General features: G+C 41.0%; 5 protein-coding genes and 2 long non-coding RNA genes across 20 annotated transcripts; 4 read left to right on the top strand and 3 right to left on the bottom strand.

The window, feature by feature from the left end:
• Positions 1-2238: 2238 nt before the first annotated feature.
• Positions 2239-120595, bottom strand: zranb3 (zinc finger, RAN-binding domain containing 3). Of its 7 annotated transcripts, none has more exons than XM_003440915.5 (22): positions 120289-120595; positions 117921-118119; positions 100393-100411; positions 99945-100123; positions 96122-96353; positions 91639-91724; positions 89117-89288; positions 82649-82783; positions 76691-76810; positions 71459-71578; positions 70844-71023; positions 70027-70200; positions 67790-68237; positions 59160-59462; positions 46882-47036; positions 32795-32899; positions 25812-25954; positions 15114-15254; positions 9319-9480; positions 8331-8523; positions 3527-3658; positions 2239-2852 (listed from the first exon to the last, which is right to left on the bottom strand). In XM_003440915.5, exons 2-22 carry the CDS (start codon positions 118064-118066, stop codon positions 2745-2747), a joined length of 3453 nt encoding a protein of 1150 aa, XP_003440963.2. In that variant the 5' UTR covers positions 118067-118119; positions 120289-120595; the 3' UTR covers positions 2239-2744. The 7 variants fall into 7 exon arrangements, with proteins under 7 accessions (XP_003440963.2, XP_019207180.1, XP_005450035.1 ...); XM_019351635.2 differs by having other exon boundaries at positions 120279-120365; XM_005449978.4 differs by lacking the exon at positions 120289-120595 and adding an exon at positions 119718-119900.
• LOC106097930 (uncharacterized) lies at positions 48710-49653 on the bottom strand. The gene is made up of 3 exons (XR_001223982.3): positions 49499-49653; positions 49045-49145; positions 48710-48831 (listed from the first exon to the last, which is right to left on the bottom strand). It is a non-coding gene; the product is annotated as an uncharacterized LOC106097930 (long non-coding RNA).
• Positions 120051-173185, top strand: LOC100708599 (R3H domain-containing protein 1). Of its 8 annotated transcripts, none has more exons than XM_019351636.2 (27): positions 120051-120175; positions 129003-129162; positions 134545-134737; positions 140233-140250; positions 140824-140913; positions 145561-145684; positions 146764-146842; positions 151244-151303; positions 151534-151674; positions 151915-152023; positions 152191-152286; positions 152671-152696; positions 153015-153068; positions 153777-154009; positions 156825-157094; positions 157647-157801; positions 158300-158431; positions 159340-159690; positions 159904-160039; positions 164994-165151; positions 165399-165532; positions 167691-167794; positions 170301-170480; positions 171094-171230; positions 171920-172017; positions 172107-172178; positions 173071-173185. In XM_019351636.2, exons 3-25 carry the CDS (start codon positions 134585-134587, stop codon positions 171983-171985), a joined length of 3006 nt encoding a protein of 1001 aa, XP_019207181.1. In that variant the 5' UTR covers positions 120051-120175; positions 129003-129162; positions 134545-134584; the 3' UTR covers positions 171986-172017; positions 172107-172178; positions 173071-173185. The 8 variants fall into 8 exon arrangements, with proteins under 8 accessions (XP_019207181.1, XP_025759176.1, XP_019207182.1 ...); XM_025903391.1 differs by lacking the exon at positions 120051-120175 and adding an exon at positions 124470-124648 and having other exon boundaries at positions 165402-165532; XM_019351637.2 differs by lacking the exon at positions 120051-120175 and adding an exon at positions 124471-124648.
• A 283-nt stretch (positions 173186-173468) lies between these two features.
• On the top strand, positions 173469-177991 carry LOC106097929 (uncharacterized). The gene is made up of 3 exons (XM_013268916.3): positions 173469-174917; positions 176293-176387; positions 176499-177991. Exons 1-3 carry the CDS (start codon positions 174719-174721, stop codon positions 177816-177818), a joined length of 1614 nt encoding a protein of 537 aa, XP_013124370.1. The 5' UTR covers positions 173469-174718; the 3' UTR covers positions 177819-177991.
• A 3668-nt stretch (positions 177992-181659) lies between these two features.
• LOC112843948 (uncharacterized) lies at positions 181660-184935 on the top strand. The gene is made up of 3 exons (XR_003216505.1): positions 181660-181751; positions 181832-183453; positions 183883-184935. It is a non-coding gene; the product is annotated as an uncharacterized LOC112843948 (long non-coding RNA).
• A 21179-nt stretch (positions 184936-206114) lies between these two features.
• rnd3a (Rho family GTPase 3a) lies at positions 206115-220909 on the top strand. The gene is made up of 5 exons (XM_003440852.5): positions 206115-206498; positions 206807-206894; positions 216182-216291; positions 217453-217587; positions 217763-220909. Exons 1-5 carry the CDS (start codon positions 206349-206351, stop codon positions 218009-218011), a joined length of 732 nt encoding a protein of 243 aa, XP_003440900.1. The 5' UTR covers positions 206115-206348; the 3' UTR covers positions 218012-220909.
• Positions 220910-231169: 10260 nt separating this feature from the next.
• On the bottom strand, positions 231170-232066 carry LOC112843876 (uncharacterized; the record flags this gene model as incomplete). Its single annotated transcript, XM_025903088.1, has 1 exon — positions 231170-232066. A coding segment is annotated over one exon (897 nt), but the record flags the coding sequence as incomplete, so codon positions are not given.
• Positions 232067-244094: the final 12028 nt, after the last annotated feature.

The following is a 244094-nucleotide window of genomic DNA, read 5'->3' as shown; positions in this document are numbered from 1 at the left end:
AAAACAGCGGATCAGAGTCATTGGCTGCTGACAGGGACTGACACTGAAACCTGCTGTTGTTGGAAGGCTGCCTGGGAGATGTTCATTACTCACAAAGCTTGTCGGTTTGGACAGGAGAGGAACAACGGTCTTATTAAGTGGAGACCTGGAGCAGCCGTAGGGGAAATACACATACACCCACGCGTGCACCCACATGGGCTCAGAGAAAGTTTAAAGCGCGTCTTCAGCTGATAGGCTGAGAGAAGTTGGGGGGGGGTTGTCAGAAAAATTTAAAACTTTCCTGCGACGGCAGAATGTGCTGAGTTAGGCGTTTGACACGGCTGACAGACAGGCAAATCGTGACATGACGACACCCTAAAACGTCGACGGCGAAGCCTCAGAGCGGAGAGGGGAGGTAAAACCGCGCTGCGGAGGAATGCAAGGGCCTCGTTCTCGCAGGAGGCTGCTGGTATTGATTGGAGTTTCTGATGTCTGTCTAGCTCATTGTATAACTCTCACAAGAACAGATTCAATATTCCCAACATGGCTGAACCTAAAGCCTTGTTTCCATAGTAACTCTGCTCTCTGTCTCTAAACATAGCCCTCCTGACTGACTTTAGCTCTGCTCAGATCATCAAGCACAGCTGAAGAGGAGGTAGATGCGTGGACATGGACGATAATGTTCCTGACTTGAGGCGATGAAACGATTTGCGAGCTTGTCGGAACGACCGACGGCTCGCTGTATTTACATTCCAAACCGGTTACAGCGCCAGAGCGGGAGAAGAAGAAACGAAACAAGGTGAAAAGAGGTTTTTCATTCCATCGGAGAATGCTCATCCATCTTTCATAAAGACAAAAAAAACGATTTACAAGGCGACACTTGTTGATTGCACCAATGAGGACACCTGGGTGTGTTTGCTGCTGTAGAGTTTTAATCACAAAGCTCGCAATTCATCTCTGAGCTGCTACTTTTTACCAACTTTGCAAAATCTTAAAATAGCAGCATCTCTCTAAACAACCTGCTCCATTTCAGCCTCGAGCAAAAAAAAAAAAGAGGGGGGGGCGTCATAAATCAAAACTACCGCACTTGTGACGGTTCGGGGACGAGAGGGGAGTTGGCTGAATTTGCATTTGATGCAGACGTCACTGCACTTTTCTTTAAGGTAAATCTCCACTACTAGATCTTCCAACGTAATGGGGTCCAGTGGGACACAGATGAGAGCATCTGAAAGCTAGGCAGAATCTTTAAAGGCCCTGTATCCTCATCTGTCACGGCAAATGGGACTTCTGATACTTCACACAGTGCGTCTTTATGTAAACTGAATAAACACCTTTACATGTGCAAACTGCACCAAACCTTTAAAGGGGACCTAGTTTGCTCTTCCTCAGCTCTGTTTCTCTCTTTCGTTTTTTTGTCTTGCAGTTAGGGTCTAGTGGCTTTGCACAATTCAAAATAATCTATATTTATACTTCCCACTGGTTTTGCCCATCGGCTCATCTGCTGCCTGAAACAAACCGTTTTAGATAACTTCTCTCCATATACAGTATAAAAGATGGAATTACCATGACATTACTCATTTGCTCGTGATGTCCCGAGCTAAGCCTGCCTATGATTAGCTATTTAGCTCCTCCTTTCTGACTCATATATCCATTAAAATTTACAAACTGGACCTAAGTTCAATACGACCTAAAAAGAGTTACTAAGCAAATAACAAAGGCTCGAGTGACTGAGCAAAAGTGTCTGGCGAGGTTATGGCTGCTGGCTGTTGTCTGATAAAGTTCTATAGGACCAGAAGTCTTCATGCAAACACAGGGGTCAAGGATTGTACGTCCATCATTTATACTGTCTTCTCTTTCCCTTTAAGCTGACTATCTTCTGATTGGCTGCCCCTCTTGAACAGGTGGGTTGAGCTTCTGTGACCATAGTCGTGTAGCTGAGATAAAACTACGCATATCAACTCTCAAAGAAAAGAGCAGAAAAAAAAACATGTAAAAAGTGACTGATTATCTGAAGCCTGAACTTTTGGAACTTTGTACATTTTCTAACTACTTTGGCAAGTTTAATATGAGCATCCAGGACTGTAACTGGGGATACACCAGTCAAATTTTTCCACTTCTAATACCACACTGATACCTTGGCTTCAGGTATCTGCTGCTACCAGGTCCAGTGTTAAATCAATAATGTGTATTTTTCACTCTGAGGAGTGAGACAGAAGATTATCGACCAATTCATTAGTAAAGTATTAAAAGACAAACGTATTTATGCTTTAAAAAAACACATTTATTTGCATTAGCGTTATTTCAACTTTGTGTAGGATTAATTACAGCACAGTGCTGTAATTTATAGTCACAGTTTCTCCTTTAATTTCCTTTAAGTTACCATGAGTGACGCAAAAGCTTCCAAACAAGTGTTAAACCAAACATAATGACAGAGAAAGAGAAACGGACCAAAATGTTGTCGCTGAAGCTCTTCAGTCGTGCCAACTCACTTGTACGCATATTAAGACAAACTGGTGTTGCAGGAGCGAAACACTTTGAATTACTGTTGCTTTGCTGTTAGCTGACTTTAAGCTACATTAGCTCTCCTGCTGGAAGTTAGCAGATTGCTGCCGATGCGTGGGGTAGTAAACACAAAACATGATAGACCTGAAGAGCATAGATAAGCCCACTGTCACGGATGCCTGATCTAGCTTTTGGTGTCAGGCTATCTGATCCAAGTATTGGATCGCTCTATCCCTAACTGACAATAAGTGAAAGCGTAACAGCTAATTGTTTTCTTTCCGAGTGAAGAACCTGCTGATGTCTGACGAAACCTTGGAAGCTGCAGCACTCTTCCTCCTCTGGCTTCGTTCTTTGGCTTGCTGAGCCGTCCTCTGTGGAGAAAAATGGAACATGATGTAAGAGGTTACATCTGCAGTCAGCACAGAAAAGTCAGATCGATATATCGAGCATCTCTAGATTAAAGTGTCTGAGAGGGGGCATAAACAGTGCGAGGATCCCCTTATCAGTCGCAGTGCTTTGCTTCAGTTTACATACGTCAACATGTGAAGCGTTTCCTTCCAAGCTGACAAAAAAAAGCACTCTGGTGTGAAAGCAAAGCACATTTCAGCTCACGGTGAAAGCTGTGTCTTATTTTGAAAAGTTTCTTCTCAAATCAGATCTGCTTTTAAGAAGTAGCTGACTGAAAATATGAAATATTGAAGGAGTGCAAGAAGGGAAGAGGCAGATATATAGCATTTTCCAACGCATGCTATACATCAAAATGTCACACAGCCACATCATGTGATGTTATTATAGGCAGTATATAGCTTTGTGAGGGATAATATGACTTTTGATCAATGTGTTTGACCATGTATCACATTACTGCCAGCACATGTGATCCTCAACATGAGTGATGGCGCTTTCTCTTTATACAGGGATAAAGGAGAGCTCCATCTGCTGTGCACCTTAAAATGTTAGACAAATTGCTTTTGCCCCCTAAGCCCTTTGGCTTTAAAAGCTGGTGCTGCGGTTGTTATGGGTGCTGTGATGCGGAGTGTGCACATACGGCTTTGTGGCAGACCGTGCAGAGTGTCTGCAGGTTGTCCAGAGAGCACTGGCCTCCTCCGCTGTAGACCGGACGGATGTGGTCGACCTGCCAGAAATCCCCTTCGACTGGAGCTCGGATCATCTCGTTCAGCTGGAAGCACACCGGAATGCAATAGTGAGCGTCTCAGTACACCGGCTACCCTCGGATGTTCCCTCACACTGCTCTAAATTGCCTAAAACAACGTTTGATTGCGCTCCCCTCCCAAACCATCCATCTATGCTAAAGTTCATTCTTTGCACTGATGTGATGTCTTTAGTAAAGCTCAGTCTTTCGCTGGGTTCTACAGTGACCCAAATTGTTACTTTACAGCACACACAGGCACAGACAAATCATTCATATTAAACAAATCTCTGCACCGCGGGGACATTTCTGCAATGCGCCTCACAATAAAAGAAGATAAAAAACAGTCTCAAGCCAAAAAAACCCCCCACATCCCAGCAAAGCACATAACTGGCAAAATCCAGGAAATAATGAAGGCAAACTGCAGGAAAGGGCTTCTGATGGAAGTTTATTATGCTGAGATTAATGTAAGCCTGTGTGATTGTAAGGATAAGACCAGCTGATGAAAACATTATTTGTGCCGAATTGATGACAGCGAACTTTGACCTCCTGCTATCCATCACCATTTGCTGCCTCAGGTACAGCTGTATAAATCACCAAAATGTTTGTGGCCTACATTACGGGCAGCTGGAGGGAAACTTAATCAGGGAGAGCTCACAAGCCTGCCTGACAGAAATTAGGTTAAAAATACCGCTGGGAATATCGTGCTACAGTTAAGGTGCACACTCCTAAATGCCTCAACTTTTTGTGACTTTTAAAAAAAAAAATCTGCTAATTACATTTTAAAGCACATTTTTTTCACTACATTAAGATGAGGAGGAGAGTTTTCATCAACAAGGAAAACTTACATAATGGGTAAGTTTGTAAGTAAGATAAAAAAAACAACCCAAAATGCATTTGCACACAGCAACAATATTGTTGACAATATCCTGAGCAGTATTTCAGGTGAGCTACTGTTTTAATTGCTCTTTTTTTTATATATGTTTAAATTGTTAAGGGGATAGTCGACACAGTAACAGCTATTTTATCAGTTAAACTGATCTCTTTGGAGGCAAAGGAGGAGGAGTAGAAACACAGACACAATAAAAAATACACATAGTTCAATTCCTTTGACTACTACAGAAAATACAGCAAGACACCAGTGTTTTGCTAATCAGAATACTGTTTCCATGAAAGGGTGTACATGATCTGCAACAATGCTTAGGTAGGTGGTACATGTAAAAGCAATCCACATGGATGGCAGGACCCAAGGTTTCCCAGCAGAACATTGCCCAAAGGATCACACTGCCTCCACTGGCTCAGCTTCTTCCCAAAGTCCATCCTGATGCCAGGTGTTCCCAGGTAAGTAACGTACGTGCACCTGACCATCCACGTGATGTAAAAGGTTATTCTTTTTTAAAATAATCTACCAGTCAACAGTAGCAGAAGTTGTTGTTGAACGTCTGAGATGCAACAGAAATAAGTCAAAGCTAATGAGTAACTAGCTGAACAATTCGAAGACCTCTAGTGCTTCTTTGTAAAAATGTACTGAGGTCCACTGGACACAGTGTGGATTTACTAGATAATGCTGTTGTGAATCTGAAATTTATTTTATTAAGAAAATATAAAAAGGAAAAAAGAATTGGAGAAAACAGAAAGCAAGAATGGGAAGATGACAGAGAACAGAGACAAAAAGAAAAAAGAGAGCAAGCAAGTGGAAGAACTGAAGACAATAGAGAGAGAGAATCCTGGTGGGAAGAGTTCAGGGCCAGAAATCTATTTTCCTACTTTGAGAACTACTCTGCCGACATTAAGGCAGGGAGCTGGAATTGATCCCAACAGATTTAAAGAACAGGCCTGCTCACAGGGCCAGAGTTCAGATCTCTCTCTTACACACTCACACACAGGCACTCTCACACAAGCTCTCACACATTCAAGTCAATTGAGCCTGCTTTTGTGCCAAAAGCATGCACTTTGGTGCACCTTACCTCACTACTGCACACTTACACACATACTGAAGCTCCTCTCACGAGCACCTAAAGGCCTTAACACATCCTGAAAATCCACACGCGCATCAAAATACCATTACAGCCACACCTAAATTCTGTTATACACATGCACGCCAAAAAGAGAGCCCAAGGTACAAACATAGACACATATAACCATTCTCACTCTCTCTCTCTCTCAATCACATAGACACACACACACACGTACCAAACCCCCCCAGTATGAGCCGAAGAATGAGCCTATAATCTCAAGGCTTCTCCACCACTGGTGTCTTATCATGTGGCTGAGTTTGTTTCCTCTAAAGCTCGGTGCATCGATCGGCGCTGATGCTTCTGCCGGCGGCACTGGAAAGAGGGGAGGAGGGTGAGTGTGTGTTTGTGGTGGGGGGTGGGGGCTGGCTTTGCAGGATAACAGCCAACCAAATCAAATAGGCTTACTGGTCGAGGCCTGGCACTGGGAAAAAAAATCAATGGGCCCAGCAATCCATTTACTGGGAGCTGGCCCCTTGGAGTGCAGATCAACCTGCGTGTGTGTGTGTGTGTGTGAGTAGATGCATATGTGCGTAGGTGGGTGGGATGGGGAGTACAGGGTGCTTTTATTTTTGCACTTACATAAACACACAAAAAATGGTCTTCCTTGTCAGTTCTTTGACTCACATAGAGAGACTGATGCATTTTGATGACTGTTTGTTTAACAAAGTTGGTACAAATTTTCAATATTGAGAAGAAAGCATCCTTATATGAAAAAAAAAATCTTAACACCTGAAACATCCAACCACATCAAAATAAAATTCCCTCAGGTAATGTGGGTGCTAATCACCAAATAGTTCACCCACCCAGTTCACCCACCCATTGCTTCCTGTTTAAAGGGAAACAGATAATTTTCCAAACAGACACTCTGTTTTTTTTTGATAATGAGAAGTATAATGAGATTCCATGTAGTTGTATTAAATATTAAATATTTGCATATATAAAAATGATCATGATCATCATGATGTAAAATCTAAAAACATCAATTAAAACATAGCAAAAAGAATCCCCTTCTGCTTTCTTCTCAGATAATAGTATATCGTAAGGCTTCCTGTATATTACTGGCTTTTTTGGTCTCATTTGGCTATTGTCTCTGGAAGCAGGATTAACTCTGCTTGACTCAGAGACATCTTTATGGGATAAGCATTTTTGAAGGCACGTCTGTGCTCAAGCTCAAGTTTTTGTCCTGTTAACAATAACTTGAGCATGTCAAGCTGAGAAACCAGCAGCATTAACCCATAATCTCTGACAGGATACTGATAGCAGAGACCGTGTTAACCAATCTGCCGCTGGGTCTGCTTTTACCGCTCTGAGATCACTTACCATCTATGCTTTGTGGAAATGGACCCAGCATTTGCAAGCAAACCATCAATCTGCGAATTACTGTTGTCGCAAATACGTTTTATTGTGCAGTGTTTTTAATAAAAGTTTTTAATAATTCCTTTAGCACATTAGCAAAGAAAGCCTTAAGGCAGAGGAGTGCCAGCTGCTACCATATCCGGTTTAATAAAACAGGCAAGTTTGCTTATTAAGTTTACATACTAAGTTTAACCAGCTGTTTTGCTAATATATCACCTTCCTGTTTATACACATATTTAAAAGACTTTTTAAAATCAAGCTGTAGGGCTGTGTTTCTGAACTCTAATAGCTTTTCATTTAGAGATATATCGTCCTCACAGAACAGCCACAGTAAACTTTAATATTTTATGTTCAATTTACAAGTAACACTGTTTCATGTAAAGTAATATTTAGAAGACATATACAGACTATGACCCCAATTCTGAAAATGTTGGAACAATGTATAAAACACAAATAAAAAAACAGAATACAATGATTTGCAAATCTCATAAACCCATATTTTATTCAGAAAGAACACACCAAACATATTCAATGTGTAAACTGAGAAAATGTACCCTATAAAAAAGTCATTTTAAATTTCACAGGAACAGAATGTTTAAAAAAAAGTTGGGAGAGTATGCCTACCACTGTGTAGCATCACTTCATCTAGATGCTCCTTTCAGTACCCTTTCGTCTTACTGACCTGTTGCTCATTAACCTAATTAGTTGACATCAAATTAAAAAACAGCCAATATTTTTGGAAGAGTAAAATGTCAAACTTGAAACATTTGGTTTATTGGTTTATTGGTTTATGTTCTACTGTGAATAAAATCTGGGTTTTTGTGATTTGCAAATCATTGCATTCTGTTTTTATTTACATTTTCTATAGCATCCAAACTTTTTTGGAATTGGGATTGACACAGCTCTTCAGTCAGGAAGGAGTGCAGAAAGGTGAAGCCATCCAGGAAAAGTAAATCAAGCTGCAGCGGGCTGTCAGCTTATGTAAACGAATAAAACACAATCCGATAAAAGACATCTCTGCTCGCCTTTCTGTAAAAGTTGCTGCACGCCACTGTGGCAACTCCTTTGGTTGTATAAAGGTCTACAGGAAAGAAATATGACATAAACTGACAGAAACAGTGATGTGGAATTGGTATTTGACTTGTTGTTTTTTCCCCTTGAATTTCACATTGACACAACTTGCCTCGTTGCACTGACTGACTACCCTAGTTAATGGCTGCTTGGCACTTGAAAAAAAATAATGTTTCTTCAGCTCATTGGTGGAGTTTTCCTGAAACATGGATGAGAGACAAATACGAAACAGTAGCCTCCTCTGCTCTATGTCCCACCTGTTTGACTGGCAGCTGGGTAAGCCAAGTGTTCTCCAGGATCTCCTTTCGCTGGGAGGGTGGAGCATCACGGACCTTAATGAACAGGTCATGGGCGTGGAGGCCACAGTGCTGACAGATGCCGCGCTCTGCCTCCAACACCTGAGACCGCATGTAAGTCTGGCTGGAGCGCAACTGGAACTCGTCCTGACACCTTCGGGTCAAAGCACACAGAAACATCTGCACTACAGAAAGAAACTTGTGATTAACTTCTTTCTATTATAAAAATCATTCTATTGAAAGCGCAGAGAAAGTTTTTCTCATGTTGGTTAAAAAACAGAAGCTGGCTTTTGAAAACCATTTAATCGAATTAAGACTGCCAGGAAAAGGTGCAGCATCTTCTTGAAGGACAGAAAAACTAAACCGAAAGAGGTTTGTTTTAGATTTTCCATAAAAAACTTTGTTTTACATTGGTAATGGTATCAAGTTTGGTAAAGACCAAATTTGACTGATTCCCACCGAAAAAATTTACAGGAAAAGATTTGGAAAAAGACCATTATACATGCAAGAGTTGAAGTCTAATCTATTTTAGTCTTGAGCAAACAGTATTCTTTCTACAAAGAAAGTAAACAACAGGGTGAAGTCAACATTGTACTGCTGTGTTTCTGAGTTTGTTTTGCACACAAACTCTTAAAGCTCTGAATATAATTGAATTTTTTGGTGCCAGATGGGTGGGCTTCTGCGCAGAGGACAATGAGTACAGGGAAGTTTTGGGGGGGAAAAATCTCCCAAACTGTGTGAAAGTTGATTTAATATGTTTTTGTTTGGCTGACATCTAATCAAAGACAGGTCTGTTGCAGTAAACCTCACATCAGGTGCACTGAGATCTATATTTATCTACAAATCTGCTCCAGAACTTTTTGAGCAATTCTTAAATTATTACAAGTTGGAAATGTCCAGTTTAGCCCGTAGCTTTCCCTCTAACTGTATGTAGTTAGTGTTGCGATACCTGTGGCTGCAGAATCGAGTGTCCCACTCTCCACCTGTGGTAGAGCAGGGCTGCTGGCAGGAGAGACACAGAGGGACACCCTGACTGTCCACAGCCTGCAGGTAGCTGGACTCTGTTGATGGCTGTGCATCTGATGTCCTACAGGACTGAGTGTCCTGCCTGCTGTGACAGAGACAGAGAAAGGGGAAACAGTCGGGAGTGAAGAAGTGGGAGATGGTAACGTCAGTCCAAAAAGACATTCTTAAATTCTCAACAGATGGTTGTATGTTTGTATGTCAGATGTGGTATTGAAGGACTTCAGGAAGTCCAAAAACAAGATTTGTTGCTCGAGTGCAAACTGAGTTTTGGTGTAAAGAGAGTGCAATGACACGACTGTGAGCAAAAAGTGAGAACTCAGAGATTTTTGTTTTTCTGTTGCATATCAACTTCTTGGAGTTGTTTTTTCAAGGTGCAAAATATAGGGAGAATATTATTTAAATCATGCGCAGAAACTGATTTGCGACATGATAATTGCGCTGATATTTAACGCAGAAATTGTTTTTCTGCGCTTGATATGGCTGCAGACGATACGTAGACGTAAAGACGTAGAAATGTATAGATTACTGAGCCGGCTGAATTCTAAATTTGAATTCTAAATTTGTTAAATGAACTCAGAGATGACCTGGATCCTCCAAACTAAAGAAGTCACGCAATACCAGCAGCAACAAAACTTCTTCATTTACATTACATTACATTATTACTCATTTACATTAATGAAGTGAAAAACTTCCCCTTAATAAAGGAAAAAGAAACTTTCCTTAATACAGTTTTATTACACTAGAATTTCAGGACCATGGACAGCGCACAAGGTTTTCACCTGATCTCGTGAGCTCTAACACTGTGGTGGACATACACAAATTCAGCTGCACATACTTTGACTCTACATGAGTTACAGATATGTGATCTATATGGAACTTGTCTTAATACAAGAACGCTACAGAACACAAGGCCAAAATATTGCTGTGCAGTTTACAGTCCTAGATCAGAGCCTGTCTGAATGACTCAAGCCTGTTTCCATTCAAACGACTCTCTGCCAGATTATCACCATAGGCCTACATCTAACATACACGTGTATCCCCTGTATTTATACGGTTTTCTGATTATAACTAACAAGCTGTGCCTGTCCTGTTAGTAAATTACCTGCAGCTGGATATCATCTCTTAGTTTGCGAGAGGTTGTGTTAAATTGGCGTGGTTCCTGGCCGATTGGGGATGTTTTATTGAAGTGAACTTTTGTAAATTGCCTGCAAAACTAACCACACCTATCAGCACTAAGCCCTGTATTTTTAAAGAGCAGAGCATTTTATCTATATGGTGTGCTCACAACAGTCATCTCAAGGCGCTTTATATTTCATGGTAAGTCCAGCAGAGAGAGAACCCCTATGATTTCAAACGATGATGATGATGAGAAAGCACTTGGCGACAGCGGGGAAGACGAGTTTTCATCTTAATTTTTCAGGTGACCTCAAGCGAAACTAGAAAACACAGCGAAGAGGAGCACAATAAAACGTCAAAGTCAAACAGGTAAGGCATCCCAAGTCTCAACAAAAACAATACAAATGAATTTGTTATAAAAAATAGTTCACATTGATGAAGGAGGTTTTATTCTTTTCAACAAAATTCTTTTTTTAAATTCATGACAGCTTCTTCCAGTGTACATGCAAACACCGTGTTTAATGTGTAGCCATTGACCTTGAATCTGAACATGCAGTAGTGTGCAAAAGTCTTATGACACCTCTCACTTGTCTATAGTTTGCTTCATATTTTAAAGTGCTCTTGAGCAATAGTTCTCCACATTTTTTTCTTTGGATGCTTCATCACTGATTATCGGTCCTTGTGCGTGACCATTTTCACAGGAATACTTTTTTGCCCACTTTTTGTAAGTATAAAAAAACACCTAATGGCATGAACCAGTGTTAACTTAGCAAAGAAGCGATTTTAAATTGCAGCTTTAGGCACTTTTTCACTAGCAGCCTGTCACAAAAACACACCATTTGTTCTCATTTCTTTAGATGATTCTACTAAAAATACTAAAGATAACACAGTCTGACGTGCACAAAATTGTATTTTTTGCACCACCAAGCAGACTCCCAAAGAGCTATTAGCTGAAAACTTGGCATATCTCGGCTCGGTGTGTCCTTAAAAAAAATTAAGGATCCTAGACAAGTAGGGGACACGAGAAGAAATGTCACACCTTTCTTTAGTAGGCAAGCAGTATCGAAAAGCCACTTCTTTATAAAAAACAGAAAAAAATCTAACTAATCAACTAAGACCTGACCCAGGACCTGAGAGATGCATGTGGCCCTTCTGTTCACTGAAGCCTTATCAGAATTTCAGTGGTACAGTGGCTGTCAAGAAGACATTATTAAGGAAGGGGAACAGGGAGAAAAATCTGTAGCAACAAGTCTGATGGAGTGATTAATCCAAATTTGAATTTTTTGGTTTACCTGCTCTCCAAACAAGACTTCAGGAATGTCCTTCAAGAAGCCAAGAGAACTATTCCTGATGGCTAATTAAAGAAATGACAAGAAAGCTGCCTATGAGGCTGTGTTGAAGTAGAAAGATGGTCATACCATGTATTCGCTTTCAAGCTCATTAGAACTGTACAAACTCTCTTCTTGCCTTATATTCAGGGTTTTCATGTATTTTTGCACATTTTTATAACTCGCTGCACCTGGTTCCCATGTATAAAGAAATGAGGGATCGGTCAAGTCATTACCCTGTAAATCTGATCTAAATTAAACAAAGCTCACTTTCTTCTACAAACTGCAAATACATTTCAGCATAAATATCCATCCAACAGAAATAAATCAGTTTTTTTTCTGTATATTTAGTATAATACAGTGCTCTATCTGCAAAACATTTCTAGTATGTGTATCTGCGTGCATGTCCGTCTGGCAGAAGACAGCAAATCTGGGCATTTGCCATGTAGTCCCAGCAGGGTGCTAGAGCCACGTTGGAGGGGACAGATGGACTAAATTCTCTTTCCCCATGGTTTACAATTCAGAGAGACAGCGAGAGGAACAAAGAGCCAGAGTGACAGAGCACTACAGAGGGAAATTTAATCATTGAAATAGAGAAGAGAACCTTCTAAAAAGGGAACCTTGCTGTTTCAAAGTTGAGAAGATACCAAAAACTGGAAGTATCATGAGACAAATGCTGTGCCAGCAAAGTCTAGTCGATGAAAGAGAGACACAAATAGACTTTTTACTTGTGTGCCCAAACTGAGAATAGTGAAAACATCCAGAAAAGCCAGAAATATGTCTGTTAGAAACTGTAAAACATCAGTGCATTTTTGCACTGATGATACAATCAAAAATGTAGATTTATAGATGCAGATGTATAGACTACCTTACATTTAGTTTCAAAGCAGTTTGAATTATGCACATACAAAACAAATAGTCATGTTGGCATCGTTACAATGCAGCATGAGGTAACTCTCTGAAAACTCATACTTCAAACCCCCAAATCACGCAACATGCCTGCAGCAAACAGCACACAACCTGCTAATGTTTACCACCTTGGCTCATCTCTGATGCTCTATACCGAAAGAAACCAAAGGCACCAACGAGATCTGACACTGGTAAGTCCAGCTGTCAATCGAGATTCTTATTTTCCACATTTTAGCATGTTGCTTTCATGTGGATAGCAATGGAAAGACTGTTAACATTTAAAATGGACACCAGTGACGTATGGTGCATTCTGTTTTAGCCCACGCCCAGAGATAGGTGGCACACTTTAAGATCAACTGATACCTCCAATACCAGAGATGCGCTTGTTTTAAATGGATCTATGTTATCAGAAATTTCTGTTTCACAGATTATCAGTGCAGACCGACTCAGAATGATTGCAACACATTGCCAACGTATCTGTGTTTATAAACTGGACAACATTTACTTGGAAAACATTGCCAATATTTTAGAGAATGATTGATGATGATGGTTCTCAGCCGGAAAAGGGTGGAGTGCCCACTCCGGGTCGGGGATGAGTTCCTGCCCCAAGTGGAGGAGTTTAAGTATCTCGGGGTCTTGTTCGCGAGTGATGGGAGAAGGGAGCCGGAGATCGACAGACGGATTGGTGCTGCCGCTGCAGTGATGCGGACGCTGCACCGGTCCGTCGTGGTGAAGAGGGAGCTGAGTGTAAAAGCGAAGCTCTCAATTTACCGGTCGATCTACGTCCCGACCCTCACCTATGGCCACGAGCTGTGGGTAGTGACCGAAAGAACGAGATCGCGGATACAAGCGGCAGAAATGAGCTTCCTCCGAAGGGTGGCTGGCCTCTCCCTTAGAGATAGGGTGAGAAGTTCGGCCATCCGGGAGGGGCTCAGAGTAGAGCCGCTGCTCCTCCACATCGAAAGGAGCCAGTTGAGGTGGTTCGGGCATCTGACAAGGATGCCCCCTGGGCGCCTCCTGGGTGAGGTGTTCCGGGCATGTCCCACCGGGAGGAGGCCCCGGGGCAGACCCAGGACGCGCTGGAGAGATTATATCTCTCGGCTGGCCTGGGAACGCCTTGGTGTTCCCCCGGATGAGCTGGAGGAGGTGGCTGGGGAGAGGGAGGTCTGGGCTTCTCTGCTTAGGCTGCTGCCCCCGCGACCCGATCTCGGATAAAGCGGATGAGGATGGATGGATGGATGGATGGATGGATGGATGGATGGATGGATGGATGGATGGATGGATTGCAGTCAGTCAGACTGTTTGGAGACAGGTTGCCTCCCATCAGAGGACTTGTGCAGATGCCTTGCAATCTAAGCGCTCGCTGTCCTTTTTTCTACTCTAGTATAACTTATAGCCACAGTTCAAATGTCAGCAAATGAAAGTGATATCAGCCAGCAGGAAGTATTAGCAAGAACTGAACTGAATTTGCTGTTTTGAAGGAACAGTTCAATATTATGTACAAATTTTACTTGAATGCTTAAATAGATAACAGTGATGGATATCAATCTTCCTACTTTATGAAAACATGGATTCTCCTCATCCCTCCAACCACACGCCTTAGTTGGAGGATATGTAAAAAGCCAATGGATGGATGCCATTTCTATTCTAGCTACTAGCATATTAGCATATTTTTTAAGTCAGCTTTTATAAATGGCCATTTAATTTTGTTACCATGCTGCCTTTTACCGTGTTTATTCACACAGCAGTGCTTGCTTCTGTCAAACACTTTATACTTTCAGACACTGCTGTATACCTCATGCAGTAAAACGCTATCTGTTGTCTAAAAGCACAAATCCTGAGCAGAGCCTTTAAGGCACTTTATAGATTATCACAGACATTTTGTATGTAACACCAGTAACTGTGTATATGTGTGAGAGCTCGTCTGTGTGTTTGCTGCAGGTTTCCATAGAGATATTGCCTCCTGGGGTGAGCTGGCCGATGCATCTCACCCAGTAGATCGTATTATGGTCTATATTTACTGTACTAACACACTCAGTGGGCCTTTGTGCCTCTCCCACAAGGCACATACAGATCTCCATGGAGACAGCTGAGGGAAAGAAAATGAAAATACTCTGAATCCTGAAGAGGAAACCATGTGGTGAGACAAACCACCTTTATGTGCAGACCTTGAAGTTTCATCTTTAAATACTACAGACAAGAACGGATCTATGAATGATCAAAATACCGTTTGTGTAGTAGACAGGAGAAACACAGTGATCAGCTAGAAATACATTTGAATTTTAGTTTCATATATTAGCAGCAAACTACTTAAAGACCTGAGGACAACTTGACCTTTATGTGCGCATTTTTCCCCTTAACAAACCTCTGTGTAGCAGGTGGTGTTAGCGAAGAGGCAGACCTCCTCTTTGTGAAGAAGTTTTCCTTTGTGACCAGTCGGACGCTGCCTCCCTCCTCCTGGGCTTTGCTCAGAGACGCCTCGGCCACGTCGTCACGACCGAGGTACCTGTGAAACGGGATAAAATGTTGCTGTGAGGGAATGGTGAATTTGTGGACGTTACATAACCAAAGCACCGGGGAGCAGTTGCAAGCAGATGAATTCATAAACTCTCTCTGGACAGCAATAGAAGCAGGTATGATAGGACGCTTGAGGTTGCTCAAGCATACAAGTAATCTTAGTCATCTTTTTTTGGACTGCGGTAATCCTGGGACTCTACCACATCAATGTAACACACACCATCACCCACATAACAAGCAAAATTCTACAAATGGCCTCAGTGCAGTGCCAGATGCACTTTGATTTTTTTTCTTTCTTGGCACCAAACTGTGCTTAAATGCTCAGATCCTTCCTTCCTTCCACTGCTGATTTCCTATTCTGAATGTGTGCTTATATTCTGTTTGTCTTCTTCTCCTGCTGAATCCTATTACTATTGCAGCAGCAGCAATCTAATTTCCCCACAGGAATCGTCAATCATCTAATCTAATCCATCTGCCCCGCTACTGCTTTTTATGGCCGTTGTAATACAGATGCTATGTGTGCAAGTTGAAAATTGCACTAAACTCTACATTCCAATCTACGCAGGATTAAAATGACCCTGGGATGTCAGAGTTGACACAAATACATGTGGAGAGTTGGGGAAAGAAAATCAGCGATGTGTTCCTCTTGGTAGGAAAAGATTCCACAAGCCTTGAGAGAAAAGTGACCAATCGGCAAATGCCGACTGGTCACTTTACTGGTTTTAACAGAGGGATGGTACAACGCTGTAATGGTCTCCGCAGAGAGCAATTACCCTACCTTTTTACTCCACGGGGAAGTCAGAGGTCAGCCTTAGCCAATAAGCAGATCGCAGCCATGCTGCTGTCAGTACTTGCTGGAACTAGTACTTTACTTTACCAACCATCCACACACACAAGGAACAAACTGCTTTTTTGCTTTACCAATAACATCCTGTACATGCCGGGTAAATGCCTCTAGTGCCCACTCAAATACAGTCAACGTCCAACTAGAAATATTAAGCATATACATTTTTAGAATGAGTTAATTTGGTCTCATTTGCTAAACTGTGTGTACTTGTGGCTATTTTGGAAATTATCCATCATGTAATATGTGTTGGAAACCCATGGAAGAATTTAATGTCATCAGTGTTGCAGGTGATTGACAGTAAGCTCCTACGTCATTCATCCACCCTCTTCTTTTTATCTAAAGTCAATAAACAGAGTATTCCAAGTGTTCCCAGTATTATTTTCAGTTTCTTATGGGGAATACTGAGGCACTGGGTTTGCCCCACAGTTCGTCGTGCTGTGAAAACCTTCAAAGGGAGGCATCTTGAAGGCATTTTAATCAGACGCCCAAACCACCTTAGCCGACTACTTTGAACATAGAGGAGCAATGGCTCTGAGCTCCTCACCCTGTACCTACGGCTGAGATCAGCCACCCTACAGAGGAAGCTCATTTTGCCTGTTTGTATACATGATCGTGTTCTTTTCGTCACTACCCAGAGCTCACGACTACAAGTGAGGGTTAGCTTCAGCACTGTGACTCAACTGTTTGGTTTTTGTTGATTTGGTGATTCCTATTTGCACATTTTCTCACCAGCAGTTATCCCTCTGCTTTTTTCTTCTCTTACCAGATAACCAACAAAGAGCTTGAACTTTATCCTTTCTGCAGAGTCTATAAAGTGCAGGCTGTGCTTTCAACTATTTTGTAAAAATCAATGAAGACAGCCCTTTAACAAAATACAGTAGTTAAGTTAAAAAAAAACAAAACCTAATAAGTCATCTAGTGTTTCCAAGTCCAAAGCATCCTTTACCCCTAACACAGAAAAGCTTTCTGCTATATGAAGCAGACAAAATAGGTTAGACTTAGTAAATGGCTCCAAGTACAGATAATGAGCTTGAGGGTTCAAAGAAGTGCGAAGAGCAAGAATTCAGATTTTTTTAAAAAGGGAAAAAAAGAGATAAGGTTTAAAAAAAAAACAGACAGAAAGACAGCAGGCAGCTAATGGATGGTGTAGCCATTTCACAGACAATCAACTCGAGTGATGAAGCTGTTTCACTAATCGTCGAGCAGATCAATAATTAATGTTTCATCTTCCAAGCGTTTGTTCTGACAGTTGTGTCAATTGTTGAACTCAGTTTGATGTAACTTTACTGCTGTCACAAGACGTAGCCGTGTACACCGATGAAACACGAATCAATAACTGGAACGTCTCCTGGAACTATAAGATATGGAATAAATACATTTATCACTGTTTAACTAATAACAAAACATTTACTACACGGTAATAAAACAACAAAAAAAAATGGGTAAAACACACGTCTCAACTTCTTGAATTGTTAAAAACTTCTGCCGATGCCTGTTTTCATCCAATATATTTGGATATATTTAGCTCTGTGTAGGACTTATTATAGTTCTTTCATAAGAAAAAAATCATTTGAATTGGTTATTGAATTCTACTTGATGGATTTCTATCCTGATTGCACGTTTTTTTTCTGATTACTAATGAGATACCAGCCTCCCAGAAACACCGTGCCGGCGGAAGGTGTTTCCACTGTTAAATTCAACTTTTAGTGTCTCTACTCGGCCCTGCAGGCTATGAAACGACATTTTTATGCAATTCCACCACCTCCATATGGACAGAATACTTTCTTTGGGAGGGAGATGGAAAGAAGGCAGAAGAGGGGAAAAAATATAAAGGAAAGATGGATGACAGGAGGCAGAAAGTGGAGGAGGGAGAGACATCAAAGAGGAGAAGTTTCTCTGGAAGCTGAGAGGAGATGAGGAAGAAGGTAAGTCTCCATCAAACACAAGAGCTTCCTTTGCTTCAAACAGTCCCAGCACAGAGGCTGGATGAAACGAGATACCTTACACTAAACTGGAGTCCAACTGCGCTTCTGGGAGAGAGTGGAGGTGTGTGTGTGTGTGTGTTTGCATGTTTTTATGCAGTTAGGTGCCTGGAGAGTAATTCTGTACACTAAGGTGACTGCTGCTACTTGCTGAATGAATCACATTTTCTGTTATGATCCAAACCTCTTCTACCAGTATCAGGGGGCAGCTGGGTTCACTGATGTTGTTTTCAAAATGTTTGTCAGACCGGCTTACATCTGTGAAAACCTAGGATGATTTGGACTGAATGTACAATAGGGCCTATTAAAAAGTAGTTTAGTCTGCGTATTACTAAATATGTTCAAAGGTGCCGTGCCGAGGTTTTGGTTAGTAGCAGTAGTAATAAATGTGAGTCCCCCTCGCTCTTTATATTGTGCGTAAACAACTGACAGCAGTACAAATCATTTTATGCAAAGCAATGTGCCTGCAAAGGTTAGCAAACATGGATGGAAATCATATAAAAAATAAATTTAAAAAATATGTCTTTGCTAATGTTTTATGAGAACGTAAATACACTCAACACATTTATAAACTCAACAATTTGTTTGAATTTCCAGAGGGTGCCCGGCATGATGAACACAAACATAGACTGAATGCATTGGTTTTTAGACTTCTGGTTGCATAGAAAGGTTTAAGGACCCTCAGCTCATTAGCTCTGCGACCTCCGAAAACACTTTCCAGATTACTTCACAGTTTTAATTGCTAGTTTTGGGACATATTTAAATATTTATTTTGAAATTACAGTCCTTACTAAAAGTCATAAAGCATGATAAATCAAGAAGCACCAACCAGCGCTGCCTCTCGCTCGTCATATCCAGCCTTAAACATCAGTTTGATGACAGATGAAATATTCAGCTTTATGTTTATCAATGGGACGTCACTACCCAACGTGTGGTAGCACATTATTCATCTTTTATACATAGTCCTATAATTGTGAATAAACTCCATTATCCCCATGTGTATTTTACTGTTACCTGGAGGATCTAAAACTTTCCCTACACTACAACACTTTTAACCAGGCAATAACATCTGCATGTGGCTAATTAGCATAACAAACATAAACACATGATACCACGTCATTAAGTGCAAACACATACACTCAGGCTGTTTCTCAAGTCATCTCTTATTTTTACCCACAATTTTATAGCAACAAAAACTGTTCAATTCAATTAAACTGCATATTTTACTGTAAAAATTGGCTAACATACCAGTAGCTAGCAGCTTATAGTAATAAGGAGATTTTTCTGTTTCTCTGCTGATAGGTTTGTAGCTTGAACCTATTCGCTGGAACGTTGAAGGCAATGTAATTACACAGCAAGCAAGACACGAGTAGGCAACATTCTTAATGTTTCACGTGCACGGGAGAGAACTGGACAGGCGCCGTTCCTTCGCTTGACCCCAGTTGCTCTCGTCCGCTCCCCCGTAACACTGCTCTTTTATTGTGGTTACATGAATATGCATAGGTTCATTAACATATGACATAGGTATACATGTGAACAAAGAATACCTTGTGTGTGGGGGTCAAACTGTGACCCCAGGAAGACTCCCCAGAGCCGTCCATCTAAACAAAAGGCACTTAGCCTAAAACAGATATAGATACGTTTATCCTACCATAAAACAATAAGACAAGGTACGACCTCTCCCATGCTCCTAAAATGTGGGTGTGAAAGTCAGAGAGCTCTGGAATGCACACAAAGCTTGCAGACTATTAAGGATCAAACCTCTACCAATCTACACCTAATTATAAAACTCTAAGAATATATAAGTAGATATTTCTAAGCATAAATGACAATCACAATACAAACCTAACATTTGCCATTGTTGTTACATAATCTTCCTCCTGTGTTTGTTGTTATTTTTGTACTGCACATTTGGTGTCAGGTGGTGGTGTTTTGTGGGCTTGGAGAAGGCATTCTCCCTCACAGTCCCTCAAAGTGTTCTCTGGGTGGTGCTTCGGGGGTGTGGGGTGTCTGGCCAGTTGCTTCGAGCCATTCAATCAGGCCATAGCCGGCAATAAGACTGAATTGTTCCCAGTGGGCGTTGGACCAGCGCTGCCCTTTGTCACTGATTCTCTTCATAATTTTTATGGTCTGAATTTCTAGGTGTAGCCACGTGGGGAAGTCTTCTACCTGGGTGGGCTCAGAATTTCATCTCTGCTTTCTGCAGATGATCTGGCGTTTCCCTTAGAGATAGGTGAGGAGTTCTGCCAACCGGGAGGGGCTCGGAATAGAGACGCTGCTCCTCCACATCAAAAGGACCAGGCTGAGGTAGTCTGGGCATCTGACGCCTCCTGGGCGTGGTGTTCCGGGCATGTCCCACAGGGAGGAGGCCCTGATTAAGAGACCCAGGATTATATTATAGAGATTATATCTGGCCTGGGAATGCCTTGGTGGAAACTCATACTTTGCTCAAATCAACAGTTTCTATACTTAGACTCACTAGTTTGAGTACATACTGCTGTAGTTAGCATGACACACTGAAATACTGTAAATGTCATTATTGGTAAATGACTCATTTTGAGAGAACCCTACCCTGTCAAAATGTATGTATTAGACAATCACTTGGTGTACACAGTGTACTAAAGAAAACAAACCAACTGAGACCATTAGCTTAGATTAATAATGGGACTAGGCTGGCTCCGTCTAAGGTAACAAAAAGATGACAACCAGCAGCTCTAACACCCACTAATCACAGTACTTTATCTTGTTTATTCAGTCTGTGCAAAAATCAACTATGTAAACAACAATTCAAAGTTTTAAAAGGATTTTCTTTGTAGCCAGGACTAGTAACTTCCTATCTAACTGCTCAGCAGCTGGTGGCTCATAATTGTTAAACCTCATCCAACTTTCAGGAGGCAAGCAAATCAGTGAATTTCCCTAAACTGACAGACTATTCCTTTAATATTACAGGTACAGGCAGTTAGAAAGCTACAGTAAATTTAAACGTGCAGCACATATTTGGTGGAGGTTGCACCAGGACTGACAAAACGCAGCATGATTTGAACTTGATTATCTGGACACGGTTTTCTGCTGGTAGACATTTGATGCGCAGCTGCAGGGGCGCTGTTACAGGCTCAGGGAGTCAGCGGGTAGCTGACAGCGGACACGCAGAGGTGCAGACAGCCGCCCGGCTCGGCCCAGGCTGGCCTGCAGCTCGGCACAGAGGCCAGACCCTGCTCAGCTGTGTGAAATCAAACTAACGAGCTGCTGCACCGGTATGGCCCAGCTGAAGCCGCTTTGATTGATTGCTGTTCTCTGCCGGCCTCGGTCAGACAGAGCTGACAGTAACGGCCTTTTCAGTGGCAAAGATTCTCAGAGACACGTGAAGCTGCTAATTCCCATGTGTGTTTGAACATGAACGTGACATGAAGTATGTCATCTTTAACTCAACTAAATTTATAGAAAAATCAGTGTGTTGGACAACTCCAAATGTCCATTGCAAAGACTTTACGCGAGTACTGTCAAAACAATGCTGTCAACAGCTAAAAGTACTTTATAGAGAGGTTCCTAAAGAATGCAAATTTGAAAAGTTGAGTTTACTTGGTATAAGCAGCAACACTCAGCCTGTGAAAATGTCTTCTGTGGCTCTGGATGAGATTTGCCAAAATTGAGGAAATAGTCCTACCTTTACTGAGTTTCAGCTTGAGACTTTAAATTTATAACAGCAAGTCTGTATTACATACTGGGGGAGTTTGAAATATGTGGTATTTATCACGGAGGAAGATTTTCAAGGAAAGTGTATCATCCAGTGTTTGCGTCAAATCTTTTTTAAAAAGCACTTTTGCAGTGAGTCATTGTGGGGAAAAGCAAAAAGGAAGAAAACAAATCAGAAGTTCAAATTCTAACAAGTCCATCAACTATATGCAAATGCTGTACTGAATTTGCTGGAGTACAGCTTTAATGTACGCTGCCAAGACAACACAACAAAAGTACTTTCCACAGTGTAATCTTAGCCAAATACAAATGCACTGAGTTTCCATCTTTTAGATGCTGAACATGATTTCAGTGTTGTATATACTACTACAAATATAGCGTCTCATACTAATGCACGAGCAGTTTTACTTTTCAAGTCTTCATCGAGCGATCAAAGCGAAGGCTGGAAAACTGATTTCTTCAATTTAGTAACAATTACACACTTTCTGCTAGTTTTGAGAGACGACGTTCTTCCCACAAAACGGTTTTAGTTCGTCAACATTTCTGGGACGTCTTGATTGAACAGTCCTCTTCAGGTCACGTCTGAGCATCTCATTTGAGTTAAGGTCAATATTTTCATTTGGCCTTTTGAAAAAAATGAATTTTCTTATTCTGTTGTTGATTTATTTGCGTGTGCCCTTCCATCATCAAAAGTATGTTCTCGCTTCATGTCGTGCTGCCCTGACATTCGCCTGTAAATCTTATTGATACAATTTAAAAATTCATTTGTCCTCTGAGTGACTGTGAGGTGTCCTGTAGTGTTGTAGAACATCCAAGTGGTCTTGTGCAAATTTAAAATGTGCAGTTTTTAGTGATCAGTGGTTTCCTTTGTGTTGTCCTAGCATTAAGACCCATCTGGATGAAGATTTATCAAGTTGTAGAGACGGAGCTTGATTCAGGATTGCATGTTGTAGCTACAGTCCTGGTTTTCTTCTTGTAGAGCAGGGGTGTCCAACTCCAGCCCTCAAGAGCTACTGTCCTGCAGCTTTTAGATGCATCTCTACTCCAACACAGCTGAATCAAATGCTTGGATTACATCTTCAGCATGCCATCAAGTTTGGCAAAGGCCTGATAACAAGACATTCATTTGATTCAGGTGTGTCAGAACAGGGATGGATCTAAAAGCTGCAGGACGGCAGCTCTCGAGGACTGGAGTTGGACACCCCTGTTGTAGAGAGATGGTACATTCAGGTTTTTCAACCTTCTTCTGAGCTCCAGCCAATCTTTCTCAGGAAGGGCAGACAATGTCAGCAACCAGACTTTGCATGTCTTTATTTAAAAAGCAGGGCACCTCTGCAGGTCCAGTCTCATCTGGTTAACTGGAACACTGGACTCCAAGTAGCTCTTTTAGTCATTACCATAGAGCTCCACTTAGTTTTTCCAACGTTCACTGTGAGTGATTCTGTTAAACATCTCTCAAGTCCCACTGAAATACTCCTACGCTGTAATTTTGAACTACCAAGTCTTTTGTGTTGTGCTGCTCACCGTTTGACTGGGAGCTGGTATATAATAATACATTTCAGATGACAAAAACTGGCCTGCACAACACCGAATAAAACATTTAACTTTAACAGCCTCTACATTTGATGGCTGGCTTTAACAATTATGTGTTTGTATGCACACAAAAATGAAAAAATAACATTATTATTTCTCTGTATTAAAGTGGTAATTACAGGCGCCAATCAACTTTTTTTTATTTACAAGGTTTTGGTATTCTAACAATGAAACCTCCTCAGTGCGCATAACTGGATTAAAATCTCCTTAAATCTTCTAAAATTGCTGCAAATCACCATGAATGGCTTATAACAAAAATATCCAGCGTTGGAAACCCAGGCAAAGTGCATTAAGTTTGAAGCAGTTGAAAACTGAGCGTCTCAGAGCAGGGAAGGTGAGCTGTGATCGCCCCGCTGAGCCAGAGCTGGAGCTTGATTGGTTCTGATTAGTGAATAAATCAAACAGGTATCAAATCAAGCCGGGCCAATTGCCTCCTACTCACACCTTGATTAGGTTCATGCACCCAAACGCTTTCCCCAGTTGAGAAACACTCTCCCTCACTTACAAAACACACACACACACGTCTACCCTGTAATTGGCAAACTCTCCCTGCCTTAGTCCATGCCAGCTGTAATTAGTGTGCCAGTAACAATGCTTGTTTGTCAAAAAACACACATGTACGCATACACAGAGCTCATCCCATTTTCTCTTATGTCTCAGCAGACACCCTTTGATACACCCACACACACACACACGTGCACGAAAACACACACAGACGCACACACGCATTATTCAGCCTTCCATGACGCCTGGGGCAGTTAGTATTTACAAATCCGCTTGTTTCTCTGTGAAATCTCTCACATTACTTCTTGGATTCTGTCATAATGTTGGGAACTACTAAATCTCACTATTTCCACCGATTCAAAGCAGCGTTAAAGGATATCTTACTGACTGGATCATTGTGGGAGATGCATTTATGCTTATAGTATACAGGTTTGCTGAACTGCTTACATGGGAGGTGTGGCACAACCAATCATTAGTGCACACGTGCGGTTTAAAGTGATGATTAGGAAGAATTCAAATCTGAAAACATCGAGTCATTTAGGAGAAAATGGGTCTTTGATGTCAAACAGTGGTGAAAAATGGCAGGCTTCTTGTTTCCTGCTGGCAGATGTAGCCAGTTTGCTAAATAAGCTGATATGTGAGAAGAAATTAATTAAATACAGCAATAAATGATCATAAGATCATATCCATCCATTTAGTTGATATTACAATCTGTATGTTAAATTCTACACTTAATCTGTTAATATAGGAAACCCATCCACATGTGGGATAGCTTATTGCACAGAATGAGGATGGCAAGTGATGTTTGGCTAATGCATTAGCAAAATATTGATTCTAAATATTGTTTTTAGATGAAAGTTTTCACTAAATGTGATACAAACTTGAAACATTTAGGTAAAAGATGTATTCAGATAGCTGGACCTTCATCATTAATGCGTGTACATGGTCTACCGAAGGTCTGAATTTGTTCTCCAATGAATTTAGATATTGAATTGACCTTCCTGCAGTCCAGATCTTTCACTAGCTGAAAACATTTGACGATCCAGGACTGTAGAGCTGCTAGAACCATATATTAGATAAGAATGGGACAACTTTCCTCTCCCTAAACTCCAGCAGCTGTGCTCCTCAGTTCCAAGATATTATTACAGACTGCTATTCAAAGTAGTGGGGATGCTACACAGTAGTAAACATGACTCAAGACAACTTTATAGAATGTGTTGTTGCCATCAAATTCAAAATGAGCTCATATTTCTCTTGAAATTGTACACCTTCTCACGTTAAACAGTTAACATTTTTTATGTTCTGTTGTGAATAAAATTTGGGCTAATGGGAATTTGTTTTTATTTATAGAGCCTCCCAGTGTTTTTTTAGAACTGTGTTTGCATCTTTTTGGAACGTAGCCTAAAACCACACAAATAATGACCTGCAGACTGTATATTAAAAAAAGAAAAAACCTAAAAAACCCGATGTAGCCAACATGAAGCAGGAGGTGATGAGTGAGGAACTGAGGGACACTCTTTAGGCAAAGACTTCAAGCTTTATCTTCTGCTTTGCCTCACAAAAGGAACATAATTTTGAAGAACACCTTGTAAAAACTCAAAACTAATGACTGAGAGCATGCACTCATTAGGCAAATGTTTACTGACAGACTTGAATACAACACTTTAGATTTTACAATCAGAGGAGTCACATCCTGTGGGCCACTAGAAATAATCCAGGTTTAAGGTATTTCCAAACTGGCTTCACAAACTACATCCATATAACATTAAAGGTTAAAGCAGAAAAACTTGTGTTTTTTGGGGGGTTTGGAAAAGGTTAAAACTCTATAAAAACCACTTAACGTTCATTTCAGTGACTGAAAAATCACTGATAAGAAGAGCGGTTTGGTGAAAGTCAAAGCATGTCTCCTTCAGGGAAAGAATCTGACCTCTTGGTGCTCGAGTGAGGGCGCTGGGCGGCGGACAGCTGCTGCAAGCCCAGGGTAGGGCTGTGGAAGAGAAGACCGCTGCGTCGAAGCAGTTTCTGCTTCATGGCTGGCAGGCCGCTCCACTCCACAGCAAACCTCAGCACCTGCGGGGCGACACGACACCTCACTTCATATTCAATTTCAAGCCGCGACTGCAGCCGCCGGAGTCTTCATTTTCAACACAAATTGATAGTTTGGACAGTGGAACCTCTTTAAAAGCAAAACATTTTTTTAGCTTTTCAATTTTGAAAATGCACTTCAGCCAAAAACAAACAATTCAAAGGAGACAGTTTTCCAGATAGCTGAACAAAACCCATTAAACCAAAAGAGGGCTGTATATTCTTCCAGCGAAGGCAGGATTCGAAGAAAATCTACCAACAATATAACAAATAGCTCACCAGACACCGAGCCCTAATGGACAATTTACCTACGTATATTACACTCGAAAGGGTTTTTTCCCCGTCTTTGCTATGGATGATATTTACCGTCACAAAAAAGACTTGGGTCAAGATAAAAGTCTTTATATGTTATATGCAGACAGGTTTCAAGCTATCACAGCATGAAAGCTGTCTTTGTTGATCTTTGCGCAGGTATATTTTGAAGGAATTAGTACGTACTACTCATTAAATGTTTAATGTTAAATGAAAGTACTCAACAGAAACAAATGTTTGACGTCTGGATGTAAAGATGAACTCATTAAAATAATGCTAATAAGTATATATTTTAAAATATTGATTATATAACATATGTACAACATGTGTCATGACAGCTATCTATATATAATACATGTGATATTTATATAACACACTAATATCCCCCAAAAAAGTAATGTTTATGTACCTCTGATTTAATAAAAATGAATGGCTTGCTAATGCTTTCATAGATATGAGGTTCTATAAACAGCAATGAGGACGTTTGTATTGTAACACAATGATATCAGAGACGAAGCCCAACCATCAGATCAGCACTTGGTGAATGTGGGGCAGAAGACCTCTCTTTTGAAGAGGACTGATTGCAGTTTTCTTGGATTGAGTCCGATATCCGATTTTTTCCAAGTGTGACCTTCCCATATAGATTTTTGCTGATTCCAATTTTCTGTCTAAGAACTAGAATTGACAGCATATACAAACAAAAAAAGAAACAAACTTTTTCTTCAATATTATATTCTATTTTTATAATAAAACGAATTATCACACTTTATATTTCCCCCAAACTACAGTAAGTTATGGGCATTTCTCTCACTTAAGCAACTGAAAAAAAAGTGCTCTGCTACTCGGCAGCAACAGACATTTATCTTACCAAACAGAAGGTGTAGTGGATTTACACTGAAGCTGCTGGCTTGATGCTGGCTCTGAGCTCTGGACAGCTTTAACTTAGCCACTTTGCCTTTGTTAGCGTCTTCAAAATGTCCAACAATATTAGCATTAGCATTGCAACGTTAGCGTTTGCCTCTGAGTGTGTGCACAACTATTTGATATCAGCAATGACATACGTGACATTAACCGGCCAGTCCATGGTCAGCGCCAAGTATGCTGGAAACTGCTGGCTAGTCAATTAGTGCATCTATTTAATTCAATTTTAGTTTTATTGGGCCTAATCTCAAGAACAGTTGCCTCAAAGCGCTTTATATTGTAAGAAGACCCAACAACAATATAAAGAAAACAGAGAAAACCCCAACAATCAACAAACATCCTGTGAGCTAGCACTTTGGGAACAGTGGGAAGAAAAACTCCCTTTTAAAAGGAAGAAACCATGGATTCAAGGTCACCTGATCCAATCCTAAATATAGGCTTTAAAAAAGGAAAGTTTTAAGCCTAATCTTAAAAGTAGAGATAGTGTCTGTCTCTCGAATCCAAACTGGAAGCTGGTTCCACAGAAGAGGGGCCTGAAAGCTCAAGCATCTGTCTCCCATTCTACTTCGAAATACTCGAGGAACCACAGGTAAGCCAGCAGTCTGAGAGCACAGCGCTCTAATGGGGTGATGCAGTGCTATAATGTCATTAAGATAAAATGGGGCCAGATTATTCAAGACCTCGCATGTGAGGAGCATAAAAGCATCTCTGCTTTTATCAGGAACAGACAGTACCAGAGTCAGCGAGGGGCCGCCATCTACTGCGACTCATTTTGCACATATTTTCACAAAACCAGAAAAACAGCATTTAAAACCACAAGCGATACTAAATTATTATCGCCCGTAACATCCTTGAGACTGAAGGCAAGTAGTACGCTGTCATTAGGAACTTGGTGTCAAATCACAGCATCAAGCTGAACGTCATGTGCCGGTAGAGCACAGAAACCCTCCTCTACAGCGAGACAATCTTCCTCCTGACAGGAGGAAAGTAGAGATGAAGACTGTGGGTAAGCTTAGTGAAAATCTGAAATAGTAATTGTGCTGCCAGGCCATCAAAGGTTAGATGAGAGCCAAAAAGTTGAATCAGATGTCAAAAGTTGAAACTAAGGAGGAGAGTGGGATGCTCCTTCCAGCTTGCAGATTGGCCGAAGGTCAGACAGGTTAATAGGTGAGACGTGTGGGTGGAAACAGAGGGTGCTTTGATTTTCACTGTGTATCTGGACAAAGATGTATGATAATGATACTTTTATCCTTTAGGTTTGACTTTTTTCTTGTTGGTAAACGATATTTCAAAGGCTAAAAACAAAACAAAATCATTGGTCCCAGTGGTTTTTGTCTTTTTTAGGAAACCTTCATGATGGTGTTTATACAGATGTGGAATTAATATGTAAAATTCTGTCTAAACTGTATCATGGTTACAGCCAGCTTACTGGGACATTTGTAACATCTGGGTATTACTTTCAACAGAACACATGTCTAAATATCACAGACCAGACTGACATACACAATGTGCTCTGTCCTCCTCGAGTTTCTCACTTCACTAAAATGGAAAATAGAAAAAAAAAAGACTTATAGATTCAAAAAATTGGACAAACATCAAAAGTTTATGTTCCCAAAGTTGCCAAAGATAAACACAAACCTCTCCACAATGACCAAAGACTTTTTCGTCTCTCACTTTGCACTACAACTTCACTTGTGTATCACATTATAATGTTTATAAAATGCAAGTGCAGGGGCTAAAGTGGGCTGGAACTATCGGGAGCAGTGTCCTGACTACCTTCACTATATCCGATAGGCAGACTTCCTTCGAATAAGTTAATCTGTTATGCACTGGAGCCTGGTTTCGCTTCCAGAGATATCAGGGATGTACTTGCTGAGTAACAGCAATAACCTCCCATGGCCTGCTTACACCTTCATTCAACACATGCCCTTATTCTTCCTATCGCTATGATGCCTTCATGGTACATATCGTTAGCTTCATAGCATAAGTGCCTAAGTCATTGTCTGGTCAAAGTGACTTAGGCAATTATGCTATGAAGCTAACGATATGTAAATAAAGGCTTTGCCATATACAGTGTCATGAAAAACTATTTTCCTTCTTCCTGATTTCTTTGTTTTTTCCCATATTTGTCACACTTACATGTTTCAGATCATCCAACAAACTTAAACAAAGATAAATTCAAAAAGCAAGAACGCAATTAATTGCAAGCGTTAATAGCAAGCAATAATTGGCAATAAGTTTCACTGTGGAGTTTGTGGAGCTCAATCTTTGTAAAGGAAAGTGTTTTTTTAATATGAACATCCTGTTTAAGGTCATGCCAAAGCACCTTCACTGGATTAAGTCTGGACTTTGATTGGGCCGCTCCAAAACTTTCATCTCGGGGGTTTGTTTGGCCATTCAGACGTGGACTTGTTGGTGTGTTTTGGATCATTGTCCTGCTGGAAAACCTGAGTGTGCTTGAGCTTCAGGGCACAAACTGATGGATGGACATTTTCCTTCATAGTTTTCTGGTAGAAAGCAGAATTAATGATTGCATCAATTAACGGATCAATGCACTCTCAAGGATACTTGAGACTAGCCGCCATCTACTGCCCACCTAGTCTACATGTGTTTTGTGGATTTGGAGAAGTATTTGACCGTGTCCCTCGGAGTGTCCTGTGGGAGGTCGTCCGGCAGTATGGGGTGTTTGGCTCATTGCTACAGCCCATTCGATCCTTATACAACTGTTGCAAGAGCTTGGTCTGCATAGCCGGCAATAAGTTGGACTCGTTTGTTGTGGGTGATGGGCTCCGCTATGGCTGCCCTTTGTCACAGATTCTGTTTATAATTTTTATGGACATCATTTTTAGGTGTAGCCAAATGGCGGATAAGATTCTGGGTGGTCTCAGAATCTTATCTCTGCCGGAAAAGGGTGGCGTGCTCACTCCGGGTCAGGGATGAGTTCCTGCCCCAAGTGGAAGAGTTTAAGTATCTCGGGTCTTGTTCACAAGTGAGGGGAGAAGGGAACGGGAGATCGACAAACGGATTGGTGCTGCCGCTGCAGTGATTCGGACGCTGTACCGGTCTGACATGGTGAAGAGAGAGCTGAGTGTAAAAGCTAAGCTCTCAATGCACCGATCGATCTACGTCCCTACCCTCACCTATGGTCACGAGCTGTGGGTAGTGACCAAAAGAGCGAGATCGCGGATACAAGCGGCAGAAATGAGCTGACTCCGAAGGGTGGCTGGCCTCTCCCTTAGAGATAGAGTGAGAAGTTCAGCCATCCGGGAGGGGCTCAGAGTAGAGCCGCTGCTCCTCCACATCGAAAGGAGCCAGTTGAGGTGGTTCAGGCATCTGACAAGGATGCCTCCTGGGCGCCTCCTGGGCAAGATGTTCCAGGCATGTCCCACCGGGAGAAGACCGCGGGGCAGACCCAGGACACGCTGGAGAGATTATATCTCTCGGCTGGCCTGGGAACGCCTTGGTGTTCCCCCGGATAAGCTGGAGGAGGTGGCTGGGGAGAGGGAGGTCTGGGCTTCTCTGCTTAGGCTGCTGCCCCCGCGACCCGGCCCCGGATAAGCGGAAGAAGATGGATGGATGGATGAATGGATGAATCAATTAACTGAAGTAGTTCACATCCTGAAGCATCAAAACAGGCCCAGACCATCACACTACCACCACCATGTTTGACTCTTGCATTGATGTTCTTTATATGTATTTTTTGTCTCGTCAGTCCACAGATTATTTTCCCAGAAGTCTCGGGATCATCAAGATGTGTTTTGGTAACAGTGAGGTTGGCCATTTTAATTTAATTTAATTTAATTTTGATCTTTTTGTTTTCACCTTCGAACTCTTCCATGAATGCCATTTTTAACAGTCTCTTTCTTACTTTATTTTGAAGCAAACATTCTCCTTTTCCAGTTTGTTTTGGACTTTTAACAGTTTCACAACCACTTTGCAATTAGTTTAAGTGACTGTGCAACTGTGGTAAACTGCTAGTGACCAAAGAAATAGCTAGAAATTCTGGATGCAGCACCACATACCTCTTTGTGACTAATTACACCAATCAACTGCAAGTAATTTCCTGCGACCGCTTGCCAAACAGTTTGATAATACACGTTTTCCTGGCGACCATTTACCAGTCTCTAGGCCTGACTGACTGAAGTTATAACCACAGAGCTCAAAGTGTGAGCACAGAAGCCCCACCCACCATCTGTTAAAACCTTCTGTTTGGCAGGGCCAGCCAATCACAAGAATGTTAATTTAAAGGGATGGGGTTTGGTAGCTATTTTGGCTTATTTCAGACAGACGATGACCTGAGACTCAGCACCAAAGCCAACTACAGGTGCAACTTCTCACTTAATTTAAAAAAGGACCGAGTAGCTTTGGTAAGAATATAAAAGTAAAGAGGTTAAAACTGTTTTTGTTGAAAACTATTTGGGTTAAACTGTATTTTAACCTCAATTAATGATTATCTTCACAGAAACATCTTCCAGTTTTCATTAAATACAGATTATTCATACAATACATATTCTGTAATTACTGACCATTCATCTCAAAGATGGTTTGATTCATTTGCCAGTGTTGTTGTTTTGGCTGTAGGAGTGTTTACACACCACTGCTTCCCCATCCAAGACGTTTCACATCCCGCATTAAACCGCTTGCTAAGTATTGATTGTGATGGACAATTGGAGTGTAACGGGGCATAAATGATGGGTCGGAGGATGGATGCAACTCACGCCTCGGTTTAACAAAGCAACATAAACAACGTGACAGGCGGGGCTTCTGTCAGTAGCTGGTACCGACACGGCAGATTGCAGGATTTAATATTAGCTGGTTGGCGCATGGGGTCCTTTGAGGCGATGATCTGTCTCCTTTAACAACCCTCATAAAACTGCCCACTTTCTTTTGCCCGTCTCCTCGGCAGCCCAAACCCCCAAGCCACCCCCCCCTCTTTTGTCCTATCTCCATCGTCCGCCACCTCCACTTCCTCGTCCTCCTCCCTCTCCTGCTCTCCTTCTTCAGGCCCTGCAGTAGTGAAACGTGGGCGTCCATACTCCACCTATCTGTCAGGGGCCCAATGGCGCGCTGCTGCTCTTCCTGCTCATGATCAGAGGTGTCATTAGTTTCACATGCCAGTGACACACACACATCCGTTAGGTTTAATAACCTCCGTACTGCCTCGTGTCTCATCTTCACTGGGTCAGTGGAATTGAAGCGATAGCTCCACTGGTGAGATATGAAACTAAATTATCTTAGTCTAAAATTAAGGTCATCCTTAACGCAGCCTATGGGCACACTAAGTGAAAAACTTTTAGCTCCACACTCCAGCATATGCAGACTTTTCCATCATCTTAAATTCTTCTCATGGCTACATTTTTTTGTCTTTGCAATCAATCACGAGAAGCAAACAGTGGCACATCTTATAACCTAGAAGTCAACTTTAGTTTAATTTGCCTTTAAAGTGTTTTAACAGTAACGACAAATTAAGTAGGTACATCTCCCTCGTGTGAATGCCCCAGTCCACGTACACACCCACACACATTCATGAATATCAAAGCGCACGCAAGAGACGCGCACATATCCAGACTCAGCCCGGCGGGAAGGGCAGACCTGTATTCGATTTTCCCTGCGCCGGCTGAAGGCCTCGGGCAGGTCATCCCAGTTGGTTAGTTTGATGTCCAATGGGATGAAACTCAAGTTCAGCGGAGCTCCGTCCTGAAAGATGAGGAGACAGAGACGAAGGAGACAGCCTGAAGCAAAGTTACCACCATCAGTCTTAAAGTAAAGTTGTTACTAATATTATTTCTAAACATCTTTAGCCTGAATTATAGTTTGTTACTCCACATTTGCCCTTCATCATCTAATATGAAGTCTTTGGAGGCAGCCATGCAATCTGTAGTTTTTGAAACATTTTAATTCCAGTTCAGTATAAAGTGCCAATTCAACACGGTCATCTCAAAGAGCTTCATATTTACACGGTAAATATTGAGCAAGAACAACAACCTCTGACAGAACTTGGCTCATGGAGGGGCAGCCTTCTGCATGACTGGCTGACTCCCTATACCTGTGTACCTGGATTTTCTCTAACCCCAGTTGGACAAGCCATTTGTAAAGGGTAAGGATGGATGGAAAGAGACCCCAAACCAACCCAAAACAAACAAAAAAAACAAAAGAAATCTCAATAATTTAAAATGGCCAGCAGAGGGCAACTCTTCTGGTTGCTGTAAGGTGTCCAGTAGTACAGAGGGAAAATGGCCTTAGGGTCCACTGACCTGTGATCAGTGAACACTTTTCTGACAAGCTTATGTGCTCAGATGCTACTTTCAAGTCATACTGAATAGAACAGGAAGCTTATTTTGAGGATGCCAGATATAGAGTGAGATGGAGGCAGATCATTTGCTGTGGCAACCCCTGAAGAAGAAGAGGAGTACTGATCAGGCTGACAGCTCATTGGCTAACAGCTTATCAGTCTCAAGTTGTTAGCTAATGAGCCTGCTTTGTCCCTCGGTCAGATCCACCCCATACTGGTCACATCTAGTTTCAAAACACTAAGATGGCTACGACATAACGGGGACTTCACTAAACAATAAGTGCTCAATTATTGCTAAAGCCATCGTTTATATGCAGTTTATGATGCTGACCAAGTTTTCCTTGATGAAATGAGTTGCAGATCATAATGCACAACTCTGTAGTTTTATTCAAATTCATATAAATATTTTTTATATACTATCTCTAAATTGCGTGTAAACACACAGCCAAAGATACAATATAATTCTGCTGAACTAAAAACTGTGCGCCTTCATGGTTATATGAGTTTTAAATAACTATATGACTATATTTATAAATGTACATTTTTATGTAAATCATATGCATTTATGTGTACTTATGTCAGTTCCTCACAACTGAGTCCACTAAATGAAAGCCATGAGACATAGCTGAATAAACACAGTCAGAAATACAGTAATGAGCTAAAAACATCTTAATTAAACTACTATCAACGTTACCAAGCTTCACATGTCATTAAGTCTTCCATTATAGTTTTAAACCTGCCGGGGAATCATTTGTGTATGACTGCCAACAGTAACAAGGATTACAGCTACGTTACAGATCAGCAACCACTCCCAAACACAGGAACAAGTATTCTTTTACAGCAGCCATATAAAGATTCATTCAACTAATATAAACTGATCTGAGAAACATGAATAACTGTATATATATGTAAAGTAATGGTAAAAACAGCTTAACTATATGACTAAAATTATAACAGCTTTAATAACTTGGTAAGTATTTTATATATTAAAATAGTTCAAATGAATTCACTAAATTCCCCCAAAAGCTGAGAGGATGGTGAATGGTAAAACCCAGAGCTCAATAAAAATGCCTCATCACTGACCCTCTAACCCTAACAAAATTACATGAATATTCATTGTATGGCAAGATTCAATTCAACTTTATTTATACAGCACCAAATGACAACAACAGTCACCTCAAGGCGTGAAGAGTACTTCATCCATGTGAGGTATCTGTGGTGTTATACCAGATAAAAAACTGAGAACCGCTGAAGTAGATCATTACTTAGTCTTTGTGTAAAAGGTAATGGATGCTTCATAAACATGTGTAGCTATAGCCTATATTTTCCTTTGACAAATGCACTTGAAATTTGAATTTAACACTCAAATTTGAATTTTTTTTCTCTGAGATACCCGTTTCCACCTGGATAGATTTCAAAGCAGAAGAATATTTAAACAAGAAGCACATCCTTCCAGAAAGAGTAAGATCAGTTTTCTAGTTCCAACAGGGACAAAAATCTTAGATAGAAAGTGGTTTCAAAGCAACAACTGTTCACAGATGCCTCAAAACTTTTTCTTCCTACACCTGTGAGACGGGAAGTCTAAAGGGATTTATACACTGTAGAGCTGTATTATATATTTATATTTCTTTCGTACAGATTGATATGAATATTAATTCTGGATTAATGATCTGATATTTTCTTCATTTTTTCTGGATGTTAAATTATGAATAAATCACAGCGAGATGCAATAAAACTACCTTGAGGTTGTTTTAAAGGTGTGTTAGACACACACACAATCACAAATCCACAATTTACTTGAAAATATTATAAATAATAGTAAATAATAACTTTATTAAGGTCCCAAATTCTATGCATAGCAACATTTTTTGCAGTTTAGCTCAGGTACAGCACCACAATGGATTCAAATGAAATAATCAAGTTGTGGCAGAAATGTAGACTTTCAGCTTCATGGAAAAATGTTCCATGATTGTTAATGGATTTACAGCCACACAAAAATATTAGCAGTAGCAGAAACTTTAGCAGTGTCCAAATCAATCTGAAGTGTTTGGTGCATTTCTCCCCAGTTTTGGAACAACATTTTTTCCTTTGGAGCTTCTACAAGATCAACTTGTAGAAGATCCAAAGCATGCCACATCATCTGTGAAACATGGCAGAAGCAGTGTGATCCACGGGCATGTACGGCTGCCAATGGAATAGAAGTTTACTGAGGATGTGACCGCTGATAGAAGTAGCAGGAGGAATGCTGAAGAGTAAACGGCTTTACTCTGCTGAGATTTAGCCAAACGCTGAAAAACTGGTGGGACAGTGCTTCATAGCACAGATGGCTGAACAGCAGCAAGACCCACAAACGAGCAGCAACTGATGGCGCTGCAGTGAAAGCCTGGCAGAGCATCTTAAGGTAGAAAAATCAGCATTTGAAGATGTCCGTGGTTACTGACTGTATAAGACTGCATCCGAGTATTCGAAGAATTCTTATGTTTAAAACTGCATTAAAATCGGTGGATCAAGAATCAGTTCTTTGCTTTTTGAGGGGCACTTTCAAGAACATAAAACAACGGCTAGGTTGGAAAATGAGCACTTTCAAGTCTGAAGTTGTTGTCTGCTGGAAAGGGATGGACTCCCTACTCCAGGTTGGAGATGAGTTGCTGTCTCAAGTGGAAAAGCTCAAGCATCTCAGGGTCATTTTCATACACAGGGGAGGAGTGGAGCAGGAGGAAAACAGATGAAGCTGTGCAGCTCCTGCGGTGGTAGAAGTAATTAACTGGCTTGATATGGTAAACAGAACTCTGATTGTGAAGGTAAAGCCGTCAATTTACAAGTCAATCTCTGTTCCTACCCTCACCTCTGAGCTTCCTCGTGAGGTGGGCGTCTGTGCTCATTTGTAGGGCGAGGATGAGGTCCTTAGCCATTAGGGAGTACAAAGCTGCTGCGCCACTGCATCAAAAAGAGCTAGCTTAAGTGGTCTGTGAATCTAACTAGGACGCGTCTCCTGGACACTTCCCAGGTAAGGTTTCGGAAATGTCCAACCAGCAGGAGCTGATGAGGAGGAAAAAGAGAGATCTGGACCTGAATAATTTAAATAAAATGGATGGATGGATGGATGTACTGACATACGCAGGCAAAATACCTCAAATTATGTCACTGTCCAAATAGTTATGGAGCTGACAAAGAAGAAAAAATCTGTAGTTTTGGCTAAGATACCCTCACTCCCACTCACAAGGCACACAGAGAGACCCATAAAAAACTATCAGAGGGTCTGTGAAGCAATAAATAGTGCTCGAGCACGCAGTGACACCACCACACTGCACACAGGCCCTTCATGCTTCTTTGGATGTTTCTGAGTGGCTCCTCGTGTTTTCCTTTCGAAGCAGTTGGTGAGACGTGGGATTCTGCCGCTGACTCACTGGTGTAACCGAAGCAAACAGAGATACAACCGTTCGCCGAGCGTGCTTTGGAGCGAATCACGAGGCAGCGCCGTTATTGTTTCACTCGCCCGATGAGAAGAAATGTCAGGATAATACTGTGGTTATATAACTTCAAGCTAAGGAGGAGGGATACATCGCAAAGAACCTTGCCGACGCTATCAAATAAATGTTAACTATGTGTCAGAGAAGGTGGGCGTCTCTGAGTGAACTTTCTTTTTTCTCATTAGCTACAAGAGAATCATTTCTTGTAATGCCGTGCATTTCTCTTTTAGATAGCAGACGTTAATGAGAGGCATCGTCAAATGCTTGTCCTGCACTGTATCCTCCCAGTTCTTACAATCAGTTCTCTTCTCTCTGGGTGCTGGACACCTGGGCTGAGAATACTGCAATGTCTACGCTTAACGAAGTTTAGAGGAGAGGAAACACAGTGTATCGATTTAGCTTAAAGCACCGCTTTTCATGTGTGGAGACTCTCTTGCAAGGATGACGTAAAAAGGTTGTGGATTACAACGCTCTGTTATCAGGAGACATGGGAAGTAAGTAAAGTTAAATGAGATCAGTGTCCTCTCCTCTCAGAAGAGCCACAGAGCTGTTTGGATCAAGACAAGCGGGCTGTAAAAGTGGCCTGTAATTACATAAAATAACTCCAGACAGCAAGGAGGATGAAAAACTAATACTAGTGAGTTTTTGAAGGGTTCAGGAGAGTAGCTGTCCACTAGCCATGTCCACTTATTATAATGCTACACCAAACGCAGCGGTGACCTCGTTTAAAAGGTTTAAGTTAAATGTTTCCAATGAAAGTGCACAGTGAGGGTCAATAAGTGAGGTACAGGTACCAGGCCCCATCGTATGCCCAACTACAGGTAATTCATATGTTGCTGTATCGTTTGAATTATTTGACATCAGAAAGTTTTGATCCCGAGCTTAATCTCCAGACTGAAAACTTCACTTTTATTCATCTGTTCTGAAGCATTAGGACTCAGCGAGCGTGAGGGCTGTAATTAATGCTGACATTTGAAACTTAGCTTGAAAGTTTGCAGCCCATGAATAGTGCTAATAAAAAGCTTTACAGGGTTCAAACTACAACTGAATAGTTCTTTAGGACTTGGGCTTATTACAAACCAAGGGACGCGGCACTGAAGCCTGTTGAAGAGACAGGCTTGGATGTAGTTTGTTTACTGCGGTTTCTCAAATAATTCTGCCATGACGCACTTCAGAAGCTGAAAAAGGCCAAAACACCCGGATGTGTTGCTCTCACCTATAAAACTCTCAGAGACTCTTAGTGAAATAGCCATGAATTAAACGCTCTTTAATCCTCACAGAGCCATAGAGCAACAGTACAACTATGTACTCCTCCTGTACAACTCCCGTGCGGAAAATAAAAAGTAACTGCAGGACCTAAACTGTCTGTAATTACAAACCGAATATACAGTTTTGCAGCATTCACATGCAATTAGTTTCATTGTGTGCTGTACCTCATTCTGCACTAAAACTTTAGGGATTGTCTGCAGAGCAATCAGATTTTTAATTACCAACTTACAGAACTTGAATTTAGTTTCATTTAAGTTCTGTAATCTGGCCACACTTTCTTTCTTTATTGGTTGCCATGGTAATTCCTGTGGTAACCAAGGAGCTCATTAGTGATCTTGCTTGTTTTATCCACCTTTATTCTAATATATGTTTGAGGATCCTGTTTCTCTTGTGAGAGCATGCATGCATGCATTAGTAACAAAAATAATGAGCATTATGAAGAGGATAAAAAAACAGGAATAAACCCATAAGAATATACCTCACTGTAATTATAGGTAATCATACCGCAGCGGCTTGGAAGCATCTGCATAATCACTGTAAAAAATAACCACAATAAAGAACATTTACCAGGTTATTACTGCTTCATTAGCACTAACTACTGCCAATTTGAAGACCGACAAGCCACTTACCCTCAGAGTTAACTTCAATCACACAACATCGACTGTACCAAACAAGAAAGAGGCTGATGGGCGGATTCAGGTAAAAGCCACAATCTGGTTTCAGCTCTCAGAGCCACGTCAGGCTTGGAGATGATGGTCGGAGAGGACAGGCAGGAGGCAGGAGAAAGGATAAAGCCTAAAGGTTAATACCTGCCGGCAGCCGGCACATGGATTTGGAGATACAAATCAACATTAGGAAGTTTTTTTTTTTTCCTCCTGCGCTGTACCCGCAGTGCAAAGACGCCCATGTGTTTATTTGGATTATGGTAAAATAAATATCATGGAGAGTCAGGGGAATGGTGGAGCGAGTTGTGCTGTAACAGCATGAAGCAGGATTAGAGCCCTGCTAGATGTGATTGAAAAGAGGCACACTATGCTTCCCACTAACAAGCTCATGAGGAAAGCAACTGAAAATATTGGTTTCATTCAAACATACGATATTATTATCATTATTATCATTATTATTATTGTTATTATCATTAATAAAATAAAAGAAGTATGTTTATTTTCAGGTTGAATAAAATGATGATCAGCCAAAACATTAAAACCACTGACAGTTGCTTTTAATTGTCATCTCTTTGCAATGCCATATGCTGCTGAGAAGCCCTTAGTCCTGGTGGTATTTACAATACTTGGATGATACTTTGACATGTACCACCCACCTAAACAATGCTGCAGAAGAAGCACATCCCCCTATGACAATGCATCCCGTCACACCGCAAAGAATGCTCAGGAACGCCCCAGCCATTAACCCGGCTTCTAAACTCAAAATTCCACATGATGTCCTCAAACAAAGACGGTCCACTGCACCCCACTTTATATTCCACACAAACCAAAGGATCCACATCCAGCACTACTTATTTAAGTGTATGTATGTATAATTTGTGCTCCTGATTAGAGGAAATCTGAAATGAATTTAAACCTATGCATCCAATTCTTGTTTTTTAAGTCAATAAAGATGTTTGCTGTACAATCATTCTATCACTAAAAAGAACTGCTCAAAGAAATCATTAAAAGCCCAAAATGACCATGAAATTCATACTAATGAGGAGTCGATGTAAATTTCTGACCACAGCTTTACATACGTATACACACACATACCAATACAGGAGTTACCTTTCATGAGTGACTAAATCTGACAGACAGATGAATGCCCATTACTTGAAATAATTAATGTTTTAGCCTAGCATTGCTACCAGTGATAGCATGGAGAAACCTGCTCAGTAATATAAGAATAATGTGAGGCAATCATGGTGCAGATGTAAAGCTTCTATTGAAGAGGAACAAGCATAAATGGTACACTATTTCATACCAATCAGACGGTGTTATCTGTGGCTTTTTTTCACTGTTTCAAGTAAAGACATGGGAAAAAATTTGATACTTTGTTACTATTTTACATGGTAACAAAGTATCTCAGGATTGGTTCTTTGCAAAGATGTCTGTTATGTGAAGACAAAGAAAAAACATCCCTTGAATTAGGAGAGTTTTTATGCTTTTTTATGCAAGATCACTTGAGCAATAAGCTCCTTTGAAGCAAACTATAAACAAATGTGGGGTGGCTCAAGACATTTATATGGTTTATTGTGGATATTAGCAGTGTTAGCATCAACTCTGTTCACTGTCAGCTTTACAAATGTGCTAAAATAACTGACTTTGTTTTATTTATAAGCTAGGATCATGTATTGTGACCATGCATACTCATTTTTTACTTTTTTGAAATATCGTGTCAAGAAGAATCCAAAAAACTGATTTTTAGGTGTGGCCATTCTGGCTCCATGGGTAAATGGTCTTAGCTCCTGTGACCTGTGCCTTAAGTTCATGACTTCAGTTTCTAGTTTCAAGTCTTATTAATCAAAACATGTGTAGTTTATAAAATAAAACTATTCTTTAGTGTCCAGATGGATGATAAAGATGTTTTGGCTTCATAACAAGCTGCTAGTATACGAGAGTACAGTATCTCTCTGTTTGCAGTCACTCCTGATGTTTGGTTCCAAAAAGCTAAGATGACGACAGTGAAAATGGGAAACAGAAAACCTTTAGGCGACGTCATTGTAGGTACGTTCATCACTTATACACAGTCTATGGTGTTAGCTCATCAGGCTCACGTTGCACTGGTTTCTAAATATATGGTTACATCCAGTTTCAATAAAACCAAGATGATGATAACCAAAATGCCAACGTTGAGGCTTTACAGTCCAATAACCAAGGGTCTATCATTTACACACAGCTTGTGGTTAACTGACTCATTTTTCTCTTCAAAGTCTTTGTTCTGCACTTCTCTGCTGTCACTAATCCTGGACTAAAACTCCACATGCACATCGAAAAGCCTGACAAACGTATAGCTACTGAAGTCTTTCCAGATATTCTAAGAATAAAACAGTCATCCATGTGTGCAGGCCCTGACAAATGTGGATTGCTATACTGCTCCATTATTCAGTGGTCTGTCACATGTAACAACAGCGCAAGAAAAGTCTGAGAAATCACAACATGCCAAACTAATTGTAGTCCAACATATGGTGTTTCTGAATTTTCCTCAGCTTCTTCACCACACTTATTGGTTCTTCCTGGTCTTGACAGGAGTCAAAAAACCCACCCACCAAAGAGAAGGGACAGTGAACCCCTGAATAAAACAACTGTTTGCTGTGCAGTAAATGGACATAAAATTACTAATACTCTCAATATTTCTCATTCAAGCCTCGGTGACAAATCTTCCTCTGATTGTGCCTCGAGTAGCCCCCTGTGTGAATACTTTGCCTTGTCCAGGATTATCCCAATGTGACAGCTTTCCAGCCAGAATTCCTCCACTTTATCATTTAAACGACAGCGGGAGACATTTATCTCCTCAGCTTATCGTCTCAGCCACGCGTACATGACACTTGTCTATTGCTGTCAGGCTAAGATTCCACTGGTGATTCAGTTCAGCGTCTTGCTCTTCTTTATGTAAAACCCTCTTGTCTCTTATCTGTGTTAGTGGGGAAGGAATTTGATCCCTCATGAATGAAGCAAAAGGGCGTGAAGTATCACAACGCGATCAATACAAAGGTCTGTTGGCAAGTGGCACTCGAGGGGAGTGCCAAGAATGCACAGGAGTGTAATCAGAGCCACACTGCAGTTAAACTATAGCTTGTGTTAGTCTGCTGGACGCGCCACAAGCTTCAATGGTGGAAGGTGCTAAAAGAACATTTGGCTTGAATACTGAACAAAACACCTGAACTCTTTAAATAAAAGTGCCTCATGGGTTACTATTAGGCCATTTATATTAGTGCTGATTCTCCTGAACGATAGGCGTCGCCACTCAGACAAAACCTCAGCATCAGCACTGAAGAAGCAGTCAAAACCAGATGCGAAGAAATCAGAAAGTGTCATCTTTTCAAACTGTTGAAACCTCTCCCTCTAAAGTGTGGCTTGCACCAGCAGATATGATGTCGCTTTTGGCGTTCGGTGCTGTTAGCTAGAGCAAGATCAGCGAGTCTAACGGCCCGTTATCGCAGTTCATTTCAAATATAACGTGTTACTGGTGACTGTTATTTTGGCTGCTGCATGTGTATTTGTAAAAGTTTCCCTTTGTCAATCATAGAAACATGATTTACTCAGATTTCTAGCAGGCAGGTTCCAGCAAAATGTGTTTATAATGCTGTGAAAAAGTATATAAAGTACCTTCCTCCCTGATTTCTTAGATTTTTGCATAATTGTTTCACTTAAAAATAAAATTAGAGAAAAATTACCCAAGTAAATGCAAAATCTATGATGAATCATCTAATGATGAAAAAGCTATCCAAACCTATGTGCCACCAAAACCTCATAAATGGCTGTGCCAGGACAAAAGTCCAGATAAAATTAGGATTTTATCAGGATCAAAGCTGTGAGTGCAGTGCCAAAAATCCGGCAGTGTCCTCTAGCGCTTCCCGGACACCTACTATGTGAGGTTTATCAGGCATAAAATCTTCAGTGTCCTACAGAAGAGCTGGAGGGGGTAGCTGGAGAGAAAGAGGTCTGGGCATATCTGATTAGACTGCTGCTCCTGTGACCCAGATAAGTGGCAGAAATTGGATAGATGGAAGCTATCATGACATTGAACTGACTCAGTGATAACAGTAACATTTAAAACCCACATTACTGGTCATACTAAGGCCTCCAGTCACACAGACCCGTCAGAGACTACATAGAAAAATGACTGGTCGGCGAACATGCTAACTGTCATTAGATGAAATTGTTGAAAGAAGGTGTTACATCAAAAACCTTGTTGTGATTGTTTTGGTTGCTATCAGATTGCCGCGATTGCCTGTAGTTTGTATGGAAGAGTCCAACTCGTCTCCACACTTGCCAACTACTCGCTAAGACACGCGCTAACACTGTGAAGAATTTGATGCAAACCAGAAGCTGAGAACATGTTTCAAAATGTTTAACTTTAATCTTGAAGAAGAGTCTCAGCACCCTTATTCAAGTTTCACTACTACTTAACGAGTGTTTCCACACAAATCTGTGTCTTCCATGCAAACTATAGGCGATTGCAGCAACCTGCTAGCAACTAAAGCAAACCCAAAGAGGTTTCTGGTGATGTTTGTTTTCCAAAACTTCCAACCAGCTGGGGAATATAGATTTTTCCCTAGCGACCAGTGGTTGCCGGGGTTATACTGACCAGTCTCTAGGCCTGCATGATTGAGCCATAAGTAATACTAGTGCTAAAATGAATGCAAACTTTTTGCTGGCCCAGCCAAGGAAACCCAGATGCCATATAAAGGGTTATTTTGTTATGTCAAGTTCAACATTTAAAACCGTTTGGCTGCCTCCTTCACTTTTTACTTTAAGAATAACCTTTTGTGCACCAAATATATTAAATAAAATCCTTAGACGACCGCTTTACTGGCTGCTGACAAATACAGGAGAAGTGTAGATAAAAGAGGAAACGTTAGAAGGCGGCTTGGAAACTGGTGGCACCTTATTAAATCATATTGGCAATACGCTGGTAAATCCTAAACCTTTAATTTGTATTGAACGGAAGGATATGAATGGATTTAAAAAGCTTTTCTTTCACCTTTTACTCCACAGCAAAGGAGCCTGGTCCACAGAGGCGGCGAAGGTTGCTGCTTTACTATTTTTGAGAGGCAAAAGGAAGATCAATACAAGAGTAATTGGCTGAAATAAACCCTTAACAAATCTCAGCATTATTAATAAAATATTTTTTTCTGATGTCTTTGGAAGAAATCCATTACTGAAATTGACTTGAATGCCTCAGCAGTAATGCCTGCACAGCACAGAGGAGGGGAAAAGACAGCATGTGATGGAGTTAGTGTGGAGCCAGCACGACGGCCTTTGTTACTCGTTTTGGAAAATTTGGAGAGAATCATGCTGGGATCGTTTCCCCAGTATTCCCCTTGGAGCAGAAAATAGTCAGTTTCAAACGTATTTGCACTACTGCACATACTGTATGTGGTTTATGTCTGCGTAGCACAAGCAAGAGGCAGGACACAGGCCGCCCAGTCACTAGTGGTGATATTACTTTTACCAGTTTTTACTAGCAGTTAGCTTGTTAAAGTGTTGTAATGCTAAGGAAAGAACTGAAAATGCAGCAAAGGTCAATAAAGGTTCATATCAAGCATCATGTAGCTTTTTTCCTGTTTGTTAAAAGCTCGTTAAAACTGCCTTTTATGTTGTTTCTACACTAATTAACTGCACCTGTTTTAATCACTATTACTTCAGGTTTTTTCTTCTTAAACTTTGACCAGAACAGCTGGTTACACTGATAACTCTGCAGATTAAATGATTAAAAATGATTATCTGCAGCTCAAACCTGAGCAGATCTTGAACATGCAATTATGTTTTATTTGGCCCTCAGTTAAATTTCACTAGAACATGAGGATATAAAAGAAAACATTAAGTGGACATCACACCTTTATGCATACTTTTTGGCTTTTTAGCTATTTTTTTGTTGCAAGAATTGAAATAGAGGATATTGCACCACACGTCTGACTTTCACTTAGAGTAGGAGGAGCTCCTCTCTCCTCACACTTAATGTGGCACAAGAAGAAGAAGCATTTTTTTAAAGCTGCAGAAGAAATACTTTGAAATATAAGACTGAGTATTTATCAGCCAGCGAGTACTGCACAGAGGAGGAACGCAGCTTACAGATGAAAATCATGATGTGGGTTATTAAGCTACTAACTAAACTACCCAAACTGTGGTGCACGCAAAAAAACAAAACAAAAACATAATGTGGTGCTTTGCCTGTTATTTGTGGCTTGAAAATATTTTTAATTTCTGCTGCAATTTAGTTAGCCAGTCACAGCCCGTCACCGCTACAGCACCACAATGTGTTGTATTTGAAAATTCAAGTTGGATCTGTTGTGCACATAAGTGAATTCGAGCCCAGGAAAAATCCTCTCCAGCAACGACATGAAAAGGCTCATGAAATAATAGAAGCCGGCTCAAAAATGTTTGCAAAAGAGTTATAATTAAACTCTTAGCGACAACTCTTCCACAGTTCACACAGAGCTGCGCAATATCACAAGTCAACTGTCAAGTAACTTGCTTTTTTAATACTTGAAATTTTTGATTTTACTTCATGACATCGAGAAATGTCTGTCAGAATACAGGTACTAATTAAGTCAGATTCAAGCGTGTTAGAATAATGTCTTATGATGTTGTTCAGAATCACCAAAAGTAATGAACCAGCTGCTCACAGGCGGCTGTGGGTCAGATAGTAACTCTCCTAGAGTTCTTCTTCTTTGGGGTTGTGTGCGTTGGGGTCACCATAGTGGATCATCTGCCTCCACCTTGCTGTCACATCTCCTTCTGTCACACCAACTTTCTGCATGTCCTCCTTCCCTGCATCCATGCATATCAGGCTTCTTTTACCCTTCATCTTCAGTCCCCTCGTTTGGTGTCCCTATTCTCACCTTTACACTCCCTCCATTACTTTTGTCTTGCTACCTCTGAACATGCCTCCTTGTACTCCAGCAGCAGTTTGGACTGGCACTGTGTTGGAACACAGCACAGGTGGGAGTCATTGTTAAACCTGGCAAGATCCTGTTGTTCAGCAACAACAATCATAGTCTTCTTCCTCTGTCTGGATCTTAGCTTCCTCAGGATCTTAGCTTGGTCATTCTTAACCACCCTAGGAGGCGTCTCGCGTATTTCACCTCTGAACTGCACAGATCTTCCTGTATCCTATGCCAGCTACTTGGTTATGATGCTCCATGTACTGTATGCCCTGCCTGCCAGCGTCTTGCACCCTTCTGTAATGTGCTGAATTATCTCAGGAGCATCTCTGCACAAACTGCACCTTGGGTCTTGCCGTAGTGTAGTATATCTTGTGCTTGGGGCTTTTTCCTGCGATGCCATGATCTGTGCATCTGTGCAGTCCAGCTTTGTCCAGCCATTTTCAATATCTGATGAATCCTGCCCTCCACCCGAGCTCTGAGAATTATCCAGATAACTGATGCCCCAACCTCCAATGAAGTCCCTTTCAGTTTCTAACAGAAGAATTTGCCCTCATATCAGAACAAGCCAAATCTCCTTCTCCATCCCATGGACCCGAATTGCCATGGTGTTTCAACCAGTGAAACCACTTGACCCCTTACTGGCACCCCTCTTGGTAGATTCCCTTTGTCATCACTGGTTCATAAGCAAACAGTTAGTACATCAACTACAGAATTTCCACCACAGTTTTTTTTTGTTGCTGTTGTGCTATCACACCAATTTGTTTCTGGCCCTTAGAGAACCCAAAATAAAGACAAGGTGTGCAGCACAGAGTGGCAGAAAACAAAAAACGACTGAATCTCACTGTGAGTTAAACACTGACTTGCATTTAAGCTCAGAGTAATTCTTTGGCACAGATGGACAATACGGGCAGTTGAAACATTTCCTGTAATGGCACAACCTTGAGAGGAACAAGAATTATTGGGAAAACACGCTAGAAAAAAATCTCTGGTCCCTCATGAGCTCAGTCTATGATCAAATATGCACAATCAAACAGACAGGCAGCGGTACCTTGGAGTAAAGATATATTCGGTCTGTGTACTGGCTGGCGCAGAACTGCAGGCCTGGGTAGAAGGGATGGGCGTTGTTGGCGTCCTCGCCACCATTGCCCCCATCATCATCATTAGCATCAGCAGCAGAAGACAAACACGGCACAGCTCCGCAGTCTGCAGGGAGAGAGGAATAGGCTGACTAATATCTCACTGAGCATATATTATTGGCTCATTATTGGTTTTCACTGCTTTATTGGTACTCTGTTTGCTCCTCTGGTGATGCAATGAGTAGAAGAGACATTAAACTCCCGCAGCTTTTAAGATTTATTATACTGAGCACAATATTGGGAAGATGTGGCATTTGTAGCAGATCATTCAAATATGCATGCATATACACTAGATGCACGGAAAAACACCCATATATTGATGCTTATTGCTTTCAAACACTTGATTAAGAATCTGAAATGAAAATGTTGAAGCAATTATCTCTGACATTTTCATATAAATGGGAATCAAAGTCAACATTCTTGCTATCAGCAGTTGATATAAGAGCAAACAAACGTGGCGGTTTAAACACTCTGCTTTACCCTAAAAGTAGACGCAACAGATTATTGAAAGAACGGGAATTTTACGTCACTAGAAATAAGACTGCCTAGGACCAAAAGATTAAGTAATAAAGTGCTTGAAATAAGTCACACCTTTTGTATGTAACTTATTAAAAGAAATTAAAATTAACTCGCTTAACAAAGTACTAGCCCACATTTATTGTTTAGTTTTTTGTGAATTAGGTGGTGGCAGATAACAGTTGATAACAGTTTCAGAATCAGCTGTAAAAGCTATTCAAAGAGAAAATCGCAGAATTTCTTTGTCCCGCTGGTGTAAATTCTGCTTCTAAATGGGAAAACATGAAGGCATTTTAGGGTGGATATACATAATTTGTCACAGTCTACGAGTTTTGTTGTTCTCAGTCCTTAGTTTAGTTTTTTTTTTAAATCTGATTTTAGACTTTTTAGATTCATTTGTTTTGTTTTTTGGTTTCAATTCCATTTCTAGTTTTGATTAAGGTCTGGCTTTGATTAATCTTGTAGTATTTCTTGATGTTTTGGAACACTAGTTTCTATGTAGATTCATGGGTTATATTTAATCATAAGTTTAATGCTAAGATGCTAAGTTCACCATATTTTGTCAATTCTTAGTCTCTGTAGTAGATTTTTTTTAATGTTATTTTACTTCCTGATTTATTTTGATAGTTGTACTTCCTCTTTATCTAGTTTTCTGATTCTATTCAGCTGTGTCTTGTTTTTCCTTTTTTGTGTATACAGTGCTGTCTGCCCCTTAGTCCTTGTCAGAGCGTCTATATACATCTCTCATGCATTTCCTCGTCGTTCCATGTGTCAGTGTTTTTCCAGCTTTATTTCTCCCATCGGACTTTGTTTTCCCTTTTGGACTTTCTAACAGCCAGCCTTTGACATATAAACACATTTCATTTATGCTAGTTTTGTTTTTTACTTTGCAATTAGTTATCAGAGCGAATGAATTATTTAAATGTCTAATAAACCAGGCAAAATGAATAGCATGTCACAGAGTTTGTGTCTTTCCCTGCTGTTATCCTCGTATACAGTCTTCCTGTTAGTGCTGTGCTGCATGGGGACGCTCCACTCACTCAGCGATAACAGTATACATGTGCAGCTATCCCACCGACACAGAGGAGAAAAACGGTTGGCTTAATTTAGAAAGAACAATCTTAGCTACGGATTAAGACAACAACAAATGTGTAAATGAATTATGTACAAGCACTGCATCAGAACGTCTTTTTTCCTTACAAACAAAAACCAGACCACTGGGAAGCATAATGTTTGGTTTATTAAAAAGAAGAAGCGGGTAAAGCTTGAAAAACTCTTGGAGATGAATCTCAGGGTCAGGGCGCCGTCTCATTGCAGAGTCTTCAGGCTGAATCCTCCTGTGGTTCCTGAGCGGAGAGAGATAGCAGAGAGAAAAAGACAGTAAATGTTAGACATGCCTGTTTAAGCTTAGCCAGGTAAATGCATTAGGAGATGATTTTTTTTATTACCCTGTAATACAGTATTAGTGTGCCAACACACATTTAATATGTTGAGCAAAACAAAAAGTATTTAGCACTGTGTAATATTTTCTTAGAGCCGCTGTCATATTTTAAACTTACCTTGTGTCTTCAGTCTCATTTGGTTCCTCGACGTTCCTTCTGCTTCTGCCGTCAGCAGAGCAGAAATATAATACAGGTAACTGTCAACAAGACCACGAAGCCTAAAAACAGTATTTACAAGATGTCTCAAATAAAAATATTTTATTTATAGCTATATATCACAAAAACAGCTACTTGTTTCCATGACTGTTGTGCAGTTACCGTTTTATCAGCTGACCAGACAACCACATGCCATCATATTACACATGCCGTACTGGCTAATATTAAATTTGGTCAACTCAGCAAAAAGCCATGGTTTGAAAAAATAACTTGCATTTAATTAGTTGCTCCAAGTTACTTTTATGTGTTGCTAGCTTAATCTAGTGTCAATTAGCATTGTCTAACATCTACATCTATAATCCACTAATATGCTTATATAAGCTAGTTATATGTAGTCTTTTTTTTAACATCTTACCTTTTAAAAATGCTGATACAGCTCTGTTGTGCAGATAGCATATGTTACTAACTTCCGAGAACTATTGCAAGTCTTTGTGATTTGCCATTCGAATAGATTTGGAATTGGATTGGACCCAGTGTAGATGACAAGATTCCAATGGCATCTACATTGCCATGTAGATTGGGACTGGACCCAGTCATGTAGACAAGACTATTACTAGAGTAATGGGGTCTTGCCTAAGGGCGTGACCTGGCTGATCAACCAATTAAATTTACCACCTGATGTGCATGACTTTTCCATCTTTAGGCTGTAGGGATAATAATGTGTTGATATGCTATAAGTGACTTTTTGCATCATTACTGAATCACAACCATTCAAACAATGGACACAGTTAAAATTCAAAAATAAACAAAGATTAATAAATGAAATCTATTTTTATATGATAATCTAAAAGTTTTAAAATAAAGTTTTTGAAATATTTTTGAAAGTAGATTAGCCTGGTTTTTGCATGGCGTCCTAAATATCTGTAACCTATGGTCAAAGTTTTAAAAAATGAGCATGAAACTAGCTAGCATGCTAGTCATCTACAAGTTACAACCTGTCCTACACGCAGCACATGTTAGCTTGGCTGGTAAAACAGAGTTCATAAAAGAGGTTATATTTGTACCAATGAGTCCAAGTACATATTAAAAAAAAAAAAAGATTAGAACTGGAGAAATGTAAACATTTGGGAGCCAAATCTACCAGATGTAGCTATCAACTGAAATTGCAGCAAAAATGCATTTTTAAAATAAAGTTAGAATTAAGCAATGTTTTTTATTTAAACAAATGTGCAAATATAAAGCAGAGAGTGTTAATGTCACATACCGTGTAAAGGATGGACGCAGCTACTGTGACGTCACACATTGTTTCCAAATTCCTGTTTGAAGCTTTGAGATGAGCATTTCTGATGTCGCCATTGTGGCTGCAAAAAAACGGCTGTGACGAGAAGGAGTGACTTTGACTGTGGATCCACATGCTTGTTGGTTAATGACAACTCAGTTATAAAGCAGCATTGGCTTCAAATTCCTGACCAACTGACCAACTATAGTGATTAAAATTAGTTGGTCAGTTGGTCAATTTCCTGACCAACTAATTTTAATCACTATAGAAAACTATTCCTTCAGTATAACGCTGTTCAGCAAGACAGAAAGCCAACTTCTTTGACAGAAAATGCCCAATTTATTTTTCACAAGTTCACTCTAGAATTTGCTGAACAACAGGATTGAAACGCAGCTAGAGAGCAGAAAAAAAGAGTGATAAAATGATCGTCACACAAGGAGAGAAACAGAGAAAGAAGAGAGGGAGCGGGTCATTAATGTCAGCTATGTAGCTTGCTCATCCTGCCAGCATCTAGCACGAAAAGGTCAGGTGGTGGAAATGAGACCGCCACTGTTCGACCACGCTTCATTTAGACAATGACCTATAACACTCTGATAATACTTGCCTTAAATCACTTCGCGTGGCCAGTTGTCTGCCTTGTCGGTGTGTGTGTTAGTGAGACTGTGCGTGCGTGTGTGTGTGTGTGTGTGTGTGTGTCCATCTGGCTTGCTAATGGGGGAAAAATACTGACACAGGCTGTCTGCGACAAGAGACTTTCCATTGAACAAGCGCTGCCCTGCACCTGCACTGGATCTCTAGTGAGTATGGGAGAAAGATATCTCTCCAGTGTTTTGGCTGGGAAACGTGTGAAGACTGCTGTTGCCAAGCCACTGTCAATCACCGTTTTTGAGAATTAAATGTATTTAACTCTTTATGTTTTCTCTACACAATCTCTCAAAAGACGTGTATATTTAATAAAAAAGAGAATTAATCGTTGTAGGTGAAACTGACTTTTCTAGCATTTTAATGCAGTTGTTTAAAAAAACAAACAAATAAACAAACAGATTTTCCACCGACTGAGTGCTGCTGGTGGCGTAATATGAATCAGATCAGTGTTTAGTTCCCTTTGCTAGCTTGTTTCTTTCTTTCTGGCTATGATGGCAAACTCCTACTCTTCTTAGCACATTTTCACTACCAGCTGCTGATCAGTAGAAAACCATGACATCATTAGTGTGAGTGTACAATGCTGACAATATGCAAACTCACTCATAGCAGAGTGATTATTGGTCACAGAGTACATTATGCCTGAGAGGTCAAACAACATATCATATTTTTCACTCTCCCTAGCACACCTTTATATGGGACTGCACAGGTAAGGTATTTAAGCAGAGACACACTGGGATTGGACATTTTCTAGCTGATCGGTCAAAACCAATGAACAGCTGATCAGGCTAAAATATCTGCATCTGATCATAGATGTTCACCTACTCAGAAATATAATTATACGTCTTTCTGATGCAGAACACAACAACTGATTGGTCCATTTGGCAGCAGTATGCTGTTTGAACATCATATTTATTTATGCAAAGGTTCTGTGAGGCTTTAATTCCCTCTCTGATACTAATGCTAATGGCAGCACAGCAGCCACTAATCTGCTAGTGTAACATTCGCTACACTATGGCTACACTACTGGGTTTATATTAGACAGATGCTTACGTTTCTATTCTATCTCTATATCCTTTTTCATGTCACAAACCGTTCTTTTAACATGCTCTTTGTATTCAAAGTATTTCAATCACTTCTACTTTGCAGTATTTCTTTAACCAGCTTTTATTTTCCACAGAAACTGTTTCTATTTACTGACTGTTTAACGGTCCATCGCTGCTTTGAATAATATTAGCGATGTAATTTGATGCCAAATCCCTTTGTATCAATGTGAGATCATCCAAGTAACACATTTTCTGTCCTTGACCTATCCTGTACAAAGTCCATATCTTTCACTTTTATGTTTGCCGTCCTCATAGGTGCAATTTTCCCAGGTCTGCCACAGATTGTTCTGCTCTCAGACCAGCCTCAGCTGGAATGGGCCACTTTGTATCTGAAAATACCAAGATAACCAGACGAAGGCATTTCACAGAGCTACAAACCTGGAACCAAAACATTTTTAGGACACTAGCTTTTCGCTAAATCCCATCCATCCTTCTGTCCTGCTGCATCTGTAATGAAACCTTGCAGCTCTGCAGTGTGCAGCCTATATTTGTTGTAAGCAGTTTTTTTTCCCCCCCTTCCCCTGTTTGCAGTGGTAGAACGCGCCAGCTGCATTAAGTGGGCCATTTATACGATGGGGGCAATTCATCTTACAAAGCCGTCTTATTAGACTGTCACTTACACAGTATGAACAGTGCCTTCAAAACACCCCAAGGGATTTATCTGTTATTTTACTGAGAGAGAAAGAAAACAACGCCTAATTGGACTGAGTCATCTTATCTTCTGCAGAATCGAAACAAAAGATTAAAAAAAAAGAAAAAAAAAGAAATCCTAACTGTGCTTCTCAAGCATGAAGATGTTTGGTGCCGCTGTTACATTTGCACTAATATCCAAAAGAGACAGGTATCCATGTTTGAATGTTTGGGCCATGCAGATCGACTGAGCGACAGACAGTAAGGAGAGAGTGGGAGACGGAGAGGTGGAGGAGGAGTGATTGCCTGTCTGTGCTGTGAGGAAAGTAATCTCAGAGCAATCAAGAGGTGGGAGCGGCCGACAGCTCTGCGGTTTGCCTTCTAAAACCACAGGCAGGTAGAGGAAAATCATTAGGCATCACTCCTGACCCCATAGGTCACTTTTATTGGACAAACACAGTGCTTTGTAATACCCACGCTGCTGGAGACAGACTGGCAACAGCATGTAACTAAGAATCTGACTAAACAACAACAGGACAGATAAATGCCTCGAATAGTTTTTCTTTTCTAAAACAAATTACGTCATGCATACTAGCCGGTACACTCGTGCAGTTTTTGAAGGCAGTCTGCAGGTGATTTGTAGATTTAAGCTGTCAATATCGTCTGTCTCAGCGCTGGCTCGTGTTGAAATCAGAGCCGTGTGAGGGCGGTACTATCTGCCACAGGACTACTGGAACTACCTATAGCAAATCAAGTGAAAACATTAACGTAGTAACATGCGCCAGGTCACTGTGTCTAAACTCTAGGGTTAGACTTAGGTGGAGGGCTTGGTTACCATCCAGTCCCTCTTGTAGAATTGTTGCCTGTTTAAAACGCCCAAATATAATGTTTTAATAGAAAAGTTTCAAAACGTGAGACTTTATCTTCAAGACCCTGAAAATTTGTCTGTGTAGTATGTGGGTAGGACAAAACCCAATCCTGACCTTAGACAGGTTAGGAGTGAGATGGTGGATGTTAACTCAGAGGTCTAGTTCATCATAGGTGGTAACCCTAACCCTACAGTAACCAAACTTTACTTCTGAAGAAGGCCCAAACACGTGTGAGTCAGATGACTCTTCTTTATTTTATGATTAAAGCGACTTGGGAGCACAATTTAAAAAAACTAAACTGGCACAGATTTACTGTAGTGTTGGGGTTGTCCGTGATGACAGCTTTAAGGTCAGAGGGTGTGGAGCTTCAAAATCAACTAAAGAGGGTGTTTGTAAGTCATTTGGTTTTAATTGGCTAACACCAACTAGTAAGACTTGATGCATGCTCAATCATCCAGGTAAGGAAATCCCGAAAAAGCTGATTTTGTCCGTCTGGACGTAGAGTTTTCAGTGGGAGAAACGTTTCGTCAAGTGACTTCTTCAGTCTCAGCTGACTGCAGTCCAACCTTATAATCAGTACATTTGCATAATGACAACTGATCAACACTGATCAATGAAGAAACTGACCTCACAGCCCGTTGTTCTTTCAGTGGGCTAGTTCCAGTCATTGTGCAAATGTACGGTTTATAAGACTGGGGAAACCTGCAGTCAGCTGAGGCTGAAGAAGTCACTTGACGAAACGTTTCTCCCACTGAAAACGTCCACATGAACAGAATCAACCTTTTCGGGACTAACTAGTACAGTACTGATCAGTCCCATTTTAACACTTCTATGATCAAGATTTAGCTTTTTTTGTCTTTTTTTATCAAAAACAGTCAAGTCTTAAAACTCTAAACTTAACTCTAAACCTAAAACCATGAAAAAACATGGTTAAAATGGCAGACTGCGGTCATGACTACGCCCCTCACTCCCACAAATATTTTTTAGCAGTCCACTGCTTGGCAAGCTAACAGGTTTATAGATGACCCTCAACTCTCAGCCTGGCCTAATGCAGTCTGAAAGGAGCTAGAGTCCAGCCGTGTGAGCTATTACATTATAAAGACTAATTTTTATACCTTTTTCAATAAATTAATCTATGAACTGCTCATACTTTTATATCTATACATACATACCGTGGGTGGGCAATTAACAAGCTGAACTCAGTTCTGTTCAATATTAATTCTATCTCTTTATAAACTGCTACTGTTAAGAGTAGATGTTATAATTAGGCAATGAAAATGTGAAGTAGGTAAAAACAGCAGTTTATCTGTTAAAACACATTCCCAAAAACAGAGTGAACAAAATATCTTTTTGCTAAATTTCAAACTACTATTGCCAGTTTTCTTGTAGTTTAATTACTTTATCTGCAGTTTTTCCTTTTTTTTTTTCTTACTCAGTGGCAGAAATCCAGTTTTTTTGTGATTTAAGAGCTCAGGAATGTCCTCACAAAACTGCTCTCAGGTCCCATACTCTTTTAACGCTTTGCCCAAGCGGAGCCACGTGACAGCTGTGTGCTAGTCCACGTTCAGTCTGAAGCTCCTCCAAAAGTGAAACAAACTATCTGTGATTCAGTCCTCTCGCCCTGATGAAGTTAACAACATGGTTAATTTTTAGCACTGACTTACACAACACCTCCTGACGTGCGATACAATCCAAAAATACCAATTTCAGTCACTTGAAGGTACTTTATGCTGTAAGCTAAATTTCCTAAAGTATTCTGGAAAAATCCCCAACAATCAAACACCCCACAGAGCCCCACAGGAGAGGGGCCTGATGGCTGAAGGCTCTGCCTCCCATTCTACTTTTAGAAAATCTAACAACTATAAGTAACCCCGCAGTCTGTACAGTCAGTACAATCAGATCTTTAAGATAAGGTTGGGCCTGCCCTTTTATGTGAGGAGAAGGATTATAAATTTGATTGTGGATCTAACAGGGAGCCAGTGAAGAGAGGCCAATATGGGACAAATATCATCTCTGTTTCTTGGCGCTGTTAGTTCCCTCTACAGGGAGTGCAGAATTATTAGGCAAATGAGTATTTTGTCCACATCATCCTCTTCATGCATGTTGTCTTACTCCAAGCTGTATAGGCTCGAAAGCCTACTACCAATTAAGCATATTAGGTGATGTGCATCTCTGTAATGAGAAGGGGTGTGGTCTAATGACATCAACACCCTATATCAGGTGTGCATAATTATTAGGCAACTTCCTTTCCTTTGGCAAAATGGGTCAAAAGAAGGACTTGACAGGCTCAGAAAAGTCAAAAATAGTGAGATATCTTGCAGAGGGATGCAGCAGTCTTAAAATTGCAAAGCTTCTGAAGCGTGATCATCGAACAATCAAGCGTTTCATTCAAAATAGTCAACAGGGTCGCAAGAAGCGTGTGGAAAAACCAAGGCGCAAAATAACTGCCCATGAACTGAGAAAAGTCAAGCGTGCAGCTGCCAAGATGCCACTTGCCACCAGTTTGGCCATATTTCAGAGCTGCAACATCACTGGAGTGCCCAAAAGCACAAGGTGTGCAATACTCAGAGACATGGCCAAGGTAAGAAAGGCTGAAAGACGACCACCACTGAACAAGACACACAAGCTGAAACGTCAAGACTGGGCCAAGAAATATCTCAAGACTGATTTTTCTAAGGTTTTATGGACTGATGAAATGAGAGTGAGTCTTGATGGGCCAGATGGATGGGCCCGTGGCTGGATTGGTAAAGGGCAGAGAGCTCCAGTCCGACTCAGACGCCAGCAAGGTGGAGGTGGAGTACTGGTTTGGGCTGGTATCATCAAAGATGAGCTTGTGGGGCCTTTTCGGGTTGAGGATGGAGTCAAGCTCAACTCCCAGTCCTACTGCCAGTTTCTGGAAGACACCTTCTTCAAGCAGTGGTACAGGAAGAAGTCTGCATCCTTCAAGAAAAACATGATTTTCATGCAGGACAATGCTCCATCACACGCGTCCAAGTACTCCACAGCGTGGCTGGCAAGAAAGGGTATAAAAGAAGAAAAACTAATGACATGGCCTCCTTGTTCACCTGATCTGAACCCCATTGAGAACCTGTGGTCCATCATCAAATGTGAGATTTACAAGGAGGGAAAACAGTACACCTCTCTGAACAGTGTCTGGGAGGCTGTGGTTGCTGCTGCACACAGCTTTACCTTTGACATCAGTAAATAAATACGTATTAGTCCAGTTAAAAAAAAACCAAAAAAACAACAACTTTACATTGAAAACAAAAGAAAACAAAGTTGTACTGTGACTTCACAAAATCACAAAAAAACAAAACAGTGATCTGTTCTCTGATGACGAGTTTTGGTGGCTGAAATGGGAAACTGCATAATGTATACTTATTTATGCTCCAATCCTAATTTCCCACTGACATCATGCAGGACAACCAAAGTGCCAGATGTGGCCCAGGGGCCGTACGATTCACAGGTCTGATATAGACCCACAAACAAGCAGCGACTGAAGGTGGCAGCCTTTGAGCATCCCAAGGGAAGAAACACAAACAAACACGGTGATGTCCATGACTTCTAGACTTCTGGCAGCAAATGACTTTTTATCAAAGTCTCAAAACAGACCTTATTTTTTTTAAGTATGTTGGCTGAACCTTTAAAAATGGGAGATAATATATAACAATGGCTGTAATTCGTAAACACCACCACAGATCTAACCAATAATGATGGCTATTAATGCTGTGATGTCAGCTTTGTCACAGATTTCTTGTATGAAGCCATCTGCTACAGGCAAGTCCTCCCCAAGAAGTGTAACCCACAAGCATTGGGGCAGGGATTTAGCCAATCAGAAGAAAGTGGGCTTTCAGAAAGGGGGTGGCTTAAAGAGGCAGGAACTAAAATGGCTTATAAATTGCATGAGCCAGGTGTCCATCCAATTTACAAGCGACAGTTTAAGGTAAAAATGGATCCTTTTGAACTATGAAACATGCAAACCTACTCGAGAGGACTCCCTGGATAAAATATTAAGAGCTGGAGTTGAATAAGAAAGGTTCAGATAAGAAAATTAAAAGTGAGAAACCCCTTTTATTCATTTATCTGTGGAATCCAAACAACCATTATTTCAAAAATTACAATAAAGTGGCAAATTTAATCCTGTAAAACACTGTCTTAGAATCTAAAACGCTCACATGGCTTTCCAATGAGTGTTGGGCACCTTATGAGCTTCTGTTTCTCTTGTTTCCATGTCTGTTATAAGACGAGGTGTTCTCATCACTTAAGACAGCCCTGTATCACTCTGCCTGTATGTTTAGGTTATTGCTTAAAGCTCTAGAACTCTTGCACAGTACTGCAGGTAGACATGAGCTGTCTCCAGGGGAAAAAGTGCATGACTAAAGGGGACGTAGGGGGCCAAGGTGGTATCCAGCGGTGTCTCTTTAGTGCTGCCATTTCTGATCGACTGTGAAGCTTTTATCGCTCCCCTTGAGTCAGTCTAAATAGAGGTGTTTTTATTTTTAAAAAAAGGGGAAAAAAAGCAGGCTTTTTGCTCACCTTTAGAATAAAGTACAGAAGGCACTGCAGGAAAAAGAAAAGCTGCAGTGGAATTCAGTCCTAGACTGATGGGGTGGCACAGGTATCTGCAAAGATGGGAAATTAACCACTCGACAATCTGGGCACTAATAGATGTCAAATTGTAAGTGTGTGCGTGTGTCTGAAGAACAGGAATCAGCCAGTTTGTTGCACGCTGATCTCTGGATGTTAAAGGCTAATGGGGGTTGATGGCTTGCCTGTTAAAACCTAAACGTCTTATGCAACACTCCTTCCCGTGTTGAGTATTCTAGAAAAATGTTTTTTAAAGAGCCCCGAGCTCAGTGTCACCCCTTTAATATGAACATCTACATGTTTTCAGAGGCAACACCCAGGTCACGGGCTTTTCTTAGACTCTGCTAGTCTGGCATTTTTTTAAAGCTCTTCATATTGCACACAGTGTAATTAGTTCTTTGTAATTAGTGCAATTTATTGCTTTGCGTATCCCTCTGAGACACGAGTACTTGAACACAGAGGTCTTAATTTGCAATATTACACACTGTGTAATTGGGAATTTGTTTCCTCACATCCCTCTGAGATTCACAGACATGTGCACATATAACCAGAGTGGACGGGGGAACGGCAGGTTGCGTTTCAGGGATGAGCTGGAGCATCTAGGGAGCTTGTGCCTTTCATGAAATTAGACCTCGGTCAACTTTATTAAAAAAAAAAAAAACAACAACACCCAAAAAACAAAACAGCCAATCAGGAGCTCATCAGTTGCCTACTGTACACTGGCCCTCAAAGCCAGTGGAGATCAGCGAAGTTTTACTTACTGTAAAATCTCCTGTAGCTTCATGGCGCAAAGTGCAGAAATAGTAATAAGAAGTAAGAATAATATTGCCTAGCCCCATATGGAATGAGCTATGGTGCCTTATTGGAGGTGATGATATTAAACAGCATTATATGGGCAGGTGACAAGAAGGCACTAGCCAATTTCCCTAGATATGAAAAGAAGAAGATTGCATGTGGGATTACCCTGTGTGCGGTCAGGGGGGAGGCAGCCACCACCGCCAGCGTCGTTGTCGCCTCTCTCTCCCACTGATTGTTTGCCTTTGAGCCACCGCTTGTCCTCTTCCTCTGCTTCTCCCACTTTCTGTTTGTCTTTGGGAGGCTCAGCCTCCTTCTCCTCCATCTCCCCCTCCTCGCTCTGTTTGCCTTTGCGTGATTTCTGAGGCCGGGCTTTTCCCCAGCTGAGCTCTGGCTCACTGTCGGAGCTGGAGAGAACGACACAAGCCTGGTCCCTCTGGGCTGCAGGGGGTAGCTGAGGCCTGGGTGGCTCTGAGCCAGCAGGGAGAGACAGAAAGAGAGAGAGATGAAGATTACTCTATTGGCTGAGCTGCACAGTGTAATCAGACTTTGAAGAGTTTCATTCCCGAGCAAGATATCCATCATCTGAAGAGTGTGACAGTGTGACAAAATGACTGCTGACATGAAAGTAAAACTCAATATGGCTCATTAGTGATGTTATTTGCCATCATAAGTTCTTCACTGACAAGTTTAGCGGATGTGATGGTGTAAATGAGTCGACATAAGCAGGGGCGCAGAAGAATGTGTATATTTTCAAGCCTTTATTGTGGACCTATTATGCTCATTTCTAGCTCCTTATTTTTATTCTTGGATTTGAGTATCTTTGCATGATTCACATTTCAAAGTGATCCTTATTTATCTTTTACCGGGCCTCAGTGCAGCACCTCATTATATCCACTGTCTGAAACAAGCCATTTAAGTTTCTTCCTCAATACTTTTTTTTTTTTTTTTTTTTTGCACAGAAACTCGATGGTCTGACTGATAACAGCTGACAAAAGCTGAGAAAATATGAACAGTAAGTGCCATGATGTTAAGCAGACAGGTGTATTTTATTCACTTTCTTTTCCTTGGTTTTGCCCTAATAATATACAGACAGTAATAATATAGCAGAATTAAATTCAGTTTTATTTATTTAGCAGCAAATCACAACAATAGTTGCCTAAAGGTGGTTTCTATTGTATGGTAAAGACAATAACACCAAAGAAAACCCCAACAATCAAACAGTCCCCTATGAGGGCATACTCGGAGAAAGTGGGAAGGAAGAACTCCCTTTCAACAGGAAGATTGAGGCTCAGAGAGAGGCAGCCATCTGCAAATCTGAAGCATGAAAATACACAGAAGAAAAACTGAATATCTGGACCTCCCTGACTTTTATTCTTTTGCCCTTAAATTAAAATTAAAGTGAAGTCCACAGTAATCCTTTTTTATCTTAGAGTGGGAAGGGTGCAGCCTCTTAGTTCATCCTCTGTAGGGAGGTTGTTACAACTCAGTAACTTCTAAAAAGAAGTAACTGAATAAAATGGGAAGAACAGCAGGTGGGCGGGGCTTGTGTACTCACAGCCGGACCTGTGAACTCGAAATGACCATAAAAGGCATGTCTGCTATTAGTGACGTAATACTACTAAAATAATAATAATACATGTGTATCATTATCACTGCACTTGTACATACATATACATGTACATGTACATTTTCTTTCCTCTCTTGCGCAGCTGTAACAAGTGAATTTCCCAGCGTGGGATTAAATAAAGTCGATGTCTATAAATCCAAGAGTAGGGAGAGAAAAAAAACACACAATAAGCCCCCTTTAAGTAGCAGATATTTAATGTGATGAATTTTAAGTGCACATAAGCAAATATATTGAAGTGTATGTCTTATTTGTATCTTTCTATTCTGAGTAGTTGGCTGCTTGGTGTACAATGACCATTTACAGGAAATAAGCACTATCGGGGACTAAGTCTTTGTTGCTCTGCAGCCCATCAGCTGTGATGCAGAAACTTACAGATGAACACCTGCCAGCCTCCTTTCCCCAGCTACTGGATCCAAACAGCCAATATCGTTTGCTGAGAGAGCAAATTACGTTCGTGTCACATTGTTTTGTTAATTGCTTGCCTGCGTCATGTGCAATCAAACCTAAACAAAATAATTGTCAGCGATTGCTGCATCTGCGGCGCGCACCAGCCGGAGTGCAGTGAGCAGTGTTCAAACAGCTGATAATGGCTGAATGCCAACGGCAGATCTCGCTTTAAAGAGTCAGCTTGAAGCCCGCCTATCAAACTTGTTTTGCAGCTCCGCTCTTAAACCATTCAAGTGATTTCCATTCATGCAGAATGTTGTAATTCTGCGAAGGTCAAGCAGAAATCTGAGCCACAAAAATGTTAATGAATGCAGGGATTATGTCATCGTCGTTCGCAGGCTTCACGTTATTTTAAATGGTACTTTCTGTGCTGCTGTTTATTAGGAAAGTAGAATTAACAGACGGATTAGCTGCTTAAAGAAAAGACCGTTATTATTTATAGTCAAATGTAAATGTCACGGTCAGAACAGAACTTCTTAAAAAAGTGTCACACAATTTCCTACTTTTCTTAGTTAAACTTTAATCACATCCCTTCACAATATTTGTCAAACTTGAGGTGCGAAATGTAAGAAGACAGTAAGTTGTGAGTCTCGAGGACGCAGAGGGCTAATTAGTGATCTTGCCTCTCTGTGGCTTGTTTCTTCAAAAGGCCATCCCCTAGTCGGTTTCCTCAAATGCCATCTGAGTCTCTGGGCTCCTGGCCCCAGCGCTGCCCCTCTTCACTAACAAGCCGAGTGAGGCCGCAGAGAGACGGCTCAATTTGTGTTAAGCTGTCCCTGCCGAGGAAGATGTTAACGGGAAAATCCTGCCGGGCTGAGCCTCCACTTTACCAGTCAATCCCCCTTATTCTCCCCACCCATCAGGAGCCCATTATGTCTGTAGTGGTTTGATAAGGTTCCAAAATCGAGTCTCAAATCTAGAATGCCACGCAAAAGGATTCCAAAAGCATGTGTTCTGGCATGTGAGCTAACAGATGTAGTTAAATAAAAACAAGGAAATGCTCTGAATTTCTTCAGTTGGCAGGGCTCGGAAAAAACTGCAGCCAGTAACAGAACACCCATCAAACAAAAAGAAAGTAGCTGGTTCACATGCTGTACAATATCAGGCAGTTAAAGACTCAGCTGGACTTTGTTGTTAAATTCTGTAATTTGATTTTTTTTTTAAATAAATAAATAAAAAAATCAGCACATGGTTAGAGTGCTAGCTGAGAGGTACAGAGAGCCAGGAGATAACCAAATTGCCCTCTCCCTGTGTACATCTCTCACAGTAGGTGCTGAGAGACAAATTGCTGGTCTACCAGTGAAAGAGCTGAAGGACTGAACTGTGCCCACGCTCTAGGTCTAAAAAAAAGCTGCAAGCACAGGAACTCTACTAATTCACCTTGAAAATAGTTCAACAGAAGCTGCCTGGTCGTTTCCTGGTGCCAAAACAGCTATAGGAGACGATGCAGACGAACCCACCGGAGACACAAAACCCTGTCACAAGAAGGAGGTAATAATCCCTGACAGTTTGATTAAAACCAGGCCTGGATTACTGACGATACAGCACTACAGCGATTCAATTTGTATGCAATTAATATGACATGTTATTGTTTAGCACCTGGAATTAGGTAAATTCCCGTCTCTGTCAGACAGAACAGAACGTTTAATGGATTGAAAAGCCAAATGCCAACTTCAACATCACCAAAACATACATAAACATAAAAAACACAAACGTTAGCTGCTAATCTAACTGCTTTTAAATTTATTCATATAGTACCAAATAACAACAACAGTCACCTTAAAGCAATTAATATTCTAAGGTAAAGACCCTACGATACTACAGAGAAAAACCCAGCAATCACACAACCCACACAGTAAGCACTTGGCAACGGTGGGAAGGAAAAACTCCCTTTTAACAGGAAGAAACCTCCAGCAGAACCAGGCTCGGGGGGGGGGCTGCTATCTGCGGTGATTGGCTGGAGGAGAGGAAGACAAAACAAAACTGACTAAGCTTTTATCATAAGCTACCTGGCACCACAGGCTTAAATGGTTGGTGTGTGATTGGCAATTTGTAAGACTGGGTTTTGTTTTAGCTGCAATATAAACAGGCATATATATAATTTTCTCACATATTAGCCTGTCAACAATTGAGCTGGGGGTGTTAATTAGCTAACATTGCTAGCTAGGGCTCAAAAGGGGCTAAATGAACAAGCACTCATTTAATAAAAAAAAACACAGACTTTAAACTAGAGCAACTAAAAATGGGCTCCAAGTATTAATATGTAGAATACTGGAAGTAGAAGCTTTCTGCTATTTCTTTGTAGTCTATTGTAGTCAAAGTACTACTAACCAATCAAATTTGAGCAACTGAGTTTCGCACAAGACTCCATGTGGACAGGAAAAGATGGACTCCAAAATTGGATGAAACAATGGGTTAACATTAGATAAAATTTTAGCTTTTAATTACCTTGTCTTTTTAAAATTTAGCTGGATTTGTAAAAAGTTGGAGGGAACTGGAAGTCTGGATATCCACTCCTTACAGGGAGAGCTCCACAGAAGCCACTGAGCCTGGTTCTGCCAGACTTTTCTTCCTGTTAAAAGAGTTTTTCCTTCCCACTGTTGCCAAGTGCTTGCTCAGAGTGTGTTGTTTGATTGTTGGGGTTTCTCTGTATTACTTAAGGGGTCTTTTCCTCACAATATAACAGGCCTGTGGTTGTGATTTGGTGGTATATAAATTAAGATTGAATTGAAGTGATTTGTTTTAAGTTACAGGCACAGCACACCTAAGAAGTACAGCCGGTACAGCTCCTAATCACTGTGTGCTGCCCTTTGGCAAGCTTTTGGAAGTTAGTCATTCATAAAGTAGGCTTCTAGGAAGGGAGGGCTCAAAGAGAGAGCAGCTGAAACGACTTTTAAAACAGAAGAACAAAGAAGTTGCTCTGAGTTGATATAAAGTTGATATAAAAAGGGATTCTTTTGAACTGTCAATTATGCAAAACGAGTCTAGATGAGCCCGGGAATGAAAATCTAGAGCTGGAAGTTAGCATTAAATGTACCCTTTAAAATCTATAGTGACACTGATTATTTTAGTTGTGAAATTTAAAAGTGACAAACTTTCCCATTTTCAGCAGTAAATCTGCCACTGCAGCGTGATGTGCTAGAATATAAGAATTGACAGATGTAACCACAATAGCTAAAGAAACACAGGGCTCTGCAAAGGGTGGTAGCCAGGTTTTAAGCTCCCGTTTCTCCTGCTTCCCACATCTAGCATCAATACTTTCCACTGAACAATAAAAACCCCTTAAAATCTTATTCCTTCTTACTTCATGCATCTCCTTCTGTTACTTTCTGGTACATTTTATTCTGGTCCAAACGCCTCACGGTAAAACAGACCAATATCCCTTCTGTTTGCTCGCTGCTCTTCCTCTACAGCTGCTGGCTTGTTGTATTTTTGCCATTCTGTGAAAATACAGAGCAGAAGCCAAATGCCTCGGATACATCTTTGCCTTTACTTTAAATACAAAGCCCTGATGTCCTTGTATCATGTGTCAGTATTCTGTGATTCATAGCGTCCTGGCTTTCTTTATAGTCATTGTGAAAAATTGTTGCTCTTGAAGGGATAGCATTTCTCATGTCACACTACAGGCTTCGACCTGATTATTTTCTTACATTTCCACGAGCTGTGGATTGCAGTGCCAAGTTGAGAGATATCTCCATAAATACAGTTGTTATTTTTCAGCGCAGTCTGTCATTTACAAATTTAGCAGGTTGTTAAATTCCCTGTCTAGCAAGCTGACACGGCCTGCTGCTGTGAATGCAGAGTGGCGCTTGTGACAAAGAAGAGTGTGATTGCTGAATAGTTATCAAGCATCTGCTGCAGCTGAGCATGAAATGGGGGCTGAATTTTGTTAAAAAAAAAAAAAAAATGTGTGGGTGGGTGTTTTTATGCTGCTCAAAAGCTGAGGTACTGCTTGTTTGTTCTGTGTCTGTTTTAAGTGCACCAGCTTCACTTCCAATGGACCGAGCCGCAAACAGACCTTCAGCCAATATTTACTGTGTGCTTACACTCACTATAGAGCTTATATTATAATACAGAGACTTCAGAGTCATTAATGCAGTGTCAACCTTTTTCTTTAAACACACGCAGGGCTATAGTGTTAGGACTATATCGATGTCAACATTTTACAGAGTCCTAAAGTGCTATTAGGATGCTAAACTAGTTAGGTAACCTTAGATTTATGTAGAATGTAATCTACGGTTAGCGTGTTTCTAAAGTTTATCAAACAGACAGCCAAATGGTATCACCCATAATAGACTGTAGGTAAAAGATGGACAACAATGTTGCCATTTGTTTGAAAACTTTGACTTTGGTATTTTGGCTTTCGTTCTCTTGTAGCAAGGACAGGGTGCAGCAGGAATATGTTTGAAAACAGGGGACTGTGTAGCCACGCCCCAACTCATACCCACCTTTATTATCTATTTTACCCGCAGTGGGTCCATAATTTACAAAATACAGCAAAAACTAAAACAAAACCCGTCACTAGTAACATGTGGAATGATTTGACTGACGTCATAAAGCAGGTGAGAAGTAGCATCATTTTGCCATAGCCTTCCATACAATCAGATTTCATTTCGTAACCAGAGGAGTCGCCCCCTGCTGGCCATTAGAAAGTATGGCCAGCACTGGCCTTTTTCAGAGGCTGTGTCTATCTGTGATAAACAATCTATGGTGTCCTCCTGGGACTTTCTTTGTAGACCACTGTCCGCCATGGTTACAAAATGTAAAACCTAGAAAAGGCATAGATTGAATAAATGCGACACATGGTATTTAACAAATCCTGTTAACCCTGTAACGCCAAGAGTATCTCAATAAACACTACAGTTTCAAAGATGTTAATTTTTTTGCAATTATTTTACGGTTTAGGCATTACAAGGTTAATGGTACTTTTAAACTTAGTGAAACATCTAGCTTAGCTGTTCTCAAAGCTAACCGACTCCAGCTCCATATTTAGCTCACGAATACGAGGCTAACATCAAACATCACCTGTCTCTTGGTAAAAGCCCCAACAAGTGTTTTTTTTTCCTTTTCTTCTTCCACAAATTCTCAAATGTTTTCAGAGTGAAGGTGAAAAAAGCAAACCCCCTCACTGGAACAAAAAGGCTTTTCATGGTAGATGTGCTCTTTATAATTACTGTTCTCCAACTAATAATTTAAATTTCAACATCAACCCTGAAAGGCTTTATTTGACAGTATTGTACTCTGCTACCTCATCGAGCCGGCAGTCTGGAAGGCCAGAGGTTATGCTCACGTGGAATTACTTTTTTATGAGTCATCTGGATACATAACTACTCTGACACTGACATTAAACTGTGTCATTCATCAGCGTGCATTTTGCTCTGTTTCAAACATTTTAATAATTTTATGAAGTACCATAGTTAAAAACATGAATTGATTAAAATATACCTGCTACGCTCATTTTTAATTTCTTTATTTTATTCTTGGACTAGAGTAGCTTTTCATGACTGATAGATCAAAATAATCTTTTTTCATTGTGCTGGTCTTTGTTGGTACTCTGTGCTGGCTCACCTTAAACCTGCTCCTTTTGACTCACTGCTCTCGGCTGTGTGCCTACAACGACCATATTAGGGATGTCCACCCTCTTTGACATCATACAGATCCAAGAGTAGAAAAAAGTGTATACTAGCCATGGCTAACTGGGATTACTTTGCATAGAGTCTAACCTCATTATTTAACAGTATATATGAGGCATCAAATAAGGAGAAGAGTAATACGCCTCCTCTAAGTGCATCAAATACAGTCTGTGATCAGGCAGTGAAGTCTGTCTTTATAAAGCAATCGGTAAATGCTACCTCAACCTGCCATACACTAGGTTTTTTTTGACTAATGACTTATCTTTAGCTCATGCTCATATAAGGCTTTATTCAGCCAGGTTTGAGTGTGCATTAGCAAAAGTATTAAACTCATATTACCTCAGCATTACAGCTGTGAACTACATTCAAGTTTGGGGATTTTTAAAAAAATCATCTCTCAAACTGATTTGATGCATCTCAGACATCTAAAGAGCATGGACCTGCAGTCTGCCAGGTCATAACGACTTCCCTCCCCTCTTCTTTGCAAGATACAATCATAGGCTGTCAGAGATATCAGCTCGAGCCAGCTCAACTTTTCCCAACTTTGTGTGAGACGTTTGCAGCAATAGTAGGCGCCTGTTCGCTCTCTCTCTCAGCTTGACAGGTGAGAATTATACTGTGTCCTTGTCATCTGCAGAGAGAGAGAGAGAGGAGAGGGAGACAGACAATATTCTCTGAGCAGTGCTATTTCAGACTCTGGGAAGTCTGCCTCCATCTTTTGCTATCTCGCATCTCCATCTGGTGAAATCTGTAATGCTGTTCAAAAGTATTATGTCAACAGACTGCCACGATTGATATTGACAGGAAGGAAAATAAAGCAATGAATGGATTTCAGCTTCAGGTGCTTCATTTTAGACAAGAGATGATGGAAGCGCGTGCGTTTCCTTAATGAAATTCAGTTTGATTTGCAATCAGGTTTGTGAATTTAATTAAAAACAAAAATACACAACAGCAAAAATAAAGAAGAAGAAGAAGAAGAAGAAGGAGAAGAGGGACACACAGGCAGAAGCAAACAGGAGGTTGGGGGTGGGATTGGTGGGAGGAGGGGGGTATCGGATAATTGGATATTATTTGTTCCTTACTCTTACCTGAGCTGACAGCAGAGGTAGAGCGCGGGCACTCACACATCTCGCAGTACGGCAACAGGCTGCTGTTGGAGTAGGTGCAGGCCCCGCAGTCCCACACGGATGCAGGATCAGACTCAGACGGCTGAGACATTAGGGAGACCGCGCTGATCCCCCCCGCAGACGACCTGCGCTTTCCCCCCAATCGAGACGTGGAGCTCCGGTTGGGCTGCGGTGTCCGCAGCCTTTTCAGCTGGGGCGAGAAATCCCGATCAGGCGTTTTGGCGGTTTGGGAGCATGACTCCTCGTTCCCCTCCTCGCTGTTTTCTAAGTATACCCGGATGCCAGCTGGCATGGCAGCAGTCTCTGAGGAGACGGAGGGACTTTCTTCATCTTCTGTTCTCTTCCTCTTCGTCTTGCCAGCTTGCGGGGAGAAGAAGGAACGGATGTCGTGCTGCTTTTCTTTCTCAAACTAAAGCAAAAAATATAAAATAAATAATGAATAAAAATACAAGCTCAAGTCGTTTTGTGTCTCCGTAGCACCCAATTTTCAATCCACCTGTAAAGTGACAAAGCATCCCTGATACAAATCCTCCTTTTGTTTCCACCATCAAAGGCAGTCATTTGCATACAAAGCAACACCATGGTAACACACGTAACGATGATCAGAAACCCCATTTAATTCTTTACACATCAGTAATGTAAAAATACAATGCTACAAATACAAGATGTTCTAATGTTGATCACAAATTTTGTGCAGCTCTTTCAGTTTTCATAATTCATAAATCCATCACACTATAAAGTGTCTTCATTTTTCGTCTCGAGTCATCACAGTCATTAAATAATGATCCTAACAGTGCCATGTGTCTCTCCTTAAAAAAACAAGCGTTACACATTTTACCAATTTGGCTGCGACATTAAAACCACTGACAAGTGAAACTGAAACATTCTAAGATGTGACACAACACCCTGTTTCCACCAGCTGGAGCAGATTTTAGTCGCCAACAGTCAGAGAGGAGCACAGAGCTAACAGCTAAGGACATAACTGCTGGTAATGAGCGGACGACCTTACAAATGAACAACAAAGAGCAGCAAATATCTGCTCATAATGTGATTTTTCCAGAGACTGTTCCTCCAAATGTTTCACAATAAAAGAAGGGAAAGAAGGGGAAGGGTTTTGATGTGAAACTGAGACAAAGTGTGAGATAATAAAAGAACTTCCTCTCTGGACTTACTGGTTCATGTTCGCAAGATATTCCAGAATGAAATGGCCTTAGATGAACTTGTTCAGCCTCTAACTGAAAAATTAAATTAATTTGAACTTTTAAAAAATTAAATGTATTTAAATATATTTAAATATTTATGAGAATTAGGAATACAGTCTTTACACTCCACACACTACATGACTAGGCGTGAGCGTAGCTGGAGCTGGATTCATGGCAGTGGGATTCCCCAGTGGCCGTGGCCTATTTCAGAAGGTTTACAGACCTTGTCACACTGCAAACACTTTTCAGGACCTTGACAAAGAGTTCAAGGTGCTGACTTGGCCTCTAGATCTGAATGTGGTGGACCGTCTGTGAGGATGTCCCCATCTCGCAACATGCAGGATTTTAAGGATCTGTTGCTTAATGTCTGGGCTCCAGAGGACAAAGGTCAAAGGTCTCCGGGAGTCTGCACTTTAAAAGCTCAGAGTTCGTGCGGCAGTGAAAGCCTACACAATATTCGAGGTGTGGTTTCAATGTTGTGGCTGATCAGTAGTCTGAAACGTTTCCACATCTGTGCGCACGCTTTCGTTTTCTTTTACATTCTGACAATAATCACAGCAAACATGAAAATCTGCACACAGGACGCATTCATCCGATTCTTATAAACATTCACAGATCTGACTAAACACAAAGTTTCACAGCTTTCAAATGACAATGTTGCAACAAGAACTCCTTATGCAGCGATTTATTTACCGCCACCCAGACCACAGCTCTTGAGCTCCCAAGGTCCTCGTGCAGATTTCTTTATGATGGCAACGAGAAAAAGTAACTTTCTTTTCTCATATATCACATTATGCTTAGATATGGAGATACAGAGCAAGTGGTGGCATAGAGAGATGAGGAACAAACCAAACAGTAAGTGTGATGACTTTATATGAAATTAGACTCATTTATTATGAAAGCTCCTGTGGCTTTATACTCGATGGCTCGGCATGTCAGAGCTAATTTAAAGAGAGGAAGAAATAGATGTCTGGTGAAGATTTCCTGCTGACTCACATGAGTAAAGAAGACGTCAGTTTTGGCATTTCCTGCGCTTCCCTCTAGCGGCAGCAGCATCTCACTTGGCGTCCACGCGTTGGCAAAGTTGAGGAATTCCCATTTGTCCTTGTCGCCCTCGTCGGCCTTCAGATATTCCTTTCTTCCATTTAGAGTGCTGCCGGTCACCTTTTCCTGAAACACAAGGAACGTTCTGTTGTACCTTCACTTCACACTTAGGTCCACAAATTTATGAACAGTGACACATTTTTTGGTTGTTTTTTTTGTTTTTTTACAGTTTTGCTTCTTTACAGCACAAGAATAGATTTTAAACAAAACAAAAAGAAACTCAAGTGAACAGTTTAAGGAAAAGGGGTTTTCTCTTGGTTGGATGTAGTAAAGGAGTTTTCCCTTTAATCATGGAAAAGATCCTGCGATCATTCACCACTGTTGTCTTATGTTGACAAACAACTGGTCACCGAAAATGTGGTTAGTAAATATTTTTCAGAGCAAAAATCACATTTAAATTCATTCACAACTTCGTTTGTGATGATCAGTTTGGAAGCCAATCATTACCTGATGTGTAATCGAAATTTGGAGACAGAAATGTCCTGTACAGGAAGAGAAACTTCTGGATGACTCTTAAAACTTATCAGGCAGGGATCTTTAAGCAATATGCAAATGTTAGTATTGCCTCCATTAAAAACACTGAAGAGCCTAATCAGTACAAGAGCAGTAAGGGTGACTTTTCATTTAAATTTAATATGACATCAGTGAAATCATAAGCAGCTTTGCATAAATTTCTCCAACTTTGCTGCCATAATGTCACCCACAGTACCTTCCTGTTGAGCATGGACCACATGACGGTGTCAAAGGTGCCCTTGGCAATGAGATAATGCACGTTGACGGAGGACGTCTGCCCAATGCGGTGGGCACGATCTTCAGCCTGCTTGATGTGACCGGGGTTCCAGTAGAGCTCGGCAAACACCACGTGGCTGGCAGCGGTGAAGGTCAAACCCTGGAGAGGACACACACAAACACACACGCTACATATCTGTTTCAGAGTACCCAGTACAACCACCTCAAAAATGGAACAATCCAGTCCGATTGAATGAAATTTAATTTGTTGAAATTCTTTTTAATAGCAGAATATTATCAGCTAATTGCCATGTAAGTGCTTCAAGCACCCACTTCTTTTGATTGGAATGCATAACATTTCTGTACATATTTGGTCACTCAGAATAATTGAGGTCAATGAGTTTATTATTAAGACTAGAACACGTTTCCACCATTCATTTCTCTATGATACTATGATTCACAACGACCAGTACAAACCATAATTATCTCTAATATGCAAAATTGAGTCTATTTAGCCGATTTTCCAATTCACTGCAGGGTGTTTTATTTTCTTTATTATGATCAGGCATAGCCTGCTGGATAAGTGTGCAAGTACCTGTCCAGCTGCCTGGATGCTGAGGATGGCCACTCGGGTTTCTGGTTCACTCTGGAATTTGTGGACCAACTGGATTCGCTCTGATGACGGCACGCTGCCGTCGATTCGGATATAACCAGCCTGTCAGGGTGGAGTCGAGACAACGCAGCGTTTGATTTTCAAAGGAAAATTTAGATCACTAAAGGTGGCAGTTGAGCAACGTAAAATAATATAATAATACTCGATAGCTTTAAGGCAATAATCTTTCTAACCAGGAGACACAGCTCCAATCTCCAGCTGATGCACACAATTATTTTCACAAAGCTAAAGAAAAAAAGGAAAAAAGTTATCTGCACAGGACAAAGTGCTGCACAAAGTTTCCAACCAGGAGCAATTTAAGCTGAAAAATAAAGCCAGTTTGAAAGTACTGCAATTCTTCAAAAGTCCAGTTTAAGCAGGCTCAGAAAAAGAGTCAATCCCAAAAAGAGTCACAAGTTAAAATGACCAACTGTACAGGAAATATTAGCCTTTTTAGAGAACGGTACAAAAATAGGGGTTAGACAACAAGGCTTAGTTCGTCCACCAGGGGAGACTCGGCACAGGTTTGAGCATAAATGAGTAAATACTACACATAAGAACAGTTAGGAAGACCTCTTTATGTTTCGTGTGTGTGAAAGAAATGAATATCAAAGATGTATCAAAATATCAGTATTGGCTTTAAAAATCATTTAGCGATCGGGCTTAATCATTTAAGCCTGCTTTTCGGAAGCCACAATTAGCACCCATTTGAATCTTGTTTCAAAGCTAACGGGATGGTGACAGCCAAAACGCAAAACTAAAGGCTTTAAATCAGCAGAACAAACCACCAATGGATGCCAACATGTTGGCAACAATCACCTTTTGTACATAGTCTATGCTTATTATCCAGCACTCATACCTCGCTTCTTTATGCACATATATTAGTAAAAGAATCGGGCCAAAAACAGGACGAGATATGTGTTGTGAGGTTGTTGAAGAGAAATAAAGCTTCAAACTGAGAGGAATCGTATTGTTTGTCTGTAAAAAGGTGGTGCAGATTGGTGCTGGAACATTAAAGGAGTGTAGCATTTCATTAACCTGTATTCTAGGTTCCTGCAGACATTTCAATAAGAGAAATGTGAATGGATACACCATCAAAGACATCAGCAGGGGAGCTGCAATGAATTAAATAAAACGAGAACGCCGCTAATAACACAATATTTGGTAGCATAATGAAACACCAAACAAAGGGAGCGGGCGGCTGCCATGTTTATTAAACCTGAACTCGACCTTCACCGAGCCGCTGATGTGCTGCGGTGACCTCACTCTTTTGATTTGGGGCCATTTGTCCCGCGGAGCTGCGCGGTGGCCGACAGTAGGATAGCGTGTTCGCACTGTGGCGCTTCCGCGTGTGAATGTAACTGTAACTGCATTATTATGAAGGAGAACCGCGCTGAGAAAGAACACACAGATCTGTTTGACTTTTCCTGGAAAAATAAAGGTCAAATAAATGTGCTCACGGAGAACTAGCAGGGAAAAACAATATCTCAAGGCCATAAAACTGAGTTGTTTATTAGCTGGTGGGGGGAAAAAAAACATTGACGATAAAAACTTCCAACCAGTTCGACACCAGGTGAAGAATGAGAGCGTGCGGCGGAGAAAAAACAGTGACAACAGTGTAATTGGAGCACAGTCGCTTGTCCCTGCCAAGCTTCTCATCACAGTGCGTTGCTTGTCGTTCCTTTTTTAGCTCATTTCTGTTAATTAGTGAGTGCGAATGCACCACGGAGTGAGCGTCTCAAGGAGGAATGTGTTATCACACGTTGTACCGCTACATTACATTCAGCCGACACCTCCCCGACCTCAGTGACACGCACGCGCACGTGCGAGCACACATCCGCAAACACACATTTGAACTCCTTAGCAGGTTGCCGGCGCCGAGCTAAGAGATATCGTTTGCTTGTGATGACTTGAGAAGAACTTAGTTGTGGAAGTAAAGTTTACTTTCTACGAAAGCAAAAGAAGAGTTTCCTTCAAGAATTTGGACGGCTCGAAGCGTCTCAGTGTATAAACTAATTTGTTAATCATCCAAACGGTGCGGCTAAACATACCTTATAAGATGCAGAGTCACATAATTCACGACTAACATCTACTGTAAGTAAAAGCCCAACTGGCACAGCTCAGAGCTTAGTACCCTGTCGAAGGTAATCACAGCCATGAGAAGGATTTGACTTATAAACACAGCGGGACTATGGATGAAGGAATAAAACTTAAGCATGGGGCCAATTACCTCTGGTAAGCCAGGAAGTAGAAGTGAAATATGAATACAATCTACACATTTAGTACTTCCACGTTATACTTAATAAGCAACTGAGGTGTCTGCAGCCGGAAAAAAAAGTCAAAATCTTGAATGGAAATGACAGGAATGAGCATTTGTGCCAAAATGAAATATCAAGAATATAAAAACGGTGCTTTCACTTTTGCAAAGTGGCCCATGTGCTAAAATCACAAAAATTCAAGCTTGTTTTAAACTACTCAGAGCAACCAGATTGAAGCTTTTAGGAGAAGAAAGCCTCAGTGAACAGAAACCTTCCTGACCGACTGGTGGTGGCTGACAGAAAAAGTGTTGCGGAAAGGTTGTGACGTTAGGCTGAAAGCTGGATTTTACTGATATATGTTTTCCTGGTTTGTCTCCAATAATGCACAGACAGCAATGCAGAAAGAAGCCTGCTAGTAGAACATATACTGAAACCTATCAGTGACTGTTAAAGACACTTATACACACAACCTGCTGTTTTGGACCCATGATCCTCATTTCCAGACCCTCTCTTACTCTTGGACTCCACTAGAGCAGCTTTGCATGAATAACAGTTCAAAATAATCCTCATTGTTCTTACAGTGGATCTGTTTGCAGCTGCTTTCTTTTGACTGGCTCCTTCTCACAAACCGATTGTTTAAACAGCAGGTGGGTGGGGCTTCTGTCCCTAGAGCCCTTTCTGACATCATACAGTTCAAAGATGGAAAAAAACTGTTTGAAGCAGAGCATTTTAGAAAGCCCGAAGACAAACAGCTCACAGGGATTCCTTTGACATATGCTGACCTCATCACTTCAGCTGAGGTCAACATATTCGAAAAGGTTTTACACAGCGAGCGTATTGTAAAAATACAACAGTAAATTCAGAATTTTTTGGATGCAAATTTGTCGTTTAAGGTGTATACCCGATGCAAGCACTGCAATTTTGCAAAAAAATGTCCTCAAAAACCCCCCCCCCAGAGTTGCTCATGATGTTTTTAAACATACTGGATTTTCTGGATTCTGGGTTCACCCAGTTTTTCGGGAGAAGTCAGAAGCAGGGTGAATTTCATGGTTTGTTCCAGGAGTCGAAGCTGTATCACGACTGCTTTTGTACATATTTTGGGATGTCGGTGAGACAATTTGAACTCTGGTTGGGAACACATCTGAGGAGGCAGAGAAATCATTTTAGAGACCCAGCTGACCCCGAGCAGAGTCTCGCTGTGTGTCTGATTTCCATATCATTGTAAATTTAGTGCCAGTGTGCGTTTTGAGCTATGAGCAGACTTTCTGCCAAATGCAGTGGTCTGATTGACCAGATTTATTTATCCACATCCAAAAAAATCAAACTTTGGTCTGAAAAAATAAACGCCCCAAATTTATCCTGCGAAAGTACGTGGTTGGTGTGAATGGCTGCATTAAGGATTAGTCTGAAAAATATTTTAATGTATGAAGTATTGGTAAAACTTTTACACGTCCGGTGTGTAAAGGCTTTACACAGAACACAGAGAATTTAGTGGCTCCACAAGCTACCCTTTAGTCTTCAGTTTAATCCCATTCCTTTAATTCAGTGATTCAGTTACTTGGAATTTGAGAACATCTTTATTCCTGAAGTATAAAAGAAGAGAAATATGCTGGGGCAGTGTCTCAGGGCACTATGGAATAGTCCCCTACACATTACATGGCATCTGTCTGGTCACTGCATTTAGTTAAAGATGGACAGATAATAAAAACAACCCACTATATGTTTAAGTCATGGTTCTAGCTTGTGAACCAAAGCCTAACTTTATGTAAATACATTTTCCTTTTGAACTTAATTTCAGATGTAAATGATCATTTTAGAGCCAGTTGATTAAATACAGCTTCTTTTTTTTCCTGATATGCGCTGATGGCAGGGGGACATACGAGGAAATATGTCAGCTGTACTTCCTGATCCTTCTTTCTATCATTTATGGAAAATAGGTGCAAACCTGCCAAAGGAGTGTCTTATACAGCAGTAGTCTGGTGCAGCACATAATGAATTATGTTTAGCAAGCCAAAGTAAAAAAAATGGTGCTCAAAAGAGGAAGGGGAGAAAAGAGCAGGATGAGCGTGCTGTCGGGATGTGAGCAATGCTCTCCTCAAAGAGTGAGTAGTTTGTGTTCATGTTTTTGTCAAGGATTGAAACACTGTTACCACTTTATATTGAGAATGTGCACTCATACTGTAATATGTGTGGAATATATGTAGAAGCTGGTCTACTGGAAATGACTGCTGCGTTTTGGCTGACTTGAATACGGTATGAGTTTGTAGCATAACCTAAATAAATGTGCCTGTTCCCCCAACCGCTGGCTTTAGTGTCTGTCCATGGTGCTGATCAAAGCTGGAACAATGCTATTGATATTATTAATTCATTGCTATATGTTACTAATTTTCATATGTGTGTGTATATGTGTGTGGTGAGGGTGGGGATGTTGGGAGTCGGAGTTGCTTGCTTGGGTACAATATGGTGATAATGGGCCATATATATATATATGTTACATTGTAGGATGTTAATATGGGCATGCTGCCCTGTGCACAGGCTGTGTCAGAAACTACATGCTAATATACTCCTTACTGTGCTGAGTATATACCCAATAGCATGTGAGGTGCATACTGCTTCCTGGGGAATATTAGAGTATGGCTGGGGAGTTTGAGTGGAGGCCTGAGTGGGTCAGTGAGTTTGGAGCTAGCGTGTGAGATACGGAACAGTCTGCTCTGTATGGAGATTTCCAGGAGAAGCAGCAGCGTACTACAAAATTAATTATACTTGAACCTGAGCTAGCAGCTTTTAGAATTTCAAATAATTCACACACCTCTCGCAAGTGTTGCCACACATCCTACAGGCACCACCACAGCCGTTGCTTACTGCCGCTTTAACACATTTTAGAAACTCCAGTTGCCCGCAGAGTGCCCGAGGTTACCTTGGCCTCAATGACGGCCTCGGTGCAGGCCTGCAGCATGGTGAGGTGGTGGGCGAACACCAGGAACTTCAGCTGCTCTGCCTCCAGCATCATCTTAATGTAGTCCTTCACAGCTCCCGCCTGGCCACACACACACACACACACACACACACACACACACACACACACACACAGAAATAGACACAGATGAAAGAGAGCTACTGAATCCATCACTTCACCAGTCGACCACATACAGAGGAAGCGGCGAGATCAGTGAAGAAGTCAATTAATCACCGCGGCATCCTTTCCGTGTGATCGATTCTCTATTGAATGCCAGGGATCCAGACTTTAAAAGGAAAGAGCACACAGAGCGACTGGGGCGCATTTGTCAGCTCGGAGATACCAAGAGTCAAATCAATAACTCACAACTTGGCTTATGCTTGGTGTGTTTTTGGATTTCCTGTTTTTTAATTTCGGTCACAATAAGAAACAAGCAAAACTCACCTTTTCATACATGAACAGCCAGGATTTACAAAAAAATAATAAAATAAAGACCTTTTATGTCACATATTGCCAAAACTGATCTCACCAGCTGATACTGGCCTATCACTGGTATATATATCATACACTATGTGCAGATATTAATGGTATCATTTAGACAAAGTCAGATGATGGAGCAGCAATACTAACGGGTCTATAAACTGACAGTTTGAACTTTTATTGCCAGCTTTATTTAGGCTATAGCACTTTATTATTATCGCATTATTATTTCCTAATAATGTTACTATCATCAGGTATTTGACTGGGCTGATATTTTAGGAGATCTTATATGTGAACACATTCAGGACTTGCAAACACTCCTAAAAAGAATTATGACCTGTCAAAAGTGACAGCTGCAGCCTGGAATTAATGCAGGATGTAAAAGTTTTCTTACTGAAACTATTCCATTCTCAAGTTTTTGCTCATTTACTTTTTGCATAACCACATTTTTTTCCTCCTTCATGTCGGGCTTTTGATTTATGAAGTCAAATGGTAACAATGCTTAACCCCCCCCTAAAAACATCCCAGTCCAAGTTTAATGCACTTTTGTTTGTTTTCTGCTAAAGCCTCTGACCTTGATTGACGGTGTGAGTCTAACAACCTAAAAAGGAAGCGGCACAGTGAGGTAACTGTAGCCTGCAGGTATCTGTATCTATCATTTCACCGTGTGCTGGTGCCCAGCGATCACACTGTGATGGCTGTGGCCTGCTCCCCGCTACCTTCTGCAAGAGCTGTACGAGCGTGTCATTGAGCATCCGCACTCGGCTCATTTCAGAGCCCCGGGCCATAAAGCAGCCAAGAATAGCACCAACTAGTGAGAAATCCTGAGGTTTGAGTTGAGTCAAACAGAGCCCTTACTAGACGGTTTTTGGAGACAGGCCCTTTCTCTGTGGTGTGAAGCCCACCCTATAATCTCCACACCTCCTGCAAGCTGACAACCTCTGCAGCCATCACACACCTGATGCTCTGGTGGGAGAACCTCTGCTTTGCCTTGCTGATAATTAGCCGACGCGCCTGATAATGAATCTCTCCACCAGGCCTGCCCGACCCTGTTCTGATCTGGGGGGTCCTCATTACTGACGGCTCGGCTTCGCCGTCTTCCTTCCGCTGAGTTTAATTAGTGCACAAACTTCTCGGCTGTCTGAAGCGGCCCGTTAGCTTGCTTTAAAGTCCAGCATCAGAGCTGTCCTCTCTGGGTAATTGGGAGCAGATGCTTGGCGGGTAAAGCAACAAAAATACCCCAAAGGCGTTTGGCAGCATCGTCGCCAGGCGGACTGGCAGGCAGGCAGGGGCCATGATGCTTGTCAGAGTGACATAGATGTGTGAATCTATCATACCGTTCCACCCCTCTCGATGATCCAAAAAAAGAATGAAGCAAGCTTTCTCTTTTTTTTTCCCTTTCTCGGAAGTAGAGAAAGTGTGTCCGACTCTGTGAACCAGTAGCAGAGGAAATGAGACTAGGCCAGCAGTATCGGCTTTGAGGTGGGAGAGCGGGTCGGTGTGGGTGGGGGCTTTGTAATGAAAGGAGGTCCAGTGTTAGGCTAAACTGAGCAGAAATCCAATCAGCAAACAACACCAAGCGCAAAAGAGATCCAAGCTTGGAGGCAGGCTGAGCGGGTAGCATGTCGATGATTGCGTTCAGTGGTTATCTCCGCTCTTCGTTAACCTCGGGGCCACACTCCTCATGGCTGAGGGCGCTGGGCTAATTGAGAGGAATGCCAGCCCTCGAACATGGCAGATGATTGGAGAGGGATACTATATCTGGTGGAACTGTTTGCTCAGCTACAAATATAAGAGACTAGGGAACTGCCTGTTCTCTTAGTAAGAGGCTAGAAGCGGAACAGAGGTTGAAAGCTATATTAGTGTAAAAATGCTTCCACTGACAAACAGGAAATGTTAGATTCTCAACACTAGTTGCTCTGACCCCCCTCCCCCGCGGGCCTTCCTTAGACTAAATGCCACCTTCCCATATTGCTCTCATTAAAAAGAAAAAAAGAAGTCACTTCAGAGAGCCGACCGAGTTTCCATAGCAACAACATCACAGAGATGCTATTTTAGTGCGGTGTGTAACTTTGATATAAGGGGTAATCATGCCAGGCTGGACGCAACAAAATAATACCTCAGTTATAACTCCCTACTTTGTCTAAGTGCTTTCACTGGCAACCATTAGGTTCTGTTACCATGGCAATGATTTTCCCATGAGATCTCACTGAGTGGTTGGCCAAGCGCTCTGAGAATGATGCTGTGCCATCAATTCACCATTTCCTGAAATAGGAAAATTAATAAAAAAACAACATCATCGAGCTAATTTTTAAGCTATCTGGGTGATATAATGTATGGCTCTGGGTTTGTTGCTTGTGAGACATTTGGAGGTTAATGTGAACAACAATGTATTTTCCTATTTTCAGTTATAGCCACATATTGTTACAATGGTAGATACTCACAATAAGCGAAGTATCAAATTATGAAGCCAGCATGTGTTCAAGAAATACCCTGTTTTGCAGTTTTTTCCTACTCTTACATCTATATGATGTCTCTGAGAACAGATACACCACCATGGCCATTGTCAGGACAGAAGCCCCACCCACGAGCTGCACATAACTTATTTTTATGAGGTGTGGCAGAGGAAAGTCACCTTAAAGATAAGGGGCAGGTAGACAACTCTACACTAGGGAAAACAATCGAAACTGTTATTGATTTCAATTTAATCCCATTCAGTTTAATTAAATTTTATTTATATAGCATCGAGTCACCTCACCTCAAGGCGCTTTATATTATAAGATAAAGACCCAACAATAATACAGAGAAAACCCCAACAATCAGATGAGCAAGCGGTTGGCAAAAGTGGGAAGGAAAAACTCCCTTTTAAACAGGAAGTATCTCTGGTAGAACCAGGCTCAGGGAGGGGCAGCCACCTGCCACAACCTGTTGGGGGGTGAGAGGAGGGACCCAGGACAAGAAACAGCGACGGTCACCCTGTCTACCACCACTGCAAACAAGAAGGGGCTCAGAGCCAATCACAGATGAAATCCCACACCTGGTTATGAAGTAGGTTATAGATATAAATAGGGATTTGCGGTTATGAATACTTTCTTACAGACTATTATCTAATGATGCCTATCTATGTTCCCACCTGCCACAACCTTGCATTTTCCTATCTCTTTAAATTTGCACCTTCTGCATAAGATGTAGTCCACCTGTGTGCACCTTCCTCCACTCTTATACATTACCTTCAACCCTCTCACAAAATCCACAAAATCCGGCTTTCTGCATTTCTCTCCTTAACACCAAATCTACCCAACATCTCACCTCTGTTCCCTTCACCTCCATGTCCACTGAAGCCCACTACGATCACCACTCTCTCCACCTGCGACCACTCTCTACACTTCATCAGACCTACTCCACGATTCCTCTTTCTCTTCTGACATCCAACCTGTGGGGCACATGTAATGCAAGCCCTTCGATCTAGAACTTCAAACTCATAATCCTGTTGTTCACATACTCTTCCTTCAAGATTATTACTGACACAAACCTTCCCATGTACCTGGGCTTGGGACAGCCAATAGGAATAAAGTGTCTTGTTCTACTTACTATAAACTGGTATCGTGATTATCCAAATCACTAGTTTTTCTAGCAGTAGAAATTAGTAACAACGTAAAATATTTAAAATGATAGTAATTTCAAATATTTTACATTATTTTAGTGTTTTCTGTTAGTCTGTGTTCATTACTGTTCAAATGAAAAATGAAACCTCAACGATGATCTCCCAATAGATACTATTTCCAGGTCTGGCATCATACAGAATAGACAGACATGTTAGCAGTATTAATGTTCTCTTTCCTAAATGTCAAAGCAGTCTTTAAACTTTTCCTAAACTGTCAGCTCTTTCAGACAAGAACGATCGATTTAACCACATTTTCTTGATACTGATTTAGACAGATTTTCCTGTTTTTCTCAAATCACATTCAGTGTGCTTCCCTTCTATGTTCTGAAACTCGAACCAGTGTTAAATACATGTATGAATGCTTAGTGGTCATATTGAAACCAAGGCTGTGTTTTCAGGGGTGCTGAAAAGTTTACATTTGTACAGCCTGTAGCCACTAGAGCAATAGAAGGAGAAGACTGAGTGCATTATTTCCCCCCTTCCTGATTTCTTAGGTTTTTCCACATTTTTCACACGTGAATGTTTTAGATTCTGAAACAAATTGTAATATTAGACAAAGATGACCAGAATAAATTCATTTATTAGGTGGAAAAAAGCAATCCTCTCCTTGTTAAATCATGAATTAACTACTACTATTAGCTACAATCAGGCCTGATTATTGCCAGACCTGTTGAATCAACAATTCAGTTTAATTCAATTCATACTGCACCAAACAAGTCAGTAAAGACCCTACAACAATACAGAAAAAACAATCACATGACCCCCTATGACCGTGGTGTCCAAACCCAGGCCTCGAGGGCCGGTGTCCTGCAGACAGTTTTAGATGTGTCCTCGATCCAACACAGCTGATTTCAGTGGCTTAATGACCTCCTCAACATGTCTTGAAGTTCTCCAGAGGCCTGGTAATGAACTAATCATCTGATTCAGGTGTGTAGACCCAGGGTGAGATCTAAAACCTGCAGGACACCGGCCCTCGAGGCCTGCAGTCGCCTACCCCTGCTCTGTTAGGTTTGTGATCCCTAGTCTGTAAATACATGTGTAGAAGGACTTCAAACAAATAACATTAAAAACAGCAAAATTAAAAAAAAATTAATTGGATAATGAAATCTCATTAGCTTTGATTTTAACTACTAGTCTTAAAACACCTAAAAAAATGAAATACTTTTCAAAGACTTTAGTTTTTAAATCAAATTTTACTTTTTAGGAGTTTTTAAAAAAACCTTGAATAATATTACACTGCGGGAAAATTTGTTTTCGGCCCCCTCTGAGCCAATACTTATAATGCTAATATTCAGAAAGCTCTTTTCTTCATAGTAACACCACAGAACAACACAAATACAGAAGAACTGCTGGATATCCGTCATCCAGTTGGAAGATCTCACTCATAATCTATTCTGTGTGTATGCAAGGCCACGATTGGTGCAATAGTTTTATTGATTAAAAATGCTAACTAATTAACAAAACCAGCTGGAGATGTAATATTTAAAATCCATTAGTCAAACAACAGGTAATAGCGTCTCTGATGGGGACTATTTTCGGACTGTGGTGCTTTTGTGAGAATGGATGGTGTGTGTGGGATTGATAAACTACAGTATCTGTGTTCATGGTAATGAAGTAACATGCCACCAGAGCAACAGTGTGGCTTCATTGATCATTTGGACAACAATGCGGCCCTATGGGGCTTAGAATACCCCACACAATAGAAAAATCCCCCTGCTTCATCTTTCAAAGGTATTCCTGTATGTAAGATATAACAGCAGCTGGTCTTCCTTTACCTTGGCGATGGCTGTTTGCTTGTACATCTGCGTGACCAGGCCCATGACTTCAGTGAAGGGGTTGTCCGTCGTAGCAACCCCCGACCCCAGGCTCTTCATCAGCCTCTCCCACTCGCCGAAGCTAGCCAAGGCCTCCTGCAAAGCAAGGAGAGGGCAAAGACAGTGAGGCTGCGTCCTCTACTTCTTCACCCACCCTTTTCTCGCTCTTGTTCTCTCTACTGTTTTGAGATATAAAGGGCAAAACAATTAATAGTGCTGCTGGGTGTCCTACTTTTCCTGGAAGAAAAAGAAAGAAAGAGGGAGAAAAGAAAAAAAATGCCAGAGATAGAGAGCGCGCGAGAGAGAGATGGAGAATTCCCAAGGATGCCACCCCCTCCGACTGGGCTGCTGTGTTAGGTGGGTCACGAGCATCTCCCAATTATAGCCGCCTTGTGACAAGCCGGGGTCGAAGATGGAGAAGCAGCCCGGCCGGTACAATAAATCAAAGGCGCTTCGCGTACTCTCAAGGTGATTGGCGAGAAGTATTTAAGGCGGGAGAGGAGAGTGGGAGAGGATCGCAGTGGGAAAGGCTGCCAGCGAAGAGCAGCATATGCTGCCTCCCCACTCATAAACAAGACACATAGAGAAGCTCTGCATTTGTTGCCGACATGTAGGTTAGCCTTGTTTATCATAAAAACGCCACTCAGGAACAGCATTTTTTTCTTTTTTAAGACTTTCTAGTACAAGACAAGATAATTATATAGAAATCGGGCATGAAAAGTAGCACGGGGAAAGTTTGAGTCAATCCTTCTGCAATAAATTCGGCACGCTTACAAAGTTACGGGGCTGGAAATAGTTATCAAGCTCCTTGGCTTTTTGAACCTCCAAACTGCTAACTTTGAATTACTTTGTGATTAGAGCTTATTTTGGGCCTCTTGTTCATCACCTCGCTGTCTTAATTCAAGCTGCAACGTCTGACAGCAGTGAATGTGTAAAAAAATTCAGCAGCAACAAACACTTTCTTAAAGCGCTGCATATCAAATGATGCAAAACTGTGAACCATATGGCAGAGCGATGGAAGGTGGAGGTGGGCTGCGCCTGATTAAGCACATACATACACATAATGGTGAGGTGGGTCAAAGAGGGGAGGGGGGGGGGGGGGGGGGGGAGGAGGAAGAGGTGTGATAACTGGAGAGAAACCCTATTAATGCACGCACAGGCTTCTTCAAGAAGCAAGTTTCACGACTGCATTTCCCACACTGTGTTTTCTGGACTCCTTCCATGAAAGCTTTGCACCATTTAGTGAAATAATTAGCATTTCAGTGGCTTCGAAACCTCGTCAAAGTCAAGGACGGCTGAATGAATAAATAGTATCGTATTGCTGGAGCACAAAGCTGCGCTTCCTTCATGGTTTTCGCCCTCAGATGTTTCACTCAGAAGCACCTGCATAAACACAGTTGGAGCCGTGCTTTTTTTCCTAATTAAAAACTGTACATTCAGGCATTTCTTTATAATGTGGCAGGGAAAAAAACCCCTGAGTGGCTAAGCACTCCACCCTCGATGATATTCACCAGACTAACACTGACTAAAGGCCAAGGCTGAAAATGTAAAGGGCAGGTGGGGCATAAAAAGTGTCTGGCTGTGGAAGATAAAAGCCATCATTAGGGAGTAAAATGAGATAGGAGGAATGAACTGGTGAGTGCTCCTAGTATACAGATACAGTACAGTATATATTGTCAGTTAGCAAAATGAGGCTTCAAAAAGACAGTTTGTTTAGAGGGAAAATAATGTCCACTCGGTCTTTTATGTTTTATATTGTTCACATTTTCCTGCCTGTGGGAGGCAAAATGGATGTGGATTCGGGTGACTGGCCATTTCACACTTCCTTTTCTCATCTCTGAAACCAGTCCATTTAGCTGTGAGGATGAAACGCATGTCTATTCTTCTCAGCGGAAATCTGTTAAAAAAAACCAAAAAACTTGCAGATTCGTCTCATGAACAAAAATAAAGGCAAAAACTGCAAAGCAGAACAACTTGTGCTCTTTTGTTTTCCCACCAAAGAAAAATGATCTCCGAGGTCGTTTTCTCTGAGGATATTACGCATCTTGTTTCAGCCCAATGCAGATGAGAGAGAGCAACTCAAACACATGACACGAATCTTTCCAACATGTGGCTTAATTGGTGCTCTATGTAAAAAAACAAAACAAAAAAAACCCACCCACCAACCATATTTAGCCCCCAATTAGTGTCCCCTAACATTTAGGGAGAATAGGGGTAAAAATCCTAGATCATCACTTTTTAAGAAACTCATTGTTGTGTCATTCCTGCGATGGCTCAGTGAGTAATTAGCACGGAAAAAGCTCCTGCAGCATTTTCCACTCCTGCTAATACGAGAGTGTTTCCAAAAAAGCTGGGACGCTGTATCTGCAATATGTGCCCATAAAAACAGAATGCAATGACTTCCAAAACATTTGAAGCTTATATTTAAATAAAAATAATGCAGATATTTTATATCAAATGTTTAAAAGAATTAGATTTTTTTATGAAGAAGAAGAAAAGATGTTTTCTTATTATTGTTTAATACACAGTTTCAGCTGTTTTTCATCTCAAGATGTGTCAAATGTTTCCACCTTGAAGGTGGTACAGGTCTGAACAGCCATTATATGTTGCCCAATTGTGTATATACATATATATATATATATATACACGATCAGGCATAATCATTACATTATGAACACCTGCCTAATATTGTGTTGGCCTGACCCCATCGATGCTTGGACTTCAATAGACCCCTGAAGATGAGCTGTGGAATCTGCACCAAAATGTTAGCAAACAAATCCTTTAAGTCCTGTAAGTTGCGAGGTCGGACCTTCAAGGATCGGACTTGTTTGTCCAGCATATCCCACGGATTCTCGATTGGATTGAGATCAGAGAATTTGGAGGTGAAGTACGCCCATCAAACTCGTTGTTGCGTTCCTATAACCATTCATGAACCAGTTTTGCTCTGTGGCAGGGTCCATTATCCTGCTGAAAGAGGCCACAGCCACCAAGGAGTACTGTTTCCATGAAAGGGTGTATGTGGTCTGAAATAATGCTTATGTAGGTGCTATGTGTCAAAGTAACATCCACGTGAATGGCAGGACCCAAGGTTTCTTTGGGTAGCTTATTCCCATCGTGCATCCTGCTTCTGGGTGTTCCCCAGGTAAGCGAAGCACCCGAACACCCAAGTGATGTAAAAGATAATGTGATTCATCAGTCATTAGTCCATGGTGTAGTTCTGATGCTCATATGAACATCGTTGGGGGTTTTGGTTTTAACAAAGGGTTAAGGGGTTATGCAGCCACACATGCAACAAACTGTGATGCTCTGTGTATTCTCACACTTTTCTTTCAGAACCAGCGTTACATTTTTCTGATGGATCCAACCACACAAGCCAGCCTTTGGTCCTCACCTCACATGCATCAATGACTGGCAACACCCAACAAAAGCTGCAGTTTTTGAGAAATAGCCGTCTACCCATCACAGTTTGGGTCCTTGTCAAACTGGCCCAAATCCTTACGGTTGCCCATCTTTCCTGCTTCTAACACTCCCTAATATGTCCCACCCATGAACAGGTGCCATGATGAAGAGATAATCAGTTATTCATTTCACCTGTCAGTGGTCATAATCTTATCCCTGCTCAGTATATATCATTTAGTGTTTAATAGTGATGTTCATATGAAAGTGTATCTGACATCATCAAGGAGGATCACATGGCTTCTCTCTTCTTTAACCAAAGGGGTATACTGTACTATAGAACACGACTGATGGGTTAGCACGCTATGTTAAGCTGCAAATCAAAGTTCTCAGTAATTCCCCAAAACTTATTCTGAACACAGAACTGTCTGTAGCAGGTTATGTTCAGAGCTTTGATTTAAATCATCTGGAAGCAACACACTTTCACAGACTCTTTTATTTACAGTAAGCTCTAAGTGCTATGTAGATTATCCGCTGCAGGAATACATTTTATACATGGAACCTAATGAGCCATATCGTACTGATAAAACCAAATGATTCCCAGCTGTAAAGTTGGAGCAGTGCGAACTGTGTGCCACATTTTCACTGGAATTTGTATGGATCCAGTTGGTCATGCAGAAATGTTTTTATGTTTGATCCTCATCCTGCTAAGTCTCCTCTACCCTGCTCAAACTACAGCTAATAGAAGTCAGATTAGAAAACGGATCGTTATGATCTTGAGGCTATTTATTGCCAATAATTTCCAATCAAACAGTTTATTTCACTTTGATCTGGCAACAAGTCTCCTTCGTTAGGTTATGGGGCAGAGTCACACTTGAAACACTGAGTAATCTTTAATGCTGAAATGTGTCTAGCTTTAGAAAGTTTCAGAGCTCTAATGTGCTGACGTGATGTTAGATATAAACAGCAGCACCGAGAGCACATTGAGCAATAATGTAACATATTTATTGTACTGATGATACACAATGAACATTAATTGACAAAACAAAACAAAAACATTCTGCAGCTCTCCTGCATCTTAATATAAAGTCTCTGACTCTGACGGGAGTAGGTGGTGCTCACTGCATGAATAACCGACCTACACACACAATGAAGCAGAAAGCCTGGCCTAACAGAGAAAGTTGATAAACACCATGATGATGTCGTTTACTTGGGTTTAAGGTTTTGTTGAGTATCTAAAATGGAAGTGTGAAGTTGGTAGTGATGTAATGCAATGTTTACAGACAGTGGAGCTAAGAAAAACACAGGAGGCTGAGCTGGAAGTGGCAGAGTTGAAGATGTTAGGTTTTGGAGTACATCAGAGGGACAGCTCAGTTTGAGCATTTTGGAGACAAACTAGAGAGACAAGGCTGAGATTGTCTGGACATGTTGCAGAGGAGGGACAGTGGATATAAAACTACCAGGCAGGAGGAAGAGAGGAAGACCTCAGAGAGGATGCATGGATGCGGTGAAGGGGTGTATGCAGAGGGTTTGGTTAACAGAGGACAACAGCAGGGATAGGATGATATGGAGGCAGACGATCTGCTTTGTCAAGCCCTAAAGGGAGAAGGCAAGAGAAGAAGACGAAGAAGCTTCGACATCTGATATGTTGTTTTTGTGTTATTTCCAAATAAATACAGATTTTAGATGGATTTCAAATCAGTTGATTATACTTTCATTTTATACAGCCTTCCAGCTTTTCTGAAAACAAACTGAATGATAGAAAATGTAACAAAAGCCTCTTAGTGGATGCTTCTGAGTGTGCGCTGCTGTGGGTGCTCCCAGTTGGAAACTAACTACTGGTAATCCTTGACATCAGTGACCTATGCATAGAGCAGAGGAGACACACTAACTTGCGCACAAGCCAGGCCAAAGCCATATTGGCATTCACGTGTACATTCACATGGATCCAGTGCAGCGTGGGAGGCAGAAACCGCAACTACAACTTTGGGGAAGCTAAAAGAGATGCAAACACCTACACACAAAACATGACATTTACTCTACAAATACCCTGGTATCTTCTATATGATGGAGGAAAAATAGCAAACACACAGAGACCTCACTGCTAAGCTTAGACTAACAGAGAGTTATTTAATCTTAAAGGAGTAACAGGCATTTTTCTCTGGGAAAGAAATAACCAGGTGACTGAACCAAGTGCAGCAGCACAGCTCCTCACAGTGAGGCCAAAGGAGACTGATTAACTGAGGAACTGTGCTTAATTATTAGTTAATCTGTTCATTGTTTGCCTATAAAATGTCAGGAAATTGCACAAAGTGACCTCATCTACATGCTGGTTTTGTAAAACCATAAACCTGCAAATATTCTGTTTGCTATAATAAACACATGCGAAAATATTTGTTTTTATTCATCAGAAATCTCTCACACTTTTTTCAGAGGTTTTCTCACATGACCCTCTTCGAGTTGGATTCGCCAAACTCGCTTCTGTTCTGCCGATTGTGGGCGAGTTTTATACAAAAGGTAACAAGCAGACCTTGACACCGCAGAGCTCTGAAAACAGGACTCATTTAGCTTTGTCAGTAGCTGAAGGAATTAGATAACGTGAATGGAGCTGCCAGCGACGTGTTGCCGCGTGGTTACAGAAACAAAGACGGAATGTTTGACATAAATTTAGATTCTAAAAAAACGTCCTTCAAAAGCATCGAGGTCCACGACTCAGACGGGAGATGTCAAGACTTGCACTGAGCGTTCCAATGACTCAGAGAGGTGTTGAGAATTTTGAGAAGTTGTCCCAATAGATCAATTAAATCAGAAGATTTAAAATAAATAATAACTCAACTTATATTTAAAAAATCTGAAAACTCTCCGACTTAACAGGCACTTTTTTTCCTTTTATCTTACAAAATAGAATGCACAGATTATTATCAGCTGACCAAACAACCAGTTCATGATTCATCTGTAGTCCAAATATGCTACAGAAACTACACAAATACACATTACTTGTCTTCACATGTGACCTGCGTCACCCACGTCTACCTTTGCAGCTTCCTTGGGCAGGTCAAAGGGGATGCGTTGGCGGATTTTAGGGGGCAGCTGACTGAGCACATCAGCTTTGAGACGACGGATCATGATCTGACTCAGCCGCTGGTGCAGCTCCTCCAAGTTAGACGCCCCGCGACAGTCCCACTGCCTGTGAGGCCCAAAATACCTGTGAGAGAATAAATAAGTGATGAAGTTGTGCCTGCTTATTTTTTTTTTTATACACACACCTCTAACTGAGATGCACTTCCCAAGAAACCACACTTATTTACTTGCAGCAGTGCCTTGAAGGAATAGTTAAACACATTTAAACATTCCCACCTGGGAGCTGCCCAGCACTAGAACAGCCTTCCGTCGTTTACTGTTAAGCAGCTCTGTTGGAGCAGTTGGGGAATCTTTTTTTTTTGTCTTTTTGCTTAAGGGCACTTTGCAAAGCAGGAAACTATTTTGCCTAATGGCCACAGCAGCAGGTTTATTCCAAAACTCACGGGCAACTTTCACAATTCATCAGCCAAATGGACTTTTAGAATAGAACTGGCCCCCCACACAAAGGCTGGTTATCTGCCATATTGGCTGGAAGTGTGGACAAACTTAACAAGGCACTGCCAAAATTGGCTGTTTCACACTTCTCTGTTTAAAGCTGTAATTGGTGTAGGATGGGAAACTAACTCATTCTTTCTAAAATAATGTTTCCCCCTTGTGTGCAGATTTGAACCAGCATCTCTCCTGCTGTTTTTCCTTTCACCTCTGCTGCTGTCGTTTCCCACAGCAACCTCAACTTTATAAAAGAAACAAGAAGGGAAGATTGCACTCAGATGGCACCGCCGTGCGCTCCTCTGAGTGTGTGTGAGAGAGTGCGTACGTGTGACTTAGAAAGGCATTCCCCAGCCACACCAAGCGCTCTTAAACACAAAGCATTATCTTTAATGGCGCCAAGCCATTCCCTGACCGAGTTGCTGACTTTGATGGACATCCAAAACAATGCATTTGATGTGTTTGTTCACACATGTAACCAATCATCACTGAAAACTGGCAGCCAGTTGGCATTTAGCACTTGGCTTCAGTTGCGGTCTGGCTTTGACAACAAACCATCAACTCAGCAGCACCACCAATCCAGGCTCAGGTATAGGCCGGCTTATCCCAGCAGACACAATTAAATGGTAGGTGAGAAGGACTGAAACTGTGCTAATTCCACAGAACTGCAGATAAACAGTGAATGAGAACACTTCAATCTGGTGATACTGGACTTAAAGGCAGGCACAGTAAGACAGGTTCAAAAGGTACGGATCCAATAACATCTGATTTGTCTCAATCAATTTTCATCAATGTACAGTTGCCACCTTAAATGAGTTGTATGCCTCCACCATCAATCAGGCTGCACTTCATATCTACGCCTGTCCAAACTAAATAAAGCAAAGACTTTGATTTAAGGAATTTAATTAAAGATTTTTTTAAAGATTAGCGGCACAAATTCAGTTTCTGGTTTCTGACCCAACGTAAAACGTGCTCACAATCTTCCCTTCTGTTCCTGAATAACAGTGTTGAATAATGGCCAAAGAAATGGTAGCCCTGAATATTACAAATTCACTGTGCACATGGTTTAAATAGCACTACTTCACTATGCTATGTGTGTGAAATTTCATGACAGGTCACAAAAAATGGTTAAAAAGGTCACAGAGACTTTTATGACCACCGATCTCCAAAACCTGATCAGCTCATCCTGTCTGAGTAAACGTCAAATTTGAAATATCATTTTAAGGAGCTGCAGAGAGATCAAGCCCCAAAACCCTGTACCTGAATATTTTTTAATTTTTCTGTTGTACATATGTTTTCAGATACACCACACAACCTCAATTCTACAAAAGGTTAGAGATATGCTAACCCAACACCATCTGAGGTGTGGTATGGAAGATGTGGCAGTTCTACTTAAATTGAACAAATATAGCTTTCAGCGTCGCTAGCGCTTCTATCCCTAGCTGTCGAGGCATAAAAATGTGCGTGATACCATGCAGAGGTTAAAATAAGCAAATCAATAAGACAATAATGCTTCCCAATTTCAATATTCCACTTGTTGTGGAGTATATGCTGTGAAGATAAGGCTAAGAGCCAGAACACTTTTAGCATAGCCTAGCATAAAAAAACAAACGAACAAAAAAACCAAAAAAACCCAATAGGTAGCTATTTTCTCACACACACTTTTTTTTCTTCCTGGTAATATAACAACTCAGAATTTTTACATATTTTTTGTGCTTCAGTGGTTGTACTTTTAACTGTTCCACAGTGTCAGGCTATCTGTTTACTCTAGCTTCCTGTCTTTATGCTTGGCTAAGCTAACACGCTCCTAGCTCTATTAATATCATGTTCTTGGGTAATACTCTGGACAATATAAACAAAGTGTATTTGAATAACATAAATGCTGACATAACACACAAATACAGTTATATAAAATGTAAACTAGTATTGTAGTTCATGTTAATAGGAACAACAATAAAATATGCAGAAATTTAGAAAAATGTCACCTGTAATGGGCATTGCAGTATTTTTTGGCATAGTCAGTCCAGGTTCCGAACCTCTTGGGATAAAGGGCGTCAATTTGCATGAATAGCTGTAAAATACACAGACAGGTAAGAGCCTTAACTACAATTTTTAATAAAACCATGGATTAATTAATAGACATATCTGTGAGAGTGTTTATGTCTGTATGGGGGAAAGAGACAGAGAACTGAAACAAACTGAAGAGAGTGTGTGATATCTCACCGTCTGATTTCTGAATGAATCTCTTTATAACGCCAATGATCTTCTCATTGCTTGCATAGTTTATCTTATCATACAGTTTCTTTCCAACAATCTTTATGTCTTTATTTAAAGAAATGAAGCATAAAAATGGGGGTTTTGTTAGTACAGCTACACTGATATGGGTATGGAATCTATAAAAGTAGACTAACTGTTGTGATACTGGTTTTTGAAGTCTCGAGTTGAGCATTTGGCTTCTGATGTGTTGTTTTTTTTAAACCAGATGTCAAAAGCAAAGGAGTGGATGTGACTGAAAATCCAAGGGCACTGCATCCTAATACGTAGCGACTTGCTTTATGCTCCATTTTCTCCTACATGGGACTATATATATTTACAAAAATGAACACTGATGTATTAAAGAAGACTTGAAACTAGTGCTTGAGATTATACACTACTTAGGAAAATGCTAACTGAGATTATAAACAAAGTGAGAAGTAACATAGCTTTCTCATTGACTTCTAAAACCTCAGACTGTTTAGGAGCCAGTAGAACTGCCCCCTGCTGGCCATTTCAAAGAATGCAAATGTAGGACACATCTGCACTGGTTTTACTTTTTTAGACACAGATCCTGCATCCACTTCTTTTATACAGTCTATGAAAATGACCACTAGCTTATGAAGAATAATGTTAGCTAGTGTTAACAAGCTCGACTATTTAACTGACATTAGTAGTTAAGCAAGGTGACCAGCTGCTGGGTCTAACTTTTAACTCTTATAAAGAAAAGTAAAGCAAACACAGTCTCCTGATTTAGCACGTATGTATCCTTGAAACTGCTGGCTGTTTTAGTTCCCACCTTTTCGCTTTTGCACAAAGTAGCATGAGCTTTTTTAGCTTTAAACAGAGACCTTACCAGAGCTCATGATTAGTCTACTGTCATGAAGTACATCTTCTCTGTAGCTTACTCAAGGTCCTGCTGTCCTTCGCCTAGTTTACCAGCCCTGCGTTGTGCAACTGTGTGGTTATTTGTGTCAGCACCAATTAACCAGGTCAAACCGCTGTGCAGTCTAACAAGGTGAAGAAAATGAAACGGATTTGAAATTTTAAGGATGTGGACACAGTCGACTTACGCCAATTAAACAGCTCCTGGCATAAAGATTATCAAAAGATCTTTGCTTTGCTTGATGTTGCAAGACAAAAGACAAGCTGCTGCTGTCTGTCTTCAGTGGACGTATGTGACTGCAGGTAAAGAGTGTGTTTATATCACAGGTTGCAACAAAGCTCACAGAATATTCACGTGATGTGTGTGTGTGTGCAAACATCAAGGCTGCTGTTTGAATGCACACCATCCCTGTCAGTTTTCCAGTATATGCAGCAATTTTCCAAGTAATGACAGTTAATCGTCAGCAGCTACACTGACGAGCCCTATTCTAAATTCAGCACTTGTTCACCGGGAGCTTTGCATCCCCCCCCCCTCACACCACTGATATAATAGGTGGGAGGAATGAGGGCACATCATGAACGGTGCAGCATGCCCTGAGCTGTGTGCTAACTCGATGTCAGAGCCACAGTGAGTAATGATGGCAGCGAGGAGACTGGCACAGAGGCAGGGACAGGGCTTATCAGGTTTATGCTGTGGATGATAAAATGTTATATTCAGTTTCAGATTCTAGTGGCAGGGAGAAGGAAGCAGAGATGATATCTAAAAACTAACCTCACCACTGCAGGCGGGCAACGGCAAAGACAGGATAGCATGTGTCACGCACACACATGCCGAAGTCTATAACACACATGCGCGCGCACACTTTTTCGATGATACACCTTCTCGAGATTACTTGCAAGTACTAACTTTACTTCGTTTCGGAATTAATTATCTGCCTGAATTTCATCAGTTAATTATCATGATCGAGTCTAGGCAATAATTAAGTTTCCCTCAAAGCAACGTGGCAGTTAGATGACAGTGCGATCCAAACCGAGCCCCGCATAAATAGTTTAGCATATATTAGTCAGGAGGTTGATTATTAGCTCACTGATAATGAAGCTGCTATATATGAACTGCTAAATATTTATATATGAAGCCTCTTTGATAGGAATTTATTGGAAACTTGCAATATTTTATATTTTTTCTTCAACACATCAAATGAAAAATAAGCAATGAATTGATTCTATTAACAAGTGTGTGTGTGAGTGTGTGTGAGTGTGTGTGTGTGTGTGTGTGTGTGTGTGAGAGAATGCTGACATGTTACTCTTTGAACCACAGAGATCGAGCTCTTTTGTTGTTCAAAATCTAATAACAGCATCAGTAAGTGAACATGTTCCTTCATTAGTGTAAACACACACACACACACACACTGTAATTGAGTCAATCTTGCAGAGTCGGTCCTGCTGCTGTAAATATAAACTGGAGCACCAAATGTGTATTAATCCACAGCTAAAAGTAGTCCCCCGTGATACTAACATTTCTTTTCCTTTTAAAACATAAAACCAGATATTTATTATGTTTTTAAAGAGATACAATGAGGAGTAAGTAAGTCTTAGCAATAACAAGTCAATGTAACAAATTTGGGGACTTTAACTGATAATTACTAATAAAATATTAACTAAAAAATACTAATATGATGCAACACATTATTTATGTAAAAGATGGAGCAGTTTGGGGTTTTTTTAAAGTTGGGTGGAGGTTTCAATTTCTGACCGTCTCCTGTTTGGTTTGAGGTGGGTGGGTGTGGCTCAGCTGGAACATAGTGATGTCAGAAATTAAAGTGCACCAATGGGGAGAGACCAACAGACACACTCCCAGCAAAGCAGATCATGAGTTTTTTTTTAAATTTGAGCTGTATAAATAGTGTCTCTGAATGTTTTGTATACTCTTCATCATTGATTTTTTCAATTTTACAGACAGATGTTTTTCTGGTTCTTTAATGTGCCTCTTCTTAGTTTCTCCACTGTGGTGTTATTTAACATATCTTTTACATAAATGTGCAGAGCACTTTGGAAACCTGTTTAGAAAAAAGGCCTTAATAAATAAAGTTGTAATGTTTTTAATATGCAGCACAGACATTCGGGTGGAAAAAAAAAACTTAAATAAGATACACCGCAGGTTATGAATAATTATGGGGCCTCTGTGTATGTGCGTGGGTGGGTGCGTGTGGTTGTGTGTGTACTGAAGGAAACAGCTATTCACAATTAGGCTGCTCTGTACAGTGTGCTAAAACAAATTATTCTTAAATGTTGCACTGAAATTGCAAAAAGGAAGGAAAAAAGGGGATAAATTTTTATAGAAGATGATGAGAATTAGCTAATAAACACATGAACTTTCATCAATTATTCATTAAGCCAACATCATGACTATTTAAGCAACACAAACACAGTAAAAGCTGAGAGTTACTCTGCTCCCGAAGCTGCAGAAAATGACTGGAAGAATTGTGGGCAGTTTAAAACCTAAGCACACAGCTGTATCGGAGTACAGCGGGCACACGGTGTTTGTTATTGATACTGTATTGTCTCTTCACATTGAGACGGTGAAAGGATTTTCTATTCACGACGTCTTCTTCATCTTCCTTAGCTGCAGTGATGGAATATGGCTGTAATCTACAGCTTCAATATAACATATATAAAAATGATATAATAAATCATTATGGAGAGGGGATTGGCTCAGCCGCTCTCCAAACACCGTTGTCCTGTGAACAGCCCTTCTTATTGTCTTGAAATTCAATAGCCCCCCCCCCTCCTCCTGTGCGTTTCTTTTTATTACTTGTCTCATTTATTGCGGTGCAGTGTCTCTTCATATCGGGCTTTGTAAATGAAGTTTTTGCAACAAAGGTTATTGAAATAAGACCACGGGATCCTGGAGGATAAGTGACGCCGGAGAGAGTTAATTGGCTTTTTGAATGTCGGATCCGAGCGTAGCCTGCTCTGGAGCAAGTTACCATGGCGATCTACCTGCGCTGCACAGTGGAGCACCTTTGTGAGCAGCCAGAGCTGAGCCCCGAGCTGGCCTGCTAATCTCTCCTCACAAGTGTGGGCTCAGGATTCCTTTATAAAAATCCATCTGTTCCAAATCTACTGAATGCAGCCTTCTCTATTTAGCCACACTGCTCCCTCCTCTTCAGCTCTGTGTTTAATTTTTCATTAAAAATTCAAAGCGGGGTTTGAAGGAACTTTGAATCTGCCGTGTCATTTGGTGAGAAAACAAAACAGCTTACTCCAGTTAAATTTGTATCCTTTCCCCCTGAGGTGTCATTAAATTACCATTTAATCAAGTTTTATTACCTCCTCAGGTCGACCCAGAGCAGGGGTACCGGTGAGCAGGATGGCGCGCTTGGCGCTCTGAATGAGAGGAACGAGAATCTTCGTCCGCGCTGCGTTCCTGGATTTGAGGTAATGCGACTCGTCCACCACCACCACGGCAAACCGTTGCCTGCTCAGTGCCTCCACCAGGGGGCGCGCATCTGTGGTGAGTAGGCCATAGCCCAGGACCGTCACTTTACTGCTACCAATGCCCCTGAAAATATAAGAGCATACACATAAAAGACCAATAAAAAGAGTCACTTCTTTTAATGGCTTTTGCTAAACCAGTAGTGTGAAACTAATACAATATTAGGAGACAGAGATAGCTAACAATAGCCAAAGTAGAACTGGTAAAACCAGTGAATTTTAGATTAAGAATGAATAATGTGTTTATTACAATGTGTATCTGTAAACTACCTATGATTGTGACACAAGAAACAAGAATATTATCAGGTTTCTATGGTTACAGTGAAACTAGTAACTCTGTGCTTGCTATTTGTGCTTTTTCAATGATTGCTGTATAACTGTTTGATTGACAATAAGCCTCATAAAAAGACCAAAACCAACAGTCTGTTATATCATCTCATTGCTCAGAAATAGCCCAGAATTTATCCTTTTTTAAAAACATTTAATTAAAAAAAGTTTATTTAAAAAAATGCTCCAAAATCTTAGTAACTGACTTTTTTCCATAGTTCATAAATAAGCAGAAAGTAACTCACAATGGATGTGTATATGTGGAGGGGTGGGGGGCTAAATGCTAACTAACAATTGACTGTACATTGTAGCCTCTAAAAGCTAATGGAAGCTTTAGACGTTAAGCTTGGGCCACATGATATTTAGTTAAAGATTTCCTCAAGTAGCTAACTGCTTCAAATAAAAAAATTTTTTTTTAAATTGGAGCGTCAAAGATTTGAGGATTAGTATCCTGCGAAGTATTATATATAAGATTGTTTCCAATTATTAGCATGACAGGTTTAAATCAAAGGTGTTACAGCATCTATCAAGGGTATTTCTGTATGGATTACATATGATTTCTGAGCCTTCCTCTCAAACCTACTGCATCCATATGTGAATGTAATTCTACAATGAAAAATAACAGACACATAGTTTTTTTAAGGCTTGTTAAACTTCTAAAACATGTCTGTACTACAGGTTTTAACAAAAGGAAATCATTTATTATTTGGGGACTTGAGCAATATTAGCAAATGTTTAGCCACAATATAATGTGTGTAAAAAAGGCACATGTCAGTTGTTTTTAGCTGTATGGTACAAATAAAATATGATGTATCTGACCTTGGGTACACCAACAGTACTTAGGGTATTTATTTATTTATCTAGTGTCAATTTATGGATGATTTTCATGGAGTTTGTTGGCGATGAGTATATCACTGTAGCTTTTGAAGAAGCCCCCTTTAAAAGTAGTAAACGTGTAGTTTACAGCTTACAGTCAGGATTGTACACACACACTCGACACCTGTTTAAATGTTCGGGTGTTATTGACTCGGCAACTGAGCCCTTAAGGTAAAGCAAATCAAGCTGTTTAAAAGAGCCTATGGACTTAAATATGTGTCAAGGCACACACACACACGCACGCACACACACACACACACACACACACACACACGCCGCCACACACAAACCTTTCATCCATCTCCTTTTTTACGGCTTCATAGCAATTTCTATATTTTACAGCTATGGTATGTGCAGCTCTGACACGGGTACACAGGCACAGATAAACAAACAAACACACAGGCGACATTCAGCTGCATGAAACTCAATAATGATCTCTGAGAAATCAAAAACATTTCCAGCTTCTGTCAAGCTTTAATTCTTTGACTTCGCCACACACGCAGGCGCTCACAGACACACATTTCCAAGCTGAAATAAACCTAAGGTGCCATTCATGTTCTACAAAGGCACAAGTGAGTCAAAATACCGAGAGGAGGTGCTGCATAATTTTTTCTTGCCTCCTCGTTCAGTCATTAACACATCCAGTTCAAGGACACGTTTTCCCCAGAAGGCTTTCACAACCTCTTTGCACCTCATCTGTGATGCTGGGAGTGCCCCCCCCCCCCCCATCTAATCCAAGTCACAAATATAGAAAGTTTATGTCATTCAAAAATTAAAACGAAAAAAAAAAAAACTAGGGGAAAGTTGAGAAGATGGAAAAGTAGATGTTTTCTAAGCTTATATGCGACATTAATCCACAATACAGAAACCTGAATCCGTGCAAACAAAATAAAGCACGTTCCAGCAACAGCATTTTTCCTTCCTGCGTGGGAAAAAAATAAATAAATAAAATAAATTCAGTTCTTGTTCAATATCGCAGACGTCGCCTTGACATGATTTGTCTGTCAGCGCTGTCAAACATCGGCCCGTGCTGGCTCTTGACACCAGGGGACACTTTGAGATTAATTTATCGGCCCCAACTTTGCCGTCTATCACGCTGCCTCCGCTTCACACAGTGTGACCGTGAGCGCTCGCGCCTTTATTACGTCTTTTTAGAGTAAATGATTAGCAGAAGGCCGGAGAGAAGAAGTCGTAACAAGAGATGTTAGATGCTGCTGTGCAGCTTATTGTAAGGGCAACGACGCTTTAAATTCAAGTAATGGCTGCCGCCGTCCACTTGCACAATACTTTGCATGGATATTATGAATACTGAAGAGACCCTGAGTGAGCTTCTACACAGTTTACCATTAAATGTATTAGCACCAGACATTCTTTTTTGGGGGGGTTGAAACCAGAGAATTGATAATAAATTATATTCTATAAAATCACACTACAAGCCTTTCTTTTAAAGTTACTTACATGTGTTAAAAAAATATTTTAAAATCTCTTAAAATGAATCAAAGCTGTCCACAGAGTGGAAGGAAACAGCTGCCCAAAATTCCCGTGTATGTTCTATCAAAGGATTATCAGCTGAAGCTGAACTAAAGTCCGGCCGTACTTTCATGCAGTACCACTTTGTGCCACAGCGCGGTGTAGTGAGTCAGTATATTTAACCAGTAAAGTGTTACGTTTGCAATTTAATTTAAAAAGAAAAAACAAAAAACCTCACACTGATTATGTTGAAGTCAAGAACTCACAAACCCTCATGTGTCAAATATGATACACTTGGAGTTAAAGGTACTGTTTTTGAACCCTGTAAGTGCCTTCACCTGATTTTTAAGCCAGTATCAACCTTCCCTTCTGCAACGCTCTGTAAACGAGACAGCACCGAATAATGTACATGCTAAGTCACACCACAAAACAAACAAAAAATTAATAATTCACCATCTATCCAGAATTTCACAACCACTGTAGCAGTAATGTGCAGTTTGATGTTACAAACTGCTGCTTTAATAAGCTGTTAAGCTACTGTGGTCTTTGTCATTATGACAAAATTAGCCTTTCATTTGGAGGAGAACAAATCTGATTTTGCTGATTGTATATATATTTAGGAGATGATTCAACTTGATCTTAAAAATACATTTTAATAAGGACTGGCTCCACCTGTCGAGCGGTATTTGTGAACAGATGAGAGCATTTAAGAATTAAGGGAGAGAGATTCGCTTTCAGGATGTGGTGGAGACCAAAAACAGACAGAAACTCAATTTGATTTCTAATTTTGCTGTTAAATGTAAACAAGCAGCTATTGTGTTTAGAGCTTTAGTTTAATAAAACAGTCAAACCAGCTTTAAGAACGTCAGAAGAGTCAAAACCTAAATTTAGTCCCAGTAAAACCAGACACTAAGAGGCTGACATGAGTATGGAGGTGATTTTTAGGGATGAAGGTCAAACGGGGTAATGTGGTGAGATGACCTACATGGTGTGGCTCTTGTTCTCCACCAAACTGATGTCTCCAGGCTGCAGCTCGGGGATCCACCTCTCCAGCTCTTCGATCCAGGGGTACTTGAGGGACGAGGGCACCACCACCAGGAGGGGCCACTCCTGCCTGAAGGCGTACGCCACCGCGATGGCCTGCACGGTCTTCCCGAGACCCATCTGGGCCCACCAAACAACAACACATGGCGAATGGGGAGAAAAACAAGTCAATTGCGCACTGACTCTGTGGCAAATTGCATATGACGGCTGAGCTGATGTGAGGCCCAAGAGTAATAAGGTCTCAGAATGATTCTAGTGTCAAAACCGATTAAGCACGTGGGAGTGCAGCAGAGGGCTGACAAATTAATTTGGAAGGCATGCAGCAAACTCTCAGGTTCTTTTTTTGGGGGGGGAAATAGATTTCCTGAGCCAGCGTTGTGTGTGCTTACCTCATCGGCAATCATACATCTGTAAAACAAAAGAAAAAACTTTATCAGACAGGTTTCACCCTTTGTAGAGCTGATGAGAAGGTAATGGCTTCTATATATGACAGACGTTATAGTTTACATATAAAGACACCAGGCCCTCCAACCAGAGAGAATCATTAGAGAAGCCTTAATAACCTGCAGTCACACCCCAACATCTCAGACTTTTGTGGGTCATGTACACAAAGTAAAAGTTAACATAAACCAACACCAAGGGGTTTCTGGACATACAACAAATCTAAAATTACTAATGTACATCTGCAGGACTTCTTGCTATTCAATATTTATGTTGTTGTTTCTGTCGTGTTTGAGATACTGCATCTAATGCAGCAGAGTACCTTTGCAGACCACAATGTTTATGTATTTGGGTTCATTCAGTTCCTAAAAACAACAAAAAAACCAACTCGCTGACTGTTGTAGAAGCCGGTGTTCCACTCTCTGTCTCGCAGGCAGCAGCAAATTTAATTCAGGTCAATTCATTGGGGAGAACTTGAGCATTTTTATTTCTATTGAGTGGTGTTATTTGGGATTTATGGTCCCGCGTTGGTGCCTGTTTGTCTAAGTCTTTGGCTATGTGGGGACGGGGACTGTGGGAATTCAACCAACAGTCCTTCAAAAAGCCAACGGCAATGACGATGCACGTAAGTAGGATTCTGATTGGTTGAAGAGTTGACTTGAACAGGAAAGTGAGTCATGGAGCATACCACAAAGGAGAAGAAGCAAGCTCTATACTGTAAGTATAGAAATAATAGAAGCCATCAAATCAGTATTTTATGGTAAAAACGTTGGTATAGACCCGCCCCCAACAATATATGTCAAAGTCCCTGACGAACACAGGCACATTATTACTGTAGCACAAATACAACATGCGTGATTCATTCCTATATTTTTGCCATCTACTGTACAGTGTAGTACTCACACACTGTGCGTGAAAATAAGTGCAGTGTAAGAGGAAAGCTTTAAAACGTAACCATTAACATTTAAAAAAAATTACACTTCCTTCTTTTCCAAACATGAGCGTTACACCACCATCATGTACAAGCTTTTGGCTCGGTACATTCTCGGTGAGAATGCAGCATTATGACTAACAAGAGCTGAAAAAAAATAATCAATTAATTCTATTAGTCAGTCTACGGAAAATCGGCAGCTGCTATGACAATGAATTAATCATTTAATTATCAATCACAAATAGCTGATTTACTGGTTGCTTATCATTAGGGTCCTAATGTTGTTTACATCTGAAATCTGAGCTTTTTATGAGGAGGAGGTCACCTAAGGTGGCTCTCTCATATGACATTGTTTAGCAACCAAACTATGGTTGCTGGTAAGTATGGTAAGTCGATTTTATTTATTTAGGACATTTGTAAAATCCTAAAATTCAAATTACACACATTCACATTATATACATAAATATCAAAGAAACAACCTACTGCAGAGATCAGCAGTTTCCAAAAACTTGACAAAAAAAAAAGGTACATCTTAAAGAAAGTCGCAGCTGAGGCTTGTCTGAGGTCACTTGGGAGATCATCCCAGAGTCTTGGTGCAACACCAGCAAAGGCACGACTCTCTTTTGAAATAAGCTTTGACCACCTGGTGGTTAAGAGTGATGGGGAAGCAGACTTTAACGATCTTGAGGTAGTGTAACACAAGACCATTTAAGGCTTTTAACACAAAGAGCGTTGCTTTATGCTCCAACCTGTAATGCACGGGAAGCCGATGCAAGGCTGTCAATGCTGGAGTAACGGGAGCTCTCTTTTTTGTCCCAGTCAATTATCTTGCTAAGGCTCTTTGAATTATAAGTAAGCTAGAGATGACTGACTCTAGAACACAGTGCGTTACAATAGTCCAGTCTAGATGTACTAAAAGATTGCATAGCCTTTGACAACTCTGACGACAGCATTTATTCGTTTGTCAAGTTTCAAATTTGTGTCAAAGAAAAAATGCTACTGAAAATGGTATAGAGTACTGAGTATATTCCTGGGTTTTCCTAGTTTAAATTCAGGTATTGTGACAACTTTTTCTGGAAGTACTTCGCATTTAGGACAAGCGAGGTTAACCGAGAAGAAATCGCATGCAATGAGTTCTGCAGACTTACTCAACCGACTGAAAACACACCACAAACTGATGATTCGTGCGTGAAGGCCAAGAAAAACGATGACTGCCAACATTAATTGTCCAACGACTCACACAGCCATAAAAGCGAGCCAGTGCACATCAGCGCACCCATCCAGCTCACAAACACGCGCCGAAATCACCAACGCAATCACCAGAATGCAACTCCACTAAAACACAGCGAGTAACGAAGGCTTTGGGAAAATAGTCAGTAAGGAAGACTTTAGATTTCGCTGTTAGGAGATGCACTCAGGCCATCACAATCACAGTGTAAAGAATAATAGTGACAAATAATTGTGATAATCATGTTGATCATAACTGTGCAGCCCTGCCTACTATCTAGTCTTCCATTCATGCCACACATTGTAAGGTACAATGAGAGTGCGACACAGTCCTTGGCTCAAGTTGTCGCGGTGGAAAAAGTGCAACTAGATCAACCTCTGGTTCTCCCTGCCCAGTGGGTTTGGGCCCATTGTCGTGACCTTGCCTATTCATAAATGCTTCCAACATCATGTCAGAGCAAACAGTGCGACGGAGCGGCTCTGAATGCCTCAGACACCGTCTCTCATTATTCTTTCTCCTCCTCCCTCTCTTCCTCTCCCCATCTCCGCCCCATTTCTCTCTTTCAGCTGAGGAACATGATTAATGTGCACCTTGCCACTGGTGGTTTTTCTAATTGCCAGCACACCGGCCCAGTCAGCGCAATGCACACACACACACACACACACACACACACACACACACACACACACACTCTCTCACACCGAAGTGTCTGTGAAAAATGCACACAATAGACATGCAAAAATACACACCAGACACACACACGAACAAAAGGAAGCACACACATATATGGATACAGTATATGTGCTTGCACATCCAGCCGCCCACACACACACACACACACACACACACACACACACACACACACACACACACACACAGGAGAGGGAGTGCAGCTGGGGCAGGTGCTTGCCATTTCTCAACACATTAATCATCCTCCTTTAAATAACCTGAGTGTCGTCTTGACGGTTTCAGACTGCGAGCATGCTGCAGTGCTGTTGCCTGACGACGGCACGCTCTCCGTCACAGCATCTTTCTAATGTTATCTCTGAAACCCACAAGCCCCAAAGTGTCAGGAAACGGGCTCCGGCGCCTCCCAAGCTGGCAGCGATGATTTGATGACTTTGACCTCTGCGCGGTGAGGCGCGGTGCGGGCTCCGCGTGTAACCCCAATCTTCCAAAGCCCCGTTAAGGCTCTCTTCTGAGAACTGGACCTGTGCTGCTCTCTGGTCAGTGGAGAAAACTGCTCAGGAGGTTAGACGCTGGATAAAAGGCTGAGTTAAAGGGTGCTCCAGAATGGGCTCACTCTGATTGCGCACACAGTTACAGGTTCATAGTGCAGTCTTGCTCTATAGTGTGAATCAAAACAAAGCAGGAAATGTTGAGGCAGGTTCTCACATGTTTTCATAGCATCTATGCCTTGAAAAAGGATATTATAAACCTTAGTTAAACAAAGAAATGTTCAGCTTTTGCTCCCGGCTTTTTTGTGCTCACCCAAAACTGTCAGAAAGCCTTTTTAGTTCTCTTCTTTCCCCACAAGGGAGAAAAATCTAATTAGAAAAAAAAAAAAGCTAGTGTTTCCCAAAGTAATCATAATGTTTTGCTGTTTTTATTGTAGATTTTTAATATCACTACACCTCTGCTGAACTATGTTTTTTGTATTCTGTTTTCAGCCACTTCCAGAAAGAAAGGAAGAAACAGCAGACATAAAATAATCACATTTAAAACAGCAATGACCTCTTAAAGATGCCGTTCTTCAGGAGCTATGATTACAGATAATAGTTTCTGTTCATCATATAAAAACAGCAAGGACTGAAAGAATGCTGTGCAGCATTTGAGAAGAAATAACATGATTTTCTTGTTGAAATTGAAAGGTTGCTCATTTCAGGATGTCCAGAGGTTTTGCTGCTACATTCTTACTATTGAGGATGTAAGAATCCTGCACAGCAGAAAAAGCCTCCTTCTGCTAAACCAGAATCAAAGTGAGGGTCTGACCTTTGGTCGTGCAGACACCCCCACCACCGCAATCAAATGGCCTCGGTCCTCTTTTATTGAGTGATGAAAGAAATCTTGGTTTCATCCATGATTCAGGTTTAAAATGCCATAAACAAATCACCTCAGTTGTCAGCACTGGCATTTTCCATTTCAGATAACTTGCACAATTACCGTCATCAAAAGTAGAGTCTGTCGGCCATTTTTAGCCTGAAGTTGTTCAAAAACGCAGCAGCCAAACTTCCTTGCTGCTACCAAGAAGCGAGTCCATGGCTGTGCTGTACTGGCAGCTTTGTTTTTGCTTTTAAAACACTACACGAGCTGTCGCCAGGACCAAACTGGATGGAGCATTTTCATTCCTCAGCCCTAATTGTTGAACAGTTTGGGATCCACAATTAGACTTTCCCCTCTCTTGATGTTTTTTAAACCTCTGTTCTTCTCCTCTGTCTCCTAATTATCATCATGGAGCCGTTCCTGACTGTGTATATTGTGCTCTTTTCAATAAACACCTTTCTCCTTATTTATAGTGTTGTTTTAAATCACGTGTGTCTAATCTCACTGTAAATCACTTTGGTTAGAGCAGCTGTTGCTTTTAAACACATGCTATAAATAAAAGACTTGATTTCGTAGCTGCTAGCTAACGTTAGCCAACTTTCATCTGCTGACTCTTTAATGTTTGCATATGTGCTACGGCCAATGCTAGCTTTTGCCACACATTTACGTTCTCTTCATTTAGGACAAACTATCACAGCTGCAGTGAATTATTGGCCTGATGTTCACAAACTGATATTGGATCATGTGAAGACAGATGCTGCTTTTGGGTTTGAAAGTTAAACTGTGGACAAATTCAAACTTGGTGAACATGGACACACAGGTGAATCTGTGCAACTTAATTTCATTAACTTTTATTCAGATATACTCGATTTTATAACTTTGCACTTTGCAACTGCCAGTCTCTTGCCACACATTAAATATAATATGTTCCTTTTATGGTCTGTAGGTGTAGGCGTATCTGTGCTCTTACATTATGAACTTCATTGTTTTTTGTTTTTTTGTTTTTTGTTATGTTTAATCATAATCTTTTTGTTCTCCTGAATCTATTACATTACATAAAGTATATGAATGCACTGTAAGTTTGGCCATAACAACGCATTTATTCTTAAAACGTTATCAAATGATTAAGTGAACGTATTGTTTATGTTTCAATGTGTTAAGTGTTTCTCAAAAAAATAAAAATATTTTCTCAAATACACAAATTGAACCCAGCAGGCTGGAACATTTATTTATGATGTGCCACCTCCGCACTTTGTTTCTATAAAAACCTCTTTACATCCTGGATGGATACTGTCCAAACAATAGAAAGTTACCTATTAAGGCGACAGGTTACTAATGGTGGGTGAAATTTTTCATGCTGTTTAATGAAATGCATCCCCTGCTGCTTTCACAAAACAAAATCTATCCTATTATAATGATAAAAAAAAATTATAGCAAATTTCATGCCTTATTAGGAAGAAATGGAATTTAGAGCACCTTAGGAAGCAAATATGAAAACTAGTTTTTTATTTATAAGGGAGATACAGGACCCAGTCACTCCCTTTAGATTACTGCTAAGACGTGTCAAAAAACAGTCTAATTAATAAATTGCTGCGTCGTATTATGGAAAATGCAAAGCTTGATCCATACTAGAAAACAAAAGTAAGTATGATGAACTGTGGAGGTGTTCAGGAGACAAAAGGTTGTGATGTTTAAATGATGTTTAAATGATGTTTGCTTTGCTGCGTCACCATGTCTGTCTGAATGACAAAGAAACTGCTGCAGCGCTACTTTAAACTTTGAAACTTTTTTATTCAGTTGAATTCAGTTTTATTTATGTAACACTAAATCACATCAGCAGCTACCTCAAGGTGCTTTATACTGTAAGATAAAGACCCTACAATAATACAGAGAAAACCTCCTCTATCAGACAACCCACTATGAGCAAGCATTTGGTGACAGTGGGAATGAAAAACTCCCTTTGAACAGGAAGAAATTTGTTGTCACTAGCTGCCCTTGCTAGTAGCAGTAGCGGTCTGGACTTTCCTTCAAATCTATTGTTGAATTGAGATTTGGTAAATGTGGAGGCCATTTGAGTACAATGAACTTATCGTCATGTTCAACAAAGCGGTTCGAAATGATCTGAGCTTTGTGACGTGGCACCTGGAAGCAGCCATTATGGATACACCAACAGTGGTCATTTTCCATTACATCAAGTACCACCTAATGTGTGTGGGGTCTGTATGCAGCACGGACGCTACAACAAAGGAGGACGTCCAAACGACGGTATACCTGCTGCTCAGTGTATGACTTTCTCTCAGATTTGGGGACTACGGTGTTGTTTTTTTCTGTAGCCATTTCCCTTGTTGGCAGGTTTCAAAAATGGCAGTGCCGATTTTCGCAAAGCAGATGCTCTCGTGACTCATTGAGTGACGCCACTGACTAGCCAATTATGGCATGCAGTCTGTTGACGTCACATTTTCAGATCACCTCAGATTCCTTGGAATCCTAGGTACCTTAAAAGTACCTGGTACCAGGTATTTCCACCTAATGAAAACGCCTAAAAACCATGTTGAGCCATGCCATGCCAACCCGAGAAGGTACTGGTGGAAAAGGGTTATATGTGGTTGTAAAGGGATGGACATGGTAACCATCAATTCTCGGGTAGGCGGTGACACTTAAGTATGTCAGTTGTTTTCAATGGGCCCAGTGCGCCAAGAAAATATCCCCCACACCACCACCTGAACCAGTACTACAACATCCCTTTAACGTTAACTAGTAATGACTTCATGAACTTCTTCACAAATAAAATTTTTATCATTAGAGAAAAAATTACCAATAATCATCCCACAGATGTAATATTATCTACAGCTACTTTTAGTACCATCGATGTTAAGTTAGGCTCTTTTTCTCCAATTGATCTTTCTGAGTTAACTTCAATAATTAATTCCTCCAAACCATCAACGTGTCTTTTAGACCCCATTCCCACAAAACTGCTCAAAGAAGTCCTGCCATTAATTAATGCTTCAATCTTAAATATGATCAACCTATCTCTAATAATCGGCTATGTACCACAGGCCTTCAAGCTGGCTGTAGTTAAACCTTTACTTAAAAAGCCATCTCTAGACCCAGCAGTCTTAGCTAATTATAGGCCAATCTCCAACCTTCCTTTCATATCAAACATCCTTGAAAGAGTAGTTGTCAAACAGCTAACAGATCATCTGCAGAGGAATGATTTATTTGAAGAGTTTCAGTCAGGTTTCAGAGCTCATCACAGCACAGAAACAGCTTTAGTGAAGGTTACAAATGATCTTCTTATGGCCTCTGACAGTGGACTCATCTCTGTGCTTGTCCTGCTAGACCTCAGTGCTGCGTTCGATACTGTTGATCATAATATCCTATTAGAGCGATTAGAACATGCTGTAGGTATTACAGGTACTGCACTGCAGTGGTTTGTATCATATCTATCTAATAGACTCCAATTTGTGCATGTAAATGGAGAGTCCTCTTCACACACTAAGGTCAATTATGGAGTTCCACAGGGTTCAGTGCTAGGACCAATTCTATTTACATTATACATGCTTCCCTTAGGCAGCATCATCAGAAGACATAGCATAAATTTTCACTGCTATGCAGATGACACGCAGCTCTATCTATCCATGAAGCCAGGTAACACACACCAATTAGTTAAACTGCAGGAATGTCTTAAAGACATAAAGACCTGGATGGCCGCTAACTTTCTGCTTCTTAATTCAGATCAAACTGAGGTTATTGTACTCGGCCCTGAAAATCTTAGAAATATGGTATCTAAGCAGATTCTTACTCTGGATGGCATTACCTTGGCCTCCAGTAACACTGTGAGGAACCTTGGAGTCATTTTTGACCAGGACATGTCCTTCAACGCACATATTAAACAAATATGTAAGACTGCTTTCTTCCATTTGTGCAACATCTCTAAAGTTAGAAATATCCTGTCTCAGAGTGATGCTGAAAAACTAGTTCATGCATTTATTACTTCCAGGCTGGACTACTGTAATTCTTTATTATCAGGATGTCCTAAGAACTCCCTGAAAAGCCTTCAGCTGATCCAAAATGCTGCAGCAAGAGTCCTGACTAGGGATGGGTACCGGTGTCCGGTGCCATCTGACATAAACGGTAGTAACCAGACCGAAAAGCAGCGCACATTTCGGTGCTTTATTTTTCCTGAGCCAATTCTAGCCAGGTACGTACGTTCTTTTAGAGCAGAGCTACAGATTAAAAATGCCCAAGGCGAAGCGATCAAAAGTCTGGCTGTACTTCACAGCAAAAGATGCAAACTCAGCAGCCTGCAACAAGTGCTTTAAGCTGATACTGTCAAAGGAGGTAACACCTCAAACCTGATGAAACACCTGGCGACGCATAGCGGGTTTTTTTTTAAAGCCGAGAAATGCGCCGTGTTTGATAGCTTGCTGCGAGACCTCACACCGTGCACATCTACTGCGGGTGTGGTGCCTGTTATCGGACCCGGAGTTAGCAACATCCCCCAAGAACCCGAAGAGTAGAGTCCTGGCCCCTAGCCCTGTCAGCGTAGCAGAAATGATGACGGATGATGATGGCAGCAGCAGCCGTTCTTCTCTGCGTGAGTAGCTTCATGTTGTTCGTCTGTAATTAACGTTGAGTACGCTAACCACATTATTACATTAATGCATGTAAGGTGAACTAGCAAACACCGTCGTAGTTACATGCGGCTGTCTTCTTGTTTGATGGCAGATACTCCCTTCACCCTGGCCAAAAAGGCTAAAATGACCAAAGAAAAAGTGGAAAACAGTTAAACATGAGAGGTTTTTGGACAAAGTCTGTGTTTTTTCCATTGATTAAGCACTGCTTCCAGCCAAGAGTGATACCATATATGCCCTATAGCTGCAAAAAAGGCTTACATTGTTATCTTTTTACAAAAAAAACAGCTGAACATGAGAGGTTTTTGGACCAATTTTGTGTTCTCCATTCTTTAAGCACCGGTTTGAGCACCGTTTAAGCACCGGCACCGTTTCAAAAGTACCGGTTTGGTACTAGTATCGGATAAAACCTAAATGATACCCATCCCTAGTCCTGACAGGGACTAGAAAGAGAGAGCAGATTTATCCTGTTTTGGCTTCCCTTCATTGACTTCCTGTTAAATCCAGAATTGAATTCAAAATCCTGCTCCTCACTTACAAGGTCTTAAATAATCAGGCCCCATCTTATCTTAATGACCTTGTAGTACCATATCACCCTATTAGAGCACTTCGCTCTCGCACTGCAGGCTTACTTGTTGTTCCTGGAGTATTTAAAAGTAGAATGGGAGGCAGAGCCTCCAGTTTTCAGGCCCCTCTTCTGTGGAACCAACTTCCAGTTTGGATTCGGGAGACAGACACTATCTCTACTTTCAAGATTAGGCTTAAAACTTTCCTTTTTGCTAAAGCATATAGTTAGGGCTGGACCAGGTGACCCTGAATCCTCCCTTTGTTATGCTGCAATAGACGTAAGCTGCCGGGGATTCCCATGATGCATTGAGTTTTTCCTTTCCAGTCACCTTTCTCACTCACTATGTGTTAATAGACCTCTCTGCATCGATTCATATCTGTTATTAATTTCTGTCTCTCTTCCACAGCATGTCTTTCATCCTGTTTTCCTTCTCTCACCCTAACCGGTCGCAGCAGATGGCCCCGCCCCTCCCTGAGCCTGGTTCTGCTGGAGGTTTCTTCCTGTTAAAAGGGAGTTTTTCCTTCCCACTGTCGCCAAAGTGCTTGCTCATAGGGGGTCATATGATTGTTGGGGTTTTCTCTGTACCTATGAAGCGCCTTGAGGCGACCTTTGTTGTGATTTGGCGCTATATAAATAAAACTGAATTGAATTGAACAAAGGATGGATTCACTGCACATGTCAAAACCATCTCTAACTTTATCCCCAAATCACTCAACCTGAGTTATCCTACTGCTGTCTTGCTACCTCCTAACACACCTTCCCCCTCTTCAGCCAATAGTAGCAGTGGAGGCAGTTATTTTTAACCTGGGCCCAGACTGTTCCAATGTACAGATCTGATTCTTTATCACCTGTATGTTTGATTTGGCAAAGCCCTAACCCCGAATGCCCTTCCTGACACAACTTTCCCCATTTATCTGGGCTTGGGACCAACACTAGGAGTACACTGGCTTGTATCCCCCTGTGGCTGGGTTACACTGACCCCTGACATCAACACGTCTTTTTCACCTGGGCAACTGGTGCTCACTGGGTTTTTCCTCTCCCTCAGACCATTCTGCAGAAACCCTAAAGATGGTTGTATGGGAAAATCCTAGTAAAACATTATGTCATCATCTGAAAAACTGCCATTCTATGTTATTCTGTTCCCTCCCAGACCGTGCAATATTACCCAAGAGTACTTATTGAATATTTGTTTTCATCCCCTCATCATACGCTGCTACTCCCTTTATTCTATTGCACAATACTTTGTCACTTTCTAGAACCGCCTGCACTGATAGTTAAGTTATTTATTCACCAGGATATAGTTATATATATTACTTTGTTAGAGTTATTTGATACTATGTCTTGCACTATCCTACTGTATATTACTGTACACTATTCTTATTGTATATATTGTATATCTTATATCTATTTCATCTGTTCCTCGGTCTCTCCTGCTGCTTTGAGCATGTACATGACAAAAGAATTTCCCTCGGGATAAATAAAGTTGTTCTTATTCTTATTATTCTACGTTCAAAGACACTTAAATTACCTTTCTTCCCTATTCTGATGCTGGGTTTGAATTTCAACTTCAAATTCTCTACCATGTCAACATGTTACCACGTGACTGGCTGATTAGATATTTGAATACTACACTGCCTACATAAGTGGCCGACACCATTACCAGCATTTATTTTTATCCTGGTGTGCTGAGGAAACAATGGCACCAGACGACATCGATGTCAGAGCTAACTGAAGTTGCATTTCTAGGATGATGCAGAAAGGTTTCGCAGTTACAGCGTAGTGTGGCATAGATTTACTGTATAAATCTGCTTTCAATAGTCACTATTTCTATGTGCTAAACAAAATATCCAAATGAAAGTATCAGAGTCTGTGAAAGGGCCTGAATGGGAGGTTGTGTTTAGGTAGGTGTTTGATGAAAAATGGTGTAGTTATTAAGTCAAGTTTCTAAAAAATAAACTCTTAATAAGTAGATTCAAATAAGATAAAATACACTGACTGTTGCTGATTTAGTTGTGGGGTTTAAGGTTTCAGAGAAATGCTCTCTATGAATGATATCCATCGAGCATCGAGCCTCATTAGCCCAAATGATTTTATGAAAGCACTCTGTGTACAGTCTTTATATTAGGATAGTGATTACGGTTCTGTAAATATGGTTTAAACTCATACACCTACATTTATTCAGAGAACAAAACTCTATATGTGGGCCATTACAGGGAGAAAGAATACAGCATTGACCTCCTCTGGCATCAGCACAGCATTTCTTATTCAATAAAAGCAGAGGCAGTTCCTTACAATAATATTTAGGACAAATTAGAGCAGGTTAGACTGCAGCACATGGCTGGTTTCAAGCTACGGTCAACACCTTTCATCACCTTAATGGAAGCGACCAGGAGGTCTTAATGGACGCACTTTAACTCAAATTAATGCTGTTGTTTTTTTCACTACCTGGCTAGGCCCACTCAGAGCAGTATTTTACGTGTACGCTTCTTTAAAATAGCCGAGTCTATACAAATGTCAGCACTTAAATGGCAAACTTCTGCCCAACTTTCTAAACAATACAATCAACCACATCTCATGGGTTTTTATTGTCATACGGTACCGCAACTTTCCCACATTATCCCCCATCTAGCTCCATAAAATTCACTCACCCTCCTACACAGGCCGATACAGCCGACTCCATAAGTATTTGAATTGCAACAACATTTGATGTTTTGCTTCGGTACTCTTGATGCTCTGGATGTGAAAAGAGACAATGACTATGAGATTTAAAGGAAAAATCCGCCCACGTATCCTCCTACGCTGTTAGACATCCAACATCAATCTATGATGTTCAGTGCATTTCAGGAGGTATTTTATAATGAAGGGTTGCCATTTATTCTTCGTCTGTCAGCCTGTCTTGTCTAGTTGCATTTCAGGTAGTGATTTCCTACATTTACCAGAACTGTTATACCCCTTCCTAAAAATCTAGCAAGTCAGCTGCTGCATTATTGCATTCTGGTCTATTCATGCTAGTAGGTAGAAATATTATTTCCGCCTTTTCCACTGTGATATTCAGTTGAATATTAGTATTCATTTCAGTCTCTTTCCAAGGAAACTGAATGAAGAAATGAAGAACAGCAGGGTGGCTCAAATACAGAGAGAATGATCAAGGTTTCTGCCAATAGCAATTGCATTTTAGCTCGTGGTCTCTGTCTATGTTCTCAAGGTAAGATTTTCAACCTCTTAGCCTCTTTTGATGTCTACTGTAACAAATATAGCATGTCCATAAATGAGAACTGTAACAAGACGGACCAAGCCCATTGAAATTTGCATTCCTCCATGTACTCAATATCTAAAAGCAATAATCTGCACTTAAAAAGAAATAAAGAAAACAACAACAAACAAGCATCCAGCTATCTAGCCATCATAAAAAAGCATAATAAGCATTTTCATTAGCTTTTTAAAAAAAAAAAAGAAAAACACTTGGTTAGACCCAGTGTCATGCAGTGATGGAGAATCTGTAAAATAAAGGTCCATTCATGGACGCTAAGCAGCCAAACAAAGACAGTTTTAGATTAGCTTTATAAGCTTTAGCTTAGCTTTATTAGCTAGCCCAAAAAAAACAACTAACAACTAAAAAACACAGTAGGAACCAGCTAACTACAGTAAATAGACAAAGGTACTGGGCCACCTATACATTACACATGTAATGCATGCTTTCAAAACTGTATGTAAAGGCAGACTGTGTGGCTGGATGCATGATTTTATACAAATGTGGTGTGTTCGAACACTTTTGTCCATGTAGCGTAGCTTACTACCTAAAGTAACTGAACATCAAGGCTCAGACAGATTTTCTGGTTGATTATTTCTGCTTTTAACTTTAAATACACGTAACAACAGAAAAAAAATCATGTTAACTTTATGTGAATAAAGCTCAACAGCTGTGTCTGTTAAATCTGTGGCTATTACTTTCATTCCTCTAAAAAATCCAAAACGGTGTGGTGTGCTGACTGGCTTGGAATACATCTGTTAAAAAACCCTGTTAAAAAAACAACAACAACAAAAAAAAAAACTATCGCTGGAAGCTAAGCTTTTAATAATCAATTGATATTATCAGACTTTGGCAAATACCTGCAGCTCTGTCTTAATATGGAGAGTTCATCCTACATCAGCTCCAATCTGTGTTTCAAGTTAGGATTTTCTATATACAACAGTTGATATTTTCTCATCTGAGTTTAGTGTGAAAATATGATACAAATAATTATGCAAGGTTGCCAGCCAATCAAATACAGGGTTTTTTTTTCAGTATTTCTTAATAATTAATTTAAAAAAGTGTTAACGCCTCCTTTCTTTGCATGCATTACAGTCATGTGAAAAAAGTGTAGACACAAACAGAATCTAAATGGAGTTAGCGTTCCAATTTTATTGTTTAAAATGATTACTCAAAGACTCAAAAGTAGATTTGCCAATTTTATATTAATATGTTTTTTTGCTTAATATTTATTACCACCACACCAAACCTGACATGCCTGTTATATGTGTTAAGTAATTAAAATTATCTTAATCACAAAAGAAAATATCAACTTCTGTCTGATTTCAAACCTCCTGCTAGTCTCTTGTGCTAATACCATTTGTGCTAGTCTCCAGAGAGAAACGGTGCCTGCGCTGCTCTTCCTGTCACACTGATGCCAATTGACTGAGGTAGCTGTCCGCACGGTGCAGTGAGAGCCAATTGACTCCTGACCCAACGTGTAACAAAGCACTGCCTCCCAGTGTTCCTGAATCAATATGGCCGCGCTGCATCAAAGCAGAGCCCCTCAGATTGGCTCCTCCTGCGCTGACCTTCCCGAGAACCCACATGTATATCGACTGGTCAGGGAGGAGGAACCGGGCAAGTCCTGGTCGGTTCCTACAGTTAATGCTCCGCACATACAAACAGTTGGGGGCAACTCAGAAGCTTTTTGTGGATACCCGTTTTCATAGCTACAGTCTTACAGTCTTCTGAACATCTGGATTTATTCTTCTTGACATACTTTTCACATTTTGTAGCGTGGTAAGAAATCTCCATTCTCACTGCACTAAAGTGGAGCTGAACCGTCTACTTTAAAACTCCATTAGGGAAATTATCGGTGCAAAGATACCATCCTATTTGACTAAATCACACACTGATGCTATAGTGGAAGATGTGTTATACAGCAGAGCTTCTCTGTATGCTCAAATGAACATCCCCATCATCATCCCCATCATCATCAGGAAGTGAAAAATCAAAGCATCAGTGACAAACAGAACCTTTGAAGTGCTAGGAGCTTATCTTCCAGCACAGCATCACAGACTGAATGTTGTGGGAAAGATAATCAAGTTTATGCACTTGATTAGCATTACCTTGCAGGATTTATGGATATTCAGGGGAAGCGTATTTAAATTTAATGCCAAGACCACTGACTATCCTTAAAGCCAGATCTTGCATATACATAAGCCATACCATCACAGGAGCACCACATTTTCTTCCTGTGTGTGCAAGCACATCGCATATTGACAAAAACGGAGACCCACCGATTTCACACTCTTAAAAAGATTACTCCGCAGCCCTACACATGCCCAGAAACTCTACAAGGTCTCTTTAAAGAGGCCAAATAAAACTTCTGTTTGTGCCTTTTTACAAATGATAAGTTGAACTCATAAGCAGTAAAACACACCATTTCTTAACTGCTGCCTTGGCCTTGGGGAAGTGCACAGGTATAACTGCACACGCTGTACATTGTTGTTATTGTTGTTCTTATAATCCCACTGCTGAGGTCTGAGCAATAAATCAAATTTTATTTTCCGTCACCAGTTTGGATTCGAGTAATGAATAAAACAAAATGAAACTAAGATTAAAAACAATTATTATTCTTTATTTATTTAGCAATGATGTGTTTTCTTGTTTTGTGCGTTGTTGTAAATCCACCCCACTTCTCTCCTTTACTGAGGCGCTCTTTTGCCCCACACTAAAAGCACAGATTCAATCACTGTGTAGTTCAGACTGAGCCACGATAACAGCGGTCAGCGTGGTTTATCTACAGAAAGTAAAAGTCAGCCTTGCACACCCTGCCCATGACTACATGTTTTAAGACTACTGTAAAGAAGGTCTTTGTATGACTTCTGTCTTCTAGGTGGTCAAGGGGACAAGCTTTAGGACCCAACAACAAAACCAATACAAACACAAGTAGCCCGCATCACAGTTTATTCCATGTATTTTTCACATTGCCCCAAGGTGACAGCACATAGCCACAACACGTGGGTCAGTAAAGCTCTGCATAGCATCTACGGGCTACCATGTTGGGACCTTCATGTGCAGGTTTCTTAAGAGACAACTTCACTGTCAAAAAACGCCCCCAAGTCCTGGTTTTAGCGCTCGACCGGACGGCCCTGTGCCTTCAGTTTGCATTACTTGGTTTGCATTCAAAATAAATCCCAAAGTTCATGGAAATCCACTGTTAAGAAGGTAAAAATGTTTAGGTTCAATCATGTGTGATGCTTTGAAAGCCAACACAGAATCATGTAAATTACCAGCAATCTCAAGATTGACCATAGCTGTCTCTTTTTTACCAAAGTAAACCCTCTAAAGTCCCTCTAAAGTACTAAACCCTCTAAAGTACTTAATACCAGGTCATATGTCATTCAATAGTATTCCTCATTGGTAGCTGTTTCACTTGCTTACCAGGAAATTGCTCCCTTCGCATTATCAGCAGTTATTTTGCCCTTAGCTGCCCTTAGCTGATATTTACATCCAGCAGCCTCAGGTCGGCAGCTCACTGTGAATCACTTCAAGTGTGGATGCAGCTTAAAGACCAGAAGTTTGAAGTATGACAAGCAGCGGAAAAAAAACAAACAACAACAAAAAAACCCAGGAATAACATTTTGACATCTCAGTTTGGGTAAAAATGGATCAAATGGGAGTAGATGCTAATTTCCAGGTGGCCAACCCTTTCATCCAAGTTTGATGAAACCAGGCTTGGATTGCAACTATTTGGTACTGGACTGGTTTGGTAGCACCCATTCACTCACATTCACACATTCCTAAGTGCTTTTATTACAACACCGGGGAGCAATTAGGGGTTCAGTGTCTTGCCCAACGATACTGTGGCATGCAGACTGTAGCAGCCAGAGTTCAAACCATGAACCTTCCAATGAGATAGAGACAGAGAGATAGATGACCTGCTCTACCTACACCTCAGTACATGTTGTTCTTTGTTTAGTTTGAAGCATATAAAAATATCACACAAGCAACATTTTTCTTTCGCAACATGCAGTTGAAAATAGCCGTGTGAGTCATAGAACTCATGCATATACGCTTTACACTTCCTCTGCTGGTGCTCAACAGAGTTAATTGATAAAATAGGTCTGGCTGTGGAGGCATCCAAAGACCTGTAGCTGAGGGATAAAACCAGCACATCTACATGTCAAAATATTCTGGATAATTAATGAAATTGATGCTTATCTGTGTTGCAGCATTCCAAGTAGACACAATAAATCGGCTTGGCCTAGCAGGCTGGGCACTAAATAAAAACATTACAGTTTATTTTTGTGCACTGAGGAGGAGTAACTGTGCTGTCCTTTGTAACAGTCAGTCTTGTCTAAAAAGAACATTTTATGAATTTTGAAATTGTTACATAATGAAGAAAGCTGAAAGAATATCACATGAACTGACCAGGCACTAGACATAGTATACAGTTTATGGTTATAACGAAAAAAAAGAAAAAGAAAATCAGCTAATCGGTGTAGATTCAGTGCATTAAAATCCAAGAGAACTAGCATGTTTGACCTCCGAAGCAGACAACTACCGTCGACCACTGTCCCCTTTAAAGTGCAGCTAGTCTCCTCCTATATGCTTACACAACACATTTGACTTGAAAACATCTTCACAGAAATCAAATCAATACTTGCAGAGGCGGAGTGTAATGTCGAAAACAGAGCGGTACTCCTCTGTTCTCTGTAGGTCTATATTCATTGACGACTATCTTTAGTAGCTATTATTGATTTGCAAGATGTAAAGCGACCTGCACATTTCATTTTAAAATGACTGGACTGTTGCCGGGGGTGTCACCACTCACCGTCCGTTCCTAGATAAAGCAAACTCCACTCCCTCCCTTTGGAAAGGCATCAGGCGCTGCAGGAGCTTGTGAGGAAGGCCTGACAGTTGCTCCGACCATCTTGTATCACAGCAAGAGGCCTGTAGGCCATTATCATCCATTTCCATTAGCAAGTCCTCATCAGTTTCTCAGTACTTGCTCAGTCGGCTCCAATTTGAATCTGGAGGACAAAAAAAACAAAACAAAAATAATTGTTAAACCAAAATGTACATGGATTAGCATCTATTACACAACAGATTTAGTTTAGCACTCTGACTGCTGATTTTGTAGTAATGGTGAGTAACTTTCCCCTGCAGTCTTGGTAGCATTGACAGGAATATCATTATTAAATGCTGGATGATGAAGCACGGTGATAGTAAAAGTTGCCTGTCTCAGCCACCTCCAGTCACAACACAACAACACCTCCTCTGTGTTGCCTCATCATTCGGGTCAGTCCAGGAAGTGTCTGCTGCCACATGTAATCACAGCCACCGAGACAGGCACACCAGCGACCCAACAAAACTACGACTGTGGCTAAGAAGAATTACTAAGGACAGAAAGTTGGCACTACCTGTGCTTAAGAGCAGAAGGAAAGTCTATCATTCATGTCTATTGGTATGTAACTGGTTGGTATCACATGAAAGGAATGACCACTGTGCAACTGAGTGTGCAAATGAAAAGTGAACAAACTTTTCATTTCATACCATGAGGGTATTTTGGGCCAAATATTCAGATTTTTTGTGCAAATATTAAAAAAGAAAGAAAGAATACTCTGGAAACAGGCCTGGAAGACCTATCAAACAAAAAGACAAGTTAGGGGCTGAGGCCTGCCAAAGTAACAGCCAAACACTCCATGTAGAGGTATGCCGATCCATCCAAGTACTGATATCTTCAATACCAATGCTGGTTTCAGTATTTGATCAATACTACCACAATTGGATCGATACTTTGTTTCTATCCTCCAATCCAGTATGTAGCCCACTGAATTTGTTTTAAATAAATCATAATAATGATAATAAATTATAAATAAATAAATGAAAAATGTGTTAACCTTTTTGTGTTCTAAGTGTTACATGTATTTTTTTTTACAGCCTATAGCACATTTAAACAACAGAAGCTGACCCAATGTGCTTTAGAGACAGATTAACATTCTAGGTCTCCAAAAAACCCCACTTTCAATACATTACTGTGTTAACTGTTACTATTGTGGAAAGTGAAAATCATAATCCTGGAGTGGTTATTAAAATGTGTTCAGAATTTGGCAAATTGAGGATGATTCAGCTCATAAATCATGACATACTGCTCTCCCCTACATGAGCTGCCTTTATAGGTTAAAGGTATAAGTATAGGTAACAGCAATATTGGCCAAGTATTTACTTGGTATCGTATCGGCACCAAAACGCAGCATTCGCACACAGCACTAACATCGTTAAAAACTTAAGCGTGTCTGTAGCACCCTGAGCTAGAGCTAGTAGCGGACACAGGAAGTTGTGAAACTGCCTATAGAAATAAAAGCACCAGCTACATTAGTTACACTCCTCGCTGTTCTGCTGCTTCCAAGCTATTCTGTAACTAGACATTGTTATTAAGCTTTTATGTTTGCCGTGTTCACATATAACATAACATAACCACATGCTTTTAGCACAAGCACCCGTTTATTGCTATGCTGTAATGAGAAATTTGGTCACATGGCAGAAGTGTTAGCAAAAAAAAGAAGAATTAAATAAATACATGAACAGTATTTTCGGTTGATTTTTATATATGTAAAGTTTCTCCTACCTAGTGATAGTGCGCAATGACGCGAAGCAATAAAACAGCAGACTGAACTAAAAGGCCAGGATAGTTTCGCGGCAAATTCAAGGTACACTCGGTTTATATCACCGGCATCCGCTACACTAACATACCGGTGACTATCCCGTGTAACTTCCTAGCACTTATTTAATTAAATCACAACTCGACTGACGGTGTGAAAAACACATATTTGTTTGGGGATGTGTGAAGAAAAATGACGAAACTGTCTGAGAAACTGCTTGTCTGATTCCTGGCACAAGTTAATTAAAACAACAACAACAACCACCACTAAACGTGACATATTTCCAACACCCTGCGTGTCGAGCGTGAGGAGCTGACGCAGTCAGCCTGCTGCTGGACGCTGCCTCTTCACTCTGCCACAAACACTAGCTACTTCACCCTCGGTGGAGACAACAGCGCCTGTTCACCGATTGTAAACCGAAGCGGTAAGGCAACGTAAGATATTTGCAGTATCCTGTCCTGCATTTACTGGTTTGCGACAAATAATGTTAAGTGGGTAGTTGTAATCATGCAACACGGACTAGTTACCAGTAAGCACCTCTCTTTGGTAGAGTGGGAAAGCTCAGGTCGCCGGTGTTTGGCCGTTCTCAAGCGTTAGCAAGTCACGGTGCCAGGTAAGAGTCGTTAGCTTAGCCCCGAGACGATTCAACGCCAAATGTAGCTCCGTTTGCTCCCGTGCTCCTCGGCTAAAGCACACACCTCGTAACCAGAAACCACATCTGAACTGTAAGCAGACACACTTCAATTCGGCGTTCGTCCACAAAACCAAACAGCCGTTGTTAAATTACGGGGTATTATTCAATAACTTTTAGGCCTGCTTCGACTGTGTCTGTCCTAGTAATCTGCCGCAATGGGTAGTTGACTGACGCTAACTGTTAACCAGTTGAATAAATTAAGCTTTAATTGAACTGTTGAACTGCTTGGCTGGATATTTCGTTGGCCGAATTTTAGTCCCATTAATTTTTTACCAGAGCAAAATGTTTCATTCTGTCTGGGGTTTGTAGGTTTGCCGATACAAAGGTAACATTAAATTACCAGATTTGTAATGGAGCTCGGTGTGACAAAGTCGATGTTGCAAAACTGATTGTTTGGCTGAATCTGATTAAATCAGAGTAATCAATTAGCAGAGTAAATGCGTTTGTTTTGAATTGATTCTTCCAACCTTCCTCTGTGCTTTGACTCGGGCTGTAGTGTCTTGGTTTATAGGCTGGGAGCAGAGAAAAACAACTCTCGTTATTATTAATGAATTATACATATGTTTGAGCGGTTTAGCTAGAGATACCATAGAGTCTAATAAAGAGGATCTAAAAAGGTAGGATTTTTATTCAAATAGAAGTTCATTCATGTAATTTGGTAGTGTAACTCTTGATTTAAATTCATTCAGAAGTCTGAATATGACTAATGATAATGAATGAACGCACTGAAGTAAAGCAGTTTAGTAAAGCTCTATTATTTTTGTAAGAGGACAGTACATCCTGATTTGAACTTGTAAAAGGCCACCCAATCAGACATCCAATAACCCAGTTTGGTAGTTGCTTAATAAGTAAGCTATAACCATAATAATTCAGATGCACACAGTTATCGGTTCATTGACTTAAAGAGACAGAAATGGCCATAAAAGCCTCCAAGTTGCCACCAATGAGGCTGAGCGTCATGATAGTATCATTTTCATTACAGTACCAGTGGAGCCTGGTGGGCGGAGAGTGGATGCTGGTTCAGTCCCTGCGGCTGCTGTTTCACAGAGTGGAGATGTTGTGCTGTGCAGCAACGTGCTCCATATTGTATCATGTTAACATGGCATTATGCTAAATTATTACCACAATTGATTTGGAGATCTTTCGTTTGGTTTTTGCTGTGCTAGAGCGGTAGATTTAAGACGTTTTACCAGCTAGGTGAGTGCACATATTAAGATCACCACTCAGATTCTCTCTTATGACTGCCTGTGTTCCCCTCAGAGGCTTAAAATAAATGCTAATAATTGTTTGCCAAAACAGTTTCACCCGCCGGCTGTTCAGGCCACAGCAGCCCGCTGCTCTGTTGACCATTCATTACACAGGTTTGGGCCATATTCGGAGCTGATGACATTATCCGATATTGAGGTTGCCGTGTAATAGCTTTCACCAAAGATGTGGCCCCGATGACTAAATAATTCATCGCCTTCCAGGGGAAGGTCAAAAAAAATCTCTCATTCCTATAATATTTGGCTTGAGCCATTAAATAATTCATCCTCTCGATCCATAAATTGTTTGTTCAATTGGTGACCTTTTCATGGGATTAAGAAAGCACAATAATAAATTCTTCAGAGACCTGGCATAACGAATGGTACAATTATGAGGCAGGATTGGATCGGATCGTTTGTCGCAGCCTGCTGTTGGTTGCTAAGTGACAGCAGGAACTTTTCCGCCCACTGTGTTTGCTCCTAAAAGTCTGAGTGACTGAAAGGACAAAAACAATCACATTATGGCAGTCTAGACTTCAGCTGCACATAGGACCTGTTTGTGACTTCCCGTGTCTTTGACAGCCTGTCAGTCACTTAGTGATGAAAGTGTCTCATGAAGTAGATTATATTCACCATGCAGCTATCAGCATCCCATCTTCTTTGCATGTACACAGGACAGAAGAACTGTCTTTACTTAATAAAATAAACAAGGCAGATGGAGGAGGCCCTAATTGTTTTTCCTGTTAACCCCTCATAAGTTATGAAAGGCAGGCTCAAAATGGAAGCTCTTAAGGGCGATTTTGTAATCATGCACAGCCGGCATTCTACCTTCACAACTCTTATGTTGTAGATCCAAAGATTTATGGTTTTGTAGATTTTTATCACTATTTCACTGTTATATAACATCCCTAACTGGAGTAGGTGGCACTCGCAGGGATTATTTTGTGCCAAAGAATAGTCATGTGAGGCGTGAATCGTCCCTTTTTATGTCACAGACCCTAAAGCAAAGAGCCCGGTTTATTAAAAGAAATTTGATAACCACTGTTTGATAACAGTTATCTCTCACAGGGGTTTTCGGTTTTGTCAAGCCAGCTAACACAAAGGAAACCTGGCTGGGCGTACTATAAACTTACTTCATAGTATACGCCTCAGGTAAAGCTAGCAAGTCACAAGTGTGCCACAATTATGTGCCGTCCTTTGAAAGCAGTTTGTGATTGGTGGGGGCAGGCTTCTTTGATGAATATGGAGTTACATTTTTGCTTAAAATGTTGCATCTCTAATGTTGCCTGAATATCGGTATCCTTTTGACTGATACCAGCTACTGATGTGTCACCTCTATTTTGGGCAGGTTTAAAAAACACACAAAAAATTGGACAAATTGTTTGTCTAAACATCGTATCAGCTCTCAGTTTCACATTGCTTCATCTCTGCTATCTAACTCTCCTGTTACACTGTACAGTATCAATTTTGCACTGGTAAAGTGATAACAACTTGTGTGATGAGACGAAGAGCTCTTTAAACAGGTCAGTTACTAGACCTAGTTTACACAAAAATCTTTGTTTCCCCACACAGAGCGTGCAATACATTCCAACAACAAGCAATTAAAATAAAAAATATTGGTTATAGGCTGTATTGTCATGTTAATACATCGGTATTGGCACAGAAATACACTTTTTTTTTTTTTTTTTTTTTTTTTTTTTTTTTTTGCTTTGCTGTCGAGTACTTTTCCCTTTTTCTTTTTACACCGTACATCATCTATTCTCTGCTGGTGACATTAAACAAACAAACAAAAAAAAAATAGAAATGACAAAGGTTTTCAAAAACATCATTTGTTTTGTTATTTTTTTTATATGAAGATGAAGATAAATCCAAAACCAAAATATATGAACTGAAAAAAAAATCAGTATGCCCAGAACGGGACAATCAGTGAACCCCTAATGCACCAATTATGCATTTATTATGTTGTTGTTGTTTTTTAAACAAAATGTCTTATTGCGGCAAATTTCCTTTCAGTTGCAGTAACAGGAGGTATTTCAGGTGTTGTCTATCTCTGAGTCAGTGGGATTAGCTGTAGCCTTGATTTTTTTTTTTTTTTTTTTTTTTTTTTTTTTTTTTTTTTCCCCGTACGAAAAGCAGGGTGCCAGCTTGAATGGGAAGGTAGCCCAGTGAACAGCTCGGCCTCTCAGCGGCCAGCGCCTCCCCATCGTCTCTCCACCTGCTCTTTGAGCACCTAGCTGGCTGCAGAACCGTCGCTCCTGTCCCTTATCTTCTCCTCCTCCCCTGTTTGCCGCCGCTCTCCTTTCTCTTTCCTCTGAGCACCTTTCTTTGTGTTTTCTCTATCTCCCGCCCTCCTGTTTTTCTCCTCTTCCTCTCGGTCTCCTTCCATCTATCCCATGTCCCTAGCTGCCCTTTTTCCTCCTCATCATCCTCCTTCCCCCGCCTCTATCCTAAAGCAGCTAATGAAGAGCCCCATTTAGCTGGTGACTTTGGTTCAGTCCGCTCTGTAGCGCCGGCTGGCCTCAGCCGCCGTGACTGGTTGTTGAGGCTCTGACATCACACAGGGGCCAGCTGTTGATTTGGCGCTGTCTCCAAGGCTGGCTGGCTTGATGGGTTGTGGCAGGTAGACTTGTGCTCGCACAGCTCTCTCCCTTCCTCCCTGCCCCCCTCTTTCTTTCTTTCTCTCTCTCTCTCTCTCTCTCTCTCTCTCTCTCTCTCTCTCTCTCTCTCTCTCTCTCTCTCTCTCTCTGACACCCACACCCCTCGTCCTCTCCCTTTACACTCTCCGCTCCCTGTCTTCCACCCTCACTCAGTGGAGCGAGCGTACAGGAGGCAGCAGGCAGCTGCCGAGGAGCGAGCTGGGAGGCGACTCCAGCCTCCTCTCCAGCAAATTGTGCCTCCTGTACAATGGAAACTAAGCGGTCGCATAGCAGAAAGGATGGAGAACAGAGCTGCCAGGCAGGTACGTCCTGCAGCACTTTGACAGTGAGCAGACACCACTTAGGTACAGTTAGTATTACTTGTTCTGGTCCTGTGCTTTTTGAACATTTTCTTCATGTAATTTTTGAGTAAGGTTGATTTTCCTCTATTGTATGTTGCCTTTTGTTCTGCTGTTTTAAAAATGTCTCCTGCATTAGCTTTTTCTGCCTCTCTTCTGTCATTGCAAGGCATCCAGTCAGTAAGCAAGTGTGGGGTCTTTCTTCCTTTGGCTTGTCAAACTAAGCACAACACGAGCTGCGCTGTGCCGTCAGCGGCGTGTTACTCGCTGAAGCTCGAGCATTTCCAAATCTCCTGGCTGGTTTGCTCAGCTCCGCTTCTGCTTTTCATTACGAGGATAATTAGCAGAGATCAGCCAATAAGAGGCTTCGCTCCGCACTGTTTTTTCTTTTAGCCAACCGTTGTCCTCTTGTCTCCCTCGTTTTCCCGTGTTTGTTCTGCAGGTGTTGTCTTGCAAATTGACTTTTAATGACTCTCACAGACTTTTTGAGTGCTTCTTGTCTCATAAGGCTCCATAGATTAAAACTGCCAGGCTTGCATGTTAGTTTTCTGTGTTTACTGTTTCTAGTACTAATTGCTTAGATTGATATTCCCTGGAAGCTCTCCTATGGGATAGGGTAATGGATTACCTCCATGTTCCACTGTGGATTTAATTTATTAATGCTGGCTGGCTGCACCTCTGCTGCGCCGCGCTGCCTTTTGCGACCTGGAGGCAGAGCGAGCAGCGCAATTAGAGTCTCATTTGTGCCTGTTTGTTTATTTATTTATTTCTGTTAATTCACTCTCGGCTATTACGAGCACTTCCTTAAACTGACACAGCCTCAGTCGTCCCAAAATCAAGGCGAGCAGTGTTATGAAAGTGATGTAATTTCATCGGTTTTACCCTGATCGTTCTGCCGTCCAATTATACAGCTCCCCTGTCAGTGCTTCTCTTTGCTTTGCAATTAGCAGAAATGGGTAGAAAATGGGAGATTAGTTACTCAGTTAAGCAAAACAGCAAAATCAATTTTATTGTAGCGCCATGAATGTGAGCCAGCATTAGTAGCCTAATTAACTGTTTATTTGATGCCTGGTTTTATTAGACAGGATGCATGTCATACTTTAAATGTTTTTTATGTGCGCTTGTGTGTGTTTAAGCTGGCACAACAAAGGGAAATTTTGGCATCCCCCTGCAAAGTAGGAAGAAATCTGCTAAACATAGATGGTCATTTTTATTTGGACAGCGAGCAGGTGACGGCGCGGTATCTTTATAACTATGAATAGAGCTCTGGTTACCGTTTTACATCTCCGTTGGGTTTTTTTTCTGTGTGTGCAATATTTGCAAAAGCTCTTCAGCAGTGATTAACTTATTTTTCAATGCGGCAGAATGCCTGAAGACGCTACTTGCTCCTTTTCTTTTTTTAAAAAAAAAATGTTGTTTAAAAAAATTAATAAATTATTGTTTTTGAAATGCTGAGAAATCACTGGTAGATGTTCTTTGAAGCTTCTGAAGGTGATAGCTTGCTGTGTTCCGCCCCTTCTTCCTCCCCCGTTCTCTACTGAGAATAGAGCCGGGGGATAGAGTAGCAGATAGAGGGAGGGAATGAGGGTCCTTCACCTTCAGTTGAGGTGGTTTATAGGCGAGACAAGAGCCCTGATCCACAGAGAGCAGAACACAGCACAGCGGAGGTGTGGGAAGGAAAGGTCAGCCTTTGCAAAAAACAGAGAGGCTGCGAGAGCTGTGTGTGTGTGTGTGTGTGTGTGTGTGTGTGTGTGTGTGTGTGTGTGTGTGTGTGTGTGTGTGTGTGTGTGTGTGTGGATAAAGGCATAAATAAAATAAGTAGACTGGAGTGCGTTTGCTCTCCATCACCAGCAGGCTCTCATGCGCTTCACGGTGATTGAGAAATTTCTCATTAGCTCGCCATCGAGCATAATTGTCGGCGAGAGGAGCCCATCAAGAGCCCGGTGTGTGATTAACTCGGCTCAGTTGATGGCCACCCTCATGACCCTGCTGTGGGTTCCTCAAGAGTTAATTTGCTACAAGAACACAGAAAATGTTTGCATGTGTGGATATGAGGCTCATGATTAATGTAATGCATTCCTCAATTTGTGCTGTGCACAGGTGGGTATATTTGGTGTGTGTGTGCATGTGCATGTGCGTGCATGCACGAGGTCGCCGATATGCCGTCAAACGTCGCGATTAAGGTGGTGCGAAGGGGTGGTGTGACACTGAACGATGCCTCGGGCAGCCTCTTTAAGGTTCCTGTGCTCTGCGGTGACTGTAATGCCAATGAACCACTCCCTGTCAGCTCCAGCACAATACTGGAGGACACACAGGCAGGCGGAGGAGCTCGACAAGTCCACTGCTCTGTGCGTGTGTGTGTTGTGCAGTGCTAGGGCGTATTATAAGCTGTTGAGCACCTATCAAATGGGGATGTTCCCCTGTCTGTGTCTGTCAAAACATCTTTTGGTTGTGCATTGTTTGCGCCAGCATACGGTGTTTACTGCACACACACAGAGGCTGAGTGTGAAGTCCTGAAGCCAGCCGGCTAATCCACGTCTGCACCGTTCACTCAGCAGCTCTGGTCATAAAGCCTGGAGCGCCCACGGCCAGACTCATCTGCACTGCTGTCAGAGCAACTTTTACACTGTGTGTGTGTGTGTGTGTGTGTGTGTGTGTGTGTGTGTGTGTGTGTGTGTGTGAGATAGCTGCAGGAGCAGGCTCCCATTTTTTTTTTTTTTTTTTTTTTTTTTTAAATTCCAGATATTTGGCTGCCACTATCTGCAATGGTTCCAATCAACACCACTTCTGCTTTGAACTCGGGGGCGAAATCTCGAGCCGCGGCACCAAGATGATACTCCCGTCACACACGGACAGGCGTGTAAAAAGTGCAGAGCGCATTTAGAAAGAGATAAAAGCGGGGCGGGGGGGATAAGTGCAGCGCAGAACAAGAAGGAAAGATGATTCAGGTGATTTGGGTGCAGAGGTGATTTTGGCTACATGACTACAAAATTCAGACTCTCCGAATGGAACAATGTGGAATGCAGTGGAAATGACACTAAGCAGTTCCTGTTTAAGTCAGTGTGTGGAAATATTCTAGGCAGCGTAGGTGGCTCCGTGGTGCAGTTTCAAACAAAAGCAACACACCATCATCTCAGTCTGTGCGTCTGGCTCCAGGCAGAGATGTCATGAGAAGGAAGAATAGAAATTGAGCTGAGATTGCACTCGGCCTTTTATTTTCTTTTTTGGCTGGCACAGAGAGAGCCACACCTTGGCACCGTTGGGTACCAGAGTCAGCGTGGCATCTCGCCCACTTACTTAGCAACAGATTAGAGGAGTTGGGAGAGGCCAAGAGCAATGTGACGGATATGTGGGAGAAGCTTCGGAGTGGTTCAGCTGTAGGAGAATGTCCAGCATGTGGTCTGAGGATGCGATTAATCAGTTAGCCGTTTGATGGGAAATAAATGGGCAACTGTTCTTTTCTTGCAAAGTGATTTTATGGTGTTATCAGCCAACTGACCAAAAAAAATTTAAAACGCATAACCTTGAACTTTAAGAAATATGGCTGCTTTTCTGACATTTTAAACACCAAATAATCAAACAAATATAACTAGAATATTGATTTGAAATGTAAATGGTAATTAGCTTCAAGCGTAACCTGATGTTTAGCAACTTCATTTGGCAGTTGCACCTGCAAAGTGAGCTGATAAGGTCATATTTTCACAATAAAAAAAAAAAAAGGAACATAGCGAATAGGGCAGCAGTGTGCATGGAAAAACACCGATTCGGTAATACAGCTGGAATTCTCAATTTTTCTTCTCCGGTATTGTGTCGATATTTCACAGCTGTGTTGTTGTTGTTTTCAGATGTCTGCCCAGCCGGGTTCACCCCGTGGTTCAGCTAGAAAGGAATTTGCTGGAAAATAGAGATTGTACATTAGACGATTTGAAATGTATGTGGCACCAAATGGCAGAGGATTTCTGAGCTGAGAAATGCTATCTTCCCCTGCTGCTCTCTGAATTCCTAATGCTTGGTTTTTACGAGGTTGGCAGGGGTGCCTTCTCCTGTTGCCTCCGCCGCACTCCCAGTCGCTGTGCTCATCCATTATTTATGGGGCACACGCACGCATAGGCCCAGAAATACACACTCGCCACACTTCCACCGTTTTTTGTTTTTTTTTGTTGTTGTTTTTTTCGGCCATGGAACACAATATATTTCAGAGTTGCTGACGTCCTGACTGCTGTCAGTCCACGTGACCTCGGTGACAGCGTTGCTCCTAACCTCCGACCTCGCTCGCTCTAATGCCGCAGCACTAACCCCGTCCCTCTCTCGGTTGCAGGTCTGCAGGGGTCATGAGGGTGTCGGAGGCCCCGCTCACTGTTCAGAGCAGCTGAAGCAGACATGGGCAAAGAAGTCTCGGATGGCATCGGTAGGCTCAGCCTCATCGACTTCACCAGCCACATCCTCCTTTGCCACAACCACCACTGGCTACACAAGAAGTAGGTTTTTTTTTTTTTGGTTTTTTTTACTATGTAACCAGAATAGTAAGTAAATTTCCATAAAATTTGCTCGATACAATGTTTCCACTGATTCGCTGTCATGTGACACTACTGTCCAATCAGAAGGCGATAACAAGATAACAAGATGCTGTAACTAAAACAGTCAGGAACACAAAGTTTGCGTATTTGTTTCATGTATTTGTTTTACGAATGTGTGCAGTTGTCATCACTCCAAATGTATCTATATAATTGTCTTGACTCTTTTCCATATTTCTTTTTATTATTATAAAAACTTAAATCAAATATAATGAGTTTCTTCTAAGGTACTTCATGCACACAAATTTAAAACATCTATAGATGGATGAAATACACTTAACTTGGGGAGCATGGACAACGTTACTATCTTAGTAAATATCTCACTATCATTTCTGATATTATGAATGAAAATGAACATTGACACAGTAGTTTGGTGGAATTTCACGGGGAATAATAAACCACAAGATCAATGAAATGTCACTCGATGAGAATAAAGTCTTGGAGTATTTCATCACATCACACCGACAGAGTAAATATATGGATGTTGTTACATGTTCTATAGCTATGCTGTAGTTATAAAAACAGCCTGTGTGTTCATATATATATCCAGGTTTAATAGAGTGTGTATTTCACTGACCGGTTTAGCATAAAAATGTAAATTTCTAACACTGCACAGAACTATACTGCTACAGTCTGTCATATCAATAATCATTCATCACTTACCTGTGTATTTACCTCGTATTATGACACGATCCATCTGTTATACCCTGACCTTATCCCCATTTCACAAAAATGTATATTAAATCTATTTTAAGTGATTCTATACTTAAGTCTTTTTAAAATCTGTGTTATTGATTTTTAGTCAGAAAAGCTTTTGGTTTTAAACTGAACGAACAGAAGTCAGTCATTGTTTAACCCCCCCCAAAACAAGACATGCTTCAGATAAGACATTTCAAATTTACACTCCTCTGAGGAAGGTAAAAATGTAGAAAACATTTACGATCAAGTACAACAGGTGTTCTAATGATGCTCCAATCGATCAGCTGCAAACCCAAATCATTTCCATTGATGTGTCCAATCTGTGCAGAAGAACTAAGTGTCCTGGTTCTGATTTGTAACTATGCATCACAGTGTAGCAGTATGTTGTGCCAACATGCAAATCAACTTAAACATGACTTATTGATTTGTTTCAAGACATTTTTTCATTGCTCTACCAGTGTCCATCTAAATTCAATGACTTCCAAAGTCTTCTGTTTTTGTGTTGATGCAGTTAGTTAAACTTATGATCTTTAACACTTACTAGATCAAATACTGAGATCTGATCTCAACTCGGTTAGGGTTGTTTAAAATACCCAAAGAAGCTTGAAGCTTGCTGCCAACTGGTATTTTGGAGCTGTAACTACAGAGCAATGCAGACATGAACAACATTAGATGGACATGCTGGGATATGCTGCAGTTCATTTGGGGCTGGATTTTAACCTCCAATCTGCTGCAGATTTGTGGAATATATAAAAAAGAGATTTCTTCTTCTTTTTAAACTTTTCAGCCAAAGTGAAAACTGAACACAACGTCAGGACTGGAAGGTTACAAATGTATACCTCTGAAAATCTTTAAAACCCCTTTCTTTTTTGCTCAGTTTGAATTTGATATTAATAATGCACATAGCATTTACAACTTGTAGTCCTTTGTATGTAAAACTAGGGTTGTTTAAAAAAAAAAAAAACCTTTGGATTCTAAAAACTACTATCAGATTAGATGCTCATTCACGTTAACACACATTAACATTATCCATTTAACAATTAATAATTACCTAAAAGCCTAATAGCCACATTAGCCTTTTGCCAGTTATCATTTCGCAAATAGCTTGTGGCTGATAATAAAAACGAAGCGTAAATATTGGTGCTACGCAGCTAACGTTGTCAGTTCTGCCGGTCTGTAATGTTGTAATAGATGGTGTTAATTTAACAGGGTAAAACACAATTTTTGGCTAAAGTGTTAAGTATCAAATACTTTCCTGGGTAACTGTATAGAGTTTCTAGCATCGTTGAAGAATACATGATACATGAAGACTTTGCCAAATTAATTAAAATTTGTATTAAAAAAATTCATACTGTATTTTTTAATCCTTTATTTTTTTAAATTGTGATGTTTATATTGAACTACACATTAAAAAAAAATAAAAATGTTGATGTCTGTTTTCGCTCCAACTCATAAAGAGACCAATTTGCTACTCCCTGAATTCTTTAATGTAACACTAAGGACCAAATGATGATCTGTATTACTTATGCAGTCTAAGCATGGGGGATTCTAAACAGGCACACTGTGCAATTACCTCAGCCGTGAGAGACGAGACGGTGAAATTCAAATGCATCAAAGTCTGAAGCCAAATTTAGTCTAACACTCCAGTCCCATGATAAAATGTGTTTGGAAGAATGAGTGATTCGGTGAGGGACAAAATGGCTATCCATCACAAGCCCAGCGCTCAAAAATATCTGTCCAATATTGCGAATCTTCAACGGAGCGACTCAAGAGACTTCACTCATCAAAATGTCAGCAACAGACGCTAAATATTCAAAGCCATGTGCAGCACTCTGGAGTATTAAGCTGTTTTCCTTCAGAATGTGAAAATAATGTAAAGCAGCAGCCGGCATTGCTTTTGTCAAACCTCTGACAGGTCATAGAAATTCAAAATCTGATTCTGCAGTGCCCGGCTAGATTTTTAGCAAAACTCTTAGCCATGCAAACCGCTGGGCGAGCGGTACATCCGCCTGGGCTGTGGGCCGCTGTAAAAGTCAATTACTTTGACACGAAGGAATTGGATGCCACGTTTTTAAAGAGAGCAGCTCCCTCTTGCTGCCTCAGCTCTTTTGGGATGGATATAAACAATCAAGTCTCAGGCAGCCGCTTTGCTGCTCAGTGATCAGATAGGAAAATGGCTCTGATCACTGCGGGCAAATAGGTTGAAGGCCGGAACGCACACGCAGCCAGTCACATACACGCTCAAGCACAGAGTAAGTGCTGTCATGTGTGCTTCCAGTTTTTGATGTGCAACGTGAATTCAATGAGCCCATTTCTAATTAACCTATTAATCATAGCTCTCATGTACCAGATGTCTGCCCTCCCTTCTTGTGAGTGTGCGTCTGTGTATGTTACACACTGCGTGGGACCAAGCTGCACAATTAAGGCATATCAGCAAAATGAACTCGCACCATGACTTAAAACACGGGGAGGTCGTGGTATTACACAGATGCGTCCTGCAGTGGGCCATAGGTCCAAGGCAACTTGTGCTCTGGGATCAGCAACCACGAAGAGCCATTTTATTTTGAAAGGCCTGCTTTTTACTCTACTTCACGCCATATTAGACTGTAAACATGTGCTCTGCGTTAACCTACCAACTTTTGCAGCTGTAACCACGATGGGAGTGTTCCTGTTTTGTGCATAACTACAAACAAAGATTTAATTACAACCTTCTTCTTTGGAACATAAAATAATACAAAAATATGTGAATAAAATCCCTTTTATAAAATATAATATAAAATGTAAATGACACCGTATTATGTTTAATCCTAAATAAACATCTTTATGTGGGAACTAGAAAGTGTGTTTGCTGATATTCTAAAGCAGCCCCTTCAAACTAAAACAAACACTATAATATTAATGTGTTTTCTTACAGCGCTAAGCTGTACGCCTGCTGCATCTCGTCCACTCATGCCTATTGTCTCGGGCTGAACAGCTGCAGAGCTGCGAGACAGCGTAAAGAAAAAGTAATGACTGATGACCACAGACTGTGTTGGTGCCACCAACCGCCTGCCCTACTCTTTCTCCTGCCTGCTACTGCGTAGACCTTTGTCACCGTAGACTTTCTTTGGCCCTTTTATCCAGTCTTTTACATTAATCAAAATGTGCCAGCTTTATGTTTGGTCTCTTTTATGGAGAAGTTGCAGGGGAAATCTCAGTAGGTCTGCTCTCATAATAATTGGCATCACTTTCAACACTATACAAGTCTAAACTGCATGCGGGCACATTAATGTGCTGTGTGTCTCAGCTCACCAAAATTATGATTGCTTTCTTAAAAAATACTTTATTTTCATCTATTTGAACTATTTTACAATTTTGCTACGCAGCAAGGAGTCAAAGAAGATGGAAACATTACAAACGGGTCATTAAAACAAAAGAGAGATTAAAAAAACTAAATAATTAATTCAAAGCAAATGCATTTACATTGATCATTTGTACGAAAGACAAAGTATTCTTTGTCTTTCATTCCGATGTTGGATGTTTTACCAAACTGAAGCCAGCAATATGATACATCCATGTCTGAAAAGTGCTTGGGTTGTCAAACTCAAATCCAGTTAAAATGACCTAATGGCTGAATTCCAACCATCCAGTAATACTATTAGTAACACCTATGTTTGTTCTGCAGTAACTCAAGCTACCCATCATGGACAAAGTCAGTTACAGTATGGCTCCATATTGCACCCACATACAATCGGTGCAATTATGTCTCCTGCTGTATTGTTGCTTTGTTATTCAAAATAATATCCAGAAGGCAAACTTTCATTACTCAGCACTTTTTAGACAAGAATACAGTGGACCTGATCTAATAACACAAAGTAAGTCAGTTTTATTTATTACGACATAGATTATAGCTACTGCAACAAAGGAAATAATTTAATGTACCATAATGCCATACTAATACACTTATTACTTTTTATACTCTTATACGCTGTTGTTATTTGCCTTATATTTTTTAAATGTACAAATTTTTCCATGGCATTTAATAATAATAATAATAATAATAATCATAATAATACTACTAATGGTGATGATGATAATGATAATAATAATAATAAAACATGAAATTATTATTATTATTATTATTATTATTATTGTTATTATTATTGTTATTATTATTATTATTATTATTATTGTTATTTATAATTAATAAAATTGTTTGAACTTTTTGTCTTTCCCAGTCTAAAGAGTCAGCGTAAAGATTGAGGAAGGTCTCTACAACTCCTGAGTCTTAGTGTCATTGCATGCCATCACTAATTTAGTATGTAAACAGCTGGCAATAATTCTAACACTTATCTTTTGAATGACAATTTAAATGAACATAGCATAATTGTGTGTATGAATCTGCCACTACTGTTGTCGTTTTTAAAGAGCTGATATAATAAAAAATAGAATAAAATTCTGTATAATCTGTGTTTCAAATTTAATAAAAATACTTTGAAATGATGGCGTGTAGCTTCTTGTTATTTGGAACTTACCCTTCACACAATCATCCGAACTTCTTTCTCTCCCAAAGATGCTAGCTCTCATCGACACATTCCTGTCTTTCAGGTCCTCTGTATTTGCCAGCATCTCCCTGTAAGACTTTGCAATGAGAATGTCTGATAACGTCGACACTGAAACAATGAAGGTTTCCGAGGCCGCCGAACCCGTGTCATCTGCAAAAGACGCCAAGACTGAGGTGTCTGACCAGAGCCAGAACAGCAGAGATGAACATGGTAGCAACAATAAAAAGGACATACAGGTAAAGAATGCTGATTTATGTTCAACCTTAAAACGTGCCAGTAACAATTCTTCCGTATCTGTGTGACTATAACATTTGATTTTAGAATTATGGACTGCACAGCGATAGAAAAACTATTTTGGTACACCGGGTGTGTTTGTAAAAGTGCTGTAATGAAATGTAAAGAAGTGCTTCCTGCCATGTGCCAACACAGTGCAGAGGAGATACCTGAGTAGATTATCTTGTCAGTAGCGTTATATCTTCATCGCGTACGACTCTGGATACTGTGACTACTCTAAAAAAGAAAGCAGCAAACGTTTGTTACTAATAGCAGGGAGTCAAACATTCAGCACTACAGCCAGACTGACAAAGAATCAAAGCCTTCATTAGTTTCTTCACAAATAAAACACGGTTAGTATTAACGCTTATAAATATTTTAAGTAACTTCTTCCTTTAGATCCTCACCATGTCTATTAGACCCCATTCCTACAACAGTGTTCAAAAATATTTACCATTAATAGATGTTACATTTTTAATACGATCAGCTTATCTTTATCAAAAAGGTTGTGTATGACAGGCTTTCCAGGCGAGGTTAGAAATGACCTTCTTATGGCTTCTCATGGTGGACTCTTTTCTGTGCTTCTCCCAATGATTACAATGTTTTACTACAGAGATCTGCATTAAAGGAAATGCACTGCAATAATTGGAATCATATTTATAGATAGATTCCAATGTGTGCGTGCAAACATGAAAGTTAGCCAGAGTTCCACAGGGCTCTGTGCTGGTACCACTACTTTATACATTATACATGCTCTTCTCAGAAAAGAAAAGTTAGAAACAGATACTTAACTCTGGATCATGGCATTAACTTGGCCTCCAAAAGACTTTGAGAAGTCTTGGGAGGCATTTTTGATCGGGTCCTTCAATGCAGATGTTAAACAAATATGAATCGCTGCTGAATATCTCTAACATGTAAAAACATACTTTCTAGGTCTGATGCTGAAAAACTAGCTCATATTTTCATTACTTAGGCTGGAGTACAGTGGTTCATTATTATCAGGTTGTACTTGCAAAGTAGCAGAGTACTTGCTTGTAGGGGTCTCCTTCAGAATACTATAGGATCTTTACCTTACGAGATAAAGTGCCTTGAAGCGTTGTATAAATAAAGTTGAATTGAATGAGCACTAATGTGAAATGAAGTGTCAGTTTCACAGTGTTTTGGTAGACTGGAGCCTCAGTAAGCTGAGGACACTTACCTGACAGCTTCAGCAAAGTCTATCATTTCTTTTCCACACCTCGTTTCCATGAAAATTCAGTAGCAGTCACCGTCGAACACCAACTGCCCTGGGCATCTTCTGTCACCTGCGGCACTCCCAGCCATTTCAGCGAGGAAATATTATTTCTGAAATGTATAATCGGCGCAGACAGAAATAATAATGCAGGGTTCAACTCTGCCTGAGCAGCACCAAGGTCAGTCATAGTGACTCTTCACTGCTGTCTACCTGGCTGCTGAGAATTGTTAAAGTTGTTAAGAAGTCATGGATCTTCCACGGGAGACATTAAACTGGTTATCTACTGAGGCTTCAGGACAGCTGAGAACACTTTGACATAAACTGCTAATTAATAAGGTCCTTGTCATTGCAACATTGGGCTTTGGGGCTGCAAAAAATTTGCATTTGTTAATTTAGAGCAAAACTGGTTCTGACAGGTTTTCCTCACAGAGGAATGGACACTAAAATCTAAATGGCAGAACTGTGAAATCTCTTCTTGTGTGGTCAAAGAAACAAAATCCAGGAAAGACGAAGGATTGTCTCTTTGGCTGCTGCCTAAAAATAGGATTCAGGCCAATCTGGCCTTGTGGTTGGAGGAGGGGAGCGCGAGGGAGTCAGGCAGGCAGATAATCGGAGCTCAAATCCAGGCTTATCTTCCAACTTCCTGCGCCTATGTTACCCTGAGGAACAGAATGACACCAGCGTGGGGGAAGCAGCATGGGAGAGAGGAGGAGATACAGGAGGAAGAGGGAGGGAGAGACGTGTGGAGAGGTTGTAAGAAGGAAGGATTAGGGAGAGGAAGAAGGTGGAAGAACACGAGAGACACCATGTCTCTCGTGGAGAATGAAGGAAAGAAAGGAGAGCAGAGGCGAGACAAGAAAGTAGCAAGAAGATGAAAGTAGAGGGATGATTTCTCCTCCTTAAATTATTTTAATCCACCACAGCAAAGAAAGAATTTCAGCTATCGGCTCAAATATCCCAAAATATATTTAGCCAAAGTATTGACTGCGTTTGAAACTAGAAGGCAACTTTTGAAGCACGAAATGCTCTCTTTGGAATAAAAAGTTGACTTCATAAGCAGTAAATTGGTCCAATTGTACAATCCAGTTCATCCACTCATACATTTTGCTGCTGTAGCGTTGTGTGGTCTGGTATGACCATTAGCTGAGTGACTCTGCTTCATGTCTTCTTGTACAACAGCTTCAGGACCTCTACAAATGTAGGGTACTTGTGATTGTGCTGCTTTTTCTGTTTTGTGTGTTATTTTCTTTCTTTCTTTCTTGCCTTTTCCTCTCCCTGACGTAGTGATTTTATGGTTACTGGAATGCCAGGATATGCTGACGGCACTGACACAGCCGACCTTTCCGCTTGTAATTTCCAGCAGTGGAGGAGGTGAAGCTAATTCCACTGCTCTGTGTAAGGGCATCGGTTAAACGCCTGAAATGTTCATTGTGAGAGGAACGGGTGGGAGGCGACGGCGGTACCTCAAACGAGGCGAGGCGGGGTGGGTATGGCGGCATCGGGGGCAGGAATGCATTCCTACAGAGGTAAAAGAGGGTGACTTTGCCACCATCTGCCTCCAGCTCTCTAGCTCTGTCCTCTGCGGCAGGACAGGTGGCTGGTGGCCGCCCTACTTCTGCTGACTTCAGCCCTTTCCCTCTCTCCCCCCGCTTTCCCATTCCTTTATCTCCTGGCGGCATTGTTCATTCCCCACCGGCCCCACACCGCTCAATTAGCTGGTGAAGCGGTGCGCTCACGGTCCCTGACCACCCTCCACCCCCGCTACCCTCTCCTCCACATCCATATTACCTGATATAGAAAAGGGGCACGGCAGGTCACAGGCGTTGGAAATAGGCGAACAGCGGCCCTCGAGCTCAGTGAGGGAGGGGATGGGTTGTCCTTTTGATTTTTAGAGGACAGGTGGGAAGGACAGCGTTAGAGAGTGTGTGTGTGTGTGTGTGTGTGTGTGTGTGTGTGTGTGTGTGTGTGTGTGTGTGTGTGTGTGTGTGTGTGTTGGGATTAGGAAACAGAGGACTGGGCTCTGTTACAATTTACACTGAAATGGCTCCTGCCAGGTCTCCCCCTCCCTACCTTTCCCCTCCTCCGCTCTTCCCTATACGTGCTACTGAGAGACCTTCTGTTTATACACACACACACACACACACACACACACACACACACACACACACACACACACACACACACACACACACACACACACACACACACACACAGAGCCACCAGTGCGTGAAGCGCAGAGGCACCGAGCTGTCTCACACACTAGTAGGCGGGCGGCCTCTCTCTGCTTTCTGCACCTTACATCCAGCGCCTGCTTTCACATGACAGCTAAATGGAGCAACGAACAAAACTGACCCGAATCCCTCGCAGCCAAATGTCTGGCTTTTGTTTTCTGCAGCGTGTGTGTGTGTGTGAAAGGAAGGGGTCCTGCAGTGCAGCCACTTTGGTAGCATATGCTATCCAGAAATTAATTCATTGCTCCCAGTAAATGATTATCTATCCATTATTTATCCAGAGAAAGGTCTGTGATTTGGCCAAGGGTTGAGCAGACACTTTAACAATAATGAACACACAATACTGCAGAAATTGGAGATAACGTATCAAGGTCAGAACTTCAGTGCAACTTTAATTGCAATCACTAAGCTGATGCAGATTCTCACAGATTTTAGTCAGATGTGACAATTTCAGGTCTTTCTGTAGATTGTTCCAGCAAAAAGGAAAAATTAACCAGTCCAAGGACAGAGTGAGCGTTTCCCTTAGCATTACATCATATTTGTGATATATAACGAGTATGGGTACATATTTAAATGTTTTTATTAATTATTAAATGTTTTTATTAATTAATTTTTTAAAGAAAGCCAAAACCTACATTTTGTCACTGAATTGGCTGCAAATCTGCTTCTATGGACAGACTTCAGCTTCATCAGCTTGGACGTTCTTCAGCCTTGGTGGTTGGTTAGCCTGCTTTCTGGTTAGATTGGCCCTTAAGCTCGTGTTGGAACGAGGACCACCATCGCCAGCTGCTGTTCAAGTTGTAGTCTGCCCAATTGTGAGACGAGAGACTGGAAAAAGCTGATTGACATAGAGACCAGCAGTAATTACAGCCTGGACTATAAAGACTATCACTAATGCTAGACTGTAAAGACTGGAGCTTGCTGGTTTGCAACAACTGAAGTTTCACCATAAGATTTGGGGAATAGTTCGAAAAGTAGATTGATTTTGTTTAGTTCATCCACGATAACAATGCAATCAGCAGCCTCAAACAAAAATAAACTTGGACAGTCATGAATACACCCAGGCCACCCAAGTGAGGGTATGTGCGAGAACCAAAGAGATTTATCTTTATGAGCCAATCAGTGGGAGAAACTCGAGCCATACAGATGCCCACTGAGCAGCAGCATACAAAGAACAGGGGTATATCCCCTTTCTGTAACCACTCAATATCCAGCTACTTTAGGTGTTTCCTAATGAGCAGATCACTCTAATCCAATAAAGGTTAAAGAAAAAAGTTGCCTGAGGGATGAAATGGGATTTACTCCTTTAAAAAAAAGAAGAAGAAGAAGCAAATTTCATCTTAAACATGAGGTTTTCAGTGTGCATTTTAAACGACACATTCTGATCAGTTATCACGCCTAAATATATTATGACCATCTCAACTTCAGCCCCTAGCGCAGTTTCACAAAGATTAGATGCCGTTTGAGAGCAGCATATACTTGTATTTTCTTGCATTTAACACCAGCTTAAGTTGAGTCAAATGAGACTGAGCAGCATCAAAGACTGAGTGCAGTAATTCAGGGGTTCATATAGCAGATGATGATGATGGGATGCAGCATTAAATAAAATGATCACACATGCTGTATAAATGGAGTGCTAATATAAAAACGGTGATTGCTTAACTTGAGATTTTCATTTAATATATTTTATTTTCGCAGACTCATGTCAGCACATTTTGTTCCGCGCTCTTTAAGTTGTTTTTTTTTTTCCTTCAGCCTGCGAACAGACATTAAAAAGACATCACAGAAACTGAAACCTATGAATTGTTTGGAGTTGCTCAAGCTCTAGAAGTGCACCCATGCACAAAATGTAGGCCACTCATATTTAATTCAAATATCGTTTGTTACTTTCTTTCCAAAAAAAAAAGTCTCCCCCCCCCCTTTTTTTCAAGCACCTGTGGTTTGTTTGATTTTATTTTCCTTTCCCTGCACCCCCTCCCCTACCTGTGGACAGCCTGTGAAGTACTCTAAGGTACGGTACTCTCGACATGCATGTTGCGCACGGATGCTCCGACCTGTCTCGTGCACTTGACTTGCGTTGTTTGCTTGGATTGAGATGGAAGTTGTACCCGTGTTACCTGTCACGCAGATGTCTAAAATGACTTTGCTGCAATGTGTTGAGATGCCATCACATGACTGATAGCAGAGGCTGTGATGTGAATTATGAATGAGAATACGGCTAGTTTGGACGTTTCCTTTGTGCTTGCTGCATTAATGTTTCCTGTAGAAAAATGTGAGACAGCTTGGGGTTTTTTTCCCTCCTTTTTTTTTTTTTTTTTTTTACTTAAGGTTCCTCTGATCAAATTGTTTGAGAAGTTATAAGAAGCTACAAAATTAGCAATGAAAAGCTCGGTCACTCGGGGAAAACGTGTCTGCTGAAATGTGAATTATTGGATCTGTATGACATGCTCGTAAGAATTGATTGTGCTCGCTGGCTGTTTCACTTTGGCTTGTCACTGTGATGTGTGATGAAATTGACACAGGTGTGTACGTGCATGGATTTAACTGTGCCCACCTACTTGCACCCCTCTCCTTACCCCCTTAGTCCAACACCAGGCTAAAGCTCGTGCGGAGCCTGGCGGTGTGTGAAGAGTCGTTTCCTTGCCCTATTCCTGAGCCTTCAGCAGCACCTCAGGTAAAGACCTCCACGAAACCAGCGTTTCACGTTAGAGGCGTGCCAGTTTGGACCATATATTGTGGCACTACCTGAGTAGTACCACTAACAGTTTGTTCATTTTTATTGTAATTGTAGCTGTTTTTAGATGGCATTTTTCCATGATGAGGTCAAATGAAAACACGGGTCTCACATGCCCACCTTAGCGCTAACACACTAAGCTAATATTAGCAAGTCAACCTACTTGGTAACAACTAATGGTTCTGCTGACCGTCGTGTGAGAAGGAATTTAGCTTTAATGCTAAATAAGAAATAATGAAGCTGTGCTTTTGCAGAGATGCTAGTCTGTCTCCTCAACGTTTTGTTTCACGGGGCACATGTGTGTTAGTGAGCCTTTTATAACTGACTGAATGAGTTACAACTAAAGAAAAATGGTTAAAAAGAGGCAGGCGAGTTCATACCATTTTAGCCATTTAGCTGATATTCGTCCATTTAGGTTCACTAATTGCAGCAGGCTAAACCATTTATAGCTGTATGCGAACGAGATTCTCCCACTGCTGCAGCATACGCTCTTTATCTTCACGCTGGTAATGGGAAATAAACTCGCCAGCATGTGAGTGCCTCGCTCTTTCACTGGCATCTGTAGCACTGCTTTGTGTGTGTGTGTGTGTGTGTGTGTGTGTGTGTGTGTGTGTGTGCACATGTAATGGAAGGTGGATAGCGCTACATTAACCCCCGGCCCCTGCAGCAATGGTATCTGTTATCCACAACAGAGCAATCGGATTATGAAGAAAATCACCCAACTCTGTGCTTCAGGATTGTACGCACACATTTATCCGCGCAGGCTGGTTTCATCCCTGTCAGCTGTATTTGGTGTAGTAAGTGTGAGACAGTTCATTGCCTTTACACTTAGATTTAGGAGCGTACATATAGCTCTTGCCCTGTAGAACTGTGGTTGATCAGATCATGATTCTCACCTAGCAAAGGTCTGTTGACCCAGTAAGTTTAAAAATAAGGCCTTTTTCTGAGATTCACTCATTTTAAATTTAAATATGTAAACTTCCTGTCCTGTCCTGGCACTCGGATCTCTTTTCTGTTGCGAAGTTGTGGCGGCAGTCTTGCTAATTTGGACCTTGTAACATTTACTCATCACTTTGAGGTCAGCACGAGTCTGATTTAATGCTTTTTACATTAACATGTAGGCACTCACAAGATTACGGCGTGTATGGAGCCCACACACAGCGCTTCAGAGTCAACAAACTCCTCTCATTAGTTTTTCCTCATTCAGTTAAACTACACTTTGGAAAGTTCATTACACTGAAGTCTTCACCATGACTTAAAGAGACTGTGTTACAGATCAGATTAACAGGGTTCACTAGTAGTGAAAATAATGCTGGTTTTGACAGAGCTTTAAGAGCTCAGGTTAGCTTGTCGCTTTCAGCTGTTTCTGGAAGTCTTTCTTCAGAGCAAAGAGAGTTGAACACATTCCTGACACAAGGAGGTAACTTCATTAATAACTCATAACTTGATTCTCCTTGATCCTTTTTGCTTTATTCATTGATCTGTCGATCTAAAAGCAGCTTTGTCGTCGCGTATTGTCATTTAATGTCTGTGGCAGTGGTGTCCAAACCCAGTTCTCGAGGGCCGGTGTCCTGCAGGTTTTAGATGTGTCCTTGATCCATCATAGCTGATTTAAATGGCTAAATTACCTCCTCAACATGTCTTGAAGCTCTCCAAACGCCTGGTAATGAACTAATCATTTGATTCAGGTGTGTAGAACCAGGGTGAGATCTAAAACCTGCAGGACACTGGCCCTCGAGGCCTGGAGTTGGCCAAGCCTGGTCCATGGTCTTTGGTTGCCGCACCACAGCTAGTTGCTTCCTGTGTGGCCCTTTTGGGGTGAGGTGGATTAATTATACTTCCTGTTATTTTCTGTAACAGGTGGATACTGGATGCTAGTAAACATAAAGCAGGTTTCACAGAAGTCTGTGTTCACTGTTAATTCTTCAGGCTGCGTAAATGCTCGAGTTCAGACAGTTTTTGCTGTTGTCAGCTCTGCGTGATGTCATAGAAAGTGGTTATCCCTAATATGGTCACCTCAGACAGCTCTGGGTGTGAATCACAAAAAAGAACAGGATGAAAACTGAGGAATTGCTCCAAGGCCCTGGTGTAAGGATTAGGAATAAGTACATTATTTTGAACTGTTTGTCTTGTAAACTTACTCTAGTACAGTCCAGTGGTAAAAATACAGTGGTAAATAAGCGTAATAGGTCCTATTTAAACTTAAAAAGCAACAAACTGTTTTAAAATGTTTTTAAGTTCACTAATCTTGGTTTTAATGATATCCAAAGAGATAATTGGGATAACTTTCCCCCATGTAAGCTATAAATCATAGTATGTCTAGAGCCTTATATGAAGATATATAAAGTTTAATTCTAGCATAAGTCATAATTGTAAGCATACTCTGTTAATAAAGAGCAAAGTGCTCTCTTTAAAGACTGTAAGTCACTGTGACTTCATGTTTCATCAAGCCCAGTTTAATGCAGTCTGATGCCTCAGCCCAGCTTGTTAAGCTACAGGGCCACTTGCCTTGAAAGTGCTGACCTGGGATCAGTTCTTCATTTCAGCCCATTACAATTGAGTAGATGGACCTCTGATGCTTGATTAGCGGCCTTCATCTGACAGCTGTGATTAAATACCTGGCTGCAGCCGCCTGATGAAAACATCACATCATCAAAACAGAAAGCGCGGAGCTCCAGCAGCGAGCCAGCCGCTGCTTTCCTAAATCGACGCTTCTTTTGCGCCGTATCTCCGGGCAAAAGCCCCCTCCCGTCAAACTTTCCCCATTACATGCCGCTCTGCACAGCTCCTGGCAGACACACGCTCACACACACACACATTTACACACAGGTGTATCTGTTCCAGGCATTTCAGCCAGTCAGCACCGAGCTCCATAACCAGAGGGCGGTGTTATTCCCACAACGGTCTCGCATCGTCTGCACTCACATGACGTCCTGTATTACTGTCATCAATCATGTCGAGGAAATTACAATTTCCACACGTCAGCTACAGAGAGCTGTGGCACGCTCTAATTGAATACTCCTGATATTTCCCCTGCTCCCGTTATTGCCCCCGGAGTCGAGACTCCTTCTGCGACAAACTAACCTAGAGGGGTGAGGTAATGCAATAAGGAGAGAAAGAAGGGGGGGAAACACATTAGTATGAGTGCTGATTCTCAATCAAACTCTTATGATCATCAAATCCAAGCTTGTCCCATTGTTCAGTTTCACATTACTGTCTCTACTGTCAAGTAGTAACAAAGACCCGTGTGGATCTGTGGACAGTCCAAGTCGTCGCTGCTTTCTGTAGGAAAAAACAAAAATCTACGTCTGCCCTTACATTGTTGGCCCGCTTGTCAGCTCCAATCAACGGCCAATAGTCGGGGGTGGGGGCTCTGAATGCACTTTTTTTTTTCTGGGTTTTTTTTGTCTCAGAGTGACAGCATGTTCATTATATATTCACAAGACCATCATTTTCACGCTGTTTTCCCTTTATCTCGAGGTAAATGGATGTCAGGAAACAAATGAGGCAGCTCGCAACAGCTGCACATCAACCAGGCGGCTTCCATGTGATGCCGAGGGTGGCATTAAGCAGCAAACATCAGCGCTTCTCAACGGGAGGGGGGGAAAAATGTTTTTGCTTTGACGAACCCACCCAGACGAACACACAGGCGTGCGCTTGAACTTGCTGTCGCTTCCACAGCACACAATCCTAGACTCATTTTCGCTTTTTCCCCAGTCTCGCTCAGGCAATTAGTCAGCCACGTTTCTCATTAGCATATTACACTTTCACATATATTCGGAGCGTCTTAAAACGAAGGCGAACGCGGCGTCTCATTATCTTGCTCCGCAGCTGTTACAGGGATCAAACTCGTGACCTTTCTCGGTTATGAGCTGCTCTCCCAACGCTAGGTCACCCCTCGCTCGCTCTCGTTCATTCATCTCGCTCTCACAGATTCTCTGATGTTAGCTTTCCACAGTTGTGTGTAATCCACTTACAGAGCGCTGGCAGTTCTTCTCCACTGTTCAACTTCCCTTTCAGCCTTGCCTGAAAAGCAAATCAGATACTGCTCTGAATGTGTGTGTGCGTGCGTGGTGAAGAAGAGTACGAGTGAGGTAAACCGAGCCCATGTTAAATAGATTTAAATAAAATAAAATAAAAATCCACACAATCCTTGCAGCCAGATTGTAACACAGTCATTTTAAAGAATTCTTCCAGTTGGAGGGGGATTATAGCTAAAACCTCTTTCTGCTGGATCGTAAGGAAGGAAATCTGCTGCCTTGTTTAATTTCAGGCTCTAACTCGAGTTCTATTAAGGTGGTTTAAGAAAAACAAGCTAATCTGCCTGATTTAGTCTCACAGTTATTTGAAACACCTTTACTTCCAAGTAAACAGGTTTCCATAGCAGAGTGTCTCACAGTGGTCGTCCTATTCTGTAATTAACCCAGAATTAAACGCTTGTGTTTAACGCCCTTTTCTAGATTAAGGTCTCATGTCTGCTCACGGTCACATCTAGCATTTGCGGGACACTCAGTTGTCTTATGTCTTTTTCCTTGCAAACTACCTGGTTCCACGCAGCTCCTCAGTTATATTTTCCTGTATGTACAGGATGGGTTCCTACTCCAGCCTTTTGAAAAGGAAGAACGAGCTGCACAAGTCCAAGCCGAGAAAGAAGAAAGCTACGACAAGGCGGACAAACCAGAGAAAACACAGAAAAAAATGCTGTCGAGAGGTGAGAAACGTTTGTTTTTGCGGTTTTGGAAACGAATATCTACGCTTCAGTTACCTCAAAATGAAGACCTGTCACAGTTTCCATCAACGCTTTAGCTTTTGTTTACATCCTAAACACCTGAGGCCTCATTTATAAACATTGCTCCAAAAATGTGAGTTTATATATAGAAACAAATGAAAGAAAACACATACATGTGAAGACAAGCCATGACAGCACTGTGGTGAGAGTGTCATTGGCAAACTATTGAAATGAAGCCAAATGCGTTAATGATACTTATCACACAATCCGTGTCACTCAGCCAAATTACATTCTTGTAATAATTATATCCTTTACCATGTCACCAGGAATATCCAATCCTCCACCTTTTTTTTGGCTCTGTGTCCTCCAGTTTGTCCAAAAGCACTTCTCCATTTTAAATGATATCTCATTATGGGCCAATAATTGGCGTGATTCAGTTAATTGCGACAAGCTCAAGGTGTGAAGCAATTATATGGATTCCCACAGGCGCATAAAGGTGTCTGCTTCCCTCTGTGGAGCGACACCACTGATGAGGCAGCCTCCAATTATAGAAACCAGACACCCACTAAGGGGATTGGGCTCCAGCGTCCCCCTCGACTCCCACTCATGAGTCTAATTCTTTTGTTGGTGCACAGGAACATGTTTTTCATTGTCAACTTTGTTACCCGACCACTTCTTCATTCTTAAATGCTGGCAGAGCTCACAGCTTCATACACGCTGGCAGCAGATCCCCCCCTCCCCCCTCTTAAATATCGGTCCCACTAATAACAAATCAAATGACATCACGTTGAGCGATGTCACCCTCAGTGATGGTTTCCTGTGTCAGGCGTGCAGTTTGGCTTTTTAGGTTTTCCCACACGAATAGGTGACTAATTTGCATATCAATATTACAAATTTCTTAAACTGTCATTAATTCGGATAGTTGACAGAGTGGATCGTTTTAAGTATCTTATTATTCATTGCATAAAATTGAAAATTAAACTCTGGTAAAGTTAGTTTGGTTGGACTTGTTAGGCGTTAGCCTCGTTCAGTGAATCGGGATGTGTGTCTCTTTTTATCAGATTCCAGTCAAGACTATACAGATTCAACTGGGATAGACCTCCATGAGTTCCTGGTCAACAAACTGAAGGGCAACCCCAGGTGAGTTTAGGATACGTGACTAAGTTGATGTTAAATATTGAATGTCACAGGCTCACAAACAGTCATGGCAAAATTTAAAATTTGAAGTGTGATCCTTTCAGTGGTTTTACGTCACGTATGTTTTCACTTGCAGAGATATTATAATATTGGTAGCTTTGTCTGTGCTGGGGATTTCTATCTCGGCAGTGCTAAATTCATGTCCAAAATGGAGGAAGCTGTTGTAGCTGTTATTAGTTCGTGTGTCACGCTGACCTGTTTTATGTAACCTCCTCTGCTGCACAGAAGTCACGAGACATGATTCAGTGTTACAAATATACAAGGGTTCAGTAAACATGAGTTTCTGTAGAGTCCCCAAAAACAAAATGTTCTGGAGGGAAAAGGCACAAGCAGGAAAAATAAACACATCTTTAGAGAGCTGTTATTAGCGATTTGCGTTAGCATGTACCTTGCTTGCTGAATTACAGAACGGCGGTCTTTCAAAAGATCAGGAATTGTTTTCTTTTCAGCCACACTGACTGTTGTTTTCTAATTTAAGCAAAGATAGATCGCTGAAATTATTTTATTCATTGATTTTGAACAAAACAAATGTTTTACTAAACGAAGAGGAAAACTGACTAATTCTGTGTTCTTAAATAATTAATACAGCCGCTGTTTCCCTGCTAGCTACAGTGTTAGCATTTAGCTAAAATTCTTAACGCTTCGACTGTTCTGAATAATATGTTGAGCTCTACTAACCTAGTTGATGTTTGGAGACTGTGTAACCCTACTGGTAGAGATTACTCTTATTTTTCACAAGTGCACAAATCGTACTCCAGAATAGATTATTTTTTGCTTGACTCTAAATTGATGTCTAAAGTTGTATGCTCATCTTATCATAATATTTTGATCTCGGATCACTCTCCAACCTCTTTAGTCCTGGACTTCTGTGGTACGAAACAACAGGGTAATTGGCGTTTTCACCCGTCACTCCTGTCTGAGACATCCTTTTGCCAATTTATGACAACTAAAATATCAGAATTCTTGGAAACTAATGATAAACAAGACGTTTCTGATTCGATTCTATGGGAAACATTTAAAGTGGTAATGCGAGGAGAAATTATTTCATTTGAATCTTCGTCAAAAAAAGAACGACGGAAACGCCTGTTCGAAATAGAAACTGAATTAACACAGTTAGAACAGGACCATAAGGTTTCTTCTTGTCCCTCTTTGTTTCAAGATATCATTAAAAGGAAGTTTGAGTACAACACAATTTTATCTAGTCAAGTAACAGATCAGCTATTTAGGATCAGACAGAAGCATTTTGAGTTTGGAGATAAGCCCCATAAGCTTCTTTCTCGGCAGCTGAGAGGCCTACAGGCCAGTAGGGCTATACATAAAATTAAATCAAGATCAGGTGAAATTTTAATTAGCCCTAAAGCTATTAATGAGCGATTTAGAGAATATTATGAAGAGCTCTATATGTCAAAATCTTGGGGCAATATTTCTGATTGGTTAGGGAAGTTGGATCTCCCGAAAATGAATGATGCTGCACGAGAGGCTTTAAACTCAGATATTACTATTGAAGAAGTTTCGAAAGCTATTAAGTCATTCCCCAATGGAAAGTCTCCAGGCCCAGATGGGTTTGGCATTGAATTGTATAAAAAATACTCTGAAAAGGTGGCCCCGCTTTTATTGAGAATGTTTAAGCATTCTTTCCATACTCAAGTATTTCCTCGTACGCTATATGAAGCTAATATTTCTTTGTTATTGAAAGAAGGAAAGGATGAAACAGAATGTTCCTCTTATCGACCTATTGCTTTGTTGAATTTGGATATGAAAATTTTCACTAAAATTTTGGCAAACCGATTAAATGGACATGTTGGATCAATTATCCATCCGGATCAAACTGGGTTTATTCCTCAGAGGTTTTCCTTCTTTAATGTTCGAAGATTGATGAATATTATGTATCATAGGCATTGGGGAGCTTCCAAGATCGCAGTACTGAGCTTAGATGCCGAAAAGGCGTTTGACCAGGTCGAGTGGGCCTATATGCTCCGGGTACTGGAGAAGTTCGGTTTAGGCGAACAGTTTATATCATGGGTTGATATGATATATAGGCATCCCTCTTCTTCCATTCTTACTAACCAAGATAGATCTGCGCCTTTTTTTTTACACCGCGGGACACGACAAGGCTGCCCCTTGAGCCCTTTGCTCTTTGCAATTTCTATTGAACCTCTTGCAATAGCCATTAGGAATGAGCCCTCTATTGACCCTGTCAGATTGGGGAATATCAAGCACTACATTTCCTTATATGCGGATGATGTTGTTTTGTTTTTGTCAAATCCTGAGCGATCTGTTCCTGTACTCTTAGATGTGGTGAGGTCATTTGGGGAAATTTCAGGTTATACAATTAACTGGCAGAAGAGTGAGTTTGTGGCTTTAACTACAAATTTGGATGTTGATTTTTTAAAAGTTTTGCCTTTTAAAATCACAGACAGATTGAAATACTTGGGTGTCACTTTGCCTAAGGATCCTAAATTGATCTTTAAGTTGAATTATCTTGAACAAGTAGAAAAATTGAAAATAGATGTTGAGAAATGGAGGGTTCTCCCTATCTCCATGGTAGGTCGTATTAACGTAATTAAAATGGTTTCCCTTCCTAAATTTTTATACTTATTTTTAAACTTACCTATTTTTCTGAATAAGCAATTTTTTAAAGTGATCGACTCAGTAGTATTACCATTTGTCTGGGGCTTTAAAACTCACAGGATATCAAAAGTTCATCTATGTAAGTCAAAACTTAAGGGTGGATTTGCTTTGCCAGTGTTTCAGTTTTATTACTGGGCTGCAAATGCTAGAACTCTTGCTTATTGGCAGGAAGGGTACAAAAAAATTAAGTCTGCCGATACCCCACCTTGGGTGGTCATAGAGAGTGGTGGGGTTGAGAATAGTTCCCTCCCTGCTCTTCTTTTTTCATCCTCTAATTCGCGAACCAAGGTCAATAATTTTATAGTTTCGAACTGTGTTAAAATCTTTAGTCAGATCAAAAAAGGTTGTGGTCTACCAGACACTTCAATCCATACTCCAATATACGGTAATCATGCATTTCCACCCTCATGTTTAGACGCCTCTTTTGATATCTGGACACAGAAAGGTATTATTACTCTCAAAGATTTATATATTGACAGGCAGTTTGCATCATTTACTCAGTTGCAGAACAAGTTCTCTCTCCCTGCGTCACATTTTTTTCATTATTTACAGATAAGAAACTATGTCCGTCAGAGTATTGCTAATTTTCCATCTCTTCCGGAAGAGGGGTCAATTTTTACACTTCTTCTGAGTTCCCCGGATTCTAAAAAGTTGGTTTCTGGTTTTGTGAAAGCCTTTTCTGAGTATTTAAATTCTAAATCTGACTTTTTGAAGATGGCATGGGAGGAAGAGCTTGGTTTGCTGATTGGAGATGAGGTGTGGGAGAGGAGTCTGTGTATGATCCATTCTTGCTCTATAAATGCAAGGCATCAGTTAATTCAATTTAAAGTGCTTCACAGACTTCATTATTCAAAAACTAAACTGCACAGGATTTTTCCTTCTATCAGTTCGATATGCGATCGTTGTAAACTTGGAGAAGGCTCTCTTACTCATTTGTTTTGGACTTGTCCCAAATTGTATCACTATTGGTTGAATATTTTTAACTGTTTTTCTGATATCTATAATTGCACATTAGAGCCGGACCCAATAATTGCATTGTTTGGATCTTCCTCTTCCCTTTCACACCTTAGCTCTGCTGCACAAACCACAGTTTTGTTCGGAATGGTAATTGCTAAAAAAATTATTTTGACTCTTTGGAAGACGGATATTGTACCTCAATTCAAAATGTGGCTCACAGAACTGACTGCTCTACTACATATGGAGAGAATTAGGTATATATTAGCAGACAAACTTAGTAATTTCTTTGATGTGTGGCAACCATTTTTAGATCATGTATTAAAACAAAGTCCTATTTGATCGATCACCAATAACTTAGCCTTCCACCTTAGCGTTTTATTTTTGTTTATTGCCAGTGTTGAAGCAATATTTTCGTTGTTGCAGTGTAAACTTTTGTCTTATTTGTGTGTTTTAGCCCTTGCTGTTGTGTTGTCTGTTGTTTTTTCGTTTGTTTTGTTTGTTTGTTTTTTCTTATATCAAAAAATCTCAATAAATATATATATTAAAAAAAAAAAAAAAAAAAATTCTTACTGTCTACTTGACTACATCAATAAAATGTAAACATTGTGTAAAGACGCACAACTTAAACTTGCTGTGACTCTTTCTGGTGTGACCTGCCCTATGACAAACATATTAACAGACATGTACAGAGGGAGAACCTGAGAAATGGAAAGCTAGATTGACTTCTCAGACGGTCTTGTCTGTTTCATTTCCTAGGGATCGAATCATGCTGCTGAAGTTGGAACAGGACATCTTGGATTTCATCAGCAATAATGAGTAAGAAATGAATGAAAAGCACTTCCTGTCCTTACCAAACTCACCAGAGCACCTGGTTTTACTGAGTTAGAAGGGCTTTGAGTGTCCCCACAGTGACCTCTGAAGTGCAAAACAGCCCCAAAAATGACTATTCAGGATGCTGAATGCAGCTTTAATCCCCCCACTCATTGAACCTGGCGTTGGGACCTTTTGTGGAACTGTAATGTTGTAATTTCTTTGTTTACCTGTAGAAGTCAAAAGAGAAAGTTCCCACCCATGACGCCCTACCACAGGATGCTGTTACACCGAGTGGCGGCCTACTTTGGCATGGATCACAACGTGGACCCCAGTGGGAAGTCAGTGGTGATCAACAAAACCACCAACACCAGAATGTGAGTGTCATGGAGGTCTTTGCTATTTGAATTTAAGTTGGTAACTAAACGTTAGCGGGATCGCTCTTCTACAACATGTGATATTTCTGCACGTTAATTGGTGGCGAATTTCTGCAGCCATAAGCTGTTTCAATCAGTCGAGAGATAAGTTGATTTGCCGCGCTGCTAACATATGTTGCTGTCAGCATCCGCCCGAAATTAAGCTGCCACTAAAACTCTTGCGAATTCCCCCACCGACAGACCCGATCAGAAATTCTCCGAGCACATCAAGGATGACAGGGCGGACGATTTTCAGAAACGCTACATTCTCAAACGAGACAACTCCAGCTTTGATCGTGAAGACAGCACGGTAGGTGTTTTTTCTTTTTTTCTTTTCTTTTTCTTTCCTCCACCAAGCTGTCACTTTCATTTCTGACATGTTGGTAAGAGTGGGACAATCTGGCGTCCCTGACATAGCTGTTAAAGAAGTGCGTGTGTGTGTGTGTGTGCGTGTGTGTGTGTGTGTGTCCTTGCCAGATTCGAATGCGTTTGAAAGCTGACAAGAGGAGCAAATCGATGGAGGAGAGGGAGGAGGAGTACCAGCGAGCCAGAGAAAGGATATTTGCACATGATGTGAGAGCTGTTTGTGTAGGCGGAGTAGGGTGGGGGGGTGTGTGTGGTGGGGGCCATGTTGCACAAATCTTTGTGTCATTTCTATTCATGTGCAAATTCACTAGATTTCTTGCTAACAATTACCACGGCAGGATTTTTGAAATTATAGACGGACGGGGGGTGCGCTCCGATTTTTCAAGGCCCTCCATCTTTGTGAAGAAGTCAGATTTATTGGTAGACATGCACGCTTTGGAGCCCACAGTGCAATGGCACGTTTTGTTAACACTGTTATTGACAAATTGTTCAATACTACAGAGAATTTTCATAAATATAAAACATCTTTTAGTAGAGATGAGTTAGCTTTTCTTCCACGTTATTGACAGTAATTTCCCTCTTCACTCGCAGGGAGATCACTTCATACTGGATAGGAGGTAAGTAGTGAAATGGCATTAATCACATGATCACTGACGTTGCGCCACATTTCATTAAATAGAAATATTCCCCCAAAAGCTGTGTCTGGCTAACGCGGATGATGAATTGTCAGGTAATTGGCCAAGGTAGGGCTGATTTCATCCTATAAAGGGGAACTGGAGCTCTTCAGAAAAGCCGCTACTTTAACAGAAGTTCAATCACTTTTATAGTATTCCTGTCAGAGCAGCAATTAGAGGCAGCCCTGCCACGTTTTAAAATGGTAGATGGCTCATTTTTGTCAGCGCCTGCTCTCTGAAATGCGTCTCTCCTCCCTTCAGTGCTCAGGATGAAGACGCATGCATGAGCACCCAACAGAGGCGGCAAATGTTCAGGTGGGTCCACACACACACACACACACACACACACACACACACACACACACACACACACACACACGCACACGTCTTTGAGCTCCTTCCAGAGAAAACCCTTTGAGTCGCTGTCTGTCTTAATCGGCTCGCTCAGGAACAGGACTGCTGATGTGAGGATTTGTTTTTGCTGCTGGAGAAAGCTTGTGTTTAACAGGATTTTCTGCCCAGACCTCCTCATGTGGGACAGCCTATTCACACCAACAACACCAACAACCGGCCAATTAAACCGCAAAAACATTTTTTCCCCCCCAAAACGAAAACAGCAGATCTTTTTTTTTTTTTTTTTTTTCTTTAAGTGATCGTATATTTGTGCAGGTTGTTAGGAGTAGACACAGGCTTGCTGGACTACTCCGATATGTTGTTACAGACGCGAGCGGGCGTGCTCAGGGTGGTATGGCCGTAAGCTACAGACTGCAGTCATCTTGTAACATGTCCAACACCAAAAATATACTTTTGAAAAAAACAATAGTTTGATCCTCAATCAGGCAACAAGAAAAATGATTAGAAATCATTTTCGACGGCTCATAAACCATTTTAGGGCAATTTCCAGTATGTAAGGGTGAAAAGGGGCCCTTTTTGCTTGTTCTTTAAGTACAAGCATCTTAATTACAGACATAGAAATAAATGATGATAACATATTTTAAAAATTTATGCTTTCTTGCCTTCCAGGTTACGGGCCGGCCAGTCTGGCGCCAGCCGGCAGAGCAGCTCGGAGACAGAAGCGCTGCCGCGACACGGCGAGCCCCGGCCTTGGAGCAGCACCGACAGCTCGGACAGCTCCAACCGACTTGCCCCGCGGCCCGCCATCACGAAGGCTAGCAGCTTCAGCGGCATTTCCCCCGTCCTCGTCAGAGGGGATAGCACAGCCAGCAGCAAGAGCACCGGGAGGCTCTCGAAAACAGGCAAGAGGCAGCCGAGCAGCACGGTGTTTAGGTGATGTCCAGTACTGATAGACACTGTGTACACAGATATTTCCTAACAATGGTGTGTTCACAGTATGGGTACACCATTAATTATTTTTTAACTATTTGGGCAGTTACCACCACTGATATTAAGAAATCATTATGATAAAAGTAGTTTCAGCTATTCTTAACCATTTAGTTAGTGCGGAATTAACTATAAATATTACTTTTTTGCCGATATACAGTATGAGTCATAACAGCTGATGTCAGCCGACATATTGGTGCAGAACGTCCTCACTTGGTTTGAAATGGAACGATGGTGCAGTCTGAACGTAAAACGCTTGAATGAAGAGTAGCTCTCATTATTCTGTTATCGACAGACTGTTAATGAACTGATTTTTGAGGAGGGACATTCAATCAGATGTAGATTTTTATGTGATTGATGGCTTTTGTTCTAAATGAAACTAATGGAGGATTTGTCTCATTAGCGAGCGAGCATCTAATTTATTCATGCAGTCGTGCAGACGAAGGAGAGGAAACTCTGTCACAGCATGAGGAGGAACGATTCACTAATTAGATGGTAAATGAGAAACAGAAATAAGAATGTAGCAGAAGAGCTTCAAGCAAAATGCTCTCCTTTTTTTGGGTGGGGGGGGGAACCTGAAGTCTCATCAGAAGGAATGTTTGTCGTCCCGCCGCGGTCGATAAAAGTCTGCGGGGCGAGCGCAGCCGGACAGCTGTCAAAACTAATTACCGCACATCAACCTGGTGATGGAGGAGGTTCTTTAAATGTGGTGCTGCAGCAGCAGTGGAAAAGCGAACAGTGAGGAGTTACTGCATAATGTATAAGTGTAAGCACAGGGAAGTGTCAGTGCCGTGTCACCGAGATGAAGTTCAGGCTGCTCCTCAACCGCAAGTGCTTACTCCACAGTACGATCCATTTGTAACCCGATTGGCTGCGATGAGATGTTCTGCATTACAGGCTTGTCTTCTTTATCTCAGTAACAAGCGGCAGTCCTTGGGCGACCTCTGCTCTCCATTTTGTTCTTGCTTCTTTTTCCCCCCCCAGTTTTCCTTAAATCGTGTGATTTTCACAGAGTCGAGGAGACATTTTCGCCTGTGCTGCCTTGCTCTTCTGCCTTTGTCTTTCTCTCTCAAATAAGCTTTCACTGCCACAGATCACCTGAAAAAAGGAGCTTTTGTATTGTTGAGGCTAAATGTTTTGGGTTTTTTTCAGCTTTTCTGACGGAGTTATGACAGAATTATCCGTTTCTTACTCCCAGTCACGAACACAACTTATTATTTATGATGTGTTTTCTGAATCCAGGGGTGGAAGGCATCCACGGAAACAAATGTGAGGTCATTTGCTTTTTCTACTCAGCTAAAAATATATATTTATATGTTTGCGGGTTAGACGTTTACATAGAAACCATGTGAAAAGCTTATAAGGATGATCTGTTGTTCTACATTAGGTTACAGAATATGTTTGATCTTTACAGCCGCATTAACTCTGCACCATGGCCTGAAATGTTGTTGCAACAGCACAGACTTTAGCCACTGTGACAGGTGTATTTGGTGGTAATATGCTGCACAAACACAAAGATATAATGACACTGAAAGAAATGTAACGTGCTGTCATCGCTCGTTATGCTAATGCAGTAGCTAGTGTTCTGCCACACATGCCATTTTTCCCATTTTCATAACTCTGACAACATGTGTTCAGACTCAGTCGGTGCTCAAGTCAGAGTTGTTCAATATTTAATGGCCTCGAGCCCGACGTGATCAGTTCAGTTTGCCTCATGATGGCAGACACGGGCACAAACAGTAACGTCACCTGCTACTGCATATGCTCTGCGGGGATTCGGTGCAGGGAGGCAGGCCGTCTTCAGGTTTTTATGGCCGCGTCAGAGCGAAAGTATATGAAACGACATTGGGCTGTGAAACTGCAGCAAAAGATGGCTAATAAGAGCCATCGTCTGGTAATTAACCTGGCATTTTGGCAAGCGTCACACATTTCAGTGAGGTTTAAGTGATCTGATTGGACAACAACGCTCAACTGTACTGGATGTTTGAGGTGAACGTATTTCTGGTACAATCCACACGCGGCAGGGTTGGAAATGTTTACCCGCGTTTGCGCGATTGAGCTTTGCAATAACAATCGATTTGCATGACAAATACAAATAAATGTGAGCATCAGCGATGATGGTTTGGTAATTTTGCTTTAATGGTGCATATCTGTGTAGTGTTATTGTTGTTACTTTAAAATGGATTAGGTCCCCACCGTGTGTGTTTAAAGCACATAAAAATACTGCTTCTTTCGAAGCCTGTGATATGGTTATTTTGTTTCAAGCTCTTTAAATGTAAATTTAATCTTAACTACAGGCTATTCTTGCTCTCCTCCTTCCGTGAAAGTCCTCTAACAAGTTTTCTAATGGGAACAATATTAAACTCGGCCAGCTAAAATCCTAAACACCAGATTGGAGTGTCAGTCCCTCCTCCCTAAACCCCCTTCGCGCGCTCACCATTCTGCACAACATTCGTTAATTATACAGAGAGAGATCCATCACAGACGGTGCAGAGTTACCAGTTTCTCAATCAACAGTTGCCTCAAGAGACTGCGACGCAATGCTACCACAGGAGAGGTTGCATTAATGGCAAGAGGCACGACTGCGAATATCCTCCCGTGCTTCATTATCACCATCGGCTCTTCTCCTGCCATGTGAATAACAAACAAGCACAAAAGTGACAAGTTTGAGTCGCTGTGGGAAAATCTAGAGGCAGACGATAATCACCCCTCTGTTCCGCTTCTCCTCAGGTTCAGAATCGTGCAGCAGCGTCGGTTCCTCGTCCAGCTCGCTGTCCCGTCCCCAGCTGCCTCTCCCAGTCTCGACCTCTTCCCGCTCTAACGTTCCCAGCGCACCTTTAATCCATCCCGCTGCTGACGCCAGAGGCGCTGGACACCCTGAGATGACCAAGAGCCTCCTGACACAGCCGCCGCCAGCTACAGACGCAGCAAACTATTACCTGTTACCGCTGGAAGCCTCAGGGATACCACCTGGCAGCGTTCTGGTCAACCCACACACAGGTGGGTGATGCCAACCCTCTGTATTCTTATTTGATAAAATCAGAAATGACTTTTAAAACGAGTTCCTGTGTCTTCATATGGGATTTTTTTCTTTTAAGTGTGGTGACCCAGCCACAGTCTACTGCATTAAATTAAACCATCCAAAAATACGATCCCCCATCTTGTAATTTGCCGCTTTCCAAATGAAAATTCATAACTTTGGGACAGAATTACAGGTTGGCACGGGCTTGCACTCGGTTTGTCTGTCAAATTAGTAGTCAGACCAAAGCGTGCTGATCAAAATGCAGTGAACAGATGGGAGAAATCTGTAAATATGCATCACGGGCCCAACGCGCAGTTGTGTACTTTTTGGTCTCCGAACTGATCTTCAAACGCTGCCAAGGTCGTTATTTCCTGTTGACTCTCCCCTCACGGACCCGTCGGGGTGTGTCCTTCACTGTCATCATTCCAGTTTTGTGTTTTTTGTCCTCTTTGCATGAAGCTGAATTATTTGTGTGTGAGAAACACTCGCATCACAGTGGTTTTCGGTCTCTTATGAATTAAATTTGACAGGCAAGCCTTTCATCCATCCTGATGGCAGCGCTGTAGTTTATAACCCAGCCAGCATCGCCCCAGCTGCTGGCAGGATCCAACAGCAGGGGAAAACCCCACAGCAGCCAGTTCCTGCCACAGCGCAGCAACAGCCAACCAATCACCTTCACTCCCAGGTCAGTGGGCGGTACTCTGTTTTTCAGGGATTTTTCTATCATTTAAACCACGTTTTTCCTAACTGTTTCCTAACCTCGCTAACTCAGAGTGTGGAGATGGGGCTTCACTAAACCATGTCCTAAACTAACACTCCAAGAGGAAACTTTAACAAACTGATTACACAGAATATTTATTAGCATGTCCAGCTACATAGTATAATTCTTATAAAACGACTGGCTAATTGCATGTTAGCACATTAACTATGTGTTAGCTACTTTACCCACATTTACGATACCATTAGCATTCAGTGGAGTGTAGCATTATTTGAGCCTGAGCTAATATTAGCTTTGTGTGAGACTGAGCCTAGTGTTAGCTTTCAGGAAATCCAACCTATAAAATATATTACTTTAAAGCAAATATGTGAAGGAACGCTAGTGAGCTCCACCAGTTTACTAACATCCTCCGTCCAATCTTGTCTCCTGTCCTTCTGTCCATCTCTTCTTCCCTTCCCTCCTCAGCCGATCTGTCCTCCTCTCCAGCCGCCCTCTGAGCCTGTCCACAACCCAATGGTCTCTTCTTATCCTCTTCCTCCTCCTCCTCTTCCTCCTTCTCAGTTCCTGCCCGTCTGTGCTAACCAACAATACACTGTGGTACAGAACTTCCTTCTTCCATGTTATTATTCTTCCCCCGCTTCATCTCCTGTCAGACCTGGCTCATTAAGAGCTTATTTATAGGCTCCGTCTCTGAGCAGTTGGATTGGTTCATTAAAATGTGACACAAGTGTCCAAATAGAAAAAAGAATCCACTCATTTTGGGTTGTGCTAAAGAAGTCCTCTGAGCTCTCCTTAGACCCAGGTCTCCATACTGTATTGATGTGCCTTTTGTATCAGTAATATTGATGAAAACTGATTTAGATTTTGGTAGTCTGTAGTAGATGAATTATCTTATTTCATAGAAATAGTGAAATTAGCAGATGGAGTTTTGCATCCTCACAGTTCATGTCTTGTCCTTTCTATACATAAGAAAAGCAGATCTCAACACCCCCCCGAATAACTATCCTGCTAACTTATGTTGTGGAAAGGTGTATCTAAATCCAGCCGGAGCCATTTACCCACATATATAGATCATGCATTCGCTTAACCTCATTTTTGACCTGGTTTTAGTGAAAGACATGCCTCTGTGACTAATTACGCCTGTGGAAAGTTCCATTAATATTTAATTCATCACCAGATGTTAGTGCTGCATAATCCATGACTAAAAACACTATTTTTCCAACAACATGTCAGAGATGACCTGGGCTGCTGTGTGCTGCTCATACTCATGAGGAGTTGGGTCAGTTATATGAGCTATGTGCATTTAGTTAAAGTGAAAGTCGATATGAGATGTCTTTGATTTAACACTTGGCTTAGAAACGCGCTGGTTGAGCTGTATATTGATCTAGATTATAAGCAGAATAAATGTGTTAAATTGTGTGACCTGGCTCTGAGAATCTACTGCTGTCTAATGTTGATTTTAATCTATGCCTTATTAAAAGTGTTCCCCTTAATTATCTCTGCAGCCTGACTCTCTCAACGCCCAGTTTAGCCACATGACTCTGGCGCAGCAGCCAGCCAATGACAGTGGCCCTTCAGCTCCTGACGGTCGCCACTATCCCTCTGTGTACCACCACCACCACCCCTCTGCTGTGGTGCTGCAGGGCGCTCCTCCACAGCAGGTTGCTAGCTACATAGTGGCAGGGCCATCAGGAGGTCACCCGGGGATGCTGCAGGGTCAGCCCATCCCACTCCCAACCCCGGCCCAAAATCACACGTATCCCAGCTCCGCCCTGGGTCCTGCTGCTTTTCCCGGACCCGCCCTGAACCAGCCACTCCTGCAGCAGCACACCTACATCCAGCAGCCTGTCCAACAGGTATGGACTTCAGCTAACAGCTGCACAGCTAAAATCCCGCTGTCTTGTCCAGAAGCGTCTCAGAATGTGCTAATTTGTCATCATGAGTCACTCCTGCAGTGAAAACCAGCTTTATGACTAATCCTACATTCCTCCTCCCGCTGTGAAGTGAATTCAAATGGGACCGCTGATGCGTCACACGCTTGTTGAATTTGTGTTTTGCGTCTCTCACAGATGTCCTCGTGTTACTGCGCTTCAACCCACCACCCACACTGTTCCAGCACGCAGCAGCAGCAGCACCACTACCGGTCGCCTGTCAGCACGCTGCCCTATAACTGCCCACAGAGCCAAAACCTGCCCCAGCAACAAGGTACCTACATGGTCATTTTAAAGAGCCGCTGCTACTGCTGACTTTATGACTGTGGTGTTTTTGGCAACTAATGTACTAGCAGATTAAACGGGGTGAGGGTGGTGACTAACCGACTGATATAAAAGCAATAAACTTATCAAATTTATTAAACCCAGTTTAACATGTTAGGTGTCAAATATAAGGCTCGGGCTCTAGAATCAGCCCAGCCAAAGACGATCCAGCCCACTGGATGTCTTTTTAAAGGAGGGTAACTTTTGGACTGTATTTTCATAAAGACTTTTATAAACCAGTAATCACATCCTGCAATAACAACATATGTTAAAGGAAGCTGACGTGCACATCTCTCTGCGCTTTGAATAACTGCACGTACACAATGGCTTTGTCTAAAATTATTGACTCATTAACTATGGCTGACTCCATGTAAGGAGTCCTTTGTAGATGACTACACAGTGAGGTCATCGTCTAAATGAAAACTCACTTTCACACACTATTATGCTGTTATATAATCGCTGTCACAACATTACACTGAGTTTAAGGGGTTTTGAGCAATTTCTTAACTTAATTTTGTTACTTTGAAAAAATATGACTTGATTTTTTTCTGTCCTTATTATTTTTGACATGCACTGATGTGCTCACAGCCACACGTGGCTCCGTTTTAAATTGTCTTCTTTGATTGATAATAAATTCAGTCTAAAGTTGCACACTGGGATACCAAACGGCAGCAGTTCCCTCTACTTTTACCTCTACTCTTCTGTGCTGAACCGACGGTACAAATTAGCACGGCTTTGAAAGCGTCGCACTGTGGATCTGAAGGCAAATCAAAGGATGTTTTAATGAATAAGAACCACAGTTTTCCTTGAATTTGAGGCTCTGTGTTGTTAGGAGCGAAGCTCAGCCTAGCTGTTTTGTCATGAGTCATGCTCGATAGACTTTGTTAACTTCTCACTTTGAGCTCTTAGAGAGCATTTTTATGCCCTTCTCTGTTTCATCACGAGGGAGCTGTGCCAGCCGCAGTCAGACGGCTCTGTGAAGGACAAATATTCCTCCCTTCCTTCCCTCTGTTTGTTTGTTTTTACGAGTTCAGATGTCTCCCCGGGAGTCATCACTAGATTATTCAGTTTCTGTTGTCTTTCGTTTTTTTCCCTTTTCTTCATTTTGCCACAGGAATTGAGATTGTTAGCTCCTGCTTTTTCCTCACTACACACACACACATACACCCACACTCTCTGTTACTTAACTGGATGTAATGTTGCCCCAGAGTTGTGACTTGTACAATCAGGCACACACGTCTCCATAAGTGGCTGCGGCACTATTCTGTCATCTGTAAGCTGCAAATGTGGCTTCCCTGCTGGGGAAGCGGGGAATAGACAGCGGACAAATGGAGCTGACCTACAAAGGCAAAGGACAGCAATTATTTCTCCGGGAAACAAAAAAAAAAAAATGACTCCAGCGCCTTGTTTCTCCTCTGTTTTTTGCATTAATTAGAGATGCACACATAGAAGAGCATCTAAAGGTGAAGACACTGCAGCGTGGGTTGCACACACAATAAATAAGTTATCAATGGAAATTCTCCGACGGCCCAGCCAGTGGCCACAGAGGAACCTGTCAGTGTTTCCACTCAATTGCATCAGACAGTCACCACTACCACAGGGCTTTAGCTTCTTTCTGAGAAAGCATCGTGTAATATATGTGAAAGGACTGAAGTGTTCCTTTTATTTCTTCACTGCTGTTAGGAAATTATTAGAAGGCATTGTTATATAAATTAAATATCACTACTAGATAGACAATTGATAAAGCTCATGTCCTTTAAAGATAGTACATATTTTCTTGAAAGAATACAGCTGTGATTTGAGTCGTACATCAACCTTTCTTTGGTTTCTGCTGCTCCTTTGAGGATTTGCTGCTCTTGCTCCTACTACAAACTAAATGTCAGCCCTAGAGACAGAATGTCACTTTGATTGAATATAGTTATATATTCAATCAAAGTGACAGTAATAAAAAATGTTTTAGATCTGAAGCTCAACAGATTTCAATTGCAAATAAATAAGCTTTCCTGCACAGCACAGAGTCGCCGTGTGTGTTTAGAATAGGGATGAACTGATGAGAGAAGCCAGACCAACAATTTGCTGACAGTCTGACAACTGATACCAAACCAAATTATATAAAATATAATAGATCTCTATTTTTAAAACAAATGTGTTCAACATTTCTCCATTCAAACATGTAACCAGTGCAAATCTGATATGGCAGAACAAATAAATATTGACTAATTGCATTGGCCTTTTTTCCCCTTGAGTACTGATAGTCAGTACTGTGCAAAAGTCTTGAGCCAGCTTTCATTTCTTTGTATTTTACTGGGAAAATTGGATATAGGTGTAGCAATTTATGGAAACATAAATGGACAATATATGACAAAAACTGAGTTTGTGCAATTCTAACAACCTTGCTAGTCAGTACTTGTCATGGTCACCTTTATTCTTCAGCACAGTCTGAGCTCTCTTATGGAAGCTTTCTTGTTATTAAAGTAGTCCCGGTTTCATTCTGTTCACTGTCGAGAGGATCCCACACAGTTTTAGTAAAGCTGAGGTCTGGGGAGGCCAATCCATGACTGATAGTGATGCATCGTGCTTTTCTGTGCTTTCAATTGGTATTGCATGGGCAGTCAAAATCTGACTGTACTCTTTGCTTTCATAATTCCATAAATTTTAATAAAATGGACGTTAAATAAAACACCTCTGACTGAAATGTGGCCCCAAACCACGACAGAGCCTCCACTGTGTTTGTACCTCTGTCCTGCTGTGCCTTTCTTATACTTGAATGATTTATAGATTAGTGGTTTAATAAATAAAAAATCAACAACCCAGTCCAGTCTGCATAGCTGAAAATATTCATGTATCAGGACTGCACTGAAAATGGGTGAAAAAGCAGTCAGTCATTCAGTAACACTCTCATGTTACTTGCATTAATAGCTGCCTGATCAATCTGATCAAGTGTCCCTCTTATCGATAGCTGCAATCAATTAACAGGAACTTATTGTCCGAAATGTAGCTAGAAGCTCCTTTAAAGAGAGAATTTCAAGCATCATTTCAAGTCTTTACACCTTTTTGTATGTGGGCCTGTTTTCTTTTCCCCTGATGTAACATAAGCAAACTGTCTGAACAGGGGATCCCCTGTGACCAAGCCACACGCAGGGTGGAACAATTTACTGTGTTCAAATCAAGCAGGCAGTTTTCACTGGTCTACAGTTCTCTTAGAGTACAAGCAATTTCAGGTGACACATTTACCAGTCAGGGTTTTTCTTGCAGTGATGATGGTGCAGTCTAGGGCTTCCAGTACGATGGGGGAAAGTCTTGCTGCCAGCCTGCTTGTTAGTTTATGGAAATGGAAACATGAAAGTTTTAATGACAGATGGCTCGAGAACATCAGTGACTCTCAGAGGTTAAACCCTCAGTACTTTCACTTCATCTTAAGGTTAATATAACTGATCACCTGTGTGTTTTACATGGAAGGAGTAGGAGTATATGTTTAGTTGTGATACGTCACGGGGAAAAACATTTTCTCACTAGGTCAAGGATGAGACGTTTTTGTTTTGTGAATGATCAGAAATGGCAGGAACAGAGAGTCAGCATGCTTTCATGGGTAGTTTCCTGCTAGAGGTCCTTCTCCTCAGCTCTGTATGATTTTTGACAAAGAAAGAAGAATCTGGAGCCTGAGAGACGGGATGCGGGGCCGGGACGCTGTCTGAGAGGCCTCTATGAATCTCACAGTGAACCGGTCTCTTTTCCAGCCCTCTCACGTCGTCGCCGTTAGACTGTGCGAGCACCTCAGCAGAGGACAGGTTTAAAGCGAAATCTGCAAATCCAGTCCTCAAAGAAGAACGAGGAGTGTGTGTATACAAAGTAGAAACTTCTCCTCCCTCATGGCTTTAATCCCGAAAGCCGAACAAGTCCGTCAGGATGGTCAGCCACGCTTGCACAACAATCAGGACAGTCGGTCATTATCTGTGTCTGATGGAAGGAAAGAAGTCAGAACCGTCCCCTCGTCGCTCCCTGCTGGAGTGGAATAAAAATCGGGTGCTTTTGATATTACGGTCATTTCATGCTTGGTTTGTAAGTGAAGGTGGGAGGCGAGGGAGGATAAAAATAGTCCTCCCTGCTCCGTTCCTCGCCGAGCGCTCTCATTGTCTCGTCGTACTTTTCTCCCAGGGCGGCAGACTGTAAAGACACCTTCACAAAAGGACATCGTCTCCTTAGTCACTCGGATTACCGTGCATGTGTGTCACAAGGGACGGTATTTTCAAATGTCTTTTTGTCACCTTGACATTTAAGTGTCTGAGTTCCCCCCCCACCCTCACACACACCCTCACACACACACAGCCTGGGGTTAGGTGCAGGCATCGCCATTTTAGGGCGTTTGGAGAATGGTCGGACCTGCCTGCGTGACTTTGTGTCATCTCGTGTGTGTCCTTGTATTTGGCCCTCTCTAAATTTAAAAAACAAAAAGGTATCGTAGGAAGAAGAAATCTCATTAAAGTGACAATGTTTTTGTATTTTACCTTCATCAGAGGAGTGTCTCGTCTACTCCAGTTGCAGGTTTAGGCCACTGCAGGCTAAATCAGATATATTGACTTTCTCATTTATTCCAGACCTGCTTTAGCTTTAACAGCTCAACTCCCCTCACACTCTTCTATTGTTCTCAGCTTGATGGAGGTTCTGTGCTCATTGTTGGGATTGTTTTAAGAAACAAATACCCTTTGAAAATCAATAAAATGTTGAACAGTTGTCTTGTGAAATCGTGATAGCCTTGGCTTTTTTCCTGAGTGTCCTCTCCCGCCGCGCTACACCGAAATCACGAATCCTTAATTGCACTTTTGGCGGTTTGTTATCGCAGCGTATCCATCAGGGGTCTCTTTTCATTCGGTCACAGCGTTGTGCCTTTTCTCATTTTGCCTCAGTGCACCAAGCCGTGATGCCAAACCCAGCGTCCAGCTACCAGACAGTAGTGGGCGTGCAGCCAACACCCAACCTCGCTCTCACTGGCAACCAGCAAAGCAATATGGGCAACCAGATGCAAGGCATGATGGTCCAGTACCCTCCAATGCAGTCTTATCAGGTACTTTGATGATGGGACGCCTCTGTGAGCTCCCTCAGCTAGATTAATAAGAGCGCTGTTATGAATGAAACGTGCCTCGCTCGAGGCCTTTTGTTGGTCTTTATTTGACATAAGGAAATATGAAAATATGGCTCTGAGTTTTAAAATTTCTGCTAAAGAATGTAAAAACAGTGCAGCCATTGAAAAAGTTGAGTTTATTTTTTGAATTGTTGACACTTGCTTATTTTTCTTTCTTTTCCCCCTGTAGCAGGTTTCTGTTCCACAGCAGACGTACCAGCAGCCAGTGTTTGTGTCCTGCCAGCCGGGACAGGGGGCAGTGGCTGTCGCTGGCATGCAGCCCTGCTACAGCCTGCTGCCTCCTAACCAGCACACCACCATGAGGTACGGATCTACATCTGTGACATCCTGCACGCTATTGTTTCAAACACAATGAACTTTCTTTTTTTTCCTCATTGTGTAAAACTAAGAATGCGGCCATAATATTGATAATAATAGTTATCATCTTAAACATATGTGTCGTGTCGGCCCAGAATTTCTCAGATGGTTGAAAGGATGTGATCAGTTAGGAGCAGCTAGGAGGTAGACTGAAATAGTCTTTTGTGTCCATACAGGACCCCGTATTAAACCTTTTCATTTGCTTGTCTGTTCATTATGGATCTAAAAAGAATCCATAATGATTCCCAGATTTCTACTTTAGCTCGTTCACTACTGGTTTTTCTTATGTGCCCATCAAAAAAAGGATATTTGATGCTGGTATTGAGTCCCTGGACACTAATTACTCGGGGGGCTTTTTTTCTATGACAAATTCTCCCAATTTTTTCTGTTTAATGAATTTGTGAAGACACAGTTTTGCCAAAACACACAGCGTGTGATTTGTCCTCCCACCCCTCCTTGGGAAAAGGCTGAGGTTGAAATTCTTTTATCCAAATTATGGGCGATCATCCGTTTCGCAGTAAATACATTTAGCTTTTTATATTAAAGGAGAAAATGTGAAAGTCACCATCTTGGTTTCCTTTTTAAGCTCGTGTGCTAGGCGTTTCTCGAATCAGATACAGCTCAGCAGGAGAGCAGCTGTTAGTCACATTCTCATTTTGAATGGCTTACCCGTTGGGCATCCGATGCTGCGATCCCTCATATGAAATAAATAAATAAAATCCTGCGGTCATGTATTGTTAGATTTTTGGGGTAAAGGGAGGATTCATGCATACTAACAGAACATCAACTCACTACTGCTCCCAGGCGGACAAACGTCACAGTGCTGATTTGAAATGACTTGTTTAACTGCACTGAAAATAAACTTTCCAAGTCCACTATTTGTATGAACACCAATACTCTACACACATATATAGATATATCAGATATGTGGGTCTGTGTGTAACTGCTTCAAAGCCACAAAGTTTACACTGATAAATTATTAGTATCAAGGTGAAGTTGTAATTATTACCTAAATGTTTACACTGATAACAAAGTGCCTCTGATTTATGTTCATCCCGTCCTAATGACTCGTTTTAAATCGAAGTTGTTAATCAGATTTAGATGGAAGAAATTAGCCCGACTGTAGATGTTCTTTGTCCCAGAAAATGATTTGCAGGTGCTTGAAGGTGCCTCTTATTTCTAGACCAAACGGGGTTGATGAGTGAATCCCCAAAGCGCCTCTGAGCCAAGGTCATCTTTGTTCACTGTGGAGGGAAAGGAAAAAAAAAGAAGTTAGGTTTTGCCATTTTCTTGTCATTACTCGGCTGCTGCGGAGTAGTGTGGAGCCTCTCATTATAGCTGATTGATAGAACTAGCTCACAGAAAGCAAAACATGTAATTAGTTTCTACCTCCGTGGGCCCAATCAATCTGGATACTGGCGAGAGGAGCACCACTGGGACTGCGCATACGTAACAAACAGCAGAGGCAAGCGCGGCCATGTACGCAGTCGTCACCCGCAGAAGAACAATGCAGAGATGCACGCGTGTGAGGAGAGGTCACTTTCTCATCGTCCCAGCTGTAAAATGAGGCTGCTTTAGTAGGGCAGTCAGTGCGGGAATGATTTATGTGGCAGTGTTGGAACGGCTCAGTCTGCTCCCACGAGGACCGACCGTCCACCTGCAGCCCGCTTTTTCACCAGCTGGAGACGAGTCCCTGCAGGCAGGTTGCTTACAGAGCAGAGCGCCTACTTTCCAGTTTCTTCTTTTTTTTTTCTTCTTTTTTTTAATACCCCCACCTCAGATCTCCTGAAGGTGTACGTCTGTGGAGGCTTAGAGGTGGTTTTTAAACTTTCTCTAAACTCAAGTCCTGGGTGTCAGCAGCGTAGTGGACTTCCAGTAGCCGTTCATTGATGATTTGATAAATTAAAACACTTACAGACTTGATCCAGTGGCACCTTCTGGTTTATTCACTCATACTTGGAGCTTGAATTATTTTAAGTGTGGTCATTAGATGATAAACATTTCAAATTTCACTCACTCGCCAAAATCCGCTCTCATTTTAAAATAGTTTTAGCCTCCAGAAATCTATGATTTTGAACATCCCCGTGTGTGTTTTCATCCTCAGTTCAACAGTGAGTTTCCTGCCCACACCGATGATGGAGCAGCTCCAGTTTCCTCAGACCTCGTCCCCCTGCGTCTCCCAGCAGCACCCGGGCCAGCAGTACGCAGGTACGCTCCCCTCTGAGGCTGGCATGCAGCCTGTTCACAGGTCCAGATAGAAACACACGGTGATCTACAGTAGGATCACGCAGTAAAGTGAGAATATTCGCTTTTTTCTGACATTAGCTGCCCTGGAGATTCCCCATCACTGCCAGCGCTCTGACATTCTTTATTTTGCTCATCTTTCAGTGTCAATAACCGCAGACCGGGTTCCTCTGTAGCCACAGCCTGCGCTTCATAATGAAATAATCTTCCCTGAGTTTACTTTACCTTTGTATGTGCGGCAGATGCATGATTAGATTTACACTCTGGATTTTTGAAATGAAAAAGCGCGAGGCCCTGTGATGGGAGGTCCCTGGAGTTTGAATAAGTAAAAGTGATTTGCTCATGTCCCTCTTCCTCCAGAGCTGGATGAAGATTAAACAGTGATTAGGTCAACCACTGCAAATGTTAAGCTGACATCAACGACTGCATTGAGACAAAAAAAAAAGAAAACAATAAAGTAAGAAATGACTGATGTCACGACTCATCAGAAGAAGTTGTTGGTATTGCCATTGCGGTGCTCCAGTGGTTATAGAGGGTCTCTGACATAAGCACAAATATGTCTTATTTCCCAGTTGGTCCTACTCTTAAATGATAACTCTTTATTTTTTCATAGTCAGGCTTTGATAATATTACTCTTTAATATTTTGCTTCATAACCCGCTTCTCAAACCTATAGAACTTTTGTCATTTAACTTTCAAAGTATTTCCCATTCAATCAAACACACAGATGTGTCTGTATAAACTGATGATGGTAGACAGCGTAGCCCGTCTGATAAGAAAATGTGGTCGATATTTATCCGATTTTATACCAGCGCTCACAAGGGTCTATTTTTTTTAATAAACAAAACATAAATATTGATCGTTATTTTTATTTATTTATTTTTTTAAATTTGCCATATTTTTCTACTGAGGTACGTTGTTTACGTTGTAAAAATGTATTTCCCAATGTATTTTTTTACGGTCTTGAAGCGGGACTGTTTGTTTCATTGTGCGATTCAGTACAGAAGAAGATTGTAGTATTTACTAAATGTTCCACCTTTTATGCATTTGAAATGAAGTGAGGATGAAAGCCGGTCCTAAAGTGTTTGTCGAGTGCTTTAGCTGCAACTGTGCTAATCAACTACGGTTATCTTCATGGTTCAGGGGTGTTTACACAGCGATTCGCTGATCATGCATCGCTTTGTAGATGATAGCTGGTTGCTAGTGGACATTCCAGATTCCGGTTGCCTCGGTAACCCTCTAATGTATTTACCACCAGTGATATGGCTCTCTCTGTGGTAGCTGCATTTGAAGAAAACTTTACTCAGAATCCACCTATTTGACCCAGTGTCACTTAAAGTTGCTGTGAACCCTGGTCGTCACGCCCCCAGCAGCCTAGACCTATTGCGGCGTACCTAAGGGAGGATTCAGGGTCACCCCATCCAAACCTAACTATGCTTTGGGAAAAAAGAATCTTTTAAGCCTGATCTTATAAGCAGAGAGGGTTTCTGTCTCCTGAATCCATACTGGTTCCACAGAAGAGCGGCTTGAAAGCTGAAGACTCTGCCTCCCATTCTACTTCTAAAAACCCTAGGAATTTGTCTCCCAGCTTACCTTAGTGGCATTAAAAGATAAATAAAGATAAAGTGGACTCGTGCCTTACAAAGCTACAATAACGCATCTTTTCATGTCTGTTTTCCGTCTCTTTGGACATGAATTGTTGTCCAGAGGCCCAGGTGGGGCAGTCTCCTTACTAATGACCTTTATTATTCATGTCTGATTATTATGGGAGCACAGTGGAGGGGGAGCCATCATTTCTAGCTCTTCCAGTAATGAGGTCAGATGAAGGTCTCACAACGGCCTTACCTACAGCGTGACCAGTAAACACTTTTAATTGGCTAGGCCGGGGCCAGAAATAATCTACAAATTAAGTCCAAATATCCATCGTCCTTGCTAGTGTTACGAGGTTTTATTTCCTAAATGGACACCAGCATCAGCTTTGCAAAGTTTGTGTATGATTTGCGCCTTATATGAGCTTCATGTAAACAGAAGTTAATTAGATGGCGGTATAATGTATGTTCGGGGCGCTGATTTATTTTATAAATTTTTTAGTTTTGTTTTAAAAGTCATGTTCATGTGCCACAAAATAATTAGATAATTGGATTTCCTGGATCATTGCAGAGGATTTAGCAGGAATAGGGAATGGACTCTCTGATTGCCAATTCCAATGTGCCCTTATAGTCGAGGCACTTAAGACGTAATTGCTGAGAGGCTAACGGTGTAGGAGCAGTGTTTTCCCTGATGAGGTGTGTAGCTGAACAAAAGTGCTGAAACGCAGCTTTGGGGCAAAAACACATTTACTTTGGTGCATAAATGATGAGCTGATGTGATGAATTAAATAAGTGGATTTTTTTTTTTTTTTTTTGCTGACCTGATTTGCCTCTTGTCGACACAAACACTGCTTCAACCTTTCCATTTCTGTCTGCGTGCAGGGTTGTTACCCCCGGCCCCCAGCAGCGGCATGGTGATGCTGCAAATGACAGCAGCCCCCTGCCAGCAGCCCCGGGCCCCTCCCCCTGCCAGAGGAAACCACTCAGCCACAAACACTTGGGCCCGAGCACCAACGCAACCGCAGGCCCGCCGAGCTCCCTCCGCCTCCGGACAACACCCAGGTACAAACGCTGCCCAGGCGCATCGATCAGGCAATCACAGAAGAACAGCGGTGCCTTTCAGACCGTAGTTTCTCCTTTGAAACCATTTAATTAGCTCGGCGACCCAGAGGTTTTCATTTGACGGGAGCAACTTCCAAATAATTTTGAATTCAGTTGTAAATTTGTTCAGCTGATGTTTTCTACATAGGACCATACTTTACGTGTCAGAAAGTTAAGACGGTCACAAGAAAGCAATTTGAAAGGCAATTTAGTTTGTTTGTGCGAGTCTGACAGTTGCGTGAGAATTGTCGCCTTGAGCCAGACTCAGCTTGCCTGCTGTTCCAGGCAGGTTAAATGTCGTAGTAAATAGGCTCTGCAAATGAAGTGAGTGCTGCCGAAACCTGAAAATGAGGAGAAAATAGTCCTCGGCATTAGGGTGTAATGGTACATTAGTGGGACTAATGTGGATAGAATGGTACATTAAAGCAATGACTTGAACCACAGAATGACTTTGTGAAAGGAAGAAATGGCCAGAGTTGCTTTTTTTCTTTTTTTTTCTTTTTTTGAATGAAAGTGTTTGTGTTTCCTCCCGGTTTCCCCTCTCTGCATCATCGGTGTGTTGTATGTAGAGCAGCCTGCCCTCGTCTCCGGCACTCACTCCCTCGCCAGGCCAGCCGCCCAGCGTCAAGGGCCTCCCATCAGGCATCTCACCCATCCCTGTCATGGCCCACCACCCGCAGCTCCCTACAGCCTTCTGCCACAGTGGACAAGGTCAGAGACGCGCAGTAGTATTGCAGTACATGCTTACAAACATGGCATCCTCAAAACTCAGTGACTGTGCAGTGCAATGGCGCATGAATACATTCAACATCAAAAAATGTACAGTTGAAGCATCTCTTATCTGGATGAATAAAACCTTCCATATTCACAAGCCTTTGCTTATGTACTGATGTTCCTGAGGTTTTAAGATTGGAGTGAAGAGCATGATCATGTGTTTTAAACTAACCCTGCTGAGGGGCATCATTTCCTGATGCTAAATGAAGGAGTCAGTGCATTGGAGAACACTTGAGGGTCTATGCAGCAACTTTAAATACGACAGTAACTTCAGCTGTGCTTGTAAAAGATGTCTAACCTAAGATTTAACATTAAGGGACAAATTGCACTAAATTGCTTGAAAAGCATGCTGCAAAGTAGTTTAAGCAGGAGCTAACTTCCCAACTTCCTGCTTGCCATGAACAATGTTAAAGCGTGCTTGTTTTTAAATGGGTTCTAGCACACAGGAATTAATAAATGTCATATCATTTGTTTAAACTGGCAGCTATACTTGGCGTTTATATTTTAATCATTGATTGTCGAGTACTTTAGTTAGCTACTGTCTATGTAGCTGCAGTTAGGTTCTAAAGTGATTTAAATGACCACAGACTGATATTTGAAAAGGTTGTTTTGACTCTCATTACCAGGTGAAGCGCACTACTCTTTACTGGGCCAGCCTTTGCAGTACAAACCCTCCATCAGACCTCCGTTGATCCACACTGCACACATGATGGCCAAACATCAGGTAGTACTGGTTTTCTGCTTTTGACTGCTATTTCCTTGTCCTGCCGCCCACAAGCACACCTACCTTACTGGCATCTTCCGTCTCCTCAGGTTCCTCTGGGGGTTTGGCGTGGCGGTCATGGGAGGAAGGCCGGCAGAAAATCAGTCTCTTCAGATCTCAGTGTAGGTGAAGCAGGTAATAGGAAGACCAGAGGGAGGCTTAAGCTTAGTGAACCTCGAGTTAGCAGCAGGCTCTGACCGAGATTTGACCTCTTCAACACAGAAGAAGCTCCAAATCCTAGTCCAGAATATTATGTAGTGTTTTTCTTTTTTTTCTTCTTTTTGCTTTAGCAAAGAAATTCAGGCCAGCAGTTTGTAAAAACACGCACGCTGGCTGGAATGTCAGCCTTTAGGTGTTTATCAGAAACCCGTGCTGAGATTCATCACCAGATAAATCCAGCTGCTGTGTAGTCTCTTTGCCAGATTAAGTGGAGTAACATCACCTTTTTTATTCTGTCAAAATCTGCTTGCTGTGCTCCGTATCTGTGGAGAAAGCGTCTGTTTGTGAATGTAAGCAGAAATAATTTCCAGACGGGGCAGAAATCACACCTGGCAGTGGAACCTGCAGTCCCGGCAGTATTAACACTGACACAAATGTGCTGATTATTTCAAATATCGCGCTGTATTTTTTGCAGGTGCTGAGAATTTTTTTTTCTCCCCCCCTTCATTATTCAGGCGCTTTAGTCAACAATCCCACTAGGGGCAATCAACAAGGACTGGGGCTCATACGCAGCTTCTTTTACAGAGGAATTAAGACTGAGAGATGGGCCTTTTCCTTTTAAAGAAAGTGTTAAAAAAAATCCAGTAAATTATAACCAGACACATAGATCTGACTGTCCTTCCAACTCAAAGCTTTAAAGCTGACAGCAGCATTTTATTTGAAGCCTCCCGATGGTGAAGGTCTGATGTTGTTGTCGTTTTTTTTGTTTGTTTCCCCCCCTCTGCTCACCCATGACAGTTGTTTTATTTACTGGCTCCACTGCTCACAGCGCTGTCTGTCTGTGTGCGTCTGCAGTGAGCAGTCAGATCCTGGACGTGACACATCCTCCGGAGGGGATCAGCTGTACAGACTCCCACCACCTCCTGGCAGAGATGTACAAAGGGGGCGAATCGATCCGCCGGCTGTCGGACCAGCAGCCACGGTTGTGCAACTCGACCCGAGGCGCTCCCGGCAGAGACCTGGCCTCGTCGCGCCCTATCTTTGCCATGCTCCCCTCCAGACACACCACCCCAAGCGCCGTGTTCCGCCCCGCAGGCCCCTGGGCCGCCTTTAAACTCAGAACCAGCAGCGGACACAAAGGGGAGCTGTGCGACTCAGACAGGACTGGCTCATAGCTGCTAAGATCTCGGAGCGGCACACATGGAACGCACATCCAACCACCTGCCTCTGCTGCCTCAGTCTGGACTGTCTCCCAGACGCTGTCCAAATCGAAACATCAAATGTCTGAAGAATGAATGTTCATTTTTATTTTGTTTTAGTTTCTTTTAACTTTTTTCCTTTTTTTTTCGGCCAACAGGTCTGTGCAGGGTGGAAACCGAGCACCGGTTTGTAAAATTTGTCCGTAGCTGCAGAGCTCCGCTCAGCGCCCCACTTCTATTCTAAAACTCCAGTTTGCTGTTCTAAAGTCAAAGTGTTTGGAGACTTTTGGGGTCTGTTTGCCAGCTATCACATTAGTGTGTCTACTGCGGCTGTTTCAGTACCAAATTATTATTTTTTTTCTTGCCACTTTTTGAAAATTAGATGATATAATTATTTTTAAATTGAACTGAATGTGTCACGTTGGGTGTTTAAAGGTTCTAGAACGGCACGTAGCAGCATTTGTACAAGAAGAAACACTGAATCACAGATAAACTACCTGAATTATTTAAAGTCACCATTAAACACCGTGAATGTTGCATTTGCACTGAAGTGATGATCAGAGGTGGAGATTTGACTGGTATCGGACAGAGCCTGGATTTCTCTTTTATTAACCCTTAATACCTGTTTGTTTGCACTCGACCAGGCCACTTTGTTTTATATATTAAAATGTTTATATGCACAAGAATAATACAATCGAGTTTGTCACTACTTGGCTTAATTTGTTTGGATTTCTGTTTGTGTGACTCATGAGAGGTGTTCTGTGTATTGCGTGGCTTTTCTTCTTTTCTTTCATTTTTTAAAAATTAGATTCTAATAAATGTTTGCACCACAAGTGTTGACTTTTTCCACCAAGCTAAAATATGAGCAGTTAGCTGCAGTCAGCAATTTCAAGGTCTAATTGAAATGTTTCCTTGGAGCAAGATGTCGCTTCGGTATGGGAGAGAAGAGCAACAGATGAGGCAACTCTGTGGAAGATGTTTCCATGAGGTTTGTATCTGTGCCTTTTGGGCACTGCAGAGATGTTTGCTCTGCTCGGCAACCTCATTTCCAGCTGCATAAATGAGCCATTTTGAACGAACGCTCCTCTCAGCCTGGGATGTAGTGAAACAGAGACACCTAGTGGATAAAGCTCGTTACTGCATTGTGAAAGCGGTAGGGAATTAACGAGGAGTGAAAGTGAAACTTAACAGAAAACTGGTTTAGTGGTTACATATTAATGACAGGCGTGTTTAGTGTGGCCGAAAAACGCGGGAGTAACCGTTATGTCGACGCTTCAGTGCTAATGTAGCGTAACAAAAGGGTAATGGAGACCGACACCTGGGAGAACGGCAGGACGGTGGTTGTCTCCGGTGTTCCCAATGTGTTGCCCCCCGGCAGGATAACTGATAAGCTGACCATTCACTTCCAAAGTACCCGGAAGAGTGACGGAGGAGACGTCGAAAAGGTCAAATATCCCACCAACATGGACGGAGTTGCGTTTGTCACGTTTGTAAAGGCAAAAGGTAAATTAGTAGGTGGTGGCTAAAGGCAGGCTATAGGCTAACATGTTGCTACTGATAGTGTGTAAAGCTGTGCGTGCTTAAATAAATACGTTAATGACAACAAGCAGTTTTTGAGGGTGTCCCCTTCCAACCACATAAAAGCTAATCTACTTATGAGCAGTTCTTCAAGCGCTCAGTCAGTTAAATAAAGTTGTCCAAAAAAGCTGCTCTTTAAAGTTGTCCACTCTTCGCTAATTTAAGCTAAATGTTACTACAATACTTCAAATTTTGTTTTCAGTCCGATTCCAAGTAAACCCAGGGCCAGTCGCCGACACTTTCAGCCTATCAAGGCTGTATGATGATTTATGAGATGACTCATCATCAGTTTGTAAACAATGAACACATTTTAATGACCGCTCACTGTGATTTTTACTTTTCACAATAAGTCACCGCATGTAAATGTGCCTGTCTCTAAAGCACTTTGGATTCGGCCCAACTCTACCAAAAAAAAAAAGAAAGAAAAGCAGTCCCAGTTTACTTCAATTTATGATTTTTGTGTTCACAGTTCTAAAATAAAAACTAATGTAGCAAACAACACCTTAAAACTTCATAGTGTTGTGACAACACTCATGCTTACAGATATTTTATTACAATAAAGGCCTAAAAACAACGTAAAGTTGGATCTGTATGTACTGTCTTCTATCAAAAATATGAAGTTTATTTCAGTTCAGACACATTATCAATGCTGCATAACATACAGGGTGTTGTTTAACTCTAAAACCGGGTGTATTGTTTACTGTACAACGGGATTATTTGAAATTAAAATAGCTCTCCCTGATTGGTGCAGAGTTCCAGTTACCTTAGTCAGAAAATACAGTCTGCTTTATGAGTTTTAATATTTTTCTGTTCTTTTAAAATAGGAGGCTTATTTCTGGAGCTCTGTGAATGTAATAAAAAAATGAAAGAGACAAACTAAGGCCACCGTATCCATGTGGAATTGAAAATACCTAAAGGGCTTACACAAACTGTTTCGTCATTGTCAAACATATCTGCTATTTTTCATTATAATTGGTACCCATGGGAACCAATTTCAGTTTCCCCTGAGAACCACTTTTACATTATGCTGAGTGGAAAGGGTAATGTATGAATGAAACATTTGATTTTTGTATGATCTGCAGCTTGGATGTGTGCCTAACTGATGAATGGATTAATCTGATATTATCAAAGTGATGTACTGTTATATAAAAGCTAACATTAGACTGGTAATTAATGAGTCGAATCGAGCTCTGTGCACTCTGCATGACAAAAAAAAGTGTGCTAGCTTTGGGTTCATGGGGCATCATTATAACAATGACCTGGGTAGAGACCACAGCAAAACTGTGCTAACTTTTGGCAGATGCAGCGAGGGTGGTGGAAAAGAAGCAGCATATCATGACAGACAGCCAGTTTCCTGAAGACTTCGTCCTCACTGTGTTTCCCTTCAGCACAGATGTAGGTATCGGTGTGATTTTAAAACACCATGCCAACTTAAGTCGCTTGCTTTTGACAAGCTTTTGATCGCAAAATAAAAGTTGCTAATTCAAGCATGTTCCTGTGGTGCAGGTGTTTTTCTACGTCCCAAGTGCTACGGTTGATCTTTCCATATTCGGTGGCAATCGGGACTTGGTGATTGAGAGCCTGCGGTCAGCTCACAGATCGCTGCGTTTTCGTCCTGTGCCCCAGCAGAGGAAAGCCTTCATTGAGGGGCCTTTTGCAGCTGTCCAAGCCCTGAGAGGGGACCTCATTCGCAGAGCCGATGAGCTTCAATCTGCAGTCACAGTCCAAACCGCTGGTATTAACCCAAGAGAAAGCAGTCATAATACGAGGTTAATATCTCATCACAAGTATGTCGACTCTGTAAGCCACAGCAGCTCTAAGAGGGAACCCGCAAGCAGCTTATCAACATTGCTGCAGAGCCCAGGTGAGGCAAGTGAAATCCAAAGACTGCTCTCAAAGACTCAAAACGCCTCCTTGAGGCAAAAAGTTTCCTCTGAGAGTTTGGCTCGAGGGAGGATTTTGAAAGCAAGCATCAATGGAAAGGACAAACTGGAAGTTCAGCCAACAGAACAAAGAAAGGCCAACCACATACAAGTGGTCGAGAAGGAAATCAAAGCATCTGCCTTATCGGGCCTTCCTCAACCAGATGCAATATCAACAACAGAGCCTTATAATGACGGTGCCTCACAAAAACATCCCAGAGCAGGCAAGATTTCAGCCACAGAGATTAGAAGAGAGGGTGATCTGGGGTCTCACCAGAGCAGCATGAGCTGTTTGAAGAATCCGAGCAGCTCAGCAGACAGAAGTAAGCTCCTCCAGACTGAACTTAAAGGTATCTCAAAAACCTTGGAGAGATATACTGAAGGTCCCGCAATGGCGTGCGCAGTCGGTCCGGAAGGTCAGGATGATATCTGGGTTGACTCTTACATATTCAGATACATCAAAACATTTCACAAGAAGGAGTTGGACAGATGCTTTGCGGGCACTGACTTATCTGTCAGGTATGTTGTAGAAACTGACCTCATGCAAATATCGTTGACTGAGCAGCAACGCTCCAAGGTGACCTCAGGAGTCCAGAAAGCCATCCAGAAACTGAAAACTTTGTTTGAGTCTTGGCAATTAATCTTAAGAGTTCATAAGATATTTTACCATGAGGTGGGGCTGCCGGATAAATACCTACTAAATCAGATCTGTGGTGCTTTCTGTTTCCAGTTTGAAGATGTTCTTTACATATTCGAGGACTCCTGCATTAAAGCCATCAGCCCCTCAGTCCCTAGTCTGCTGTTCAATAAGAAAATAAAAGAAGGGATAATTAAATTCAAAGACACTCTTGTAAATTTCAGGCAATCTAGTAGGAATCATGAACGGATGTACTTTAATCACTGACCACAAGGGGGAGTAGTTTTCTCTTCACAAACCCTCTCCAACACTGAAGTCTATATTTATCTTGTTATTGTTACAGATGCAATGATTGTTGTTTGATACTGACACTGTGAGTTTTCATTTGAGCAGCTAATGATTAGAACCATAGAAATAAATTATACAGTACTGATTACATATCTCATTTTCATCATGTGTTTTTGCTTTTTCTCTCTGTTTCTATGGTGAAGCTTCCTCTTTGTTTATGGATGGGTTAATAATTAGGCCTTTAAACAGCAATCCAGACTCTCTTCTCATAGCAGTGGGGATAAGTCTTAGTTACCCCCCTTCACATCTTAATTAAAGACAAAACATAGACAAACATCGACAGATGTCAGCCTGTCTCACATGACCAAATCATTTAGTCAGATATTATGTGAAATTAAATTTAAAAAAACTGCTTTATCTGTCTGGATTTTCTTGATGATTATTAAGTTTAAACACATTTGTTGAGTATTTTTTTATTAGCATTTTTAAGCATTATTTGTATTTGAGAATTTACTACAGTGACATCTGCTCTGCGTTTCTTTGTCTTTAGGCTTTTATTACTTGGTGTCCATGAACCCTCGTTTTGCTGGAATGCAAGGCCTGCATTGGGCAGCAGGGGGCGGTAGAGCACTTTCCTCTATACTGTGGGCTGTGTGTAAATAGAGACACTGTAGCTGCCATGACTCGCCTCAATAAAGCAATTATGGAGGCTGGGTTTGGCGAGCAGGGTGCAGATTGGCAGGCGAATGATATCAGTTGGATGTCCCATTATACATCATCTCCCGTCCACACACATACAGTGTTACAACACAGTGTTGCACCTTTTCCAAGGAAGTACGTATTACATGTTTTGTGTAGAAGGTTTTTTTTCTTTTTTTTTGGTTTGCAATTATTCAGACGAGCTTGCTGCACAGCCTCAATAATTGATTCATTATGTAAAAATAAGCCACACCACCGTAATGAACACACACAAACACAATCAGTCATCTCCCAGACGCACTCACTCTTACTTGTTACCATAGGAACGTAGTGGAAGAGGTTGGCAAGCTGCAACGTTGGGCGTCGTTAAGGGAAGCTCTTGAATACAATGAAAACAACCATGCGGGCGAAGGAATTACATTTCCAACAAAAGAACCCTTCATCAAAGATGAGCAGAAGAGAGGCCACCGCCTGGTAACACCCAGACCTCTCTCCTGCCCCATTGATAGCACATCTTGAACAATTAGCCATCACTGGGGTGGGGGCTGGAGTTATTGTGGTAGAACAGAATGAGTCAACAAGCAGACAGCATGAATTATTTTTCCTGAAATGGTTCCGACTCTGGCCTTTCATCGCACCCACCCTCCTCATTATGCATAAAGTGTAATTAGGTACCAGCATTTTTGAATATATTAAGTATGTGTGACTTTCATGATGGAGGTCAGAAACAGCAGCAGGCCAAAAAAGGAAGCATTAGTGGAAATCTCAAGGACGTTTGCATCAGGAACGAGGTCTTCTGGGCTTCAAACCTGTAATTGGGCCTCTGAACCCTGTGCCTCTGGTAAATGTTATTGTTCACACTTCACATTAGAAAATGAGTCAAACCACTACAAACACTGACTGCAAATATATGCAGAATGACCACAAAGCAACCACAAAACAACCACAAACAGACAAAGTGACTATAAAGAAAACAACTTCAAGAACAAACCAAGTGACGGACAAAATTACAAAGACAGTTACTACAAAAAGAACAAAACAACTACAAAAGGTTGGAAATCAATTTTTAAATAAGCATAATGATCAGAAAAACTAAAGGAACAAGCAAAATTACTGGAAAGATCAAAGAAACAAAATTATAGAAATTACAAAGGCATTCACATTGACTAAAAACAATCAAAGAGCACAAAACACTACAAAGGGCATGCACAATGGAAACCAAAACAACAAAATAACTAACTCAATTATCATAAATATACAAAGTTACTACAAAATGAAACAAAACAAATAACCATTCTGATCTAATTATTTGGTTACAAAGAGGCAAAAGATCAGAAAATTACAAAAACATGTAAAAGTAGCAGAAGATGGGATTATAGAAAACTACAAAGGCTCAAACAACTACAAAAAAGCAAATGGAAAACACAAACACACAAAATGACTTCAAGAGGACAACTGCAAACAACTGCAAATTGATACGAAATGAAACTTGAAATTATGCAAAAGAAAAAAAAAACAACTGAAAGTGTCTAAAAAGGGGGGAAAGGTAATAAAACAACAACAAAAACCTACAAATTACAAAACAAACAAATTACAACAAAGAGGTACAAAATGACTACAAAACTAAAATCAAAGTATACAAAAGAACTACAAGCACATACCACCAGAGGTGGGCAGTAACACGTTACAGTAATCCGTTACTGTAATCCGATTACTTTATTTCATCGTAAAGTAAGGGATTAATATTGCAAAAAAAGTAATTAGATTACTGTTACTTTCCCGTAAGCACGCTGTGTTACAGCGTTACTAAACCGTCGTGATTTTGTTTGTGAGAGTGTCTCATGACAATGACGTACGAGTGTGCGACGTCCGTGGCAGCAACAGACGTGTGCAGATCAATGACTGTTGGTGCAGATCAACAGTGGGGGAGAGAGTATGACCATGCAGCGTTTAAAGCGTGGACGTACTGACATTACTGAGTTTGATTCTGTAAAAAGTGACAAAAACATTAGTGTCCGCTGTACACTCTGCGTGGGAAGAAAACTTCCTTCTACAGCGAAAAATTAAACTTTAAATCTGAGCAAGCACTGAGCACGCTGCCACGGGAATGTGAAATTCACAAAGAAACCCCCAGATCCTCCCACTGACATGACTGCTGTGGCACCGGGCAAACCTCCACCCGCCCCACTCCTGCTACACAGGTGACAATAGACTTAAAAGTGACAGGACCCAGTGCTGCCGAATCTTTGATTTTATTTCTTTTTTGCTGTGTTTTACTTGCATGTATTTGAAAGAGTGTAAACACAAAACATTATTTTATTTTATATGCTGGAATATGCAGAAAATAGGTTTAAATGTGAAACAAATTTCTTCCAGTCAAAGACTGTTGCATATAATTTAATTTTGCTTAATGCAATGTGCATAAAGTTAAAAGATTCAAACTAATAAAACAAGTGTTTTAAAAGAGACTTTTTCATTTGATTCAATTTTATATGATGGATTATGCAGAAAAAATAGAATTGGGCTTAAAGGTCTATTCCTTTATTTCATATTCAGGTCATGTATCATGTTTTTAAAAAGTAACTAAGTAATAAAGTAAATAATTGCTTTTGAAAATAAGTAATCAGTAACAGGATTACTTTCTTGGAGGATTAATTAGTAACTAATTACTATTTTCAAGTAACTTGACCAACACTGCATACCACAACTACAAAGATACAAATGGTCACAAAACAACTATAAAAACATACAAATCAAATACAAAAGAAATAACAACAACAACAAAAGAAACAGCCTAAAGGAGTAAATTACTACAGAGATACCAAAATAGCACAAACAGAAAAGTGACAAATGGACTACAGAAGATAGCAAAATGCTACAAAACCTGTTTAAAGAGACTCAAAACAGCTGCAAGAAAATGCAAAATTACTTTAAAACAAAACAAAACAAGGCCCCGAAAATCCAGAGAACATTTCAACTATGGGTAAAGTATCACAAGAGAAGAGTAAGAGCCTTTGTCTGTTCTCAGAGTTCTCCAACTCCTCTGTGGATCGGATGTTACCTATCAGCACGAGACCATTCGCTGTTTTAATTTGAAGTGTGTACTTTTGTGTGGTTGTGTTCAGGTGCACACATCATGGAGGTCAAAGGTCAGAGAGAGAAGCAGCAGGCCTCTACATCATTCCTTTTCCACAGTGTGGAATAGAGCTTCAGGTGATGGATAGCATTCTTCAGGCAATGTGTGTGTGTGCACGTCACAGTCACAAATTACGTCTTAATGACTCTCTTTACAGATCATCACCCTGCCCGGGAGAAGGGAAGCTGGCGGGGATATGAGTCGCGCCCCCCCCCGCTGCTCTGCCTAAATGCAGTAGTGCATGGGTATTAGCAAGCTGTGATGGAAGAGCCTTGTAGGAGAAATTGGGGGCAACAGACCAAGAAAATGGTTTGTGTGTTATCCATGGAGAAAAGGACAAATGGTGTTTAATTGGTCTGACAACATATGACCCACAATGTAAGCATACTGAATCACCGTGGAATTTTACAGTTGGTACGCAAGTGTGACTGACAGTCAGTGTTTAACATGCATGTCCTCAAATTGCATTCATTATGGTGTTATTAACCGTCTCATATATCTTTATTTCAGTTATTTACTTTCTGTTCAATATTTGGGAGACATACTTTAAAACCACTTTCAAAGAGTAAGAATTCGATAGCATCACTACATCACATTTGTGCTACACATAGAGCCCTAAAGAATTCACAGACATTTCAGATATCATTGCAGTATTGAAAGAGAAGTTGGAAAAAATAACACCACCGGTCTTTTTTTGTGTTTATTGTGTGTTCTCTTTTTCCCCCCCTTTTTGGCAAATAAATTATACTCACACGTGTGCAGGGAGTTCAAGAATGAATCTAACCAAAGCCATATATGCTCGCTAAAAAAAATACTTGAACAATGATTTACTTTTTGTAGTTTTGCCTCTGTACAGCACTACACTAAATTTTAAATCAGACAATCAAGAGGAGATTAAAGTGTGAATTGTTGGAATCGACTGTAGGGGTCTTTGGAGGAAAAACTACAAAATGTGTAATTGTCCAAATTCCTCTCTGTTGCTAATTACGTCATTTTTTTTTTTCATTTTATGGCAAGTAGCAACAAGCCTAAATATACTAAAGCCTACTTTATTGGAGTTTACTTTATTAACATTATTCTAAGGAGATGTAGAAATTACTTTTATTTTCATTACATGAAAGCATAAGAGCGCTTTGGTGAAACGCAAACTGCATTATGTTGCTAACACAACTTTGACTTTGCAAACATCTGAATAGACATTAGTGCAAAGCTAGCCAAGGACCCAGAGTCATATTAAAGCTGAGTCTATGCTGACCCCAGCCCAGCAGCCAGACCCTGATGTTCATCAGGTAACTGCAGCCTCCATTTCTACCTGTACATGATGATCTCCCATCCTTGAGCTAATTTTCACCTTTAGTTTGTGTTGTTGGCTTTGTGTTCATACATTGAAGTTTGTGTCAAATGTTAAGTTTAAAATCAAATGTGTATCTAGAGCCAGGATGGCTGTGACTCCTGCTTCCACTCTTGACGCTAAGCTAATGATTGTTCGAACAGTAATTAACACTCAGACATGAGCATTGTACCAGTTTTCTCAGCTAACTGTCAGCAAGAAAGTTCATGTTGCAAACTAGAAATATATAAATAACCTTGTCTAAAAATATGCCATATGTGTTAGTTTTCAGGGTTCATCACTAAACTTTAATATTCTGTGTTTTCAAGGTGCTGACTCCCTGCAGTCACGATAATCCTGTTGGATGCTGTCATCACTAAAAAACAAAAACAAAAAAAACTACTCAGAATTCAAAGCATTCACCATATTTTCTGGACTTACTGCAAACTGTGAGCAAATCAGTTTTCAGGTCACTTTGGTGCCTTAGGCCAGACACCCTCAGAGGAGACTGATCTTTTCATACACCAATGATTTCATTATACTTTAGCATAATTCAGTTTCATTCAGTCAGTGTCTGAGTCATTAAAAACACAGTCATTCATTGTTTTTCCATAAAAACTCGCATCCATGCCTCACCCCGGTGTTAAACTCACTAAATATGAACTAAAACAGCAAACCTGGTATTAAATGGTTTAGATAATCATGTACCACTACCTTGTCTAAAGTATTGATGCAACTTTTTTAACCTGACCCTTTCAGACACTTTACTTTCAGTTTTACTTTTAAATATTACTGATTTATTTGCAACATGTCCAACCATAGCTGTTATGGCAATTTTGCTGTTTACTTTTTTCTTTTTTTTCACCACTTTCTTTTAGCACCGTGTTACAAACCTGTGAAAATCAGACTGTTGCACTAAATCAGAACTATCCTCTGACTACAACACATCATCTGCTCTGTCTTCTTCCTTCCTCACATCTCGACTCCCCAGCTGTTCGCCCTCACTTACGAGCCGATCCAGGAAGAGTGAGTGTAATTATCAGCCTCTCCTCTGACCATTTCAAAAGCTCGCAGTTAGTCGGGTGTGAAGAAGAAATGTGATTGCCTGTTAAATTTTGACACCGCAGGCTGCAAACGCTCAACACACGGACGCCACATGTGGACCTTTCTCAATTTAGAATGACAATTTTTCACTTATTTGGAGACGGAGGACAGTTGAGGCTGAAGCTGACATGTCTTTGGCAGGTCCATCAAAGAAATGCAAAAATGAATAAAAGCTGCTCTGTAAATGTTTTATTTCATGTCCTGCTTTGATGGTGATTAGATAGAATTAACACTCAGGTGAAATTTATTATAAGCTGTTTATTTTTCTCCTGTATTCCGACGAGTTAACCTTCGTCTCCTTTCCAAGATGGCAATACTCAGTTCATTCAAAGAAGCTTGACCAAAAGCAGGCTTTAATATCTTTTTTGCTGCTTTGTATAATTCATGCTGGAGTGTAAACATTTTTTTTCCTACTTTACTTTCCAGAAGTGTTTTATTTCCAAGTCCTTGCATAAAGACTTTTAAACCTTGAACCGAGCCAACCAGCTACAAAGTGAATCAAAGCCATAAAAAGATTTGATTGGCAGCGAAAAATAAAGGGAAACTGTGTAGTTAATTAGCTTTAATGGTAAAGAAATTACTTATCCTATAATGCACTACATAATCCCAGATTCCACAATGAGAGACTTCCAACCTTCTTGAATTTAATTCCCTGTTCATTGCTGTGGTGCAGTAAATTTACAGTTTTGAATATATTTTGTTGTGTGTGTACTAATGTATAGTCTAGTTACCAATGCAGTGCTCCATTCCTGATTGCAATCACTGCTCTCATAGGTTCTGAAATTTGTTGCTTACTTAGCAGTTTGTCATATTCAGGTTTAAATATTTCCACAGTAACAGCGAACTCCACCGATCATTGCTGCTTGAATGTAGGATTGTGGATAGTGTCGTTCTTTCCTGTTTTTGTTAAAGCAAGGTTGGGTTTTTTGAGGGAACGCATACTATGATGTCATTGTAGTCCATGATGTTTAAAGCAAAATCGCTATGAAAATTACAAATGGGATTTTTAGTTCCCAAACATCACTTTTTAGCTACATAGAGACCAAAACTTTTGACATTTTGAAAGAGTATTTTGGGCATTTTTGTCCTCAGGATTATTTTTTTATTCATTTATTTATTTCTTTTAAAGACACACTTGACATACTTGAAAAGGAGGATTATTAGTTTTTAGTTAATGCTAGCAAACGTGGTTAGCAAGTTGCATCAATATGCAAAACAAAGACTTAATTACTTAGTCCTACATAGGCTAATAAAATACTCAAAAAAAATTCTTGAATGGCCCTGTTAGCCTACTTTCTACTCAAATCATTTGTATACCAGGGTATAAACATGCTAGTTTCAAAGCTAAAGTTGGGCATTTTAGCATGGGAGTCTGTGGGGTTGACCTGCTTTTGGAGAGAGCCTCATGTGGCCAATGGAGGAACTGCAGTTTTTGGCACTTTTTCATGTTGGGTTCGTTTTTACATCCCCAAAGGTTGTAGCTGGGTCCTAACCACCTAAATTTTATTTGAATAAAACTTTAATGAGCTTACCTAGCAAGTTATCAATTTATCTTTTACATAATGCTTTGTTAAATGAGACGATGTAAACATACTTGTTAGTTGGAAACACAGCAAAGGGCCCAATGAGCTGCTAAGTCACCAAAATGAATTTGACATTTTAAAACAGACAACATGTTATTTTGTCTCTTTGGAGACAGAAATCATATTCTGATCATATAATGATTGTGAAGAAAACTGGCACATTTAATGGGCTAAACAGTTCACTTTCTGCTGTCATCATCTGCAGCTGCTCCAAAATGATTGCTTGTGCTACCATGTGGGAGATCTCAGTTAGATGCCTCATCTCTCAGCTCCATTAACAGATAAAAGGTACCAGGCATCGGAGGGAAGTGTATTTCTCAGGTGGCACAATGTGGCACCGTGTGATTTGTGGGTCTATAGATTAGTGGGGGCACTCTGTCTTGTTTTAAAGTGTATGTGGCTGTGCCCCGGAGGTCACAATTTTTCAGAAACAGGTCTGATAGTTCACATTTATGTGAAAGCCCGTGTTTGATTTAATGGCCTGGACATTTTTAAAATTGAACCCACAACAGAAAAGGCATCGGTTAGGTCCATCCCTTCCAATACAGATGCTGCACAGACCGTGATAGGCTCCAAGGGTGGTAATAAAATTTGTGACATTGTGAAGAGCCAGACCGTGTAATCGCTTTTAATTACAGTGTAGGAAGAACTGCAATGAACTGGACCCCAAAAATGAGAACATTTCACTGTCTATGCCACCCGAAATGAAAATCCAAGAGGTCTCCTTTGATAATTTAAAGATTTACATAACTATACAGACAGCAGATTATGTAAAATGAATCCATGTATAATTAATTAATGCCCATTCCCCTGCTTCTTTCTATCCACACCAGTGCTATCTAACAGTTTGGGGTTCATCTGTATTAGAAAGACAATGACTAGATGGATAAGAGAGAGGTGACACCTTATGAGAAAAGGCTGTGGATACATCAGGAGCCTGAAGCAGTAGGAGATGTCAGCATGGGCGTGTTTGCTCCTGCAGGTGTGTGTGTGTGCGAGACAGAGAGAGATGAGAGCATTTGTATTCAGCAGGCATCAGAAATCAGTAGAGTGAGGAAGATGTATGGCACTTGCACATGTGAAATGTAAAGCTTAGACAAAGGACCAAGATTTATCGAAGTCCACCTCAAGAAAAAACAAATCAGATAAACTAATATGACAGTGAGGTGAAATGTGGTCATAACAACAGAAGAGATGACAGCTAAATATACCAAGATTTAAGCTTTTTATATTATTTGATCCCAAAATTCATGGCTTATTTTAAAAATCACCGTCACAAAAAGAATTTTGCAGGAGTTTTCTTGCTGGTAATGAAAGCCAGTGATTTCCACAGTTAGTTGGTTGTGTCTTTCAGACTGATATTGTCTATCAATCAAATTCAGTTCAATTCATGTTTATTTCTACAGCACCAAATCACAACAACCGTCATCTCAAGACCCTACAATAATAGAGAGATGACCAAAACAATCAGACAACCCCTATGTGGAAGCATTGGAGACAGTGGGAAGGAAAAACTCCTGTTTAACAGGAAGAAACCAGCAGCAGAGCCATTTGCTGTGAATGGTAGGGGGTGAGGGGAGGGAGATAGGAGAAAAAACAGTCTGTGGAAGAGAGTCAAAGATAATAACTAATGATTAAATGCAGACAGCTATATAAATGCAAACAAAAAACTAAAAAAAATGTGAAGAAAAACGCCTCAAAGCATTATGGGAAGCTCCCAGCAGCCTAGGTCTTTTGCAGCCTAACTAAACGAGCGTTCAGGGTCACCGGATCCAGCCCTAACTTTATAAATAGGAAAGTTTTAAACCTAATCTTAACCCTAGAACACTATCGCCGGGTGATTTACACCCGAGCAAATACATTTACATGAATTCTCTCTCCTGCAGCTGTTTGCGTGTCGAGGAGCCTGTGCCTTCACCAGGGAAGTCTCAAATTTCCCAGGAATGGGTGGACCAAAGACCAGCTTTCCAGAGTCATTATTATTTTGTTTTAGGAGGTTTTTTTCATTTTGTTAGACATGGCACAGTTGAAAGTAAAAGAAGACCACTCTAATTTGTCATGTGTTGTCATATTTTGATATATTTGATTACTTTTTATTGGTTCTATTATATCGGGTAAAAATCACCCGGCATTAGTGATTGTGTTACTATTTATAGCGATAGTGTTCTAGGGTTAAAAGTAAAGAGTAGGTCTGTCTCCTGAATCCAAATTGGGAGCTGGCTCCTATGAAGAGGGGCCCGAAAGCTGAAGGCTCTGCTTCCTGTTCTACTTTAAAATATCCAAAGAACCACAAGTAAATGTGGTTTACTTGTGATACTGTGCTATGAGGTCTTTAAAATAAATGAGGCTGATTATTCAAGACCTTGTCTGTGAGGGGAAGATTTTAAATTCGATTCTGGATTTAACAGTAAGTCAGCACGGAAGAAATATGGTCTCAGTACTCTGGGAAGAGCATTTTGGAACAACTGAATGTTTTCAGGGAGTTTTGTTATCTATCATGCACAAAAACTGTTTTCTGTTTATCATTAAACTCAGGTACTTTATCATTATTTGCAGAACTGCCGTCATCAAAAGCTTCCAATATCAAGAGAAATGCTGTTCTACATGAAAACTGACAGCCAGCTGCTGCACCATCATGTTACTGTGACAATACCTTAATTAAAAACAAGACTTCAGTATTATGCCTAAAATCGAATGGCAAAACCCCCCAGCATGACCCACTGGCATCTAGCATTCTGCTGTACAGTAAACCTCTAGTTAGATAAAAACACCGGAAATGTTTTTTTAAAGAAGAAGGAAAACAGGAAATTATTGCCGAAGTACATGAGGTATGTTGGGTTAAAGGGTTCAAATGCAGAAATGTCAAAGTATTGTAGCATGTATGCAGAATGAGATGGTATCACCTACATGCATCTAAACACAAACTACAAAATGCACTTTACTTTTTCAGATAGCACTTGGACTCCAATGTATATAAAAAAACTTCCAACTCCTAAGAAGCTGACCCCGTCCACACTGCCTGACCTCTAAAGGGGAGAAAGCACACTGGTTTGATTAGCCTCACTCAAGTCTTTAAAGTCCCCTGGAAATGTCAGCAAAATCATCAAAAGCACTCGTCTCCTTCATAAAGCCTTGATCAAAGGCATTCTCGACATACTGCGCCCTCTATATTGTTAGCTCACGGGCAAAATGTCTACATCTGCACAACATTATTGGTTTTATGGGAGTTTTATAAGTGGAGACAGACCAAAACCAGGAGAGAGAAGTGACATTTCCCCCTCTTAGCTGCACCCTCAGCCCACCAACTCTCTGCTGCATTCACAGATATGTCACATGTACTCTGTGTGATATCACCCTTGTTTTACAAGGAATTCCACTCTTAGCTCCGGTTGCCTCCCACATATTACATTACATTACTTGTTGAGCATTTTGGATGTAGGGTTGTGTATTTTCCCCCTTCCTGATTTCTTAGGAAGTATTAAAAATACAGTTTTTAAAGGATAATTATATTTATTAAGGGAAAAAAGTTATTCACACCTACCTAACAACTGCAATCAAGTGTTTGCATTGACTGGCAATGAGACTTTTACATCGCTGTCGAGGAATTTTGTCTTCTTTGCAGGATAGTTTTATTTCAGCTACATTAAAGAGTTTTCAGGTATAAACTGATGGGCAGACATTCTCTTTCACGATTTAATGATAGAGAGCAGAATTCATGGTGCCATAAATTACAAAACCTTCCAAAAAGTCCAAACAATATTTTCCCAAAAGTCTTGGGGATGATCAAGACATTTTTTGGCAAATGTGAAACACGTCTTTGTTTTTGTTGGTCAGTGGTTTTCACCTTGGAACACTCTCACAGATGCCATTTTTGCCCAGTCTCGTTCTTATTGTTGACAACTGAGCTTAAGTGAGGCAAGTGAGGTCTGCAGTTCTTTAGATGTTGCTCTGGGTTCTTTTGTGACCTCCTGGATGAGTCGTTGATGCTCTCTTGGAGTGATCTTAGTAGGCTGGCCACTCCTGTGGAGGTTCATCATTGTTCCAAGTTTTCTCCATTTATGAATAATAGCTCTAACCATAGTTCACTGAAGACCCAAAGCCTTAGAAATGTTTTTGTAACCCTTTCCAGACTGATAGACGTCAAATACTTTGTTGACTTTAGTGGCTTCTTTAGATATGCTGTGCAAAATCTTTTAGTCTTTTAGTCTAAGTTCTATTTTAGTGATTTCTTGATTCTCTGCCAGTAATCAGGCGGTGCTAGTGAAAGTGAACTCAGCTTTCCATAACCCCCCCCAAAACTGGGGTTAACACAGTTAATTCATGATGTCACAAGGGGGCAATTACCTTTTTACAAAGGACCAGGTAGGTTTGGATAGCTTTCTCCCTTAATAAATTAAATCATCATTTACAAACTGCAGTTTGTATTTACTAATTTGGTTGCTGATCTGAAACATGTAAGGCATGTGAAGACTAAGAAATCAAGGAAGGAGGCAGATACTTTTTCCATAACGCCATAGATGACCAAAACACTTAGTTCAACATGAATGATGTGCAGTAATTATAGGGAATTATGTAGGGAATTCAGTGCATAAATCAAAATGAATACATACCTGCACATCATACACAAACCATAATCATAATGCATGTATGCAAATCAATGATGGATTTCTCTTGTATTTGGGTTTTTCAAAATATTTTATTTATACCAAAGCAAATGACTGTATTAGCAGGAAAATAAAGCTAAAACAATGACAATGAATTTCATTATAGTTAAATAGATTATTTACATCATAGAATGACAAATGACACAAATACACACAGAATACAATAAACCCAAAGGCCTAACATAATTAAATTAGATTAAGTACCATAAATTTAATATTAAACTTAATTATTCTAACTTAAAATTGTTGAATTTCTCTGACATTTTCTCACCTTTAAAATAATGAGTCATTATATCTGATTATTTAAAAACTGTATATAATAATGCTTTCCCAATTACCTTATAACTTCTACACAAATTAAAGGAAAACTTCACTCATTTAGTCCATAAATGCTCTAAAGCTTGACTTTTTTTCCTCAAATCAAACTGCATTTCTTTATAATTAAACTTCATTCATCCTACATTATCATGCTGCTTCACACACATGCAAAAACCGTTATTCTTTCTTATGCGGATACTTGCATCACAACATTTTCTTATAATTCTCGTCACATGATGCCAACCTTCGGCCTCACATGTGATGGCCTGTGTCAGGCGATGTTGGTGAGAATAAGACAAAGGTGTGATTTATGAATTAAGCTACCTCTCATACACACAATCTCATTAAAGCGACGTAATGCTGTGTGCTTTGGTGTCTTCATGTGTAACCTCAGTTTTATATTTTGACAAACACACAGACACACACACACACTTGAACCCCATGTGCTTACCCCTCAGCTCCACCCGCCCCGCTCATGGCAGCCTGCACACACCTCAGGCCATCACCAGATCAAAGAAATGTTGGTGTGAACACCCGCTTCCTCAAAATCCCACCAACAGCACTCCGGTAACCCAAAATAACCCTAAAATACAGTTCTTTTTAACTTTCTCTCTATATATCAGCAAGCCTCTCCCCAGCATGCATGAAGACTTTTCAATATTTGTGCAGATAAATGCGCACTCACAGATGCTGACACAATCACACCTCCTCCTTCTGTACCCATCCCCCTCATGGGCCCACCTCTCATAGATGTGGGCAGTGTTACCATTTGGCTCACCATGCTGCAGCCTCATCATGTCTGCTGCTGTTTTCCAAACCACAGCACAGAGGAATAGCAGTAGGGAGGTAAGCTGTGGAGGAGCTCCAGAGATCTCATAAAGATTCCCCACAGCGATGCCAACAAAGAGAAAGAAAGCTCCGACCTGTAATGCTCTTATCACTGTGCGGCACACTGCAGTAAGATAAGAGCATTTTCAGACGCTGTAGTGGAAAACCGATTGTCATCAGGGTGCTTGAGTGAAATTTGAAAGCATTTATTTCCGATATGCTTTGACTGTGATCATACTATTTACCCATTACATCATGTCCCAAAACCACACCTAAGCAGATGCTAGAAGAAGCAGGGAGTGGTGGTCGGCTTTTCTGTCAAGCTTAAAAAATTAAAAAATTAAACAATCAAACAATCGGTTCCAGATCATAGTGATGTTAATGAAAATTAATGAGAATAATACAGATGAGGAAAGAATAATTAGATCTGCTATGAATTTTAAAAATAAATTTCCAAAGTGCTGTTTAACAGACCAAGGGGCTTTTCCTATCATCCTAGTTTCATTTTGGAGGCTTACATTATTTTACTTTGCACACAAAAATAAAATAATTTCTCAAAAAAAAAAAAAAAAAAAAAAAAAAGAATACCAGGGCAAAATGATTAGCCCCCAGATGCTTAAAGTCAGCTGGCTACCCTTTTGCTGGATATCAGCCTGCAGTTTGTTGTAGTTTTCAGCTTACACACGTGTCCCGAGAAATCCCAGCCCATTCTTCTAGGACGAATCTTTCAAGCTCCCCAAGATTCGATGGTTTTCTGACATGAACCTCGGTCAATGAGATCGAAGTCAGTGCTCTGTGCAGACTGGTCAATAGCAACATACAGGGAGTGCAGAATTATTAGGCAAGTTGTATTTTTGAGGAATAATTTTATTATTGAACAACAACCATGTTCTCAATGAACCCAAAAAACTCATTAATATCAAAGCTGAATGTTTTTGGAAGTAGTTTTTAGTTTGTTTTTAGTTTTAGCTATTTTAGGGGGATATCTGTGTGTGCAGGTGACTATTACTGTGCATAATTATTAGGCAACTTAACAAAAAACAAATATATACCCATTTCAATTATTTATTTTTACCAGTGAAACCAATATAACATCTCCACATTCACAAATATACATTTCTGACATTCAAAAACAAAACAAAAACAAATCAGCGACCAATATAGCCACCTTTCTTTGCAAGGACACTCAAAAGCCTGCCATCCATGGATTCTGTCAGTGTTTTGATCTGTTCACCATCAACATTGCGTGCAGCAGCAACCACAGCCTCCCAGACACTGTTCAGAGAGGTGTACTGTTTTCCCTCCTTGTAAATCTCACATTTGATGATGGACCACAGGTTCTCAATGGGGTTCAGATCAGGTGAACAAGGAGGCCATGTCATTAGTTTTTCTTCTTTTATACCCTTTCTTGCCAGCCACGCTGTGGAGTACTTGGACGCGTGTGATGGAGCATTGTCCTGCATGAAAATCATGTTTTTCTTGAAGGATGCAGACTTCTTCCTGTACCACTGCTTGAAGAAGGTGTCTTCCAGAAACTGGCAGTAGGACTGGGAGTCGAGCTTGACTCCATCCTCAACCCGAAAAGGCCCCACAAGCTCATCTTTGATGATACCAGCCCAAACCAGTACTCCACCTCCACCTTGCTGGCGTCTGAGTCGGACTGGAGCTCTCTGCCCTTTACCAATCCAGCCACGGGCCCATCCATCTGGCCCATCAAGACTCACTCTCATTTCATCAGTCCATAAAACCTTAGAAAAATCAGTCTTGAGATATTTCTTGGCCCAGTCTTGACGTTTCAGCTTGTGTGTCTTGTTCAGTGGTGGTCGTCTTTCAGCCTTTCTTACCTTGGCCATGTCTCTGAGTATTGCACACCTTGTGCTTTTGGGCACTCCAGTGATGTTGCAGCTCTGAAATATGGCCCAACTGGTGGCAAGTGGCATCTTGGCAGCTGCACGCTTGACTTTTCTCAGTTCATGGGCAGTTATTTTGCGCCTTGGTTTTTCCACACGCTTCTTGCGACCCTGTTGACTATTTTGAATGAAACGCTTGATTGTTCGATGATCACGCTTCAGAAGCTTTGCAATTTTAAGACTGCTGCATCCCTCTGCAAGATATCTCACTATTTTTGACTTTTCTGAGCCTGTCAAGTCCTTCTTTTGACCCATTTTGCCAAAGGAAAGGAAGTTGCCTAATAATTATGCACACCTGATATAGGGTGTTGATGTCATTAGACCACACCCCTTCTCATTACAGAGATGCACATCACCTAATATGCTTAATTGGTAGTGGGCTTTCGAGCCTATACAGCTTGGAGTAAGACAACATGCATGAAGAGGATGATGTGGACAAAATACTCATTTGCCTAATAATTCAGCACTCCCTGTAAGTTTCGGGTTGTTGTCATGCTGGAAGCATTACCAGTTTGGTGGTGGGTCAGTGATGGTGATGGTGCCTACATGATAGGCAATGGCACTCTAACTTCCACCACATGCTGGTGCTGTGGGTCTTGGGTTTCTCCTAGTGCACAACAATGGTTGGCCTGATACGGCGAGAGTATGTAGGCAGTTCATAAAAGATGAAGATTGATACCTTTCAGTAAATGACTGTCTTAAATCCAACAGAACACCTTTAGGACATTATGTTTTGTTCCATCCAGTGCAGGCAGGTTGCACCACAGATGGTCCAGGAGTTCGGTGATGCTCTGGTCCAGGTCTGGGAGGAGACACCATCCGCTGGCTCAGGTCAGTTGTCAGGCATGCATACAAGCATGTGGGAACCTCACAAATTACTGAGTACCATTTTCAGTTTCTGCAATGAAATTCTGGCAAAATATTCTTTTCACTTTTGGTTTTTTGGGTGTCTTGGAATTCATCTCTCTGCAGGTTGATAATTTTCATTTCCATTAAACAATATGGCATCCTTTCATTCCTAACACATTCTACGTCAGCAGAGATATCCATCATGATTTTTTCCCCACTGAGATATGTGACACAGTGTATTTAGACCTGTTTCTTTATGCTGTATGTTAAAGACGAACATTTTCACAGTTTTCTAGGGCAAATAATTATTTATAATCACTTCATGAAATGGATAAAAATGGTCACTTAATTTAGAAAATAATTACATAGAGCAATAGCTCAAAAGAGTTCAGCATTCTCTAATTTTATCATTTACACTATTTTTATTTATTTTATTTGCAGTACCTGCTTTTAAACAAATAGGGCAAAAACAAAGAGCATACAGCAGTGTAGGTAAATAGATCTTCCTATATTCAAAGTGTGTCTACAGTGTGGTTTGGGCATTAAGTAGAGACAGTGTACTTTAAAATATCGCTGCCCTGTGGAGGCTCTCAAACCAGCTGGCAGCATGTTTGGCATTTTCATATAGGACTGCTGAAGAGTTACAACATATATGGGCCAGAGAGATGGCCTGGTTGTTAGCTATATATAGCCAGATGAAAAAAAAAAAATGATGTGAAGGCCTTTTGTGGAGTTGCAGGCAAATTTTTATTCAAAGATGCTGCTCAATTTGTCACTGTTACATTGTGTTAACTCTCTGAATCAAATGCGTCAGAAAAAAGGATGATCTTACAAGCTAACTAAAGGTTACAGAGAGACAGAAAGCACAGTAAAGGAATATCTGCTTCCCCTACACGCTTTAGTAAGAAGTCATTCAGGATCAGATTTCATGCATCTTTTTTCAGCTGGGGCAAAATACACATATATAGATGTTAAAAAGAGGAAATTTAATTGAAGTCTTAATAAAATAGAAAAGTAATCGCAGTTTAGCATGTCACCAATTTTATCATTGCTAGCTATAGCACTTTAATGCTAGCTTAAAACTAGCTTTAAAAACCTAAGCAAGTAGACTTTTTGTAACTGATTCAAATACAGCATATTCTTCTGAACATCCAGATAGCTGTAGCAAAGTCACTAGACAAGGTCACCAAGATCAGATGATTATAGACAAAATTCAAACCTTATTTTATTAGTTAGTTAGTATTTTGCTAGTTGTAGTAAAGGTTTCTAAAAGCATAGACTATGTGCACGTTAGCATATGCTACTTCCGGTGCGGAAACTCCTGTGGGGAGCTTTGTTTCCGGTGTCCTATTCGCGCCTTGTTTACGGTCCACAACAAGTTAAGCAAATGAATGAATCAAGTGGCGATTTACCCAATATATCTTTAAATGATGTTCATCGACTTGTTGATATTTTTTCACCTGTGCCTCAGAGCAAAAGAGAAAAGGGATTCAAATTTTATATTTCTCTGTATCTGTAAACAGCGGTCCCTCGTTTATGGCGGGTGTTATGTTCTAAAAATAACCAGCGATAGGTGAAATCAAGTAGCCAATTTTATTTTTTGACAGTGCAAAACGTTTCGTCGACATTGTGGACATACAGTACTGCACTTCAGAGTCACACTGCTAGCGATCGATGCAGCGATTCTGTACTGTACAGGAGAGACGTCACGGAGGAGATCGTCTGCAGCGATCAGGACACAGGACACAATGTGATGTAAAAAAAAAAAAATGCATGCAAACTTGCACTAAAAAATCTGCGAAACAGCGAGGTGAAAGGTGAACCGCGTTATAGCGAGGGACCACTGTAATTTTGAAGATAAGTCACAACATACCCTTCGTAAATACTAATGTATAGAAACTCTTATCAGCAATCATTCATTTTTTGTGTGGCTTTTTTTCACGGTTTGTTAACATGCTGTGTAGGTGTGTACTTGACTAGCTGATATGGACATAACAGGGAAACATCTGGTTTGACTATTCTTCACCTGTAGTTTGAATGCTGAACATTTGCCTGTTTAAATCATAAGACCAGTCACTATACAGAGATGTGCTTCTGAATGTGGACGATGTGTTCTGATTTTGTAATGCAGTTCTGCTTGTGTTGAGTGATGTAAACAACTGATCGATCTAAACTCTTTAAACGTCAAAATTGATCATTAGATTTTTTATGACACAACAGTGGTGAGTGTTCCCACCTTCTGCTCTTTGTAACTTAACGCGATCTTTCCGTTTTCAAGTTTTGGACATGATTTTGGAGAATATCTTCGCAGTAGCGATTGACGGCAAAGTAAAGCTACCGGAAATGTACAACCCTACATCCGGTCTCAAACCAGGAAGTTAGCATTTTCTCGTGCACAGGGTCTATTCAGAGAAAACAATAGTTCAACAAGTCAGACAGAATAAAATTATATATTATGTGGGACCTCTAAGCAGATAAATAGTAAAATCCTAATATATTTAAATTGACTGTCTTTGTGCTGAGATTTCAAACTGTGCTGCTTTGGAATATAAGATGATGCCTCGGGTCATACATTTGAAATTGCAATCAACTGCTGTCTGTACTTAACAGCTGAGGACCTCCCAAATAGCGGCCTGAAGGCACATTATGTTACCTCAAAGCCTTGTAAAAGCATATCAAAAACCCCACTCATCATTAAATCAATGGTGGTTATTTAACATTTAATGCGACAATTATCTTTGTCACATTATCTTTCTCATGTATTTGAAAGAGGAAATTGAAATCCTGACATTAAAGTTATTGCCGCGCATATGGAGCTTCTCATTTATCATTCCCGTTAAAGCTGGATGACACCGGCGGCTGTTTCCTAGCTGTCGCCCTCATCTTCACCTCACACATCATACACACACGCACCCAAACACATGCCACCTCAGCTCTGTATTGAGCCTGTGATGTGATTTGAGTCATCAGAGTGGCTGTGGTGGGTCTTGCCTGATTAAAATAAAAAAGCCACATCCGTGCACAGCAGCCACACATTTCCAGGGATCATGTGGAATTACAGCAGGCGCTGGTTTGGAAGCCAGACTGGCTGCAACATACAGTGAGAACTTGTCACTGGTGAAAACAGTTTGTTACTGTTACCGTTTTTCAAAGACAAGAACTAAATAGAGAAAAAATGACATAAAAAATACTGGATTTTGGAGTCACTCCCCCAGTTTTTGTTGAAATCGACAATGATAATTGATTAAAAATGTAAACAATGGACAATAACAATGACTCAGTTGTAGTTGAGTATGCAAAGTGCCTACATGGGCTGCAGACAGTACTGAGAATTGTAAACAATGAAGTCTTTCTTCTAGAAAGAGTTCTCCATTAACTCATCAGCTCATAGTATTTAAGAACCAGCTTGAGCTCCCCCTGTCTACCAGACAGTTGCCATTGTTATGGTGGTAATTAGGCCTCCCATGTCTCTAACTAGTTCCTGTGTTTTACACTCAATCACCCTGCAGTTACCTGCCTGAAGTTTGAGTGATTGCCTTTTTCCCTTGAATTCCTGTCGCCTTGAGGAGTTTAACAGACACTTAGACACAGACACATAGTTTCTTCCACTTCCACCTGAGCCTTCCAGCCAGTCGCTGAACCTGTGAAGGAAAATACTTGCCTTTTACCCGCCTGCCTGCCCACTCTCTCTGAAATCCCGTCTGCCTGCCAGCTGCCCCTCTGAATCACCTCTTCAAGATACAAACAAGTAAGACGAGTAAATTCTCAGAATCGAATCATAAGTACTGCAAGATATTGTGAAACTTACCTTGACCACTTTGAGTGGTATGTGGTTAAGCATGACGACACCTATCATATCTCTGCACGGTGTGATGTGTCCTTAAAAACTGGACAAGTTGAGGCCGAAAGAGACGTGACAGGTGTATCTACAGTGGACGAACAGTATCCAAGACATAGTATAGAATCCAGCAAAGAGCTGGCACAGGACCTGAGGGATGCATCTGGGCCTTCAGCTGATCCATCGACTGTTGTAGAAATGATCTCAATGAAAGAATGACTGTCAAGAAGCTATTCTTAAGGAAGGGAGAAAGGAGAACAGTCTGAAGTTTGCCAGATTACACAAGAACTGGACTGAACATCAGTAGTAGCATGTATGGAGGAGGTTTAGGAGATGGGGTGGACGTGTTAGACAGATAAACCCCCCCACCCCTTCCTCAAGAAACCTTAGAATATCCTTCAAGAAGCCTGGAGAACTATACCTAAAGAAATGACCAGAAAGCTTGCTTAAGAGAGTTTAAGCTGTGTTGACGAATAAAGCTCAGTCAAGCTCGTTATAATTGTTCCTTATATGTTGTGTTTGTTTTACATTTTTACAGTTTTCACATGTTTCAATAAATCCCATTTACCTAGAAAAATATACATAAATGAGTAGTGGCTCAAGACTTTTGCACAGCAGTATATATAAATTAACTTTAAATTCAATGGTTATTATAAACTCCATGTACAAATTTACAGTCTGTACAGTCAATTCAATTCAATTCAATTTTATTTATACAGCACAAAATCACAACTACAGTCGCCTCAAGGCGCTTTATATTGTAAGGTAGACCCTACAATAATACATACAGAGAAAAACCCAACAATCATATGACCCCCTATCAGCAAGCACTTTGGCGACAGTGGGAAGGAAAAACTCCCTTTTAACAGGAAGAAACCTCCAGCAGAACCAGGCTCAGGGAGGGGCGGGGCCATCTGCTGCGACCGGTTGAGAGAAGGAAGACAGGATAGCTCATGAAACAAACTCTTTGGACGAACCGTGACTGATGATATTTTTAGCCTGATGTTTATAAAGGACACTAACGTTAGCCACTATCAAGCCCAATGCAGAAGGTAGAGCTAGCATACTTTAAAGATAGCAGTTTTATGACTTTAAATCACGTAATGTGGGGTTAAAAAAGTAATTGTAGCATTTTAATGACTTTTTTACTGTCATCATAATGAGTACTCGCAGACATCCTTTGTTCTTGTCATGTAGCTGACAGATATGATTATTTTTCCATCATGAGCTTTATGCTAATAAAGACATCATTTTATGCGCCATTAACCTCCACACACGCATATATTCAGCCACACACATGCTCAAACTTCCCTGAAAAACCAGGTCATCCTAGAAACAATTTATCCTTCTGTCTGTTAAACACACACACAGACACACAGAGCGCACACACTGCCTCGTGGCAAGTGTGTGTATCCATGCCTGAACAGACCTAATGACTGATGGGAGACAGTTGACAGAGTTCCTGTACTCAGTCTAACATATTACTGCCATAGTGTGTATGCCGTGCCCTCTTTGCCCTACAGTACATTCATCAGAAGATATTAAGCTAATGGTTTATTAACAGAAAATGTCATGTGTTAGTAAGTCAAGCGGGGAGGAAAGGGAGACGACGTTTGTTAGGATTCATTAGAGGTTCCAAGTTACCACCGTTTCATGCACCAGAAACTCCAGAGCGTAAGGCTGGCTCTCTTTTTTTGTCATTTGTTGGATTTTGCATGTAGTGTTAGTCTGGCCTGCTGGCAGTTTACCTTTAGCTCTAGGTCCTCCATACTAATGTTTTATAACAGTGAGAGATGGCAGGTGACTCACAGTATGTGGTAAAACTGTACACTCCCATCAAAGGCTTAAAAACAGACTGAGCCCACATAAGTTACTCACAACTACTGGTAGAGGAGATTAAAGGATCTCCAGCAGTAGAGTAACATGTAAAACAACTTGTTCATTTCTCCTTAAAGGACAGAGTGAACTGTGAAGGTTCCTGGAAACAGGAGGGGAAAATTTCTCAAGAGATTTTTTATACTAAAAGGAATTTTGGAAATCTTCCCAGAAGTGTTCAGTGATTGTCTCCATTCTTCAAAGCAATACATGAAATAATGTAGAGTACAGTGATATCATCATCATGCTCTTGATACAGCAATATACATATTTGATTGATGAATTAGAAGTGGCACTGACGTCACAGAAACAACAGCAACATTATGGAAAACCTGCAGCTAGAAAGAGTCACGAGAGTAGTTCTCAAACTCCATGAATCCTTACATTCAATCACATGGATCCCTCTTTTTTTACTTGCTACATAAATAATATTCATGTTGGTTTCACTCCATTTTATGTCCCCCCCCCCCTCCATAACAACTTTCAAGGGGGGTTAAAATAACTTGTCCACTTGGATTACTGCTTTGTTTGACAGGTGAGAGTCCACAATCTGGTTACGTTGTGACATCACTGTGACATAGGGGAATATAAGCTAGCCACCGCAGATGTTAGCATATGAATAACTAGTTTAATGTGAGCGTTGGATTAGCTTGTGTCCGCATGGATCATAGTTAAGTAAATGTAGGTTTGCATAGACACATATTATTCTTAGCCTCTCTTAGGATGCTAACATAAATGATAAATAGAATTTTAGGGCTTTTTAAGTAAAATAAACCGTTTCCAGAAACTACTTAGCTTATCTAGCTAGCTAGCTGACAGAACTGCTCTCTCTCAGAATACACATGAGGAACCTGCGCTGTGGTTTTTAATATGAAATCATCTCTGTTATTACTGTAAACTACAATGTTGTAAGTTGACACCCAAAGCAACAGTATGTAAACTTAAGCTTAGTGAAAGATAAAGGTATAATAGTTATATTATGATAAATAATGAGACGACTAAAATGGAATTACAGTAACTCCAATGATTACAAGGGATGATTATTGCTTTAAGCATTTGCTTTTTTTCCACAGGATTTGCAAAAAAGAAAAGAAATCTGTGTTCACACAAACACATAGACACATGTCACACGTTGGGTCACTCACAAGCTCGGCTAGTGTGAAATAACATCTGTCCTGGTCCTAAAAATGGAGCACTTTTAGGCTGTGGCCCCCTGCTGTGAGCCTGAGATCAAGGCTGAGAATCTGTCGTCTCGTGTTCAACAAATTGTATTTATCTTTTCCGAGGCCCTTTGAAGCAGGTGATTTAAAGGTTATGTCAAATTTGTGTTAGTTTTGTCTAAGAATATGTGATTAAACCTCTGACTGCTAGCAGTAAGAATGTCCTCTTTATGGATACCGTGACCCATGGTGCATGCACGTTTTTTTTCCAATAAAGGAGAAATAAAGTCTATCGCTATTTCTCCCTGAGCTGTTCTGAATCTGCCCTTAATTCCCCAGTCACGATGACTAACCATCGAGGAAACCCCTCTCAAGCTGGAACAAGCAAGCGTACGCTGCCGTTGCCCTAGCAGTAAATGTCAGCGGCCCCGCTGATTGAATGCACGTCGACAGAGATAACTGTGGGGCAGTCGGGGCAGAGGGGGAAGAGACCCAGTGACCTAGACTACTCACACACCTCTAGCACTGCTGGCCTGCCAGCTAAAACCAAGTCACTTCAGACCTGGATCCAATTCTATTCTTTGTTACTCACTGTTGATCTGTTAATTTGCAACCTGTTTTTATCCACAGTTTCAAGCGGTTTCCTGCGATTGCTCAACATTTCTGGAAGTCATTGCAGCCTTTTGGGAAATTCCTCTTATTCAGGGCTCTGAGAAGTTTTTCCCAGCAGTGATATCCAGCACTGGTGTGTGACCCAGACCTGAACTGTGCTGCATATCACTGATAGTGATGGCTTCTTGGTGGAAATGGGTTTAATCAGTGGAAAATACAGCTTTGGTGCTCTGAGGTATTTTCTCTATGAAGGTAGACATGTTCTGACCTAGTTATGCAGTGAATGAAGGTCAGGTATCTAAAACATTAAGCACTCATGTGTATTAATTATAATAATTCTCATCATTATTTGCAATAAAAAAAACCCTATTTAGCCAGTATTCAGACTTAATACATCACGTCTACAGCTGCTGCATACAGCACATTCACAGAAATCCGTTTTCTGTAAAACATTTTATCCTAATGTGACTGCCAGTGCGGATACTTAAGTAGCACAGATATTCCCAAAGGAAGAACAGAAGGCAGCGTCTGAGCTTATTAATAGAGGATGCCTCGACATCATCACTGAGACACATCATGCTCATCATGCTAAGCTACCAGTGTTGTTTAATTATGGTTTTGCTTTCTTCTGTTATAATTAAAAATGTAAATGAAAGTTTAAACATGGAAAGGTTGTGGAAAATTAGTTGTGAGCAGCCCCTGTGGAAATACACGAGATCTGCTTGATGCTGACAGCACCATGTGACCAGAAACAGGTGGTACCCTCATTTCTATTCTGAGAAGCATGTACAGTATTTAGGCAACTGTACTTGTCTACCAGCCCAGTTTGCTGCACTGTGTGCATGCTTCGGGTCTGTATCATCATTTACATCCAGCCAGCCAGTGTCATGTTTAGTGATGTTCACAGAGAATGACTGCAGTATGACTCTTTCCATTACCTGGAAGCTCTCGGGCACTTTTATCCTCCATCTCTGCGGTGTGTTGTGGCACTACTGTACGGGAAATGTAGGACATTACAAAGAGATTTTAAAATGGTCACAGCAGCCCCTGAATGCATCCACTGTTACAGGCTGATGCTATCTCGTATATCAGTTTACCTTTAAGATGTTTCTGCATGATGTCACCCTGCACGGTCTCACTTTAGCCCAAATGTGCGGCTGCACCCAAGTGAGACTGGCAAAGCTTCAGGCTGCAGCAGAGAGCAGCGCACACAAGCACAGACGAGACAGTCTCGCTAAAGCTGGAGAAGGGCACCGGGGCGCAGTGTGTAAACAACTCAGTTAATGTGGTTTTGCTCGCCATCTCCTCTGACGCGTCTCCACTGCAATCTCTACAAAGCTGGGTTTATTTACTGATGTAGAGCTGATAAAGATCAGATGAGGGGAAAGTGACGAGGTAGGGAGTCACCACAGAAACAATGGTGTTTTTTTGCAACCTAGGCAGGTAAAGCCTCCGTAATCTTCAAATTCTGAGAGAATTTGAATGAGGTCAAATGCATATGGTACACAGATAGCAGCCAAGCAGCCCCCACCCTGCCAATCCCCCCACCCAGTCCATTCTCTCCTGGCAGTGTTGTGTCCTGGAGGCAGAGCTCCCACACAACAGACGGGACTCCCACTGCACAGCCTGCAGGGTGGAGCTGTCCCACTGTAAAAACGCTGCCAGCAACTCGCAGTCCAATCACTCTGTGGCAGAGGGGAGAGCTGCTGTAGAACGCCGCTGTTCCCCTCATTTTTGTGAAAATTAGCAGTGACGCTGTGCTAGGGAACAAGTAGCCTGAAGGCACAGAGAGGAGGCCTTTAAACCAGAAGGTTCCTGTTCTGAAAAAGACACAAGAAAATGTGGTTCTGACACGTTATTGATCCCATCAGGAGATCGAGTTTCCACTTCTTCTAATAAGTGTCTGGAAGAAAGCTGATATATTTTGTGTGGCTGTGTATTTTACTGTAAATATATGTATTACTCACAGATAATGAGGGGAATCCTCCCTGGAAACGACTAATGCTGTGCATTGGAAATAAGCCGCATGTGCTACTGGGTTCACTGGATTTATTGTTTTGGTCATGTGGCAGGGAAATGAAAATCGTTCTGTGAAAGGGCTGAGTGAAATGTGTATGAAACAAAGGACCGTAATAAGGTGTGCTGCTGTGAGTAACAAAAGGCTCGATGAGCCCTTTAGAGTGCGCCGACCATTTGAAACTGAATCACACATTGTTTAAAATGTGAGGGGCGGTGAATTCATTATTTACTAAATCATTCCTAACACTTCATGATAAACAGCACGGAGCTTTAATGCTTAAAATTCAGCAGCAGTTTTACAGATGAATCAAAAAAAGTTATTTATTATTTTGGTGCTCATTGAGAGTAATTAGAAAGTGTTTTCCAGCTCAGTTTATTCATTAACTTTAGCTAAATCTTTCTAAAGATGAAACTTGAGCACTGCATAGCATGAATATGTTTCCATTAAACTTATTACATTAGTTTGTTGGGAAACCTAAACACTAAACATCTTTTATCACCTTTTAATCCTTCAGAATAAATGTATTTGAGAAATCAGCTATACATACTATTTACATATCACAGTCTTTCGTCTAAGATTGTATTATTTAATTCATTATTTAATCAATTATCCCATGCACATCTCTGTAATGAAGTATTGTTTATCCTTTTATGTGTTATTTTTTATTTTTATATAGAGTAAAATATATAGTTCTAAAATAAAGGAATTAAATATGATACAAGTTTGCAAATAAAAAAATACAATGTGCCTTTATAATTTTTATTTTGGAGCATTTCATTTTAATTACACTGAAATAAAGTATTTATATTAATCTATACATTTTTATAGATGTAACACACCAGAGGTGTCAAACATGCGGCCCGGGGGCCCAGAATCGGCTTGCCAAAGACTCCAATCTGGCCCACTGGACGGCTTTGGAAAATGTGAAGAAAGGTCATTTTTGACTTTTAACTGTATTTTGTAAAAACTTTTCCTACTGATTAAAACCTCTGGGATCATCCATGAAGACAGAAATGACTTAATATCAGACTTTTTCTATTTACTACAGAAACGTTTACTTTATCGTGCAGAAAAACTGAGACATGCTGTTGAAATAGCATTTATTTTTTCTTGTATGAAGATAACTGAGGGGTTCAGCGCGTGGTTAAGCTTCTTTACACTGAAAGACGAGTGTCACTGGTACGTCCCACTTAAGGCCAAAGTGGGACGTATGTGGCCCACGATGTAAAACGAGCTTGACACCCCTGCTCTGTACCTTTAAACCTTTTTTATGTGGTTTCCTCCTCACTGATCTTGTAGCAAACGCTATAGCAACAGGGTGTTTTAAGAAAACTAAAGTAAAACAGCAATGCTGGGCTATAATTGCACATTATATTTTGTCTGTTAGAATAGTCACTGTGTCATATTAGACAATTATGGAATCATAAATCTTTATTACCCTTTGCCTTTTAGTCAGTCATGCTAAAGAAAGTAAACAGACAGTGTGTGTATCATAGACTGACTGTGACGTGTTCCTTAACTCCAGGGGCGGGGCCTATGTTCATGACAGTAACTCCATTACCATTTGTGCTGGGGACAAAAAGCCTGTATGAGACTTGGATGATAAAGGGTTAATTCCACCTAGTTACAGCAGCAGCAAGGTTATTTTGCTTTTGCTTGCCCATGTTTAGTTACACAGATAACTGAGTGATAACTCTAAGCACACCTATCTTCATGACTGCCCTACAAGGACTGATCATTTCTTGATTTGGGCTACATTTACTTGCTTTACTACATAGTCACAACTCAGCAGAAGGACTTAAGGGCTGAACTGTGGCTATAAAAATAATAACTATCTATATTTTATAGATGCATTGATGTGCTGGGTAAATATCAGCACGGGCCTTGTTGACTTGTATTTGGTATATTGGCAAATAAATAGCAAATAAACTGTTTGCATGTATCTGCTGTATTCCATCAATTTTAAAACTTTAATACAGTTTTATGCTGTTATGTTGCAGATTTCCTATTTCATAGTTTCAAGACAGGCCAGTCTTTATTTTTATCACTATTTTATAAAATCATGTTATCTAAAGGAAAGGCAACATAAATAGTTTGAATTGCCTTGTGCTGGTGCTGCTCTTCTTGTAAGTCTAAGTTTTGCGCAAAATTCTTTTTTTCAGTGCTTCACAACTATTTCACTCTAAAAATTGGCAAAGGGAAACTATAATCTGATTTACTTTACTGATTAAAAAAATCTTAGTTTGTGTTTTATTGTTTTGATGTTGAAGCTGAGGTCTGTGTGTAGTCCAAACGGGGGCGCCATCACGGTGCCTGCCCCGGCGTGCGTCTGTGTGGAGGCTCGCTGGACGAAGGGAGGGACGTGCCTCATCCCGACGGAAGGAGAGCCGCTGCCATTGGCTCCTGCGACGTTATAAATGTAGGCAAATGGAATTTACCGGCTCAGAGCAGGCGGAGACACCGGGGGAGGAGAGCAGGCGCGCAGGCTTGGAGGCACCGAGACCAGCTGCTTCTCGACGGTTCACACACACGCACACACAGGATTGGACTCATTTTTAAACTCTTTGATCCCGACTCAAATCAATGAAGGAGAGACGCCCGTGTCAGAAGTTATCTCTGAAATCCAGCATGGATCCCAGTCAGAGTGTGAAGTGTAAGATAGTGGTGGTGGGGGACAGCCAGTGCGGGAAGACTGCGCTGCTTCACGTGTTCGCCAAAGACTGCTTCCCTGAGGTGAGACCCTGCAGCCACGATGCATGTTAATAACACACACAGATACCACGACCAGCACATCTCATTGTTCTTCTGAACCTGGCTGTGTCACGTGGATTGTTCCAGTAGTGATGAAGGACATTCATGTTGTAGTGCTTGATACGTGTTGGGATGAGTTTTGGCTGAAATCCAAACGTAGTAGTACCAACACCTTTGTAGTATACGATCGTGTTAATAGGGTAATAAATCTAACGTTGCTCAGTTTCTTCAAAGTTTAAAACCTGGCAGCTTTCCTCCCTGACCTCCCCTCTTCTAAATGTTTCCCGCAGAGCTACGTCCCCACTGTGTTTGAAAACTACACAGCCAGCTTTGAGATCGACACGCAGAGGATCGAGCTCAGTTTGTGGGACACCTCAGGTAATCCTCACCTCCAACAACCTCTCTGTCTGACTCATGCTCCAAGTGTCACCTTGTGCCAGTTGTGGCGGTGGTGTGGACATGTTCTGACACGCACCTCGGTGATCAGTCACTCTCCAGTTGCTGATTTGAATGATATGGAGCTAGTTTATTATTAACTTTGTGGGGTAGAATACACCCATGTTTGACTACATCATAAATAAATAACAGGTTTTAGCCCAGAATGTCCAAATCAGAGACAGGAGAGTCCCAGGGCAGCTTTTTTTCTCAAATAATGAAATTAATCTGTGACCCATTTTAATCGATGTAGCACAGTTAATCCTTTCCCATAGTCTGGAGTCGCTGTTCCTCGAAACCGCACGTTTCCCCTCAGATTAGATCGGGGCTTACCTTTTACCTACATGGAGACGTTCAGCCTCGTAGCTCAGTTCGAGCGCAGAAACGCCTCAGTGGAATGGATCTGATTTATGAATTCCTCCCAGCTGAGCAAAGCTCAAGTGGAAACAGGAAAGGAAACATAATGATAGGCCGAACGGAGCTCATATTCATACATCTGGTGAACACACTTTGAAATTCATCCTGCTTCCTGTGCTTTTTGGGAAGGTTGAGCAACATTGGCTCAGCAGCTTTTTTTCTTTTTAATCTCCTGCGGGTTAGACTTTGTGTTTGGGGTCTGAAAACCAGCATCGTGTGTGTGTGTGTGTGTGTGTGTGTGTGTGTGTGTGTGTGTGTGTGTGTGTGAGTGAGTGAGTGAGTGAGTAAACAAACCCATTTTCCCATCGATCATTGCCTGAGCACTGAATAGCACAGCAGTGAGGTGTATGTTTCATGTGTGTGAGCATGTGGTGTTTGTGTGTGTGTGTGTGTGGGAATGAGAGGAAAATCCCTGGCCTGGAATTCCTGAGTGACGTTTGGGTAACTTGAAGATCGAGGTCAGTTTGAGATCTTTCTTTCTTCCTTTGGAAACACGCAAAACATCAGACTGGAAAATCCAACAGCAGCTTCTTAAAAGCCAGATTTCTGAGCAGTTTTATACTTCAGAGCAAATGAAAGTAAAAGCATCTGCAGAGTGGCGCTCCTTTGCCGCCTCAGTAACTCTACAAGAAAGTGAAACAAGGACATCAAATTGAAAATTCCTTCATCTCTCCAGTTTTGTGTGTAAATGTGGAAAGGCGAAGAAATGAAAACTGGCCCGAGTGAGAATTTTCTTTTATTGAATTGTGTTGGCTGCTTGCCTGGAGCCATTTTTCTTTCTCTCTGTTTCATAAAAGGAGTGTTGGGGGGTGGTTTCCTATTAGATCATTGGATTTTAGAAGGTGCCAGATACCCCTATACCAACCCACCCCCTACCTTCACTCCAAACCCACACCCAGCACACAAACACACACACAGTGACCAATTGATGCAGCTTTCAGCTTGACTGGTCCCTTTTTTTTTTTCTCCTTTTTTCTTTTGAAACCCCCATCTGCCACAGCCAATCCAATTGATCCCTTATCTCCTGAGGTGTGTGTGTGTGTGTGTGTGTGTGTGTGTGTGTGTGTGTGTGAGACCCAGGCCTGCACTCTGACAAAGACCAACACGAAGGGAGGAAGACAAACATTGTGGACTGCCACCCGCTCTTCCCCTCCCTCTCAAACACACACCTCCACACACACACCGAGGTGGTCTTTGTTCTGCAGTGATGAGTGGCCTAATGAGCAGCCTGCTGTTTATATGTGTTTGTGTTTAAATGGGACGGTGAAGGGAGTAATTCGGCCCATTAAGGTAAATTCCTGCCAGTTATACAGCCTTCCATTTGCCCCCCTCTCCCCAACCTACTTGTCTGCTCTAGCATTGCCACCCCAGTCTCAGGGTGAGGTCCGCCGGGGCCAAGGCGCGAGCCTTTGATGCTTCTTTCACCAACAGGGGAAGTGGTTTACGTTGTCTGCCTGTCTGCCTCCGTGTCTGAATGAGCAGGAAAAGTGCTTGTTTGAGAGTCAAACAGGAGGATAGGAAAACCGCGTGGGTAAACAGAGCAACCCCCGTGGCTCAGCACCTGCGTGCCTTAGGTCTTTTCTCGTTTTACAGAGTGGAAATGAGCATGGATTATTTTTTTCAAATCAGAAAATCCACCAAAACCCCCCACAAAACATAAAAATACCCCAATTCAAGCATCAAATTCTTAGATTTGGAAAGCAACCACCAGGTAGGAGTTACCCTTTTTACAAATGATGGCTCCGACTTTTGTCCCTTATTCATTGGGTTTCATTTTTAACCCCTTTGTGTTGGAACAACAAGCAGAAAACAAAACATTCACACAGCTTTGGTTTAGGTGACCCATTTCTACATACATTATATTCGCTCTCTGTTTTGGTCTCCATCAGCTCCTGCTGTGACCACCAGCTGCTAGCCAATCTGCTCTGCTGTGGCATTTGTTGTTTTTAAAAATGTGTCCTAGCTTTTTCTCTGAAAACAGCTGCTTGTTGCACCTGGAAACAGTCATTAAGAAAGACCAAGACTGTAAAGCTATAAGCAGTTAGACCAAAACAACAAGCTAAAGATGCTAAAAGGCCAAGTGGTAGAGCTAAGGGAGACCGGAGACTTTCTTTGGTCATATGACCTCTTTGTTTATATTAAAATGTCGATGAAAGCCACTTCAAAACTGCTGTCGTTTCATTTCCTGTCAATCAACTAATTGTTTCTGTGCTAATCCGAGGCTCACAGAAGATTGCTTTAAACTGATTTTGCACTTTTCACAGTTGAAATATTCATAATATACTTACGCTGGAACTGAGCTGCAGGAAACGGCTTAGTATTTTCATACTTCCGAAATCGGTCTGGCACAGTTGTTCCAACTCTTAGGCAATTTCCTAAAGCTACAACAAATATGTTTTCAAGCTTAACAGGAAAATACAAGAACTAGAGGACTTTTCCAGTTCTAGAAATCCCAATGGGAAACATCAGACCCAGTGGATCTCATTTGACAATATTTATCACAGGGAATATATATGGGGAAAATAGTTTTTTTTTGTTTACTGCGCACATTCAAAGTTGACCCACTTTGCAAACTGGGAAGAAAGACAGATAAAGGAGTTGTAATGGAAGATGCATAATGGCAGAGCTTGGTCAGAGCAGCACAGATCATCCTTCCCTTCTATAGTTACTAGAGCATATCACATGTCCTGTTTCCCATGTAGTGCAGGACAGCTTAACTATGGGACTTTTGCATGCACTCAGTAAGCTCCTCTGCTACTCTCTCTCTGACACACACACACACACACACACACACACACACACACACTCCCCCCCAGTCTTCAGTCTGTAACCATTGTTGGATTGGATCACATTTCTGGGCTCAGCGAATTGGAGCCGCATGTCTGGCATTCCTCAGACTAAAGGTTTCTACTTCCTCCTCTACAAAGACCCCCTTTGTACCCAGCAGGCCCAGATCCTCAGCCAGTGAAAGAGAAGTGGTGTGGATCACTAAAGCCTTACCTCGTTTCCAGAGGGGAGAAATTGAATCACGGTAGAATTTGCCGACTGACTGTGGGATGGTGATGGTGAAGCAGTGTATGAACTGAAGGACAGTGGGTTCCTGGGAGAGATTAATGGACTTCCTGTCTAATGTCATGGAAGGACTTTTTTTTTTTTTTTAAACACCTGACATTAAAATCCATGTCCGGCCTTCACACTGAGCACTTTGCATTCTTGGCTCCCCGTGTACATGTGTCCTGCCAGTCCATCACTGAGAAACATCTGACTGTCCTGAATGCTTCACCAGCATCCCTTATGGCCCGACTCTTGACTCTTACCCAATTGGCACTTTGTTATTGTGGCCAAAGTAACCTCTCGAAAGCTTGTTTAAGTAAAGTTTAGTGTACTTTTGGTCAGCTCATATCTCAGTGTCTTTTCAGGAAGTTTCTTTCAGCTGGATTACACAATTTGAGAAGTGAAATAGATTTCCTGTTTTCAGCCCTTTTTGTGGACTTTTTATTTCTTCAGTTACTGATTTCTTAGACTGTATCATGGCTCATGCAGTGCCATATGATAGTATTGTATCTTAAACAAATTTAGCTACACTGCAATCGATCCTAGTGTAACGTAATGTGCCGTGATGTACTGAAACAGTACAGTATAGTGTACAGTACTATGCAGTAATCTTGAGCCACCTCTAGCTTCTTTATATTTATTGAAACATGAAGAAATATAAATGGAAATCCAATATATGAAGGAAAACAGTCAATCTTTACAATTTCATTGAGCTTGGAAGGCAATATTTGCTGAAGCATTTGGGAAGTTTTTTGTCTTTTAATTAAGTAGTCTTCAGGAATAGTTCTCCAGGCTTCCTGAAGGATATCCCAAAGCTCTTCTTTTGGATCTTGGCTACCTTTTTGTTCTATTCTGTCAAGATGATCCCACATTACTACAGTAATTTTTAACTCCGGGTTCTTGGGAGGCCAGGCACTTTCTCAATAGTGGATCCAAATCTAAGAGCACTTGTCTGCATTTATAATTCCATCAGTTTTGACAGTATTCCTGACACCGCTGACTGAAATGCAGCTCCAACCCATGGCAGAGCCTCCATCATGTTTAACAGATGGCTGTAGACACTTGTCGTTGTACCTCTCCTGTAACATCCTCCATAGATGTTGATGGTTTTTAACCAAAAATATCAAATTTGGATTCCAAGTCCAGCTTTTGTGTACCTCAGCCTTTTCCCAGAAAGCACAAAAGTACAGTTATGCCTGTCAAACTGCGTCATGTGTCATTATGACACATGACACACATTTATAATGATAAATCTTAATGGTTGGTCAGCTATTATATGTTGCATAACTTTCAATAATGTACTTTTTAAGGTATTAGATCACGTTGTAGTGTATCATAGTGAACTTTAACATAACACACATGCACAACAGGGGCGACTGTGTCTCAGGTTGCACCCTACACATCCAGTAGGGGAGTGTGAGTGTGATAAAAGTGCTAGGCTATAGATGGACGCACTGTATAAGTGGGTGGGACTCGTAGTAGAAAGTGCTTTGAGTGCTCAAACTGAGTATAAATGTGCTCTATAAGTACCAGTACATCCAGTTACCACTTACATGTGTTAACACAACATACCAGTGTGTTACAATGCTATTGCTATATTAGCATTGGCTATTAAACACAGTACAAAATACACTGAATTATTAAATTGCATCCAAAGATATCTTTTGTTAACCTGCTATATTTGAGCATATTTTGTGATACCAAAGGTTACTTTAATAATCCTTCATGTCCAGATTATAGATTTACAGCAACAAATATCATGGTAACCACAGCAGCTACAGCAGATAGTCATACGTGTATAAGTGTAAATTGTAGCGCGTGTGCTTGGCAGGCGAGCGGTATAAACTTGCTGTATTTCTAGACGTGCCTGTCAACGTCTGTTGTTTCCACAGGTGTCCCCCCAAGGCCTAATGCCTCTTTTTATGTATTTACGCACACACAAGCTCACCGCCCAGCAGCTCCGTTCTGCTCAGCTATGTTAGCTATGCAGTAAACCAGCAGGCCTGCAGATCTGTTGCCATACCTCCAGACTGTAGACTGTCAGCCGCAGCTGGCTTACCTCAGGTCTGCATGTGCTTGTGTGAGATAAAGCAAAAGCTGTTATTGTGTGAAGTTGATGTCTTTAACATTATGGAATATTTTATGAGATTGCATGAATAGACCAGAATGTATTTTCCACATCATTTCATGTAGATTCATTGCATTAAGTGGTGCTTTTTATCCAAGCTATTGTGGAAAGTGGGCTGAAAAAGCACAAGAGCTTTATTTATTCCTTGATCACGACCACAGTGGGCATTTAGTGGCATTCTACAGTTTCCTCTTATGTCATTGTGCCCAACAGCAAGACACAAGACAGGCTATGGTTAATAGAAGGCGAGAGAGGATGGAGGACATATCGAAAGGACAGAATAAGGGAGGACAGGGTGTGCGTCTTTCTTCCAGATTTAGAGATCCTGTGGGAGAACAATGACAGGAGCTAATTAGATGACAGTTACCAGGTCTTTGTGTGTGTTAGCTGTGGGACTTCCTCTTATCTTTCCACTTGGCAGGAAGATGACCTCAAAGCGGAGGCTGGTCTCAGATGCAGAACTAATGCAGTAACGACTCTAAACAGCTGACAAAGAGGGAAACATCTGCTATTAAAAGTTATTAGCAAAACACTTCCACAGAGGGTCGAATTTTAAATGCACCATGTTGAAATTACAGCTCTCGTTGGATTTAGTGCATTTATAGCAATGAATAACTTGCAGGTAAATTCACAGAAATATGTGCAGACATAATAACACAGCAACTTCACACTGCAGCTCAGATACGCATTTCCTCTCATTAGGTTAATAAAAACAGTCTATTCATTGTGAAATGTCAACCGATTCTACAGCATGCCCTTTTAGTCGCAAGGTTTTATTTTTCCACTGATTTGTTCCAGGCTACAAGCACTGGAATAAAAAAAATCGAACAGCCCATTGTGGTCATGATCGATTGCGAGAAATAAATTCTTGTGGGGGATACCACATTCCCCCTCGCCTTGTATTTCCTGTGCTCCCTTGATAACAGTTCAGCATCTGGCCTTTTGTTTAGGTAGTATCACCTATCAGGCGGCTTTCCAAACCACTCCGAGAGCCAGTGGGAAATAACAAGTTCCCATTCAAACTACACTGTTTAGATCAAGATATCAAAATAATTTATTCAGTTCATTCCAACACAAGATTTTAGGAGCAGGTACAGATTAATAGGGAGCAAAAAACTATCAGATTATATGCATCAATGCAGACACGTCTTTGATAGGCCAAGATCGTAATCATAATCCTTTTTGAGCCAATATATCAGACTGTATAAGTTAGCTCGTGAAGGTTAACTTTAGTAATAGATACTGTGGATTTTACTGTTAAGACTGGAAATACTTCATTTGTCCCATGTTTGGGAAAGGCGACCACCTTCTTGGGAAGTCCACCACAACTGTTAAGGAGTTGAACGGATACACACAATATACCGAAGAGGGTGATAAATCTACTGCAAAAAAAAACTATCCTGAAAACACACATGTGGCTACCTCGACATGATCCATTGCGTTCCTGAGGTCGTGTTTTGAAGCCTCGAAGTGGATTTTCACTGTTGCAAAGACTGGATGCGACAAGAAAGGTGGTTCTGACTGAGAAACCACATGCTTATTGGCTAACGACTTGTGATTGACAACTATCAATTGACCCAAAACAAGTGACTGAACCCATGATCTCACCAGAAGTGTGCACAAAGGTCAAGACAGGTCTCAGACTTATTAAAAACAAAACAAAAACTCTTTCACCAACTAGTCTTCCTAAGAAAATACAATGATGAAACCAGTATGAGGTTGCATTTTTTGTGTGTGTGTGTGTGTGTGTAACATCTGTAAACTGATGTCGAAGAGCTTGGCTAATTATGACTAGCTTATCTGACAATGTCCGTCCGTACTGTTTTGATAAATGTTAGCAACTGCTAAATATTTTAATTCCTTTCAATTGTTAGCAAGAATTGCTAGAAGTTGTTGCTAACTTGCTATTCATATAGCAAATTAGCAAGAACTGCTAGCAAGAATTGCTAACAATTGAAAGGAATTAAAACATTTAGCAGTTGCTAATGACTGACGGCTAATGATAGAAAATGCAAAATAATGCATCATATCAATGTCTCAGCAGCTTTTCTCCTCATTCTGTAAAATGATTGCGTTAGTTTACATTTTAATGTAATTTTTAGTTCATATCCTGTACATAGCTTGTACTCAGTACAGCCTGTACATACCTATAGTTATAGAATATTCACAACATACTTCATACCGTGTACATTATAACATACCACAATAGACCCATTTCTGTAATATACTTGCATATCTATATTATTGCTAATATATATTGTAATATATCTATATCACTAAAGCACTTCTGGATGGATGCAAACTGCATTTCGTTGCCCTGTACCTGTGACATGTGCAATGACAATAAAGTTGAATTCTATTCTATTCTATTCTATTCTAGTGTAATAAAATGTGTATATAGAAGGCAAAGATGAATTTTTTTTGTAAAAAAACAGTTCTGCCATTAGCAAAGCTTAATGTGCAGTTTTTCATGCCAAGTGTTGAATTACATGCAATATTAATTCTTGTGTAATTCTATATAATAACTGGGATCTCCTGTATATACATGGTATGGAACATTACGGACATGGATATTTGAGATGTCTGTACGCACACTTTAGCCATTGTCGTGCTTTGTTGTGTGGGGTCCAGGCCTGGAAGCATTGTTTAAAACGATGTCATCTCCCATCCAGACTGTTTAGATTAGGAACACCAGCTCTGTGTGTGTGTGTGTGTGTGTGTGTGTGTGTGTGTGTGTGTGTGTGTGTGTGTGTGAACCAGTGCATTCCTGACTTTTCTCTGCAGCCGTGTTTATAAAAGACCTCCCAAGGGAACCTAAAGTTACCAAAAACAAAATTCCCCAGATTCTTGGCAGTCGGTTGTGTGTGTGGTCACTTCTTGCTTGCCATGTGATCTTGACTCACCTTGACATGACGGTAAGCTCCCTTCCCCCCAGCCTCCGACGTGCTTCAGTCAGGCGGTGAGATGGGCGTCGCCCTCGCACATGGTTTCAATTTGAGGAGGGAGTCATTTCCTCGCTCTGAAGTTCTATTCCTTCAGAAAGATTTTCTGTTTCAGTAAACGATCTTGTTGTAGTCAGCACATTTTTTCTACTGATGCGGCACTATTTGTTTTTCTCGCCTAGTTGCTATGGATTATGGCTGAGCTGCAATCATGATGTATGAGAATAACTATCTGTAGTGCTCAAGTGATAATTTGGTCTTCCTTGTGCTTTCTTGAAACAGACTTTGATCCTGCCCCTCACTTGAATACTGTTATTTCATTTGTTTAAGCAAAAACCTTCAATGCCAGACATATTTCAGGTCTTCCAATAAAAAATGAAATCTACCAATCTACCAAGTTTTAAATAAGAACACCTCTGCTAACCAGCTCTGTAATTCAGTTTTCTGTTCTGCAGCTCTGATGGCAAGTTTCTTCTGATGTCCCTTGAGCTGGATCCCTGTGAAGATTATCCAATAATAGCAAAACTGCAAATTAAATCAGGAACATTTATCAGCCTGAGCTGGCCACGTGTTTCTTGGCTGTCTGTTGGAACAAAAGAGGCTGCTCGCACAGTTATGCGTACAGCAGTTTTGTCCTTGCGCAACAGTGTGTGAATGCAGTTCAAGTTTCTTGTTTTCCTTTGTTTTAGGATCTCCATACTATGACAACGTGAGGCCCCTGTCCTATCCAGACTCCGATGCTGTACTCATCTGTTTCGACATCAGCCGCCCAGAAACACTCGACAGCGTAATGAAAAAGGTTTGTTGCTCCTCTCGGGCAAATCCATGCAGGAAACACGTCTTTAATAAGCTCGATTTTTAAACATTCCTCTCAAGTGCTTTGATTTTTGTCTGAACTGGTGACAGAGGCCTGGATCAAAGGTCTGCAGTCGTTTCTTTTTTCTGTGATCTCAGTCATGTGAAGTCGTATAGCTGTAATGTGACTTCAGTGTCAGGTCAAAACCCTGCTGTGGCTGGACGTGTCACTGGCTGATTCTCACATGCCCAAATGTGTGCTGTACATCAAGCAACACAGGTGGTGTCAGTCATCTGACTGGTGGAGAAACGACAAAATGTAAAAGTCATTATCTTCCCACATTAAAACACACCTGGCATGTGCTCGTATTTTTGCAAGGCATTTCCTGTTTTTGCTCCCTTTCTGCCGACCTGGAATGTTTTCTCAAAGCAACTCACGTTTACCAGAATTAGCGGTCGAGACAGAAACGGTTTTGTCTCGCTCATTAGGAACAGAGATGACCTCAGATGCACTGGGATTTTTTGGCCCTTTCAGTCTGCCGCCGTGATGGGTAACATCAGTTATCTAACCATTTGTTGTCTTGTGTTGCACACTGTAATTGAACCTGTTGTGAGTAATTGGGAACACGTCATATACAGCTAATCGCTAAGCTTGAACTGAAGCTTAAAGTGCTTAAAGCTGTGCTAGTCGAAGGCTGCGTTTCAGACGATGAATGCCTACATGAGACTTAACCTCGGTTTAGGCTTTTAGGTTGTTCAGACACATTATACAAACCAACTTCCTCCTCAGATGTCAATGAACTTGATCCCCTGACCAGCCAGACAGCCAGCCCTGAGGCACATTAGCCTCAGATTAAAGCCCCAAGAGAAATACCATTGATCACAGAGCGTATATTGTTGTCAGGGAGGAAACATGGAGATTACTTCTAGTTCCTTTCTAGGGTTCAAAGCAATGAGGGGCTTCAGGAAGTGGCAGCTTTAACCTTTGTACTTAAAGGGCAGGTGTGGGGGGGGGGGGGGGGGGGGGGGGGGTGTATCAAATTCTTTATTAGGGCAACAAACATTTGAACACACTCACAAGAAAAACATTCATTTAAAACACAACATTTACTTTATTTTTATGTCAGAACTCCTGAATTATTGAGGCTGTTTTCCTTCTTCACAGTGGAAGGGTGAGATCCAGGAGTTTTGTCCCAACACCAAGATGCTGTTAGTCGGCTGCAAGTCGGACCTGCGCACCGATCTGAGCACACTTGTGGAGCTTTCCAACCATCGACAAGCGCCAGTTTCTTATGACCAGGTTTGTAGATTAAAAGAACATTTTGAAATGTTAGATGGTTCCAATTTCCTGACTCTAATCAGGTCATTGCCGTGTTTAATTGACCCCTGTGAAAGTGTGCAAATCCTTTCGTTATTGACGCAAGCTCTTTACAAAAAAATAGAACCTCAGTAAGCCTGAACGTTTTCCTTCTTAGGGTTCCAGCATGGCCAAGCAGATCTCGGCGCCCTACATCGAGTGCTCGGCCCAGCAGTCAGAAAACAGCGTCAGAGACATTTTCCACGTGGCCACGCTGGCCTGCATCAACAAAAACAACAAAAACGTCAAACGCAGCAAGACCGCCCGTGCTAGCAAGAGGATTTCACACATGCCTGGTAGACCTGACCTGGCGGCCGTGGCCTCGGACCTCCGGAAGGACAAAGCCAAAAGTTGCTCGGTCATGTGATTGCACAGACTAAATCGGATCAGACTGAGGAGAATGAGGACAGAGCACAGTGCAAGCAGGAAGTTATGGGGCAATGCTCTCTCTCCTGCATGCTAAAGACCCCTTATTTGTCTGGAAAGGGGTTCTATAAGCTTAATTCATGTACATGTTACTGGAATACTCTGCACCAATGAAAACTCAATGCATAGTAAGCATCCCACTCAACGCGGCCCCAACCCCTGCCCCACCAAAAGAGGAAGCTATCTATCACCTGCCTGGGGATGTGACCTGCTTCCTCTGGGAGGACAAAGCGGATGCAGTCAAGGCTTTCCATGCTAACAGGAAATGAGCAGGGGGAATGATGTCATTAGGAAATGCTCATTTATAAAAAGATGCGTAGGAACATGTGGTCTCCTGAATAAGAGCGAGAGCCGGCAATGGGGTGGTAGGGTAGGGGGGTGCTGCCTCGGGGGAGGAAAAAAAGAGGAGCTGCTGTTGTTTGTGCTGGATCAAAGACTTCTTCCTCGGAGGGCTTATACAACAACTCGTCACTGTGGTTTGGAACAGATTCACTCCCACCTCTACTCCTGTAACTGTTAGTCTGTGTGCAGAACAGATTAGAAGATTTATTTCTTAATTTCTTTCAATGGAAACATGAAGCTGAGTGTCCCCTGTCTCTGATATGTTGTCGGTGTAATGTGAAGTCATTGGTGTATAACTGTGTCATTGCTTTATTTTCATCCTGATGAGATTGAACCAATATTACATTCTTTTACATCAGCAGTTATGGATAGACTCATGACAGACTCATGAAAACAAATGCATACTGCAACAGTGCAGGTTAGCCTTTTTTCTCCCAAAACAGAAATGGTGTACTTTAACCCTTTTATTGGGCCCTAAATGGGTCCAGTGAGCTTTAGCTTAACAAAAAATTAGCAACCAAAAATAGAACACTGTATATGAAATATGGACATAGCCACTGTGACTTATCCACAACCCTAATGCTAGCCACAGCCATGTTGGGTTTTTTTGAACGCAAAGTTACGTTTTGGACAAGAAGATGGAGTTGTGACTTTTGCTCCCAGATCTGAGCTGGATGAAGATATATTTGCGTCCAGTTAAGTAACTTGGATTAACAGAAGCAAACCACAGATAAAAGATGGATGTAGCCAGTGTGATTTCATCTACTGATTACTAAGCTAGTTGGCTGCCATCTTGGTGATTTGAACTTCGATTTGAAGCGCAAGAGGCAGATATGACTGAGATACCAATGGAGACCAATGGAGACTGTATATTCACAGGTTGTTAGCTAGTGAACTAGCTAACAGTTATAGTCAGCTATATCCTTTGTTCTGTAATGAGGATCACTACAAGTCTTACTCATTATGAACCAATTCTAGCAATTGAACATATAAAATCAGAAGGTCGTCACAGAACAAAGGAGCTGAGAGCCGTTTCACCTTAGACCTACAACCAGTGTGTTTTTGCAGCCAGAGAAGTTTTCCTTTGCTGGCTACTAAGAAGAATGCAGGTGGACGAGTTATAAAAACTGTTAAGAGGTGTCATCAAGGTTCAAACTGTTTCCTGTACCAGTCTGCAAATATTCTTTTTTTTTAGTTTAATAAATGCTGTAAATATAAGCATTTTAATACAGGAGTCTCTGGGGATGGACTTGCTTTTGAAGCTAGCCCCAAGTGACATTAGAAAAACTGGAGTTTTTGGTATTTGGCTTACTTTTTCATCCTCTGGAGGATCCCCTCGACCTTAACAGGCTGGAATCTTTGCGTCATGAATCACAGCACATTAAAAGAGGATTAAAACAGAAGAAGATCAACAATAACTTTAAATGTCCAAATTGGAGGAAGCTGTGGTTGATTAGCTAGACTGCAAAAACCTCTGCAGGAATGAACCACCCCATGACAGGAACAGTTTGTTTTGTCTCATAAATATCTGCAAACTGTATTACTGTATTGGTCACTGAATAAACGAGGGAGACAACCAAAGGATGAAGAAGCTAGCTGATATGTGGCAAACTTGCTAAAGCTTAATTTAGACTTATAAGCCGAGTCTACCATGTAGCCTGTGCTAGTGGCAGATGGTATTGCCACCATTTGTACCTATGTGGGCTATGTTGACAAAACGTGTAGTTACATTTTTAGTACATTTCTGCACTTCAGTTTATCACGTAGGGCTTTAGAAGAGTTACGTCATACTTATGGCGCAGATTTAACGCAGAAACATACATTCACTGTAATTAGAAGGACTTTGCCCTCTTCAGTATTAAAAGAAGAGGTTATCAGATATTTGGAATACCAGGAATGCCACAATACAGATGACCTGTTTGTTTTTTAAAAACTAGTCCACTTAGCAGTTAGCTTGCTAGCCCTCACCGCACTGCACATTTCACAAACCTCTGGAGATGAATTTTGCTGTTCGACTTTATGCTGTGACCAGACCTTAACTCGAAAAGGATGATTGTATTTTTTTTCTTCCATGGGTCATTTCAGTGTTTGCGTATCATGACCTCCGCAGTACTATCACATAATGTAAGAGATTTGTGTCAATTTCAAAATTAGTCTTTTTCCAAAGTCTTGAGAAACAAGTGTTTTTGAACTAGTGTTTTTTTTCTTCCTCTCAAACAACAGTGCAATGAAGAAGCTGTTTAAATATCAACGGTATTGATGCACTTTTAATGTGACCATCAGCTTCTTAATTAGCTTGTTCAAATGCCAGTGCTGTCACATTTGTCAGCTCAGCGCCCGAGTCCTTCTTTTCTTTTCCTAATCCTTTCTTCCCTGTGTATACACACGTTTTCTTGAATGTTGATGTCACCTTCAAAATGTCTTTGTCAATGTTGTTGCCATAATATTTATTGAATTCTATATTTTTCCCTTTAGAATAAATGCCAATAAAACTGAAGAGAAGTGTGTTTGTGTTCATTATCTTTTTTTTTTAGAGATCTCAGTTCATGTGTTCAGTATGTAGTTTGATTATCCTTCATGGATGGTCAGGTACTGTTAAATTATGCCATGCAGACATAAGATTTATTGTGCTTTGAGTTCACAAAGGAAAGCTCTGATTTGGATGCTCTTTTGCTTTAGATTTCCAGCAGACTAGATGCCTTGCGGCTACACTGACAATTCCAATAGAAACAACATCTACAAACTCCAGTGCATCTATGGGACAACCTCATTTGTGCTTCTGTAAGAGAGCAATGTGCTTCAAGGCATGAAGTGTGCTAGAAATCCATTCAAAGAACCTAAAAAGGTGGCTTCAGCTATTGTGCTTTTTAAGAAAGATTCTGTACAGTCATTTATTTACTCTCCCATCAAAAATCCAAATCTCATAAATTAAAGATAACCAGCTTATTGTTCCACGACCAGACTGTTACGATCCCCCCACACCCCAACCCTTCCCAAAATGCATGTGAAAGTATGACCAATGTGGCAGAAACTTGACCCCATTTTAAGGGATTAGTCAGCAGGGGACAGATTCTAATCAGAATCAGGTTTTCTGTAATTAGTTTCAGAGTTTTCTGGTACACAGTGGCTTGATTGCTGTTTCTTAAACATTTATTCCCAGACACAGCAGTTTCACTGTGATGCCCATGCCTATTATTCTCACTTTCACATACTCAGACACGCTGTTTTGACAGTAAACCCAGGATGTTATGTAAGCAGAGGGGAATCTGGCATAGTAAAAACACCCTTTATACCAAAATCAGATGCGGACACCTATGGAGGCCCTCCTCCATAGGTGTCCCTTCATTCCAGCTCCATCTGAGTGTTTATATGTAAACAGATACCACAGCTATGGGAGCATAAAATGACTGTACCTGTTCAAAAACCATATGTTTATCTCTTCTATTAATATATTCAATCATTTTGTACTTTAAAAAGTCAATAAATCTCAAAATTTGGAATTGAATCTATAATAATTTTAATTATTAAGCTATTAGACATTGTAATGTATGCAACTTTACAAAGTTTACATTTGTGGTTGGTAGCATTTGTTTTTGGGTTTCTTTTTTCTGTGTGATGACCCACATTTAAATTTACACACCTGGGGCATTTTCATCCTGAAAATGGTGCGCACTTTATCCTGCTGTCTGGGTTGGTTGGCATGCTTCCTTGAGAACAAAACAGCAACAGGCTTTTTACTTTTGTCCCTTTCGGTAGGTGCGTCGGGAGTGGCGTGTAAATATTTGACAAGGCAGTGCACACAGACGACAAGCTTCCATATCTTGTGTATTATAAGAGTGGTCTTTAATGTACCGTCGTTTCCGTACAAATAAATGTTTTGCTACATTATTTCAGGCCTGGACAAAAGGCACACCTGTGATCGGTTGTCTTGTTTGTACAGGTGCAGCTTGTGTAAGGCCTGCTCATTTCCTCCGCTGCAACACTCAGAACGTTGCAGCTGAAATGTGAAGGTGGCTTTGAGCCTTTGTTTGCCGTCTCTCATATGTGAAACGTACAGAAAGACTGGGATTCAAATCTCTTGGAAAGTATAAATATACATCCTTTCTTCTGGGGATTTATGAGTGCTTACTGTTAAACTTTACTCTGCCCTCTATTCAGGTTGTTTAGGGAGAAGAGTAATCTTTAGTCGAAAGGAAATTAAATTTCATCTGATGACAGAGAGGTCTGAGGTAACTTTGGGTGGAGAACCTGCACCACCTCAATCCTTTTCTTTCTACAGAGAAAACTGATGCAGCTCGATTTGAATATTTATACAGAGCTGTTGAAATGATCAAAAAGTCCATGTCCAAACCTGGCCGTAGTCTCAGTATGTAATGGATTATTTATATCTTATATACAAATAAAGTAAAGAAATCCCTGTAGACTTCCAACCCTGCCCCCTCAAAAAAGAAAAAAACCTCCTTTGGTCTGACAAACGGGGGATGAGTAAATTTTTATACAAATAAGTCACTTGTTCTGTAGTCTAGCCCTCATTCACATGGATGCACTGGGGGCAGCACAGGACTCAGTATCTTGCCCCTCACGAGGAAACAGTTGATACATTTTGTGCTGCTGCTGCAATATTACGCTCTGGCTTTTGTACTTATCTTTGTTGCATAAACAAACCGCAAAACGTTAGCACCACCTTTAAGTTCATAGATACAACAAATTGCTATTTTGGAAACCTTTTCTTCTGACACCTCTTCGTCAAACATCTACGAGGTATTATGCTCACCAGGCAAGAAAAGCACATTGGCTCTTTTTCTCTCTGATTAAGCAGGTCACGAGGCATGATGCCCTGTGCATGTAGCTAACAGCTTCTCTATGCTACATTTTTGCGTGTTACATTTACTGATGACATTCCAAACAGGACTGAAAAAAGGAATAATGGATCATTTCTATACAGCCTGTGTTGATTGAGTAATTTACTTTTCTGAAAATTTGTCGTGTTTTGTAATCTCATCTGATTTTGGAATTTCTGTTAAAATTCCTTAGGTGTACAATGATGTAGCAGTACAATGCTTTCTTTTTATCCATGATAGACTGTTATATGATTGCCAACTATAATTTAATCTCAGTATCCACTGGTATTCAAGACAACTTGATGCAGTATGAGTTAATCAAATACCCTAGCTACTAATCTACACTCAGAAAGGCCCCTACTTTGTAACAAAGCTCTCAACATGAGGCTTTATAATATGACATTCCTACCCAGTGGATGATGTTGTGGTTATGTCCATCTTTTTACTGTCTGTGTTGTTTAATTCAACTCAATTAAATTTTATTTGTATACCACCCAGGTAAGATAAAGAACCTGCAGGACCCTACTCTGCTCCTAGAGAGAAGCTCTGCCTCTCATTCTACCTGTGAAAACTGCAGACTAAGAGCAAAGTGGTCTTTTGATCCAGTCTAGAAGTTATAAATGAATGAAAAACTAGTTTTTCAGCATGACTCTGATACAGGATATTTCCAGTTTTAGAAATAGTGTTTAATGTATCATCTGGCTTCATGGATAAATAAAGCTGGGTGTCATCTGCATACAAATGAAAATGTATGCAGTGTTTTCTAATAATATTACCTAAGGGTAACATGTATACTGTAAAAAGTACAGGTTCCAACACAGAACTCTGCTGAACTTTGTGAATAACTTTTGTGTGTGAAGAAGATTTCTCATTTACATGCACAAATTGGACTTTATCAGATAGATATGATTAAAACCATTTCAGCACAGTACCAATGATGGTGTTGGTGCAGTTAAAGGTGTTTGTGAATCTTTATGTTTAAGTTAATTTTTGCTTTTTTTTGGTTTCTTTAATTTTTTTTGGTTTCTTTTTTAATGCAGACACAGGAGATGCAAGGAGGAGATAAGATTCAGAGCAGTGTGTAAGACTGAGAAACAGGAAGAAAAAAGCTATGTAGTCTGACATTGGTTTAGTAGAATTACACATCAACTCAATATTAATTGTATCAGTCGTGACCTCCAGCTGTAGCGACCAGGTGTCATGACTGCTGCTGTTAATTACATTTACTTTTAGGCAGCAGTTTTAAATTTGCTTCCGTGTTGGCTGCTCGTGGTGAAGAGAGAGCTGAGTGTAAAAGCGAAGCTCTCAACGTACCGGTCGATCTACGTCCCTACCCTCACCCATGGTCACAAACTGTGAGTAGTGACCGAAAGAACGAGATCATGGATACAAGTGGCAGAAATGAGCTTCCTCCGAAGGGTGGCTGGCCTCTCCCTTAGAGATAGGGTGAGAAGTTCAACCATTCGGGAGGGGCTCAGAGTAGAGCCGCTGCTCCTCCACATCGAAAGGAGCCAGTTGAAGTGGTTCGGGCATGTGACAAGGATGCCTCCTGGACGTCTCCTGGGTGAGGTTGTTCCGTGCATGGCCCACCGGGAAGAGGCCCTGGGGCAGACCCAGGACACGCTCTCTCAGCTGGCCTGGGAACGCCTTGGTGTTCCCCCGGATAAGCTGGAGGAGGTGGCTGGGGAGAGGGAGGTCTGGGCTTCTCTGCTTAGGCTGCTGCCCCCGCGACCCAGCCCTGGATAAAGCGGAAGAAGATGTATGGATAGATGGATGGTTGCCTGCTCTGGCCCCAGGAATACAACTGAGTAGTGAAATTTCTAAAGATAGAGTCACCAATAATCAAAAATCAATTTGTAATGTTAATGGACTGGTGGTCTGCAGGGGGTTTCTGCTTCAGACGGTCCTCCTTGCAGTTATCCAGCAGTTCTGATTTCCTGGTTTCTCTGGAACACCCGCTGGGGCTAAGCTAGCTAGCTAACTAGCTGGAGAACGGTAAGCCATACGGCTAGTTACACAATAAGGGAATACTAAGAACACTAAGAATATCATCTGCAGCCAATTCAAGAGAAAGTGTGCTCTGATAAAGCATGTGCTTGTTACAGCATAAAATAAGTCATATGTAAACGGTTGGAACTGAACTACACAGTTTAAGCTATAACACCAAGTTAGCTTGGTGGTGGCAGTTAGCACTGTTGCCTCACAGCAAGAAAGTCCTGAGTTTAACCCCACCATCTGGCCGGGGCATTTCTGTGTGGAGTTTGCATGTTGTCCCTGTGTTTGTGTGGGTTCACACATAAACAAGTCAGTCAAGTCAGCATATAAAATAAGTAAAAAGACAAAAACAATTTAGAATAGTTCAGTATTTACTCATAAGTGTTAACATAAATCTCTTTCAATATGACAACAGTCTTGGTTTTCAGAAAAATAACTTTGACTTGAGTCCTTGACTGTCTTGACACTCCAGTGAAAGCAGGTTTTTGTTACAGTAAGAAACAAAAACGTCTCTGTGAGTCAGACTGCACTGACTCGTCTGCTTGAAAAACTAATGTATTACTGGAAGCAGGCAGCCATGTAGGGCCCGTGGTAAATTCCCAGAGACCGCCAAGCATGCAAACTGCTTTTCCTCACATAGCAAGCCTATATATCATGCAGTGACTTCATCATATGCATGAGGACTAAGATGTATTAGGTTGTCAGTGACAGGAAAACAGGCTTGTCAGGTGAGAAATAAATGTCAGAGATGAAAGACACACAACTGTGCTCCTGATGGCTTCTTTGATGAAAGATCTTTCCAAGTAAGATGCATTGATGTGAGATTTAAACCTTATTGGCAACGTTTTAAGAAGGGACCGACATACTGCTGAGGTTATAAAAAATGTTGATTTGACCGCTGTGTTAACATTCATTCTGTTTGATGATACATTACAGGAAATAAATTTATCTGATGTTTTTTTGCTGACAAATAAAATCTAAATGAACTCTGTACAGTGAATAAAAAGCAGGAAGATGAGCTTAGCTCTGTTCCCAAACCTCATTGTTAAATGATTTTAACTGGTGAGCTTGACAGATGCTGGTGGGCAGATTTTAAAAACAGCAAAGCTGTTTGTTCCTGTTATTCCTGTGTAGTCATTATGCCAAATTTATAATGCTAACTGGTAGTTTATTTATTCTGTTTATTCTATTTATCTCTAATGGAAATGAGAACAGGAGTCTTTCCAAAAATTATTCATCTTTATTGATGATTATTAGTATTAGCATTATTTCACTGAGCTGTAATAACTATCATTTGGAGTTTCTGATTAACCATCAAAGATGTAATATGCTACCCACTGGTGTGGAATACTCTACTGAAGCCTCGGTTTGAGGAGGTGGAGAGAGTTTGTATACACAGAGAAAACAAACAAAACAAACAAATACAATTATTTTAAAAAACCCAAATATTTCTGATGTTATGTATTATGTTAATAACATAGTACAATAATTAATAAGAACATGATATTATCATTCCCTCCTGCTGTAACATTGCAGTGGCCCTCTGCATCTGCAAATCTCTCTGTGCTTTCAATGGGCCGTCCACTGCGGGCTGTAATCATCATTATTTCTGCTGTAATGAACTTTAGAAACTACAAACTGGTTACATGATGCCAACATTTCTTTTGCTTACAATTTGATAAACTGCAACATTATAAGTTGGTGACATGACAGCTTTGCCCCGGGGTTAAAATAACAAAATAACCATGCAGAAACTTTTCTGCAGCCCTGCAGTAATGTTATATAACTGCATAGATACTATGTATTTTACTAAAGTAACCATAAAGTTATATCAAAGTCAGTGTAATGGTATTATATTACACTATCTGACATAATGATTTTAGAATTTAAATGTCATTTGTTTTTATATGTTGCTATCTTCTTTCAGTCTGACGTCATTCGCTGTGTCTGGGCCCAAACTCCACTGCAGGTCCCAAATCAAACGATCACTGCGGCATCATTGAGAGTTGAAAAACTGTCCAAATTCTTTTATCTTTAGTAAAATGATCAGTGTGGCTTCTCTACCAGGTGTAACAATCAAGTTTAACATCCAGGCATCCATGAAAACAGAATGAAATGAAATTCATTGACCTCATAAGGGAGTAGTCTATAGAGTCCAGTCTAAATAAATGAGAATGCAGTGCGTGTAGAGCAAGGGCGTAGGTTTGGTTGCAACTTTGGCAGAGACACATAGAAACCTTTACATGGTCTCCATGCATATGTTTTATGTGGTTGAAATAAATGGAATATTAATAAAGATCTTACTGTAAATGCTGTAAATACTTTGACCTGGCAAGAGTTTCGGCAGTTTTTTTCCCCCCTTTTTAACATTGCATGAGACACAAGAGAAGTGCTCTACTTGGGACCTAACAAATGCCAGGAATGCACTGTGGGTAGAGGGAGGCAGGGTGGGAGAAAAAGGAAACCGCAAACTGAATTTCAACACTTTATCACCAAAGTAACTCCTGCTACATATTGCATTAAGAATGGGTGTGTTTTCCTCTAAATGCAAAGTACAGAGACAGCTACAGGCAGAGCATTCCTCACGCTAATATGGCCGACGTGCAGCTGTTTAAACCATGAAACACTATAATAGAAACACAGACTGACACAGAGCCTTACAACGAATACATTTAACCTTAATTCTGCAGCTGGGTCCTGATGATAATTCTGTTTAGCCTGACCCAGACTGTGTAATAAGAAAGGAATCCCACTAAAGCAGAGTGCCTGGGCGCAGCTCTGGTTAGACAACACTCCCTATATGTGGAATTAGCTGGCAGAAAATCAGGCTCTGCAGTCCACCCTGTCCTGCACTGTATGCTTTCCTCAACACTTCATTTTACACAGGCATGTCCCAGACATATGGGACGGTAAAGTGAACTAATCCACTCATTGCACACGTTATGCAAGTGATTTCCACTCTTATCCCAAGGTCGTGCTCTTATGATTTGCAGCTGTTTTTGTATGTTTTTATAGTGTCCATCACTTTTGTCCAGAATTTTAAAAATAAACATTAAATTCCAAGTTTTTATATGAGCTGTGATGAAATTTCATACCTATATTTTTGGTCCTCATTGGGTAATTTGTTCTGATGATAGACTGATTGTTCTCGTGGTTTCCAGAGGATAGCTCCTTACAACTTTGTAATCGCCTGAATTTTAATCTTTGTATCAGCTTTCGTTGCTGATGATCATGGTTCCCATGTGATGAATTGTACTAATGAGTCATCATTTAGTCGTTCTTGGACTTTTCCTTTCCTCCCGCCCTACTGTAGCATTAAAATGTTTAGCTTTCGGGTAATTGTCTGTCGTTATGTCTTGTTAACCAAGACTTTTAATCAAAAGTCACCACCAACTCAAAGTTCACTCATCTAATTTTTCAATATCCATAAAAATACATCATCAGAACATTTCCTGCAGAGATGCATGCTTTCGGATGATGAACCACATCAGATTTTGGTTATCCATAAACTTCTCCTCTGGTGCCACCCTGGGGTTAACATGTTTAACTTTTAATGAAATGTCCCAACAGCCTTGAGACTGCACAGTCAGGTCAAAGTTCATTTGGTTAATTAATATATGAATGCATCATCAGAATATTTTCCATAGTGAAAACAGTCTTATTGTAGGGTCTGTACCTTATAATATAAAGCTCCTTGAGGCAACTGTTGTAATGTATAAATAAAATTAAATTGAATTCAAATGTCTTGTCATTAAATCTGTTCACACCTATTTATTTTTCAGCCACTGTTTCTCTTTAGAGCTGATGATTCTTCCTGGCCTCGTGAATCAGCTGACTTTCCCTCTGGCACAGACATGACTCACATATACATTCAGCAGCTGTAAGAGAAATGTGACAACACTCTTCTCCTGTTTGGCACATGTGAAAAAGATGAGCTGCATTGTAGCCTTTAGCAAGCCGGCCCCGAAAGGCAGAAGAAAAGAGATTAGTGAATCTTGTCTGAATTTTCCTTTGTTTACACCTGCCTCCCCCTCCATTACGCTGACAGCTGACAAACTGGGTGCTTGGAAACATCGCTGGAAGGTGTTAGACTTTTCACACAAATCCACTCTTCGGACATTTTTCTTACTTTAACAGCACAAAAGCTCGAGTTTTAGTCATTTTTATTGCTTATTTGATTTTGAACTGAAGAGCCTTTTAAACCATCACTCTGGGTTTCCTGTATATATGGTTTTGATATATTGTTTTAATATTAAGCCAAAGAACCTTTTCCCACTCTCCAGTGCAAAACAGAATAAATTACTTAATCCGTCAGCAGTAACAGGCTTAGCAAGAGAAGGACACTATTTATCACCATCTTTGTAGGGCTCAAGAAGCTCCTTTTTTCATCTTGATCAGGAAATGAAATTGCCTAGACGAACTGTTCTGGTGAAGCAACAGCTTGATTGAGCACGAGTGATAATCGATCAGCCACATATTGGTTTTTCGCCACTGTCTTGTCTAGTATGGAAGCTGTTACGTTTCATATGTTTGAATTTTCTCACACTCTCTGAGTTCACTGAATTTAAATCAGCTGGCTTCCTCAAGTTTTTCATGTAGGCCATATGTGAGGACCCCTACCAACCCCCACTCCACACAGTTTCCCTATTTTCCTGCAGGACCAGCTGGGACGGACACAGACTGGGAGCGTGTAGATCAATAGATCTAAACTGGTGGTGCATTGTTTCCCCCCAGTCCTCCTGCCTGAGACAATCAGTCATGCACAGCTGTAATGTTGAGAAAGGCTGAAAGCAAAACAATAAGGGTTTTTTTTTTTTTTTTTCAGAAAAATGCTGGACCCAGGCTGAAGGTCTTGAGAAAAGAGGATGAAGAGAAGAACGTGTTCCCTGTGGCTCTGAGGCGTGCAGACGGCTTGGGCTTAATGACAAGCCTTTAGTTCATTATGAATGAACTGGTGGCGAACATGGGGCTTAATCTAAAATGCTGACACAACTAGGCAAAGTAGCAGTGTGGAAGCAACGCGTGAGTGGTTATACTCAGATATTGCTTCAGCTAAATTTTATGAAGAAATAATCACAGTAAGGCCTGAAATGTGCTCAGTGTTAAAAACGTGTGCAAGCTCAAATGAGAGCTGCAGATTTAAAAACACCTTATGTAGCACTCTTTTTGTGGGACAATTTAAATTTAAGAGTCCTTGATAAACAGCTTCATTCCAGAAGCTGTGAGACTCCTCAATGCATAAATGGACAAGAACTGATATTGTAGCACCTTAATCACTACTGACACCGTCACTTTATCAATGCTGGTCATCATGCCCTTTTGCTTGCTAAAGTATTTATACCTATATTTATACCTACATTCTATATCCATACTCCATACTGGTACTCAGGTTGTTGCACTCTATTTACTGTATTACTTTATTACTTGTTATTCTGTTAGGTTTTTTAAAAGAAAACAAAAAAACCCTATTTATTTATTACTTTTTTAAAATTCTGTTTCTTCGTTATTCTGTTTCTTTTCGCTCCTGGACCATGTGTACATAATTTCGTCCCACCTCATGTAAACATGTCATGCGAATGACAATAAAGCTCCTTGAATCCTTTAAATTCAATGATGCAATGATTTAGGTGCATCCAGGAGGAGAATTGGTAGTCTATCTCAGTTAACGATCTAATGACACTGTTTTTATCTCCAATTTTCTACATAATAATTGAGCAAAATTTGGATGTCAATGGACAGATGCACTATTCCCCATAAACTGTAAATGAATGATTTATGATTCGATGCAGAGAGGTCTATTAACACATAGTGAGTAAGAAAGGTGACTGGAAAGGAAAAACTCAATGCATCATGGGAATCCCCGGCGGCCTACATGTATTGCAGCATAACTACGGGAGGATTCAGGGTCACCTGGTCCAGCCCTAACTATATGCTTTAGCAAAAAGGAAAGTTTTAAGCCTAATCTTGAAAGTAGAGATAGTGTCTGTCTCCCGAATCCAAACTGGAAGCTGGTTCCACAGAAGAGGGGCCTGAAAACTGAAGGCTCTCCCTCCCATTCTACTTTTAAATACTCTAGGAACAACAAGTAAGCCTGCAGTGTGAGAGCGAAGTGCTCTAATAGGGTGATATGGTACTACAAGGTCATTAAGATAAGATGGGGCCTGATTATTTAAGACCTTGCATGTGAGGAGCAGGATTTTGAATTCAATTCTGGATTTAACAGGAAGCCAATGAAGGGAAGCCAAAACAGGAGAAATCTGCTCTCTCTTTCTAGTCCCTGTCAGGACTCTTGCTGCAGCATTTTGGATTAACTGAAGGCTTTTCAGGGAGTTTTTAGGACATCCCGATAATAATGAATTACAGTAGTCCAGCCTGGAAGTAATAAATGCATGAACTAGTTTTTCAGCGTCACTCTGAGACAGGATATTTCTAATTTTAGAGATGTTGCGCAAATGGAAGAAAGCAGTCTTACATATTTGTTTAATATGTGCGTTGAAGGACATGTCCTGGTCAAAAATGACTCCAAGGTTCCTCACAGCATTACTGGAGGCCAAGGTAATGCCATCCAGAGTAAGAATCTGGTTAGATACCATATTTCTAAGATTTTCAGGGCCGAGTACAATAACCTCAGTTTGATCTGAATTAAGAAGCAGAAAGTTAGCGGCCATCCAGGTCTTTATGTCTTTAAGACATTCCTGCAGTTTAACTAATTGGTGTGTGTTATCTGGCTTCATGGATAGATAGAGCTGCGTGTCATCTGCATAGCAGTGAAAATTTATGCTATGTCTTCTAATGATGCTGCCTAAGGGAAGCATGTATAATGTAAATAGAATTGGTCCTAGCACTGAACCCTGTGGAACTCCATAATTGACCTTAGTGTGTGAAGAGGACTCTCCATTTACATGTACAAATTGGAGTCTATTAGATAGATATGATACAAACCACTGCAGCACAGGTACCTGTAATACCTACAGCATGTTCTAATCGCTCTAATAGGATATTATGGTCAACACTATCGAACGCTGCACTAAGGTCTAGCAGGACAAGCACAGAGATGAGTCCACTGTCAGAGGCCATAAGAAGATCATTTGTAACCTTCACTAAAGTTGTTTCTGTGCTGTGATGAGCTCTGAAACCTGACTGAAACGCTTCAAATAAATCATTCTTCTGCAGACGATCAGTTAGCTGTTTGACAACTACTCTTTCAAGGATGTTTGATATGAAAGGAAATGATGGACAGAGCCACGTGACCTTTTGGTTTATGAACTCATTTGAAGCATCAGCGTTAGCATTTTGGCTAGAAAACTTGATTCCTGCAATAAACAGACTCAAGTGCACGCTAAGTAACTGCTGTTAAGTAACTGATTAATGAAATCCTAGTTTCACTTACCATAATTGAAACACACACCTCTTGTACAGCCTGTACCTCTCAGCAGGTACACGTTATTTTTTTAATAATTCCAAAATCAACTTTAAATCCTCAAAAGATAAGCTAAAATTAATCACAGCAGACTGTAAACATCTTAATTTAATCAGTTGGGAAATTTAATGTGGGCAAATTTGGAGATTGACTCATGTTTGAAGCCTTTCCCCAAGTGACCAGTGGGGGTACTACGCCCTTTTTTTGTTTTGTTTTATTTTTTTGCACATTGGCTTCATTGCTCAGCCCAATAAGGGCCATTTGGTATTACTGTTTCATTTGAGGAAAATAATAGATGAAATTTAACATAGATGATAGCTTGTTTATATTCACTGGTGCTCAAATCTGTCGTATTCGGTGTTTTGTTTGGTTGGTTTTTTGAGTTACAGTACATGAAATCACTGGCCTACTTGTAGAAGTAGTTAGTGAAAATATACGATTGAAGTTCCTCAGTGAGTACCATTAAGTTTGAGTCATCTGTCAATCCTTGCTCTATTTTTTGAGTGGACTGGTTCAGTCTTACAAATACACGTCTTCCTGTTTGTGTTGATTTTCATTATTGTAGAGAACTGAAAACCATATCCGTCATGACAAATGAAGCCCCGAGCATTAAACAGGGGACTTTTCTGCTAATTTACTCTGCCTTTCCACTCCAGCATTCATGAAATCAGCTCATATTTCAATGAAACTGAAAACTTGCTGGCTCACCGCTGCTCTCCATGGGGGAGGAGGACTGTGGGAATAACAGAAAAGATCTTTGCACGCTCCTCGTGGGGATTTTTCTGTGGGGAAAGTTCCTCACTCCTGTTTTACTGGGGTGCAGAGTTTGCCAGCACTGGCGCTATAGCCAGATTTTTCAATGGATTTTGGCAAGAAGTGAGGTTAGACAACAAAGCTTAAAGTTGTTTGGACTTAAACATTTTAAATGTTTGATTTTTGATGCAAGAGATTTTCTTTATATTCCAGCGAACTGGATTCCCATCCTTTCCTCTCCTTCCCAGTCTGCTTTGCCATATGCGTGATCCTCACTGTGGGCTATATCCAGACCACTGACCTCCTGCCTCTCTACTCTCCTTGCCATCTGCTCCCCCGCCTTGGCCTTTTTGGTCGGGGGCCAAACATCGACTGACTCAACACATGTCTGAGCATGTTGTCAGAAGAGTCTCTGTTGCCTGTTTAAGCTCTAAAAGTATCTGTGTCATAGCAATTCTATCATCTAATGGTCTACTGGGGTCACATGTATGATTCAGTTTTTGCAGCGGATGCTTTGCTTCTAATTCTAGTTTAGGATGTAAACTTGTTGACCTCATGAAAGGGAAGCAGAATATAACACAAAAGTACCCCATTTATTTTAGTCATGCTAGAATGAGTTGGCAACTAACTAACTATTCAATGGACTGCCATTGCATTTCATATAAACACTCCTTGTCCCGAGCAGTTGTACCTTACTCTGATTAATGTTTTAATCAAAGTAAGATAACCACCATGAGGTGATGATGTTGCATTTTAAAGTGAAATGTTTCGGAAAATGCAGGAGGGATTGCTGTGAAGCTGTGAAGCCCCTCGGCCTCATTGTTTACTGATGTTTTGGATCTCACCCCAGAACTTTTCCTACTAGATTTCCCACTACTGCTGCTCCAACAGTTGTTCTCTTCTCACTTGTTCTAGTGCCATCTCAGCAAAACCCAGAAGTTCGCCTTCCAGACAAGCAGCCCTAAGGCTCTGGTCTGTGAGAGGGCTTGCTATTGAGTTTCCTACAGAACATATTACTTCCTCCACCACAAGACAGAGCCCCTTCTATGCAACCTACAACCATATCCTTTATTTTCCTTTTATGGCTTTCATTCAGTCCCTTCTCCCATGTTATGGTCACCTAGCAGTAGTGTTATTGCCGGAGCCCATGCCTGGCCACTGAACAATCCCCCCTGGAAAAAGGAACAGCCTGTCCAGATCCACCTCCATCCTCCATTCTGTCTTGCGTATTGGAAGTTTTGATGTTGGATTGTAGTATAAAACCTCCTATGTTTTTTCAGACAACTGTGGTACTCCATGCATCTACACGATTTTATGCTAGGCTTAATAATGTGACGAAGGACATTACTGACGTCTGCCGTGTTGAAATGTCTGTAAAACTACAAAAAAAAACTCATTTTCAACACTTCAACCCAGGTTGTTTCAGCTTTTACTTTCCTTAAAAATTCCATTACTGTGAGCACTGAACACCATATCTGTCACGTCACTTGTCACTGTCAAGGTCCTCTTCACAAAAATGCCTTCAGCGCACAGCGTTTTTTTCCTGCTGTGCTCATGGTCTGCTTTGTTTAAAATCATTAGCCTTCAGTGTGACTGTGAGACTAAAAAATCAGCTCGGTAAATAGTGGAAGACAAAACTTTGAAGAAGATGGTTTTGGAAACCTAGCAACTGTAAATTAATGTCTGGCTCTCATCCAGGTGCTTCTTTTGTCCTTTCTCTCTCCTCTCACCTCCCCCCAAACCACTCCCGGCAGATGGCTGCCCCTGTTGGAGGTTTCTTCCTGATAAAAGGGAGTTTTTCCTTCCCACTGTTGCCAAGTGCTTGCTTTTAGGAGGTTGGCTGTTGGAGAACACCTTCTAAGATATAAAATCTCTTGAAGCAACTGTTGTTTTGTGCAGTATTGACCACTGCCCCCACCCCCCAAACAAACCAATAAAAATTTTTTAGTAAACAGTCTGAATTCAGGTTGGAACTGTGGGATGTCAGCATTTACAGAATTTTACCAGCTTATGTCGCAGCTGTCACACAGATGGTTCCAGGTTACACTTGGATATTTCAGAAAAAGGACAACAATGTCCTTTCTTGCCTTCATATTAAATCTGGACCATGGGCTGGGTTCCCTTATCTAAGGCATGTCCACTCTAACTCCTTCCTGCCTCCTCCTCCACGTCTTCTTGCCACCTTTTACACCTGATCTTCAACCCATCCATTTACTTCCCGTTGCCATGTGCACCCATCAATCTGACCTCATCATTATTAAATAATTAATGTTGTTATGTTCTCATTTCATAAATAGTGGGCATGCTATTCTGTGGCAGAATTTTCTTTGAAATAAAAGTGGTGCAAAATCTAAAAATACACTCTCCCTGCTCTCTGAAACACTAATAAAACATTAATGAGCCATTTTTACTGCTTTTTAGACATTCTAGATAGACAAATGGTTCAAAAGTTAGAACAGACACTCATTACAAGGATTTCTTTGGGTCATAGTATAAAGTCAGGAAAAATACAAGCATGTATGAGTTAGTAGCAATTTCCCTTTAACCTTGGTAACCTCAGCTATGACTTCCTCCAGTCTGGCAGTAACAGACAGGGAATTTGGCACACACACACACACACACACACACACACACACACACACATACTTGGGTTCAGTTAATCCAAATTCCACCCATCCACTGACAGTGTGTTTGTTTATTTGTTAGTTAATTTGCAGTGTCCCCATGAGTCGAGGACCCCCGAAAGATCAGAGAAACAAGAGTATTACTTTGTGTGTGTGTGTGTGTGTGTGTGTGTGTGTGTGTGTGTGTGTGTGTGAGTGAGTGAGTGAGTGAGTGAGTGAGAGAGAGAGAGAGATTCTCTCCCTTCTGCTGAGTGTGTTTACTTCACTGGTGAAAAAAAAGAAAAGAAAAGAAGCATGCAGGACTCCCACCTGCCCTGATTAGCATTAATCATGCCCACCACCCATCAACACCCCTACCCACGCACTCATACCTCCCCACCACAAACCCCTGCTGCGCCACTGATGCTACATCAAGCCAAAGACGCTTATCAGTTGTCAGCCACTCCTGGTGTGCTGCCGAAACCCTGCGGTGTGTTTGTTTGCTGAGCTATAACTCAATCTGCTTAAAAATCTCATCCTCTGTTGAGGACGAACGTGGTTTTCCCCTGTGGATCTGTGAATGTCTAAGAATGGCAAAGGAGGCAACTGCAAGTTTTTGCTGCGCGTGGATGAGTTTTTCACCAATGCTGATAAACTCTCTGTGCAACTTTGCATCTTGCTTCACAGAAATAAACATGCTAAATAAGGAAATCCTGCTTTCCTGAGTATTTGCATGCACTGTATAAATAACCCACAGATGAATCTTGTGCTAAGACCGAATGTCATCTCAACATACTGTTTGTGCACGTTTCAAAGATGGTTCACACTTAATGATCACCCTCTTAATCAGACTTCCATTTGGTGCGTCTCCTGTCTCAGGCTATTAAATCACAATTACAGCCCTGCTGCGGCTGTTTGTTAATGGACCGTAATGTATTCAGATGCATTAGCTCAGCAGAGAGCCTCTGAAATCGTTTCTGTGTAAAGTGGGGACAAAAAGACTCTGACGATGGGGAGATGGAAGAAAGCAACAAAAGGGAATATCATCACATGGAGTTTGAATTCACGCAGAAATTACTGATTATAGATGAAAAATTAAGATGTACAAGTATAGCACCTTCACCTGGGCACAATTCCTGGCTCAGTCTGGGTTCCCTACAGATGGAGCAGAAGATGGAATTGCAGTATCATTAACATAACTGTTTACAGAGCAAATCAACCTAATATGGACTAATCAGATGGCTCAATAATTATATTAAAGCTCCGTTGTAACTCTTTTTTTCCCTTCTTATTAGCTTCACACTTGACCAGTGTGGCTGAAACTCGCAAAAGGAAGGTAGTAGGTAGACTTACAGACTGTAAATAAAAGACAGAAATAGCCAGCTGGCAGCAATAACAGTCGCTTTGAGCTGGAATCGAATCTGTTTGGGGAAGCAAGCTTGGCTAACAAACTGCAGCAGTAAGCTAGAGCTGCCTCTATCAACATCTACCTGTCAATCAAAGTGGCCACACCCATAACATTGAACCATGAAGTTTAAAAGAAAGAATTATGAAAAATATTTATCTTTTTACAACTGTAGGGTTAAAAAAATAGAAAGCTGAATTTTAAAAGTCTTTGTGTGATGCAACAAAGACGGCAGTTTTTGGCACGTCCACACTTTCTTCATTTCTTTAGCCTAGGACATTGTTCACAACATGACAGCTTCCACAAAATACAACCACTATTCCATATTAACAGTGTAAGTGGAGTCCATTTCCCCCTTTTGTTTGGTTTCTGTTTGTTTAGGTATCAGTAGCCAACAATAATTGTTTACTATGTCATCATTCCTGACATCTTTCTCTTTCCTTTTGTCTGTGTTTCTCCAGTGAGATGATGCTGCATGCAGTTGGAGTTAAACTGCTACCAAACAAACGCATTTTACATTTAGCTCGAGGCATCTGTGGTTAAATGCTGCCTCACAAAGATATTGTGAAAGTGCAACCACAGTAGGAAGCAGTGTCCTAAAACCCCATTAGCATTCAGTGTCTGCTGCAATTGTAATCATGTTAACCTCACATTGAAACCCCAGAAAATACAACTGAAGTCCCCTTTTTTAATTTCTATTTTGCACGAGGCACAACAATTGTTGTTGTTTTTCAGCTGTTGCTATTCTTTCAATCATCACGTTAACAGGACTTATCAGTCAGCAGAAATGTAGTTCTTCCATAAGCTAACTATTGGTTAACCGCTTCTATGTATGACCATATTCAGTGAGCACTGAAGAAAACCTCTGTCTTTAACAGATGGAAGAATTAGCATTTTTATTTTTAACAGCAGGCTGGAGTCATCAGGAGTAATCTGTAATGTTAGCAAACAGCTGAAGGCTACCCGTGTACTTTTGCTACCTGATGGGTGAGCCTTATTCTGTGTTCATCCAGCTGCTGAACACAGCTGCTCAGCTGGAGTAGATGTCCGCAAATTCTGTTACACCAGCTTCATCAGGCCATGCATACATACATTCTCAAATTAAGGGAACATTACAAGCATTAACAGCTGCATAAAGCTAGCTAAACCGAACAGGTACTCTGAAATTTAAATAACTTTATTTCACAGTCTGCTTCAACACAGCTCTAATTTTAAAATTCAAGCAGTCAGCAAATACACCTGCAACCCAGTCTGCTGATTGATCTCTGGGAACAATGGACAATATTTTAAGGCTTCTGGTGCAGACAGGGTGTCCACATAGCAACAAACAACTATAAGACATCCTGTTCGGCACCATTTCTACAACTTGACTGGTCAATACCATCAGACTACAAGCAGACGACACATTGAACCCAGAAAGTTTCCAGTAACAAAAATATTGGTCACATCGAGGAATCTGTTTATTGCGGAGACTATAACACCTTAAACAGCCACATGCTCTACTTAGTGGAGAAATCTACTGTCTAACCACAAAGACCTTCAAAACTTTGTGTGACATCAAAGTGGCTGCTGTCATCTTTTATATACAGTCTCTATTTCTGACAACATTAATCAAAATGAAACACCCCAACCTATTTGTAGCAAAGTAGCTAACTAATAATAAGCCTAATGACCTGTTGTAGGATTCAGTAGGACCACTGCATTGTCTTGAACATATTATAGTTTCAAGGGTCAACACAGTAACTGTCTTTGCTCTTCCAATGCACTAGAAAGATAGTATCTCTGTATAGTGTCCAAAAATATCAAGGTTAGGTGGCCTAGGACACACACAGACAAATACACACAGAAACCTCTGGAATCAAACTGACTGTGGAGATTAGAGGGGAGTCCACGGGGTTGTGCAGACTTGGCTTATCAGCTATGTGCAGCCTACTGACTCTTAACCTATCAGTCATCTGTGAGCAAAGCCGCAGATTGACTATGGATCGCAGATGGAAGAAGCCACAGCCACTCTATTATTAGAAACCTTCTTAGCAACATTCACATACATGCTACTGCACCAGAGAAGCCAGCAGCTTACTGAGCGGAGAGTGCGTCGTTGACTTTGCTTCAGTCAGACATGTTAAAGTCTGTTGGCAATGAGCATGCTCATTCTACCCAAGGTGAAATAAGAAATGTGCAGTGCTCCTTTCTGTACATGAGGAGATACCTCAGGCGTGAGAACAAAAACCACTGGAGGAGGAATATCAAGGCTGTCTTTCAACACTAGAACACAAAGAAGTGAAGCTTCTCGTTTTTCTTTTCAAGCAGCATTCGAATAGAAGAAAAGGTGAATTTGTGGGCAGGGAAGCAATCGTGCTAACAAGCTAACAAGCCATTTAAACAGTTTTCTGCTATGTAATCACTATAAATTATGGGAGCTGCAAATGTAGCATAATTGCCTCGTTAAGTTGAACTCGCAAACAATATAGCACAAAGGCAGAGGCAAGGTTTGAGTGCACTCTCAAAAATGATGAAAATTAACACATTTGACACTCTATTAGCACTGCCACAAATTAGAATTGGCGTATCTGTAGCACACTTTGTTTAGAAATCCACTTAGTGTGTGTATGATGAGTGAAATCCTTTTAGCACAGTGAAAGTGTGTTTGAGTACCTCCTAACGCAGGAATTCTGTCCAGCTGCCAGTTTTCTCCCCGAGGTGCTCCACAGCCAGAAGCAATTAAAACTCAGTGAGGTTATGGATGACTCAAAGTCCCTGTGAGGTGTGGGCCCCAAGAAGTGAAACTCGATTAAACAAGGGGGAAGACTGTACCTCCACTGTCATTCTGCATATTTCACGGCGAACGCTCGGGATTTCCCAAACCATCTGGAAAATTAAGAAGTAACCTGACGAATGTTCCCAGAGGTGTTTTACAACATCCCGCATCATTTAATCACAGGTTCTTCAAAACACCAGAAACAGCACGTGTAGGTCATTCAGAAAACCCCCAAAAAACAACAGATGGAAAGTAAGTGATGGGTACGGACGCTGATGGGAAACCTTCTACACCCAGACGTGACATACAGCAAAAATCAAATCTGTTGTAAAACTTTCACTCTGTACAAAAACCAGACAGCTGCAGCTGCGAAATAATTCACCTCCTCTGCTCCCTCGGGCCACAGAGAGGAAATTTGGGCATTTAATATGATATTTTAATATTGCATGAATGCTGGGTGATGAAGATTTTGATGCAAATGTGGTGTTTTACGGCAGGCAGGTCCCAATCTGTTGTCTCAGCGATCCATGAAGATACAATCATTTCCAGTTTGATCAAACACAAAGACTGCAGGAAGTGACAGCTCTCCATTCTGAAACTGCCGGACCGTCCGACCTTTTGCCTGGATTGTTCCTGTGGTGTCCTTTGCTATTGTACTGCTTAAGCACACCAAGTGCAATTTACTGAAGTCATTTTGTTGTATTTCTGGTGACTAAACTCATTACATTTCAAGCACTTATCTCTCAGCTCCATTTGCGGCTGCCAGCATGTGAAATTGCTTTGTGTTGCTTTAATGTTAGACATTCAAAGAGGTCCCTTAAGAGATCTGTTAATAGTCCCATTAAATGAAAAATGTTTTTCTGTGTTGTTACCTTGTGTCCCTGAGTGAATGGTTGTACTATCAATGACTGCATTCTAATAGCATCCTGAGAAAAACACAGATCCTGTTTTGTTGGTGTTGTTTTATAAAATTCCACCTTAACTCTGTGAAAGATTCAGGTTCACCACCAGTGCTAGGATTTTTACCTGGTTGGAAGATTCGTAGTCTAAAACTACTACAGGATTAGATAGCTGCCAGATAGGTTTATGTTGTAACTTCAAACATTTTTAAATTCTTTCAGTTTTTTGTCCTGAGAAATGCCAATTTTGCACATTGTACATAAGGGAATTCAAAACACATATTAATCAAATACAGCTTAGTTCCATCAGTACCAATGTTACCTCTTCTGCTTCTGAATTGCTTTTAGCCATCTGCCATGATGGGGCTGGGGTGAAGGCAAAGAGCAAAGAGGAAAAAGCAGAAAGAGACAGGACAAAGGCAAACTGTAGGGGAAAGAGTCTGGGTTTATGATTAAATACCGCAGTGGTGTATAAACACGCAGAGAATGAAAAGGGATGAGTATCCAAACTAGGAGCTGGTTCCATAGAAGCTGCCTCCCGTTCTACTTTTAAATACTCTAGGAACCGGAGTCTGGGAGTGAAGCGCTCTATTGGGGTACTATAGTACCATGGTACTACAATGTCTTTAAAATAAGGTGGGGCCTGATTACTCAATATTTTGTATGTGAGGAGAAGGATTTCAAACTCAATGCTGAATTTAGCCGGGAGCCAGTGAGGAGAATACAGTATTTGAGAAATATGCTCTTTATTTCTAGCCCCAGTTAGCACTCTCTCTGCAGCAGTCTGGATCAACTGAAGGCTTTTCAAGACGTTTTAGGCCAGCTTGAGTATAATGAATTACAAAAGTCTGGCCTAGAAGTAATAAATGCATGAACTAAACACTCTGATACGGCAACCTAACCAAACCTTATTAAGCTTGAAGAGTACGTCTACCACTGTTGTAAACTGTGTTCGTCATGTCGATTCCCTGGTTTGTTTTACGTGCTTGAGTAACAGCGATGAACTGGTCAAGGTTTCATTTTTTCCACAGAGAGTGATGTTTTTTCATCATCTGTCTGTGGGAAAAACATAAAATCTTTTTTTTGTTGTTGACGTTGTAGATTTGGTTATTAGGAACTTCTCCAAGATTTCACTTGATACACATATCAAGGTTTTTATTTTAAAGGACTAGCAGGGTTCACATTATGTAGTTCATAGTGGTTTTAAAGAGAAGAGAATGCAAACACTGCAGTAGTGATGACAGAGAAATTACAAAAAAATTCAATTCCAAAGAAGGATGATAATGATATTGATCCTTTCTAATATCTGTAACATTATTCACCACCATAACACAAGCCAAAATCATCACTCTTAAAACTTTTTCTAGGCTATTTGCCAAGGACAGTTTCTCTCATAGCTACTGCCAATAATATATGCTGTGTGCACAAAAAAATCCTCAGAGGAATCTGTTTCCATCTCCTGCACACACACAACATACCAAAAAGCAGTACTTCGACATTATTAATAATGGATCAAAGAGGGGCCATGTAACCAGGCAATCATCCATGTTGGTTTTCCATTGATCCATATAAAGTACCTCCTACATGAGGAGCATCGATACATGACCTTGGGCTCAGCCTCAGTCTGTCCACTTTTATGTGATACGTAACATATGACATGTTCTCAGATTCATTAGTTAAGAAAAAAAGCTACAGTTGGTTATCACAGTTGGTTTTCATACTTAGTTGCTGCTAAAAATAATGTTTTCCACAGACAGATTTCTAAAACAGGATTCATGATGGAATATTTATAGACCACTTAGACATTCAGATTAATTAACTAAAAACTGCTGTTTGGATGTGTTGAATAGCCAGAGACCCAGGCTTTATTATCAGCGATGACACTTGACAATCAAAGTTGGATTAGGTTAACTAAGCAGTTGTTTTTGCTTCCTTTGGAAAGTTTCATGTCTAAATTGCAGATGGAAACATGCAAGTGGTTAAAACAGGACTTCTGTAGAGCTGTTCTAAAATTCCAGCTGCAGTGAAAGAGGTCTAGATGTCGTATAGAGGTAATATAATATAATAATTTTACCCCCTCAAGGCTTAGTGTATCATAATTGATACATACAGGTTCCAGTGTGTCAATTTTTCTTTCAAGTCTGATTTTGCTAGCCAAAAATTGCTACCCATCAAATGCCACAGTAACTAACTAACTAGCTAGCACTAGCCCATACTAGGCTTAAAAATAATAAACGATAATAGGAAAAATTCCACTGTTGATTATTAATGATAGTTTCAAAATCTGAGAGAGCAAATGCTAACGTTATACCAGAAAACAAGTTTGTCTGGCTAATTAGCTCCCAACTTTAAAATCAAACAGAATAACAATAAGGATGGGAAACTGAGAACCAGTACCAATCATTTTTATTGCACAAATGAACAAGAGAGCAAAGGCAAACTGGAAACAGCTGCATTATACTGGTAACACAACTTCAGCTCTTTCTAAACAAATGCATAGGCATCATGCTAATGCTAAGCTAGCCAAGAAGAGTGATGATAAAGCTGAGTGAATGCTGACCCCAGCTCAGCAGCCACACTTTGAAGTCTCTGTGGGTTGGTTTACATCTTTGCTTTGTGCTATCAGAGAAAGATCGTATGTGTGTCCTCATTAGGACAGGGATTTGTGTTGGTGTGTGGGACTGTAGCCTGCAGGTTTTTATTTCTTAATGGTAATTATTACACAGTGTGTTTCAGGTCATTTTACAAATAAAATGTAAATGTAAGTGTGCAATATGTGTAATCCATTACTTTTTTAAAGTAATGAGCCCAACACTGATCACAACAAAGAAATACCTCCAACATGCACAAACATTTGACCACACAAGCATGCAATTAATTAGCATGAATGTAATGTCTTTGATATGCTGCTTAGAGTTGATGCCGGCTCTCAAAGCGGAGTCAATGAGAACCAATAAGAGAACCGATAAGGAATCAAATCAATAGGTGACATTGATAATGGAATCGGA

The sequence above is a fragment of the Oreochromis niloticus genome, linkage group LG23, assembly GCF_001858045.2.
Source record: "Oreochromis niloticus isolate F11D_XX linkage group LG23, O_niloticus_UMD_NMBU, whole genome shotgun sequence".
Classification (NCBI taxonomy): domain Eukaryota; kingdom Metazoa; phylum Chordata; class Actinopteri; order Cichliformes; family Cichlidae; genus Oreochromis; species Oreochromis niloticus.
Note: the sequence above shows the minus strand (reverse complement) of the source record. Positions and strands in the feature narration are given on the sequence as shown.

Coding starts and splice junctions, on each gene's coding strand:
- LOC106097929 (XM_013268916.3), top strand. CDS start 174,719: ATGGAGACCGACACCTGGGAGAACGGCAGGACGGTGGTTGTCTCCGGT. Junction 174,918..176,292: donor CACGTTTGTAAAGGCAAAAG/GTAAATTAGTAG, acceptor AACTTTTGGCAG/ATGCAGCGAGGGTGGTGGAA. Junction 176,388..176,498: donor TGTTTCCCTTCAGCACAGAT/GTAGGTATCGGT, acceptor CCTGTGGTGCAG/GTGTTTTTCTACGTCCCAAG.
- zranb3 (XM_003440915.5), bottom strand. CDS start 118,066: ATGGAAATGGATGATAATGGCCTACAGGCCTCTTGCTGTGATACAAGA. Junction 47,037..59,159: donor CCCCCCTGACCGCACACAGG/GTAATCCCACAT, acceptor CTCTCCCTGCAG/ACTGCGGAGCTGTGCCGTGT. Junction 32,900..46,881: donor GAATATATCTTTACTCCAAG/GTACCGCTGCCT, acceptor CTCATCTTTCAG/GACGGAGCTCCGCTGAACTT.
- rnd3a (XM_003440852.5), top strand. CDS start 206,349: ATGAAGGAGAGACGCCCGTGTCAGAAGTTATCTCTGAAATCCAGCATG. Junction 206,499..206,806: donor CCAAAGACTGCTTCCCTGAG/GTGAGACCCTGC, acceptor TGTTTCCCGCAG/AGCTACGTCCCCACTGTGTT. Junction 206,895..216,181: donor CAGTTTGTGGGACACCTCAG/GTAATCCTCACC, acceptor CCTTTGTTTTAG/GATCTCCATACTATGACAAC.
- LOC100708599 (XM_019351636.2), top strand. CDS start 134,585: ATGAGAATGTCTGATAACGTCGACACTGAAACAATGAAGGTTTCCGAG. Junction 145,685..146,763: donor GAAAAAAATGCTGTCGAGAG/GTGAGAAACGTT, acceptor TCTTTTTATCAG/ATTCCAGTCAAGACTATACA. Junction 153,069..153,776: donor CAGAGGCGGCAAATGTTCAG/GTGGGTCCACAC, acceptor CTTGCCTTCCAG/GTTACGGGCCGGCCAGTCTG.